At 41.5% G+C, this 288,358-nt stretch overlaps 5 protein-coding genes across 6 annotated transcripts; 3 read left to right on the top strand and 2 right to left on the bottom strand.

The window, feature by feature from the left end:
• Positions 1–329: 329 nt before the first annotated feature.
• On the top strand, positions 330–22,506 carry ube2e1 (ubiquitin-conjugating enzyme E2E 1). The gene is made up of 6 exons (XM_069681307.1): positions 330–396; positions 1,608–1,781; positions 2,287–2,337; positions 18,681–18,813; positions 19,254–19,401; positions 21,932–22,506. The coding sequence occupies exons 2-6, from the start codon at positions 1,615–1,617 to the stop codon at positions 22,027–22,029; spliced, it is 597 nt and encodes a 198-aa protein (XP_069537408.1). The 5' UTR covers positions 330–396; positions 1,608–1,614; the 3' UTR covers positions 22,030–22,506.
• Positions 22,507–22,599: 93 nt separating this feature from the next.
• nkiras1 (NFKB inhibitor interacting Ras-like 1) lies at positions 22,600–29,135 on the bottom strand. Its single transcript, XM_069682172.1, has 4 exons — positions 29,059–29,135; positions 28,688–28,788; positions 28,293–28,534; positions 22,600–26,607 (listed from the first exon to the last, which is right to left on the bottom strand). Exons 2-4 carry the CDS (start codon positions 28,779–28,781, stop codon positions 26,365–26,367), a joined length of 579 nt encoding a protein of 192 aa, XP_069538273.1. The 5' UTR covers positions 28,782–28,788; positions 29,059–29,135; the 3' UTR covers positions 22,600–26,364.
• Positions 29,136–30,133: 998 nt separating this feature from the next.
• On the top strand, positions 30,134–34,419 carry rpl15 (ribosomal protein L15). The gene is made up of 4 exons (XM_069681876.1): positions 30,134–30,196; positions 31,107–31,288; positions 31,375–31,511; positions 34,060–34,419. The coding sequence occupies exons 2-4, from the start codon at positions 31,117–31,119 to the stop codon at positions 34,363–34,365; spliced, it is 615 nt and encodes a 204-aa protein (XP_069537977.1). The 5' UTR covers positions 30,134–30,196; positions 31,107–31,116; the 3' UTR covers positions 34,366–34,419.
• A 12,711-nt stretch (positions 34,420–47,130) lies between these two features.
• On the top strand, positions 47,131–54,591 carry nr1d2b (nuclear receptor subfamily 1, group D, member 2b). Its single transcript, XM_069681016.1, has 8 exons — positions 47,131–47,574; positions 49,933–50,163; positions 50,260–50,348; positions 51,097–51,241; positions 51,517–52,202; positions 52,336–52,521; positions 52,627–52,837; positions 53,051–54,591. Exons 1-8 carry the CDS (start codon positions 47,556–47,558, stop codon positions 53,245–53,247), a joined length of 1,764 nt encoding a protein of 587 aa, XP_069537117.1. The 5' UTR covers positions 47,131–47,555; the 3' UTR covers positions 53,248–54,591.
• Positions 54,592–57,734: 3,143 nt separating this feature from the next.
• thrb (thyroid hormone receptor beta) lies at positions 57,735–214,414 on the bottom strand. 2 transcript variants are annotated; one of them, XM_069681018.1, is made up of 11 exons: positions 214,108–214,414; positions 130,621–130,687; positions 105,815–105,883; positions 102,911–102,961; positions 74,806–74,906; positions 74,572–74,719; positions 71,964–72,169; positions 70,839–70,865; positions 69,365–69,511; positions 68,778–69,036; positions 57,735–67,393 (listed from the first exon to the last, which is right to left on the bottom strand). In XM_069681018.1, exons 3-11 carry the CDS (start codon positions 105,819–105,821, stop codon positions 67,152–67,154), a joined length of 1,188 nt encoding a protein of 395 aa, XP_069537119.1. In that variant the 5' UTR covers positions 105,822–105,883; positions 130,621–130,687; positions 214,108–214,414; the 3' UTR covers positions 57,735–67,151. The 2 variants fall into 2 exon arrangements, with proteins under 2 accessions (XP_069537119.1, XP_069537118.1); XM_069681017.1 differs by having other exon boundaries at positions 105,815–105,887.
• Positions 214,415–288,358: the final 73,944 nt, after the last annotated feature.

The following is a 288,358-nucleotide window of genomic DNA, read 5'->3' on the forward strand; positions in this document are numbered from 1 at the left end:
TAAATATTTACAAACATAACAATCAGTTATGATAATAAAAATTGGATAATAATCAGTATAGGATTAAAGGTAAAGATCCTACAGAATTTTTGTTTTTTGCCAGGTTTGTCCTCACTTTTGGTGAAATATTGGGTCTAAATATGCTTAAAATTACAATTTATATGTATTTAATACTTTTTACTGTTTTTAGACTCTAGCACTTAAGTTTTCAAGTTTATCTTATCAGGTCTTATCTCGACGTGTCTTAAAATCACATTTGCGCCTCCGCTTGTCTGTGCTTTTATTTTTAACATGATGACCGGAAGTTGTGTTTCTCTTCCTCGTGGGTGCTTTGACACTGGTGCGTCCAGGCAGCGGAGGCACACACACATAGGCTGTGCACACACACAAAGAAAGGTATCAAATACTAAATATTTGTATTACAGCGCATAATATTACATCCTTATATGTTATTTATGTCTTTTAGAGGATGTTGGGACTATTAATGTGTCCGTGTTGCCGTCAAAGGAGAATTTAAGAGTCGGTCCATCCTGTGACTGGCTGCACTGAGATCAGCTGCATGTCGACGGATATAGCTTTAAAAATGCGAGGAAAACCTTTAAGCGAACGGCGTGCTGTATTTGTTTTGAATGTCGTTATGTGGGGATTAAAGCGTTGATAACAGTTTGACAGCGCTGTAGCTAATCGTTGACTTCTTTAGGTGAAAGTTTCATTCGCCTGGAGATTGTTGAGGTGTAGTGTTGAGGTTCCCTGCCGACTGCGACATCGCCCCGTCGATGTATTTCTGCTTTTCCAGTCCGACCTATTCCCCTCGATTCGGGGCAGAGGTCTGGTGTGTCGTGTTTCGCCCAGGCAGAACTAGGCCTTTAGCCGAACTATTTTACCAAATGATTTCCTTTGTCGCAGCTCGACAAGGCTAAAAATAACGCCCGACTGCAAACATTAGCTGAGGTCGAAATTCAGCGTTATGAAAGAAGGAAATGCTCCGCCGATAAGCCCGATACGTTCCTCAATTACGTCCACACAACGGCGATTTAAACTGATGGATCCATTTAACCCGGGTCAACGTCTAGTCCAGGCCTGGTAGTCTAAACGACGGAAGCGTTTATGGAGTCCCTGACTGCATCGGGGGATTTATAGTTACAGCCTATAGCCGTTAACGTTTAAAGATAAGAATGTGCCAGACTCCCTTTTAAAAACGTTAAAATTTAAAGTTCAAGCGCATATTGGAATAATTTCCTTTGCAATAAAGCATGACGTATGATTGTGGAGGAATTGTGAGTATCCTGTATTTGATTCGGCGTACAGGTGTACCACGAGACAGCTCATAGAATTTTAATTTGGTTCCCCCAACTCACTGCCGCCCACAGATATTTGTAGAAGAATAAGACAATTTTATTGAAGTATTGGTGTATTGGAAGCACGCCGAATTTAAGAGTGCAACCTGACATTTTTTGAAGATCTCAGGACTTGCTTAAGCCGTCATAATCTGCTCTTAAACAAGCCTCTATAGTTAAATGTAAAATATTTAAAATGGGATCAGATGTGGAGTCAAGATGCTTCTGGGCAAAGGTCGGGTACCTTTCTAAATCTTGTCTGTTCCCCAGGCTCGGTATGTCGGATGAAGATTCCCGTGCCAGCACAAGCTCTTCCTCCTCTACATCCTCAACTCATCATCATCAGCAGTCGCAGCAGCAACAGGACACAAACCCCTCCAAGAAACGTGAAAGCAAAGCCAGCATGAGCAAGACCTCCAAACTCCTCTCTACTAGTGCTAAAAGGTGCGCTTAACTTATAGCTGGGGCCAGGGATGTGGTGCAGGGGGACAATGACTTACAGCTACAACTTATTATAGATATCCTGACACATATTCCCAGGATGTGCAGTCTCTTCAGGGAGAATGAATCCCTTTCCACAGCATCTGAACACAAGTCAGGAGTTTGTCCTAATTACAGACAATTGAGCTGAAATCCAGGTACATGGAGAGATGATTAGAGAAGATGGACATTATAAAACCTTAAACTAAACAAGGACTATCATTAAGAGTGTGCTGAGTGTCCTGTCCAACGTATGACATTTCAGTAATTGAAAAGTGTGTTTCTTTTGTGATTTTCTGTCACAAAAAAAGCTTTACGAAAGGTTATTTTACTTAAGAGGTGTTTGCAGAGCAGCTTTTTCTCCTTTCCATCCGGCCTCCGCTGCTCCTCTATCAGGCTTTGGGTTTGGATTTAAAGTGTTTGATCAGAGCTTAGCTTGTGACGCGCCGCTGTTATTTGCTTTTTGCAGAATTCAGAAGGAATTGGCTGACATTACGTTGGATCCGCCGCCGAACTGCAGGTAAGTTTGCAGCATTGTTTAATAGAGAAGTTTTGAAATATCCTTAGAAACATCTGGGTCATTGGGTGTGCACGGTCTGTTATAATGAGCCTGTTTTGAGGAATGAATGTCCTCCATGAGCCTCTTTAATGTGAAGGCTGATAAAAACCAGTGGATAATGTTCTGTATGCGTCGCTGCTTCGTATGTCCAGTCAATCAAATGACAAAAAACATCAAAGTAATGAGAGACTGAATATTCTGCTTCATAACGCAACAGCCAGATAAGCCTCCTGTCTGTAGATGTTTCAGCCTGATTGACAGAGTACACCGTTTGACATTCATTACCTATTAAGAGCAGCATTAGTTAGAGGGTAATTCAGGACATTTTCAACCTGGGCCCTATTTGTTTTTATTGGTCTAAACAACTAATAAGTGAAAACAAGTTTTGTAATTGCTCCAGTAGATTGCCGCAAAACGGGCTGTAATGGCTGCAAGGTTTCCCTGGGGATAAATACATCTGAGCAAAGTTTGCCCACTTTTAAAGTTGTTGTTTTTTGTGCCTCTGACAGGCTCAGATTGTTATCGTAAGTGTCTGACAACATTACAGAAAGGATTCATACTGAGATGGACCTTTTTGTAGGAGTAACAACCTTTTTCTAAACAGAAAAAGACGTCACATCGCTTGCTTAAAAACCAACCAGACTCCACTGACTAAAAATGTAATTTAATCTCACAGAGAGTTGCTTCTTTCAGCTGCTTCTGTTCGTTGTTTTGTATCAAACAAATAATATGTAAGATCCAAACTAACCATTGAAAACACCAAAGTCAGGCAATTCAACAAACAAACTAACCAACAGAAGCAGCGATAGACCAGAAACTCTGATGTTCTTTGAAGTAAAGTTGCTGTTTTTATTCATGGTGTCTTGTTGGTTTGCAGAGAGCGATGAAACGTCTCTTTCTGGCCTAAAAAAAACTCGTTCACAAAAATCTCTGTGGGGATCCTTTCTGTAAAGTTGCCAGACACTTTAAATAACAATCTGAGCCTCTCAAAAACAAGAAGTATTTGTACTTATTGGTCATTTGGACCCCCGAATCTTATGTTTGAATGGGCACTGTTTGAATGAGTACCTTTAAAGGTAATCTCTTTGTTCAATATTTTGTTATATTAAATTATAGATTAAATGCAATGAACGCCCAAAAAGTATTAATAAGATATTAACAAGTTGTTTAGCCCCAGCTGTGAGCTGTTAAAAGAGGTCTGCACCTTGTTAAGAGCCTAAAGGGACCTGAGTGCACTGAAAAGTTGGACACGGGTTAGCATGCTTAGAAAACAAATCTATCTGTAAATCAGCTTTTTTTTGTCAGCCAAATTTAATCTGATGGACCTGTATCTCAAACCAGCCCGACAGGCTTAGTCGTGTGTCATAAAGAAGAATTATCACCGCATGTTTCTTGTGTAAGAGCTACACGAACCTCCCTGTCATCGCTACAGAGATGATTTTCACAACACATCAGAGACACAGGCGTTCACAAATCTCTGTTTGTTATTATGCACATCAGGGTTGGATGGATTATATTGTGTTATTAAAGTAAAGCTGGGGCAATCTTATATGAGACACCCTGACTACCAGAGGGAGTCAGTAGTTGGGGAGAGATGGAGGAAGGAAATAAAATATGTGATGTCCGTTTTGAAGCCTTTTGTAACAGTGGAGGTATCTGCAGGTGACGACAGGTCGGTTGGTTGTGAAGCTGGTGAGGTGTGTGTCTGATGTGCAGAACTGAAAAATGCTCTAGCAGTTACACAGCCAAGACCCCAAACAAGCATTTACACCATGAACCCTCGTCTCATGAGAGCTTTAGGCTTCAACACGGGGCGGTTCCATTTAACACTCATCGGCCCGTGTGTGTGCGCGCATGTGCGCGCGTGTGCGCGCGTGTGTGTGCGCGTGCGTGTGTGCGTGTGTGTGTGTGTGTGTGTGTGTGTGTGAGAGCGAAGAATTTGTCCCCAAATTCCCTGTACTGTCATGGATTAACTCCTTACGCTGAAGCCTGCTGGAAGCTCTGGTGGAAGCTCTGGTGGCTCGATGAGAGAAAAGATGGGTTGAGTAAAGCATTGTCGACGTGAGATTTTATTTTGAAGGGCAGGGAAGCAGTTTGATCTTATTCAGATATTGGTATTGATAATTGGAAAATTGTATTTTCGGGATGGAATTAAATTACATCTTTTACATGTGGTCCCTCAGACAGGCAGTGGTAGAGGTCAGAGCTCTGTGTGAGATCTTTTATTATAAGTTTCAGTCGCGCTTCAAGTCTGCTGAGTCGAGTCTGAAGTTGTGAAATAGTCGAGGCAAGTCCAAAGCCCCTCTCACACATGCACTCCTGACAATTTCCAGAAGATTTCCAGACTCTTAAATTTTCCAGAATTGCCCTTTCACACATGTCCCTCACAGCAGGAGCTTGTCCCTGGGAACATGACGTAGGCTATGGAAATCACATTAACAGCGAAGTCCATGGCCGTTCCCTGCAACTGCCGAACAATGTTGGCGTCATCTCTCCAGTTTGCAGACACGTGTCGCTCTTGTGGTTTCGCACCCATGATATAAACGTCATCACTCCGCCCACTTGCTTACAGTGAATGTCCCAGAGTATTACCTGCTGTGTTCACACATCGGCTCACCCCAGCTTCTTGCAGACATTTTACTCGAAAGCTGGCCGGAAAAAGTCTGCATAAAGTCACGGTGAAAATTGTTGTTCACTCATGCAGCCCACCCGGACAATGTCGGGACGTTTCAGGAGTGTAGTGCATCAGTGTTAATTTGGTTACCGAAAATACAGACGAAAAATGTTCGTCAACGATCTTTTTTCCACGATGTAGACGAGACGTTGACGAGCTAAAATAGATCTTTGATAATAAAATCTCTGACGACTCGTATGTTTTGTTATTATTAACGAGACGGGACTAAAATGTTAGCGGTGGCTGTCGGACATTTAAAATCCATGATATGTTCCCCCACTGTGCGTCTAATCTGTCTGTCAGAATACAAGCAATTCATTCCTGTAACTGGGTAACACGGTTAGAGAACACAGGTGTCACGAAGGTGAATGTGAATGTTCTGTGTTAACTCAGGTGTCTGCTTCAGGCTCTGTGCACGCTCTCAGAAAGGGGGGTGTTTTACGTGTCCTTGGCGCTTCTTCTGCACAAAAAAGAGCGATCATCGGCCGTCTGCTTCAGTCAGACCGTTTAAATGAGAAGCGATGATGAAAAAAGTTATCTGTAGATGCTGTGATCTCATCGTTCTTTTATTTTACCTGAAGCAAACAGATAAAACGAGAAGAGGGAGGCCGGAGGGGGGAGGTCATATTTTCTCAAGAGAGAAAACGTTTTGACTAAAATGTGACTTTTCATTGACTAAAACTGGACTAAAATGTTTTGAGTTGTCGTCGGCTTAAACTTTAAAGGGTAAAAATGACTAAAATGTGACTAAAACTAAAGAACATTTTTGTCTGAAGACTAAATCTAAAACAACTGCCAAAATGAACGTCAGTGCGTGTGTGGAAGGGGCTCAAGTCAGCTGAGATAAGTCCGAGTCGGGTGTCAAACCAGAGGGAAATTAAATTCAAAGTCCATGTTGAGCTTTAAGGCGGTCCAAGACAAGTCTCTGGGCAGTGGAGGCAAAAGTTTGGCTTCAAGGCGGCAAAGACAATTTTCAAGGCAGTCGCGACAAGTACAGCTCGAATTTCAAGGCAGTTAACACAAGTTCAAGTTGAGTTCAAAGACGGCACACGTTTTCACAAACATTAATTAAGCTGTCAGTTTTTGTCTCCGTACGTTGGCCATTAAAAATAACTCTGCATTCGAACATTTCCTTTGAAGCTGTTTTTTAACCAAGCTGACCACGCACGTTAACACTTTAGTATCGGAGGCGTGTGGCCTGTGTTTCCTGTGTGTGTGTAACACATCATTTACTGTCCTTGGGTTTTGCTAGACTTTTCCCCTGATGCCTGAGCTTTTTGTCTTTTTTAAATTAAAACGATTTTCTGTGAACTAATGGACAGAAAGGATGGTGGACTAAAGTAGCTGTACTAAAGTAACAAATCATTTTTATATCTCATGTGAGGAAACGGTAGACGTCACTATTTTTAGACTGTTTGCCTTTAGGCACATCTAATCCTGATTCTTAGTGCTGTGCTCAAGTGTTAACAGACGTTTCTGTTTATCAGGTGACACCCAAGTTAAAGAGACGTGGTTCTCACCTGGAAACAAATCAATTAAAGAAGGCGGTGCTATAAACAGCTCTGAACATGCGTATAGTGGCCGCACCCTGAGTGATTTATCTCTGCGAGCGTGGAGGAAGGCCTCATCGCTTCGTTTTGTTCTCCCCCTCTGGGTGGAAAACCCTCCATTCAGCAGCACGTGCACAGAGGGGGGATTTTTACTGGATTTGGGTTCTTTCTGCTTCATTTAGCACAGAATCTGCTCATTAGGGTGTGAATGGAGCCGGCCTGCTTCGCCTCGCAGATGCTGTTTAATGGATTACACATCGATGAGTCAGTCGGTTGTCGTCTCATTCCTCTCGGGCTTCCTTCGCTCTGGAAAAAGGGACACTGACTGATGAAGAAAAGACTGATCCTGACTCCTTTCCATTATCATCAGCGCCTCTCTGGGAGCAAACTTTGTTTTATGAGCACTAAAAGCCGGAGAGTCTTTCATCTGTCATTTATCAAAATCTAATTATACTCCTCACAGGGAACGCCGAGCAGGGCCCTCTCTTTTTTATTTCCTACTGCCTCGTTGCCACTCAAGTGTGAACTGCAGACATCACAGGCCTCCCCCCTGTAACCCTGTGCTGCTTTTATTCACCATGTTTTATTCCTCTTTCCTCTCGACCAGCTATTTTATTTATTGCTGGCTTCCTGACTCTTTATTCTGCCTCTCTTTCTCTGCACCTCGCTGTCGTTCACTCCGCTTAAGATGTTGCCTTCGGGTGTCAGACGGATTCCTGACATTCCTGTGTCGGGCTCATGACAGCTAAGGAAAGTGAGACGCTGCTACAGTAGGGGGCAATTAGTGCTAAGTAGGGTGGACAGATATGTCTGCTTAAAGGCTGTTAGTGATATTTTAAGCTTTCACTAGGGCTGGGCGATGAGGCAAAATATGATTAGGATAATTATTTCGATATTGATCAGTATCGATATCCATTCCAATGGACGCAACGACAAGATGGGCGTAAAATGTCATGAAAACTTAAGAAAAATAAGGCTGAGTTTTTCCACATAGCAATCAATCAGGTACTGGAACTGGATGTTTGCATGTTTTTGAGTCTGTGTAAAGTTCTGACCAAGCACATGAACTTGACAGGTGTATCACAGCGAGGGTAGGGAACAGCAGTGAGGTCATCACCAGGAAAACCCAGAGCCTGCAAGAAGACGCAGTCTGTACCACTTTGCATGGCATAAACATTTGTGTTGTCGGCCATCGAACTGAAGATCTCATCTGGTATATACAGTTTGAAGTATTCATAGGGTGTCATGGGATGTTTCTCATGAATTGGAGGATCTTCAGAGGAAGTGTCCCTGATTGTAGTGAATGGCCTGTGACTCCACTTGATTTCTTCCTTCCTGGTTACTGTCATCTCCTCCTGTCCTCCTCTGTCCACCTCTGCCATCCTCTTGTCCTCCTCTGTCACTACACTGTCTCCTCACTCTCAATCTCATCTGCCACATCAAGTTCTTCAGGCGTGCATGTAAACTCTCCACTGTCCCTCTCTGACTTTAATGTTTTGATGTCGGAGTTTGTTTTACTTCTAACCGACATTGTTCCACAGATCGATCAGGTCCATCCTTTAGTTTTTCACTGAACAGTTTGAACACCTCGTCGCTTCCACACGTCTGTCCTCTACTCATCTTGCTGCCTGGCTGGGTGGCGTCTCTGCAAGTGTCAGCACCCGTTAACCCACAATGCACAGTGTTTTGGTTTGCTTCCTGTATCAGGTCCTACCGATTTTTATCCTCAGTCCTATTGTGCTATTATGGGGAGCTGATGCCATTATGGCAGATGTTTCCTTTGGAGGACGCTATCTGCTTCTCCAATGGGCCCTGGAAAACCTCCACCAGACTAAGCAAAAATTGTAGTATTTCACTCCAGCGTCTCTCGCTTGGCCGTTCCTTTCAGAGGGAGGGGCGCAATGCACGCTGGGTGTTGTAGGAATGTAGAATGGGCGAAACCACGAGCTGTTTGTACAACTTTCTCCACAGGTATGGTGCCAATTTCAAATATAATGGCTGATATCGATTACAGAGAACACCAGCTTTTCCAGGGGAGAACTGCTCCTTTAAGTCTGTTTATGTTCTCACCTGAATCGAACCGGACCGTGGTTCTTTTGGAAACACACCGAGTCCCGTCTTTTCTGGCGCACTGTGGTCCGAGTTCGAATGCGTGTTCTCACCTGTCCAAACGAACCGGAGTAAAGTCTGAAAGTCTGGACCAAAGCTGTCAGGTCTGAATACACCCTTAGAGACGGTAAATATATCGGAAGAGAGAAGGGATGACATGCAGCAAAAGGGGTGAAGGCGGGAGTCAAACCTGCAGCCGCTGCGTCCAGGGCTGTAGCCTCTGTATCTATCGGGTGCCAGACAAATTGTTTGCAGAGATCTCCTTCTCTCCCCAAACAAACAAACCTTGTAATTAACATCTGTAAAACACTGAATAATTGAGTTTCCCTTGTAAAATCAGTCTCTTGGATGCTTTTCAACAGACACAGGAGGTCAGGAGGAGCTGCTGCTAACATTAGCTCAGCTTGTTTCCAGAAACTAAGGTTGTTTTTTAGATTTAGTTTTCATCACTCAGAAGGTTTGTAACAGAAGCCGAATTATCCACAGAGGAAGAACAAATGGAGCCAGTAATTATAACCAGCAAAATCACAAAATAAAGCAGTCTCAGGTAATAAATCAGTGTTTTTCCAAAGCTCTTCAGCAGACACAGGATGCCCCACGAGCTAGCATTAATGTTCATAATATAACTGACGCTTTATTAACATCTTTCGTTCACAGATTCCTCGTCTTCGGTGGATTCACTTCACTGTCCAAACTTTATTCTAAACTTTATTTTTCTCTCTTTGATATAAGACATCCACTTTCTTCACCTGCATCTCAAACAATGCTTTGCCGTTTGAAGTGGACTCCTGCATGTACTCCACATGCAGGCGACCAACTGACAGCTTGTTGCTGTTTCTGCTGTGATAGGCTGTTTGATCTATCCATATTGAGTAGAAATGTTCCAAGTTTATCATCTTTAAAGGTGTTAATTTTATCGTGACCCTGTCATTTGTTTAACTTCCCACCACCAGCTTGAACAATGTAGAAATCACTAAGTCTCGTATCTTTTGTGCCTTTTTATATTTCCTGATCGGACAGCTGACGAAGTGGTCTGTGCCTGAGTGTGAGTGTGAGTGTGTGTGTTGAGCGAGGCTCTGCCAGGCCTGGTGTGAGCCATCTGAGCTGCATGTGATCCCTCTGTTCAGTTGCTGGTGTTGGCAGCGGTCTCGCCACACACACACACACACTCACACCCACACCTCTGCAGTGTGAGTTACCAGCCTGCATGTGTGCAGCAGCTTCTTGGTATCTAAAAAAAGCCTCCTCCCTGGAGAGGAAGTGGCTGGCCTGTACGTCGTCGTTACTTCGGAAAGCCCTGAAAGCAGCTCTGAGCTTCTGCTGCTGCAGAGGTGGAAGTTAAGAGAAGTTTCCCTTCTGAGTGTCGGGCTTTAGAGGGGAAGTAGATATTTTATCTCCTACAGCTACAGGTCGGGGCTTAGTATCAAATCTCAGAACGAGAGCATCTCAAACTGTCTGACCCTGAAAGAAACGTCTGGTCAGATTTGTAATCTTGTTTATTTGTTCTCTGATCAGACTGTTCCAGAGTTACCTCAATTTTCGAAACATTATTTTCTGGCTGCTTCTGCTTATTGTTTTATCTTTTTCTTTCTCTTTTGTCTCTTCAAACTGAGACACTTTGTTTGACAAATGATGAAAGATTTAGTTTTCAGGGAAGGAGTACATTTTAATCTTTACTTCTTGTAAATATAATTTTATGTCTTAGTTCCTTTAAACATATCACAACTAACTAGAATAACAGTAACAGAACGGTGTCTGTGGTTAACTTTCACAGTTAATTCTCAAATAGTGGGCGGGGCCTTTATTTGCCTCTGCTGCAGAGGGTACCAGGCTTTTATATGAAGCAGGCTTATGTTAGAGACAGTCCTCTTTGTACATGTGGTCATATTTTAGTATGAAGCCTCGTTGTTCTATGAGCCGCTGTTTTCTTCCAGTACCTGATTCTTTTCGGATCAGTGTTAAAGATCTTCAACTTAAATTCCTTGATACTGTGTCACGAAAGCCATTGAGCATTCAAATTTCCCGACTTCCTCAAATGCATCAGTTCGATCCGACCTCCGTTCAACAAACGAGCATTTTAAAGTAGTTTTCTTCTCCTCTTGAGGACAGACCTGACAGCTTCATTTTGAAGTTTTACTAATCTGCGTCATGATGTTGAAATTGTGGCAAAGGTAAGACCCGTTAATTAAAGTCAGTCTCAAGAAAAACGGTTTATTTTTCTGTAAACAATGCAGCACGCGGAACAGAAAGTCTTGCCTTCGTTCACTGCCGCTCCGGTTAGAGTGCACCTGCAGTGACTGAAACAGGACACTAACTCTTAGATGAGTAATCCACAATTGTTTGATTTGTTAAGAGTAACATGATTTTATGATTATAGGCTTATATTTGCAAATAAAAAGATTAAATTCATCAGTCATAAATCATCAAAAAATACTTTTTTAAATTATTTGACTTGGACTTAATTTTTTTTCACCTTTTTTCCCGGCCTGTGTTTGGGGCCGGCATGTATTTGTTCTTGCCGACCACGCCTTTACCTTGTGTCCTTGGCGTGTTGGAGCCATCAGGTGGGCTCAGTCTGCAGCAGAGCAGCTTCTTGTGTCGGTCTGAAGCAGATATTCACGCTTATGGAAAGTTCAATGACTGTAGTGTTAGTGCTAGTTACGTCTCCTCTCGCCGTTCCTCCTCTACTCTGCTACTCGGGAACAGAATGCTGCAGGAGCCCCATTTGTCAACAGAGCTGTCAATCATGAGGTCACGCCCCCTTTCTATAGCATCAAATAACTACTTAAAAATGAACTAAACATAAATCAGCATGATAAGAACTATAATGACAGAAACCATGTTTGAGAAAAATGTATTTGACGTGTATTTTGATTTTATAGTTTGACTCATGTCCCATCTGTTAACATGGAGGAGGCGGGCTTTATGAGCTATACTGCAGCCAGTCAGCAGGGGGCGATAGAGAGGGTTTGGCGTCACTTTTAGGGAGCTGTCATGTCGGCCATCTTTTTATACGTCCTGTGGTTTTACGTGCAGCTGAATTATCCACAGAAGTCTCCTCCTCCCCAGAAAGAACAGACTGTGTAATTATATCCCGTAAACACAGAACCATTGTTGTCTCGTTTATCTCAGAATAGCAAAACAATCAGTTTGGTGTTTATTACATCTTTCTTTCTCTGTGGTATAATGAAAGCTGCAGCTGCATGTTTCTGACGGGCCCTTTTGCATGTATTTACCTAAGCTGAACATTTGGAGTGATGTGCGTGATGTGTGTTAATGTCAGAATACGTTTCTTATTAATGTCATGATATTGATTTTATCCATTTTGCATCAGTATCAGACTTTTTTCAGTGGAGGAATATCAGTGATATTCACGTGCACTGTCCTCATGAAGCACAGAGAGAACATTTACAGGCTGATTGCTGTTGTATTAAATTGGCAGGGTGGGAGGGAGAGTGTGTGTGTGTGTGTGTGTGTGTGTGTGTGTGTGTGTGTGTGTGTGTGTGTGTGTGTGTGTGTGTGTGTGTGTGTGTGTGTGTGTGTGTGTGTGTGTGTGTGTGTGTGTGTGTGTGTGTGTGTGTGTGTGTGTGTGTGTGTGTGGTTCTGAGAGTCTCCTCTGCTCTCAAGTGAAGTGGAGTCATTATGTTGTCTCAGTCAGGCAGCTTATTACAGTGTTTCTCCTTCTCATCACAATACCACTGTGAGCAGAGAGTGGTGATTGAAAACGAAGCCCAGTGTGTGCAGTGGGCAGAGTGTGTATTAAGGTTTACAATGAAGAGAAGAGACTCACACAGCAGTGGTTCAAAACAATACAAAGATGGGAAATAGATGAAAATAAACATGAGTGGTAACAAGAGTGTTATCTGTACAGAGAGGAGAGTATAAGGTGGTCATTTGTGAGGCTTTTATTTTGAAAGTCAAACTGAAATGGCTTTTTTTTTTAACCTTGTCCTTGTCTGACCATCTGTCAAGATATTTAAAGAACACCTGAAGGAAGTATCTTTAAATTTGGCAGAAGCATCCACTTGGGGTCAAAGGTGACCTGATTATAAATCAGTTGTTAAAGGTCAAAGGTCACTGTGATCACTCAAAAGCATTTTGTTTTTTGGCCATAACTCAAAAATTCAGACGCTTATTATGACACAATTTTACATCAATGTCTAATAGGATATAGTGATGAAATTATGAAATGTATTTACCCGAAAGGTCAAAGGTGAACTTAAGTGAGATATCATGATGTCCTGGAAAAACCCTCTTCCGGCTGCTCTTCCTGTCTCATTCGTGTGGAGAAGTATCTGGGCAACGTAGCCCGACTTTTTTAAGTTAAACTGGTCATTCATTTGATTGCTTGGTTTTGTCGCGCACAATTGTAAAGCACTTTGACCTACTCCCCTTGTATGAAAGGTCCTTTTTTGTGTTTGTTTTTTGCTCTTATAACGGCCACCATTTTGGCATTCTTTCTTTAAGGGCCAGTTCGCCGATGTTCAACCTCAGACCTATCATGCTATCATGGGGAGCTAATGCCTTTATGGTAGGAAAAAAATGCAATTTCGCTCTGTGCCTTTGGAGGACGCTAACCGCTTCTCCAATGGACCATGGAAAACCTCTGCCAGACTACGTAAACACTTCCTCAATCTACAGCCTCTTTCGCACTCCTGATATTTTCCTGACTATTCCAGGACCTTCTGACCCCGACATTACCCAGAGTTGCCCTTTCACACATGTCCCTCACAGCGGGAGATTTTTCCCTGTCGGAGTCAGGGGCAAGTATATTTGGCGACTAATTCTATCATTTGTCTTTTTTTATCTGTCAAAAAGATTGTCATCCAGCGTCTCCACATGTGCGCATCAGAAACACACACACACACACACGCACACACACACACACACACACACACACACACACACACACACACACACACACACACACACACACACACACACACACTCTGTTTTTAAAGATTTGTGCAGCTGTGCCGGTCGTGTCGGTCTCATTAGTCGTGTTTGAACGTTTCGACACGTAACAACGAGCCTCCTTCACGCGTGGCTCACCCGCTGCTGTGGACACGAGAAATACAAAACTCTTTGTATTACTTTCCATTCTGTTTGAATTCATGTGCCTTACATTCAGTTATTTGTTATAGTGCTATATGTTTATAGATCGGGATGTTGGAGCTTGTTGTGTCTGCTGAAGATGAATTCTGTCGGCTTACTGAACACGTTCATCCGCTGTTCTTGTCCTCAGTTTTGGGTAAACCGCCGCTCGCCCGTTTGAAAGGTTAAACTCTTAGAAAAAATGTATCTGCGGAAATGTCAGCACTCTTCTCTCGGAGCGCGTGTACACAGAGGTCGCAGAAGGAGCCCTCCTGATATTGAAGTGAATGACAACAGTGATAGCGTGGCATATATCTGCCTCACACAAAGCACTGTAGCCTTTGTGTGTGTGGAGGCAGGCGGAGAGGAAGCCCGGCGCTCTCTGTGGCTCGTCTGTGGATGTGAGACGCCTCTGTTGTCAGGCGAGAGAAACCTCAGTCTGGTTGATTCAGGGGGAAATGATACAAAATCTGTTCTTTGCACAGCAGCCGGTCCTGACTGAGGCCTGGTGGTGTGACCAGTTTAATAGCAGTCCCATCCCAGATCAGGGCTCCCCCACAGGGATGCTGGTAACACCGTGTGCACGAACTACATTCCTCTCAAGGACATGTGGTATTTTTTATACAAGGGGGTGTTTGTCCACAGTTATATCTAACCTGGATATCACACTTTCCATTTTGTTAATCTGTTTTTTTAAACCTGGGGCCAAGTTTGACTTATTCTGAGATCTAATGATCGAATGAAGTTTTGGATTTGCTTCAGTCGATTGCTTCAGCCAGCAGCCACAAAAATGGCTGTAATGGCTGCATTGTAATCCTGGGGGGACGAATGCTCCTGATCAATTACATCCACTTAAAGTTCTTGTTTTCCCACTGACAGGCTCAGATTGTTACTCTAAATGTCTTACAACATTACAATAATGATCCATGCAGAGATGGACCTTTGGTCAAAGAGGCCTTGTGCTGGCCCCGGGGAGCGCTGGGATGAAGCGCCAGTGCAGCGAGAGAAACAAGGCTGCATGCAGGTTTTGTTTCTATGACAACAATAAGTTTAACTTAGTACACAGCTAACAACAAGCTTACAACAGGTAGGGCGATGAAAGCACAACACTTACCAGCAACATTTAGTGTCCGACTGTCAGATGTACAGCTACGGATAGACAGAAACAGCCATGCCCCTCCATGTTAGGTGGTAACCAGTAGTGCTGGGTTTAAAAAATCGAGTTTTCCGATTCGAATCGATTCTCATTTGAATGACCCAATATCGATTTAATAAATCCCGAGATCGATCTTTAAAAATGTGTAAAAACGCGTCTGATCACTCAAGTTTCTGAGTGCTCCTGAACGCAGCACGACTTAGCGCATCCCCCCGAAACACAGCAGAGAGGGAGACATGCCCGGACTTGTTTACTGCACCGCCTACAGAGACATCAGTGATCACAGACGGACTCTTTTTCATCGTGTGTGCGTCCATGAATATGTACGTTAGTTATGTTACTCTCTGTTAGGGTTAGGGCCGTGAGTGTATTTTCAGCATGTTGTTATACAGTATGTCTTTCCGCATAACTCTTAGTCTCGTGTGGTTTTGTTCTTCGCGCTGTGAGATCTCGTGGCCAAACGTCGCACAAGTTTAACCCCAGTTCGTTTAATCAAAACCATTTTTCAGACTGAAAATCTGAAAATGAGAAAAAAGTTCATAAGCTGTCTAATTCATAAAATTGTGTTGACTGCTGTGTGTTTGTCATGTTGAATAAAAGTACATGACGTAACTTCTTTGGAGTACCTCTTCTTCATCAGACCAAAATATGTAAAGACAGGCCCACATTTAGAAATGCAGGAATTTCCCTTTAATTTCTCAAGATTGTAAAACATGGTACTGATCTCTTTAGTTCTTGTAACCAGCAGCCTGGTTTAAGGGATTTAAGCTCCTGATTGGTGTTTTTTACCTCTGCTGTCCAGTAATGATAAAGACCAGGCCTAGCGGAGCGTCTGCCTCAGAAAGTGAGATTAACACCTGACATTTACCTCTCCTGTCGCTGCTCAGGACAGACAGAAGCGAAATATTATGGCACAAACACTCTGCAGAGAAACTGCTCCTGTGCTCCACATCTGATTTATACTCTGAATTATTCCTGGAATTGCTACATCTGAATAATGGATTACTTTGTGTTTGTTTATTTGAAGTATTCCAATTATTCCCACGACTAAATAGGTTGCTCTATGCTGTGTTTCGCATGTCGTATTTCCCATTGAAGTCTTTTCTGTTCATCAGACAAACACGCTTTAAGAGCCCTACTTATTTTAGAATGAAATGGCAAACTGGAGGGCGTCGTTTGGAGCGCTTCATCAAGCAGTCAATTATGTGAAAACATCTCCAGCGTTAAAGCTGCTGTTGACTTTCTGTGCTGCTGCTGCTGCTGCTGTTGAATCAAGGCTCTTGTGAAGCGGCTGCTTTAGTCGTCAGCCTTCACTTTTATCTTCACGGGCAAATAAAGTCCTGTTGATCTTTTTCTTTTTATCACTTCCCTCTCTGTTGGCATAATGACTCACACGGGTGATTGCACTGTATTGTTTTAATGAATTACCAATAAGAAGACACAGATTCGATTTTTGGCTGCTGAACATTGGAGGGATTTTAATTATAAAGCAGGAGTGAGCTGGTGCAACAGCAGAATAAACCTCAGTGCACACAGGATAGAAATCAGAGGTTAAACAGGTCATAGAAACCTTATCACACCTTCTTCTTCAGGGGTTTAAAATGTTAACGTTCATTTTGTAAACCTCTGTACTGATTAGGGATGGGGCAATATATCAATGCAGCACTGTATCGTTGTCCTGACTCGTGCAATGCAATAATTGATATGCCAAATATCAGTATTTTAATGTACACATATAAGGCGCTCTAAATAGATTTCCCTGCCATTTCGACTCACCGCGTCACTACTTCTTGACTACTCGCGGTGGTGTTTATGACATGAATCCAAATTCAAAGTCCTAATTAGTTTTTACAGTTCTATAGTTCTGTCAATTAATTGTACAGACTCTAAACACGTACATTGTTTCATCTCATTTTCTGCAAAATATGTTTAATTATCTGGTAAAAATCCTCCAAGGCATCTCCTCCTTCTCCCTCAATAAGAATTTCCCAATCTGCATAGGCCCCGCCCACTATGCACATTTCCAACCGCACCCTCCGTCACAAAAACAAAACACGTCTCTGCCATTCTTTAGTGGCAGCTTGTTAAACTTAGCTAGCTTGAAATGTAGTAATTAGTAGTAGTAACGTTCACGTTAGTAGTCATTAGTGAGTTTGCAAAAATTACAATGACAGTTACAGCTGGCTCGCGCATCGCCGAAGTGGTTGCCATAGGTTACACATAATGATACGCATAGCGTCTCCCCGTCCATTAACGGGATTGGCTCCTTAGGTTTGTGACGTCTCAAACCTGCCAATCTGAAAACGTGTTGTTCAGCCTGTCCTTGGTACACTGCAGTTTAAAAGCAGACAGGCCCAGCCATGGAGATGATGCTCATGTTTCCCTGATATGTCTTTATGCACATGAAGAACACCACATGGAGATGATGCTCATGTTGTCCCTGATGTGTCTTGTAGCACATGAAGAACACCACATGGAGATGTTTACAAGGTTAAACACTTAAACAGCATTTTTATATTCTTCAGTTAATCAGATATCGTGATGTATCGCTGTGTGATTGTCTTGCAATATATAATCACAGAATCACTGTATCATGATATTATCGTTATAGTGGGTCACGTATCGCATATCGTGAGTTACCCTGTGATTCCCACCACTGATACAAACTGTTTCCATAATACCATAATTAAAAATACATTTTAATCACACAATTAAAAGCCTTGTCTCGTGTGTCTTTTTAAACTTAGGCCCTGGCTTTACACATTTTTGACTACTACGGACAAAAAGTTGTGGTCCAGTTGCTCCAGTAGGTTGTTTCAGCCGGCAGCTATGAAATGGGTTGTAGTGGCCGCAGTGTAAGATGCGCGCGATGAATCAAAAAGGTCGTATTTCCGTCACTGGCAGCCTCAGATTGTTGTTTTAAGTGTCTGTCAACATTACAGAAAGGATCCCTACAGAGAGAGACCTTTTTGTTAAAGGGGAAGACCCGTATTTAAAACCAGAGACAGCTGTTGTGGTGTTCTCTCAAAGCCGCCAGACTCCATCGACAAAAGCAGTGATTTTATCCCAGAACACACAAGGTGCTTGTCTACAGCTCCCTTCGCTTGTATTATTTTTTGTGTTATTTTTAAATCGTTATGAGAAATTTCTGCTATTATAACTTTTATAGTACTCAAACAGATTTTGCTTGCAAGTCTTAAGGACAATATCTCACACATATTTCAGTTGAGTTGCTGAATGAAGGGTTTTATTAAAGACTCCCTACTTAAATTTCTGTACCCCTCTTTACGTGTTTTTTTTTTAATGCTTTGTGCATTTTTGTTGTAGTTTGTTAATTCTGGTATGTTTTTGTGATGTTATATGTCCCTCTTATTTTTTCATGGAACCTTTTTTATTTAATTTTTTGCTGCCCGTCTTGACCAGTAATCCCTGGAAGAGAAGATATTGTATCAATAGGAATTCTGGTTAAATGAAGGATTAATTAAATAAATAAATGCAATTATACTCCCACAGCCTTGGCGCCTTTCATAGCAATCAACCCAAACCTAAAGCATCCGAACAATCAACAACAAAACGATCCACATACACACTAGGGAAAGGGTATTATTGAATATTTGTGGTTAAGTTGGTAATTAAAAATATTTTCATCCTTGAAAGACACTCTCTGGTTTTGTAGCATCCAGATGTTAATCAAGGATAAATGTTTCTTGTGTTGTGACAGCGCCGGTCCTAAAGGAGACAACATCTATGAGTGGAGGTCGACCATCCTGGGCCCTCCAGGCTCCGTGTACGAGGGAGGAGTCTTCTTCCTGGACATCGCCTTCACACCAGACTACCCCTTCAAACCACCCAAGGTGAGTTCTGCACGCCTGTTAGCGTCCTGCAGAGTCTGTTCTGTAAATCATGGCTCAGATGGCTCAATTTTAAATAGCTGTTGATTTCATATCTTCCACTAGAGGGAGCCCTGACACTTTGGAGTGCAGCTCATACTTCTAATCTGAATTCCCCAGGCCTCTTTAATATATCGGATCACTCAGTGCTGTGCTTGTAATTACCTCCTTTTAAAGGAGCTGTCACAACCAAACTGCATTAAAAAAGTAGAAATGTCCATTGCTCTTCATTTCAGCATAACTTTAATCTTTTGAGCTGCACTTCTACCTATTCATATCCATGTTTGTACGGTGTGTTGGTAAAGGAATAAGCAAACCAGTGTCTATTAAAGGACTCGTCTATGGGGTTTTTATTAAGAGCAAGGAACCATAAGAATCATATATGTCTTTGTCTGTGTGTGCAGGTGACGTTCCGTACGAGGATCTACCACTGTAACATCAACAGTCAGGGGGTGATCTGTCTGGACATCCTGAAGGACAACTGGAGTCCTGCCCTCACCATCTCCAAGGTCCTGCTGTCCATCTGCTCCCTGCTCACTGACTGCAACCCTGGTGAGAGCTGCAGCACACACACACACACACACACACACAAGAAAATCAATATTGAATAAGTTCATCCAAGGTTGTTGGGAGATTGCTGTTTGCAGAATCCAGCTTACATCGATATAAAAAAAACTACAGTAGCCCGAGCATTCATTCTTTTTGCAACAAAAAGCTGAGGCTTCTGTCTTTTACATCTGCATGTTGTTTGTTGGTTTCCAAACCTATTACCTTCAGTTACATGTGGTTTAAATAAGGGTGAAAGAGTAACGCACAGACACCTCTTTAAATGTGCACTGAACTGAACTCTTACTCGACATAAGATGGATAAATGTGCATCATTCAGCTGACATAATACTGCGTACACTGTTCATTTGTAAATAACTTATGTAAAGAACTTTTTGCATCCTACTCTTATTTTGCATTGAACTTTATTTTTGCATTTAATTTTATTCTGGCATTTATATTTAAATCACCATAGATCCACTTCTCAGCATTTAATCTTTATCTCTTATTTACTGTATATATAATGCACATATTTCACAATTTTCTTACTTCTATTTTATGCCAAATACAGTATTTCTCTATGCTTCTTGTCAGAGCAACTGTAACTTTTGATTGATAAAGTATTTCTGATTTGGATTCTGAAAGGGGGGGTAGCTCAGCAGCTAAATCGTGCGCCCCAAATACAGAGGCTACAGTTCTTCATGCAGCGGTCCTGGGTTCGACTCCCAGTCGGCATCGCAGTCATCCCAACTCTCTCGTCCCCTCTTTTCGACACTATCCACTGTCCTGTCTCTTTCAATAAAGGCATAAAAGGCAAAAAAAATTAACAAGGTGAAAAGGCACCGAGGGCAGCAGCTATCTGGCTGCTGGAGGTCGTTGTTTGCAGTGTCCAATTTAAGGACTTCTCAACTAATCACTATAAAAACTAGAGGATTCATTGTTTTTGCAACAGCGTGTTAAGCTTCCGGCTGTCGTGTCTTCAAGTTGTTCATTACTTGAAGACGTCTTTACTTTACTTGGGGTTTTTGGACTCGATAAAAAGGCGCTTGTGGCTGCTAACTGTCCTGGTAGACTTGTTTGTTTAAATTGATGTAAAATAAAAACGTAAAGCTCGAGCATAACTTACTGTACAAATACAAAAATGACATCACTGTAAGTTAAATTACCAATGCAGGCAACGCTGGAACAGTTTGGTGCAGATTTCTGCGACTTATACAGTAGGAACTATTACTTTAAATGCCAAAAAAAACAATGCAGAACATGTGGTCCAAAAACTGTAGATTGTTTCAGCTCATCTTAAGTGCAGTAATTCTTCATTACCCCTAAAGGCCTCCTCAGAGTAACTCCCCTCTGATCTCTGCTGTCAGAGGACAGACGGAAAGCTCTCATACAGGCGGTCGTTCATAAATTACTGCACTTCACTTAAAGGATTTAAAAGGTTGAGTTCATTAAATCTACTCCTGCCGTCTGCTCGTTGTACTCCGCCTTATAGCTCTGTAACTGCAGAGTAAGCTGCTCCTGGTGTTTCTACATCCAGATTGAAGACAGAAGGTGGTGCAGCATTTGTGTCAACATGAGGAAACCTCTTTTATTGAGCACAGACATTTATGATTCTTGTCAATTTTAATGCAGCATTGTTTTCTCTTGACATGTACGCAGTTAACAGCAGAATGGACAAATACATGAGCAGAACTTTTTTATGGCGGTGCAGGATTTTTTTGTGTTTGATTCACTGGTTTCACTGGCTCCTCTGTTGGATGACTTTGTTGCTGCAGGTTTTCCTTGTTTAGATATTTTGATTTGAAACAACTTAATTTAGGAAAATGGACTCAAGTTTTAACATATGTAAGATTTCCAAAACTAGCTCTTTATAATTCAATGTTGCAATCAATCAAATGACCAAAAAATAACCTGCCTACTTGGCCAGATGTTAACCAAGCCTTAATAGAGAACATGTAGGCTTGTGTGTGAAAGTTACAGTTTGCTCATATCATACACATCTCTTTCCAGTGCTTCTAACATCAAACCCAGATCAACTCCCGCTGGATTTCCATTACAAACTTACAAGATATTAAAGATGTCTAATAATAATTTCCTTCAGTTAAATGAAGACGAGACTGAAATCCTTCTTTTCCTCCCAAATCATAGCGCCGTTACTCTTCAGAACCTCGGCCACTTTTCCGCCTACATCGGACCACATGCCAAGACCTCGGGTGACCTCGATGGCCGTCTAGGTTTCTTTCTTTCTTTTTTTTTTTTATTAGTGCAAAGCCATCGACAACAAACAAAGCAATACTAATCACTAACAAAAGGTGCAATACAAATACAACATGTAAAACGACAAATAAGACATGACATAGCACAAGACAAGTGGGAGAGTTAATAAAACAACTCAGACAAAAGAAAGAAACAAAAACAAACAAAGGTTTCAACAGGGAGATTAATTCTGCTGCCAAGTCCGGCTTTTTTTTAACTGAAAGTCTAAATAAAAGGCGCACAGAGATTCTGATGTTGTGTTTTGTTTCTGTCCCGACAGCTGACCCTCTGGTTGGAAGCATCGCCACACAGTACACAACAAACAGACCTGAACACGACAGGATAGCCAAACAGTGGACCAAACGCTACGCCACATAATCACCTGCGGAGCTGCTGCTGGTTGGACGACTCGGGGATGTGGGGGAGGGTCGACTCGGGGAGGGGGCGTGGCTCCCAGCGGAGGAGGCGCAGGTAGAGGGGCGGGTGGATTTTTATCTGGGTATTGAAGAAGTCTTAACTCCTGACATTTTGTTGTTTATTGTATTTTTTAAGTTATCTGCGGCCCAACTATAATCAAACCTGGCAATAATGCATTTAGTGTTTTCTCTTTGAATTTTTAGCTTGTGCTTGAAGATGGACATTAATACTAAAACTGCTAGATGAAACGTGTCACAGCATGATTCCCAGTCAGTGTAAATTCTCACATGTATTCTGTTGCAGTTGGTGTTTGCTTCCCCCTCTTTGAAAAGGTGTTTCACACATGTAGACATGTTTAGATATGGATGGATATTGGTTGTGATTTGTGTTCTGTACTGATAAAAAGCTGTTCTGTTTCTCCCTTAAGAATTAAACATGACCAACTGAACCATCCGACTTTGTTTGATCCTTTAAAACGCTTTCAAATGTTTGTCGTCATCTTCAGGAGAACAAAGTGACACTTTCATTCGATTAAATATGAAGAGGCTACATTTTATTCAGTGCATCTTAAGATTAGTTACAGAGCAGAGAATTATTAAGGGATAGCATGATAACAGAGTGATTTCTTTGACTCTGTTCTACTAGCAGCAGATTAAAGGGGATTCCAGTATTTAAACCAGGGCCCTATTTTTGTATAATTAAGGTCTAAATGACTAATAGGCACAAAAGGTTTTGAAATAGCTCCAGTGGATTGTGTCTGCCAGCAGCCGTGAAACAGGCTGTAAAGGCTGCTACGTAATCCTTGCTGGCAAATGTGCTCAAAGTAAATCTACTTAAAGTTCTTGTTTTTCCCACTGACAGGCTCAGAATGTTATTCCAAGTATCTGACAACATTACAGGAAAGATCCCTACAGAGATAGACCTTCTTGTTAAAGAGGAAGATGCTTTTATTGAAATTAGAAACAGGCGTTACATCGCTCTCTTCAAAGCCACCAGACTCCATTGGCAAAAACAGTCATTTTACCGTGCAGGACACATAAAATGCAGATCTACTGCTGCCTCAATCTGTTAGTATGTGTTATTGTGAATGACAATAATCAACAAATGTGTTGATTTAAAACACCAAAGTCACACAACACAAACAAACACATACAGGCTGCAGTAGACTAGCACCTCCTCTGTCCTGCACGGTATAATTACTGTTTTTGTCAATGGAGTCTGGTGGCTTCGAAGAGAAAAATGTAACGGCTGTTCCTGGTTTTAAAAAAAGCATTTTACTTAAACAAAAAGGTCTCTCTCTGTAGGAATCTTTCCTGTAATGTTGTCAGACACTTAGAATAACAATCTCAGCCTGTCAGTGGAAAAAACAAGAACTTTAAGTGGGCCTACTTCAATTGTGCGCATTTGCCTCCAGGGATTACGTTGCAGCCATTACAGCCAGTGGTGCGGCTGCTGGCTGAAGCGATCTACTGGAGCAATTCCACAACTTTTTGTACCCATTAGTCATTTAGACCCCAAAATATGTAGAGCTCTTGTTTAGAAATACCAGAATTCCCCTTTGAATGTTATTACTTTGAAACATTGAGGACAAAGAAAACAGCGCAGATCATCTTTCACATTGAATCACAAGTCAAGGAATGTGGCTCATTAAAGTGACAAAAATAAATTAGTTAAAAAATAAATATTTCCTCTCAACACTGACATTTCTATTGTTAGAAAGGCTAACACACACGGCTGACACTAGTAGCCCCGTCAGATTACACGGGCTGGACGACAGAGGAGTGCAACTAACGCCTGACAGACATGAAATTTTACATCACATTAAAGGCAGTACCATGAATATTATTGCTGCCAGGCCATACTTAATATATGAGATGGACTGGACGAAGGCTAGCTGAGTCCTGCAGGAGGACAAAAATTCATGCTGCATTCAAATCAGGTGGGAAATAACATTACAGGTACAGGTTTCCTCTATAAAATCACTGGTAGAACCGCAGCATTTATGACATGTAAAGGTTTAGGACTGTTGCAGATTTCTAAAGTCTGTTTTAGTAAAACAATCGAAGGCCAGTGTGAAAGGTGAAAGAGGACTCTAATCATTTACCCAGTCCATATTGACAAAGATTAATCCCTTCCTAGCACACATTCAGTGGAAGGGATGGGGGTCAAAATCCAACTCACCAATTAAACAAAGCTAACAGCAGGCTTAAACAGCCTGAATTAGACTAATTCAACTATATTTTTCAAACTGGGACATATTTTTTTAGTCTAAATGACTTCAGTAGATTGCTTCAGCCTGCAGCTAAGAAACAGGCTGTACTGGCTGCAATAAAATCCTTGAGGGGAATCACGCCCAATGAAAGTACGTCCACTGAAAGTTCTTGTTTTTGCCACTGACAGGCTCAGACTGTTATTCTAAGGGTCTGACAACATTACAGAAGAGATCCCTGCAGGGAAATACCTTTTGTTAAAGAGTAGGGTGCAGAAACAGCCGTTACGTCACTCTCTTCAAAGCCACCAGACTCCATTGACAAAAACTGAAATGTTACCTCGCAGAACACAAGAGCAGTTGGTCTACCAATGCCTTGATCGGTAAGTTTGACTGTGTAATTGGGTGTTAGAAAAACATTGTGTTTGAACTGAATCAACCATTAAACAATATTTTTGGAACACACAAAAACAAACAATCAAGGCAGCGGTAGACCATCAACTCCTGTGTTCTGTGAGGTTAAATTACTGTTTTTGTCAGTGGAGTCTGGTGGCTTTGAAGAGGACAACTGTTTCTGGTTAAAAGAAGAATCTTACTCCTTAACAAACATGTCTATTTCTGTAGGGATCCTTTCCGTAATATTGGTAGACACTTAGTATGACAGTCTGAGCCTGTCAGTGGCAAAAACAAGCACTTTAAATGGATGTTCTTTGTTCAGGCACATTCGCCCCCCAGGTCTACATTGTAGCCATTACAGCTGGTTTCAGGGCTCCTGGCAAAAGCACTCTACTGGAGCAAATCCAAAGCTGCTTTTACATTTTCAAATTTAGACTTATGTAAAAATCTGCCCCAGTTTTACAAATACCTGTTGATTTTGCCCCTCACCTCTTTTGTTAAAATAGGTCAACAATGTGATCTTTTGGGACGGGATCGACAGGAATTATTACAGTGATTACAGACGCTAGAAAGTTAGCAACTCTTTAAATGTATATATGTGCATGTGAATATGGTGTTAATATAACATTGAGTCGGAACTTATCATTCAACTTGGAATGACAAAAACATTTCTGTTGAAAATGGCGGAAAACATACTTCACAATTCAAAAGGATAGATCCACAAGATCTGTTTGGGGTTGTCTCAAATCTCTTTGGTGTTTTCCATTAAACAGGATTGTCTAAACATAGAGAAACAGATGTCCACCTGCTGTAAAAGAAGGACTACAATATGCATTCTCATTGCATTAAACACAATGGAGAATATTTGCTTTCTTTGTGTACGTGAGGTGAGAAGATCAACATCAGTCTCTTTAAATAGTGTTGTAAGTGATTTAAACCAACCATAAACAGGAATGTAAAGATTTGGGGAGTCACATCTTGCAACTACATTTTGACAACAAACGTTTAATCATCCGTCCGGCACTTCTTTGCTGCTGTGGCACAGGTTGTTAGGATACAGTTGGTAAGCAAAAGTTTTGGTTTCAGTCTCTTTACAGGCACAATTGTACCAAACCTGACACCTTCGCTTTGACCTCAAGACTCCAGGAAGCTGAACCAAAAAAACAAAAGCTGGTCACAACTTCCTGAAGTCTTGTCATCTCAGCGAGGTTGCCAGGTTTGGTGCTATCACACCTGTACAGAGAACAAGAAGAAAACCTGTGCTTGCTGACTGTAACTGGCAACCTGCACTACAGCTGGAGACACTGATCTGAAGTGCTGGGTGGAAAACCTCAGATTAAACAAACAAGATGTAAAATTTTAATGAGCTTTAGAAAGGTTTTCCCCTGCTTTCAGTCTTTATGCTAAGCTAGGCTAACCATGTTCTGACCCCATCCCTGTATTTAACATGAGACTGATATGGACGCTCTCATCTTCATCTCAGAAAGACAGCAAATTAGCATATTTTCCAAAGTGAACCGGGAATCCAGACTTATGTCAACACTGTATATAACTAAGAATGCGTGACATGGTAAGAAATGTTGCTCAGTTAAATGCAGTTGCATGTTGTCCTGCTAGTTTTTCCCATATGAGGTGAATGCAGCCTACTAAAAGGAGCACGGAGGAGTTGGGGTAGGGACTGCTTCAGAGCTTCAGATGTCGTTGGATGGGGTGCCTTTGCTTTTGCGTCCCGGCAAAGGGAAGGAAGACTTGCTCTGAGGCTGCGTGAGGCGGCTGGTCAGCTGGGTGAAAGGTTCGATGAGCGAGTTGCGCTCGGTGACGCTAACCTCCCACAGCTTCACCTTCTCTCCTCTTGCCCACTGCTGCGCCACCTCCTGGTCCACCTGACGCCTCTCCCGCAGGTCCGTCTTATTCCCCAGAACTATGACTGTCACCTGAGGACAGAAGACACACATGAACTAAACCCTATTAAATTTTTGTAATATTCTAAGACAATGTTGGGTACTATATGGATAAAACACAGATATAAATAATTTAATTGTAATTTGCCAGTTCAGCCAGTATATCATTACTGTTTACTGAAAACTGTTTTTTTAATTTTGTTTTTTAAATTTGGTGAAATTAATAGTTTTGACACAAATTGTGTGATTGCATTAAAATAAAAAGATACAACTTCTTTGCCTCGTACGATTTATAAAGCCACTACATAATCTGCACTACAAAGAAAGAGAACAGTAACTACAGAAAAGGGGAAAAAGTTAGAGAATGGGTTCAAAGTTGTTTTTTTTGTATAAATAAGACCTAAAACTGTCAAAAGCAAAGATAGTATTGCAACAAAGTTAGGCTAATTATATTTTAGCATGTCTAGTTTGGGGCCAGTTAAAGGGCCAGTTTGCTGATTTTTAACCTCAGTCCTATCATGTTATCATGGGGAGCTAATGCCATTATGGTAGTTAAAAAATACAATGTGGCTCTGTGCCTTTGGAGGACGCTATCCGTTTCTCCAATGGGCCCTGGAAAACCTCCGCCAGCGTCTGGTCTATTTTTTGCGCGAGCCGCGAGCGATCGCGTCAATCCTGGCAGGAAGTCACACATGAAACAATGAGAGAATCCGGTCAATTTTCAAAATTAAAACAATTTTCAAAATAAAACACCGCGATTGACAAATGCGGTTATATTTGTGTGCTTTTATATATTTGTCAGTATCTAAACAGAGCGCGAGAGAGATGAAGATACACACAGACACAGACACACAGACACACAGACATTGACACAAACACACACAGACATAGACACAGGCACACAGGCGCACAGGCGCACAGGCACACACAAGAAAGAGAGAGACACAAAGTGGACTGGCTATAGGGGGTGCGGGCGGGGTGTCAAAACACACCCGCAAACAGAGAGAGAGAGCATGATGAAAACATGAAAACAGCTCCAAATGTGAGTAAACGACAGCTGAGGAGCAGAGGCGCTTGTCGACCGGCGCGGAGAAATGCGCGTCTGGTGTGAACGGAAGTGCTCCGGCTCGCGCGCGATTTTCGTTGCGCGGCGCTTCGGCATCCGGTGTGTCCCCGGCGTTATTTCACTCCAACATCTCTCGCTGGGCCGTTCCTTTCAGAGGGAGGAGTGGAGAATGGGCGAAACCACAAACTGTTTGTACAACTTTCTCCACAGCTATGGCGCTTATTTAGAATATTATTGCTTCTATCGATTACAGAGAACACCAGCTTTGACTGACGGTGGCTTTTTCCAGGGGAGAGTTGCTCCTTTAATTTCCATGACTGGGTTTCTCTTTATGCCCAACAACTAACAAATCTTACGAGATGGTATATTGTGAATATAGCAGTCAGCTTCCGTACGGATGAACAGCTGAGTTTTGTAAAGCTGTACAAAACAGAACACAAAACACCAGAAGCTGAACAAAAAAATCCAGAAATGTTGGATAAATAAAACTAGATATTTCCAATTCCCTCAAATTATGTTGTGTATTTTTGTTAGAATATTAAATGCATTAATATGTTTTGTTTCAGAGCTCAGCAATACATTCTCTGCACAGAGGAGAGATGACAGCGCACATTGTGAAGTGCGAGTAAAGCGGACTTTGAACCAGCCATACCTCTTTCTTATCTCTGGACTTGTCTATTTCCTTCTTCAGTATGTCCACCTTCTTGAAAGACTCCACACTGTCAACACTGTAGACGAGCACGAAGCCGTCTGCCACTGTGTAGTAGTGTTTGGGGAGGTCTTGTCCATCATGAAGGCCTTTGGTGTCATAAAGCCTCAGCTGTTCCTTCACACCGCGGTCAGTTTCCACTGAGGCCACATACACATCCTCCTGGGTCTCATTGGACTCTGAGCCTGGGAGAAACAGACAATAACAAAGTCAGAAAAGGAGCCAAACAAGGAGAAACAGACAATAACAAAGTCAGAAAAATAGCCAAACAGGGAGAATACACTTCAGTCAGTGGCGTGCACCTGTGTTATTTTCATATGACTTGAGGCTACACTTACCTGCAGTGTGATTTCCGTACAGCAACTGCTCCAGTATGGCAGTTTTTCCAACTGCTGCCTGGCCACACACCACAACTTTACAGCCTTTTCCCATTTCGACCCTACAATTTATGAACACAAAACGTTACAATGCGTATATTTTTATCTGTCAAAATCTATACATCTAATAATAACGTAGCTCTTCTAAAACACCCCGAAAATCAGATCATTTCCTTAGCGTTGGCTAACTATGACAGCGTTTTGTTGTTTAGCATATCTAGCTAACAGGCTAGCCATATCAGCACATTATGCCTGATATAAACGCACCTATTGCAACCCAGTTGTTAACAAGTATTTCTTAAATACCGGTATATTTGAATTAAGTTACTTACTTGAATAAATAGCGGCTCGTCAAGTCTTTAAACGTAGCATCATCACCAGAGCATCCATCCTGCTCTGCTAGCACTTTGAAAAGACTTATTCGGTTACTGCGCATGCGCATCTGCCGGACTTCACCAACACCGACAAAATTCAACGTTGCAGACGACTTTTTTCTTTGAGAAAATAACTTTTACATGCGATTAATATATATTAAAAATATAAAATTACTGTGGTGATATGATATGACATGCACTGATGCTTGCTTATAGTCCTGATTTTGTTGTCAATCAGATTCAAGTCAAATTAGGTGACAAAATATACTGTCAATACACTTAATTTATGCAGTTACGTCTTTTTTATGTTTATATCAATTATGCTGTACTTTATGTTCTAAATTCTAATGCTTAGCAATAATATATTTTTGTATTTCTATGTTGCATTTTTATGTTTATTTTATTTTGGAGTATTGATTACTATTGTGAGTTGTATACTTGTTGTATACTATACTATGTGAAAAACGAATAAAGGCCATTCATAAATTCTTCACATCTAAAAAAACAAACAAAACGTAAAATAAATAAATAAACCGACTGCGATGTATATTGTAGCTTCTGATGAGGACTTCCAAAAATGGTTGTTTATTTATGTTGACAAATATTGAGTAATTCCTTGCAGAATGTATGTGCTTTTATCACTGTAAACATTGATGACATTTTTATTTTACTTGAGAAAGAAAGAAAGAATCTATATTTTGTTCTCCTGGAAAACAATACACATTAAACACTGTGTACATGATCAATCTTATATATTTACAACAATTCATGTACATTTTCTGTGATAAAGCCATACTTTATTGTCCTTAGCAAAGAGTAACAGCAATACATGTATTCACTTCGACACTCTCATAAACAAAAGGCAATTAAAACTATAAAACTATAACAGCTTGTACTTTTATAGATATGAATCCCCCATAGTATGACCGTGTTTGATTGTCGAAAGCACTACAAAACTATCGTCAAAAGTGTTGAAACGTAAAACTCCAATCAAAACTACATTTCCCATGAGCACAAAGAAGGAAATGCGTCACTGACGTTTTCATAAGGCATGCTGGGTACGTTTCCTCTCTCTTTCCGGCTGGTACGCCATCATGTAAGCGAGTATTTCTATGCTTTTACACTGAACGCAATCCATTAAAATCATTATGTTTATACTTTCATCTGAACGTTTCATTCAGAAAAGTGTTTAACAGTTTATTAACAAGCTTAACACCTCGATTATTTTTTGACTAGCATTCTGAAGAACACAGATTACAGCCCTGTTTTAGTTGTGCTAAGATCCGGCAGCCATGGGCAGAGTCAGCCATAGTACAAAGCTAATGCTCTCCATGCTCTCCTGAGATGTATGTAATAATATCGGAGTATTCGGGAGTTTTATTTATTCGGAATTAGCGAGTTATGTTTGTTGTATATCGGGTAATGGTAGCAATATTGAGGGGAATTACTGAGTGATAAGCAATGCGGCTAACACTAGCATGCTAGCTGTATTGCCATTAGCTATTTAAAAAGCATGGACTTAAATTTTCATTTACCTTGTTTATTTTTGCCGTATTGCTTAATTTGTTAAACACCTTGGTCGCTGTACTTTGAGGTACATGTGTATTAAGTGTAGACTACAAGTTGACTATCGGAGTTAAGAAGCTAACTACCAAGATCATGAATGAAGTCGCGGTTTCTCAGAATTATGGAGCCTCAGTTGCCCTGCAGAATGTACCATGCACCATTGAATTGCTTGAAATATGCAGCAGATTCACTTCTTGAAAATGAGCTAGTCAGCAACTGTTTTAGCTGTTGTCTTTTTTACTTGGGAAGAACTTTTAAATTCTGCGATGGCTCCCTGGAGCCCTCTCCTAATAGGATTTCTGTATGAAAGTTTCTCATCTCAACAGTTTCATGTTAATTAAGATGCACTTGCAGAAGCTGAGAAGCTTTGATTTATTAATTGCCTGATGTGTTAAGACAGAAATGTATGAATCAACACTCATGGCTGTTTCTCCTTACAGATAAGTCAACATGGGAGCATATAGGTATATGCAGGAGTTATGGCGCAAGAAGCAGTCCGATGTGATGCGCTTCCTGCTGCGCGTCCGTTGCTGGCAGTACCGTCAGCTGTCCAACCTCCATCGGGCTCCTAGACCCACCAGACCTGACAAGGCCCGTAGGCTGGGCTACAAGGCCAAGCAGGGTGAGTGCTGATGCCAGAATGACACCTGCATGTATGTTATCATCTTAGATTTTGTTGCTAATAAGGTTTGTGTTTGATTCAAACAGGTTACGTAGTCTACCGTGTCCGTGTGCGCCGTGGAGGCCGTAAACGCCCCGTACCCAAGGGTGCCACCTACGGCAAGCCAGTGCACCATGGCGTCAACCAGATCAAGTTTGCCCGCAGTCTGCAGTCCACTGCTGAGGTATGTTTATCTTTAATTATTTGACTGTAGCCATACATATTAAGAAACAAATTGTGCTTTTGCTGTTTTGAAGTGTCAACCTGTAAACTCTCTCACTCTGACTGAAAATGTAAACAAAATGAACAGGAAATAAGAAGTGTGAAACATAGCATTAATTCTAAAGCTGCTTATATTTGCTTTTTAGTCATAATACATTAAAACAATATACAAACTAGTCAACAGGATCAGAAATAATCTTATATGCAATGTGTTAGTCATAACATACTCTTACGTGCGGTAGTTTCTAGAGGTTAAAAGTTTCTGAAAACGTAGAATTTCTTCTGAAGCTCCCAAACATACCGTGTAACAATCTGCATATGGAGCTGACGGTAGGAAAAGCAAAAGTTTAAATTAAAGCATGGATGGTGGATGAATTTGAGGAGGTTGCTTCAGTTACTTGTTGCTACACTTAGATACGAACATGTAAGATACAAAAACTCACAAAAGGAAGAAAAAACGATTTAAAAAGGATCATTACAGCCTGAAGTGTCTTTTTCTCCTAAATTTTTAAAGCTTTGTCTGATTTGTTATTTAAATCAGATCTTACAGACAGGCCGAGACAGACAAGTTATCATGTTCGTTTGTCTGGACGTCACCAATCTGCAATGTTTTTATGGCAACAGTTTAGGTGTCTTTAGAAACATGCTGGTTACACACTTTCCAATGCTCAAGCATAAGAAATCGTCATGTAGTGTGCAAGTGATGCAAACAGGACATCAGAAAAATCAGATTTGAAGTCAGAGCATCCAGACAGACCTACACGCATTTTGAGAGCACCCTCAATTGCGGCTTGGATCTGATTCACAAAGAGTTTTCACAGTCAAACCTAATTTGGACTGGCAGTCTAAAGAAAGCTAAAATGTCAAATCTTCATCACAATATACCAGATGAAGGGCTTCCACATACAGACAATTGGTGCCAATAGAGGTGTAACTGTAATAGCTGCGTTGGATGTAATTGTACCTGTTCTGTGCACGATGGCTCACTGACTCAACGACTGGGACACTTGATTAGAAAGGAGCCATTATTGATGTTGCATATCAATCACAACATATACACAATGTTTATGTAACTCTAATAGGGGGACATTAACTCTGGAGGGAATTGTTAGAGCTTTTATATGTGACAGAACCACATTTAGCGGCAGTGGTCCTGTTAGAAACAGAATGTATTTCCCACCTTGTCGCTCAGGCTGTCAAAAATTAAAGTTCTGATGAGCATTTTTATGTTAGCGAGATTATTGGTTTGACGACTTTCATTTGTCTGCTCTTCCAATCTGTTGTGGATTCTGTTAGACGACAGGTTGTAACATTAGACCGACGTGCAAAAGCATTTGTTAGACGAGCACTTCCTGTTGAATATTGAACAGCAGATGAGCAGCCTTTAGGGATGCTCTAAATTCAGATGCATTTGAAGCAGGCCGCTGACTTTGACCAGACAACAAAGCTAGCAACAATCCTACTTAGAACTACAATTTATTGTGTTTCTCTTATGCATGAAACTTGTAACTGGTGTACTGATTCTCAAACACTGCGTATTTAAATCAGAAGTTTACATGCGAAGATTTGATTTTAATTTGTTACTGATATAGGCAAGTTTCTTATCTTAGATTGCACAAAAAGTAGTTGGATGAGATGTTTCAAGGGCTGTAATGAATCCCAAAGTAGATTCTGCTCTTCTGTTTGCATTAACTTAGACTTAATGAGTAAAGTGGTATGTTCTTTAAACGGACAGTTTTCCTAAAACAATCAGAAGAAAGGAATACACATCGCCTTCCTTACAGTAACCATAACCCCCATACCATGTTTAAATCTCATCGCCAGATTCTTGCTCGTACTACTCCTTCTGATTAATATATTCACACAAGTCTATTTTAAGAGGGTCTTTAACCATGTAGTAAACCTGTGTTCCCTTCTCAGGAATACGGATTGTCTTAGCTCTTCCATACTGTTCAGTAAAGTGTTTCGTATTTCCCAATACATGATTATGAAGTGCAGTATGCCAAAAATACAAGATACATCAGTCACATTTGCAGTATTTAAGCAAGCATGCTTTCTGATGGCTATCCTGTACAACAGTCCTTTGTGCAGCAGAGGATACATTACATCCACTGAGCTGTGAAGAGAGAACAGACGGGTGTGTTACAGATTGCAAAGGCTGTGTGAGCAACAGTGTGAAAGTTAAAGGCCAAATGTTAGGAAGTACTTTCTCAACTGTATGCCTACTGCCTGCAAAGTACATACGGTGTCAGGGCAGTCGCAGTACGCATTGTAGTAAAAAGATGTCTGGTCACAGACCTGCAGCGTTGGTTATTATGAGCATGTTGTCTTCAGTCAACTGACAGTTTAATAATTTCTGTGTTTAATATTAAATGTATGCTGCAGCTGGGAGCCTGCAAAGCACATAGTTGCTGTTGGAGGGTGCCATATTTACCTCATTGAGAGATGTTTAGTCCTTAATGACAAAGGATGGTTTTTACTGATTTGTTCGTCTCTCTATTGTTTCATAGGAGCGTGCTGGGCGTCACTGCGGAGCCCTGCGAGTGCTGAGCTCCTACTGGGTGGGTGAGGACTCCACCTACAAGTTCTTCGAGGTGATCCTGGTCGACCCCTTCCACAAGGCCGTCAGACGCAACCCAGACACCCAATGGATCACAAAGGCTGTGCACAAGCACAGAGAGATGCGTGGCCTGACATCTGCAGGAAAGAAGAGCCGCGGCCTGGGCAAGGGCCACAAGTTCCACCTGACCATCGGAGGCTCCCGCCGTGCAGCCTGGAAGAGGCGCAACACCCTGCAGCTGCATCGTTATCGTTAGAGCACGCCACATGTCTGTACATTAACAAAATAAAAGTCCTTTTTATGGTGACAACCCTGTCTGCTCTGTGCTTCATTCACTGGTGTTTTAACAGATCATGGTCTATCTGGGGCTTTGACTGCTGAAGTTCAGTCAAGTCGTATCTTTTTTTATATTGTATGATTTTTAAGGCTACACCTGCACGGATGCTTTGACTTGCACTAGTGAGGCAGGAACAGACTGCTTGATTACCCTCTAAATTTAAATTTTGTTGCATTTATTATAGCAGGACAATGAAATCTTGACACATTTTATTAGTGTATAAATTACATTAGAAAATTCCTCTGAATTAAGTAATTTTAATATCTGAATAGGTATTGGCAGGTTCCCGGATTGTTGCCTCTGTTCTGTTCTCTTTGCCGTTGCATCACAAACAACCAAGTATGAAGCTGAACATTTGAGTTATGCAGTGACGCAGTTGTCAGTAACGAACATTTACTGTTCTCTGTAAGGATCAGGTGTTGTTTTTTTTCTATTAACGGTGAATAAATAAGGCTGCACGTTTTCTACAGATTTCTGGTTATTAATAGAATAGACAACAGAAATTCTAAATGTATTAAAAATGTTGAGGGCAAATAATGTCTAGGTAGCACCAGTTGACTTCCTTGTTGCATAGATACAAGAGTGTGGACAGAATGGCAACATTAAATCTGAGTCCCAAACTGTTAGCATTAATACAAAGACATTAAGTGTAACGCCTTTCATCAGACAAGGTCAATAAATGCTTCAAAAATGGTCAAAACAGCAGTTAAACGAGCAACATGCATGATACAGATTGAGTTTAATCTAATATGTAATTACATAAAAAGCTGTATTTAAAGTGTGCAGGAAGCTTGTTCTATTAGTCTTAAGTGGAAACGCCTAATGATGATAAATGCGAGCAAATGTATTGTAACCAGCAAATGTTTGGTATATTAGTGATTATTAAAAGTTTTACTTGCACAATATGTTAGTAAAACATATGGTTAAACCTGAGGCCAGGTGGGTTGTTAAAGTGACAACCATCTAGTTACAGTCACATTCTCTGATTTGTTCCTGTCCTCAACACAAATATTAACAGTTACATTACACTTTATGATGGGCGAAGAAAGACTCGACTGCTCAGTGTATCTTATGTAATTTCTGTCCAGTTTAATCACAGGCAGTCAGCGAGCCGCCTCCTCTCCTCGCTCTGTAACTTAATTACTGACTCGACTGAGACAGCGAGGCTTCAATAAAGTGTAGATTAACTACCAGAAGAAGCTATTACATGGAAGCCTGAAAGAGGAAAGATGAACCTCAGCCGGGAAGCCAAATACTCAATGCGCTCAATATTCTATCTCTAAAGAGGACAACACGAAGCAACACTTCAAACTAAAACCCCACAGCAGTATAGCAACAAGTGAAAGAGAAGTAAAAGCCTGTTCGATTTAAAATAATTGATACTAAAATAAATGTGAAGAAGAAAGAGCACTGCTACACACTAACAGTAAAGTCACATTTCCACGAAAGTAAGCATAAATTTGAGTCCAGGTGCTGCTTTTCAGGGAACAAAGAGGGTCCTTCAGCCTGTTGTCTGCATTTCCATCGCAATGCCAACAATGTATGAAGAGGCGACAGCTGTTTTCACACGTCATTGAAAACGATGAAGCCATAACTACATGGGACGGGCAATTTGTGGCAAACTGCAGCACAAATAAGCATGGAGGAGATTCATGTCATGTTGCTTTAGAGCCAATTTACTGTTTTGAAAATGGGGTCATTGCGTCAACACTGCACGATACTTTTTTTCGTCATAGTTTTTTACATATTAGAAAGTTTGTGGAGGCAGATTTTGAAAATAACAGCTGAAGTAAAATGCCGAAGCAGGGGTGCTGGTTCAGCTCACCGGGTAGAGCTGGCGCCCCACATACAGCGGCTGCAGGCTCAACTTCCTGTCTGTCTTCAGCTGTGATATCTAATAAAGGCAACATGGCCCAAAAAATAACCTTTAAATGCTGAAGTAAAAAGGTCTGCACACTTAAGTCCGTGCCACAACAAGCTTTAATAATCAGTGTTTCGAGCCTTGGCTCATTGTCAGGTGATCATTTTTGAAAAAATGAAAAGCATTGAAATGAAATGCTGCCACTGCTCGACCAACCAGTGCTGCAAGCCGCAACCCAACCATCTTGTAGTGTTGGAAAGTATTAAACCTAGAGTAGGGACTTTTAGGGGTCAAAACTAATGTCCCCTGAACTTTAGACCCCGGTCCCTGGGATGGAAGTTCCTCCTGAGGTTCCTCATCCCCGAGGAAAGATTCTGCAGTGAAATGTTTAATCAGATAAATATGAGTCACCACGTCTACTTTCCTTTAGGTTTCCTTTCTGGTTTACATTTGCTTTAACTTGCTCTTTAAAAAACACACCTGTAATAAAGTGGTGACTTTTCATAAGAGCTCCCTGAGTTTGTCACAACTAAAGTATCTTTGTCCTGAGATACCTGGATCTTTTAGTCCCAGGAGCGACTTTTCAAGGTTCCTTCTGTTGATTTAACCACGGTCTACAGAGCTGTGAAAATGAGGCAAATTAGTCTGTTAAAGTTATAATCTCGAAGATCTCAGTTTCGCTCTCTTTGGCGGCATCTATGGTGATAAACGGTAATTGCAGGAGCACACTTCCCAGATATCCAGACAGTGCTGCATGTGTGACGTCCACGGTTGGACTTTCCTGGCTGACGGTCGCTTTCCTTTTTAGACTGTTTGCCTTCATCTGATCGTTGAGTTTGTTTCTTTTTCTTTGGATTTTCACTTCTTGTTGAAGTTGTATCTGTAGTCATCCATCTTTTCTTTGTTTGTTCAGCCATAGTAGATTACTGTTTACTCGCGGCACTTGCAGAGAGGGGAAAAGCAGCCGTTTAGCTCCGCCTACCCTCTCTGGCAGACCAACCACTGCTGGGTGATGGAAAACACCCAGTCTGCGATACTGCCAATGCAAAGGCTTTCATCAGCGGGCCATAGACTCAATCATCAATGTGTTACCTCATTCAGCGATAGATAGTGAGTTAACAGACATTTATTTAAATGAAAATCTTTGCGATTATTACTTTAACATTTATTCAGGACTTACAAAGGTTACATCTTTCCCATTTACCCCAACACTGGTGACAGTCATGGCTGAAGGCATGATATTTTTGGGCTGTGCTTCATCTGTCCGTCCTGTTCTCGTGATCATAATAACTGGAGGATAAACTGATTAGATTTTGGTACCCAAAGATCAAAGGTTAAAGGTCACTCTGACCTCATGTCTGTCCCATGAAGAAATCGTGTGTTATTATTAGAATTTAAATCATTCCAATGCCGTCCAAATCTGCCCCACAGGTGCAGTCAGTACACTCACACCTTACACTAACCCTCAACTCAAAAGTGGTGTTTTTTTAAATGTTGGTAAAAACTAGGTCATGAAACTCTAAAACGTCCCTGCTGCCTGTGACCTTTCACACCGGGCTACTTCCAACAAATTACATTTGGAGGACAAAATTCACCACCTGACATCCTCATGGTGTTCACTTAAAATATTACCCCCTCATATTTTGGCTCCAAACCATCTTGGTTAAAACTACTTCCTTGTCTACTCGCCGACCCCCCTCCAGTCATAGTTCAACCACTTAGAGAAACCCAATCTGGGCTCTTTGTTCTTTGTAACGACTGACCTATTTCTAAACCAGCTGTCGTTTTTAAGGTGTTTAAAAGCTAGTCTAAAAATGCATTTTGGGGAGGGGGTCGTGAGTTCATGTGTGGTGTGGGAAAGATGTAATCCAAGAGGTGTTTGGGTGTGAGGTGTTTAAGGTGCTAAGATTTGTGTCAGTAGGCCTGAAATCAGCTCTGTAATTGTAAAGGTAAGTTTTTTGTCAGAACTTCCTGAAATCTGCACTAGTGGGTTTAAAGAAGAAATTACAGCTGGTGAATGAGTCCCTTTGCCTTTAAGGTTTAGAGGCTTCTTTCTACACTTCCATTCTTTTGAAGAAAGACCTACATGGGGACAGGGAGTAGAAAATAAACCAGTGTTGATGTCTTATGTACCCAGGAAGGGGTTGTAGCAGGACATTACTGATACAGGTACATTATGGTATGTTATAGAGAGAATAAGTAGCTTCATGGATATAATCTAACAGGGTATAATAACATCACTGCAAGGAAGAGTGCATGAAGCATAACAGAGTGCTGATATCCAAGCCAGCAGAATGTTTAGCTTCTGTACAGATGGCTTGCAAATACTGCAGTCATGCTTTGCTGTTCAGTTAGAGAAGAAGACATTCTGCTGCCTGGTTTTCAACCAAAAAGACATGATAGTTAGTGTTGGGTAACATTAATTTAAAAGTCACTCGTTACATTACTGCATTACCTCCTGAGAAAAGTAACGTGTTAGATTACTTTTGTGTTACCAAAAGTTAAACCCTCTTTGCAACTCGTTACACGTGTGTTATATTGTCAGGACGGCGTGTAGCCTGCTGTACGTCTACCTTTGAATTTATCGACTCTACCGTCATTGCATCGCCTCATTTACGGCCCATAATCTGTAACTCTGCAGCCTAATAACAGGAATGACAGACGCAGTATAACCTTTGCAGCTCTCTATAAGCTAACAGTCTGACAGTGAACTGGACAGAGGCACACAGTATTAGGCACAGCTGTTTCCATGACAACAGTACAACACAGGCTCTTAGTCCCACCAGTGTTGTGGAGCTGTGTTTAGCTGCAGATGCTTCTTCACATTTGAAGTTGAGCGCTTCACAGCTGATGAGCACTTATCCTCCAGACACAGCTTACATTTCACCACCATGTTGTTCTCGTCCCTTTCACCCAAACATTCAGAATAATGTGAATATTTACACAAAGTAAACGCTGTCCTCTCTGACAGCTCGCTAGCTGAGTTAGCTAGCTACGCACGTACACTGACACAGCTGTGTTTAACTTCTGCTGGTACGCAGCTACCTGCCAAGAAGGAGGAGCGAAACAGAAACAGAGCTTCAGGGATTTTCTGTGTTTGTGGCGACAAAAGGAAAAAAGGAAATACCACATTTTCTTCCAGAAATGGATTACTTTTTATGAAAAAGTAACTAAATAACAGATTACTTCACTTGCAGAAGTCACACGTTACATTACTTGTTACAACAAAAAAGTTATCAGAGTACTCTAACGGATTACTTTGTAATTAATTTCCCCCAACACTCATAATAGTGATAATAACTTGAGTTTGATTAGCATCTCTCAAAGGGCCCAAGGGTGCTTTACAAATGGTAAGGCATATAAAACAATCCAAAAGGAGAGGATTATTCTAGCAGTGTTTGCTAACTACAAGATATGCTAACAATAAATAATTAAATGGTAGATTTTGTCCTTTTATTACAATTAACAGCACAGCAAGCCACGTTATTTGTCTAATATTTACATGAATTAAAAGACACCAACATCACAAACACAGCGGAGAGGTTTAGTTCAGTGCCTGAATTAGTTCAGCTATGACCTGGCAATCAGAGTGACCACTCCCCTAATTATAACGTAACTTTAAGCCTTACTATGATTTAAATACGTTAATTACAAACAAATTCAACCCTTGTATAGTTCTAATGAATGGGGAAACTGGTTTTGTACGAGATTGTAAACATGTTTATTTCTGCTGTAGAGTTGGAGAATTTATTATGGGGACTAATACAGATCAACTCACTTTTGGAGCCAGCCTCAAGTGGCCACTCAAGGAACTGCAGAAACTTTGGTGTGGCTTAATTTTTTCAGAGGACATGCAGATTCCCAGATGGGGTGTAGGGGTGGAGCAGGTCTGATAAACACTGTGGGGCAAAGACATGGTGGCATTTAAAGGTGAGGAGGAGGGATTTTAATGTGATTCAGGAGCCAATGAAGGTGGTTGAAGTGGGGGGGTAATGTGCTGCCAACTGTCCAGGGATTTGCTCTCTGGTACCCAAGACAAGACTCCATTGTAGTAGACAATAGGGAGGTTATGAAAGCGTGGATGAGGGTCTCCACCACGTATCAGAGGAATATTTTTGAGGTAGCAGCAAGCAGATTTCATGATGGATTTGATATTTAACTGGAATGAGAGGGTGAATTCCAATATCACATCAAGGTTGCAAACTTTGGGGGATGGGTAGATGGAGCAGCCTGTCCACATTCAGGAAGAGATCTACGATCTTATGGAGCGGCGTCTTCATTAAGTGCTGCTTTGTGTTGATGTGGGGTGACCACAGGCATTTAAGAGTTAAAAAATGTCTAGAAACCAGACAAACAACTGTTTTACATTATTCCTGTTCTTCATGTCAGGCCTGTATCTGTGAGTATTTACACCATTCTCTTCATTGTCATTAGAACTGTAAGCTGCTACTGGCTTGTTTGGCCTGATCCTCTTACTGTCGCCTGAGGTGAAACAAGGATGGGATCTTCTTAGAAACTGCAGACAGTCTATGTGTATATTGTTTTTTAGATATGCTTTAATCTATCCCCAGAGTTGAGATCAACTGATGCTTTGAGCATTATTGAAATTCATTTTTGGACCAGACTAAGCAACATGGGTTTTCCTTATAACTTTAGTGCAGTCAAAGCACAGCTCAGTCAGCCATTACTCAAGCCAGAGGGACTCTTTCTTCCGGGTAACAGTCCCTGCTCTCTAACTTTTCTAGTCTAAATTGTTTTGTCATTGACCCGTCTGCTGAACACCTGCTTCTCCAAAACATATACACCACCACTGCCCCACATGTGACATTGTAAACGCTGTGTTTGTTTGCTGTGCACGGTCTGTTGAGAAAATAGAGATAAGGTGAAATTTTGTGTTTCTAATTCTGAAGCAACAGAACCAAACAGTGATATCAGTCTGATGCACCAAAGAGAATTCCCCTGTTTGTTTAGCAGAAGAGTTGTTGCTTCATCTCTGCTAAACGTTGCACATGTACAAACCACAGAGGCCCAAGTTTTATACTGTTTACTGCTTTTACTGTCTCTGCTGTTTGTTTTAACATGTAAAGGGTCTTTCAGTACTCTTTAAAACGTTATATAAATAAAATGTAATATTATTGTTATTATTATTACGTGTTCTGTCCCTGTTCTAAAACAACCTTTTTCACACCACTGTTAGCTTGAAGCATTAGCACATACTGCTAATAGGGCAAATATCAGTATTTTCTTTAGACAAAGAAAGGCAAGGCAGCTTTATATATATAGCACAGTGGTTCCAAACCCGGGGTCTGGGCACTTGATAATCAAAAGTCTGTTCAACTATTAAAAACTATACTTTTTTGATTTGGAATAAATCACTTTATTGTTTTGGTGTACGTGTGTGCAGGCTTGGGTGGCTCAGCCTTTCTTAGATACAAGCAGGGGGGCTCCAAGAGAAAGGTTGGGAACCATATAGCACATTTCACACACAAAGGCAACTCAATGTGCTTTACACAAATAAAACTGACATCAAAAGGAAGATGAAAACAACATGCTTAAACAAATAGAATATTGGAATGTTAAAATATAGTTAAAATACTGAGTTTATAAAATCATACTAAAAGATCATTTAAAAATAACTCTAAAATGATTGACAGAGGATATAGTTCTCCACAATTACATAACAATTACTTACAGTGGTGTTGTCTGGTTCATTCAAAGGCACATGAAAACAGAAATGTTTTTTAAAATGTCTACGTTTGGAGCACATCTAATCTACCTTATGGCAGTTTGTTCCAGTTACAAGCAGTGGAGTGGCTACATGCTGCTTCACCATGTTTCGTTTGGACTCTGGGCTGTACCAGCTGACCTGCGTCAACAGATCTGAGGTTCCTGTTTGGTTCATACTTTTTCAACATGTCAGAAATATATTCTGGGCCTAAACCACTCAGTGACTTGTAAACAAGTAAAAACACTTCGATTCGATTTTAAAACCGGAGTAACGTGCTCCACTCTTCAGCAGCGTTCTGAATGAGCTGCAGCTGTTTTATGGTCTTTCTAGGTCTCGTTTAAAAGGCCATTACAGTAATCAAGCCTACTGGAGATAAAAGCATGGATGAGCCTCTCCTGATCTTTCCGTGACACAAACCCCCTAATTCTGGCAATATTTTTTAATTGATAAAATGCTGTTTTGGACATTGCTTTGATTTGGCTTACAAAGGTGAGATCAGAGTCTATGAGCACGCCGAGATTACGGACTTGGTCCGAGACTCAAGGAGTTGACTGATGCTCACCTTTCTCTCTTTGTTGAAGAACAGAATGAGCTCTGTTTTGTCCCTATGTAACTGGAGGAAGTTTTGGTTCTAACAAATTATTGATTTGCTGTGAGCTTCATCATGGTTCGGATCAATAGTATTATGCATGATTCTTTAATCTGTAGTTTAGAGATCTTTATGCTTTTAATTATTTATATCAGCCCCTTAAACACAGAGTTTGGTATTCAGTATGTGTCAGGGGCACACATTCTTACTACACACTGTTTTTTATGAATTCTACTTGATTTACATCAATGAGGTTTGCATATTTCAATACATCAGGACCCTGAAGTTTACAGTGTATTTGAAATTCTATGCAACTGGGTCAGATTTAGCAGTAAATTTAGAGCCCTTTAACAGGCCTTTTAAAGATATGGAAACAAACAAATTAAATGCAGAAAAGATGCGAGGGGTTATTTGAAATGCTGTTCGGGCTGCACTAAAAAGAAGAAATGTGTCATAAGTGAAACTTATGGTGGATTCATGGCGGGTCTCTCTCTAAATAATACAACAAAGAGAACGGTCTTGACCCATGGCTCTCAACTGGTGGGAGGGGACCCAAAAGTGGGCACTTTTGCTTATTTAAACTCGTGTAACGCAGCTATTCGACTGAGTTGAAACCCCAAACTTTTGTGTCTAGACCTGCTTTTTTTTCTAAAGTGTCTTCAGATAACTTTGGTTATGATTTGGTGCTGTATAAATAAAAATTGCTCCACTGATAATTTGTTCAGCAGAGGTCACTTCTACTCCATTGTTACAAAACGCAGCGTGGATAGAGAACTTAGGAAACTCAGCAATGTTAACCCTGTGGTGACATATCCTGTAGAGGAAAGGAACTCCCAAACACAACAGGAAAACAAAGCTGTCAAGATAACCTAACAGACATTACACTGACAAAATGTTTGCACTAGCATTTTGGAACACAAAACAACAAACAATAAAGACATATAAAGAAAAGCAGCCCATACTTCTTTGTCTGACTTTTTTATTCCTCAGTGTCTATTAAACTTTTTGCGTGTAGATAATGTAGCTGACTGTCTTCGGTTTATTTTCCATCCAAACTATGGTTTCTGCAAATAATACACAATTTAGAATTATGGAAACAAGCTAAATATTATACATCAAATAAACAACTACACCTGGGTTAAGTCACAAATAATAATTAATCAAATAGAACAAACTACAAATGAAGGCAATTGAATTCAAATGAACAAAGCAGGCTTACAGTTTCAGGAACGCAGGGCTTGATGGTGAGCAGACTGATCTGCAGCTCTGAGTGAGAGCCTTACACACCTGTTGGCAATTTCCATCAAGCAAGGGAATCATTTGATTCATCCATTCATCCATCCGTCCATTCATTATCTGTACCGCTTATTCTGTTCATGGGGGGGCTGGAGCCTATCCCAGCTGTCAGTGGGCGAGAGGCGGGATTACACCTGGACTGGTTGCCAGTCAATCACAGGGCTGACACATAAGCCCCTTATGCATTGCCATTTCAAGGCGGGATTGTTACGCCTCTGTTACGTGTCTGTATAAAACACAAGAAGGTACAATGGTGGGGCGAAGCCGCTCCGCCTCTGAGCCGGCATCAGAGGTAGTAACAGAGGAGTAACAGTGTGCGTCTGTGTAAACAGCAGAGCCGGCAGGGTGCAACAGCGCCATGTGTGTGTATTTGAAGCACGCATTTTTGGTTTACACCTCACTGCTGAATAGAAACACACAATGGAGCGGCATTACGCCGGCGATGCTTGGTCCAATGTAAAAGGCAAAGGCGGTGCTTTATCATGCCGCTGAGGCAGAACAGCAGTGTAAGAAGGGCTGCAGAGACAGACAATCTTTCACGCTCACACTCACACCTACAGGCAATTTTAGAGTCACCAATGAACCTCACAAGCATGTCTTTGGACTGTCGGAGGAGGCCGAAGTGAACCCACGCATACACGGGGAAACATGCAAACTCCACACAGAAAGGCCTGCTATGTCTGAACCAGGAAACCATGAACCTTCTAGCTGTGAGGTAACAGCACTGACCACTGCACCACCGTGCAGCCTTAATTAGATTCACGTAATGAAATTGTATCTCCATTGGCCATTTGGATAAGATCAAAAATCTTAAGTAAGTGTAGAGATATAACTTTCATAATTTAACTCACAAGGATAATCAGGAAAGACGTTTTGGCTGGGAACAGATTTTGTGGTATTACAAACTAATTTTAGTGTAGGGGACTCCCAGGACCAATAGGATGTTAAAGAATCTATTGTTGCAATTTTAACTCTTATTGAATGAACTTCCTGGGTCATACTGACAACATATAACCTAAAATAGTGTCTCTATGACCTAAAAAGAGACAGGGTCAACTGAGAACACGGCAGGGCGGAGTGAGAACAACAGCCGTCTCTCGTGTTACCTCTCTATTGTCTCTAATACGTGAGTGTGTGGGGCAGCAGTAACCCCTGACCCGCTCTCTAACAATCCCTGCAAAAAGGAAAGTGGAGAACATGAGGAGATGGCGTGGGATGGCTTACTCCTAAAAGCTTCCACTGTGGTAACTAAAGGAAACATAAGCTCCAGAGCGCCTTGGGAAATGTCTGCTGCTCCATCTTTGTGAGGAGCTTCGGCCTCCTCCTGTCTGCTGTGTGGAGACGGAGAGGAGGGAAGCTTTTCTGTGTCATGCTAACCCAGTAAGAATTTAGTGTGGGGGAGAACGGCCCTGAAGTCGTGTGACATTTAGCACCTAGAACTGGATCCACTAGTCTGGTGTGTATCATGTGTTTTCAAAGTTATCTGACATGATACAAATAACACAAAGTTCTGACACATTGGTGCACAGCGATCAGACAGTGAATGTGCATGCTTAAATTAGGAAGTTAAAGGGTAATTTCATTATTTTTAAGCCTGTGCCCTTTTTATTCTTACAATTATATATTTAAATGACGTAAAGGTACATACAGTTTGCTGCAGCATCCTTACAGAGATAGAGCTTTTTGTTAAAGAACAACACGCATTTTGAAAACTAGAAACTAAAGTAATATTTCTGTCCTTAAAGCCACCAGACTTCATTGATAAAAACAGTAATTTTACATTGCAGAACAATGCAGTTGCTTGTTCAAGACTGTCTCGATCCTTTGGTTTGTTTGTAAAATTGTTTATTATACAAATATTCTGCTGGATCCAAACTAGGTCTGCCCGATATGAGAAAACTGCGATGTGCGATTACATCGTTACATTTTGCGATAACGATATGTAGTCGATAAATAGGCTAAACTTAAAGAGTGCATTTTAGCTATAACTCTTAGTTTCTATGTCTGTCTGCTGTTCTGTGTGTTTTATAACATCTGTGTCAACATGAATCCAAAGTAAATCCCAAATTAATCAGAAAAGCTGTTTTTTTTTTCACCATTAAATTGACACCATTTAATCTGAGAGGGGCTGATAGCTGCTTGTTCTTTTCTGATTGCATCAACTGGTGTGAAGCCATTATACCCAGGACTCCTTACAATAGGTATTCTGCATGCTTGAAAGCATGGCTTGTTTCTATAAAATATATATTTTTTCATTGCTATAATTAAGCCTTCTGCAATGTGTTTATTGGGCATGTTCATATTGCCATAAGGATGCACTAACCATGCCATACACCAAAGTCTCAATCGAAAACAAAACACTTATCTAAGCAGTTTCACATTAGCTGCAAGCCAAGCTGCTGCTAACTTTAGATTATTAGCTATTCATATGGTTAAGGGATATGGTTTCAAAGGACAGTGATGTGACGTAAAAACTAAAAAATAGTTGGCTGGAGATGTTTTGATGTCCAGCGCTTGTGAAAAAAGGATAGACATGCATCTTAAAGGTAAAACAACTAGACCAGGCTGATGGAGATTTTGGCGTGGTGCTTAGCTCAAATTAAAAAATAATAATAATAATCAAAGCTTCATATATTAAAACAAATGCAGACCATTTATTTTTTAATTAAACCCATCATTCAATTGTTAAGATTATTTATTGGAAAGAAAAATGGAGCATATAAGCATGGAACGGCTACATTAATGGTGGGTACAGTATAAAGATTACAAATTGTTTTAGAAAGTGGAATGGAGATGGAGACTTATATCAGTGTGACTTTGACTGAAAGACTTTGAAGTGCATAAAAAAAGTTTACTGCCAATAAAATACATCAAACAAATCAAATGAAACTTTAACTCTAGTTTAAAAGTACCTGCCGCTTTTCCCGTCCACATTTCTTTGAAAAAAACGCACGAGTAAAACTTTGCATCCAAACCTGTCTTTTAACTAAACTTTCATTATGCTACAATATGTTGCAGCGCTCTTGTCTTATTTGGACACGGGATGTGCTTGCCAACTGTCTTTGTTCACTTTGATTGGTGAAAGTATGTCAGTGGGTTACATTGACACCAGTGCAGGGCTGCAGGGTAGGAGGAGCCGATGAACTGGGTCACATGGTTGCACACTGCTCGCTCCTTGAAACAGACACTGCAAAACCAGTCCACCGAACCACTGGAGCTGCGCCTTCATCGCCGCCGTTTTCTTCTTTCTTGTAACGGAATAAGGTGTATTTCTCGATTTATCTCGGTTACACTGACAACTGACGAGTTGTGATTTTGTTGCGCACCAGATTCGAGGACGAAAATCTGCATATTTTCGGCGTCGGCGAAACCAATTTCTGAAAACTTCGGTTTGATGCGAGATTGTTTCTTTCTGTTTGATTAAATATTTGCTAGTTCGCGTTTCAAGGACCACCGACTTAAGTTTATACGGTTTTAACCGGGTTTAGGTGTCGATAATTTAAATGTTGTAGCTCAACAGCCAGTTTCGCTACCACTATCAATCAGCGACTTTGCAGTTGCTGATCACTAAAACAGAAAAACGGCTTCAGCACTGAGGTAGCAGAGGAGGAGGAAAACCCCCAAAATCATAGGACATGGAGTCGACCAAAGCTGGTAAGTGTGCTTTAACCTTAATTCAGTTGTTGCTTGTTTCAATGGGCTTAATGCTGCTGTTCACTTTCTGCCATTAGACTCAATGAACAGCCTTTTGTGAATGCAGCACAATGTTGGCATTTTATCTTTAAAGGTCTTTGCATTACGAACAGATTCCAATGTGGAAGTTTGAAGCGTGTACTGGTGTGTTAATTAAACTGGGTTAGGAGGACCAGTGGGCTGTTGTTATTACCCAAGTAGATTGGCTCGAGAAGCACTGCAGTCGTCTCCTCTCACATGGACCCAACAGCTAGCCATGTGCACCTGTGTTTACGCTCCTCGTGCGTCGCCGCTGATTGGCCGAGCAGCGCCGTGACGCAGTCATTGCATAATTCCGCCCATCGAGATGGTGTGGGGTCTGGCCACGGGTACACGTGAGGCCTCTCAAAGCAGCCTGCTGTGACCCAGTTTTCCCGGGGAAAGAACATGCTTGGTCCATGTGGGGGTGGGCTGAAAACACGTCGAAAGTTATGCATTCAGGCCCCGTGGGATACAAAGTTTCTTTGTATTAAATGTGGTTTTATTCAAGAGTATTTGCTGAAAAGTATCAACTATCTATAAGTATTTCTACTAATTGTCCATGAAGGTATATATAATCTGAATTGAATAATCTGGTTTGATGTAGACGTTTATTAAGTGACTAATAATATAATTGTAGTCACATATAAAATGGGTTGTGTAGTAAAACATATGGTTTTGGAAAAAGTAAAATGAATGCATTTTTGTACATATTTACATATTTGCATATCACTTGACGAATACTTGTTACATAATCAATGACCGAACCCAAAATGGCTTTGTTTTTCAGTTGAACTAGCCCAACAGGTTCAACATTTCCCATGGTGCTTGAATGCATCACTTTTCACTGTAGTCAGTTCCGTTTGATTGAAGAAATCATACTATACCACGTTAATAACTTAATCCTGAACATACTCTTGGCAGTTATGACTTTAACTGTACAGTAAATTATGTAATATACTCAGCAGTTTTAATACATGGCAAATTTGGAGGTAAACGTCTCGTTAATCATATTTCAATTTGACGTGTCAGTACGCCCTGTGGTATTTTGACAATCACTGCATTCTGGAAAATTTGTTTAAATTACGATTTTGTGTTTTGTCTTGCTTAACCTAGAGACTACTTTATGTTTGTAATGACAACCCATTTTCTTGCATTTGGTGGGTTTCTTTTTTGGTTTTTTTTTACAGACATGCATATTTATGAGAAAATGTGTCACTAAATGTGGTTTAAGTTGGTTTTAAGTATATCTTTTCTTCAATCTACATTAATGCAAGAACCACTTTTTTAGTAAAGGTACATTTTTGTAAAAAATAAGACTAAACATAAGATAGGAAATGTTTTCTTGAGATGAAATATATAAGTTACATCATTATTTGCTCTCTCAGTTGTAATGAAATCGACTGGCTTCAAATGTAATTTTGGCACTAGATGTATCTGTTAAGGGGCCAGTATGTGTGAATGGCTGCAGGGAGGGGCCAGACTGCCTACGACACACACCCTGTGAAGCTGACATTATGTAATGCCTGTTACCTAATCATTGAGAATGGCAGGGAAGAAATCAGGTCAGCCTATGTTGAGGGGGAAAATGTGTCTCAGAGGCAGCAGCAGCCTGTCTGCTCGATTCCTACTGGCTGTGGAGGCTGTTGTTGTATAATGATCTGCCCTCTTTATGTTAAGCTTGTTGATTCTACAGTAAAACAGCCCGGAGCTGCTGATGGTTACAGCCATATCATTTATTTGCAGGGAGAGGAAGTAGCAGGGAGTTGTCATGGGCAAAGATTGCAAAACAGACTAAGAGAGCAGAAGCGCCACCTACAGAAACTTTAACAATATGTTCAGGAACTTAAATAACTGATTAAAAAAAGTGCTAAATACCATAGCAGCGAAAATAATGTAGTTTAATGACAACATAAATGTGATTTTGTTGGTTCTTGTTGCAACTGTAAAAAATAAAGAAATGAAATATTAAGCTGATTTAGAAAAAAATTAATATACTTTTCTTGTCTACAAATTCTGTATGATAATTTAACATACACGTTCAAATATATCATAATAATAATAATAGTAATTATTATTATATTATATTATAATGATATAATAAAGGCTCAGTTGGCAGTTTTTTAAATGAATGTTACTTAAAAAAAGAAGGAGAAATATAAAAAAAATAAAAAACATGACCTTTTAATGGGGGAAAAAAATGAAATGTATCTAAAACGGTTACGAGTCATTGACACAGATCTTTCAAGGAACAAACCTCTCATCATGGCCTGTTTTCTCTCTCTGCCCCTTGTCCACTAGGAGGCGTAATAGCCTACATCAGCTCATCCAGCTCTGGTTCTGGCCCGGAGTCATGCCACAGCGACTCCTCCAACAGCAGCTACCAGTCGTCCTCGCCGTCACACGGCTCCTCACCTAGCCGCCCCCAGCTGGGTCAGCCGGCTGACCCCGCACCCCCCGCCGGTGGCAAAAACCTTCCAGGGACTCAGAAGAGCGGACGCTCCTCCTCCACAACAAAATGTGGCATCACAAGTAAGTTGGTCACATTCCTTTCAGTTTTGAAAAGCTAACTAAGTGTTCAGAAAGAAGTAAAGGCAGTTAATGAGGGAATATTTTTGTGTCAACCAGAAATCAACGGCCTGGTGCTGCTGTGTAAAGTGTGTGGCGACGTGGCGTCTGGTTTCCACTACGGCGTCCATGCCTGCGAGGGATGCAAGGTGAGAATAGCTCCCCCTTCAGACTCACACAATTACTTGCAAACATACATACCTTTATTACCAACATCAGACTATCAAGCTACACCTCAAATGGACCCCTGCTTATGCTTGTTTTAATAGAAGCAGAAATAAAATAGGAAATTTACTTTGATGCTTTTTCCAATAATATTATTTCAAATGGGGTTATATTTTATTTATAAGATAATCCTAAAATGCTGTCAGTATTTGATCATTTCAAAAAATCATGTCAATTTTACAAAATCAAGTTAAGAAAATTCTCCTGAGAGGTTGGGATATTAATTAATGATGATGTAAAGCATGAGCTCCAAAATGTCCCCTGATTGTTTGGCGGTCCCCTGTTTGTGAGTGTGTAGCCACATCGAGGTCCACTGTTTGATAGATAGACAGGTACACACACACTCGCACCACACTGAGTTAGAATCATATTCATTGTAACACGATGATGGCTGCTGCAGTGACTTTGGGCGTTAGTTGAAGTGGGTCACCGCCAGCCGAGCCATCTGTACAGCCAAAGCAGAGCCTCAGCGAAACTAGTTCAGTCCCCCCATGTTAATATTAGCTCCCTCTTATACCGCACGCTGCTGTGTGGCCCAATTAACTGCAGGGAGCAGTGCACACAGTATGCCTTCAGAGGAGGAACACACATATTTGAGACATTAGTTACTACTAAGTCAAAAAAGCAAATGTTTGAGCGTTTTTTTGAACACTGTGGTTTTTGATCACGCAGGGCTTCTTCAGGAGGAGCATCCAGCAAAACATTCAGTATAAGAAGTGCCTTAAGAACGAGAGCTGCCCAATCATGAGGATCAACAGGAACCGCTGCCAGCAGTGCCGCTTCAAGAAATGCCTGATGGTTGGGATGTCCAGAGATTGTGAGTATCTGAAGTTACTACATGCTGATTAGGTCATGCTCACTGACTCTGTCTCTTAAAGGGGAATTCTTGCTCTAAAGCAATCATTCGGGGCAAATACAACCAATGAAACTTAAATGTTAAAGTGATAAGATATCTAGAATAAGAATCTGAGCTTGTTAGTGGCACATTTTGCCTAAAAGATAATGCTGCAGCCATTACAGCCTGTTTTCACAGCACAGAGGAAAAACAGCTTGTAACTAAAAACTAAAGGTGATTTTCTCCTCTCTGCTTAGCCGTGCGTTTTGGCCGGATCCCCAAGCGGGAGAAACAGCGCATGCTGCTGGAGATGCAGAGTGCCATGAACAACATGATGAACAACAACCAGCTCAACAGCAGCCAAACTCTACCTAATGACCAACCGATGATGTCCAGCGCCACAGAACCTACCTCAGAGGACGCTGGAACAGGACCCTCCTGTTCTCCATCCAGCCAATCAGACACCAGCTCTGACCCAGAACCCTCTGTCGCCATGGACACCAGCACTAGCTCTGCCTCGCCCAGCTCATCAGACAGCGGGGAGGAGGAGGTGATCGGCTCAGTGACCAGGGCCCATCAGGAGACCTTCATGTACAACCAGGAGCAGAGCAGCATGACTATGGAGGCCCCGCCCCCCTCGGGCCCCCTGAACAATGGATCGGCCCAAAACACAAGCAACAATCGCTCAGAGGAGCTGCAGGACTCCTGGAAGAACCACCACAACAACATGGTCACCATGTCAGCACAGGAGCCCCCCTCCAGCCTGGGCCCGAGGCGTCAGGAGGACAACACCAACCACTGTCCCTTCAGACTGTCCAGGACCGCAGCCACCAGCCACTGTCCAGCTTACACACATGGAGCCTTCAGAGCTCCGTCCACTGAGGGCCCTGCCAATGGAGCCTTCACCGGGCCCCACTGGAGAGGAGGCAACAGGATGTACCTGGTAAGATAGACACAAAGCCAAGTCAACACTATGGAATAATATGCAGCTCTTGACATGACAGGGATGTAGAGTCATATAAATCAGCATTACAACATGGTCATTGACTGACGTTGCTATATTTCTCTGCCCTCAGCTTTGTCCGATGAACACCTCAGCTCAGGTGGACCCTCAGAAGTCTGGTCACGAGGTGTGGGAGGAGTTTTCCCACAGCTTCACCCCCGCTGTCAGGGAGGTGGTGGAGTTTGCCAAGAAGATCCCGGGCTTCAGAGACCTGTCCCAGCCGGACCAGGTCAGCCTGCTGAAGGCTGGCACCTTTGAGGTACCCCTTATTTTCATAACTCATCTGTAACAGGAAGCTGATGTTGTAATGGCGAGTTAAAACTGTTGTACCAAGACTGACAGAGCGCTGTTTTTTGTCCTGCAGGTATTGGTTGTTCGCTTTGCCTCTCTCTTTGACTTGAAGGACCGCACCGTCACCTTTCTGGGTGGGAAGAAGTACAGCGTGGACACTCTGCGGGCCATGGGAGCTGGGGACCTCCTCAACTCCATGTTAGACTTTAGTGAGAAGCTCCTCAACCTGGGTCTCAGCGAGGAGGAGATGAGCCTCTTCACTGCCGTTGTCCTGGTCTCTGCAGGTGAGTTTGAAAGTGAGCTTTTCACGCTCATTGGCTCAGGCTGTAATGGCTGCAACGTAATGCATCCACTCAGCTTGTTTTTCCCACTGACAGTCTCAGATTGTTATTCCAAGTGTCTGACATCATTACAAAAAGAATCGTTATCCTGTTTTTCAATTTACAATCACCATTCTTCTATTATCTCTGATGCTAACAGTCTGTCTTGTCTTCCAGATCGTTCCGGCATTGAGAACGTGAACTCTGTGGAGGCTCTGCAGGAGACGCTGATCCGCGCCCTGCGCAGCCTCATCACCAAGAACCACCCCAACGAGTCGGCCATCTTCACCAAGCTGCTGCTCAAGCTGCCTGACCTGCGCTCGCTCAACAACATGCACTCTGAGCAGCTGCTCGCCTTCAAGGTCCATTCCTGAAGTCTCCTGTAGTACTTGACACGACACAAACTGTAACAGCTCTGCGACCGGACCCGGAGGCCTCACCTCCCATCCCAACCAAACCTGCACCTCTCCACTTCTCCCATGATGCTTTGAAAGCTCTGACATTTAAAGTGGGAGGAGGACCATAAGATGTTATTGTACTGTACTGTAGGGCGACACCGCCTGTGTGATGGTAATGCGTACATACAGACACACTGATTGATGTATATGTTTCTTGTGTTTGTGTGTAGCATACTGTTTGTTTGCAAGTGTACAAAGGTTAGAAGCACTTTTCTGTATAGTGTAGACTGGTATTTTTGCATTCATAGTGCAATATGTGATTGCTTTTTTGATTTGAGCTGTATAGCGAAGAGTCGAGTGTGTACTTCTGAGAGGCACACATGAATATGAATAGGTGCTGATGTGATAAGGGGCACGTTAAAACTTAAAGACCCCTGGACACTGAATGACTGACAAGGAAGAATTGTCTTTTAAAAAAAACAATGAAAGCAGACGACAATGAGAGGGACGTGGACACAAAGTCTGTCCATCAGAGAAATCGGAGAATGTTTGATTTGAATGAACTGGGGAAGCAGAAGACGTCGCTGTCTTTATTTCAGGCTTTTCATGCTTTTTTTTTTACATGCTTTGCTGTGTTTTTGTCATTTGCGGGTCATTTTTCTAAATTATTTGGGCATTGTGACAAATCAAATATATCAGTGTCTCTATTGCTTGCTGATTTCTACACCTTGGAAATGGAGAAGCACTGAACCGATAAAATGAAACTTGTTTGAACATCATCCCGAGAAACATTTTCCCTTACTTTCCTCCAGAGAGAAAACAAAAAGTACATCTGAGACCCGAGCGTCTGCTGTCCTGTGTTGGTGTTGAGTTTCCCGCCGGCTCAGACGCACGATGAACGTCTCGCCGTCACCAGCAGCTCCCTCTTTGCTTGAATAAAAGTCCTCTCTGTTTGACAAACTGTACAGACTTTAGCTGAGTGTAGATGAACTGAATAGGTAGGACTATTCCACAGAAGAATATGATTGTAATGTCACTGAAGTGATTGTAACTCAAAGTGGAGGCGACAGCTGAGCTGCTGGTGTTCAGATATTTTTCGCGATGCCATCTTTTTGTTCCCTGTCGGTGAATTCAGAATGTCTGGCCTTTTAATATCCAGAGCTTCTGTCGTTGTGTTAACATTGTTGACATGTGGTTCTGTTCTCCTCTGTGAAAGGATTGCAGTATGCATAGATTTCTAAATGAATATAGTATACATACTATCATACATACGTAATTGTATAGATGAATATATCTATATAAATAAATTTTATAAATGCACTTCATGGTGTCATGTGGTTTTTGGATTTGTCTGGCTTTCATTTAGTTACGCTGATTTTTTCATGTGATGTTAACTGAACTATAATAAAAATATATGTTATGTTGAAAATCTTGGTGGTCTCATACACCACACTCTATAAACAAATCTTAATTATTGGTTTGTGTAAGCGGTTTACTTTAACTCTTCTTAAATCAAACTTTCTGAGACCGCATGCCAAGAAGTCAGGACACCAAACAGCGCTCAAACTACACCTGTTACAATATGAAGATAGATTAATATTTGATAAATATAATAAAGTATTATATTTTAGTCTTATAATTGTGCTGCTGGCCTATTCTGGGTTTGTTTAATACCTTTTTATTTAGCTCTAACTATCCAGAATTTCGGTTAAAGTGCAGAAGCTGCAGATGAAGTGGATTAAAAATGTTTAAAAAAACAGTGGGAGTCATTTGTCGGTCCCTTGATAGAACATTTTCATTAGATTTCAATATAATTAAGTGGAAGTGTAGGCCATGGATGTGGTGGTGTTTGTATGGATACAACAGCGCCACCATATGGCCACTTACTAACACTTTAATTAAACAGTATGTTTACAGTGTGTATGTTCTGCTGTATGTGCAGTTAGTGTGTAACAAACCAGGAAATGATGTAATAAAAAGTGATGTAATAAAGCCACTGCTAATTTATCTCAGAAAGCTAAATGTCTTTTTGACTTTATTACTTAAATTAACAAAAACAGAGGAGCCTAACCCAGCTGTCATTGGGCGAGAGGTGGGTTACACCTGGACACCAATGAACCTAACGAGCATGTCTTTGGACTGTTTGAAGCCGGAGTACCCGGAGGGAACCCACGCATGCACAGGGAGAACATGGAAACTGCAAAGGCCACCTTGAGAGAATGAGGCATTAAAATATGGACATGTGATTTATTACAATCTTCAAAATTGTGTCAAGTTCTTCCAATATCATTTCTGTCCATTACTGTTTTGTTATATTTTCAAGAATTAGGTGTATTTAGAAGTTATGGAGTTAAACTGGGGAACACGAAAGAAATCCTAAATAAAAAGAATAATCTGCACATCTTTTTGAACAACTGATAATAAGATACAGAGCTCTGAAACTTCATAACGAGATTTATAAAGAAGTCAGTTTGTATCTAAACTTGTGAGGAGTCAGAGCTCAGCACTGTGACGGTGGTAGTTTCTTTATCCCATCAGCAGATGGCAACAGGGCGGCTTCTCACAGTCCGCTCCCTGCAGCCTGCGGCTCACACACCATCTGCAGCCGGCTCGTGTTCGCTCCCGAAACCAAATTAGAAGTGAATTTAGATCTTTGTAAGCAAAACAAGCAGCACGGCTAAAAATTAAAAATTCAGTTTATGTTTTGGTTCTATTTCTGTATTATGGTCTTTAACTCAAAATTCATATTGATGTTCTGTGAGCACTAACCTTCATTCAACACAGGTTTAAATGCACCTGTGCAAAGATGCATAACTGCATGTATTCTCATATAAAAGATGGCTCTATTGCACAAACTCCCACATTATGTCTACGCTCTAGTTTCATTTAAAGACAGAACTTAGGTCAGGCCACAGGACATTTAAACATTAGCTGACTGTGGGGGGAAAAGTAGGTTTAATTACTTTGCTGCACACAAGTTGAATGAGCTGCAAAAAAACGATTCCATTATTTCTCTTGACTTTTTAAAAGGTTCTACTTTTTTGTACATTTGAAATCACACTTGCACTCTTTTCCTAATTGTGTAAATGAATAATATTATCTGTGGCAGTCGACCTGCGTCTGTGCGCCTACGGCTGAATCCCAGCCGTGATGATATTCAGTACATCACTCCCTCTCATGTGATATTGCTTAAATGAATTAAACGCTGCTTACATTCACTCCTCTACTCACCTAAACAATCACTGTGTAAAGAGAGTGTGATTGTCAAAATTGAACATGTTCCCTCAGGTGGTCCTATGAAAGGGCTGAACGGTGGTGCAGTGGTTAGCGCTGTCGCCTCAGAGCTAGAAGGTTCCTGGTTTGAATCCCGGTTCAGACGTAGTGGGCCTTTCTGTGTGGAGTTTGCATGTACGGGTACTCCGGCTTCCTCCCACAGTCCAAAGACATGCTCGTTAGGTTCATTGGTAATCTAACAATCTGTTCTACATCTAAAATTTAACTTGACGCTGTGTCATGAAAGCCGTTCAGCGTTCAGGTTTCCCAACTTCCTCGAATGCATCAGATATATCCGACCTCCGTTCAACAAACGAGAACTTTAAACGTTTTTTTCTCCTCTTGAGGGCAGACCTGACAAAGCTCAATTTTTACTTCTTACAAATTTGGGCAAAGGTAAGACCCATTCATAACAAGTAAATCACAAGAAAACGGTTTCTCTTTCTGTAACAATGCAGCACACGGAAAAGGAAGTCTCGACGGGAAGTTGTTTATCGCTTACTGCCCGGACACGTTCTTGGCCCAGAGGCTGTATCGTCTCAGACTGTAGCCGATGGGATCCGAGATTGGGTTCTTTTGACTCTAAATTACCCGTAGGTGTGAATGTGAGCGTGAAAGGTTCTCCGTCTCTATGTGTCAGCCCTGTGATTGACTGCTGATTAGTCCAGGTGTAACCCCGCCTCTTGCCCAATGACAGCTGGGATAGGCTCCAGCACCCTGTGACCCTGAACAGGAAAAGCAGTATAGATAATGGAAGGATGGTGAGATATCATGTCCTGAATAATCGGATGGGAATAATAGCCAGAATAATGGGTTTTTGGAGCACATTATGATATCACAGAGAAGATGACCTTTGACCTTTGGGAGTAAAAAATGTCATCACTTTATAAGTCAACCCTAAGAAACATATGAGTGAAACTGTGTCATTGGCATGTGAATTATTGAGTTATGGCCTTAAACGTTTTTCAAGAGATCAAAGTGACCTTTGACCTGTTGCCACCAGAATCTAATCAGTCCATCCTTGAGTTCAGGTTCATTCGCAAGATTGGGACAGATGACATACAGTGAACCTGAAAACCAGCTGTTGCCAGGGTGGAGGCATCCAAAAATGTTAATCACCTGCATTCAAGTTAAAACAAGAGAATGTTAAACTGCACCAAAAACGAAAGCAAAAAAAGACGAATTCTCTCAAAACCATCTTTATTCTCAAGAGCCAATACACATTAGCTGCAATCATCGTCATCATGAGCATAAATCATTTCCTCCAGAGGTCCTCCTCGCTCATGTTACAAACACTGTCCAGACCTGGACAATCATTACCGGACAGGTTTCCAGTAAAAAGCAGAGTGCAAGTCAGCAAATTTAGAAAACAGAATTTGTCATCTTCTGTTTTGCTGCCACAGATTCACTCCTCCTACACCTATACACACTTTTTCTCCCTTTCTCTCCGTGACGGTTTTCCAGTACGTGTTGAACAGATGAGACAAGAAGACACTCAAACACACAAGGAGAGAAATCTGTGTCGACGGTGGATGACGTTTTCTCTGATGCTGGTTACACTTTGACCAAGAGGTTGTCATTAAATGTGTTCATGTGTAACTGTGCTGCTTTGTACAGACAGTGAAGTCCAGCTACAGTAATCATTGATTTTTTTAATTGTACTAATGACCTATTTTAAGTGTTTTTTAATGATTTATAACGTCTTGCTCTTAATTCTTTTGCGGAGATGTGGAAATGGATTTGAGAGCAAGATACTGTATTTTTTTTTAACGCTATGCAAAACAATATTTTCATATTATGCTAATAACATCCGTAAAAAAAATCTGCAGTCTGAAAATATACATCCTTATTCCTTTGTACGGTAAAATAGCTTTTCTATGGTGCAACTCTTGTTATTGGTTTGTAACTGAGTAACCTTAAGAGCAACAACTCGTGGGAGAGAAAACAGTGAACTGGCACCGCTAAAGGAACAGTAAACATTTTCTGAACCAGCAGTCAGCATTGACTATGTTTACATGCAGCAACAGCTCTGTGCATATGAAAATTCAAGTAATTATGGTGTGTGACGTGTAAATATTCAACATGTTCTACGGCCGTTACCTCCACTTTCCACATACCCTACAAAAACCACAAACATTCGTATCATAAATTACAAAAGGTTTGTCAAAAATAATTATTAATTTTAAACGAACATTGAGTCATATCTTCCTGTAATCTAACAACCTAAGCTCACAGCCGTTCATGAAACAGTCACAAGCATATAACATAGAGAATCGTGTTCATGGACACGTTACTCCTTCTTCTTCATGTCAGTCAGTACGAATTTCAAACTGCTCTTCTTTAATTGGAGCAAATTTTTGTGCCGCCGAAATGTAAGCCTTTTTCGTCTGCATTTTGTGGTAGTGATACACATTACTGTCCCGGTAACCTTCATGTCTTTCTGCATTGTGTGAATCTTTTTCACCCAGTGGACCGCTCTTATGTCCCACGTGAAACCAGACGTCAACGTTGCTGTATTCTTTTTTGCTGCTATGTTCAAACAGTCATTTTGGTGCCTAAACATAACAAAAAAATGGTCACAGTATGATTATATTTAGGTACCAAAAACATGTTGTGGTTTTGGTTAAAAAAAATGGTACATAAAGGGAACTGTAAAATACGTTAAGTCACATTATGTCGTGTGGTTATTCATGTCAGTTAACGTAATTAAACTTTTGGTCTTGCACTCGACTTGAACTCCAGTCATAGACTGTATAAAAAGATGGACGACATGACAGCTCGCTAAAAGTGAAGCCAAACCCTCTCTATCGCCCCCTGCTGACTGGCTGCAGTATAGCTCATAAAGCCCGCCTCCTCAGATGAGACATGAGTCAAACTATAAAATCAAAATACACGTCAAATACATTTTTCTCCAACATGGTTTCTGTCATTATAGTTAGTTCTTATCATGCTGATTTATGTCCAAGTGTTAATTTCTCTGACAAGTTTACTTTTTATTAGTTATTTGATGCTATAGAAAGGGGGCGTGGCCTCATGATTGACAGCTCTGTTGACAAATGGGGCTCCTGCAGCGTTCTGTTCCCGAGTGGCAGAGCAGAGGAGGAACGGCGAGAGGAGACGTAACTAACACTAACACCACAGTCATTGAACTTTTCATAAGCGTGAATATCTGCTTCAGACCGACACAAGAAGCTGTTCTGCTGCAGACTGAGCCCACCTGAGGGCTCCGACACGACAAGGCCACAAGGTAAATGTATGTTTTGGGTAGAGGAAGGGGCGGGAGGCCAATACTGCTGCTCCAACCACCGATCTCTACTGCACACACTCTGGATACAAATGTGCAAGATGGCAGCGCCCGCTGCGGGGGGATTTTGGCTTCACTTTTGAACAACAAGAGGAGGTGGAGACGCGTCGTCCATCCTTGTGTACAGTCACTGGTTTGACTTATCCAGTGACTCTGACCGACACCCCTACAGACTTTCTGGATTTAGATACTCTGTCAACACAATTTGAAGGCTTTTTTGCGCAGGCACAAAATAAACATCCAATTGAAACTCATTTGAAATTCAAAGCGACTGACACAAAAAAAATGGGACAATTATATTAAAATATATTTTGTGGCTGTTGGTGAGCCTTAAGGAGTCGCTTTCGATGACAAACCCACAGGAAATCATCACAAGCGTTTAATCTCTTCAGGGCATTTTAGCATCTCAGCTAACTGTTTTGGTTTTATGGTTAACGACTTCGCTGTTTTGGTTATTCCTCAACATTCCCATTAACTCCTTTGTCAGGTGGCAGTTTTCAGCAAAAAGGTCGGATAAATCACCCACCAAAGAAAAGTTAGCGGCTAGCCGGTAACCATAATGAAGAACTTGCGGTGCAGAAGCAAGTAAAATGCCAGATTTATCAGATATTATTTGAGACCAAAATGGAGATTGATGGAGAATAAATATTAATGTTACATTCATCATGTCACCAGAGACAAAGCTCTAAAGTAATGCTCGCTCCACGTCCACAGGTGTGCGCATAGGCTAACCTTTGCTAACATGTTTGCTATGTCAACTTGAAGGCCATCCTTTGTCATATGAGTGTGATTTGTTTGGAAATGATGCTACCAAAACTGGACGAAAACGGATTTATGCAGCTTTAGGTTACTGCAAATACATTTTGTAAATAATGGGGTTAAGTTTTGGTCGCTTGCTTTGCTATGTAAACTCACCCTCATTGAGCTACTTGCCCAGATTTGTGAATGTTGTTTTTATCACGCAAATTTTGGAGTTTTTTTTCTTTTTTTTGCACAAGATGCTGTTCGTTCCTTTGTATGCATTTCGGGAAAAGCCAGGCAGTGAATGTTCTGGTTACTCTGGCCTGGAAAATGTCTTCAAAGCAGTGCCAAAACATCTCTGTCAAGAATCTTGGATGCAGAAGATGAAACTCACCTTCAAAGTTCAGACTCAGGGCTGGCTGCACAAGTGACTTAGACCCATCTAAAAGTCACACTGGTGTCACAGTTCCTAAATTTCACAAGACCATCTACCTTCCAGTCTTTACGCATAGGTTCTTCTCTTAATCTTAACCTCACTGCTCATAAACAGGAAGTGAGAGCTCTTTCCTCCAGAGTTGTCTTGTTCATAAAGGTAATGAAGCTTGAGGTCCTCACTGAAAGCTAACTGAAGGATATCGTTGAAAATATTCCACAAACCATGATTCGTAAAAGCTAATGCGGAGGAGGAGCACTGGGGAAGTCCTAAATACATTGTGATAATTGAACGAGTGGTGGGTTTGGGGGCTAAACCACTTAGGCTAATGCAGAGTTTATGGGGGCAACAGGGACATTGTTTTGATCATTTCATAAAAAGCCTAAATTTTCTGTTCTTACACTTAATATTCCAAGTGCCTATTTCCGTTCCCACCATTATGGGAATAACAGTGAAAAGGTTGCATATGGAAGGCTGAACACCTCTCACTCTCAGCAGAGGCCATATTGGATATGGAGCTAAAGGGAAGGACAGGTTCAAGATAGCATTGAATTTTAAACTAACATAAAACAGGGTGCACACAAAGTTCATTCTACACATTTTAAAATGGTTTTGACATCAAGTTAGCGACAAAGCTAACAGACGTTTTGTGATATTTGTGACAATCGCTGTCAGATTTTGATAGAGCTCTGCAAGGTTGCAATTGTCCTTTAAAAGAAGTTAAATGCAGTCTTTGTCATTTCTCTTAAGTGCACCAAGGTTTTGTTTAAGACAACACTGCCCTGTTGAAATGCACACACGATGCACGTGTGGGTACCTACAGACTACTGGAAATTGAGACAGAGCAAATATGTTTAATAGTAACAGATGTTTAACCTCAAAGTGGTCACCCAGGACAATTATGACCCAACTCTGTTTGGAGTCAAATAAAGGTCAAGAAGATTTTGGGCTCGCAAAATATTGTTCACATATAATCTTCACAGCCTGCAGTTGTATTTCACGTTTTGTGTGCATGTATCTAAATTTGTGAAACCGTAAAAAAAAAATTGTCATCACACGTTCAAGTTCGGGAATTTGTCAATTTGTGTAGAAAAATGTTACGCTCAAAGAAAAGATTTGCCAATGTGTAAAAAGTTTTTGTAGCAGCAGAAACCGTTTGTGTTTCTGGACTTAAAATTTGTGCCACAATATTTTCAACTTTGAGATTTAACAAAGTCTGAGTTAAAGACACACAAATTTCCTATCTGCATGTACGAACCTGAAGCTACAAGCTACGAGTTGCAAGTTACAGACACACGTTTTGACCATTTCTTTTTGTCTCAGCTAACCAGCCAATCAGCTCACCTCCACTTTGTCCACTGACCTCCAATCAGAGGAAGCCAGATTGTCCAATAAGGGCGCAACTTATTCTAGCGTACGCGTTCCTGGTGACCGACAACAGTTTTATTATTGACGGAAGAAAGAAGGGAGACAGTCTCTGTTGGGACTGTGAAATTATTTGTGAATATTATTTTGCCTTTTTGACCTTTACATGACTCCATAACTCTTTTTTAGTTTATTGTTATTCTGTGTATTCAATAGTAGTTTCTTGTCTTTTTTGTCTCACCACTTTCATCCCTTTTTCCTGGCAAAGGTAGCGACTAGCTGGTGAAGAAATAAAAATATGTAGCAGATAAATGGTTAGATATGTATTTTAGGAGATGCTGGACACTAACTCTAAAAGGAGAGTGCAAATTAGACATGTATTGATAAGGTTGGAGAGGAACTCTACTCCTATTGAATGCTAATGCTAATCTATTTCTGCTGCATGCCCAGCTGTGCAACAGTTTGCTGTAACAACTTAGCCAAACAACATTGTAAAAAAAAAAATCAATAAATGCAGCTTTGAAATAACTCCATTTTTATTTTGTACATCTCAACTCTGTGGCCTTTTACCTCTGCAGGAACACAGAAATATTTACAGGAACTCTGGAACTTTTTTTACTTGCATTTCGACTTAAGGAACGTTGTTACTATTTTGGTTCCCGGGCCATTTGTCTGCACCCTCCAAAAAGTCCCTGCTCCTGAGGTAGTATGTATTAATGGTCTAAAGTATTTACGTTACCTCCAGACAGCGTTCATACGGACAGCGAGCAAGCAATAGTTGTTGCTAGAATGTTTGACCTTTCAATGTTGGTGACATTTAAATGACGTTATGCAGCCAAATTCCTGAGACTGGTCTGAAAGTCCATAAAGTTTTAAAAAGAGGTAACGGAGACTTTTAGTTGTGAGTTGTGGTTCAGAAGATCCTAACAGTCATGCAGCAGTAAAGACAACCAGATGATGGCGCCGTCATCCCATTGCACTTTTTTTTTTACGTCTAATTTGCTCGTGTGATTTGCCGGTCCGATCTTCACGGTTCTTCAGATGCAATGGAAACGCAAATGCAGCAAAAGGACTTTTAGGGTCCTTGTTTAGTTCCTGAGTTTAGTTCCTGGTTCTTTTTTGGTTCAAAGTGGCCTTTAGATAAGTCAAAGAGGAGAGTTAAGACTCTATGAATCAGTCAAACATGGGCATGTTTGTGCAGCCAGCCCCTGGTCGAGATAACTGACATCACAATTTCTTTATTTTGTCCAAGTTGTTGCTGCTTGTTGCGATATTTTGGGCAATTTATCTTTCAAACAGGAATACAAAAGAGTGTTAGCTAATGGGACATCATTTTGATTTCTGCTGTAAGTCTATACCAGGTCTACTCTGTGAACTGGTTTATCAGTGGAACCCAGCAGGCTCAGTCACAGGGTATCAAAGGCTCCTGCAAACAACTTAACACTTTGACCTCTACAGGACAACAGGAGTGCATGTAAACGTAGCCAATGTTACTTTTCCAAATGGCTCTGGCTCAGCACAGTCCAGCCCTACATGTCAGCCGGGCCGCCTGAGCCTGGGTGCCTTTTCCCCCCTGTCCATCTCTCTCCCTCTGATTGTCTGTGCATTTATTTTGAGTCTGTACAGTTTGTGAGGTGTGTGTGTGAGGTCCGGGTCATTCAAACACTGCAGCAAGTCTATTGCTTTGATAAAAGGCATCACTTCACAGAAAAGAGAGAAAGAAATAAAACACAAGCTGTTTTTGAGGAGTAGTGTGAAGCTTGAAAAAGCGAGATATACAAAGCAAATGTCTGTCACATTGCAAACGACAATACCAACGAGAGGCTTTGAGAACAACAACAAAAAGAGAACATACCGGCTAAAATAAAAGAAGGAAAGAGCGCTACGTTTTCACAATCTCACCAGCTTTCTCAGTGTACCTCGCTGATGATGAATCATACTGTTTTTTTTTGGACCGGCCAATGTTCACTTGGCTGCAAAATCCCACCGGTTGGTCACAGTGGATGGGTCTGACCCATATCTGATCCAGGCACATGCATACATTTGCATGTGTACAGTATGTGTACAGGTATGTTCTGTCTATGTGCATGTTTGTGTGTTAGTGTATATGCATGCCATCATAAGAGGGTGGTGGGCTGTTACACAACAGATAATGTTCTTTTGCTGCATGTAAATAACAATACAGTTCAATCAGACGTTTCCCAAACCCACCATAGCACCATGACGTCACTGTTTCAACATATGGCTCCCACTTTGAAGGGAGTTGAAAACAAACAAACAGAAAAAGAGGTTGAAATCATATGTGGGACATGTGAGGCCACATGTCAGAGATGACATTAAAAACTGTAGGAGCAGCTAACACGGACTAAAGCACGAGTCAGAGGGACGACTCTGTTCTGAGCGGCATGCACTAACTAGCATAAATCAGTCAAGTCTTGGTATCGCTATGAAAGCCCAGCAGGGGTTCAATAAGGAGGGCATCATTCACTTGGTTTTGGCACAGCATGTGGCATTGTTACACAACATATGAGTACTATATGATTGTCTGTTTCCTGACATCAGAGTCATTATGTGCTTTAGTTAGTCCTGAACGGTCTCTGGCAACGATGAACAAGCTCGTGTTGATGCTGCTGCTGCGTTCCTTTCAATGTTGGAAGTCTGAATCACCAGCAGCGAGGCTGGAATCACAACCTTTGTGTGTTTCTATGGTCCAGTTTGAAAAAATACAGGCATAAAACATGGACTCGATCTTTTTTCAAATGGAGCTATGACAGAGTATTCGGGCCATGGAAGAAGTGACACTTGTGCCATGCAACACTTACAATGATGCATCTTTAAGGGGCTGCAAAAAAAAAGTACCAATGCACGTCAGGATCAGAATATCGATTTCTGATTCTGCTTCCATTTTCAAAACACTGTAGCGACTCTAAAATGAAAAGTGAAAATGCAAAGATTTTTAACTGATGTTGGCAAATGTACATTCCTTAGCTCAGACTGCATAAAAATAATGCTGTGATGTTGGATGTTACAGCTTCATTTCCCCCTTTAATTAGACTAAAAATCGCAATATATTACCATGTTTATAGTATTGGATATATTGCAATATATTGAACAGAAAACCTGTATCGCGATACGTATCGTATCACCAGATTATTGACAATACACAGCCCCAATGATTAGATTTATCACTTATTTTTATGCTGATTAACTGTTTTAGAAAATGTCATCAAATAGTGCCTAAAACTATTTCCTCATGTTTGAGATGATGTCATTTAATTGCTGATTCACCTCCATTAAAATCCAGAGGTATTCAGTCTTGCATAAGACAAAGCGACGTGGTGTTTTTTGTTCTATAAAGTCTTTAAAAGATTCATTAGTTATTATTTCATTAGCATAGTTAAGATCAGCGAGGAAGCCCTTTGACAACAACTACTGGTTTTACATGCTTCCCTTTTTGTGACGCATCTCGGACTGTTTCGGTTTTGAATTCAGAGTTGGACCACAGATGGACTGTTAGGTGGACCGGATCATTTCAGAGCTTGAATATATGCTAAGAAAATTAAGTTACTGTTAAATGAGCCGATATTTGGATGGAGTTTGGTTTGATGAAGGCAAAACAATGTTGTTAACTTTCAGAAAAAAAAGAGTTTTCTTGCATATTTCTGACTTTGGTCTCAGATAAACATTCTTCACATTCATTTGGCAGGTGCTCATGCATTTCCAAAAGTGTCTTGTCCCCTTTCAGTCTAGTATTAAATGTGTTCTTCCCTTCTGCAACGGCCCTAATATTCTGTCATAGTGCAACGGCAATTACTGTCCATGATATATAGCGATATGTGCTCAGTGGCTTGAACAGCACTCCTGCAACAACAGAGATAAGTACTGGGCAGAGTTATGCTCATACTTCACTGAAAAAACGTGTGTTCTGAGAATTACAAACAAGTCTAACAGTATGGTTGTGTAGTGTTGACACTTCTATGCTGCCATGTAAATGTAACATCAAGTAACGGCATCTCAGAGAAGTGAATGAAGCTGAGTCTAACCCGAGTTCTGCTTTCAGTTGCTAAAATTCAGATTTTTCCGTCATCTCTGGAACGCAGCATAGCGAGTTGTGATGTTCGGCTGCCCAGAGACTCACAGAGGCTGTGTAAGCTGTGAGTGTTGCTATTAATGAGTCAGGTCACAACACGTTGGTTACGAACCGAACGGTTCAGACACACCAGATGATAACTGAATGTATACAGACGGGGCGGATAAAGTCGAGCAGGTGGGAGGAAAGGCTAACGGATCGCTAACAATGTCTTGTTGTGTGCATCAGGTGAGCAGCCATTTGAGTCTTTCAACATAAAGGAAGGAAAATACAACATTTGCATGGTTTCTAAACGAATGAACAAGTGTTGATAAAATCACCATTATGCCAACTGTACAATCATCAACACAAAAAAAAACCTAGAGTAAAATCCGAGGTGAGAGGTTATATCCACAACAATAACAACAACAAAACAAACTGAAAAAAAAAGAACAAAATGCTATTCACATGTACCCGCACCGTAAGGAATGGTTCCATACAAAACTAGACCAGAGAGCTACTCCTAAACTATGGAATGAAGTGACACTCAGTAGTGCTAATAGAAAGTTCATTGTGACGGGCCTTCTGCTGGTTCCACCCCTGAGACCACCAGGGTTCCCAGGCGCTGACGCATGCGCACACACACATTCACACACATACATGCACGCAAACACACATACGCTAAAATCCATTGGTCAGTCCTCGAAGACCTCCAGGAAGAGAGGAGGGAATAGCTCGGTGGGACACTCCACTTTCATGTGGAGGAATCGGCTGGCGTGGCAGGCGCCGATCATCCGCAGGTCCGTCACCTTCATTAGCAGCTTGGGCCAGAAATGCGCCACTTTGTGTTTGCGGTAGTTGATGTAATGTTCAAAGGCCAGAAGGAACTCCTCTTGGCAACGTTCGATTCGCTCCACGCTACTCAGGCCCGGCCGATCTGAGGACAAGAACACAGCGGTAAGGTTATTGGTTACTGTCTTGCAGGATTAGGTCAATAATATTTATTTTCTTATGATTTAAAAATTACAGCTTTTTTGTTTTACACATTTTGAGGTCTAAATGATAAAAAAGTACAAACAGTTTTGGGACTAGATTTCTTTAGCTGGCAGCTGCAATGGCTGCAGTGTAGTTCTAGACAATCAAAGAACGTCCGCTCACAGGCTCAGGATAGGACACCTACACAGATAAACCTTTAGTTCAAGACTAAAATGCTTTTTTTTTTAAAAAGCCAAAACAGCCTTTACATCACTCTCCTTAAAGCTTCCAGACAGCATAGGAAAAAATCTGTAATTTTACTGTTGATCTGTGTGTTTGTTTTTTTGTGGTATCGGTTACAGCAATCTAGCATAAAGTGGCTAAAACAGCTGGAGGTGTGGGTCAGAAGATTTCATACAGCAGTTTACCATGTGTACAAAAAAAAGGGTGTAAACAAGGTGGAGTTAGTGATTGCCAGGCAGAGTGACGGAAAAATAAAAGCCATACAGCCATAAATAGTTTTACTTTATTTATATTTTCTATATTTCTTCATATTTCTAGTTTGTATTGAGCAGCTGCAATGTACAAAGTATTTCTCACTTAGTTTAATTGATGTTAGCAGTAGATCCTCAAACAGCAGCAAAGTTGTGTTGAAAACTGAACCCTGGGAGACAATTAGGAAACGTATGTCTCCTGTTTTCATGACTTATTGATTGTTTAAAATGATCCGAACATTCAATGGAATCTTTTCACAAATAAATTATACATAGAGGAATTAAGCTTCTGCACAAGAAAGTCAACCTTACAGATAATTAGCACCATTAGCATCAATCCAGAGTTATTGGTTTGAGCCTTCTTGTCTTGATAAGTGTATTGATTGAACCCTGGTGGCTGTTGGAAGTGTGTCAGAGCAGCAGACAGATGGGCAGGCTATCCCTGTGTCATGTCTGCATGTGCAGCACAGCAGCAGAACAGTATTGATCTTCAATGAGATGCAGAGCGTGGCACAGAAAAAGGGTGCCGGACAAAGCTCCTCAGAATGATTAATGCTGATTAACTGATTGAGCTGTAGTTTGGTATGGATTTAGTGTCAGGGGAGTGTTGTTCACACAATCTGTGCAGACGGCGTGGACAGAGCCGGATTTATTTGTTCTGTTTTGTTGTGTACAATCCGATAATAGACTTTTGCTTTCCTGGTCTCTTGAATCCACAATAATACATTAAAAAAAGTGACACATAGGATCTCCCAGAGGACAAATGTGATGCTTAAATGGGCTAAAAAAAGACGGCGACACCGTCATCAGCTCATGCACGCAGGTGTGATGAGAGTCACAGACGGAGCTCACCAGATGAAAGCAGGATGACGGCCTGTAGAAGAGCCACCTCGGAGTCATCCAAGTTAAAAGAGGACAGCGATACGCCGAGGTCGAAGATGGCGTCCGAGACCACGCCCAGGCCTCCGTTCTTAAGCTGTCCTCGCGTGACCGCCATCTCGCCATTTAGCGTGAGGGTCTCACTCTCAGGATCATAGCGGACAGCCGCTCGAAGTGACATGATCTCCATGCAACAGCCTTTCAACAGGATGATCTGATCTTCGCAAGGCAGCTGGTGAGAAGGAGAGGAGCACTGTCAGTGTGACAATACGGCGAAGGTAGCGATAGCACGCAAGTGTCCTGTGTATTTTTGAAACAGCTACAGAATCAGACTTAACTAGCGTTCAAATTAAATACTTTTGAAATAAACATAATCTAGCATTAAGAAGCGGAAGGAGTATATTATTGGCTTTACTTTAAATCCACTGGAACGGGACTGCAGGATTAGAAAGTCAAACAAGGTACAAACAGTCGCCAACAGACTCATCTGCAGCCGCCAGAGGGAGCATCACGAACCCTTTATCTCAATGACATGTTTCCATTAAAGCAGCTTCACTTACCTCACAAAACATAGGCAGTTTTTTGGCAAAGTCCACCACTCGGGTTATGGCAGGGGTGATAATTTTTGTAAACTGACTGAAGGCTTCTATATCCACTTTGTTTCCTTCAGGTGCATTGACCATGGACGCTTGACCAATATCCTCAGGCTGAAACGAAGACAGAGAGAGACGGTCTGTGGCAGTTTCCAGGTTTGAACACAAAAACAAAACAGCATGCTTCTATATTAACATCTTATTATTAAGAGTCTGGTGCTTGAATAACTGACACACAGGTACAAAAAGGTTTGAAATTGCTCCAGTAGATTGCTTCAACAAGCAGACTGCTATAGCTGCACTGAATCCTTGGGGGAAATGCACTGACCAAAGTACGTCTGCCCCACTGACAGGCTCAGGATCCCTACAGAGACGGACCTTTATGTTAAAGGGTAGGATGTTACTTTTAAACCAAAACACCTGTTTCATCTCTCAAGCCATAAGACCAGTGGAAACTCCTGTGTTCGGCAGGAAAAACGGCCGTTTTTGTCAATGGAGTTTGGTGGCTTCAAAGAGAGCGATGCACCGGCTGGTTAAAAAAAAGCATCTTAATCTTTAAAATAAAATGTCTGTCTCTGTAATGTTGTCAGACTCTGAGCCTGCCAGTGGCACAAAAAAGCACTTTAACTGGACTTACTTTAATTAGGCTGTCGCTGCTGAATACATCTACTGGAGCAATTGCAAAAGGTTGTACCTGTAAGTCATTTAGACACTGAAACAATCCCCTTTGAAACTTGTATTAAAGTCAGTATTATGCATGAAGTTTAAGGTAAGATGCGCAAAGCATTTATGGTAAAAAGCCTTTTGGTTTAAGGTGATGTAAAGATGTAGAAACAGGGACGCATCACTACAGACATGTAACATTCATTTATCTGATGCACTTAATTGAATGTGTTATGCATGTAAATTAATCTAACTGTATCCTTAACACATACATTGGTGATGAAACGACACACAGTATGAAAGCAGTTAAAGTGATAATCTCGAAGATTTTCATCTCATTCATCTAACGCCAAATGAGGTAACTGAACGGTGTTTGAGCCTATGGCCCACTGATGAAAGCGATTGCATTTGCAGTATTACGGACAGGGTGTCTGTGGCGACCACAAGCGCTCAGTTAGTGACCCGTTTTTCATCACCCAGCAGTGGTTGGTCTGCCAGGGAGGGTAGGCGGAGCTAAGCAGCGTTTTTTCCGGTCTCTGCAAGTGTTGCGAGTAAACAGTAATCTACTATGGCTGAACAAACAAAGAAAAGATGGATGACTACAGATACAACTTCAACAAGAAGTGAAAATCCAAAGAAAAAGAAACTCGACGCTCAGATGAAGCAAACAGTTTAAATGTTTATCGCCATACGGTGCCGCCAAAGAGAACCAAACTGAAATCTTTGAGATTATCACTTGAATCAATTTAAACGAACACTTTTGTCTCCTTTTTCTTACCTTAGTTTCCTTCACCCCCGCTGCACTCTGGTCAGAAGTATAGAATAAATTACATGTTATTTCATTAAGAAGCATTGCTTCCTCGACCTGTTGGATAATCAACAGGAATCGTGAAGTTTCAATGAAGAACCCGTGTCAAGCCAACTAAAAAGAAAACAAGTTAAACTGAGGACAGATGAAAGAGTGCAGATAGAAAACAGGTGAGGACAGAAATTCAAGATGGGTTTCTGTGGCGGGATTCAGACTCAGGACCACGACGTCAAACAGGTCCTCTGACACACTCCGACGAACAGCGACGACACGGAAATGTAGTTTTGTATCATAAATAACCGAAACTTCAGTAGAAATAATTTTTGCACATATTTCTAAAGGTGTGAGCGCTACGTGACAGAACTGTTCGGCATAAAACCAACAGAGAAACCGAAAGATATACATGAATCATAAATAAGGCAAACTTCAATATTTTGGTGGTGTGAACCCTACAATACGGAAAAGTTTGGCTGTTAAGTGACGCACATAATGTGTCAAATGTGTCGCATGTGTCGTTTACCGCGCAGGTTAAAAAACATTCATGCATTAACGAGTGTTCGGCCTGATCGCGCCATAGAAACCCAAGATAAAGTCAACAGCTGAGACGGACTTTCAATCTGGACAGAGCGATTAGATTTTCACAGAAAGAAAGGAAAACAAAATTAGTCAAAAGAGGTGTGAGGAGTGAAATCAAAGCTTCAATCAGAAAGAGAGAAAAATGAAAACAGCACGAAAAAAGCAGGTTATTAGTGTTAGCGATTAAGCGTCGTTGCTCGCAAAGACATTAAAAAAGACAAAGAATAAGATGTTCCATTATAAATTAGTGCTGCTGCGTTGAGGAACACACTTTTCTCCATCGTCCAGCTAATTCTCCCCACTCTACAAGGAGATACAAAAAAACACATGGACATATTAACAGAGGGAACAGTGGAACAGTGGTCGTGGTGGAGGAGACAGGGGGCATGAGGTGGAGGGGGGTCTGTGAGGGGTGGGAGGGGGAGGTCGAGGGGGGGGGGGGGATTGGATAAGGCAGGGTAATCAATACAATGAAGGCTGTGGTGAGGAGGGAGGCAGGGAGGGAGGAGGATGTCTCACCAGGAATTTCCGCTTCTGCTTCCAGTGGTTGCCCTGCGCGTTCGTGGACATATGGGCATCAGTCACCATACGGATGAGGTCCCACTCCTCCTGGGTGGGCTCCAGTCGGTCCCACACCGTCTTCTGCAGCTCCTCCCGCCGACGGCGCTCCCGGTTCTCCTCGATTAGCTTCCGCTTGGCCAGCCTCTTGCTGTTGTCCAAGACCACTGACGGGGGGGGAAAGGAGGGAGCAGGAGGGGGCAGGAGGAGGAGGGAGACAATGAGAGTGGACAGGAATGAGGAGCAGCAGGAGGAGGAGGAGGGGAAAGATGATGAGTTGGTGATGCTGCTGAAATCTGAAAACAGGCAGATTAACTGTTCCAACACACTCAGGTGGTTTTATATTTGAAGTGATGCTCCTGAAGCATCTACAGGTAACGTTGTGATTGAAAGTGACCTTTGTGATGATTGGTTAGGAAACGTGAAGTCATTTCTGAATATCTACTTGATGATAATCTCTTGTCATGGCTCTATATTGTCCAAATATATATATATCTATATATCTATAATTGTGTATTTGGTATGTCAACGTGAATCACTTCCACACTATTCCACTCCACTAAAATAAATTCATCTAATAAAAATGTAGTGACCAAAAATACAAAAATGTAACTGTAAAATGATCTTAATATTTCCATCGTTAAGTTTGCATTTTGCTTTGTCATTATTTGTGTTTCAGAAAATTATGCAAAGTTTATATTTGATAATTTGTTTTGCCAGAATTTAAAATAATGATTATTTAGACGTCTTCCAACACAGTTGACCACATTGAAAAGCAGCTAGAAACTATTCAAAAGCTTTACTTTATTATTATTAATAATATAACATAATATTACTGTTTCAAAGAGCAGCTCCAGTCATGTTTTAAGACATTTAAAATGCTCTGCTTGAAATAATAAATTGTGTCTGATAGTTATTTTTCTGCAAATACGTTAAATTACCTTGTGAAAATCCTCCCAAGCACCTCCTCCTTCTCCCTCATTAAAAACTCCTGAATCTGCATAGGCCCCGCCCACTGTGCACATTTACAACCGCCAATCAAAACACGTCTCTGCCATCGTTTACTGGCAACTTGTTGAAACTTAGCTAGCTTGAAATGTAGTAATTAGTAGTAGTAACGTTAACGTTAGTAGTCAGTAGTGGTTACAGCTGGCTCGCTCATCGCCGAAGTGGTTGCCATAGGTTACACATAATAATACGCGTAGCGTCACCCCGTCCATTAACAGGATTGGCTCCTTAGGTTTGTGACGTCACAAACCTGCCAATCTGAAAACGTGTTGTTCAGCCTGTCCTTGGTAAACTGCAGTTTAAAAGCAGACGGGCCCAGCCATGGAGATGACTGCTGATGTTTCCCTGATATGTCTTGTAGCACATGAAGAACACCACATGGAGATGTTTACAAGGTTTAACTTGATTTTCACTGGAGGGGAGCTTTAAATATTCCATGCTGTGCCTGTTTTATTTTCTTGACTATAATTTAATTGGGGTTCATTTTGTACCTCAGAGTGAAACAGCGTGGGGCTGTAGTCTTTGCTGTTGGCTTCTAGGAGAGTTTTAAGAATGCATATTTAAATTAATTAATTTTGTGATTAAACAATTTATTTGTTAGTGTCAATATTTCCTTTGTGCACAAAAAATCCCCCTCAGTAAAAGACTGGCAAAAGTAAAATGTCTTCTACCATCTTCTAGCTAATAAAACATCTTGCTAAGAATAACAGGTAAAGAGCAGTTGAGTTAAAAGGGGCGGGGTTTAGAACGAGTCAGTTCCAATGATGTTCTAAAAGTTATTATGCTAAAGTTTTATGGTAAATGTCCACAGAAATATGCTAAACCTGTAGCCAGATGTTAAATTGGTATTGTTTATTTGAAGCTCTGTGGTTTCAAAATCTGATTACCATTCAGTCAACTGTAAATAAAATAAAACAGGGTTAGAGAACCCGCTGCTCCGAACACTAATACGCTTAACAAGGCCATTAGGGATATGGATGGCCGTGTGGAAAAGCACTGACAATAAAATCTAATTAAGATAGATTAGTAGTGATCTCGTCCACTTTTTGAACAGGTTGGTGAGATGCCTACTCTCTCCTTCACTCAATTGTTAACGCAACTTTAACCTCCGGAAATTAAAAGAAAGTACATTTATGCAAAATACTTCTATTATCTAAGTTCTTACATCTCCTCATTTAGGCCTATGTTCTCTACAGCTACAAAATACACATGTTTTTGCATGATAATGATGTGTACAAGTATGAACAAAAGATGCTAAATTTAAGTGTCCCCAGGTGACATTAAGGGCCTCTGTGCCGGAGTTTTCCCGCAGACAGCCCTGGCCCAGTTTAACCCCTGCACGGAGCACAGTCCAGGTCTCCCCTGTTATTGGATTAACATACTTCACTGAGTTTGCAGCAGAGCTTTTTCCCAGTTTTCTTCTTTGATTATTTAATAAGTTTGTCTTAAAAATGTAAGAAAGAAAATATTTTCCTTTGGCTGAATGTGGTCTAAGTGTACGAGTTTAACAGCAGACATTTTTAAGGCAGAACATGAGGCACTTTCAGCCTGTAAAACTCACAGTCTGTTGCCATCCCCACTGCAATGCACTTCTTGAAGCGACATTCCTGGCACTGGTTTCTGGTCACTTTGTCGATAACACATTTCCCCTCGTACTTACAAGCGTAGGTCGGGTTGAGATTCTTCTGGATCGTCCGCCTGAAGAAACCCTGCGGAGCAGACGGAGATGTCAGCTCTGAAACGTCTTATTAAACGGAATCAGCAGCACATCAAACGACCTCGTTGAATGTGTTACCTTGCAACCTTCACAGGTAATGCAGCGATAGTGATAGCCCGTGGCTTTGTCCCCGCACACTACACATAGCTCATCCTTGTCCAGGTAACTTGGAATGTACCCTGCAGAGAAGAACAGGTGGTAAATATTAGATTTAAATGAAAACAACATTTTCTTTACTGCTGTGTATTCAGTGGGGCGTGTAACATGCTCACATTTTCCAGAAACAAACTCAATTTGATGTCAGTTGTTGGCGATAATCTTAAATTTGCTGGAATATTAGGAGGTAATTTTAATGACGGTGTCACTTTGTAATGTGTGTAACATTAGTTTTTCTCTTTGTTTCCTTCATGTAGGATCATAAAGCTGAAACTGCACAAACAAATGGTGCTTAAAGGAGAGCTAACAAGCTAACAGGATACTTTACACACAGTTTATCGACGGTTACGTTATTTGGATTTGCAATATCTAAATGTGTGCCAGTCACTAAACCGCTTTGAAAAGCCGTACAGGAGGATTTAAAAGTTGGCCGACTTCTGCACACCTACTATTTGATTAGCACGACTTCCATAGAAAACCATGCTGCTTCCAGTAAACCCAGTGGGTGAACACCTGGCCCCATTTTGGGATTTGGCTTAATGAGTTCAGCGCTCTGACCGGAGGTTAACAAGCTGATCAATACCTGTTTTTGGGTTTATTAAGAAAGCAATGATTTTCTTGCATCGGCCTTCTGTTGCCCCGTCAATCAATAAGGAACCCCTCCCCCGCCCGGCCCAGTCAAACACTCTGAGCATCAAATGCACCAAGTCCTGGTCACAGACGTGTCGCCGCATGGCGCTTTAAGTCTTGGATTTACGCTTATCAGACTTAATTTGAAAATCCCAGACATCATTGATGCATTGATCAAGGAGGAGTCATCGCTGATTATCAAGAATGTTACAACATTACAAACATGTTCTTCACACACAAGAGAGACAACCACAAAACAGCTAAATCTATTCCATCAATCGATTAAAAGCTCAAAACTTCTCGTGCACATGCAGCGTTTCTGCCCACACCAGAAATACTTTCCACCAACAAGATGTAAACAATCACAAATACGACGTCATACCTTTCTTGTGCGCCCCCTGCAACCACTGCAGGTGTGAGAACTCAGGTTTGATCTCAGGGAAATATTCAGGCTGGTGGTGGAAGTGGCTAAGAGGGATCTCCATGCTGCAAAACTCGCTCTTAAAAGGCGGCGGGCCACCAGCGTACGAGCACGAGTAGTGCTGACTGGGCGGCCAAGCCTGCTCCATGCAGGGCGGATGGTGCAGCGGCTGGGGCTCGCAGTGTCCGTACCCGGGCCCCTCGCCCGGGTACATGCAGTGCTCCCCACTGCCCTGCACCGGGTAGCCTCCCACCCCAGGGTGAGGCATCTCATACATGTCTGGGATGCAGTAGTTCATCATGGAGAGCCACAACAGATAACCATAAAGGTTGTGGTTGGACTCCGAGAACGGTGCGCTCTCTCAAAAAAGAAACGGAAGTCTCGAAAAAACAATAATCCGCTCCAAAAAAAGAGCAGCGAGCCCGCAGAATGTGACAGTTAGGAGTTTCCCGCTTCACACAGGTGAAGGTCTCCTGTGTAGATGCACGAGCGTTTCATCCAACAAATCCGCAGACCACAGACTTCACCTAGCAGCTGCCCCACCCGCCACTACCCGGCCGAATTGGGAAGCAGAGATTTATGACGACGCAGAGCTCTAATCTTACACTCCACAAATCCTCGATGTGCCGCAGACAGTGGCAATGTCACAGATTAAGACCTCACCTAGAAACAGTAAACACCATCTAATAACATCAGCCGGCCGGAAAACAACGCAAAGAAAGAGAAGAAAAGTCTGAGAAAAGCTTTTGTTTTAAGTTTGGGAGCGTTTTGACGAGGGTCATCTTATCATGTCATGAGCTGTTCTCTTGACCCTGAAACCTCTCCTTACCCCTCACCTTTGACCAGTGTTTGCTAACCAACTTGCTTATCCCGTGGGTATTTTAAACAGAATCCACAAACAGGCTCCCTAAGGTCAGTGTCGTATAATTATTGCCGCCAACTATCTAGTGAACTTTATGACACTAAGAAGATTTCAGGGAGGGTTTTGTGTTTAACTCGCATAACCCGACTTTTAGCCATTAAGGCTGGAGCGGCTAGTTAATGTATTTATCTGGGAAGGAGCGGGCGCTGGAGCGTGTTTTTGTTTGGGAATTACTGAGAATAAAGAACAGAGCTTACCGGGTAAACCACATTAAGACCACATCAATTATATATGCTCTAAACATACGAGCAACACTATCATTGATTTAATGATTTATTTATTTAAAAAGTAAGATAAAAAACAGGCAAGTAGTCCTTTCTATTACTTTTCTATTTCTACAATTTCAACAAGAATCTTTCAAAATAAAACAATTCTCTTTACAAATAATTCAGTGGTTTAATCACAGCCTAAAATAAGACTGTGTTTCATTTGCCAAATCAATACTGTTTCCCCGCAGTGTGGGACACGCGAGCGACACGCTGAGCGGCACGTTGCGTGATCTGTGTCAGACAATGCAGCGATTATCCTGGACACCGGCGACACTCAGACATATTGATTAGGCTTCCTGTTCAATACAAATGGGATCAGCCTTATGGCGAGGGAGTGTATCAGTTTGGAGTCATAATGCCATCTTCAATAATTCAACAAAGCCGTTAATAGAACAATCTGTTTGTGTGCTTTGAAATGCCACTGATGCGACTTTGCCATGACAGGAACACAACAAACAAACAAAAACAAACAAAAACAAACGTAAACAAACGTAAACAGAAAAAGCAGAAGCTTCTGATTTTTTTATCTTTATGTGTTAAAGTTTTGGATAAATGTGCACAGACCTGTTGCTATCATATCAAACTTATTTATTCTTCCTGTACAAGTTATTTTATTTGTCTGTGTTTACTTTCACTTTTCACTGGAGCAGGTGTTTTATTTATCGTTATTTCAAACCGATTTGTTTCACATAATGGCTGTACGTATGTTTCCCTGTTTTTTCAGTGTTTTTAGGGTTCTGTGTCTTCCCAGCTCTTCCCAGGTGATTGCTCAATGAGGTGCACCTGGTCTCAGATGCTTACCAACCGCGGTCATGACATGTGAAGACAGGAGGCTTCAGGAGGCTGGGGGGGGCTGCTGTGGTGATTTTGTGTTGTTGATTTTGTTCATCTTAATTTAATGTCCTTCAATAAATATCATGTATTTGAGTGTTTTAAGGTGTTTCACCCGGTTATTTTTGGGTCAGATGATGGATAGTTGTCAGCTCCATGGGGTCGCCTTCGGGTGGGGTGTAACATAAATCATAATGAATGCACTGGTCAAATATGCAGCTTACAGGTAAGATGATTTTATAGGGAGCACCTTTGGAGATTTGCTCGACACATTAATCAAAGATACACAGAATTCAAAGGTGGTTCATTGTTGTTCCCTTTTCGTTGGATTTATATTTGTAGGAAGTTTTAAATAAAATAAGTAATTTAGAGAAGATAAAACAAATAAACCTGTAAACTTATTTTAGGTCCCTGAATTTTCGTAAACCCAGGATTCAGATGCTTTTTAAGTTTATCGCAGTTTAATAGCATAAAGAGAGAGCCAAACTAAAATAGAGGATTATAGAGTTCTTCTTTATTTAATCGTCACTGATATGTTTTTGTTTCCAGCAGAAACCTTCTAATAATCATGTTAAACCCAACGATAATAAAGTCTGAATTAAACCATCGACAGTCTTCAGAGGTAAACTACATAAAGTACCTGAGGTCACTTGTACCGTTGACCTAAATAAGGCATACACAGTACAATCAGAAACAGTTTTTTCGTCTGTGCTGTTTTATCTTCTTAAGATAACCCGATACAGAACCCCGAACATGTTGCAGCTTCATGGATCAAAGAGGTGGCTCCACAGACATGCAGACAAGTGAACACATGGCCAAGTCTGAGAGAAGATGCGTGCAGTTTTGGCTCTAAAATCCCTGCTGCTTGCACTCAACTGAACTCTGCCAAAGGAAGCCAGTCTGCACGCTCGGCATCGCGTCTTTCAGAAAAGGCACGATCAATACTCATGAAGGACGGGATTATGGAGGAAAAATCCATGTCATGGTTCATATGGATGTTTGAGCACAAAGTAGATTGTACCAAAAAGAGTTAAAGGTTGTTCCTCTCTCTGAGTCGCATTTCTTTTTGATGTTATGTACTTTTAGATTCAACATATTTTATATCATTATAGATTTTAAGTTTATTTGCCATTTAGCAAACATTTCTAAAGTTTCTAACGTTTACTTACTTAAAGAAATGTGATAAGGAAAGATGTTGCCACCCAATTTAAAACAAATTGACTCATGACCTACATGTTTATTCCAATAAGATCTTAAAGCGTCTTAAATTGATTGATGCTTAAATATTGGAAAAAATATTTCTCATAGGGGTTCCCTGATGAACTCAAACACACATATCAGATCGTAAAGTGTTAAACCCTCTTCAACCCAACTTCCCTGTATGGTCTCATGTTCGAGCTGCACATTAAAACTTATATTATTGGGTTTGTAGGTTACGGACCGTCACAAAACGTCCATCATTTTGAAGCCGGAGTAGTATTGAAAATATTCAGAAATAAAATTTTTGCTGTGAGAGCCCTTTACTGACTAAAATCAGGTACAACCAGGTGTCTTTAGATCCTAACTTTAGCAGATGTTTGCTTTTGGACTCCTCTAATGTTTAAATCAAACTGTAAAAAGCCCATTAACGTCTGTTTGAAAAGTGAAGCGTTTAAAGTTAGTAGAGCTTCCTTTGTTATACGCTTGTTCTTAATGCACGCCTGTTTATCTTTCACCGCCAATTTAGTTCATTTTCAGCCTGCGCACAGATTATCCTGTAATCCTTCCGCGATTATGTGTCCTGATATAATATGACACTAAAGCGACCTTAACATGCCATCCGACTCCTGTTGAAGTGCCAGGTCTTTGACTGTGGAGCGCTGGCTTTCTAATCTCATTAGTTGTGGAGCACACGATGATCTGCATGACAGTGTTTGTGTAGTGTGGAGCACGCAGATCCGGCCAGAGCAGGCCGAGGTGAACGTGACAGTTCTATTGAAAGGGCCGAGCAGTGCAGTCTTTTAATCTGGCTTTAAATTGGAGTCATGTCATGGAGTCCGACATTTTCTATATGTTGTTTTACAGCATTTATTTCCTCCCGTCTGTTTTACTTTGCTCTGATTTTAATTTATGACTTCAAACTTTTTAGTGTCATTTTGTCGTCCTTTTTCAGTCTTGAAAACTTTGATCTATTGTTTTACATTTCGAATCTTATTTTCTGTCAGTTTAATGAAGCATTTTGGGCTGCGTGTTTGTATGAGAAGCGTTTTATAAATAAAGTTAAGTTGCACATAATATCCGATCTTGTCTGTGTTAGCTTACAAATGTCGTATTGTCACTGCTATCTTTGAGCTGTCTGTAAGTACCTGTTTACAAGATAATTTATTGTATTTCATTTTTACCTTTTGCTTTTATTGATAGGACAGCGACGATAGACCGGAGATGTGGGGAGGAGAGAGTGGGGATGACACGCAGCAAAGGGACGAGGTCGGAATCGAACCAGCGAGGACTTCGCCTCTGTTCATGGGATGCCCGCTCTACCCACTGAGCTAAACCAGCGCTCCAGCTAATTTCATTTTAACACAGGTTCACAGAAGAATACGGGTCGTGTATACTAATTGTAAATATTGTTATATGTTGGAATAGACCTGCATAAACATAATTACACAGTCCCTGTGGAACACACGCGGCCTCCTCCTGTGCATAAAGAATCTCTGCAGGGAGCAGAGTCACACTGAAGTTAATGAGAGTTTACTTTTACAGTGAATATAAACGGTTTAATAGTGAATATGCATACATATATATTCTGAATTAAGAACCATATGATTTATGCACAGTTCAAATGTTCACACCTGATTTACAAACATAAAAATATCAGATTTTGTTACTTCTGCCGTGCCTCGTGAAAATATTATTTCATTCTTATTATTTCATTTTCAATAAAATGACGTGACGACGATACAAATTACATTGTTGTTGATGATAGAGGTGATAAAAATAAAAACAAACAAACAAAACACAACGGCTTCTTCATGCCTCTGTGCACTGCCTGTCGTCACCTGTGTCCGATCGCACCTGAAGCTGTTTGTTGGCACTTGTTGTTCCCTCCTGTGTGATTTACACTTTTAATCTGTGACTGTGAGGACTTCTCAATTTCTTCTTAACTGACCACAACACAAATAAAAGGAGCTCAAAAACAGTCACTTCCTGTCATTATAACTTCATTATTCCAAACGCATTCAGATATCTTTCTATTTAAATGTCTTTTTGTGTGTGTGTAGTGAGAGAGGGTGTGGGTATGAAAGAGAGAGAGGGAGTGTGTTTGTATGTGTGTGTGTTTGTAACATACTGCTCTACGTCATTCTGTATTATGTGTGCATTGTAACATGGTTACTCTAACTCTGGTACCCCAGCTAGCAGGGAACGTTCCCATAACATCGGCATTAACATTAACATTACATTACATTACATTAACATTACCTACAAGTTCTAATTATGTTTAAAGGACAACGTTTTAATCAAATATTCAAAGGACGTTTTAAGGATGTTTATCATTTCAAATAAAGTTCTTGTATCGTTAAAACTTAAACTAAGACAAAACGTTTTGACTGCAACGTTCTGAAGATATTTTCAGTATGTTATTGAGGCCTGGGATGTCAGAACGCCTTTTGCTCAATGTTAAATAAAAACAAAGGTAGAACATGCTGACTGCAACATCTTGAGGATCTTTCAGGATATGAGAACGGTCAGAACAAGATTTATAAAACATACCGTTCTCCGAACCAAATAAAAACCTCCCGCTCAAAACATGACCAGAACATTGCACGTGACATTCTCAGAACGTTCTTAGAACAAATGCATCAAATGGTAACATTTATGTTTAATATCATACATGGCCCCTTATAAAATAAATGTTAATAATAATAATAATAATCAGTCTTTATCTTGAAAGTTTTTATGGCACTTACAATAAAGTATTTATGTACAGATGAATTATGTGACATACTTTTATAAAGAGGACACTTTGTGGAACAGTTTGAACATCGAACGTTTATTCTAGCAATTGTACAAAAACATTTTAAATAGTTAGAGAAGGGGAGGGGAGATTGTTACATTTATTAATGTATTCATGTATTTATTGTTTCAACTGTTCACACTGGGTGTGTATTTGTGTTATAGTTATTGAAAAGAAGATAAGAGGGCGGAAAAACAACCTTCATCCTCCTTCTCGATCATGTTCTGTTTGCTTTGTGTTGAATATGACGGCTGATGTTGTTGATTAGATTTACTACATTTACTTTAGATATTTATCCACTTTTATTTTATTAACATGTTCGACAATCAATCAGTCAATCACTGAATACTTCCATCAGCAGTAATTCAGTAGGGTGTGGATTTTAATCAGTTTCTTTATGAGATTTGTGAAATTCATGGTAACTTCTGGGTTGAACATAAGCACTAACATGTTATGAGAGAAAAAACAGAATATTAAGTGACTGAATTTAGAAATATTTGTGACTTTTGTGGAAGTGGACTCGTACTGACGCCATTCTTTTAGTGATATCTGTAATTAGTGATCAACAGCAGACACCGTATGACACTCACATTGTGTTCTAGCTGTTATTTCTTTTTGGCTTCCTCTGAGTATCAACGACCTCTCAGTGATCGCTAAAAGTCTTACCGCGCTTCTCAGAAAGATCGGAGCTTTAATTGTTGTTTATGTGGATCTTTTCTTTGGCAAGCTCTCAAACTTGATTAGTCCTTCATTAGCGACTGGTACAATGTCAAGGTAAACCCATTAAGCCTCTATATGTTAAACACAGATGGACGCTGCTGGCATCAGATGGAGGGCAGACATGTTGGGCCGTATGTGCTTCCTTACTGTGATTAAGGTTGTAGATAAAGCGGTTGTTTTAGTCACGTGTCCCATCGCAGTCAGATATAAAAAGTCGCACCAAATCAAACACCAGTGTGCAACAAGAAATATGAACAAGAATAACAACATCTCACTTATACAAATGTTGATATAAGAAAAAGAAATACACCTTAAACACAGCATAAAAAAGTTTTTCATCCGCACACCTGGTCTGGCTTAAAAGTGAATAATACAACAATACAACAAGCAAACACAACCACCCATGTTATTTGGGCCTTTTTGATAATGAAAACTAAATTATATCTGTTCCTTTATTTGTTTTTAGTTATTTTTAAATTATTAAAATGCAGAAGTTTCTATGAAAAGTTTAACCAAACGCAAAATTAAAAATTTGAAAAGCAAATGTTTATAAATAAAATTTTGTATTGTAAAAATGCGCCATATATTATTTATTTATTTTATTTAGTATTTCTCCACTTTTTGGGTTATTGATTCTGTCTAATGTTGCGGCTGTATTAAAAAGTTGGTCTAATGTAAGAGGAGAAATGTCTGTGTTGGTTGAACATGGTCTGTTATTTTCTTATTTCATCTAACAAGACACTGAACATATCTTTGTTAAGTTATAAAATACTGTGATGCTGTGTCTTCCGTTGTTTGTAATATAAAAACATCAATAAAAAAAGAAGGAAAAGAAATCATACAAACTTCAATTTGGATTTTTCAAAGTGTAAAATAGCAACTTTTTGGTTTAGTGCACATAGCATGAATTGTTGAATCTTTGATCTCAAGAATGTCTGAACTTTTTATCCGTTCATCACAGAGATAAAAATTCTGTCCTTCAAGCTGTAACTTGAGTGCCGCTATAGCTGAGCCACATACAGAGGCTCAGCCTTTAGTGCGGCGGCCCCGGGGTCAACTGTCACCCCCGTCCCTTTGCCGTGTGTCATCCACACTCTCTCCTCCCCTGTCTCCGACACTATCCACTGTGCTCTCTCGATCAATACAGGCAGAAACGGGCAAAAACGCCTGTTATCAGGATTTAACCGCTGAGCTGAACAAACATAATACAGCCAGAATAGAAAAATATATGTCCAATATTACTTTTCCATTTATATTATGTTCATTATGTGCAATAATTCTTTTATGGCCACATTTATATTTGTATTCATGTTGATATTTACAGAATGCATAATCATGTTAGTACCATGTGCAGTATCAGGACCAATATATTCTTTTCTTAATTATTGTGTACAAGAACATTCTATATCAATCACTATCTATCAACTATCGACTACGTAATAACTGTCAATACTACTGTCAATTTAACTGCTACCATCACTTCCTGCCTACTTCTGTAAATAACTACTGTAACATTGTTTTTCTATCAGGCACGGTCTCGTCTGCATTAACCTGTACACTTTATATTTTCACTTATATTTGAGTAGTGTTTTGTCTTTCTCTAAGTTGTACTGTATTTTTGGAGCTATCTACTATAATTTCCTTTGGGATCAATAACGTTCTGTCTTATCTTACCATATATTATTTAACAATTGAACCCTTTAATGGGTTTTTAATTTCAATAAAGTTACAAATATTTACATTTAACATAAAATTTACAGATTAATTACATAGTCCAGATATAGAAAGTGGATATGTTGCGGTGTCAGTTTAGCTCAGCGGTTAAATCATGCGACCCATGTTCAGAGGCTACAGTCCTCGATGCGACGGCTCCGGCTTCAACTCCCACCCTCGGCCCTTAGCCGCGGCTCATCCCCTTTCTCTCCTCTCCTGTCTCTGACACGATCTGTCCTGTCTCCTTAAATAGAGGAAGAAACTTAAATAATAAAAATTTAAAAAATTAATCTTAAAAAAGAATTCAGGTCATCATTATTAAATGTGGCTGGTTAGGAATGATTTTAGATGTTTAAAATATTACACTTCTGTATATTACTTAAATGTGTCTTGAATGGGTTTTTAGTTACAATAAAGTTACAAATAATTATGTTTAACATTATATTTACAGATTAATTATATAGAATAGAATAGAAAAATACTTTCCTGTCTGCCCTTTGCCTGCAATTTGTCCATGACTTGCGTGTGCACATATATGCCATATAAAACACAGTTTAACACTTTAACACGTTTAAACAATTCAAAATGCTTAAAACGCAACATATAAAGAATAAAAAAGCATTAAAAAAATCCGATACAACAGAGCAACATTAAAGGAGGCACCAGGTTTCTTAATGGTGGATATTAAAGGAGTGTTCAATCATGATATAAAGTGCTATGTGCAGTATGAGGGAGCAGCCTGACTTTAAAGTGCGCAGATATTAGAGTGGATATGTTGAAAGTTGTAACTCAGTCCTTTGTTAACAGTAGGTATCGTATATGTTCATACTGAATAGGTATATTTAATCCAGGCAAAGAGACCAAATCAAGACTTTACTGCAAACTCTGGCATTCAACCCCTTTCAACAATTTAAAAACCTACAAGTTATCTTTGATTCAGACTTTTGAAAGTCACATTACAAACATACGTAACAATGCATTATATAATCGTATTAAAATAACCAGAGTGCGACTGTTTCCCTCTCCAGCCACATCAGATAATTTAATGACCTGCATGGATTGACTTGTAATGTAATGCTTCACTTTCTGGTCTGCCTAAAAACAAAACAGCTCAACTACAACAATTACTAAACTCATTTGCACAAAAGTTAAAAATATTCTTGGCTCTATTTCTTTATTAATTTTCTTTTAGCATATGAGCTCTCTAAAAAGCCTCAGGCCTCCTGGTGGGGCCTTTAGATTAGTCCGAACAACGGTCCACGTGTCTGGAGGAGCTGACGGCAGCAGAGACTGTTGTATCGATGTAACAGTGTAGATATGTTTAACAGCCTTTTATTATTTCTTTTATTTTACCCTTTTATCTCACTTTAAATGAATTGTATCTATCTGACTAATTATTAATTGTATTTTACCATTTTAGAGTGGCCTTTGATTGAGATTTTTAAATTTAGATCAGTCTATTTATTGTATTTAACCTTTTAATAAAGGTCTTCAATTGATTTATCTGTCAATAATATTTATGTGTTTTGGTCTGTTTAACTTCTTGGTATTCATACAGGTATATCAAAATTTCTCTCTGCTTCCTGTTTTTATTTTAACATTAAAATGCTATTAATTAAAAACTCATGTATAGCTTTATGTGTGTGCAGGGGAGGGGGGATTTTATTATATTTGCATGAAAAGTGCTGTACCAATAATTTATTGATATCTACATATTTGGAATATACGTTTTTACTACATCTCAACTTTAGATTTCAGGAAGAGTAGTCCATGCTAAATGCTAATAATAGAAAGTTGAATAAAGTCAAAGGTTCTTCAGCATGGTTAGATTTTAAGGAATGTGTTCATTGATGATAAAATACAACGTGGAACAAAACTGTAAAACTTTTATTGCATTTGCTAACCATAACTAACAGCAGATAGCACACTTTGTTTCGCATGTAAGTAGCGTACTAGTTGTTTTTTACTTGTTTTGTTGTTGTGTTTTCTTTTTTGTTTTCTGGAAGACGATCTTTTAAGAGTTAACAGCCTTTCTGTGAACCCTGACAGTCTTACAATGGTTCCATGAAAGACCAGTGAGCGACAGGCACGATGTCAGAGTAAACCCATTAAGCCTTCATATGTTAGATACAGAAGGACGCTGCTGGCAGTTAATTGAAGACAAACACGTCCTTCTCTGTGCGGTTCATTACAGTGATTACGTTTCAAGATTGTTTTTTTGTTTTGTTGTTGTTTCTTTTGTTTTCTAGAAGACAATCCTTCAGGAATTAACAGCCTCTCTGTGAACCCTGAGAGTCCTGTAACGGTTCCATGAAAGACCAGTTTATTTGATTAGTACTTCATTAACGACAGGCACGATGTCAAAGTAAACCCATTAAGCCTTTAAATGTTAGATACCGAAGGACGCTGCTGGCAGTAAATAGAAGACAAACATGTCCCTCTCTATGTGGTTCATTACAGTGATCAACTTTCAACATTTTTTGGTCATATGTGCAAACAGAACGTGCAGTGAGATGCAGACTGGCAGACTCTTTAGGCTGCTGTAAAAAAGAGAATAACTGAGAGGCCTGGAACGATCTGCCGAGGATAGCTGAGTCACACTTTCATCAGCCTTTCAACATGTGTTTTTAAACCTTCTAATATATTATTTTTAAGAAATGTTCTTTCACTAATTTTTGCTGTAGTGGTATCGTATAAAACCTGAGACAAAATAATAAACAATGAAATAGAACAAAAACAAGCTACGGTTTTATATGCAGAACAAAGTATGCTATCTGCTGTTGCTCAGAATGAATAAGAGTGTTTATATCTTTTGTATAAAATTTACAGATGAATGCTAAAACATGTGTATGAAAATATTTCACTGGCTCTTCATCAGAATGAATATTACATTGAGAAACAGCTAACTGATGATAATTGATTAGGAAAGATAGTTTTTTAATTGTCATGTCGTTCACATTAGGTGCACAACACTCATGTTCTTAAAAGACACAGAATTTACATTTGCAATTGTCAAAAATTGTATTAAATGAAAAAAATATTATTGTGAAGCTCAGTGCTAAATAAAATGTTCTCCACAAAGTTTGGCAACTAAAATCTGCCACAGAAAAATTACCATAATTTTCTCACAGTCATCCATCCAGAAGAAATCAAGAAAAAAAAAGTTATTTCAACAGTACACCCTTTTGTTTTATAGACTTTCTACATTTATCTCTGTATTTTTGAGATTAATATGTAAAATATGTACGGCTTGGGCGCCGTTTTAGCTCGGTGGTTAAATCATGTGTCCCATATACAGAGGCTACAGTCCTCGATGTGGCGGCCGCAAGTCCCACCCTCGGCCCTTAGCCGTGTGTCATCCCCACTCTCTCTTCCCCCCTTTACAACACTATCCATTGACCTCTATCAATAAAGGCATAAAAGGCCAAATACATAAATAAAAGAAACTGTAATTATTATAATTTAATTATAAGAATAGTGTTTATAGAGAACTGTTTAAAATCAACGTTACAAAGTGCCTCAAAAATTATCACAATAAAAAATACAAGTGATAAAATGATCAGGTGTTACAAGACACAGACTCAGCAAAAAATCTGAATAAAAAAAAAATCTCATAATTTCTTAAAGATGATATATCAGAAGGTTAAAAGAAAATCAAAACTGTCAAAGGTATGACTCAGCTGACCTGCTGTCCTCAACCGATCGCTCCCGGCCTCTTAAACAAACAGACGACCTCCACCCGAGGATCTTACAGCACGCACTGAAGCATGCGGCATGAAGAGTTCAGAAACAAAGCAGGAGAAAGGAAACTAAGAGCCCTAAAAGTCATCAGTAAAATGTTCTAATATGATTTTCAATATATATATTTTATTTGTCACATTTCAGTCTGTAAAAGTTTAGAGACTTTCGGGTTGAATAAGAATAAATAAGAGTGTTTATACTTTTTGGCAGCTTGTATAAAATTTACATATGAATGCTAAAACATTCGAAAACATATGAAAATATTTAAGTGGCTCTTCATCAGAAGGAATATTTCATTGAGTGAAACTCTGAACTGTTTTACAGTTTTTTATAACAATAGAACTGCAAAGATTGTTTTTTATTTTTTGTGCCCAACCCTCCTGTGTTTACAAGACACCAAAATTACATTTGCTGTTATCAAACATTTAATATATGTATATATTTTATAATTCATCTTTTTGGCCTTTTATTGCCTTTATTAGAGAGACAGGACAGTGGATAGTGTCGGAGACAGGGGCATAGGGGGTGGGGATGACCCGCGGCAGGGGGCCGAGGGTGGGAGTTGAACCCTGGCTGCTGCATTGAGCATGATCAAAATGTGCACGATTCCTTTAACAAAATGTGCAGGAATCATTTTACAAAATGTGCACAATTCCTTTTACAAAATGTGCAAGATTCATTCTACAAAATGTGCACATGATTCCTTTTATAAAATGTGCACGATTCCTTTTACAAAATGTGCACAATTCATTTTACAAAATTTGTACTTGATTCCTTTTACAAAGTGTCCACAATTCATTTTACAAAATGTGCACATGATTCCTTTTACAAAATGTGCACAATTCATTTTACAAAATTTGCACTTGATTCCTTTTACAAAGTGTCCACAATTCATTTTACAAAATGTGCACATGATTCCTTTTACAAAATGTGCACAATTCATTTTACAAAATTTGCACTTGATTCCTTTTACAAAGTGTCCACAATTCATTTTACAAAATTTGCACATGATTCCTTTTACAAAATGTGCACGATTCATTTTACAAAATTTGCACGATTCCTCTTACAAAATGTGCACCATTCATTTTACAAAATGTGCACATGATTCATTTTTAAAATGTGCACATAATTCATTTTACTGCTAAACTTTGATCCTTGAACTTTGAACTAGACTCATCTTGAACATTTAGTGCCACTTCATCAGTGTATTTGCACATTAACATCTCTGCACACTGGCATGACACATTAACACCTTGAATCACTGTATCTGCCCATTAACAACCTATACACTGTAATTGCACATCTACAACTGTGAGGACTGTATGGTACATTAACACCTCTACCTCCCTGTAATGTTTGTTTACATCTAATGTATATGTTAGTTTAATATTTTAGAAGACATAGACGGTCAAATACATAAATATAAATTAAATTAAATAAATAAAAGGAACTCTAAATATCTATCTAAATAACTTTTTAAAATCCACGTAACAAAGTGCTTCAAAAATCTTCAAATAAAAAAAACAAATGATCAGATTTTAAATGACACAGCAAAACATTGAAAAAGAACATTCCTTAAAAATTTTATATTACAAGGTTAAAAGAAAATGTGGAAAGGCTGTTAAAAGTATGACTCAGCTGATCGTTCCCCTGAAACAAACACCTGAGACCTCTACCCGAGGATCTTGCAGCACGTCCTCTCTCTTCCACTGACACAATCCACTGTCCTCTCTTCTTCAATAAAGGCACAAAAGGCCAAATAAATATCTGTACGTCTTTTTAGAACCTGCACACATGGAGATTTGAATCAATGCAGAATCTTAAACTCAAACAAGTTCACAGTGAATTGAGTCCTCAGACCCAGCTGTAACATCTAAAGCCAAAATGACAGATCAATGTTTAATTAATATAATCTGTCTGAATGAACAGTTAAAAAGGCTTAACATGGGATTACTGCCTCCATTAATGTAATAAGTGTGAGTGTGTGACAAGTCGATGTGATCCACATGCAGCAGCTGGTAAGAGGCAGGCCCTGTGAGGCAAATCTGCTTTCAAGCAGGGCTTGATACCAGTTTAACTTTTTGATGAGGTGACGTCCTTGCCATGCGCTAATCTTGTTTGGAGTTTCTTAAAAGACTCTCTACAACTGTTAAGCGTTCATCAGACAGAGTTTAACGCGTGTCAATACTGTTACAATCTGTTGTCTGAGCAGTATTAACGCCGACGCCTCGTCCCGGTGAGATGTCACGTCTTTAATTACCTCTCCTTAAGCTGTAAACATCTCTATATTTACAGTTTTCTGCCTTTATTTTCATTAAAATTGATGCATATTCATTTAAAAATCTTAGAGAAACTTGCAAAAATATCCAATTTATCAATATTTGTCCCAAAAATGTGACTATTTAAAAGATTTCTGCACAATTTCTTGTGCATTCATTTCTTTTCATAAATCAAACAAATCAAACGAAGGCATTGATTAAGGCTTTTATGAATTTAGACATTTTAAACAGAATCATTGCAATAATCTGAATGATGGATTTTTATGCTTTTTGAAAAATTGCATCAAAAAGCAACTTTTAATAAAACAAATAATTGACTTTGTTACATTAACAAACATTTTGCCCTTTCACAATAAAGCTACCTACAGTACATTTTAGACAGGTTGAATATTTCTACTCACCGCGGTCGTCTTTTTCTCTAATAAAAACGTGTTTATGTCCAGAAGAATATTCCACACCTCCTAGGAGCAGTTTGAGTAAGTATTGCACTCCATGGAAAACTAATGTCTTCAGCAGCTGACTCAACAACGAAACCTCTCTATGTTAGGTAACAATATGCTTCCTCCATTATGGCTCTACTCTGCGAGAGTCTGTCCCTGCCTAGCGCACAGGAGCACCGTTTCTCTGTGGATTGCACCTCAGCGCTGTGGCCCTGCAGCGGGCTTTTGCACTGATATATATTCCCTCCCTGATTGATTACTTTAGGTGTCGGGGTTCAAAGCCGGTCATGAACAATTTTTGGATGTGAGGAATCTGTTCATCCCGGGCCCTCAACTGACATGTTGGCCTGAGCCGGATGTCCCCGGCTACTCTGGGTAACCTGGGGAGGGCACATGAGTTGTTGAACCTTTGCCCTTAGAGTTCAGGGTAAGCTCATGGGAACACCAGAAGGCTCCCATTGGTAAAGGTTAAAGTTTCAGAGGATTAGCCTGCACTGTGGAGTGAACTGGGGGAATCTATTTCCGATACTGGTCGTCTTTTTTTCTCGTCATTCATATTGAGTGATCCAGAGGGATGCTTTGCACCACCGCGTTCGCACAGTGCCTGCGAAAAACTCCGATCTCACTTATTACTATGAGTCAATGTGTTCAAAGTAAACTTTGCCGTTAACCGAGATCCTTAACTTTCAGATGTCGGAAAATGTAAACTGATCACGTCAATGTGAGGCGAGTGTTTTAAAGCCTGCCCCAACCTCACAGGGGGATTTAGCAGCTCATGGTCGAGTGAGGTAGGTTCAAGTGCAGCTCAATGCCAGTCCCGACAGAGTGGTACGACACTGTGAGTGAGCCGAATGGAAAAACATTTGTGTCGTGACACTGTGGCAAAAACAAAGTCATAGTTTTCTCCATCATAGAGCAAATGTGTTTATCATGGAGTGAACATGGATTGTGCTTCAGCCAGGTGATGTGGGGAGTATCACGGTAACAATGCTTCTGTTAGTGTTCAGAAGAGTTTTCAGGTATCTGTGCTTTACTCTTTACGTTTACTACATGTGACATAAACTTCTCTACGTTCTGCTCCTTACATTTTAAAAACAGGCTTGTTGCTTTCGCTTCAATGCACTTTGAAAGAATTATTTAGCATCATTCTCCGCTACCTTTCCAACATCAACCCTGACTGTAAACTAAATGGACGGGACAATAACACATGGAAAAAGGGGATAACCTGGTTTATCCATTACAGCCCATCACACACCGAAATAAATAATAAATAAAATAAAAAATACAAAACAGACAGCACAAGATGAAGATCTCATAAGAGACGTAACGAAACAGCGACAGAGGGAAACTCCACTTTGGAGACGAGGCGTCCGGTGACAACTTGTAACAACATGTCTGCAAGTGAAGCAGCCAACCTGGTCGTCGGAGCAGATTCAGAGCAGGAGGACGTTCTCCATCCAACTGATTTACACAGTAGAATGAAGTTAATGTTCTTTGTGCATTGATTAATTAAATCATTTGGAGTTATTTGAGTTGAATAATCAAACTAATACGAGGTGAGGTTTAGTTCGCTTTGCGCAGAAACAGCCGGCAGAAACGACCTTCAGAAGGACACTTGTTGTAAAGTGAGGACATTTCAGAGCCGGGGGCCCGGATTCACAAACATATTCTTCAGATAAAACTTCGTAAAATTTGTAAGAAAAAAATGTTCTTAAGCAAAACTATTATTTTCTTAAGAACAGTCTTATTCGTACGAACGTCTTTATATTCTTACTTAGGAACTTCTTAGATGAGATGAGCTATGTATGTAAATCCGGCGTGTCATTATTGATTATAAATTACTGAAATGTTATTTATTAAAATGTTAACTGTCTCATTTGCTCGCTTTACTTTAGTAGATATGAGATGTACACCATAAACAACAGTTACATGCTGACATTATAAATAAATGTTTAACTAAATACGAGCTATTGTAAGTGAACCTAATGAAACTGAAATTCAGCGAATTGATTGTCTAAAATATGTTTAATATGTTTTCACTGTCACACGTTTAAGACATGTAGGGTCATCTTAATGTTTAAGAACTTTGCTTTCAAGAATCTCATGTATTCTCAAGTTTTTTCTTATGAAGAAAAATAAGAAGAAAGTTTGGAAAAAAAACAAGAACTTTATTCAGGAACATAAAGTTTTCTTCACTTTTTTCTTAATATTAAAGTTACAAAGAAAATTGCACTTTTTCTTCAGTAGAGTTCAATCAGCACCAGAGCCTCTTTTTATGAAAGTATCTGCAATTCTACTTGAGTAAAGACTGGTGTACTTTTGCCATCCCTGCAGCCTGGCAAATAAAAGCAGCTCATTGTCCCCGAGAATCAGCTCATATCGCACGATTCAGACTCATTACATCCAATGCACACGTTTAATGCCGCAACAGGAAGTAGTATGCGCTTTTTTTAAACGTAACTTTTACTCGGACAGGTACTTGCATTGAGCCGAGGGGTCTCACTCACAAGAAGGACCAAGGTCAAGACACCAGCAGCGAAACGACCCAAAGTTACCAACATACAGGATATACAATAAACCAGTAATGTCGTAAAAATAAGCAAGTGGTAGATAGATCTTTAAATACTCTACACAGGGACAAACCACCACAGATTCTCTCCAGCGTCTGTGAAAAAGGATAAATCCTCCTCATGCAGAGGTTTCCAAACCTTTCAGACCGGAGACGTCTTTGTACCAAACCAACTTTCCCAGGAAACATTCCCACCAAAGATACAGGAGATGTAACATTTAATGTAAGAGTAAAAGAGCCACCTCCCATGTGATATAACAATAATCATTAAAATAATAACACCATTTCAGGGAGACTCTTGGAATATCAGGCATCAGTGCAGCCAGCGTTGTCACTCGCCTCTCATTTGCCCCTTGGCCTTTTCAAAATACTGTTGCACTTTAATTAATGGCCGAGTGTTCAAACCCAAATGGGTTTAGCTGATCGAATCACAAGACAACTCCACTGCACTCTCGTTTTGATCAGTTAAAATGCCTAAACTGTCATGGCGGGTCATGTGGACCTTAACACGAGCTGCGTTGGAATAAAGCGTCAGTCAGGGAGTCAGAGTTTGATGAAAAGTTTTTTTTAAAGTTCATAAAGAGATTTCCTTTGACTTCATTTGATGCATGATGTATCCGTACATCAAAGTTACTCTTTGTGAGTCCAGGAAGTGCTCCTATCTTTACACGCTCCAGTTTGGGAATCACTGCCTTTGGGGAATGAATGAGAGAGTTTCAGTTCCTGCTGCCGGATGTTTGAGGTCGTGTGGGCAGAGGAGAAGCAGGCTGTTTTACTGAAGGGATGGGCGGAGTAAAGGCTGTAGCAGCGCTGCTCCTGGACGTGTTTGTGGTTTACAGAATTCTCATGATGGATATATTATTTATGTAGCAAGCATGCTAAGGTCAAGATGATGCATGAGCACGTCAGACTTTTACACCTTTATAAAATGTTTTTTTACATTTATGTATTTATAAATTATATATTATAAATATTGTCTCTCTGTTGGACAGTTTATCTAATCCACCTCATGTCACATGTATATTTGTGAATGATGCTTTGATTCTGTGCATGTTAATGAATAAAAACAGGTCCTTTTATGTTCACATGTGATTGTTTTAGGATTTTTCCTTTAAATGATTTGATCTCTGATCTGATGTGAACACTTTGAAGCATGCTTTATGCTGTTTTACCAGCAGAACAAATCTAAATAAAAGATTTCTTGGTTTCTTTAAAACATCAGTGTATCAGATTTGCAGAGAAAAAGAAAGATCCAGAATAATTCTTTTGTTGCTCTGACATTAAAACTATTTACTAACTATGGACTCATTCTTCTTGAAGTAACCAACACTTCATGAGCTCGGTGTTCCTCCCCTCACTGACCTCATTAGGCTGCAGACAAACTGCTGCTGGCACGGAGCCGTGACGAGTGAATCATCACACCAGAGATTTAGACACAAATTATATTTCTCCTACAAGAATGTAATCACATTTAAATGACCTAAACAAAACTGACAAATCCCCTCTCTGTCTGTTTGAATATGGTGATAATGAGTTATAATAATGTGCAAAAGAAGGACAACTCAAAACCCCCACAGTCTAATATAACACAGCTATATAAGTGATGTCTGTAGCTGAACAGCTGAGACACACTGTGGAGATGATCTCATCGAGGGATAAACGCTGCTGCATAAGAAAACAAGCATGAAAACTGGACAGTGTATTCCCATTGAGATACAGCATGCTTCAACACTAAAGGCATTTTAAACAGTCTGAAGTGCATGGTCTAAAGTGTGCGGTGCAAGTGCATTAAGGGCTCAAACCCCCGTTGATAAAAGGATGCATAGTCTGCGTGCACAGTAAGGTGCAATGTGCAGAGGTTTGCATTCAATCCCTTAAAGAATGGTAGTTTTGGGCGTAACATGCATTCATTCAGAGTCGTTCATCATTCAAACGCTGAGCACATTTACACACGAGGCAGAGCAGCGTCCAGGATCTGATGATGATTAACACTGTGTGTGTTTAACATCAAGACACACAGGCTGTAAGCCTGTATTTACTTATTTTGGCTCTATGACACTGGTAAAGTGGCGATAGTAGTTATGTTTGAGGCGTATGGTATATTAGCTCCTGGTTTTGCGTGCGTGTGTGTGTGTGTGTGTGTGCGTGTGTGTGACTGTAGTTGAAAGAGCATGCATCAGAGGGAGCTTGGTGTCGGTGCTCTGAGTCGGCCGAGGCCTCCTGAGGTGAAGCAGGCATGTGTCCTGATCTCACCACGACAGCCGCCTCACACTCCTCTGACCTATTAAGTTAACACCTCAGCTCGACTGTGTATCACTAAATACACTGATATCTAACTGCAGAGTAAGAGCACTGCTGCCTGGCTCTGTGCCTTTAACCAGCAGAGTGTACACACGTTGTGAGCCAACAAGGCTGCAGACGTAGGTACGATCTAAATAAAGCGATCTTAAAAAAGCAGGATAATGCTTAAGACCAGGTGTCTGTTGGTCAGTAGTGCATCACTTCCTTTTCCTGCAAGAAGATGAGCCAACACTGTGCCTGACCAAGCCTGGTTTAAAAAGCAACAGTCACACGGCCGTACACATGAGCAACGAATATTTACAACACGGTGACGGGGCACGAGAGTGAGAGCTGCGACACTTTCACTGCACGGACAATGAGGCCTTCAACATTAAACAAACTGTGAGGCGTTTTTACTGTTTTTGAAACAGCCTGGTTGGATTCTCATGAGGCAATATAGCTACAGCAAAAAGACCGGACACAGTTAGTAGTAGGTTTGTCATCATGTTTTATAACTGTGACGTGTACTAAACGATTATTATTGCATCCTTTTTTGTTTATATATTTAATTTTATATCTAATCCTTGTAATTGGAGCCTCCCAGCATAAGAATATCACACAGTTATATCCAATAAACGTCTTGAATCTTGAACACAAGATACCGAAGCTTTAAAAACCAGCAGATCTGCAGTCAGATTTTCAACCCAAAGCTACCGCGAGCAAAAGAGAGAGAACGGCACATGAAGACGGTTTGTCAAGTCCCTTTCACGTCTCATAAAGATGCTTATGTTACGATAGTGTCTGTTGCAGACTGACGGAGAGCAGAGCAGAGAGACGGACATGTGTGGACTGCTGGCCGAGCTCCAGAGCACGGCCCAGCGAATAGAAGAATAGAAACACAGCTGAAGGGCAGATCCTCTGCAGATGAGCTGCTCTGTGTTTAGTGTTTTTTCTGTAGCAGCTCTGTGTGAAGGTGGGAAATTAAAACAAGAAAATGACCTCATTTTTTGTTGCCGTGGTAACAAAATAGGTATCAAGTATCATTTGTTTTTCCTAATATCGAAACAACAGTTTGAAACTCTGGTCTCGTGACAACCCCACTTAGTTGTACGTTCGACAGTTAAAGGAAGGAGATTTTCCAGTGGAGGATGATACACACACACGCACACACCTGGAACAGCAGGCACAGACATTAAAAGGTAGCGCTGTGTACACAGGGACAAGAGCCACACAAATTAAACTTCCCTACAATCGGTTTAAAGTCTCTAATTTAACAACAGTCAATCAGCTGCACAGAAACTCCAAACTCCGCATTAGGATTGATTTCCACTTATTCGAAGTCCAGCTGTTTAAACCAAAGACGATACAGTATTTACTCTGCTGTTAGCCAACGATCCCTCCGGGGCATCTCTCTCTCCTCATCAGCGTATACGCAGAGCATGTTTTATTTACAGAAGCTCAACTTTATTTATATTTCATGCCGAGACGAGCGGAGAGGAGCAGCTGAGAGCGCTGAGCGGGGATTTCACGCAGCGTCTCATTTATGTTTGTTTTGAAAACATTTTCTTAAAGCTGTGAATTATTCATCCTCTCAGGGGTTTACAGACATGCACACACTTTAAGTTAAACAGGCCAGAGAACTTAGTAGTCGGAGTAAAATCACTTAACATGTAAATAGACTGTTATAGATTAATTTGTTTGATTTGTCCCTGCTGTATTTACGTGCATTAAAAAGTAAAGCAACATTTTTACAGCCTCAAACTGTTTCATGTTAAATCTGAGTGAATATCAGTCATCACATGTAGATTTCTTTAGGCAGCCATGTCTGTTTTCCTGCAGAGTTCCTGCAGCTTTTACTTTGTTGAATAGACAAATTAGGACAAACAAAGGGAGGCCGTGCACGTGGGGAAGGACAGTTTGAAGAGTGTGCAAAGGTACACGATGAAGTAAAAAGCCTTGTTGTCCTCAGAGCGGACATCATTAGTCTTTAAAGATCCTCAGCAGTGTTATGAGTCATCCAGCGCTCTGATTAAATCTGTAAGCTCATAAAGACATCTGTGACACTGAGACTAACGCCTGTGAGACGTCTGATCAAAAACATCTCTCCTCCAACAACCTCACAAACATGTTCACATGATGTCGCTGCTGCAGGGCTGCATCTCTGCACAGCTGTGCTGCTTTCAAAATGTTTTACACATTCTATGTGCTCACAGTGTCAGGAGGGCTGTAATTAACTTATGCATTTCATCTGTTGTTTTTTGTGCTTACATTTGGTCTTGTTTTGGTCCCTGTTGTAACGTTCCTCTGTCTGTTTTCATGGGCATTTCTTTTCCTTATTTTAAACAACTTTGAGCTTCAAAAGATTAAGTTTCCTTAAACATTCATTAACGCTGTCCCTCACACACACACACACACACATACAATAGGTTGTGTATCAGTCAGATTGTGCATTGTGGCTGTATCTATAACAAATAGGGGGTGGGGCAGCAGGCTAGCACACAGTTTGCTCAGTGGGTGGAGACATCACAACAAAGATCCTCCACGTTTGAAAAACAAACGTATAACAGCAGAGATGAGTTTAAACAAGGCCTCAGCTGCTCTCTTCTTTGTTTAGGCTGAACATTTACACACTGAGTGTTTGGCTTCATGAACCTCAGTGTTAGTGAGATTTCAGCCGTAGTGACGCTGCTACACTGTTAGTTCAAAATGTCTCCCCTGTTCTTGCTTCCCTTCAGTGGCTTCCTGTAAAATTCAGAATGAACTACAACATCCTGTTTCTTAGATACAAAGTGCTGCATGACCTCGCCTCAGTCATACATTCCATATTCCCCTCCTCGTCCACTCCGATCATCTGATCTCGGCTTTGTACCCGCCCCACGCTGTAATCGCAAAACAAAAGGTGATCGTACCTTTACTGTTTTAACCCCCGACTCTGTGGACTCACCTCCCACAATCCCATCTGCAGAATCTTTGGACTGCTTTAAGAAGCATCTAAAAACTCATCTGCACAGACAAGCCTTCAGCTAACTCTCCTTCCCCGTCCCCTTCTTACTCACACACTGAGCTGCTAAACCTGCTGCTAATGCACATTTTGTTCCACTTCTTAGTAAATGTATTTTTTTTTACTGAAAAATATGTTTACATCAGTGCTTGTTTTTTATATCTAACTATTTATATATTTATATAAGGATTTTCTTCTTTCCTGACAGTTTTTATGTCCGAGGGTTTCACTTGTTTTAAGCTCATGCTTCAAACGAGAATTGAAAATAAATACATTTGTAGTATTCTGTTATAATTACTTATTTGAGGCACCATATTCTTAGTTTCTTTTCTGTTCATTTGAGGTAGCAGCCATATTTTAAGGAGATCTGAAAAGCCTTTGATGCTAAATTGAAGCACATTTTTCTGCAGACTCGGGGCCCGATCAGACAGAGCGCGTTTTAGCAGCTGGGGGATTTTTGTCTCTGTTTTCAGTGAGAGGCTTTTTGGGCGCTGCTTTTGCGTTGCAGAGCGCCTCACGTTTTTGAGGAAACGCTCTGAGAGCCTTGAGTTGACAAAACTAACGGTTAAGTTAATGCTTTGCTATGATTCGGTGGTTGCCTTAACAACAGTTGAAAAAAATGGCGCAGTGAGCTGCTCTTTTTTTTAACCGTAGGCTTCAACAAAAAAGGCAGTGCGGTACGCTCTGTCTGATTGGGCCTTTAGGAAACATATTTGTTCCTTCTTTTCTTTGCATCAGACAAACATTCTTTGTCTGGACACACCGGCTTTAAGATGTCTGCAGCTTCTTCTATTTTCAGCGTATTTTTTGTGATATTTCCCAAAGCCAAAGCCAGAGCCAATATATTATTTATTTTATTTGTTTTGTTGTCGAGAGCTGACATTTGCTGCTCTTTCCCAGTGAAGGATGCGAATGACGCTCGCTCTGTTGCTCAGTTTGTCTCAGATAACTTAATCAGTAGAAAATCCAGGTAAAAGACGCTGCACGCAGCTTAGTAACGTAGAACCAGCGTGTTGTGTTTACTAATCTATTTGAGAGAGCGAGAGGAGACGATGTGATAAAATCAGGAAAGTGCTGTCAGGAAAATGTCTCTCATACTGAACTCTTCTCTCTGAACACTCATACAAACACACTCCTCAGCACCCTCTGAACTCCACTGGAAAATACGATTTCAGGCAGTTTTAAAAGCAATCCTTTCATCAGAGAGGAGCAGACGAGAGCGTTCGCAGCGGGCCTCTCAGAGACAGAAGGTCATACGAAGCTTCTGACAACACAGACTGAAGTGTCCTTGAACGCAGCAGCGATCAGTGCAGAGTATAAAACAGCTGCCGGGCCTGATGGAGGCTGTGTCTGAGAGCCTGTGTGTGTGTGTGTGTGTGTGTGTGTGTGTGTGTGTGTGTGCTGCACTGAGGAGCTTTGGCCTTACAGTCCTGCAGCTATAAGCTCAGTAGGAAGTTAAAATGATAGTAGTTATGAAAGTGGAGCATCTCTGTTGTATAAAATAGAGTCAATATTTAATCCAAGGGCAGCTTTCATTGTAACTTTGGTGGGGACGACAACTTCTTGTATTTATTCATTAAACAGACAGCTCACGTTTGTAAAGTTTGTTGCAGCAGCAGAACACAGCTTGTGTTTGCCGTCTCGGCTCCGACCTCGTCGCTCCTCGCAGATTTATTCTACATGCAGAAACTTGAGGAGTGATGAGATCATATCTTAAACCCCCCCCTGGCCGGGGCCTGCAGGTGGATGCCGGGGTGGTGGTGGGGCTGAAAGTATGAGTGCAGTGCTGCTGCAGGGCAGAGGAGGCAATGACAAAGCCGAGGGAGAGAGCGGAAATCTTGCTGCTTAAACAGACGCCACATTGGGAGGAAGTGTTTGTCAGGTGATTGTGGAGAATGACGCGTGTCAGGTGTGAAATCAGCTCAAGTTGCCTGGCTGAGCTAGCTCACAGGCGTCGCTCCTTTTAATTAAATAAATCATAAATGTGTTTCTTCTTTCTAGCAAGATTTAAAAGACGACTATTCAAGTCAGTTGACAGAGAGTGAAGAAAGGATTATTCCTCCGCTTCATCTGCTCTCTCTCTGCCAAATGATTATCGTCTCTTTTCACTATGAAGTCTAATCTCTCTTTATCTTCACCTCAGTAACTGTTATTTGTAGCAGTAAACAGCTTTTATCTTTTATTTTATCCATTAATTTAATTTGTTTGGTCTATAACCCTGGTTCTCAACTGGTGGGTCGGGGCCCAAAAGTGGGTCGCAGAGCTGTTTTCAGCGGGTCGCGGTACAGTCTTTGGCTAATAACCGCTAGCAACGCTGAGGAGCATTTAGCCTAGCTTCATAGCCGTAGCTGGCTGATGCATGCGGCCCGCCCATCAGCTCGTTCGCGTCCACTTCTTTGCGTGCCTCTGGATTAGCCGGCTCTGGCATTTCCAATATGGCGACCTCCAGCGCAATTCGGGCTTCAAAACGCTCCATTTAAGTTTTTCAGTTACTTTCTGTTGAAGAAAGGCTGCTAATTGAATGAATTGTAGAGGAAACATGTTCCTCTGCAAACTGCACAGATTTTAATTAAATACATTTGATTGGTTAAAAGAGAACCACTGGTGTACATCGTGTCCTGCAAAGCGGCACGTCTCTTTGATTTCACTTCATATGTCCGACTGTAACCAAAGATGTTATTAAATTATAGAGAGAGAGCGAGAGAGAGAGAGAGAGAGAGAGAGAGAGAGAGAGAGAGCATGTATATGGACACCTCAGACGCGACACAACAACAGGTCATTTGATGAGTCACGTTGTTCCGCTGTGTGATTTCCAGTGATGTGAAGTGTGTGAGCTGCAGACTGCTCTCTTTGTTTACAGTGACACACACAGTGACGGCTGTCTCATATGCACGACTCCTCCGCAGGCTGAAAGTGCAACATGACGCGGATCATATATTAATAATTGTAAGTGTAAGTTAATATTAGTAAGTGACCGTCTCTACCGATTTCTACGCCCTTGATTTGATCATGATATCATCTGTTGAACTCACTGCTCGAGACAAAGAGCCGTGATCCTGCTTTAGATTTGTCCTTCATTGTCTTTTGTTGCCTCCTTTGTTCTCACATCTTTCATGTTTATTCTTTTGTTCTTAGCGTTTTTCTGTTCTTGCATTTTGGTGTCTGTTTTCTTTGTTATTTATTTAAATGATGTTTTGATTTACTCGCCTGTTTCTTCACCTCATTGTAAAGCAAGCGGCTCCCTCTGTGTGACAGGTGCTACATTTATATTTGTATAACACCAAATCCTAACCAAAGTGATCTCAAGACACTTTACAGACGGAGCAGGTCTGGACCGTGCTCTTTATGTGATTCAGAGAGAGAGACCCAACATGAATCCACCATGAGCAGCGCTGAGCAACCTCGAGCAGACCCAGGCTGTAACAGGTGACAGTATCAGTGTTTATTTTTGCGTGTGACCGTGATTTATGTGCGTGTGCGTGCCAACCCCCCCGGTCCGTCAAAAATATTATTGCTACTGTCGGTCCGTGTAGTCAAAAAGGTTGGGAACCTTTGTCCTTTTACATGCACTAAGGCTGTAATGTTAGACCTGCTTTTGTCTGTACCATTGTAATTAATATAAAGTGATAAAAGAAAGTTAAAGTTTGTTTTATATTGACGGTTATTAACATATATTTTAAGTGGAAATGAGAGCTTGGATATGTAGACGGTTAGAAAGTATCTACTTTATAAGTGAAAGCATTCAGGTGCAAACTCTGAATCAAGTTTATACTGCATGGTGCGAGTGTTTCTGTTTGGTAAACGTCTCATTACATTGAGCTCCAGAAATCTGTCTGAATCTTACTGAAACGTTTGAACACGTTGTGAAGGTTTGATCGAGGTCAAAAGTGAAACTAGCTGATGTGATTTCAGAGCGCTTTTTATTTTGATTCATCCGGTCACTTTTGAAACTGGACTCTGGAGATTGTATCAGTTTCGTTTTTGTCCTTTAGCCCTGAAGATGTGAAAAAGAGAAACATGATTTCTACCATTGAGCACTTACCAGATCTAAACAGAGTCAATCATGCCATTCAAAGCCTCACACAACATTAAAAGCAGAAGCTGAAGGAGGTTAAAGTCTGGAGCAGCTCTTCTGTTCCTACATGTTTCATGAGCTCGCCCAGACTGACTGACAGAGAGGAGGAGAAAGCAGAGCTGAGAGGGAGGATAAATATTACCATTTTGAATGGCCTCATCTTTCCAGCGGGGGGAGCAATTTTCTGCTGGCTCTAAAATAGATGGGAGAGGCACTTTTAAAAAAAAAGCTACTTGCTGAGTGAAACAGGTGAGAGAGGCAGACTGACGCTCCTCTGACGCTTTTATTCACATCAAATCAAAGGAATCAACAGGTTAAAGATCAAACAGCAGGTTAATGTGACACATCACAATCAGCACTTTGTCTCAGTGTGGTGGCGCCGCTCGCTGAGGGAGGGGATCAGGTTCATGTTCTGTACATGTAAGCTGGTGTCTACGCTGAGATCGATAGCATATGTGCCGGGGTCAGCCAGGTCACCAGCTAAACCCACACGTGATGCCCGCTCTCGCCCTGTACACTTTGTTCATTAGGTAAACGAATGATTGTGTAATGTATAGAACGACCTGTCTGTAGATAGCAACACAGGCGTGTTAGCTAAGTTAGGTCAGGGGGTTTAACTTGTCCCTAGACAGCTTTTTTACATGTGTGAGAGTCTGCTGTCCTCGTTTGAACTGCAGGTAGACTAATAAACGCTTAAAGATGTAACAGAGAAATGTAACTCTCAAAAACTAAAGCATTTCATTCTGTAAGAACTCGTGTTTGACCGACATGAGAGTGTTTGAATGAAGCTGATTTCAGCAGGATTTCATGTTTGTTTCATGCTGCCAGAAAACAGGACTCACTGCATCTTACTGCGCAGTAACCGGGGTCCTCTGGTGGTGAGGAAAGCTCAGCATCAACCAGTGAGTTCCTGAGGCCCTCTACACATGATCAGTGGTACAAGCTGTAAAGATCACGCCCTGTAAACGCCTAAATGAGAATCCAGATTTGGGGCCTTTCATGAGAGTATTCAGGTTTTTAATAATGTTTAAAAGTGCGTTTACACGCACACACAAGTATCCTGGTTGTTTTTGAAAGTGTAAACAGCTTGCTCAAGATTCAGAAACCTGGATACACGACCTGGAGTAACTAAACCAGAATATTCTGCTAAGAAAACCTGATTCTGGCTTCAGAACTATCTCAAAGTGAGTCTACACGCTCCTCAAACCCCTTTCCCATCGAAAATTAGCACGTTGACGCGGGTTATTTAGACCTGGGAAGACCCGCTTATAAATGCTGATTGTCTGTTTTCCCATTGCTAGTGAAGTATAGTCCTGTCGGGCTTTTTTACGTCACCGTCTGACGTCACAAACATGTTGGAGACAGTTAATAAACAGTGAGGATGTTACGGTGGTTAGGTCTTTATTGTATCTGTTACTCATTCAGTCTGTTTTATCAAACTCGGCGCAGACAAATTAGGAACGATGTTCGAGCGCTGCTCGGACGGAGACGGGCGGAATTTGTAGCAGAGATGACGAGGAGTTACTGACAGATCATAGCCGGAAAGGGGGCGGAGATTAGCGTGTCGACACAGGTTTTGTGTTCAGATCAATGTTGATCGGAGCCGAGGCGATAATTACCTGGGTCTACTGCAGAGTCATTTGACCTGGGACTGAATGCCAATTGTAACCTTTCCCACTAAGCAGGTGTTAGCGGGGTTTTTTAACAAGTGGGACAGCAGCTTTAGTATCCAGTTTTGTAAGATTATTTTTTTGGACTTTATGTAGAGGACAGAGAAAGTGGGGATGATCAGCAGCAAATGGCCGACGGTCAAACCTGCCGCTGCATGGAGGACTGAGCCTCTATTCATGGGGAGCACGCTTTAACCGTTCAGCTAAACCAGCCCGTCACTCTGGTTTTGATCTTATTCGGGATATGATGATTACACAGAACATAAGAAACTTTCTGATCATAAAAGTGCAGTAGTGGGGCACTTGTTTAGCTCAGCTGTTAATCACACGTCCCATATACAGAGGCTACAGTCCTCGATGCCCCGGGTCCAACTCCCACCCTCGACCCTTTGCTGCATGTTAACCCCCGCTCTCTCCAACATGTTCCTCCGTGCACGGACGTAACGGTCCCTGACTTGTTTCCATTTAGTTTTGCAGGTTTCCACGTCGACTTCTAAAACGGAACATATCTGCCTCCAGCTTCTCTCTGTGCAGAGGCAACGACACATCGTACAGATGCTCAATCCCTGACGCTCCAAACAGACGCAGGGAATGCGTCGGCCCATCATGTGCACGCAAACGTGTAGTTAAATTATGCATACCTCCGGCTTAAAGGGGATTGGAGAAGCTACTCAGACTGCAAATAAAATCTAGTAAGCTGGTCCCTCACCTACAGATTCTAATTTTATATCCAGGTATCTGTTAAGCAGATGTTAAGAATACAGAGAGTGACGTGATGCAACAACCAGTTGTAGTAATGCTTTGCAGTGAGGCCTTAAACACCTGTACGTTGAGCCTGGCCTTCCTCGCTTGTTCCAGAGCTCATTAAAGTTCTCACTGGTTTTAAAATGTAAATATTTAATCTTCCTGGACTGCGAGCACCTCTCAAGCTTGTCCAGGTTGACAGGACTGGAGAGCAGTTCATTCCAGGCCGTGGAAACAGCAGTAAACAAAACTCAAGGTCCAAAGGTCACTGTTGAACTTGCAGCACTGAAGTCTACGATCTAAGCCTAAAGGTTACATCCGCAAGCGTAGGCGTCTAAACTCTCTCTATTAACAGGCAAAGCCCCCAAGGGGAGTAAAGTGCATGTACCACTGATCATGTGTAGAGCATCGTTAGATTTTTAACTGATTTTAAATTTCAGATTTCTGCATTCAAGAGTGAAAAATGCTGGTTTAAATACGGCATGTTTGAGTTTCAGTAAAGAGTTTCCACGACGAGAATAGTGGCTTCACAATCAGCAACTTTAAAGTCCAGGTGCAAACAATAAGTCTGATTTGAAATGGGCCCATGAGGCTGTGAGTGTGTGTTCAGGTGATCAGGCCGGACATCTTACCTGACATACTGTTGGGGTTCAAGGCCAAGACGTCATCCTCAGAGCCTCCTCAGACATCTGGGAACCTACCTAGCTGAACACAGAGCAGAGAAACCATCAGTGACTGAACGTGTGACTCACTGAACAGCTGTGACACTCAGATCCTTAAAACGAGGTGTTTGTACTCGCAGCCTGTCCGTCCCCGCTGTGCCATTTAAACAACCAAAATCGAGTGTTTGGAGGACAAAGTGCCGCTAATTGGATGTAATCGTCTCTTTGGCTTCATAAAGCTGCTCGAATGAGCTGTTTGATGCCTCTGTGTGCATATCAGGGGACATTCAAGGATGCAGCTTTTACTGTGTTGTCAGTTAATCAAAGGGAATCTGCACACACACTGTTCAGATGTTAAAGCGCTCATGACTCTTTGCTACTGTGCAGGCTGACATCTAGTGGTCAGACACCGGAAAGAAAAGGAGGCACAACCACAACAACTTCTCGACATGTGGAGTCATGGAGACGTTTTATTCTAAATGTTTAACTCAGTGTTATAAAGCAGTTAACACATTAAAAGCAGTAGCAGAGCTGTGTGTGTTAATATTTAATCTTATAAACATCTTACAGTTACAAAGTCGTTTGTGCTTCATCACAGATATAATGAATCCTGCACACACACACACACACACACACACACGCATGTATACACACACATTCAATGCTGGGATTGTATATGATAGAAAAACAATGCTTTTACACTCATGCATTGATAATGATTGTACGCACACAGTGTGTTGAGATATTTTAACCTGTTTGGAAATATCTCTGACGGTTAGTGACGTGTCTTTATGATTCTGTGAGCCACTTTGGTTTCAGGGTTTACCTCCTCCGCCTCTGCTGGATTCTCGGTAGGAAGTAGTTGACGACGATAGCGACATTACAATCTCTTTTTTTTATTTTAACATTATTTCACCAGGATGATCCCCAATGAGATACCGAAGGGAATCCTGGCCAAGACAGCATTACAAACGTTTCACATAAAAGAACAAACAACAGAGAAATTAAGCTAAACAATCATTTATGAATGTATTTATTAAACGTGCTCAAAATAATCCTCAAACTTAATATTATTGCATGTTTATATAGAATAATCTAGTTTCAGGTAATTCAGCCGCGCATACTAATGTACAGAGTGACGCCCAGAGCAGCACAAACAGCATCACATGGAGGGACGCACAGAGGAGGAGGTAACATACAAACCAAATTCATAATGAAATACAGAATGACGCACAATAATGTACGAAGCATCGAATGCATTTAACCCTCCTGTCGTGTTCCTTTCTCTCCCCTTACTTTGGTGTTCCCGGTCAAATTTGATCGTTTTATCTGCTCTTACATGAACACAAAAACTCATTAATCACCAGATTTTATTTGATGCCTTTTTAAGCTGTAAACAATGTCTCAGACTCGTCGTTAACATGAATAACTGCAGTGAATACACAAAGAATAGACACTGAAAATGCGTTCTAAAATCCATCGATATCTTCCACTTCTGAGACGTCCTCCTCTGTCTCTGGTTCAACTTCAATCTCCTCTTCATCGCATTGTTCAGTCTGAAAAGTGTTGTCCTCGTGGGGCAATGTGTGTGTGTGGGGATGTTTTCCGTCTGATGGATAAACATAATCTAGTGCTACCCATTCACTTCCTGTGGACGGTCATTTTTGACCGGGAACACCACAGCTGTTACAGAGTTGACTAAACTACTCAAAATCAATGAAAGTGGTGACCAGCAATTTCATATGTTCCAATGCCTCGTGCGGAGGATATCATGAGGCCTGGAGACAATCAAATGTAAAACACAAAATTTATGACTGGTGAAAGTAGTGAATCGGTCAGATTTGACCCGAACATGACAGGAAAAACTCACTCAACAACTCACAGAGTAAGGAGGGGAGTAACACACAGGTCAATGTACGGAGGGCCTCGCGTGCTAGGAATAACACAGAGTATTAAATGGAATAACTCGGTGTAACACACGGAGTAATACACAGACCAACACTTGAATTCATGTACAGTGTTAGGTACAGTGAGTGATGGATGGAGTACGTACAGTGAAACTAAAGAGTGACGTACGGAGCGATTAAGGACTGATTGACGTACGTAGTGACATACAGAGTATCTGACAGGGAAATGTTCAGAGTAACACCCTGTGTAACAAAGGATGTAACATACAGACTAACATAGCGACTAACGTGTGTGTAAATGTACAGAGTAACGCACAGAGTAAAGTGCCTGAAAATATGCAGATTAACCAGAGATGTGGACTCAAGTCGACTCAAGTCACTGTTTTGATGACTTGAGACTTGATGATGGCATGATGACTCGGATGACTTGCGTGTGTTCATAAGTTTGAACGTTAGCTGTTCAATATAAAATGATAAAATTCAAAGTTGTCAAGTTTCTCTCTAACTATCAAGTATGTACGCAGCACAAACTGCACTGAGTCATGATTGGACGACTCAAAAAGCTCCCCAGTATGTGATTGTCATGATTGGATGACTGGCTGTCAGTCAAACTCCTCGCTCTGGCAACACCCAACATCAAAGAGCTACCTGATGTTTTTTCCCCAAATGGAAGCCTCATCAGTCGAACTCGTTACTACACAATACGGACTCAGACCATCATCATGCCATGTCTGTGCCAAGATAATACAGATACAATTCATTGTCATACTTTTTGAACAGGTTATATAAATTGGCCAATAATATCATTATTAGACGGGCTGCTAACACCTTGTGTTTTCTCTTTATAAAGGCTGGATACTACAGGTAAGAGTGCTGGATCTTGGGTGGATCAAAAGTGACTTGACTTAATTAAGGACTCGACTTGATTTGACATAACCTGTGACTTGACTTGACTTGCCCAAGAAGAAAATGACCAAATGACTTGGGACTTGGGACCTGAGCAAATATGACCTGGTCACAACACTGAGAATAACATACAAGAACCTACGGAGTCACTTCAGAATGATGTACAAGGCATTGGAGCGCAGAGAGTTATGCTCAGAGACACACGGAGAAACACAGGGATGCAAAGTTCAATGTACAGAGTGACGTACAGATTGATGTCCAAAGTAACAGAAGGGTTATGCACAGATTTAAGAAGGCAGTAACACACGGCGAAGGGCACAGGGATATTTGAGGTGAATAACTTCCAAAAACATCAATGTTGCATTGTTCCTTTGAAATAAAATGTCTTCCCGAGAATATTGCGCTCCATTTTCAGAAGACAGTTTAAATAATAGAATTAGAGAACTGAAGGTCTCTTCAGGATAGCTCTGAGGCTTTTCCTTGAGTGCGGCAGCTGCCATCATAATCCCGACGATCTGCATGTTTCATCGTGTTCAATCTAATTACAATGGGCACAAAAACATCTCATCAACAGTCTCACATATAATCCTGTCGGCATGATTTCTCCCTGCAACATTTGAGGATGTGTGTTGTCCATTTTGACATCATTAAAACCCCCAAGTTATAATCTTGTAAATGTAAATTGTATCTGCACAGCTAAACAAATAAAAATGCTTAATACAGCTGTGTCGATTCAAATACACAAAAAAAAGCATCTTGGAAGACTTGAAATTACACTGAACGCTCATTCTCAGACACAAGTGTTTAACCTCATAAAGCAACTATTAAACTGAGACTTCTGTTTTGTAACTCAACGGAAACGCTGCTTCCAAATTTACTGTCAACAAGCGGAGAAAAGAAAGAAAATGCACCAAGTATTACGGCTTGTATAAGTCCTTCACACTGGAAGAACAGCTGGCTTACAAAGCATTACAGGAAGCTCTGCTTTGGTTTGCTGCGTTTTACCCTCGAGAGCATTTCACATCCAGACAACAGCTGGGGAAGGCCTGAGAGCGGGTTCATCCATACAACAGGTTTCTACAGTTCTAATGAGGACACACAAACAGACAGATAGATGCCCAAAGATGTCCTGGCAGGAACAAATATTAAGATTGATGTAAAACAGACGGTGAACAGGCTGAAATGTACGTACAAACACAGACAGAGAGATAGAGAGGTCACAGTAGGACGCTGCAATAACGAGACACAACAGATAATGAGCAAAGTGGAACTCCTCGTGGGGATATTTCTATCAATAGCCTGCTATCTATATCACACACAGCGGCTGAGTCTATTGACTGAGAGAGCAGACTGGAGGCAAACAGTTGCGTCAAAGCTACACAGGATGTTTAAGGGAAACGAGTTCCCCCTGAATGTAGTGTAAACATGCTTTGAGTGGTCTGAAGACGAGAAAAGTGCTATACATGTACAGTCCATTTACCATTTAAGGTCGGTTTTCTCTTTTTAACAATTAGGTAGGTCTGTTTTAAGGAAGCCTTTAATGTATAGTTTAAGGTCAGTTCTCTTCCTCTCTTACACATGGTTAGGTCTGTTTCATGGTCCCCTATAGCATACTGTTAAAGGTCTGTTTCTTCCTTTCTAACAGATGGCATGGAACCCCGCTCTCTCCTCCAATCTATTGCCCCGACCAACACCCTCCCTTCGCCTCTAAGACTCAATAATTTGCCCATGATTAGGTGTTGAATAGACTAATTATAGTGTATTATTTTCTGCAGATACGAACAGTTTTTGGCATGCTTCGTCTCGCTTTCCCACATTACATTGTTACTGTATACAAATGGTGAGGTTCTGGACCTGGGATACTTGGATGTATACAAATACTTCCACACCCTTCGGCCTCAGCTTCTAGCTCCAGGAATTAGAGCTGAAGCTAGTTTACAATGCTTTGTTGTTGCATCATCGTCATCACTGGTGCCAAAGTCATCCAAAGTATACTGATGTAGGTTGATTTAAACTAATCAAAGGCATAATGACATATAGCCAGGAGAGTTTCACGCCCATTCTGGCCTTGGAAGTGCTCCAACTACCTGGCAGAGATGAGGAAGCAAATGAAGTTGTTTTACTTCCTGAAGCCCTGATACCTGGAATTATTTATTACACTTCAAAATGTTCCGACATCCAACAGTCACACCTACTAAAGGTACTCACAGAGAGGCATTTTAGGACAGCCCAATTCCATCAGATAGGAGGTACACAGATGGCACTTTATTTTGGAAGGGGGGAAATCATCCAGCTGAGTGCTTTTTGTGGCTCTGTAATTGCCGTTTCTGCACATTAGTGTCCCAAATAAACAAAAGTGACAATAATGGACTTCCACCGCAGGCGTAAATTAGCTGCAGAGGCAGAGTGCAGGGTCAACATGTCCACCCTTCCCTTTTTTCCATCCAGCTTTCGCCTTTTCTACTTTCCTGCTTAAAAATCCATCTGATATCATTATACTTTAAAAACAGAGAAAATAGGCTCAACACTGTAGATTGGGCTGGACAGCTTCGCTGTTTGAGCCCTGGTTGCCTTCTCTTTGCAGAGATTCTTTTTGACTCTAACCCTGGGCCCACTCATGGTGCTGTTTTTTGCCACTGACAGGCTCAGTTTGTTATTCTTAGTGCCTGACAACGTTACAGAAAGGATCCCTGCAGAGATAGACCGTTTTTTAGGTTCATATCTTTTATTTGAAACCAGAAATACGTCGCTCTCTTCAACGCCACCAGACTCCATTGATAAAAACGGGAATTTTACCCTAAAATATGTGGGACTTGCTGGTCTACTATCTTAAAATATTAGTTTGTCCATGTAATGTGTTGTGTTGAACAAACCTTTTGAAACACCAAGGTCGCAAACTAACTTGAACAAACTCACCGATTATTGGAGAAGTGTGTCGTGTGTTATGCAAGTTAGAATTACTGTTTTTGTGAATGGAGTCTGGAGGCTTTAAAGAGAACAATGAAAGGGCTGTTTCTTTCTTTGTCTTGAACTAAGAGGTCTATCTCTGCAGGGATCCTTTCTGTAATGTTTTCAGACACTCAGAGTAACAATACGAGCCTGTCAGTGGCACAAAAAGGAACTTTTAGAAGAGTTTCCTGGAGCCATTAAGAAAATTCTTTTACCCATTAGTCGTTTAGACTCCACAATATGTAAGAAAAAAGAACAGGGCCCAGGTTTATAAAAAAGAACAGGTTCCAGGTTTATAAAAAAGAACAGGGCCAGGGTTTATAAAAAAGAACAGGGCGCGGGTTTATAAAAAAGAACAGGGCCCAGGTTTATATAAAAGAACAGGGCTCAGGTTTATATAAAAGAACAGGGCCCGGGTTTATATAAAAGAACAGGGCCCGGGTTTATGAAAAAGAACAGGGCGCGGGTTTATAAAAAAGAACAGGGCCCGGGTTTATATAAAAGAACAGGGTTCAGGTTTATAAAAAAGAACAGGGCTCAGGTTTATATAAAAGAACAGGGCCCGGGTTTATATAAAAGAACAGGGCTCAGGTTTATAAAAAAGAACAGGGCTCAGGTTTATATAAAAGAACAGGGCCCGGGTTTATATAAAAGAACAGGGCTCAGGTTTATATAAAAGAACAGGGTTCAGGTTTATAAAAAAGAACAGGGCTCAGGTTTATATAAAAGAACAGGGCTCAGGTTTATAAAAAAGAACAGGGCTCAGGTTTATAAAAAAGAACAGGGCTCAGGTTTATATAAAAGAACAGGGCTCAGGTTTATGAAAAAGAACAGGGCCCAGGTTTATATAAAAGAACAGGGCTCAGGTTTATATAAAAGAACAGGGCTCAGGTTTATAAAAAAGAACAGGGCTCAGGTTTATAAAAAAGAACAGGGCTCAGGTTTATATAAAAGAACAGGGCCCGGGTTTATGAAAAAGAACAGGGCTCAGGTTTATGAAAAAGAACAGGGCTCAGGTTTATATAAAAGAACAGGGCCCGGGTTTATATAAAAGAACAGGGCCCGGGTTTATATAAAAGAACAGGGCTCAGGTTTATAAAAAAGAACAGGGCCCAGGTTTATGAAAAAGAACAGGGCCCGGGTTTATATAAAAGAACAGGGCCCGGGTTTATAAAAAAGAACAGGGCTCAGGTTTATATAAAAGAACAGGGCTCAGGTTTATATAAAAGAACAGGGCTCAGGTTTATGAAAAAGAACAGGGCCCGGGTTTATAAAAAAGAACAGGGCTCAGGTTTATATAAAAGAACAGGGCTCAGGTTTATATAAAAGAACAGGGCCCAGGTTTATATAAAAGAACAGGGCCCGGGTTTATAAAAAAGAACAGGGCCCAGGTTTATGAAAAAGAACAGGGCCCAGGTTTATGAAAAAGAACAGGGCCCGGGTTTATAAAAAAGAACAGGGCTCAGGTTTATGAAAAAGAACAGGGCCCGGGTTTATATAAAAGAACAGGGCCCGGGTTTATATAAAAGAACAGGGCTCAGGTTTATATAAAAGAACAGGGCTCAGGTTTATATAAAAGAACAGGGCCCAGGTTTATATAAAAGAACAGGGCCCAGGTTTATGAAAAAGAACAGGGCCCGGGTTTATATAAAAGAACAGGGCTCAGGTTTATATAAAAGAACAGGGCTCAGGTTTATATAAAAGAACAGGGCTCAGGTTTATATAAAAGAACAGGGCCCGGGTTTATGAAAAAGAACAGGGCTCAGGTTTATGAAAAAGAACAGGGCTCAGGTTTATATAAAAGAACAGGGCCCGGGTTTATATAAAAGAACAGGGCCCAGGTTTATATAAAAGAACAGGGCCCGGGTTTATAAAAAAGAACAGGGCCCAGGTTTATGAAAAAGAACAGGGCCCAGGTTTATGAAAAAGAACAGGGCCCGGGTTTATAAAAAAGAACAGGGCTCAGGTTTATGAAAAAGAACAGGGCCCGGGTTTATATAAAAGAACAGGGCCCGGGTTTATATAAAAGAACAGGGCTCAGGTTTATATAAAAGAACAGGGCTCAGGTTTATATAAAAGAACAGGGCCCAGGTTTATATAAAAGAACAGGGCCCAGGTTTATGAAAAAGAACAGGGCCCGGGTTTATATAAAAGAACAGGGCCCAGGTTTATGAAAAAGAACAGGGCTCAGGTTTATATAAAAGAACAGGGCCCGGGTTTATATAAAAGAACAGGGCTCAGGTTTATATAAAAGAACAGGGCTCAGGTTTATATAAAAGAACAGGGCCCAGGTTTATGAAAAAGAACAGGGCCCAGGTTTACAAACAGAATTCACTTAAAGACACAAATAGTGGCTTGGTGCCAACGTCATCACAGCTGGAGAAACGACGCTGGTACTAATATTCTTCTTCATAATGCCTCCTTTAAACAGGAGCTGTTCAAATGCGAGGCACAGTTAGAACAAAATCCAACAATTTGTGCAATAAGTAAGATGACTGTATGAAAAATGTAATTTCTTCTCCAAACAGAATACATCAACTTCATAGAAACCCTGCAGGGCTTCCTGCCTGTCTTTGCAGCGCACAGGAGCACTGCTGCAGGCAGGGAGTCGGGGTGTGTCTCATATTTTCTCTGCTTATTTTGAATGTGCACATATTGATTTCCACTCTCGACTTTCCTGGAAGAGCCAGGAGTCCCAACGGAGTTCTGAGAAGAATGCACATTCTTCCTTGATGACAAATTGCTGAACAATTTATACTACAGGCTGGTGTTTACTCTGTGACTGTGAAAGCTATGTGTCATAAGGTGTGTGCAGAGTGCTGTGTGTGTGCGCGCATGTGTTTGGATGAGGTAACATGTTGCAGCCTTCAAGCTGGCTTTGTTTCAACATCAGCAGATACCAGATAATGCCTCCACCTACGCAGCTTCAATCACATTAGTCCTGATCACCTGCGTAAGTAACATTATAAAGCTGAATCCTCACTATTCAAATGCTAAAATTCAGATTCTTTTCCAGGAAATAAAAGAAACCAAAGAAACACTTCCCCTGCAGTCCTCGGATATTTCAAAATATAAGACATTAATAGAATCTGGGAGAGCTACAAGTGTTTTGTAAGTGTAATGAAACTTATTTCAGGGGGAGACTTGAGAGAAAATAAAACAGAAATCAATGAGGTCTGCAGGCATAAAGCAGAATAACAGGGTCATTAATTTGATACCTCTGCAAAATCAGGCCATAAGGGCTTTGAATATTTGACCCACTGGTCCCAGAATTTAATGAGCACATCTTTCTTAAGACACAGGGTTCAGGAAGTAACCAGCCCCATGTGACCGCTTCTTTACAAGCCTTGATTGCAGTTCATTATGATGAAAGAAAGTTCTCTCACACTACGCACTCCACTTCAGAGTCTCTCTGCAGGTCTCAGTCCGCTATCAACCTCTGTTGAACCAACAGTGCAAAATCACCTGCAGGCTAAAATATAATCCCATCTCATATCTCGCAGACTGCCACATGCCCTTGACCTCCTTTTTATTACACAAAACATGGAGCGCTTTGCTTTAGAAACACGTTTGAAGCATCTAAGAGCTTTGCTGGAATGCCGTCATGATGTCTTTGACTTGTTTTAGAGTCTCTGACTGACTCTGCTCAATTTGTTTTTGTCTCCTTATTTCTTACAGCAGGAGTTCAGGCGCTGCTGTGTCATAGTCTTCAACTTCCTTAAGTTTAGAAGAACAATTGTAGTTTTGGGTTACAATGTGTATGTTACTTACATTTGTTAAATAACATATGTGAGTGATTTACATACAGAAGTAAAGTTACGCACGTAACTAACAGGACCTTAAAGTTGTCTTTTGGTTTCACATGAGACTTGAACTCTGGTCTTTAGGTTGAAAGTCTTGTCTTTGTTTGGGGGAAACGTGTTCCAAAGTAATTTGTTAGAGTACTCGGATTACTTTTTGTTGTAACGAGTAATGTAACGCGTTAGTTCTGCCAGTCAAGTGATCTGTTATTTAGTTACTTTTTCATAAACAGTAATCTGATACTGGATAATAAATAATGGCCGTATTTCTCTTTTCCTTTTGATCGCCACAAAAACAGAAACTCCCTGAAGCTCTGTTTCTGTTTCTCTCCTCCTTCTTGGCAGGTAGCTGCGTACCAGCAGAAGGTAAACACAGCTGTGTCAGTGTACGTGTGTAGCTAGCTAATTCAGCTAGCGAGATGTCAGAGAGGACAGCGTTTACTTTGTGGAAATATTCACATTATTCTGAATGTTTGGGTGAAAGGGACGAGAACAACATGACGGTGAAATGTAAGCTGTGTATGGAGGATAAGTGCTCGTCAGCAGTGAAGAGCTCGACTTCAAATGTGAAGAAGAATCTGCAGCTAAACACAGCTCCACAACACTGGTGGGACTAAGAGCCTGTGTTGTACTGTTGTCATGGAAACAGCTGTGCCTAATACTGTCTGCCTCTGCCCAGTTCACTGTCAGACTGTTAGCATTATAAGGAGCTGTAAAGGTTATACTGCGTCTGTCATTCCTGTTATCAGGCTGCAGAGTTACAGATTATGGGCCGTAAACGAGGCTCTGCAACGACAGTAGAGTCGATACATTCAAAGGTAGACGTACAGCAGGCTACACGCCGTCCTGATGATATAACACACATGTGTAACGAGTGGCAAAGGGGGTCTAATTATTGGTAACACAAAAGTAATGTAACTTGTTACTTTCTCAGGAGGTAACGCAGCAACGTAACAAGTTACTTTTAAAAGTAACATTACCCAACACTGCCCTTTATTGCCTTTTCTTCCATAATAACTAGTCTGGCCACTAGAGGTCGCCAACAAAACAAAGCACTTTACTGCAGTAGTATCAAGAGAGCCAACATAATTGAAACATTTATTAGAAACACATGAACGTTTCTAATTCAGTGGCAGATTCATGTTTATGAGAAAACAGAGAATTATACAGTCCAAATCTGGACTGAATGATGGTTCAGATGTACTTGTGGTGAATGCAGAGCAAAGTTGAAAGCATATTTGCTCTGCTTTTACTTCACTTGGCCGGTGGGTCTGTGTGACTGTACGGAAGTCAGCAGGGACAAAGTTTGAGAAAGGCAGAAGCCAAAATACTTAGTGAGTAATTCAAATGGTATTCTCAGGAGAAGTCAGAGGTTTAGTTTGACATGATCTGTCTTTGATACTGATGATGTTAAACACTTTCACTTCGGAGACTCTAGGGGTCGCCTCAACCATAAAGCTTGAGGAGAACTGGCAGAAGATTTTGAGTTACATCCATCTGTCACAATCCGTTTTTAGCCACAACTGGAAATTAACACCCTTTGATCTGCTGTCCAAATTACACCTCCTTGTTCCTTTCACAACTTTCACAACTGCTTTCACAAACACTGCAAACACTCGACAGAAAGTGTGCTTGGAAAGCCAGATTCACTCATGGGTTTGCACTCTTGCATTGTGGGTGTGTTTTCAGCCTCCTGTTGGAGCCGGAGCAGCACCCTGTAGACTGTGGGTGAGCACTTCCTCCTCTACGCCAGGACGCACAATTTCTCCACCACAACAGCTACCACATCCTGCATGACGAGAGCTGCAGGAACACTGTGTACTGTACACTAAAACACAAAGGGAAGAAGTGTAAACTCATCAGCCCGCCCTGATCGAATGTATAACCTTGTTTACTCCTCACACCACTTAAAAAGCATCCTGCAACTTCCATTAATTCTATGTGTGATGTTCTGAAACTGCAGTGACCTTTCCAGCCATGAGGCTTTGTACTGCTTACTAGTTTGCTTTGGCCTACATTCCCCTGAGTTATGAGGCCATTTTATGCACCAATTCCACTGCTAAGATTCTGGAAAACTGCAACCACTAAACACAGCTTATAAAAGAATCTATTTCTTGCTTTTTCACATTAAAACAGTTGTATAATGCATTCTGCCACCTTCAGGAAGTCCCCTCATGATGTCATCAGGGCTGTCTATGATGAAATACTAACTGGGACTAACTTTTTAGAGCTGCAAAAAATGGGGAAATGCCTGAGTGAAATGCGACATTGGTTGCCCATAATTGGCCAACTACAGAGAACTATTACTCATACTGGGGTTTCACACCGTGTTTCCAGGTGATTTTATCGGTTTTATGGCCCACAACCAAAGACCACATGGATTGAGCCTGCGTGTACAACTAGAAAGGCTTGAGGTCGGCCTTTATCCTTCCACGATCTTGGTTTTATGGAGACAATAGTGTCAATATTTTGAGAAGAGGGTGTATACTGTGTATACTTGCTGTGGTAGTAAAGTGTCAATCACAGGTAGCTACGCCCTAAAGCATCACTCAGCATTATTTACTCCAAATGGGACCATTATTTATAAAGTGCTGTGTTGAAGACTTGACACTAAAGATTCAGGACATACATTCATTAGGAAAATGTTTACAGAGGTAATAAATCACCTGGAAAGTGGGCATATTTTCTGGTAGACTTGCTCAGGATTCTTTTTGCAACCAGTGCAGTCGCCCCCTGCTGGCCATCAGAAACTATGCAGGTAGGTTGTTTTACTTTTGAAACCAGGAGGCTACGTCCACTTTTATTCGGTCTTTAAGCTCCACTCAGCATTTTAGCATCATTCAGTCAATTTGTTTTGTTTTCTCCAGCCCAAATCTGAGCTCACATCAGACCATCTGGTGAACATGGTGGAGTAATTAGCAGCTAAAGGGCCAGGTATTTTTCTCAGGTGTTGATGGAGAGTGACTGCTGGACTTGCAGGTGAGGTCAAATAAAGGTCAAAAAGATTTTGAGCTCACAAAATGTAATAAAATTAAAAAGTATCTAAATGTGTGAATGCGTATAAAGAATGTCCTTACACATTCAAGTTTGTGAATTTGTTTTGCAGGTGTAGAAATATTTTGTGCTTACAGAAAATATTTGCAAATGTGTAAAACGTTTTTGTAGCTGCAGAAACTGTTTGTGTGTGTGGACTTTGACGCCTCAGCAAACCAGACAATCAGCTCGCCTCCACGTGGTCGGCAGACCATCCAATCAGAGGAAGCTAAACTGCTTCACTGTCCAATCAGGGCGCAACTGATTCTAGCGTGACTAGACTACAATAGAAACAATTAGATGCTATGTATCATGATGGAGTTATCTCAGCATGTTTTTGACCCGTTTATTGCACTGACATCAAAGCGAAACCTGCATATTATAATATTTTGCGTTTAAACTTTTGGGTTTACCAGATTTGACGTGTGATTTTCTATAATTACATCCTCTTGATCATATTATTAATCCAGAAGTTATTTGGTTTCCAACATTTCTGGAAGAGCAAATATTTGCAGACTGCGTTCAACCAATTTAAATCAACACAATTAAAGTTGCATGAGTACAGCAAGGCAAAACACCGGGTTTGTGTTCGGTCTGATGACAGCTTTGCATTATCAGGTGGCCAAAGGGGGGCTAACATTTCCCTGTCGGTTTCTCTGGGATATGTAAATAAGCAACTGTTTGCTAACACGTTAGCCTCAACAACTTTAAAGCTTCTGTGAGGAACTTTTACTTCGTGTCGATGTTGGCGGCGCCTGTGGTCGAAGCTGTACCTCTTCTCTCTTTGCTCAACTTGTCCTGAACATGTACAAGTCGTGTTTTATGACAAGAAATCTCCTGCTTCCTTTTAACAGTCAATCGTTTAACTCACTGTGAATCTTTGTGTAGAAAACCTAAACAAAGGCTGTTAGTGCAGCGTGCGGTTTACCTCCTCGTCTGACCAGGTGTCAGCACTTACAGGTTAAGAATGACTATATAGAAATAATAAATCTTGCAGCTGATGGCCTCTATTGCATTTGTGGGTCATAAGGGGGCATCAGTATTGTTTCAGTGTGTTTCATAACCAGTTAAAAACTCCTCACAGGAGCTTTAAAGTGGCCATAAAAACTTAATGTAATACTTACAGCTTGATCTGCTGCCTCAGGTGGCAAAAAATGAGTTTATGCAGCTTTAATGGAAAATCTCCTTTATAAACTTAAAATCTGATGAGCCATTAAATGTCCAACACAGATTAAAGCTATTGTTTTCAGTGTAGAGAAATCAGTATTAAGCATTTTTGGAACCTGCTCCATTATAGGTACTCTCAGCCACCGCTGCTTCACGTCTGAGCGACCAATAAGCGACTGGAGTTCATCTCTTTGATAAAGCAGCATGTGCACTGATATTAGACTCTAAGGAATCCCTTAGGGCCTTAAAAACATTTTAAAACCTTGTTATTCCCACGACATGGCTTGTTACATTTGGCAGGTACATTTTACAGAAGATATAATGTGATACTCTTCATCTAAAAATATGAGGTTTTAATTGGAAATTCCATCCTCAGATACACTGTTGCATGTTACTCACTGATAAAGTCACTTTCCCTCACCTTGACTCATCTACAGCTACCTCATTCAAGATTCTCTGATTTTTCCAAGACTTGAGCTTTCAGTTTGGCTGTAACATGTAGGTGGGACATGACAGAGATGATAGAAACATTAACGTAGGCCTGATTGTCTTTAGAAGGGTTAGGTGGATTCCTAACACGCACAATTCATCATCACATCTTTGAATGAAAGCAGAAGTGTGCCGAGCTCTGTATGGACACACATTTGATCAACAACACAGACAGACAGTAGCTCATACAAAAATAGCCTTGTAAAAAACCCATGAGTGTACTCTCAGAAGCCTGGGGTAAGACAGGAAACAGGAAACAGGCCCCTAATAGGGTACATGCTGTACTTTTCCTCATAACCAGCCTCCACACAACACATTAACTTTCTTTCGCTAACTAGTTCTTGATACCTTCAGGCATCAAGTTTTTATGTCCTTTTTCAGAATAAAAGCACAGGTGATCTGAGGTAAAAGACAAGGATGCTCTGAATCATCCTTCTTTGAAATCAATGTGAGATACTCGGTACAAATGTAGAGATAGAGACCTTCAGGTGACGCTAAGCGGAGCACTTTCTATTAGGCCTGTTGTTGGTTACTTTTAAATGCTGCAAAACCTTCCACCGACATGAACAAGGGCACCGGATCTTTGAGAGGAGAAGCTCTACAATGCAACAAGTACACAAAATGGGGCAGCAGCTCGAGGCATGAATGAAGTCAACATTCTTCGAGTCTGATATAAAGTTAATTAAAACCATACTTGGTTTAAAATCCTCCAACTCTTAATCCAAACCACAGAGCAGTTCTCTTAGTCTAATTTGCTCTTGAGCTATGACCAGAGAGAGAGAGAGAGAGAGAGAGAGAAGGCATATAAATGGCTGCATCAAAGGTTTCACCCTCACCATCTTCATGCTCCCACATCTTTAAACTGCTCCTCAGTGAAACCATTTCTTGTAAGTGCTCCACTTTGGCGATGTGTAGTTTAGTTTCGGGGGTGGAACACAAAATGATGCAACGTGTACTTACAGGGTTTCCTACACTTTGAAGGTTCAATCCAAGAGCATTTTCATTACTTCAAAATGAACTTTAACAGCTTCGATGAAACGGAACACTCATGATCATAGATGGTGACAACTACACAACGTGGTAAAAAGTGTGATGACACTGCTGTCTTAGCAGGGCCGCTCTCAGCATGGCACAACTACAAAGATGATTGTATAATAAGATGATTAAAATAATTAATATATGACACCAACATGTAATTGTGCTTTATGACACAAATATCAATGTAACCCTAACCAAACAGAGGGCTTAACTGATTTTAAAGTAAGAAAACAGGCACTAGTCTAAAGGGAACCTTAAAACAGACATTTAAAACAGCCAGGGGGACGCGGAACAGCTGTTAAAGGGAAACTTTAAACAGAGGCTTGAGGTTAAGTCGAAGTGGATGTTAAAAGGTATTTAAAAACTCGGTGTTAACCTTAAAACAGACGCTAAAGGGAACCTTAAAACAGACGCTAAAGGGAACCTTAAAACAGATGGAAGGGGAACCTTAAAACATAAGCTAAAGGTAACCTTAAAACAGATGGTAAAGGGAACCTTAAAACAGACGTTAAAGGGAACCTTAAAACAGACGCTAAAGGGAACCTTGAACAGGCGCTAAAACCTTAAGACAGTGGAGCTCATGGAGATTGGCCAGAGCTGAGGTATTGTATCAAGGATGATCCAAATAATAAAGGATTTCCTGCTGAACTAAACAAGCATCCCAAAATAAACCAGCAGTGATGGCAGATAATTAGACTCTGCCAGGTTATAGGCTTTGTAAGTCTAAGTGTTATTATTGAGATTCTAAAGCAGGAATAATGCCTACTTGAGAGCATTATGTCTGCAAGGTCAACTTCCACTGTGATTCAGAGAAAAGTCTTATCGTGTTAAGCCCTTTGTTGTTTCATTGTTGGCTCTGATATAAATCTTTGTGGATAGAACTTTCTGTTATCTGTTGCTGCCAAAAGAGGACAAAGTTCATGTTTTGATTGGGTACTTACATTTTTATTGCAGCATTGCCTCCCTTACACTTCAATATAAATGAATAGATGAAAAAAGACAGTTTGTGTGTTGTACACTACAGTTTGTTTTGTTGCACAGAGTGAAAAATACGATAACAGGTGTATCTGGTCACTACGTCTCACAGTCAACGCTCCAAAATGTTACTTCATTAGTCCATGCTGTAATTTATAAAATAAGGCACAACATTAAACTGGTTCCCAACCTCTTTTGTTTCCAATGTCTATGAATTGTTTGCAGTTTCACCACAGAGACATTTTTCCTCTTCTCTTCTCTCTTATTTAATTTATTTAAATAACAGCTTAAAGCAAATAATTTCAAACCAGCCAATGTTTCTGCAAAAGCAACAATTTAATCAAGAAGTTCTTTGCTCTCTCATTCATCATCCCATGACCCCTCATACTTCACTGATGAGCCATTGGAGGGGCCGGACCCCAGCTTGGGAAACCACTAGACTTAACAACTACAGTATTTATTACATTGTTTTGTTAAATTACGGCATTCTGTGGTCTGTTATTTCAGAAGTGACTCAGTTCTGCTCGTAGGTATAGCACAGTTTTGTTTGACTGTTGTAAACTATGGTTCTGATCACAGACTGTGGAGGATCATGTGCAATCAAATCCATCTGCAGAAATAGGTCTGGTAAATTCAAAGTCAGCCTGTTTATTGCGGTAAAAAAGAAAAGAAAATAAGAAGAAGGTGAAGAGGTTAAAAGACAAAAACAGAGAAATCAACAAAATGAAAGAAGACGCAAGAAATAAACACCATAGTAAAAACAGTATGGGCCATGGCTGTGTTTAAAGACAAGAAAATTACAACAGACTTTTTATGTTACCGGGCAAAAAAACCTCAATCATGTGTTGGGTAATTTATCCAGTCCTGTTCACTTCACTATCAATGGATATGTTCAGTTACTACAGCAAAATAGGCTACCTTTAAGAAGCCTACAGAGTTAGCCTTTGCTATGAAGCAGCTCTGTGATTGAACAAACTTTCTCTGAGAGAAGAAATAAATCTATTTTAAACATAAAATAATTTCCAAAGCTTTATTTTGTGTGAAATCTAAAAGGAACAGCAGTAACTGAAATCCCCCCCTTCATGGTCACAAGTTTTCCATCACCATACTTTAGTAAATGCATCTCTAATACTGTTGCATCACTCCATCAACAATTTATCAGAAGCTTACATAAGTCACACTTCACATTTTAATCCAACGGAAATGATTTTAAGAAGGACTTTTAAATGTTTATGTAGTATTCATACTGACAACAATTAGTCGACATTGTTTGCAGAAATTAGCTGCCAACGAATTAAATTGTCAATAATTAGTTGGTTGCGTCATTGTGCACGTTTTTCATGTGCACGGCCATAATATCGTGTTCCAGAGCAGAGCTGCTGAGTGGTGAGGCCTCTTGTATCCTCAGTTGCGCAAAATAGCGACTGGGAAGCGACATTTGTACAAAACATAGCAAAATGACGGCGGCCGATGCAACATCATCGCATCCTGAAACTTGTAAAGTTTTGTAGCATTTCACCCTCAACGCTGCACAGAAAAGGATCGCCTGCAGGATTTGTAAAGCGGACCTCGCTTACCACGGGAGCATGTCGGTAATATGTGAGCATCTGAAGAGAAGGCACATGGATGATGCAGACTCTACCAGATAAGACAATTAGCTTCTCAGCTAGTTAACGTTAGCTTTCTATAGATGGAATTGTATTGGCTTTTAACATCAATTTAACATTGTAGTGCGAGAGAAAGAACCTGATGCATCTGTCTTTTATACAGCAAGTGTGACATTTAACTAAACAGTCCAAAGTTACAGTGTGTGATTTTTCTCTTTTACATTTTCAGTCCCTCACCTGAAACTCTCCATCTTTTCATTTCCTTTTCTTTCTCTTTTTCTTTCTCTTCTGTATCAGCAGGAGCCATATCAGCAGCAAAGTTATTTAAAAGACATATTTTTGAATGAAGAACTCATTCACTCATATTTATTGTCTTTATTGTGTTGAAAATGAAAGCTAAATACAGTAAGAGACATTAAATCATTGTGCAATTCATTATCTGATTAGTCGATTACTCGGATTGCTAATTGACGAGTAGTCAGCTATGAAAATAGTTGCAGCCCTACACCATTGTACCATAACTTTTTGCTTCTACTTCTTCCAGCACTGAATCTACCTTTCATCTATCTTTGCCTGCACCACAGGGACACAACAAACAGCCCACTTGAACTAAAACAGTAGAATTTATGCAAAGCAGAACCAGAGAATCCTGCATGAACCTGTAATAAAAATGATGGCTCTGGTTGTTTTGAAAACTGAAAGGGCATCAGGGCTTTATCTGAGTCTAAATGTCAGCCCTCCTAACAGTCCTCAGTGGTAATCTCATTGTGCACCACGTCAGCCTGCATCATGAATCAACACTGTCAACAGCAGTAAACAATAGTCATCGCAGCCTTGACCAATATGCATCTTATTTGAGGTGGCATTCAGATAAGAGTCCATCTTGATCCGCCGCCCAATATGCCTGCAGCTCTCTAATACTTAATTTACAAGGCTGCATCACACTGTGCAATGTGATCCAGGCCCGTCATCATGGCAACTGGTATCAGAAAAGGACAGCAGATGGTGTTTTCATTAAAGAATTCAAGCTAACAGAAGAATCAACCGAATGACTTTGTGTCTGAGTCTGCAGTGCACTTATCATATTACATTAAGTTCTCCAGCTGCCAGGAAAAAACACACAGGGCAGTGTCAGAGAGGATCGCCGATACACAGGGGCTATCCGGTGTGCTCCTGAAACGCTACAGTGTTACAAAACCTCATGAGCACGATCCCTCGCTGCAGACTGAGAGCCGAGCCGGTCCAAATAATGCAACAATAATCCATGCAGCGCTGGAACAAGCAGTCATGACAAATGGCCGACAGCTGGAGCTAACAATCTCCTGCAGACTCATAAATGATGTTTGGCATCTCACTTGTCATTGTTGCATTTCAGCTCCAACTCATTTACCCATTTTATACAGAACAGCATCAAGGACAGGCATTAGAAAAAAATACATCAGAGCAGCGAAACAAAGAGGAAATGTTGAAAAGGAAATTCCTCTGATATATTTTATCTTCTTCTGGGGAAGATTTTGAAAGTTTGAGTTTATTATCAACATTTAAACTTTATTCTCATCATGTTTATTTTACAGTGCGACTTCTTCTTGACCCATTCTTACATCTGGTGCAAAGCCACGACAGAGCGACATTGGTAATTTATGACCGACGCAAATACTCCATTTAAATGTGGCTGTCTGCATCTCAAAAATTACATACCTGAATAATAAAGAGACCTAATACCACCCCACATCGCCTTGCGTCTCACTTTGCGCCCAGACTGTGCGCTGTTTAAGCAAGAGTTGGTTGCCCTTGCGCTATGGGCTTGAGACTTTGCGCTTTAGAACATTTAAAAGGGCCCTTTGACTTTATCCTCATCACTTCAACTTTATTCTCAACATTTGCACTAGTTTTGACGATAGCAAATAGGTGCCTTAGCAATATTGGGCTCTATGGCAAAGGGATCCTAGAACTGCACATATCCAGTCTACCAAAGGCGCTCAAGAGTGCCAAAGTAAGACAGGAGATCATGCTAACAGAGGCGCAAGACCCATTCATAGCCTAAGCTGCCCCCACCTTGGCTACTGGTTGAAAATGGACCCCATCGGAAGCTACCTAGCAGGCGAAGGCGGCACTCAACTACTGGGACATTGTGGGCCAAGTTCAGCATGGCAGAGGTGGTCTACGCCGGTAGGAGGAGGCAACCAGGTGCACAAAAGCCATGGCACATGCAAAGCAAGGGCAGTGGATGATTTGGGAGGGAGTAGAGAAGAAAAAGATCTCCTGGAAAGAGCTGTGGGAAACTGAGACATTCAAAGCCAGCTTTACCCTCAAGGCCACCTATGATGTCCAGCCATCTCCCAAAAAGACTGACTCAGCCAGTGGTACGGAGAAGACCCCACATGCTCCCTCTGCCCCACACCCAAGGCCACCATGAGTTACATCTGGCGGCACAATCAGGTGTTACGGACTCTAGTAGCCATGCTGGAAAGTAGGCGGACAAGCATGAACGTCCATCCTCCTCCTTCATCCCACTGCCAGACAGCAGTACTTGTCCGGGATGGTCAGAGGCAAACCAAACCCAGCACAAGACCAGCTACTTGGCAGAATGGCAGGGTGCGTGACTAGAAGATGGAAGTGGACTTTGGCCAGAGGCTCTGTTTCCCAGCTGAGATTGCACCAACCAGCCTCAGACCAGACCTTGTGCTGTGGTTGGCCTCATTTCAACTGGTCTACATCATTGAGCTCACAGTGCCCTGGGAAGATGCAGGGGAATTGGCCTCTGAGCGCAAGAAATTGAGGTACGCTGAGCTTGCAGCCAACGTGCATCAACGAGGCTGGAAAGAGAATGTCTGGCCAGTTGAAGTAGGCTGCAGAGGCTTCATAGCCACAGCTACAGCAAGACTTCTCCGTGAGATAGGGGTGCGACGCAAGGCCCCCCACCAAGCCATAAAGGCTTCTCAAGAGCTGCTTAAAATATCTGTCAGTGGCTCTGGATGAAGAGCCAAAAGACCCAACCTGGGCTTCCAGGTAAGCAGATGGCACCTGGGACACTAGGAGTCACTGCTGAACCCTCTTGAGGTGTTGTGGGCCTATCAGCGACACCGACGAAGGAGGGCGCCCACTTGACAACCCTGAAGTTGCCACTGCTCACTTGGCCACCCTGTGGAGTCCAGGCAGCAGCATGCCTTAGGTGAGCAATTGAGGGATTAGAACAACTAGCCCCAGTGAACAGATCTAAAGACACCAACTTTATTGACATTTATATCGAGTTTCGACTTTATACTCATCACTCATACTCTTTGTTTTCACCCCGGCTTCTTTTCTGAGCTCCACAATCAGTTTTAAAGCCTTTTGTTTTTATTAAGCTGCCACAGATATTTCCCTCCTTGCAACACAACATGCTGCTCTTAAGTTAAATTCATAGTGTGACACAAGCTGAGGGGCATGGAGCACTTTTTAAATACCTGACATTGAATTGGTTGCAGTGATGTTTCATGTATAATGGGGAAAGTGTTTGAAGTGTATGCTTTTGTAGCCAAGATGTTGTTGATGTTGCTCAAACGCCCCCATGTGACATTCAAACATCATAGTGATATATCATGGAGGCTCTTTGATTGGAGAACAGGACATTCTTTGTTTTTAGGTCTGGTTTCGTTCTTAATACACCACCTGACTTCAACAGCACATCAAAATATTAAGCTACAGGACGGCATCCAACAAGTCAGTCACAATGGCCACATTTATAAGAAATAGACCAGGATAAAATAACCTGATTTTTTCCTTCAATGAACCAAAAGATGTCTCGCTTTTTGCGGCCACCTTATTTGGGCCACAAGAAAACTGATGTATTTTCCCTCTCATGCATATTGCTTCGGTTATTGTTGAACTTGGAAACCGCAGTAGACAACTTTCTCATCTCGACATCCATTAAGTCGCTATGCTGGAATATTTCACTGAATGGTACAAGTCGTTCCCATGTTTTCTGAGCACTGAGCAGCAGTTAAAAACATCTATAACTCTGTGACGACTGGGCAGACTCAACGAGCTGATGGAAATCAACTCCTGTGCACCAAAGCTCCAAATCACAGCTGCTTAGTGGATCTCGACGTAAGAATGTTTTGTCAGACTTTGAGCCAACATGGACAAAGTTGTTCAAAGAAAATATTGCTAAAAATGGAGATATTGGTTTGATAACATTTTTAAGTGAAGTCTGTGAACAGAGCAACAAGGCTGATTAGTTTAAGAGCTGCTTGTTGTTCTGACTCTGATTTGTTTCTGCTAATGTTCACACTAATTATTGCTAAAGCCAGAGTGATTGGATTTTACTTTGTGTGTCCAATTCAACTCGCATCATTTATTACTGAGGATTTGTTGTGATTTTTTCATCCCAAATAAGTTCCCTCACATTATCAGAGAATGCCAGTATTTTTCAATCTGGGCCCTATTTTAATATTTTTATATATTTTGGGGTCTAAATGAATAATAGGGCTGTGATTGACTGGTGACCAGTCCAGGGTGTACCTCGCCTTTCACCCAATGACAGCTGGGATGGGCTCCAGCCCCCTGTGACCCTGTGAACAGGATAAGCGATATAGATGATGGATGGATGGATGGATGAAGAATAGGTAGAATTGTTATGACATTGCTCCAGTAGACTGCTTCACTTGGCAGCTGTGAAACAAGCTTTAATGGCTGTAACGTATTCCTTGGGAGGAAATGCACTCGATCGAAGTTTGACCTCTAAATGTTCTTGATTCTGTCACTCACTATTTGCTCCGAAGTGTTTCCAAATGTCTAACCACATTACGGAAAGGATTCCTGAGGATATAAACGTTTTTGTTAAAGAGTTAGATGCTTTTTTTTAAGCCTGAAACAGCCCCTACTTCGATCTCTTTAAAGCCACCAGACTGCAGTGACAAAAACTGTAATTGTACTCTGCAGAACACAGGAGTCGCTGGTCTACAGCTGCCTTTATCGGTTAGTTTCTACCAGGGCTGCACAATTAATCAAATATTAATCCTGATCAGGATTTTGGCTTACCCATGATTAAATAATTGATTGACGCTGATATTGATGTTTAAAATGCGCGCTCCCTAAACCAACAGCCACTCCTCCAGGGGGCGATGGAGAGGTTCTGGCTTCACTTTTTGGGGAGCTGTCATGTGATGAGAGTCTATCTTATAGCAGCAGTTTAAAGTGGATGAGTAAACAACAGTGTCCGGTGTTACAGTTCACTGAGTGACCATGTTAACTGGAGACGTTCAGCCGGATGCATCGGTGGTTGTCATGGTTACAGCAGTGGTTTAAAACAGGAAGAGAATGTGTAGCTGTCCTCGTGAATGCCTCAAATTGCACTTCTCTGTTGCGTCATTGAAGTGTTGTTTGTGCAAACGTGTGATGAAAGCTGCTGACGCTCAGTCACGTTTTGAACGCTGCTCGTTGTAACGCTAAAACAGGAAGAGAGCGAGTCACTCCGGACCCTCGAAACGGCTCATCATCACTTGTTAGGAGATACTTCAGGTTAAGGGCGAGTGATGTTTAGAGTGAATGAAATCTGCGTCTGCGCCTCAAAGCAACACAACTAACTTGTTCAAGCAGCTGAAAAAGTGCAGCATGATAACGAGCTACTCTATGTCTGTAGGGATCCAACTCCCAAAGACACACTGAAATTAACAATGCAAATAGCATTGCATTCTGCCTCTAGAAGATGAAAATTAGGTTCTTTACCTAAATCCAGGTAAAGAACCTAATTTTAAGTCTTAGTTTCCTGCCAAATTTGAACACAAGCCAGAATGCAGCACAAAAGGGAAGTGAAAGTGTTGCTTTGTTTATTTAAATGTGATGAAAGATGTATTGAAAGTACATTAAAAAAAAGTTGTTCCTAAAATTCATAATCGTGATAATCGTTTTGGCCATAATCGTGCAGCGCTGGTCTTTACTGCAATTTTGGGTTACAAATTATTGTGTTTGATCTGAACTAACAATCTTGAACTCCACACACAAAGTCACACAATAAAAAAAACAACAGAGATTTGGTAAACCAGCAATGTTGTGTTCTGCATGTAAAATTAGAGTTTTTTTCAATGGAGTCTGGAGGCTTTGAAAAGAGCGAAGTAAAGGCGGTTTCTGGTTTCAATAAAAATCTTCCTCTTTGTCTAAAAGGTCTCTCTCTGTAGGGATCCTTTCTGTGATGCTGTCAGACACTTAAAATAACTATCTGAGCCTGTCAGTGGAAACAGCAAGAACTTTTTGTTGACATGCTTTGATCAGACGTTTGGATAAACTTGCAGTCATTACAGCCTGTTTCTGGCTGAAGCGATCTAATCACTGAGTCTAACACGTTTTATACCTGTCAGTCACTTAGAGCCAAATTATGCAATACATGTTCATTTCACATCATCATATATTGACTTCACAGTTGTATCATATGTTGTAGAATCATAATGAAAGGTTCTGTGTTTGAGTTTTGTCTGATGTAACACTGGAGCACAGGTTGCTGCACTGAACGTATTTGATCTTTCAAACATCTGCAGACACAATATGGAGAAATATTCATAATACCATTAAAATTATGCTAATTTTAACCACATATCACCCTGCACCTATGATACCTCCCCTACGCCCACATGCACAGTCTGCTGCTGTCAAATTTAGAGACATGAGGCCGAATGAACTGACACATCACCAGTCTGGCACATAATGATCTCGCCTGGATCAGTACCAAGATTACAGCTTCATTACATTTACATCACGACTCGGGACCGCTAGAGACATGGATATTTTCTGTGTGTGTGTGTGTGTGTGTGTGTGTGTGTGCCTTGGCCACAGCAGGGAGGTCTAGCTGAGAGAGAAACTCTGTGTATTGGCATTCAGCAGGCTGCAGGAGTCTGGCTGTGTGGAATTGAGCAACATGAAGGTCTTACCAGAGGAAGTGGTAAAGTCTGACTCCAGGCAGCGCTGAGGAGCTGCTGAGCTCCCCGAGAGAAACACCTAGAAAAACACACAGACTAATGAGCAAGGGAGATTTAAACCACAGTCCAGCTATAAAGAAAACCAGAGAGTCGTCAGGAGGGCGAGAAACAAACATGTTGCTGTGGCTTTAAAAATTAACTCGAGGCTCTGGTTTTTAAAGTTTAAAAGCATCTCATTAAAAACATGTACAATCCAGGAATGTGCCTTTGTTTCCAATCACACATAGTTATCAAGTAGTTAAAAGGAAATAAATACATTACAATAGAGTGCTGAGAGTAGTTATGACACCTTTTGTGCTGCGTCTGTGCGGCAGGATGCACTCAGAATGCTACATCCGGCTTAGTTGACCTATATGCAGCTCATACCCATGAAGAAAGAGGCTTCTACAGCTGCTTAAAAAAAAAAAACCTCTGGTGGTTTACACATGTGGTTACGAGCACAAATACTCGCTCCCACGCAGCAGAGAAATCCCAGTATAAATGTCTTTTCCCTTTTGGACCGGTGGCCCACAAATGAGGCAGTATATCTTCCTTTTTCTGAGTCAGACCCCAAAGCGAAGAGCGGCATTTTGGGAGAAAAGCGGCCATAAATAAAACAACATGTGACAAAAACAGCATGTGCAGCGAGGCAGAAGAGAACGCTCAGGTTTGAGTCCTTACAAAAATAATCTGTGGAAGTCATGGTAAGGTCATGAGGAGAACTCAAGGGAAGAAGAAGAAGAAACAGGATGTGGTTGGATTATGATGAGAGTGAGAAAGGAAAATATTTGTTTATGTCATTAATTCAGCGGCAGGACCGGGCTGGTCATCTCTCCCAGACAGACGGTAATCACTTGTAATCAGACTTAATGGGCGCTCTAATGGGAATGCTTTTCCTCCCTCCGTGCTTGTCTGTAGCACTCTCTAACACACTCTTCCGTCAGCACACAAACAAGTGTGCACAAGCGTGTGTGCGCCGCATTTTCATCTCGTCTGAGGGGAAATGTAACGCCGCACTTTCATCTGAAGGGGAATTATTGTTTTAATAACACTGTCTGTCTATAACAGTACAACATCATCAAGTCCTATTTGTATGTAATGCTCATTTACATGTTTGCTCGGCTCACATTCTCTTCTGCTCTCATTTGCATGCATTCATTCATCTGCAGAGGCTGGTTACTGCGCTCTGTCGCCTTCTCCATCAACACTTGTTGCTACGATGTTACAAACACGCTTTAACAGAGACAACGCCTTGTTTCTTAACATCGCACCGGTCGTGTTGCTCATGGGACTGTCATGACAAATAAGAAATGTGGGATGTATATGTATATTTTTAGACGTGTACAGCAAACAAATGGAGTGAAATGTTACAGCACCCATGACCTGTCTCTGAGGTACCCCAGAGTTCTGCAGCAGACACAGTCAGTCATTTTACTCTCATTAAAGTATGTTTGAAAGTTAAGTAATTCGCTACATGTGTACATCCCTCCGTTACTGAGTAAGATATTCTCAGATTTACAGATATTGCCAGCTAGAAAGAAAAACTGACTTGGACCAAACACTAATCAAATGCATCGCATCAAAAACAGGCCAATCAGATCAAAGTGTCATGCATCGCAACAAAACAGAGAAGAAGGAGAGCTGGGCTGCAACTTCCCGGGCTCGATGCATAACGCTAGTGAACCATGAATGGGACAGAAGAGAGTTCGGAGGAAACACCACCTTTGACACAGACTGAAGGAAGTTTTTTGTTTAAGTTGGGAACAGAACTAACCCTTTACAACACCACACAATCGCTCTGTCCCAATCCACGGGCTGCAGCATTCGAAGGAGGCGGTCCACGGAGGATGCTCCATTCATAGCTGCTTAGACCGTTAAAGCCGAACTGAAATGAGACAGTCTGGTCTACCCTTGCATCACCAAAAGCCGCTCCTGTCGCCTAGCAACAGGTAGCTAGTGGGCTAACTAGCTAGCATAACTAACGATGCGTAAGTTAACCTATTATTTTAAAGATAATTTATTTCAAGGGCCCTTTCATTTTCTTAAACATATGTAACACTTGATATTCGATTGAGCTGAAACCAAAAACGTTCACATTTTAAAGTGTATTTCTCGGCTGTTTAAAAGTCCGCCATTTTGTTTAGTAGGGGACGCATTTGTAGGCCGCATCTGAAGGAGCCCTCGAATGGGACAGCCTTCGACGCGCTTATGTGATGCAATCGGCCTTCAAATGCGGCTGCAGCCCCTGGATTGGGACATGACTAATAATGAATAACAAAAACAGACTAATCGATCGAGGCAGCGGTAGACCATCAGCTACCCCCGTGTTCTGCGAGGTAAAATTACGCTTTCTGTCAATGGAGTCTGGTGGCTATGAAGAGAGTGATGTCACAGCTGTTTCTGGTTAAACAAAAGATCTTACTCTTTGACAAGAGTAACTAAGTAACTTTTACTTTAAGTGCTTTTTAGGTGAGCTACTTTTTACTTTTACTTGAGTCATTTTTTACACAAGTAGCTTTACTTGAGTACAGTTTCAGTCAAGTATCAGTACTTCTACTTGAGTAGAATATTTCTTTACACCGCTGCTAATTGCATAGGAAACTGTGTGAACAAAACTATGGTCAATGTAGGTGATACACTGTGCTGGAGGTTTGTTTAAACCATAGTGACCGCTTGTGTTTCTTGACCTGTTCTTTTATTTTTGCTGCATTCTCAGTGTTAACTTGCATCACAGAAAGGAAGCGGTCTCACTAGTGTTAGCTGTTTATCGTCCATGACTCCAGATGTGGTGATGACAAATGACCTGCCTGTAAAAACTCACAGCGATGGGTAGTCCTCTGACCTCAGCACCCTGTATGGTATTTTGGCAGCTGGTTTACTGACTGTTAGGCTGTTGGAGCTGGAGTAATATAACAAACAACTTCTAGTGCCCACATAAACAGATGCTGCTCTAATCACATTACCAAGAATAGGTTTTAAGACAACTCTACACTGCCCCTTTAAGAAGCCAAGCCAGGACTTTTGTACATTTAACACACAACAAAACAGCTACAAATGCATTTACAAATGTAGCTAAGTTCTGGGTTTACACTAAATTACCTTTAAAGCCATTTCACTGTTGCAGGCAATTTTCCAACAGTGATTAAATTAACATATTTGCTGTAGTTGAGGGCATCTTCTCGATCATATGGCGGAAGGTTTTCATAACACTCAAGTCTGAGCTCTCTAAACTCGACAACCAATAGGAGCGCTCTCTGCAGCACCAGACAGGAAGCAGAAACCTTGTTGATAGTAAACACATTTCGACCTCAGTGCAGATAACACAAACCACTGCACACACACGGGCAGCTGAGGCCAAAAGCTTTTTCTGTTTCTGCTCCTTTGTTTGTTTTTCTTGTAAATTTTCACCTGGGGCATGATGGGAAATAAGCTGAACCGGAATCTAGTTGTAGTCTTGTAAGTAGTGACCTTGCAAGATACCAAGGCTGCTGTTAAACAGTGCTTTTTGGTTAGGAAGGTTCCTAACTCCTAAAGGAGCTTCATCGCTTCCTTTATTATCTCCTTTAGCAGAGGAACCACTCGGCCATCCTTTACGAAAGAAGAGGAGAAAATAATGACCCACAATTCCTTGCGGCAGCTACATTTATAGTCACGCACCTCTCGGTCATGAAAACACTAAGCAGCAACCTCCGGTGTTGAAAAATGAAGCTAATGTGGAAGTGCAAAAAACTGCAGTTCCTCGAGTGTCCACTTGAGGCTCCAGAAAACAAGAAATTACATGACAGCAGATGGGAAAATGCCCATGTTTACAGCAGAAATAAACATGTTTACAGCCTGGTACAAAAAACGGTTTTATTATGAATAGCTAATTTTATTGTTTAAGATAACTGTACGGGGGGGGATTTTTTTTGTAACACACCTGTTTTAATTATATTAGGGCCGGCTCACTTGATTGACAGGTGGATCCTACTGGCTGTCTGCTAGACGTCAACACAGACACACAGACACTGAACAACAAGAGTTGTTGGAGTTTAGAGGTTATTTTAACGTCCCCGTTACGTGTCGGCTCGCCGCTCTCTCACCGGGCGAGCGAGCAGCGAGTCTGCTACTTCTTTAGTCTGATAACTAAACACCTGCAGTCAGTCACCGACAGAATCTCCTCCTGGCAAAGTCAAACTAGCTCATTCATTACTTATACAGTCTATGGATAATAACCGCTAGCTACGCTGAGGAGCATATAGCCTAGCTATACAGCCGTAGCTGGTTGATTCATGTGCCCCGTCCATAGTCCTCAGTTATAGGCTTCAGCTTGGTCGCGCTCCGCCTCTTTGTCCGCCTCTGGATTAGCCGGCTCTGGCATTTCCAAAATGGCGACCCCCAGCAGCGGCGCAATTCGGCCTTCAAAACACTTCTTCAGAAACCAGTGGGTGACGTCACTGAGACCACGTCCTTTATTTATACAGTCTATGGAAAACATGCATCAATATGACTGAACGAAACAACACGGAAAACACCAGGAGATAGATGCGTTTTTTGTAGTCCATCATCGGTAGATTGTAGTTTTTTACACGGCAGAGCCACGTGACATCAGTCACAGTGTAAGTGCAGTCAGATTCTCTGAGCGCCGCGGCCGTCTTTTCCTTACTCCTTTTGAATTCTCCTCACACCTGTCCTTGACCTCATGACCTTGAGGTGGAATACGTCTCAGGCCTTTCACTGATTTTGATATCTAAGAAGTTTTTTGCTCTGTATTGTTCGACTCTCACCCTGTTCGGTTTTGCCATAGGATTATCACTCCCTATCTGCCTTCCTGCCTGCTGTCGGCCTCAACCTGCTCGTCGGATCCTCAACTCCTCACCTTGCCCCACTCCACCAGCCACGCTCACAACCTCGCCTCGTCTGCCAGGTCACCTTTCCCTGCAATAAAACCTCACTACAATCCAAAAACCTCAGAGTTTGTGTTCTGCTGCTGGGTCCTTTATCACCGGTCGTAACACAGTCTGTGACTTCAAAAACAAACAGACGGACTTTAATCATTTAATTTGTCTGGTATACGTCAGAAAAAGTACTGAAAGACAAACAATTGCAATCCACTGAGCATTTTCAGGAGAAAAAATTAAGGTCAGTTATAAATAAATGAGTGCACAGACGTAACGAAGCAGCGACTCTTTCAGTGGAAGTCAAATTTGTTCCATATTTGAAGAGTGGTGCTTCATGTCTGTAGATGAAGAACGGCAGACTGCATTGACTGCAGCATCATTAATGTGACAATAAAAGGAATATAAATGAAATTGTTTCAAAAGCTTCTAAACTCCATTGAGTGAGACTCACGCTGCAACACAGCTATTCTTAATGTATAACAAAGACTGACGATGGCGTGGCCTCACACCGAGCACCTTCCATGTTTTTATTCTAACTTTACTCGTCACGTTTCCTCTCCTCCCTCCGCCCTGTAAAATGCAGCTGTTCCCAAAATACTTCCACACAACAAGTGATACTATTCAGCCAGAAATATGTGTGCGTAAATATATATATTTAAAGCGAGACACGAGGAGAGAGATGAGATGAAAAGAAAAGTGTGCGAGAGAGAGACACAGTTGTGAAAAAAAAACACACCCACTGATACACTCTGTTACTCAGTTTCCATGGTGATGCGGAGTTATATTTGACAATGTGACGCACATTTTTCAGCATCACATTTTTCCTCATCTTTTCCAGTGCAGTGAGCTAAAAGTACGAACGGTTCACATGAAATAAAAGTGAGATAAAACGACATTCGACTCCGTGTCTGGGCCTGGAGAGAGTCTGGCAAAGACGCCTGGATGAGTGCGGACAGTCCCGACATTAATGGATGTAAATGGTGAAGTGAATGCAGGGCAGGGCACGACTCCTCTTCGGTGTGTACCACCAGGGGTGTGTCGAGTGGTCAGAGGGAAACATAATGAGAGCAAGAGCTTTCTTAAGTCTGTTATCCCAACTACTTTATGTTTCCAGTGTGATGAGGGCCTCCGATTACTTTGTTATTAACTCTAAGGAAGAAGGACATTAATCCCTGACCCCTAATCCAGCCACTCTAAAGTTGAAGTGCACATAAATGGAATGATTATACTGGAGATGATTCGAAACCATTGTCTTTCCAATGCTTATACCTGAATTTGCTCGGCTGTGGATCCGAAAACTAATTTGATACCAGCGCGAGACGAGAACAATCACAGCTCTAGACTACTAACCCTGTATCGATGTGATCTCTTTTGTTTGCTTGGCTCAGGTTAAACCCTTTCGAGAAATGAACAAATGCATGCTGGGAATGACTGATGTCTGAAGCTTTCTGTCAGGCAGGATAGAGCCTCTGGGAGCGACTGCCTCAATTTTGGGGTTAGAGACAAACGACATGCAGCTAGAGACAAACGACTTGCGGCTAAGACTTTCAAGACTCCACAGACTGTTTTTCCTGCATCCAAACAAAGCCTGCTGAAACGTGATTGGCCAATACTTCTCGGACTTCAAACGGACTACAACTGGAAACCAGAACACTTCAGATCCCAAAATCCAGTCCCACACCTGCAGATTCTACTTGTTTATTCACAACCTGTAAACAGAGAGAACTGAGAGAGAAAAGAATGAGGAGAAATAATAATGAGATACACAGTTTTTTTTACTTGTTTTAAGTACTGAGTTAGTTTGTTATTGAGAGGAGGAGACCTCTACATAAATGTTGCTCCTGTTAGAACTTCACACTGTAAAAACTATTTGTCATGATTTTAGATCATTTATTTGGCCCTGCGAGCCTTTATCAAGAGAATGAGGACAGTGGATAGCGTCAGAAGCAGGAGAGGAGAGAGTGGGGACGCCACGCAGCAGGGGGCCGAGGGTGGGAGTTGAGCCAGGGGCCACTGCATGGAGGACTGAGCCTCGGCACATGGGATGCACTATTTAACCGCTGAACTAAGCTGGTACCCACAAGTTTAAGGTCGTGTAAGGTAAAGTTTTCCAACTTACAAAAATGACTCAACTGAAAGGAAGACAAGTTGACATCACATGAAGTGGCTGCACAGTGCAGTGGTTGGCGCTGTTGCCTCACAACCAGGAGCCGAGTGCACCAGCTGGGGGTAAAAAAATAGGTCTTATCTCTTACATCTGGCTTAGCTACGACCGACTTCTTGATAGGAATTCACACCGAGTGTACCAAGCCTTTCTGACACCGGTTGTAGCTGATGACTCTCTCGTTTTAATGCCCTTTAATTTATCCTGTAAAACAACAAGATGCACTGCCACTGTGTTTTCTTTTAAGTTTTGTGACTGTTACTTTTACAGTTTTCTTCACCGTGGATTTAAGTCTGACTTTCTAAACGTACGCCTGCTCCATCCTAGGCGTAAAAGATGCACCCGGGTGCAACACAAACAGGGCTTAAGTCTAACTGGTGCACACGACGTAATTTAAAGTCTGCAGTAACTCTCTAAGTCGGAGGTAATGTTACGACCAGGCGTACGCCCAGCTGGTGCACTCGGCTCCCAGTGCTTCTTTGCTTCTCTGTAGTTGCATGTTGCAGCCATAATAGCTCAGCGGTGTCAGTACAGTGCAGCTTGCTCTGAAGGCTACTGTCTTGAAGAAGTTGGTTTAATTCTAATCACTGATCAGACTGGCGTGTAAAGGAGCAAGAATATTATTGTTTCTGGCTTTTAAATCTCACAAACATGAATGCAAATGAACAAATAACTTAATCACTGCAGTGTTTGTCCTGCTGTGCTGTTTGTGTCGAATGTGCTCATATTAGCTCCAGCAGCTCGGGGACGATCGCCCCCGTCACCTTCTCTGCAGCGAGCGCCGCTGCTCTCCACTTGTTTACAACAGTTTTTTTTGCACATTGCTGTTGTTGTTGCGCTTCAGGCACCTGACGTGCCTTTGTGGGTTTTTTAGGAGAAACAGCCCGAAAAGTGCTGCAGGTTATAAAATGTTCAAATGTCCTACATCACTGCTGCTTTCCCTCCTCTGTCTAATCACGTTACACAAACACAGGAGCTCGGAGAAGTCCATTTTGAAATGAAAGAGAATATCATCATTAAAAGAGAGCGTGTGCAGCCATGAACTGCTAAATAAAGTATTATATATCCCAGCTTGTGCCAGTCTAACACCGTCACAAACCATGGTAGATTTTTTGAAGTCCAAGGTTTATTTTTTGTTCTACAAATTAAATGTTCTTCTCTTTGCTCCGTCCTGATCCTGAGCCTGTTCTGTGGTCAAGGACAGTGTCCAAGTGTTTGCGTGTGGGAGGAAAGTGGAGCACTAAAGGAAACCATGTGAACTTGAAAGGTTTAAACCAGCAGACCTTGAAGCAGCGAGGAAAACAATGCAAAGTGGACGTAACCTCTCAGCCTGAGAAGTGAAGCGTGACATGGCCTCAAACCTGCATTATTTCTTATGACCAGCAGAGGGAGACTCCGCTGGCTGCACAAAGAAGTCTGATTGTATACAAATGTTCATTCTCTCATGATTTGTTCCCTCAGTAAATATTTTAAGTCTTCTTCAACACAGCATGATGTTCATTTAGTAAATGATGCTCGCATTGAATGTAAAACAGACGATAAAGCAGGATACACTACCTGCGAACCACGACGCAGTCATAGCAATGTGTACCCTCTTGTCCAAATAAGGTCACTTCTGGCTCCAAACAACTTCACAAACCGATGGGTGACGTCACGTCCACTTCTTATTTACAGTCTATGTGCAAAGCGAGGGGCATACTGATGTTTAATCCTAGAATCGATACTCTAAACAAGAATAAGTATTGATTAAACAGATACTCTAGGTGTTGGTGATCCACCCATCCCCCGTTTCCGGTACTTCGTGTCCTTCATTCCTCTCTTGCAATGTTTGAAACTGATCTTCAGAGAAAAAGTGTAAAAACTCCGTCTTCATAACTTGAACATTCATTTGCAGTCAGTCGCTCACCTCAAGGACTGAGGCGACATGTATTGTAGCTGCTTTACTAAAGAAGCTTTTAATGAGGTGCAGCAGGAAGTCTTTAGTTTGTATCAACGTTAACCTTCAGTTCCCTCACAGCTTCAATAGCACACAGGAGATCAGATCACTATAATAAGTGAAAATAAGAGCAGAAAGGTGGGAGTGAAACTAAACTCCAAGCGTGACATTCACCTTTGAACTTCTGCTTCAGGCACAACAAAGCTGAAAGCAGAGACACTGCTGAAGGCTGAGAGTTCTTCTCTGAGCACATCTTGAACATGACCCGTGAAATGAAGCGTCCTCAAAGATTTGTGTTCGACAGAGCCGTCAATCACGAGGTCACACCCCCTTTTTTACATCAAATAACTAATTAAAAGTGAAATTCAGAAAAATGAAACCTTGGGACATAAATCAGAATGATAAGAACTAACTATAATGACAGAAACCATGTTGGAGAAAAGTTATCTGATGTGTATTGTGATTTTATAGTTTGACTCATGTCCCATCTGTTAACATGGAGGAGGCGGGCTTTATGTCCTATACTGCAGCCAGTCAGCAGGGGGCGATAGAGAGGGTTTGGCTTCACTTTTAGGGAGCTGTCATGTCGGCCATCTTTTTATACAGTCTATGGTTTATTGTTCTCCCCCTTATAGTGGACCAACAAGGGACCATATTTTGGAAGAAACATGTACACAAGTCAACGGTAAGAGAGTTTCTGTCAACCCAGTTTGAATTATATCATGAATTAATGTTTGTCAACTTAAAAGAGAATTTTGCTCGTGAAAATAAGTCATAAATCTGAAGTATAATTTTTTACAATACTTAATTAAGCCTGGTGTATACCTCTGCATCAGATTTAAACTGTAGGTTTGGTGTGGACACGGACCATACAGCAAGGTCCGCTTGGTAGCTTTGCAATAATAACTTATACTTTATTTACATTGCACACGTAAAGGCTCAACAATTTTCAAGACTTCAAAATGAGAAAAAGCTACAAACTCTCTGCAGTTCATCAGTTTAGTTTTCTGTATGGGATTTTAAATAACTGGCTATGGAGGTCACTGTGCTTCACGCTAGTTTAGCTCGCTGCTACAGTCTGAATGTCTGGAGGCATTTTCTGTGTTCATATTTTTTGTGTTGCCGTGTGACTGAATGTAACTGCTGTTCAACATGTATTAACTCCAGCTCCAACCTATTGATTCATTTCCATAGTTTGAAGTAAAAAAAAGAAGAAAAGCTCAACACAGTGTTATTGAGAACTACACTGCCCACTAGTGTTTTGGAGGCGTCATTGCAGACATATCAACCAACAAGTTTTAATGATTACAACGGCTTAAATTTACATAAACTATGTCTGAGCATGAATCAGGTTCAAGTCCAGCCTCACAGAGTGGCGTTAGAATCCCGTCCATGTTGATCAACGTGTGAAAAAAAACATTCTCGAGGCTGCTGACATCTACACACACACACACACACACACACACACACACACACACGACAACATTTTATTGTCAGAGATCACATGCTGAATGTCTGGAAAAAAATACCAAACTAAAATAGTGGACACTAACAACCAGCAGATGAAAGACCAGTCACAAGACAACCAACCCGAACACAGAGAAGAAACAAACTCCAGTCATAAACTTCAGCAAAACACAAACGCTTATTGTTCATGGAAAACTTCTCCAACCACACACAGGAAGTAATGATTAGTTTGGGTGTAATGGTGGCGGGAGAGCTGTGGGCAACAAGGACACTGCAGAGGGTGTAAGGTAATCAAATTTGAAATGGATTGAGCCTTGATGAAATACCGGTCTGAATAGAAGACAATTTTTTTTGTCCTTGACATGCATCTGAAAAAATGGGATCGTCTTATATTCAGGGTCTGGACCTTTAAAATGCCAATATACGTTCACAACAGTAGACAGCGCCAACTACAGAGCCAGGAGGATGAAAGATGGAGAGACACGGCGATCACCCGGAACAATGTGGCTCGATAGTTAACCAACAACTGAGGCGGAGTTATATTTATGCTTATCAATGCGGCAGAGTCATTAAACAACTGTAAAGCACCCAAGAAAGGCGCTGTCACAGAGGGTAATGTCCGAAGACGGCGAGCCCAAAAAGATGGTCTTAAAAATGCTAGCAGTCATAGCTAACAGATCAGTGTTAATTTCGTTAACGAAAATTAAGACAAAAAATATTCATTTTGTCCATAGCCATTTATCACGAGACGGGACTAAAACATGCTCTCAGAAAAAAAGGGGCGTGTAACGCGTCATTTGACACTTCCGCACAGAAAGGAGGAATAATGTGCTGTCTGCTTCAGTCAGACTGTTTAAATCAGAAGCGATGATGAATATATAAAATGTTTTATCAGTAAAAACCAACACTGCTGCTTGCTGTAAATAAGACAAGAGAGGTTATTTAAAAGGTTAAATAAAATTTGGTCTTCAAAAAGTTTTTTTTTTTTAATAGTCTTGGATCAGGATTGTCTTATAATCAGACTAATACAGTGGATTATAAAACTACAAATACTCTTTTCCGTGTTTTCCCAGTTGTTGGACAGTTTTCTGACGACTGTAGAACTATTACATTTAAACCAAATATAAGGACAGATCCAAAAACTAAAGTAATTCACTTTCATCAAATTGAGTCTGACTTTCAGACCACTGAGCCCTTCAAGACATTGAATATAAAAACCATTGTAACCTTTTCTGAATTTCTGATTAAATTAGGAGCCGCAGCTGACTGGGGGCAGTGTTGTCAGATTGGGCTGGTTTCCGCCCAATTGTGCTTCTTTTGATCACCTTGGGCTGGGGAAACAGCCTTGGGCTGGGGAAACAGCGTTGGGCTGGTCGATGGGCGTCTTCTTTCAACATTTGGCAGGATTTTGAACACCAAACAAGCCGTCATTTTATGGTCAAAAACAAAGATTTCGTGGTTTCCACTCACTCACTGTTTACAGATTTGATTGACGTGAGTTGAATAGTCCTTTGAATACAGGAGGACCTTTTTACTTTGACGTCATTATCATCGACGATGTGACATTTTCTTTTTATGTTTCTCAAATCCGAAGCATCAATTTAAGTCACATTTTATTACTTATCAATGCCTAAATTATGCCTTATTTTAATATTTTTGGTGCCTTTAATGTAATATTCATATATTACGTTGTGATAGCATATTTAACATTGTATCTTTGGTTACATGATGCAGATATGAAGCTTTATGATCTGTTTTCTATTTGCATGGTTTTACGGTTTTGTACAGGTTTCTGGCAAGGTTATGATTTGGAGGAGGAGACTGTGCAAAAGTGAGTCTGATCTGAGTGACGGAAAAGGAACGTTCTAGAGCAGGTAAAAGCACGAGACAGGACTTACTCCTCTTCTCAAATTGCTGATGATGTTGGATGTTGCAGCGACTGTGGAAATATAAATGCACTGCTCTGCTCTGACTGTTAAAAAAACATACATTGTCTCGCTCAGATTTTCTGCACATTATGTCGTGGACTTCATACCTAAAATACAATTTACAGTATCGCGATATCTTGAATTGTAACTCGTGTATCGTGATACGTATCGCATCACCAGACTGCTGCCATTATACAACTTTATTGAATAAACAACATGATACATTGAAGTGGAGCGTTATAAATGTTTTTAGGTTCAACAGAGAACAAGTGAAAAGCAGCTCCATCATAGCACACTGTAATAAAACGTATTCATTTTACTATTCGATAATTATCAACAACTGTGTGTGTGTGTCATTGTTTGTCTAACTTACAATCTTTAATAATGACTAATCTATTAATCAAAACAGAATGACATCAGGATGGTTATCATAAGCTGCAATCGTAACCAAACAAAAGCAGTAAATCGTCAGATTGGATCCAGAGAATGTTTTCTAACAAACATTAAATCAAAAACAATTATTTACAATCAATCATCTTTCGATTCACTCATTTCATTGTTTCAGAACTGAATGAATTCTTTTTGTCCGACGTAATCTGGAGGAATGTGTGTTAAAGCTGCACACACACACACACACACACACACACAGATGAATTTGTGTGTAAAATAAAGGTAAAGATCATAAAAAGATCTAAATTCTGTCTCGGCCCCCATACATCACACTCATACGTGCCAACAGACACGCACGCTCGCAGACACACACACCTCCCTCGCAGCCTGACAGTTGCTGCTTTCGCCTGTGAGAGCGAGTGTGGGTCACATCAGGACAATGCGCCGGCTCGCAGACTCGATTTGCAGCAAAACCAAGTTTTTTCCCCCTTTTTTCAGCCTCATGGACACGATTTCAGAGCCAGAGCGAAAAAAAGCGAAAAAAAGGAGGGTGAAAAAAAAAGGCTTTTCAAATTGATGACAGCAGTGGGCGCTGAGGGAAACCAGTGAAAGGAGTGTATAAAGCAGCATCATAGCGTCTGCCTGTCCTCCCCCTCCTCCCCCTGCTCCTCTCTCTCCCTCCCAACATCAAAAGTGTGCGCCCATCCTGAGCCGACAGAGCTCCAGATCGCTGCGGTGCATGCTGGGTAAGAGAGGACAACTCAGGACACATGCAGGGACTTTAAGGATACTGCAGTAAGCTGTTCACGGTGAAAAAAAAAGAAGGAAAAGATGCAGAGAGACGAGGGAGGGAGGGAGGGAGGGGAGACAAAAATACTGGCTGGATCAGTGGAGGATGGAGGAATTCAACAAACGTTTCATTCTGACAAATATGAGCCTGTTTGACGCAGCGGTGCTCAGTTTTAACTGTTTATGTCATTAGATGTGCATCAGCGCTCGGCTCCGCACGTACGGCTGCGTCTCAGAGTCTGAGATGAATTCGGTTATTTGGATCTTTCACATCAGTTTGTTTTTAATATTTGATGAAGCGTCCTCGCTCATTCGGAGGAGACGCTTCTGTCTGTTTGTCTAACCGGAGACGACACCGAGCAGCTGAAACACGGACACAATAAGCTACTGTTATTATTTATTACTAGTTATTAAACGCTTAATTAATCAAATTAAAGACTGTCTCTGAATGCAATTTAATGCAGAAATATAATTGTAAAAGATCTCTGCGATTAACATTGTTGTTTATTATTTGTACTCATGAATCCTTTAATTATTATGCTTGTAAAATAATGGAAACTAAACTAGATCTCAAACTGAAGCCTTGTTTTGGTCCAACAAACAAACTAAATAATGATGATGTGAAACTAAAACGTTTTTTCACTTTAAATACAAAAGATTATCTAAACAGTGCATCAACAACCACTGCTGTTAATGTGTTAATGTGTTAATGTGAGTGATTTTCTGTCTGTATTCTGCAGACACAGGTTACACAGTCAGCCACACAGAGCAATAAAACAGCACATAATTACAGTACTATAAGCCTGGTGATGTGCTACAGTATGCAGTGAAATAGACTGAATTTGCGTGCTAATTAGGTACATATAGATTCACATTTAGCATATTTATACATTTTTAAATGTCATATTTAATTTGGTATAATATACTTGGTGATATTCTCTAATGTTAGTCTCCTAAACATTATAATTCTATACTAATAAGTGTTATTTTGTACGCATGAAGTAAGATAAAATGAGTACTTGCTAGAGCCTTCATTCTCTTTGCAGATGAAAGCTAAGGGTCTTTCACGCCATCATTAATTGATTACATAGTTATGTTACATTACATGCTGTGTAAAACGCGGGGGAAAAGGCGTCATGAGGGGGGCAGCCGTTACCGGGCCACAGGAGATCGTGTATAATCTGATTCAAACTGCTAGAAAATAAAAACCAACATGACGTTTAGGTTGTTCAGATTTTAGGGTTGCAGATGAAACTGAACGTCTTTGCACTGTGCTCAAAAACTAAAACATGTAGAGCTCAAAATTAAACATTTGCAACTAAAAATGTGTCCAGTTTTTCTATTTTTTAAATGTATGACATGATTTCAACCCTTGTATCTATGTAATACTTTAAGTTTAGGTTTTACTGAGTCTAGGGATATAAAGCTTTGACACCAACAAATGACCTCACAATCAGCATAACAACGGATATATTGTGCATTGGCTGAATGTTAGACATTATTGTTTAAAGAAAGCACACAAAAATAAGAGCGAACTGAGTGGAATAAAAACATCTTGGTGCCTCGTTCTGTCTCCAGCTTCGTGTCCTTGTACTTCATCTAACCCGGGCTGCAGTTTCACTCCTGCAGCAGCGAGGTTAACACTGACCTTGCATACAGTGCCAGCTCTCCCTCCCCTCAGCCTCCCCTCCTGCACTAAACCATCTCACATCCCTGAAGCCCCTTCATCTCCGACATACAGACGTCTACAGGATGGTATAATATACCATCCCGACCCCTGCGCGACCTCGATGTGTGTATATAGGATTCGGCTCAGTGTGTGAATTAGTTTCACGGCACGTGCAGAGAGAGTGTGTGTTTGGAACAGACAGGGGGAGCTACAGGGAGTGCATGTTCACAGAGTGTGTGTCTGTGTGTGTGTCAGCACTGATCAGCCGCCGCTGCTGCTGCCAGATGCGACAGTGAGGCAGCCAGCGCTCGGACTGCAGCCCGGCCACAGGGACCCCCTACATACCTGCCCTGCACTGTGACACTGTCGAGGTGTTTCCACGCGTCATCTGATCAGTGTCGAACGAGCTGTGAGACCTTTACATCATTATGATAAACTGCTGAGGTCACGGTCAGGCAGACGGGTGGATCTGTCTCACAGCTGAGGATGTAGCTGATGTACAAAATGTCTACTGCAAGGCCTGGAACTGTGGAAACACTCTGGATTAACCCTTTAAACTCTGATAGAAATGGAGTTCACGGTATTTTTGCTTATTGTGACGTCATTTCTCTGAGTATCTCCAGATGCTTCATCTCCTGAGAGTCTGCACAACCTAAACTATAAGTTTGTTTAAGTCAATAATCCAGAATGATTGATCAAAGTATTGAAATTGTGTTAGAAATCAAATAATACATAAATCCAACAAGACACAAAACATACGGATCCAAAACAATTCTGCAGGTAGAAACATGAATTTAATGTTTTTCGTAGCACTGCAGAAGTTATTCAGCTTTTTCAGTTTAAGCTCATTAATATGAGCCGAGTGCAAATTTGTGTTTATGTTTTGTTTATTATGATGTGATCTTTTCTATCCTCAAATGCTTTACATCCTAAAGGTTACGTCAGTTTGTTGTGCTCAAGCTATTACAGAATTTATTTTAGATCAACATGAACAGGATTATTTTATATCTGCCAAAAATAATCTGATATAATTGTTATAATAATAATTTAGCTTTTATAATTATTTTTATTGGATGCTTTTAAGGTGCTCTTGGAGGCAGACACACGTGTATCTATTCTGTTTCATATATTTATGACTCTGGTCGATTTGGACAAATATCTGCTGGTTTCTCTTGTAATTTTACGTCTTTTATTGTATCAGTCGTGTATCCTGTCTGATGTTTATGTTTCGTTGCTCATTATTTGTCGGAAACGTTGTTAATGTGCCGCAGCCTGTCTTGGCCAGGACACTTTGAAAAGAGATTTTTAATCTCAAGAGCTTTTTTTGCAGGTTAAATGAAGACTAAATAATAATAATTACAAAAAACAGGATTATGCAAAATCTTTAAGTGGCAAGTATTTAGTAATTTTTCAGTGTTAACGAGATAAATAAGTCCAGAAAACAAGCGGAAAACGGAGTAGATAAAGTGTATGGATGCATGTCCACTTAGGGCTTCCGTACCTTACAGATCAAAGGCATCTTTCAGAAAAACTGACAAATCTATTAAAAAACTCAAATATAATGTTTCTAATTGCAAAAGAAGCCTTTCTTTTGGTGACCAGAGCTCCGTCAATGAAAAGGTTCTATGAAGACTTCTACTAAAGTGCTCTGATGCTTTTTTTATGAAACCTTTATAGGCACATTTCAGCCCAGAGTTTGCTCATGTGCGTAATTTATGATTGTAAGTCTAAAGTAGTCAAATCCACGAGTCCTCAGTTAACCTAATAACCTTAAACCAACTTTAAAGAGTGAGCAGTGATGAAGATCCCGAGACCAACAGACGAACACGTGCTGACGTTTGCTGCCACAGTAAATATTTGTCGCTCACGTTCAGTCACAAACACTGAGCTCCAGATATAATAAACACTCTGTGGTTTCATCAACACTAGTGGGTGCGTTAGAATCTAATCTGCCTTCATGAAGCCTGCTTGTTCACTCTCAACCTGCTGATGGAATCACATTTATATTTGCATGTCTGTTTTTAGAGCAAGAACACAGAACACTGTTACTGTTTGTGGTTAAGCCTTTAGCTAACATGCAGATGTTATTCAGATGTTAGGACACATCAAGGGGGGAATTAAAAGTCTGAAGGCCCACAACAAGTCCTGCAGTGTTTTTATGTTGTGTAGTCTCACAAAGAGATCACATGCTCATTTTTGCTGAAGTGCACAAACACACAGTTTAACTGATGTATCAACAGAGGAAAACGATACGATCCAAACAAACTGCACTCACAGGGAAAGGGCACCAGAGTTCGCTTAACCCGAAACACTCGGGGTTAAATATGAGAGCAACTTTAAGACAACCCACAAACGCTTTTCTGTACCCACATTTTGCTGTTATGAGTGCATGTCTCTGTCACACAATAACGGCACAGTGTTATATGGTTTCCTCATAACGGTCAGAAAGGTGAGTGGTGGCCTTTTTGGCTCCAACACAAGAACACAAGCAATTACAAGTCACAGCATCAGTGTTCATTTGGTTAACGGAAATAATGCAGCTTAATGTTCATCAATTATCTTTTTTTCCGTGACGAAGACGAGACATTGACGAGCTAAAAATAGATCTTTGATAATAAAAACTCTGACGACACGAATGTTTCGTTTTAGTTAACGTGACGAGACAAGAATAAAATGTTAGTGGTGGGCTGTCAGACATTTAAAATCTATATTTCCCCGACTGTGCGTCTAATCAATCTGTCAGAATACAAGTAATTCATTCCTGTAGTTGGTTGAATTGGTTGTGGGGCGTGTGCAGATCCACCTGAATCCGACCCAGCCATACAGGTGAGGATGTCCCAAAGCTGCAGCTTGACAAAAACATGACGGCATCCACACAAAACGAACAGATGGACACACCCTATTTATTTTACACAATGCACTGTAGAAACGGGAGACACAGAGACGCCATGTGGGGATAAATTGGGTGGGAAGAATCGGTGGGAGAGACCTGGATATTACACAAGTAAACGTGTACAGAGACTGAAATGCTGCTTTACAGGTTTTACTGATACCTGTATGAGGCTAATTGATTTAGTTTAAAGAAAGAAAATGTTCTGACTAAAATGTGATGACCTTTTTATTGACTAAAGCCGTTTTCCCACTGGTCAAAAAACCTGCTAACACGCGGCTTTTTTGCGATGCTATGCTCCGTCGATAACTTCTGGGACTCCTCGTCATCTCAGCTACAAATTTCGCCCGTCTCTGTCCAAGCAGCGCTCAAACATCGTTCCAAATTTGCGCCGTGTTTAATAAACAGACTGAATGAGTAATAGATACAATAAAGACCTAACCACCGTAACATCCTCACTTTTTACTAACCCTGTCTCTGGCGCGTTTGTGACGTTAGACGGTGACGCAGCAGAAAAGAGACTGAAAGCAGGAGACTTCACTGGCAATGGGAACAGAGACGCCATCTATAAGCAGGTCTTCCCTGGTCTGAAAAAAACATGTCAACGCGCTAAATTTAGGTTGGAAAAGGGTACAAGAGTAATGACTAAGGCCCCGATCAGACAGAGCGCGTTTTGCAGGCTGTTCCGGCGCACCGCACTGCCTTTTCTGTTGAAAAAGAAGCTTGCTGCGCCTTTTTTTGCAACCACCGTATCATTAGCTGTCATTAACCTAACCGTTACACTGTAAATTGACAGAAGGCCCGCCTCTGCATTCATAATGACAAAAGCTCCAATGACGTCGGGCGCTTTTCTGCTTTGAGCGTTTCCCCAAAACGCAGCGTGCAAAAAGCGTCCATCTCATTGACAACAACTACAACAAAGCCGCCCCCAGCTGCTAAAACACGCTCTGTCTGATCGGGAACATTTTCATCTACAGACTACATCTAAAATAGCTGCCAAAATGAACACAGCACAGCATGTTAGCCGACAGATATTTCAACGGCTGATAATTGCAGTCAAATGTTGTGGATAATGTTTCACCTGGAACCTCCGTTAAAGAGAAGTGTCATGGCTGGTTGGTGCACAATGGCCGTGTGTTGGATTTAAGACACCATTACCCTGTCAAAATTCCAGCACTATGCAAAACATAAATGACTATGTATTAAAGGCCATATCAGAATTAAAACACAGCACTGCGGCGAAACGGACTCGACAACATAGCAACACAGAAAACATGAAACAGTGAGTCCAACAGGATCAACAGTGGACATAGAAGTCAATGCAAACACACACTTCAGTTTCACTTCTCAGTTAAACAGAGGAAGCACAGACAGACAGACAGACAGACAGAGAAAGAAAACATTTACAAGACACTTTCAGGTAAGGTAGTGTGTGAAGTATCCCAACCTTTTATTATAACTGGTTCTAATATAGATTCACCTGCGCTACATACCAGGATTCCCTGTGCAGAGGGTTCCTGTTCCTGAATCGCATATGAAGATACATTTCAACAGCTTATCCCCGACGAGACCTTAAGTGAGGCTTTATGTTTTATTCAGAACAGAATGTAAACACAACCTCTGAAAGCTCCGCGTGCATTACACACTCTCTGAGCAACACCACAATGTGTTCCTACAATAACATGGGAAGTGAAACTGGAAGGCGTTGTTGTAATTCAGCACCAGTACGTGTTTGTGTGTGTGTGTGTGTGTGTGTGTGTGTGTGTGTGTCGTCTTTGACTTTAAAGGAACAAACTGCTCGGTGGCAGCTTTGCATGAGGAGGGATTTGCAGTCTGGGCACAAAAACAACAACACTGATCTCATGAAGTGACCTTCGGACCCACACTGCTGACCTTTCTCCGGGCTACACCGGCTCCAGCCCGCCCCCCCTCCAGTCCCTGCTGCTTTCAGGGGCTGTAAATACTCGACTGTAGGAGTGAGCTCTTACAGTTCAAGCGAAGTATCATCCATTCATCCGAGCTATAATTATTCTTTTACAAGTCCCCAACAAGGCCAATAAGACTGCGCACAGACACACGAGTGAACTGTGCACGGTGAACGCCTCACCACGTACCTCCGAGCATATTCACAGACCGCGCCGCGCTGTAAAAGCTTTGTGAGAAAATCTCCAATATAGATTCCTGAACAAATGTTTTTCTCATTAGTCTTTGTAGTTGGAAGTCTCCACGTCGCACCCTAAAGATAATTTACAGCAAGGGAAGTGAGCGACACACTCGGGGTCTAAATTCAGACGGCTATAAAGCAGTAAGCCTGGCTCTGTCTTTTCCTCCCACTGCACCGTTTTTACAGTAAACACCAGGTTTTCCCAGACAGCCAGGCAGGCAGGGGAGGAAAGCATAGAGGCCTGATGAGTGCCAGGCTCGCCACTTACATTGCAAGGCTTTGGATGAACCCGATGTTTATTGGCAGACATACAGGAAGCAGTTTTCTGCAGCATTCCCGGCAGTAAAATCAAACAGAAAACAAAGCAGAAAAAAAAAACATTACAATGAGAAACTCATGTGGCGAACTGGAAGTCATGTGTTGCTCTGACTGGCTGCTGCTCATAATAAGGCTGCTCTGACAGTAACAGCAAAAGAGTGTCAAAGCCTGCAAATAGGTCAGTAATGGGCACCCTAGGATTTTCTCCAAAAACTCCTCTGATTGGTCGGTTTCCATGTCTCTGGGGCAGGAACCTGGATACCACTCTGGCATAACCCCCGCTAGCTAGGAACCCTGCCAGGTTTTAGCAGCAACACACACACACACCCTGACGTTACACAACATTGAGGCTCAAATGTCCCACATACATCCAGACTGTAAGACCTCCAGCATCCACAGCACGGAGGCAAACCTGTAAATGTAGTGATGTCACAGTGATTCCTCAGATTCTGGATCCATAAAGATTTGGCGAGTGGTCGGCTTTTTCTGTAAACACCGGGCTCAACAGCTGTGGCCTCACGGCTCGGGAAGACTGATGCCTCTGACCCTGAACAGCTCACACAGCTTTCACCAGCAGCTGGACGGGGAACGGGCTTAGCTCTGAATAGTTACAGCTCTTCATTGACTCTGCTGTTCTCCTGTGAACACTTATTAAAGGATCATTCCACTTCGTTACAGCCTTTTAAAGTTAGATTTCTCTCAGTTATGCTGACAGGGTTGTGCCCACGAGGGTAACAGCTGAGATCTGGCGACGTCACAAAAAAGAGGCCCGGAAAATGTTTCCAAAATGTTCATCATAAACATCTGTCACGGTTTACAGAACGACGTCTTGTCTCAGCTTTGACCCTCTGAACTACTTACTTAAATTGTGCATATTTGTCCCATGCAATGAAAGATTAAAAGCTACATTTCAGATGTTGATGATTAAGATGTTATACGCATAAATCTTCTCAGTATAAATGGTCCGTGAGTGCCTACATTATTGACTTAAAGTAATGTCAATTCTTGAAGTATCTTCAAATGCTTCAATACGTCTAGAGGAGTAGAGGAAGAACGGCGAGAGGAGATGTAACTGAAGCTGCTTTCCCACTGCAACATCCGGCATTGTGCTTAGAGGGAAAGGCTACAATCAGCATAATTATCGCCTCGGCTCCGATCGGCATTGATGGGAACACAAAACCTGTGTCGACACGCTAATCTCCGCCCCCTTTCCGACGCGATGCTATGCTCCGTCGGTAACTTCTCCTTGTCCTCTTAGCTACAAATTCCGCCCGTCTCCGTTTCAAGCAGCGCTCGAACATTGTTCCAAATTTGTCTGTGCCGAGTTATATACACTGAATGAGTAATAGATACAATAAAGACCTAACCACCGTAACATCTTCATTGGTTACTAACCCTGTCTCTGGCGCGTTTGTGATGTTAGACGGTGACGCAGCAGAAAAGAGACTGAAAGCAGGATACTTCACTGGCAATGGGAACAGAGACAATCGGCATTTATTAGCGGGTCTTCTGGGGTCTGAAGACCCGCTTGTGCTAATGCGCTAATTTCAGTGGGAAAGGGGTATAACACTAACACTACAGTCAATGAACTTTCCATAAGCGTGAATATCTGCTTCAGACCAACACAAGAAGCTGTTCTGCTGCAGACTGAGCCCACCTGAGGCTCCAACACATCAAGGCCACAAGGTCAACATTTTGGGTAAACAAAAATTCTGACCATTCCCGTCCGCACAATAGAGTTTCATTGACTTTTTGTCTTCTCCCATCGCGCAGGGAATAAACGTTATTTTATTGTTTAGCATGAATGAGAGAAGAGAGAGGCGCTATGCGCAGACCTGTCGGTAATGACGTAACGAATGATGTTCTCCTCCTCTGTAACACTTTGATCTGATTTTTGTAAATCATTTAAACATAACACTTAGATTAATTTGTGTATCACTTTGCTAAACGATTGTTGTACTTGTATGCGTATCCATGGCAACGCCAGTGCTTGGGTTTAGTAGTTCACAGTCATATAGGCAAAGAGGACTTGTGAACTATCTGTTCACCTGCTGTTTATTCTTAATGAACAAGGGTATGTAAAGACAGTGTGATCATTAACATCAAGGGACTCATTTCTACAATTTACAACCTGCGAAAATCCCGCCGTTTTTTTACCGCCCACTCCCGCCTGCAGCAAAGTTTAAACCGCCCGCTCCCACAAGTCCTCTATCCACCACCGATCTCTACTGCACAGACTCTGGATACAAATGAAGAAGATGGCAGCGCTCGCTCCAGGAGGACTTGGGCTTCATTTTTGTACAACGAGAGGCGGAGGAGACGCGTCATCCAGCTTTATATACAGTCATTGGTACTAACGTTTAGTAAGACGCCGCGTTGCCTGCCATCTTTAGGGACGCTTCTGTTCATATGAGTTGGGGATCACATTTCAATAAGGACTTTCATGTGTAATAAATTAATCAGGTAAATAAAAGCACTTGGACTTAAGCAGAGGACCTGAATGCTTCCTCCTCCACTGAATGAAACCCGCGTAGTTATGCAACATTTAAAGCTATTATTATGAACGAATCAGATGACGTGACTTCACAGTTTTAATGTGCAGGTGTTGTAACAGTCTCACCTTCCAGCACTTTATGCGACGACACACCTGCTCTCCAGTCTGACAATCCAGTTCTGCATGACGCTAAAAAAAACCCTGTTGCCTGCAGCTATGAGGAGGTCTCTTTATGTGTCTGGGAGTGTTGCATTATAAAATCTAGAACAAAGGTCTCATATTGTGCACGTTTCATTTCATGTTCTTTTATATTTCTATACTTTATTCTCTTCTATTAAAGTGTGGCTCAACTGTGGAGGTATTGCTGTTTACTCTGCTCACTATTTTTAATCTTACATCCTTTATGTTTATGTGCCTTGTCGTCCATAAATGCTTCCATCATCAGGCTCCTCAGCCGCTCAGTGACCTTGTGGTTCCTCTGAGAGTATCAGGCTCTGTAACTCGTGGAGCATCTAACGCAGATTGTAAGGTGCCCTTTCGTAAATGATCACTTGGACGAGGCGCCTCTTCTGTTCAGGGGATCAATATGTGGAACGCCTTAGAGCTCAGACTGGACCCGGACTGGGAGCATCTTAAACTGAATCAGTTTCTGAAGACGGCTCAGTCTTGTAGTCATGTTTGATTTAGTGCTTCCTGTTTCATTGTAGGATATTTTGTATCCTGTATTGTTATATTTGTCTTATGGTTGAGTCTGTTTTGTCTCTTGTGCATTTGTAATTGATTTTAAGTATTTTAAAGGCTCATCTGGCCCATCTCTTTTTTACTTTATTTGTAACTTTTCCAGGAAGTTATTTGATGATAAAGTCCCTCACAGGCTGCTTATTGTGGTTCCTGCTTCATTTTCTTTGAAATAAAAACAAGTCTCCCGCAGGCCATAAGTATATATGTTAGTGAAAATAAATAACATCATGTTACAGACGTAACGTGGGTGCGATCTCTCCCTCTCCCCTCTTCTCTCATCTCTTCCAGATTACAAATATGACGGCTGATAAAACATTTTTGAGTTGGAATGAAAACAACCCTTTTTATATGAATTGTGCAACAATTTTGCACCGATATAACTTTGCAAAGTTACTCAGAAGGCTGCTGGATAAGTATTGTATAATTGACAGTTCCATGTCTGACCAGCGGGGGTGATGCTCTGCCACATGTGCTGCAGACGGTGCAGAGAGGATCGTAAACTTTGGATGCACACTGCTGGTCAAATCATACCTATTCTTAATCAACCTCGGCGCTCTTTTAAAAAGCTTTTATATCGGCTTATCTGGCAACAATTCAGCTGATAACGACTGTCACAGGCTCATAACCATAAAAATGGCTGACTGATATATCGGTCAGGCTCTGATCTAGACGTGCTCCCAGTCACCGTATCAGTGCTTTCCTGGAAAGGAAGAAGAGGGCGGACCCTGACCAAAGGATTCAGATACGTGATACAAACTTATTTACTCTGGAGTCAAGTAAGTCAAACACACTCTTCTCTCTGTTTTAGTTTCAATTTCTCTCATTCAAACTTCAAAGTGACAAAAAGGAGTGGATCTTAATCATAGCAGAGATCAACGGGGTGTGACTGCCAGCCAGGTAAATACAGCTCTGCACTGAAGCGTGCAGATTCAATGTTAAGTAGAGCAAAAGAAGCGTAGCTCTTTATTTGTTCAACCATTCAATCTTCATCCCAGTACCTCACTGTGATAATGAGCTTTGGATAGCGACCAAAAGACTGAGTTTGCAAGTGAATGCAGCCGAATGCGAGGTTCCTCTGCAGGGCAGTCGGCCTCACGCTTCACTTCAGAGGCCTTCTCCTGCAAGATTTACGGCCTGCTGAGGGTTTGACCACTCAACACTGTTTTTTTACTGGAAACTTTCCTTCCAATTTTACTGAGAAAAATACAATTACATTCATTCTTCTGTAAAATGAACCAATTTTAGAAGATGTGGCTATAAAATAAAGCAATGGCTCTGGGACGTACTACCACTTCCCTGCGACAGATGTTTCAAGTTGTCACATCCTAATGTCTCAGAAGTGAAAGAAATTGAGCGTATATAAAACATTAAGTGGCCTGACTGCCGGCCAGTGCGCTGTATCAGTGATCGGCAGGCTCTGCTGAATACTCGCCCCTCAGTCAGAGTCGGCCTGGCTCTCGTTAACGTGTGGCTGCAGCAGACGGAGCCACGCGGGATGTTTGTTTTGGAACGATGTGTTAAGCGTCACAAATTTGATTTGCATGATTTCATTTGCAGATGGATTATTATTTGTTGATGGAAGTCCGGGGGAGGGTTTTCTTTATTAGAAACAATCCTCTGGACTTCCAGGACTTCAAGCCACGGTGATTTTTTAACGTTATCTGTACGGTTATTTAATGCCTTCATTGGATTTGTTTCGCTGAGCAGAGAGGAAATGGGGGGAGAGAGATCCACAAACTACTGTGATTGTCATGCCCTCGGGCTGACGACAGCGGTGGCCACAGGCATTAATTTTTTATTTATTAATTTAACCTTTATTTAAACCAGGTTAAGTTAACAAGAGAGACCTGGCCAACAACAGGAGCAATTCAAAAATAAACAAGCAAACACAGTTGGTCAAATAAAGTCAACATGATCAGATGAAACATTTCAAAACAGACAGCCCGCACTTCGGACTGGATTTATGTAAAGACTGAAAAACATTCAGGGTAACTAAATGTTGCGTTCAGGATCCGTCTGTAGAAACCTGCGGAAAACTTTCTTTGCCAACTAAATTTGGACTTTGGGAACAGCAAACTGCACAATGCTCCACCCTGCAAGGGTAACAGAGAGGCTAAAGAAGGGGAAGTTTTGCCTATAATTATGTGTTTGAGTTCTTCGTCCATCTGCCATCAATAAGGTCAAAGGTCACCTTCACAGTGACACACAGTCAAGTGGTAATCTTGAAGATCTCAGACAGTGTTGGATGTGTGACGTCCACGTTTGGCTCCGGTTGTAACTCTTGATTTTCCTGGCTGACGGCCGCTTTCCTTTTCAGACTGTTTGCTTCATCTGAGCGTCGAGTTTGTTTCTTTTTCTTTGGATTTTCACTTCTTGTTGAAGTTGTATCTGTAGTCATGCATCTGTTCTTTGTTTGTTCAGCCATAGTAGATTAATGTTTACTCGCAACACTCGCAGAGACCGGAAAAGCAGCCGCTTAGCTCCGCCTACCCTCTCTGGCAGACCAATCATTGCTGGCTGATTTTATCCGCTACAGTCGCACCAGACAACCAGTCCATAACTCTGCATATGCAGTGGCTTTCATCAGTGGGCCATAGGCTCAATCACCATCGTGTTAGCTCATTCGGCGAGAGATAGTGACTCAACAGACATTTATTTAAATGAAAATCTTCAACATTATTACTTTAAAATGTCACAGAAAAACACTTTTCCAGACGCTGCTCTGGTCCCATGTTTGTGAACATTTTTGGTGTCTCAGGACCACTGAAGGGAATATCTTCAAATTTGGCTCATACGTCCTCTTAGATAATATCAATAATCATAAGGTCAAAGGTCAAGGTCAAGTCTGTCCTAAGGGTTAATCTCTGCAATGCCTGTAAGGAGTTTTTTTTAACATCTGGTTTATATGAATATTTAGCTCCGTCAGAGACGATGAATAGATGAACCTCTCTGTATCGTAGGTCTGCTTATGCCTTCGCTTTGTTTTCGGGGAAACGTATTCTTTTAAATTTTGTCAATATGCAAATATTTCCTCCGTCCCGGCCACAGTTACACTGTCATTCTGTGGGAAACACTGATGGATGTAAACTGCAACTTGACTTGTTGGCGGGGGCGTGCGACCACAAGGCGGTAATTCTAGTTCTTAATGTCAACAAACTTTGTGTGCAGACCCAAACACACAATCACTGGATCCCACCGTCACGCTGTCCAAAGCCTGAAATATCTCATTCTGTGGTGCCATAGAGCTCCATCCTGCTCCAGAACACTCACTAGAGAACCAAATGTGGATTAATCCTCTGCTGAAAATAGTCCCAACAAATGATCAGTTATCTCCTGTGTTTGTAAAAGCAGAGCTTCACTGTTTCAGGGACTCGTTCAGCCTCTTCTTTAAACTGACTGTAAATATTTGTGACTCTTCCCTTTAAAAACACTTCCTCTGGTTTTATGTTTGCGCACGCTGAGAGTACAAGACCGACTGCACTTAATTTATATGTTGTGGTGGAAATAAAGAAATCTGCATGATTGTTCAAATTACCATCAGAAAATAATTGAATTGCACGTTTTTTATGCAAAATGTTGTTTTAAATCTGAGTGCTGTTTGCAGGCAGCTCCATCAGCCCGTCACCATGGAAACAAAGTGCATGTTCCACAAATTGCTTTTGCTTATCGTCTCAAAAGTTTGTGCGGTAAAGTTTACACGTTTCTGAAATGAAAATGAATTATAAGAGCATGTTTGGTTTGCTCGGGAAATGCAGATAAAGATGATTTTGTTTTATTTGCGTCTATCAGAAACAGACAGGCGGCCTTTATTAGTTACAAATTTAGGACTCAAGCAGCAGGTTGGGTCTGTGCTATCTGCTGAGGACAGCCAGAGAAACCCTCCAGCATCACAGAGCAGCTGATTGAAAGCAGATATTTTCATGGCAGGGACACAAATTTCTTTCTTTCGGCCGTTCGTTCGACTAAATGCCAGAAAATTAGGAGAAGAGAAAATATCCAGGGAGACGCAGCACCTCGGTAAACACAGAGTATTAAAACAGCCTCTCCCCGAGGTGTAGAGGGATTTAGACCCAATGCAGATTGTCCAACGCACAGCCCCGGAAATGAATTGAACTACACACAGATCATCTTTGGAAGAAAGGTGGAGATGTGGATCAAAACCAGGAGAGAAGAAAATAATTCCAAATGCTCTTTGTTCCCGGCAGGCGCTGGCCTTAGTTAGCTGCTGTATTTGTTTCTCCAGACGGATATGAAGAGCCTCAAACCAAAGCTACAAACCAGAGAGGGGAGACCTGAATCATTTCATGGCAGTAAAAACAGGTGCGGTATTAAAGGATCCCTGTGGAGCTGCTTTGTACACAAACATTTTTTTAAATTCAACTGTTCTCCGGATACAGACGCACTGTGTGCTTAAGGCCTGATGAACATGTTGGATTCATTTCCTACACACAGAAAATAACAATTTTCTCCTCTTTAATGGCGGCTGTTTTATCCATACATCTATAAGCGGAACTGGATACTGGACTCTTAATTCTGCCTGAATGAGGAAGCTTGATGGATGCATTTTCAGGGCCTTGATACCAAACCCAAAGATTCTGCTACTATTCTGTCCAATAATATTTCCTCAGGTTTTATGTAAAAAAAGAAATTAAAAAAAGAAGTTTTTAACTTGCAGGATTCCTTCTGGGTCATGCGGCACACTGAGCATTCGCACGAGTCTCTCACGCTTGGCTTGGATGCAAGTTTCCCTGCAGCCCACTTTTCATGGTAATTGGTCTTCCTAGTCTTAAAGAATTGTTTAACCACGGTATGAGTATTTATAATAAAAAGAATAATTGCTGGCTTTCTTTGTGGTTCAAGATGTCCAATCAACATTTTTACAGTCTTTTATAATTGCTTTTTAGACTTCTGGGAGATTTTTCGCTGTAATACCATGAGTGGCCACTAAGCTATATTGGAAGCAAGGCTTGAAGTCAAGGTCTAAACTTACATTCATGGTGCATAAGCTGAATTTAGTGTGAAGAAAGCGTGATGCGTTGGTGTTTAGTTACAGCTGTGATATCGCTCTCTTTAAACCACCAGACTCCATTGACAAAAACAGTGATTTAAAATCACAGATCACTGGAGTTGCTGGTTAACCACGGCTTCCACTGGTTTGTTGTTTTTGTCTTGGGAGTTTAAAATGGTTTGTTCAGATCCAGCAGAATATATGTGAAACATACAATTACATTTAAACAAAACTAAGCAAATGAGGTAATGGTAGATGAAAGATCTTCCGTGTTCTGCAAGGTAAAGTAGCTGTTTTGTCAATGGAGTCTGGTGGCTCTGAAGAGAGCGATGTCACGGCTGTAAAAAAGGTCTGTCTCTGTAGAGATCCCGTAGAGAACATCTGAGCCTGTCAGTGGCAAAAACAGGATATTTAAGCAAACATTCTGTGATCAGACACATTTGCCCTGAACGATTACATTGCACTCATTACAGCTTACCTGCAGTTGCGTGCTTGCACAGTCTCCTAGAGAATATGCTAAACTATTTGTACGTATTCGGCACTTAGCCCAAAATACAAAAAAATAGGACCTCGGTTTGAAAATCCTGGAATTCCCCTTTCAGAGTTAAATAAAAGCAGCGGAGACACACTGGGATTTGGCACCGTTGCTGCATGACTGTGGAAACACATTAGAAGCACAGCGGGGGTACTTACTGAGCTAAACACACCTCCGCTCTCGACATCATGTGTGTTTCTGTGCGCGTGTTTCTGTGTTCCTACTTTACTTTAGAAAGGTAAAGCACAAAGCTGAGGTCACAGTTTGATCCACATCTGGCACCAACATCTGCACAACTCCAGCACATTCAACATTCAGGCAGAGGACAGAAATAGAGCTCTATACACAGCCCGGCCCTATCTGTGTCAGTGTTACCAGCTTATTCATTCATTCATTCCTTCCACTATAGAGCCTTAAGCCTTCATTCACAAAGAAAAAAACCCATAGAACGTGTGTTTCCAGTCGCTTACTATACTTAGAGACAGACAGACAGGCAGACACATGGCCGTTGGCACTGTAAGCAGGGTTAAGCTGAAACATAAACCATACGGCTTCATACATGAGAAATAAAAAGGCTCAGGCCCGGATGTGATGAGAGGGTAAAGAAAAGGTTACTGTGTAAAATCCTCTAATCCAGTCAGGGCAGCAACAGGCTCTGCCTCCACGCAGCAAACAGCCACATCACAGTCGCTGGATGACTAATGTGGGTACACGTGTGATGTGCTGTCCTCACTGCCACAAATCAGATCCAGTCCCCGACATATTTAAAGGAAACGCAAAGAGGAAGCTGTTGTTTCTGGTAAACGTGCTGTGTCAAATACATGTATGACTGGACGATGAGACATGTCGCAAACTGTAAAGAAACAGTGACTGGAAATGACGCACTCAGAGGATGTGGGTTATAGAAAACATTATTAGGACAAGATTGTTTGGGTCTATGTACTTTTTTCTAAGATGTATATCAAGGGGCAGTTTTGGTAGCATTGAACATTTTTTTTTTTTCATTTAAATAAATGTCTGTTAAGTCTCTATCTATCGCCCAATGAGTTAACACAATGGCCCACTGATGAAAGCCTTTGCATTACAGACTGGCTGTCTGTGGCGCCTTTAACAGAAAAAATCACAAGCGGCGCCCAGTTAGTGACGCGTTTCCCATCAGCCAGCAGTGGTTGGTCTACCAGAGAGGGTAGGCGGAGCTAAGCGGCTGCTTTTCCGCTCTCTGCAAGTGTTGCGAGTAAACAGTAATCTACTATGGCTGAACAAACAAAGAAAAGATGGATGACTACAGATACAACTTCAAAAAGAAGTGAAAATCCAGAGAAAAAGAAACAAACTCGACGCTCAGATGAAGCAAACAGTCTGAAAAGGAAAGCGACCGTCAGCCAGGAAAATCAAGAGTTACAACCGGAGCCAACCGTGGACGTCACACATCCAACACTGTCTGGATATCTGGGAAGTGTGCTCCCGCAATTACCGTTTATCGCCACAGGTGCCGCTAAAGAGAGCGAAACCTAAGACCTTCGAGATTACAACTTGAATCTTCTACTTTGAAGAAACATTTAAAGTCTACACAAGAAGTTACACAATTACAACATCTGGTTTAGCTGTCCTATAAAAGACATGTAAATGTATTTATTGGTCCAGATATCAGACCATGATCACGGCCACACAACCTGCAACCTTTAAAGCTCATCACGCTGTTTGGATGGAGCAGATCTGTAAAGATTAAAGTCAGTAATGTCTTCAGTAATGTCTTCTGTAAAATGTCTTCAATATTTTTTTCATTATATTTGAGTCTTACAGGTGGTGGTTGACCGATATGGGTTTTTCAATGGCCAATGCCGATGCCAACATTTAGAGAGCAGGGCGGCCCATGGCCAATATATGAGGCCGATATCATGTTGTTGCTTATTTTTGCATTTGATAAAATAACACAATTATATAATAATAAAAATGAGACACAAAATTGCTAAACTTGAATGAACATTTATTTAACACTGTTTGCATTTATCTGCAAGTACTACATTCCGTCTGCAGTACACTTAATTTAGATAAAATATATATATATATCTTATTATTAAATGTCCACTGGTGTTCAAAAAACTAAACTTTGTCAATAATTAAATTCATATATGTGAATGAAAAATAAAGTTTTAGTGCACTTGAGAGAGAACAAAAATGTGTAAACTTCCATAAAAAATAAATAAACAACATTATTGTAGTTATTGTTATTGAATTAGGTGTTTAACGGCGGCGCCTTCCCCTTTAAGAACAGTGGTCTTATGTGTGATGTATGCATGTGACATCGGCCTTGTGAGCACAGACATCGGCCGATGCTGATCATGTCAAAATGTCATGAGTCAGCACGATTAATCGGCCCATCACTACTTTCATGGTTAAAAATGAAAAACAGTTCTTAGTTATGTCTACAAAGAGTATAAGCACAAGACATAAAAAATAGATGGTTTTTTTATATTTATATTTTTAGAATTAAGTTGGAATGTTGAGAAAGAGCACAAATATATCAGAGGAGGCCTGGTTTCACTTAATCCTCGCAATAAAAACACATTTCAGCTTTTTTCTCAACTTTATCCTCATTTCTGTGGCACCTCCACATCATGGGGCCTTGCTGACTGACTCTTGTGTTTCAGGCACAAAATAAACTTCTGATCAAAATACATGAGTTTAAAAATTTGTGCTGACTGAGGCAGAAAATTGTGTCCAAGTCGATTGGTTTGGTTTGTGTGTCCTCTTGGACGGGCCACTCTTAAAAGAAGAGATATCTGATCTCACTGAGGCTTTGACCTGGTTAAATAAAATATGTTGACTCAACACTAACTCATGAAAAAACAACAGTAACTTTCTTTCTTTCTATTTTAATCAGTACCGAGTTAAATTGTTGTACAAGGAGTAAAAAAAAGGATTATTCTTTTCTATGGTTACAGTGCAAACTAAACAGGAAGAATGATAAATTGCTCGAGTAAACACAAAGAACATGTCCGATAAAAGACACATTACGTCACCCGGCTTCTAACTTTTATTTGAAATATATTGACCAATATTATCTACCTGCTGTACGGATGGAAACACTCGTGCCATGGGAATTTCAAAATAAAGGCATACCTTAAATGACGACATAAGTTGCTTTTAATTTGCATCTGTTATCAAATCTTTTATCATTAAATTAATTCAACAATCCAAAGTGATGGATCCCTACAGGCTAACTTAGAGGCCTTTACTGATAATCTCTCCCTTTCTGGTACTGTCATGGCTTCCACCTGTTGCCATTTTGCATCCAGTGTTGAGCTTGAACAAAACCCACGTCACATTTCTGAGCAGTCCACTGATAATCAAAGTGTAAATGTGAACAGAGGTAAAACCAGAGCAGGCTCTAATCCAAATCAAAACTATGTCACCAGAATAGAAACCACACGTGTTGAAATCAACGAGCTGTAACATGTTTCACAAAGCTTCATCTTCCAGAGAATAACAACAAACACCCTTTCTTCCCCTCTCGCTGCCTGCAGGCCGACACGACGTGTGTGTACTTGGAGTGATTGTGACGCCACAGCCTCTGGGATCCCAGCATACGGAAAATAGTTTCTCAGTGCGTCTCTCTGCCTTCTTCATCGCTAACTTCCTCATTCCCTCGGCTTCTCTGTCTCCTTCTTTCCCCCCTTCCTTCCCTGCTTGAAAGCAATCCAGATACACATATTTTGGCAGTCGCAGAGCCCCCCCCCCGTACTGTATCCACATTCTGCTTTTTTTCCTCTGCTTTTGTTTTCGACACAACCTTTGGCATGAGCAGACAGAGCGGGGGATGTTGGGGCTTTTGTGCCGTTCTTTCGCTTAAATGTAAATCAGTAAACACGCCCAGCTGGACCGACGCTGAGGAGACACATCGTTCTGAGACGAAGAAGAGCAGGACAATAATATGATCCTTCCTCTCACATGTGTCGCAGATTTTCAGTTTGCAGCAGAAAACACACACATCTGAATCCATCTGGTTACCATCCCACAGATATGTGCAACAGAAAGAGATCAAGACACATGCAGACTACGAGAGACTTTTATTTAGTCCCATAGAACTTCATGAAGCTGGCTGTGCTAATACATCACATGATTACATGACTCATCTATAATACCAACACCAGGGCAGTTTGGGAGAGCCTGCATTAACCTATATAACCCTGCAGTAGTAAAGGCCTTCTGGTGCTTACACTGGCATTATGATCTTATTTGTTGGAGTCCTAAAATGCTTCATTTACGAAGACAATAATAATATTATATTATTGATATATTATATTTATATAAGATATATATAATAAAATAATATACAACCTCAGCTAACAGGAAATTAAATTTTTTAAACAATAATTATTAATAAAATAGTTAAAACGTAACAAATAAAATCATATGGAATTTAGGGCTGCAACAACTAATCGATTAAAATCGATGATTAAAATAGATGGCAACGATGTCATCATCGATTAGTTGGGTCTTTGTTATGATGCACTGCAGTCACTGTGAGAACGTCACTGGGGGCAGCCAGCCAATGCCGCGGCTTGTGTAACTCACGTTATGTATTACAGGAAGTTACAACATCTCCGGTCTTCTTTGTGATAAACATTGATTATTTTTCACTGAGGAGTATCCGTTTGTTGAAAAGCTGATGATGTATCCGCCTCCGGTCGGTTAGTGTCCGTTTACACAGACAAATGCACGATTACGTTTTCTAACATTTAAAAACAAACGGACTGAAACTCCGTCTGTTTTCTCTCCTCTCTGTTTTATGACGGGCCCACAGCCGGGCCGCTGATATTGTTATTGTACTGGCCTTGTCTGTACTTTCCTTTTTCATGTGAAATTATTATTAAATCAACAATTATTAAGTAAATCAACAAGATATTAATTGAGTTACATAACTGATAAATTAACATTGCATTGTACAGGAAAATAAGATATATTTTTTGTGTTTTGAATACATTGCTAATGCTAAAATTAAGCTTTTTTTCTTTTTATCCGATTAATAATCAATTAATCGTAGAAATAATCGTCAGATTAATCGATTATCAAAATAGTTGTTGGTTGCAGCCCTGATGGAATTAGAACTTGTATTTTTTCTGAATGAATGCACGGAACATATCGATCCAAACAGATTCTAAAAGTAGAAACAAGAACAAAAAGTTATTTGACGTTTGTACGAAAAACCCTCTCTGTCGCCCCCTGCTGACCGGCTGCAGTATAGGTCATAAAGCCCGCCTCCTCCATGTTAACAGATGGGACATGAGTCAAACTATAAAATCAAAATACACGTCAAATACATTTTTCTCAAACATGGTTCCTGTCATTACAGTTAGTTCTTATCATGCTGATTTATGTCCAAGTGTTAATGTGACAAATTTACTTTTAATTAGTTATTTGATGCTGAAAAAAGGGGGTGTGACCTCATGATTGACAGCTCTGTTGACAAATCCAGATTAGCAGAGTAGAGGAGGACACTAACACTACAGTCATTGAACTTTCAATAACAGTGAATATCTGCTTCAGACCAAATAAAAAAACATAGTCATTTAATTATACAAACAATGATCTCCTGCAGCCAGACCGCGCTCACCTCCTGCCTCCTGCATGTATCCGCTTATAACTGCTACATGTGACTTCTGCAATTAAAGGAAAATGTGATGACGCATATGAAGGCTTATCTTTCTGTGAAGATAAGATTTTTTCAACTAAAACAGGATCACGTAAAAAAAAACGACCCTTCAAGGCCGCCTGCAGGAGCATGACGCAAAAGCCAAACTCAATATATCTTCTACCAACAGACTAAGAGAGAGAGAGATACAATCCTTTGTGCAGACTCAAGCAAAGGTGTCTACAGAAATAGTCTTTACCTTGTTGGTGTCATAAAGACGGGTTGCACCACAGTAAAAATAAGTATAAATAAAGGTTGATGTTGTTGATGAAAAGTGAACCCTCATACTGGCGTGTTACCCAGTTGTTAGAAGAGAAACACTGCTCACACTTCTGACAGTGAGATGTTTGTGTCTAAATGTTTTTAATGGGTCTGAAGTGCTTTGTGCGCTGCTTGTACAACCTTTTATCCGTGCTGTGTACCGAGCGTGTTTGAAGAAGCAGCCACAGTTGAACAGTCTCTTAGTCTGAGTACTGAGAAGGCCTTTCTTTCATTTGATCTGTTGTAAACAAGAAAAGAGCGAAAGCTGGTTGTGGTTGTTCTTCCTGTTTCAACATGAGATTATATCAATAAACAGCATCAGGCTTGTGTATGAATGATGAGCTGCTATTTCAGTTAGTTATGAACATTGGCTAATGTCATCAGTTGGCTAGCTTGGTGATTGACAGCAGCTGTCTTTGCAGGTTTCCAACAAGAACAAAAAGACCCTGCCAGCAGTTCTGTCTGAGCTAACTAGATCACAAACAATACCAATACCAGTTGTTCCCATAGACTGTCAAAAGTAGTGGATGTAGCCTGTGGTTTAAAAATAATGAAGCCAAAGAAGAAGAGCCTTAAATCTGCATTTCTCCTAATGGCCAGCAGGGGGCTCAATAAGAAATCCAATTATATGAAACCAGATGAGAAAATGAGCCTACTTCTCTCTTTATTTATTAGCTCAGCAATCATTTTCCTAATGACTTTATGGTCTCAATCTCTAGTTTCAAGTCTTCTTCAACACAGCATGATGTTCATTTGGTAAATTATTCTCCCATTTGGAGACAATTAGGCGATAAAGCAGAGGAGGATTTAGGGACTCCTGTTACTGACAAGTTGCTACCACAGGAAACTACCAGCATAGAGACATAGAAATGTTACTGATCACCTCAAACAAGGTGGTGACGGCCAAAATGTCAAAGTCAAGCTCCAGTGGGAAGTCCACTTCTTGTATACCGTCTATGTTTGGCCCATAAATTGGGCCGATATGGGCCCATCACAATATATCTGTGTTGGTGTTTTCTGATTAGAGCAGAGAGGAAACCAGGAATCCTGTCCAAGGTCGCAGAAGGGCTTGAGCCTATCCCAGCTGTCAAAGGGCGAGAGGCAGGATTACACCTGGACTGATGGCCAGCCAATCACAGGGCTGACACATAGAGACAGACCACCTTTCACGCTCACATTCACACCTACAGGCAATTTAGAGTCACGAGTGAACCTAACGAGCATGTCTTTGGACTGTGGGAGGAAGCCGGAGTACCCGGAGGGAACCCACGCATGCACCGGGAGAACATGCAAACTCCACACTGAAAGGCCCCCCATGCCTGAACCGGGACTTGAACTCGGAACGTTCTAGCTGTGAGGCGACAGCGCTAACCACTGCCCCCCCTTTACAGAAAATATAATGCAAAACAAAAAAAGCCTGGCGTGACTTAGAAAAGGTATCTCCATGTAGTTTGTCTAGCAGATGGCACTCTACCATAATGTATGAACTCTCAGCACCGTCTATGGCACGTAAAGCAGACCGTCACAGCTGAGCAGACTGTGATCTGCACTAGATTTTGTTGGCTATATATAAAAATGTTAAATATCTTTTCATAATGTTATTTGTTTAATAAAACAGACATTTGAGTATCTTTGCTGAGTTATTCCGTAACAAAGTTGAAAAAAAACAAATCACTGTATCGGCCGCTATATTGGTACTCGCTTGATGTTTTCACATCTAAAATTGGTATTTGCAGAAAGTGCTGAGAGTATTGTCAGCCCAAGATTTGTTTCCAGTATTATATATTCTGTAAAATTAACTCTTTATATAGGTATCAAAAAATATACTTCAAAACCAATACACATTAAATATCGGCACAACTGATATATCTGTCGGGCTCTACTTCTAATATCAAAGTCAACACTTGTTCTGTCTCATTAATGCACCAACCTGCATTAAAGGTGCATAACAAATACAGTTTGATTGACTGTTTGATGTTTACATTAAGTTGGTTCACAGTTTTCCGCTGCCAGGAATATTCTGCAATCGCCTTGTCGAGGCAATACTGCAGGACTGGTGTCAAACTTCACCAACGTTTCTCAGCACAAACCGGCGATAATGAAATCATGATGTTGAACATTGGAAATAGTTTCACGTCAACACCAATACCAAGAGCTGCCGTCTAAGAATATTCTCCACGTTCATGGCAGAGCTTCATTCAGGCTCTGGAACAAGTTAAGACCAGCCAAACAAAAGTGATATTATACTTTAAGACAACCCTGATGTTTTCCCCCCCAACCCACATCCCCCTGGAAGTGACTGCAGATGGCTGAGTCCATCACATTCACTCAGGCAAGACGTAACCGATGCTTCAAAATGTGAAGTTCTGACAGAAACACACTTTAGCTGAGCAGCCAGTCGGTACAAAGTGCTACTTTTAGCAACGCCACCCAGTTTGGGGAATCTGGGCCACATCACAACAAGGAACAATATGAAGGGACAAACAGGCGGACAGGGGTCTCTTTCATTTGTGCAGTGTGGACACTCGACGGTCCAATACTTCATACTGTTTCTCCTTCCATGTCCCACGTACCCGGAGTGCACTGTCTCACTCTCTGAGCTCCCTCTGACTGTGTGTGTGTGTGTGTGTGTGTGTGTGTGTGTGAATATGCAGCCAAACTAGGGCAGAGAGTCCAGCTGAAGCCTCATGCACAGCTGTGAGTCTAGAAGAGGCCCTTTGTGTTTGGGAGACATTCATGCGCCCTGAAGGAACATAAAATGTCAGAGCAGAAGAAGGGCCCTGGTATGGCTGGGAGTAATGGCTGCATTTTGGGCGTCTGAAGCAAAGTATAAAGCTCTCTGCCGCTCTCTCTGCTGACAAATATTCCTGTCGTCGTTAGCCTCTTGATTATCTCATTCTACATCCATTAGTGCCGGGTCGCATTTCTGCATCCAGTAATTCTCTGTTTTCCTCTGACTCGCAGCCAGGGGAATTGCCCACACTCACACCATCAACATCAACTCATTGCAGTCCATTAATATCAGATAAAATGCAGCTCGGAGACAGAGGAGAGTAAACCGATGTGTGGTGGACGGGGGTTTATTGTTGGGGGAGAGTTGACCGGGACTGATCTTTTGGTGCTAATTGCTGTCACAGCAACACACATTTTCATTCCTGTCGATTAAACAGTGTTTCCATCTGCTTTTATGCAAATGTGCCCTCCAAAAGACTGAATTAAACAGCAGAAATGAATACAAGCTTTGCTGCTCTGTTAAAAAAATATTGATAAAGATGAAGACATGATGGGAACTGTAGTTTTCCACATCTTTTAACTGACTCCTAATCTTTCTGTCTTTCTTGTATTGCACTGACATGTATGAAAGTTTTTATACAACAAAAAACTTATAAAACATTATTTATAAAGCGTGCACCTCCTGCAGCATCTGTGGGAGATTGTTGTTTTTGCATAACCAAGTGTGAGTTGATCTAAAAATAGCTAGAACCGTAAAATATCATATATTTATTAGGAGCGTAAAAATGTTAATTGTCAAAAATAATTAATGCAGATTAATCACACACCTTTACACCCCCTGACCTCATACATCACTGGTAACTCCTTACTGTAAATTCATTGATTGAGAAGAACCCTAAATCTGTCGCTGCTTGGTGCCGATGTCATCTGGAAACAATCGATTGTTTTCAGATGCTACGCCGTTAATAACAGGCCTCATCCACACGCGTCTCGCTAGCTGTGAAACCTGAATTGCGAGCGAAAACATTTAACTTTTGTGACTTAATAAAACAGACAACAAAGAAGACAGACAGACAGAAAGAGGGGCGCAGGGCGAGCAGCTGTGTGCAGAGTTGCAGGTGTGTTGGGGGGCTGAAGAGCAGCAAGGTGATCAGATTAAAGTAGATTGTAAATTAACACAAGAGAGTACAATTAAAGTATGGAAGTAAGATACAAACATGTAGAAAGAGGGTAATCCATACTGAGTATGAGAAAGTATACCTTAGTATATACCTTAAATTTGATAATTTTTATTAATCACCTGACAGCAGGGGCGAATCCAGAGGGGTGGCCAGGGGTGCCCCAAGTGTGTTAAAATCAACAATTTAGGCTCTTTTGCAACAGGCTGCTAGCTTTCTTTCTATTTCACTGTGGCACATTTCCTTTACTTTAAATTGTTACTCTGACCACATCTTCTGTTTGATTCCTAAAATAATTAAGCTCAGAAGGAAGGGTTAATCAAATGCTATACATTTGCATGCGTGTGTGTGTGTGTGAACAAATACTTCATGCCACCCCTGCATGAGTCAGTTCCCCAGTTGGGCCACCCCAGTCCAAAAAGTCTGGATCCGCCCCCGCCTGACAGCACTAATTCTTATTTTCTATATTTATATTATTGTAACTGGTGTCTGTGAAAGGTGCTTATAGATAAAGTTTGCTAATATTCTTTTTGCCACAGAAAGCTCTAATTGTTCATGTCATCACGTTGGACATTTGTTGATGGCCTCATTATATTTTCTTACTTGTGGTGTAAAAAAGATGACAATGCTGCAAAATGGCTGTTGGAGTTTGAGGTTTTTGCATCATCCTGTTTAAATTGATCTGAAATAAAAGCCATAAAAGGTGGTGCAAAACTTACAGAACTATGTTTGGCCTTTGCCTTCATGACATAGGACAGTGGATAGAGTCAGAAATGAGTGAAGGGAGAGTGGGGATGACATGCAGCATAGGGTCGAGGGTCGGCGTCGAACTCGGAGCCATTGTGTCGAGGCCTGTGCCTCTATGCGAGCTTTTAGCGCTACAGATACGATGTTGCCACTGGATTTCTGTTGCAGATGAAACTATCTTACAAACAAAAACAATGTACGTGGCTCAAATATCTCCTGGAGTGTTAAGAGATATTCTGTTCACGTCTCTACATTTTGAATTTCGCCGACAAAGTTGTTAAAAACGCATTTTTTTGATGACACTATATAAATCTTTTATTGATGGTTTATTGACTTTAGACTTTATTTCGGTTGTACACATTTTATTCTACAGATGTTTATTGGAAAATGAGAAGATAGAAGAAAGAAAATCAAATTAAAATAAGCGAATAACCGATGTAGGCATCAGTTTCATGAGTTACGAGTTATTCTAAAATGTTGAAACCTCTGGAGAACATTCACATAAAACCAACATAATCTTTGGTTGCAATTTGAAAGGATACATACTTGATGTGATTATAAATAGGGGGTTCATCACAGTCCCTCATCATTTTCCAATGATTCAAACCTTTTGTATGAAATACTGCAGAGGTTGACATTATTTTTAGAGCAGTTAATTTGATCCGAAGTCACTTGGACCATGTTCTGTTTATTTTCCACTAATGCTGACGGGAGGTTGACTCATCAAAATGACGTCATGTTTTGACCAAGCAGCACAAATACTCCATGAATGCTCAGAGCTGCATGAAACCACACTATGGACCCAATCCGAGCCGCTTACGGAACCCATAATCAGTCAGAAGAGAGACGCTCAGTGGATCCATGGTCTGTAGGAAGCAGGATCAGCCATTATTTTGTAATTCAGCGTCACACCAAACTCCTTTATCAGCCTGGTCGAGTCTCATATTTCACCTGTAAGACGCACGTTTATCAGTTTCCCACAAGCATATATAACAAGATAATTAAGTCAGTCTTAGCGAGCTAAAGTTAGCAGCTCGCAGCCCCAAAAGCCTCACTAAAGATTGTCGAAGAGTCACTGAATTTTTATGTTAAACTTCTTCTTTCTGTGTCTTTACTGGTTTTAAAATGGGCCTTGGGCTGTTTTGTTTTAGAGAAAGAGTCCTCTGCCCTAAATTTGTATCCTTTGTGGATGATGAACAAGCTGGCTAGAAACAAGCTAGCAACAGCTCCGCTAGCAGCTCCCCCTGACGTCCTGTGGGCGGCAAAGAAGTAGAGGGAAACACTGTTTTTACTGTGAACCTGTTTATTCAGTGTTTTATTGCTTTTAATCACCATGTTCCTTTGTTTTAGAGTTGAAGTAGCCTCTGCCGTGAGTTTAGCTAACTAGAAACAAGCTAGCAAAAGTTCAGGTAGCAGCTCCTCCTTACGTCCTGTGGCTGCCGGGACAGAGAAACAGTACATTTTTATGTTAACCTGTCTATTCAGCGTTTTTAATGCATTTAATCAACATGTTCCTTTGTTTTGGAGTTGAAGTAACCTCTGCGGTGAATTCAGATTCCGGTAAAGCTAATTATAAACAAGCTAGCAACATGTAAGCTAGCAGCTCCCTCTTATGTCCTGTAGCTGCAAAGATGAACATAGAAACAGGGAATTTTTACGTGAAAGTGTTTTATTCAGTTTTGACTTGGAGTTTTAGAAACCTTTGCAGTTAATGGGCTCCCGTTAAAGACAGATGAACATGCTAATTAGCATCAAGCTAGAGGCAGCTCAGCTCACAGTGGCCCTTGATGTCCTGGAGTAGCTCAAGCTGGAGAAAGACTTTGTTACAAGTCGTGTCACCTTTATTCTTTGCCCGGCATTTACCAGATGAAGGGTTTTAAAACAACGTTAGCTGAAGTTAGTGAGCTAAAGCTTGAATGCAGCCTGCAAACTGCTGTATGAAGTGATTCTACTAGTTTTATCAGCAGCTCAGTTTGCTTTGGAAAGGAGAAATCCTCTGCAGTTAATTCAGTCTCCCTGTAAATCCTTGTGAACAACGAACATTAAAGGGTCAATTGAAGACTTGATTTGTAAAGTTTACCGCATCATCAGCTTTTAGGGGGCAGCCCTGGATAAGACACACACAGGGCAAAACTTTGCTACTTAAAATCTGTCATCGAACAAAATAGAGAAACGTTGACCAGTGAAACCCTCATCTGGATACAAAGCTTTAAATCCCCATGTGAAATAACCTTAAAGTAGCCTGTATGCTTTCTCACTCTCCAGCCACCTACACACACACACACACACACACACACACACATAGACATAGTCTGGTGCTTCTGTTCCTCCACCTACTTGGTATTACCGAACCGGTTTTGAAAGACATGATGACTTAAGGCCTGATCACACAGGATCAACATTTGGCAGTGAAAGCTGTTTTAATTATTTTCAGTATGTTGTGTTTCTGCCTCTGCTCGCTGTGTGCCAAACATTTAATCCACTCGCTGTAACTCACATGATTTTTAGAAATGCTCCGAATCCACCCAAAGTTCATCAGTATTCAGCGCTTTGCTCAAAAAAACATCACTGCAGCTTTTTCAGTGCTGTCCAATTAGATGTAAACACAAACATCTTCTTTGTGTGAAGTGTTTTAAGTTTGCGGTTGCTTGTCTAAACATTGATTTACAGCCATTACCGGCGTAACGCCTGGATTGATGGATTGATTTTTCCTTTAAGTGTGAAAACAAGATTATCTCGTGTCATTCGCTGCACTTGCTAAGAGACTAACAGCAGCTCAAGTTGTCTTTGTCTGTCATTGACAGGATGTTTCTGGTGCTTCTGCTTGTTCAAGTATCTGCAACAACAAGCTAATAAGGCCACATCCACACTACTACACTTATATTTGAGAGCACTGTTTTAACATGTAAACAATCTGGGTCCAGATAAGCCGATTAGCACTGTTAGGAATAATCTCCATGCACACTAACAGGCCTGAAAACACGCATCACATGACCATCCACGCACACTGGGCTTGCACATGTCGGTGTAAAGACTCACACACAAAACGGGCACTGGTTCTGCCCCGATAAAAATGGGAATCACATAGCTTACTTTCTAGGCCGCCGGTTTAGCTAAGCAATTAAATTGTGCATCCCATGTGCAGAGGCTCAGTCCTCGATGCAGCGGCCTCGGGTTTGACTCCCAGCCTCGGCCCTTTGCCACTTGTCGACCCCACTCTCTCCTTCTCAGAGTCAGGACCTTACAAAGCCCCCAGATCCCTCAGATCTTCTGACACAGGAGTCCTAATTTTAAACTTAGAGGTGACGGCGCTTTCTCAGTCAAGGCCCTGCGACTGTGGAGTAGCCTTCCATCCTCGGTCAGGTCTTTCAAGGCTCGCCTCAAAACATACTTGTATATGCTAGCATTTGAGTCCCCTCATCCTGAATAGGCCGCCTGTTGTGTTTTGTTCTGTCTCATTGCTTTGGTTTCTGTGTATTGCTTCTTTTATGCTTAGGGCTTAGATTTTCAACCTAAAAGGGGGTCAAAGAGTTTCCAAAAGTCTCCATATTATTGGTTCTAAAATACCAGTGAGAAACAGTGTGAACGGTAGGTTTAAGGCCATGACTACATGGGTACACAGAGTTTTCCCTCCTTCGTTTCCACACAAGCACAGTTATTAAAAAAATCAGAACAGAAACGCTGTCATGAAAACGCCACACCATCAGGCGGTGATATAACCCGGTCATGCAAAGAAGAAATAGAATGTCGCAGCCAATCAAAAGTCTGAAAAAAAACGGAAGTAGTGCATCCCGACGTCTCTGTTCCTCAATATAGTGGACGAGTAACTGTACATGTGTAAACATGTAAAAAGTCCTGTTAGCGAGTTTAGAAGTATCACTGTTTTTGTCCTGTCCGTCATTTTGCGAGGAATGTTGCCTCATTTGTGACGCCTCACAGCCTGACGTCACTAGCCAATAACACCATTCACCCCGTCTACACGGCCTCACCCTGGCTGGAGTTTTACAAAAGATTCGTTTTCAGTGACCTAAAACAGCGTTTGTGTGCGGACGAAAGGCCAAAACACAGAGAGAAGGCTACGTTTTGAAAAATACCCGTGTACGTGTAGACATGGCGTAAATGTAGCAAAATTTAGTCCGATTCACAAGGTCCCGATTCGATTCGATTTGTGTTAGGGTCGTTTCAGTTACAACTTTAACGCACCTCTAACCTGGTGCATCAAAATATTTAATGTTTACAATAAGAATTGACCCCAAAGAAGTTACATCATGTACTTTTTATTTAACATGACCAACACACAGCAGTCAACACAATTTTATGAATCAGACTTATGTACTTTTTTCCCAGTTTCAGATTTTCAGTCTGAACATCTGGCTCATTTTGATTAAACGAACTGGGCTTCAACTTGCGTGAGATTTGGCCACGAGATCTCACAGCGCAAAGCACAAAACTACACGAGACTATGGGGAAAGGCATAGGCTACTGTTCAAGATGCCAAAAATACACTCGCCGTCGAAGCCGAGACAGAGAGAAACATAAACATCAGAGCAAAACTAACTTACATATTCATGGACGCACACGATAAAAAGAGTCTGCGATCACTGATGTCTCCGTAGCAGATGCAGCAAACAAGTCCGGGCATGTCTCCCTTACTGCCGTGTTTCAGCTGAGTTATGCTGCGTTCAGGAGCGCTCAGAAACGCGAGTGATCAGACACGTTTTTACACATATTTTTAAAGATCGATCTCAGGATTTATTAATCGATATTGGGTCATTCAAATGATTATCGATTCGAATTAGGAAAAAAAAAGATTTTTTAAACCCAGCCTTAGTTTAAATGTAGGTGTGTCACAGCCTTAGCGGCCACCTAATTAAAGGCTTACAAACTAATTCTGTCATGTGATCCTCAAAATGTCTCAAACTACTGCAAAAGCACAACTCTTTCGAGCAAGTCTTCAAACCAGAGCAAGTAAATAGGTCATCTGCGAGCGCCTTTAACTCTCACCCACAGTGTCTCCACCTGATTCATGTGAGTGATTTCTGCTCCGACACCTCTGCGCGTCAAGGTTGACTCAGCTTAGGTGACGAATATACGACTAGAGATCACGGTTCAGGAAAGACCGGAGGTGAGAGGCAGTTCAGTGTTTCCTGTTCTCTCACACACTACTCTGTCTGACTCAGTGGCTTCATGTAACTCTCCTTTTTACCAGAAAGCATTTACATTTTTAAAATCTGAGTTGCATATTTTATTTATAGTTTAATTTATTTTTTTATTGCTTAAAGTTTGTCCTTCGTGTTAGTTCGTCTTAGTGTTCATTCTGTGCTTTATTTCCTTTTTTATGCACTGAAGAAATTTGTCTCCAGGTTTTATTATAAGTCTATAAATAAAGTTTATTATAATAATTACCTCAGCCGTATAAATATCCGTCCTCCATCATGTGAGGATGTTTTTATATCTGGAGCTCCGCAGACACAAAGCTCTCTACCAGCACCAAACAGATGATCAACAATATTTCACATTAACACCAGACCTGACCTCACTCGAAGAGTTAATATAACCCTGAGCTGACCCGTGATCAAACAGACCCACAGCTGCAGACACCAGGGTGCCGCAGGGTGCCCAGAGACTGGAGGAATGAAAACATTATAAAAATAACCTGACCTCTCTGACATTGTGTGTTCTGTACGCACAGTTGGCACAACAACCTTCATTAATTATCTACATCCAGGATTTCACAGTAACTCACCTGGTTTGCTCTCCTGCACGCAAACTGTCAAATCTCCACAGAGGTGTTCTCGGGGTCTGAGGTGGGTTTGTCGCCATACCAGAAAGTCAAACTTTGATTTAATAATAATAATAGTTTCCAGACGACGGTTACAAAATTAGAAGTCCTAGGAACAAATACAATTTTTAAATTCCCACATTCACACAGAAAAAGTCACTAAACACAGACCAGCTCATTCAACAGACTGTGAATAGTAATGAAAGACTTAATGATTAAATATTCCCTCTTCATCATCACTCATCATCCAGCAGAAGTGTGAGCTGGTGTCTGTGTCTGCAGAGGATCTGCCGCTCAGCTGTGTTTCTATTGTACTTATTATTCTGCTGTGTTTGGGACGTTTCTGGACGTCCAACGCCGGGCAGAGGTCTGGAGCTCAGCCAGCAGCCCGCAGGTCAGGACGAAATGAAAACGTAGCACCAAGGTAACACGGCTGTCTCTCTGCTCTGCTCTCTGTCTGTCTGCAACAGACACCATCGTAACGTTAGCATCTTTATGAGACGTGAAAGGGACTTAATAAAACGTCTTCATGTGCCGTTCTGTGAAAGAGAACAGTCCGCTGTGTCGTTGCTGTATCAGAGCTGCAGGTGTGACGGAGGGCAGAGCAGACAGACACACAGTCGACTTAGGCCTATAAAACTAAACCCTGTTCCTTCCTGCGTGTTGTCCGGAGGTGTAGGCAGGTTAGTTTGTTGTTTAACCGCTGTGAAACAATCAGAAAATAACATGAACATGAACGGTGCTCGCTCTCTTCACTTCCTGTTTATGTCGCTCCACCCCAGCTGCTCTCTCTCTTTTTTGCTTGCTGCAGCTTTGGGTTGAAAATCTGACTTCAGATCAGTTTTTTTCTAAGCTTCAGTACGTAAAAATAACAGAGTCTGTATCGCTTTAATACGTGGTATTGAAAAGTACAGCGAGGACAACTAGCTTGATTGTTGCTAACGCTTTGTCACGATCGCCATTACAGCTGCCACCCTCTCAACAATCAACGCTACTGTAGACTGCCACCTACCGCTAGCTACAGCACCGGCAGGCTGTAATTTGTGTGTGTTTTCAATGTGTTTTAAATGAAAATAAATGAAAATAGTGTTGAAATAACTTGTATATCAGTTCAAAAACATTTAATATATCATTAAAACAATGACAGAAGGTGATATTTAGCTTCAGAATTCAATGGGACAATTTAAAAAGGCTCTACTTCCCTCTGTGTGTAAAACCAAACGGTGCATTTTAGCACAAAATGAAATAATAAAGCCAGTGGGAGGAACTGCTCCTCATTCACAGCCCCTTGTTAGACTGAGTCTCAGCGGACAATAAGACATAAAAACAAGATGGTGCAATAAGACCATACGAGAGAAAGGGAGGGAGAGAGAGAGAGAGAGAGTCGGCTATTTACGTGCATTGTAATTTCAGAGAGCGGAGTGAGTCAGCAGAAGAGGAGAGAGTGGATGAGGAGGAAGACGAGGCTTTAAAAACAGGGAGGCTATCAGGGAGAACGACAGATGGTCGGTCGAAAGGAGAGAGAGCAGGAAAATGAATTAGGCAAACTACAGAGCAGCCTAAACAATATCCAGAGTCCAGAGGGCCCTTTGAAACAGGAGGGGGGGTGATGAAACCTCCTGTGCTTGTTGGCAGCAGGACAAGCACAGAGGCCGCGCAGCTCACAGCGCCACAGCCAACACCCTTACATAACAGGCCACAGAGCTGAACGCTCCCATTCCTGCTCCGCTCTAAGGTGAATGCACACGAGCCGCAAGACAGCCGGGCAGACGGAGGAGGCCAGGCGAGGAGCTCAAAGCTCGAGCTCGCTGCATGTGTGAGAGAAAATGTTCATCATGCACCAACGTCGGAGGATATTACACGAAGCGATGGGATCAGAGGATTTTCTGAAATACTCAGAGGTTGTGGAAGAAATTATGCAACGAGTAAATAAATGATTGACACAGTTGTGAATGAGTACAGTGAAAGTGTGCAAACATACAAGACACACTTGTGCAGAAATGGTTCAGTCGTATACCATTATAATATGCAGGCCATACAAAAAGTGCATATTGATGAATCTCCTCTAAAGCGCGTCATTAATGCTCAATTGAACCCTGTAATGCATGCAAACACACGAGTTAGATGATTCATGCGCTCCCTGCCACGTGTGTCGGCTTTGACATTTTGGAAATTTCTCTTCAAATAGAAAAAATAAGAGAATCTTGAACAAAACGCTGCACATTTTGCTGGTTGGACCATTTTTATAAAGTGTTTTTTCTTGAGACAGGGCCTCCTGCTTTGTCTCTAGATTAATCTACCTGCAAGTATGTATAAGAACAAGTAAATCTCTCGACTCCTTTAAAAGAGGTCTTCAGACCCATTCTTCCAGGGTTCATCAGCTTTGCTGTGAAGCACTTTGGCACAAACCTGGTTTATATTTTAAAGAGTGCTGACCTTGACCTTGAAGGCAGACGGTAACTTCATTTCAGTTGGTCACTGAATTAGCTGAAAAATGCTTTGCTGTCCACATTCAGGCGTACACATGAAACATTAGCATACAGCTAATGAAGAGAGCACTCCAAATGTTGATTAAATCAGCATCTCTCTCTTCATGTCATGGCCAGCCCAATCCAGATGTGAATCCCAGTTTGGTCACAAGCCATCGAACAAAGACGACCTGCTCCACGAGCGGCCTAACGTCACCCAACAGACAGACTGGAGGAGAGCACGCAGAGATGCATGAGAGCTGTAATTAAAAATACTCCACCAAATATTGATCTGTGAACTCTGTGAGTTAAAACATTAAAACATTAGTACTCTGTTCTTTAAACATCAACTTGTTTTCTCTGCATCATTCGAGCCCTGAAAAACATCTGTTTTAGCATCTTATGGTTTTCTTAACCAGTCGTCATTTTCCGCAAATAAATGACCTAAAGGATTATTTGGAAGTAGGAGAATGCTGTTGACAATAAATTTAAAGTTTATTTAACAGGAACACAACAGAGCTGTAGATGCTCCTGTTTGTTCTCAAAGCTCTGAATGCGATGCTAAATGGTGGCTATATAGTGTTAGCTAGTTTTGTATTATAACAGAGCTAAACTCCCCCATCTGAAACTCAACTCTGGTAGCCAAAAATAGACAACCAGGCTCAACACTTAACACCTGCAGCCGCCAATACTCGGCCCGCTGATGACGCTAATGCTGGATGTAACAGCCAATTTCAAACTTGCATGCAAAACGGAAGAAATCCATCCATCCATTTTCTATACCGCTTATCCTGTTCAGAGCTGCAGGGGAGCTGGAGCCTATCCCAGCTGGTCACCAGTCAATCACAGGGCTGACACATACAGACAGACAACCTTTCGCACTCACGCCCACACCTACGGGCAATTTAGAGTCACCAATGAACCTAACGAGCATGCCTTTGGACTGTGGGAGGAACCCGCAGAGAACCCAAGCATGCACGGGGAGAACATGCAGACTCCACACAGAAAGGCCCACTTTGTCCAAACCGGGGTTTGAACCAGTGAGGAGGAAATCGCATTCAAGTTCAATGAAAACGAACAGCACTTATCCAAGCCAGGCTCTAAACAGCTGCTGATCAATGAAGAGTTTCAACACAATCTTCATGGCTGAATCCAATTAGCTCCAATTATTTTACAGGCTCCAAGTCATGCATGTGCTCGTCTGATCCCAAATGGAACAAGAACATTTAGCGTGGACAGGTGGGTCCACTCTGCCTCGTCTTATTTATTCTGTGCTAACTGGACGGTTTGTAGTTAAAACAGCACAAGGGGAAAGAAAATGTGGCACAAGATGACAAGATTCAATCAAACCTGGGAACACAGGAAACAGTCTCACAGCCGTTCATGGAATAAGAAACAAATCAAAGTATATTAAGTCAGTACACAGACTTTAATGTTCCCATTTTCTTTATGTCAGACTGCACACATTTCAAACTAATATATTCCAATCTGGTTCAACTACCAGCCACTGTGGTGTCCCTATCAATAGGCCTATCGAGAGCCAACAGAGGTGAGACACAACCTCAGAGAAAGACAAACCAACGCTGCACCTCTTCGCAGCCTTTAAGCCCATTTTAGCTCAGAGTAACACGCGGACTAAGTTAGGAATTTGTTGAATATCTGGCTGCTAAAAAGCCAAATATTGGACTTACATTTATCATGTGAACAAGAAACAAGAACCAAATCAGTGATGGTCTATGTTGAGGCGTCTTGAATTAATCCTGAGGATAAGGATCTGTGCTGATCCGGGTATGTTCAACATGTACAAGCTTTATTTCCAAAGCCCATTGAGAAGGCATCCTCATGTATTGTTGAAATATTAAATGATTCCTGCAAACTAAACAGCTAAAAATGAAATCAACACAGCTCACAGATAAAAAATACACTAAGTCCAGTTAAGAGCAATCAAAGCAAGATCCTAAATGAGCTTTCAAACGGCCACTGTGGCGGAAAAGTCCAGTTTTGGGGCATTTTGCAGATTATTTTGTGGGAAAGTTTAACGATAAGATCGAGACATTTTGCTTGTTCAAAACAAAAAAATGTGAGCAAGTCTCAAGATAAAGTAACTTATAATTAAAATGGACAACATATGTGATGGAACCAACTGTATGAATTGATGCTATATAGCAAAGTTTCGGGAGCAGGACCACACCCCAACCACGCCTCTCACTGGATCCGTGTCCGGCGCTTTCCGTCTGGTCCGTCAGACGGTGCCAGCCCTCGCCCACAGGAAGCATGTCTGATCCGCAGCGCAGCCGAGAGCGGGAGAACTACGTTATCACGCGAGAATTGCTAAATCACGCGAAAACATCAAAGTTAAACAGAGCAACACACAAACAACAGTTCAGTTTGCACCTCCGAGGTTGATTATCTGCTCATCTGGAGATCATTCTGTGATTTTTGTGCTTCTACCATGGCTGAGGACACTACGTCATTAAAAGTGATCTTTTATCAAGATTTCAGTGTGTCTGTACCGTTCCGTACATGGTGTTTTATTTTGAAATGCCCGGATGCTGTATGCTGTTTTCATGTGTGACTTCCTGTTTGTTCCTGTCAGCTTGACTTGTGCTTGAAGTGGCCTCCGTCAAAAATAGACTCAGCGCGTATCTTAAGTGGAGCAGAGTGAAGAGACACTTCTGAGAATCGTGTTGTGGAATCACGAGCATTGACTTGAATGGGCGCGATCGACTCCGGAGGTCGCGGCGCACACTTAACGGGCCGGATTTGAGGGTTACATTCTGCACCCCTCCCTCCCACCCTTTGCTCTTCTTCTGTTTCTTTCTGTCCTCCTATCTGTAGGGCCCTATGGAGTTTGTCGTGCCCAGGTGCTCAGGCAGATCCCCATCTAAGTTTCCCCCAAAATGTCAACCGCAAGAACTTTGACCTCTCCAGGTCCAAGCAGCATCATCATCATCATCATCAAGCTCATGAATCAATAAATTGTTAAATGGCATCCAGTTGATGGTGTGGTCCTTGCTAGTGAAAGCTTTATACATGAGTGAGAACCAAAGTTGGTTCCAATGATTCCGTATGAGTATCCTTCGTGAGCAGCATCCATTTAGTTTAGCCTGAATTTAGCATGAGCTTATAGTTTTGTAGTTGGAGTGAATCGATTAATTAATGGGCCAGAATTGGCTAAAATGAGTGTTTTTTCCGCCTGTCCTGCTCTCCTCAACGTTTGCAGAGCCCAGCACTGCAGGCATTTCGCTGTGTGTGAAATCAAAGTAAAAACAGGGACTGGTTATCAGTGGTTATGCAGGACGGAAATATTTCCATCTCTTCACCCGACCCATCCATTGTTTTTTCAAAGATGATTTAGGGCCAGTGACAGCAGTAACAATAAGGTCAGCCAATTAACACCACCTCAAGTTCCACCCATCATCTCACTAATCACAATGTGCAAAATTGCTTGACATGAATCATCTTAAATCAGCTGCATGTGTTTTTAGAGCATCTACAACAAAGGCCGGGATTTTAGATTGGCTGTTTAAAGTGCAGTGATACATTAAATCTTAAAATACAGTTCCCGTAAACCATCAGGTAACATCAAGGTTCCTGCTGCACATGAAACTCTCCCTCGCATCTCTGAAACCTTGTGATAATGGCGATCCTTACATCGCTCACAGTGTGAGAAGAAAAACAACTTCTCACAACGCTTCTGTCCAAATGCTGCTTCACATCTGATGAACAAACAAACCACAGAAAGGGAACCCACGCCAAGCGTCTTCTCTTTGATCTGCAAACACACAAATGTGAAACAGATCTCCTTTAAGTCCTCATGCATGATGTAATGCATGCTTCAGACCGATCCTGTTAAGTGTTAAACAGACTTCTATTTACACATTATTTGGGGTCTAAATGAGGAATGGGTACAAAAAAGTTTTGGAATTGCTCCAGTAGATTGATTCAGCCCGCAGCCCGGAAACAGGCTGCAACACTGCAACGTAACTCCTGTGGGCACATTCTGCCAACCAAGGTATGTTAATTAAAAGTGCTTTTTTATTACTTATATAACTCTGAATTTAATTCTTTGTTTCTGACAACTTTGTGGAAAGGATTCCTACACAGACAGACCATTTTTGTTAAAGAGTAAAATGCTTTTTTAAACCAGAAATCAGGTTTTACGTCCCTCCCTTCAAATCCACCAGACCACATGGACAAAAACAGTAATTGTAACATACAGAAAATAAGAGTTGGGTGTCTACAGCTGTCTCATAAATTAGGGTTATTGTGTGATTTTGGTGTTTTAAATTTAAGTTCTGGTCGAACAAAACATTTATGTAACATAAAATAACACAAACACAACAAAAGCTTTAAACCAGCAACTCCCATGTGTCGAGATATAAAATTAACTTTTTATAAATGGAGTCTGGTGGATTTGAAGAGAGCGATGTAAAGGCTGTTTCCAGTTTCCAAAATAGCTCGATCTTTGTCGGGATCCTTTCTATAATGTTGTTAGACAATCTGAGCCTGTCAGCGGCAAAAACAAGACGTCAAAGTGGACATGCTTTGATCATCCCCAAGGATTACGTTGCAGCCATTACAGCCTGATTCTCGACTGCTGGCTGATAAAATCTACTGATGCAATTCCATCAATAAAAACAAAATATATTACAATAGGACAAAGCTCCTTTAAAGCTAATGTTATTTTATGTTTGTTTTTTTAATCGTCAGAAAGTACAATGTAATGTCCAAAACCAAGCCATCTCTCCAGCGTTCAGCCTGAAGCCCGTTTGTTGAAATGAAACATGTAAATCACTGAAATAAGATCATAAAAAATGTATGATTTAATTTGCTAAAGCAGGTAAGCACTGTGGTGTTATCAAACATTACTCAAACGTGTTCATAGTGATTCATTGGGGACTGTTTTTTTGCTGCAGATTTATCCACACTTAGTTTTTAAAAGAGAGCAAGATGGTGTTTGTGGGACTGAGTCAAAATAAACTACGGTGTGTGTTTATGGTAATGAGGGAACATGTCATCCAGAGTAACAGAGTGGCTCGGTGAAGTGTTTTTAATGGAGTAACAATGGAGCTCTGTGGCGCAGAGGAATGAGGATATGTAAGGGTTTGTTACACACTCAGTTTACATGGCAGTAGATACAATTAATCTTGTTGTATTTGGTCTTTTTCTTTGAACTTGTTAAGAACAAAAACATACGCAGAATATCATCAGATTTGTTCTCTAACTTTTTCACAATCAAAACTCTTCACATGGACACGCTCGGCCATTTTTGCACACATGACGAGGTTCTTCCTTTCATAGCATGTAAGCTAACGTGTTGACAAACTGGCGGCAGTTAAACTCGTTCATCTATGTAGCAAACACACTGCTACAGTCTGTCTCTATGCGACTAGTGTTACATAGCTCCCCCTTCTTTACAACCCGCCGACAGCTGTGACAGCTTTGCTATTTACTGTATGAGAATGTGAACATGACAACCGGCATGATGGGCAAACCAAAACACAAAGCAGATGTTTAGATATGGATCAACGACACCCCAAAAATGTGCGGCCTGGAAAGGAATCTCCAAGACAAGTCAACTGGTGTGTTAGCATAGCCCCCCGTCCCCCCCATGAGGTATCGATATTCTCCTAAATAAGATCACGTGACTTCTTACCCAAACTCACCCCATCACGCAGAGTGCAGCACAGCCAGAGGCAGAAAAGCGAAGATGAAGGCTTTTACAGCTCCTCTCCCTCTATCTCCATGAATAATTCAACCCCATCCAAGCCTGAGAGCGTTTTTCAACTTTCCCTGAAGCATGAAAACAGCGCGCAGCTCCACACAGACTGCCAGGGGGTTCATAAGCTCCTCATACCTTACATAAATCCACTCGCGATTATAACAGGATCACATCAGGCCACACAACTCGAGGTTCCACTGAAGGCACAGGCACAGGTAGTGTGTAAACTCACACAGGGCCGGTGTGTAAACTCACACAGGGCAATGAATCAGGGAATCTTGATCCGCAAACAGTAGAACAGATAAAAGTGCAAAAACAAAAATAGTTTTAACGATACAAATAAAAACAACTGTAAAAAATAGGGGTGGGAACCACCAGAGACCCAACAGCACAGGAGTTTTCAAACCCCAAATTAAAATACAATATCATTTAGATTTTTAACATTTGGTGGCATGTATTAAAATACAATTTATGGCATTTTTGATCTCTTGAAACAGCAGCTCAATTCAGGGGCTGCATCCTCGAAGGATCGAAGATCACGAAGGCCTCACTGAAATGAGACGGTCTGGTCTACGGAGGATTTCCTGTTTGTGTAACCAGCTGTTCCTGCCCTTACCCTTGCGTCACCAAATGCAGCTCCTGTCGCCTAGCAACAGGAGGCTAGCTGGCTATCATTACTAACGTCACGACACGTAACTTAACTAATTATTTTAGTATCAAGGCCCCTTTCATTTTTTAACATCTGTATTGCGAGCTATTTGATTGAGTTAAAGAGTCCATCTTCTTGTTTGAATTAGCGGGCAATGAATCTTGGGATACGTTGGGCCGTGAAGGATGCATCCAATGGATCCTTCATGGCCCAGGAAAAGGAAGAAGCCTTTGTCGCGGCATCTGAAGGAGTCTTTAAAAAGGGACAGCCTTCGACGTGCCGCTGTGACGCTCGTCCTGTGAAGGATGCAGCCCCTGAATCGGGAGAAGCTCGCAAATTATGTCCCGACAGAATTCTCTGTGTTTATTGAATAAAAGATCAATACTTGGTGTCGGTATTAATATTGCGACACAAAATATCCCTGTGGTGTGTTGATTTTTTCCCCACTTCTATTTAATAATGAACTATTATTGTGAAAAGGGATGAATTTGTGTTTTTTTTGTGGAAGAAAATTTAAATAACTTCTGGAAAAAGTGTTTCAAATGCTGTCACACGTATTTGCAACACATCTTGCTACCTTTGTGTGTGTCACCTTTGTAGCATGCTAACGCTAAACTATACTCATTAGCTTCTACTCATTGTTAACCACACACCAGTTTATCGCCCTAAAATGCCAAAGAACGGACTCCTAATGATAGTTTAAATGTTGTCATTTTGTGGAAAAGGTTTAAAAAGTTGATGACTCATCCTTTACTGAAATTATTTTAAATGATTACTATTATTTGTAATAATGGTGGTTATTTTCACCATAAATTATGACAAACACAAGGGTCAACTAATAATATTAGTCCTGTGTGAATTAACATCTCTGCTTTTTTCCTTTGGGCCTTTTTCTGCTTATTTCCTGGTCAAGAACTATTAAGGCTGAGTGAGCAATTTGCTGTCAAAATGAAAATTTTAACAACATCCAAATTGTCTCATCTCACTGCACAGCATGGAGACGAGTTGCAGAAAGAATAAAGAAAGAGCTGAAAGAGTGGAAGAAAACTGCTATGTGGTAGCCCATCCCGAGTAACATCCATCCATCCATCATCTATACCGCTTATCCTGTTCAGGGTCGCAGGGGGACCAGAGCCAATCCCAGCTGTCATTGAGCGAGAGGCGGGGTTACACCTGGACTGATCACCAGTCAATCACGGGGCTGACACACAGAAACAGATGACCTTTCACGCTCACACTCACACCTACGGAGTCGCTAATGAACCTGACGGGCATGTCTTTGGACTGTGGGAGGAAGCCGGAGTACACGGAGGGAACCCACGCATGCACGGGGAGAATGCCACACAGAAAGGCCCCCTATGTCCAAACTGGGATTTGAACCAGGAACCTTCTAGCTGTGAGGCAACGGTGCTCAAAGTAACGAATTTCACAGAGAGTCTCGACATCTTGTCTGAGTAAAATCTCAGTAAATTTGAGTAAAATGTAGACATTGCTTATCCCATAAGAAAGTGCTGCATGAAACACAAGAGAGGGACCATTTCATAAATCATGTGACGTTCCCAAGTAAAACTATTGTCAGAAAATGCAGCTTCAAGTTTGCATCATTTTGATTTGAAACTAACCGAGCACAGAATGCACGACTAAGAGAATCAATCCGACCAACTTTTGACTTTTGATTTTCAGAGCGTGGACACATTTTTGTCTTCAGCAGAAAAGATCGAAGGTTCAAGACAACTTATTTAAAAAAAACTCCCAAACAGTAACAGCAGATTCCCACAGAGGCACAGAGTTCACGTTCAAATGGAAATAAAAGGAGATCACAACTTACCTATAGAAGTGTCAGAGGTTGATCAGCACGATCCAGGAACATAGAAGAGAAAGAAAAGGTACGACGTCAGTTTTATGCACTCAAAATTAATATTCAGTAAAATGATTTGGTTGATATTTGTCAGAGGTGTAACTACGGTGGCCCTGACGGTCAAAACACAGCAAGGCTTTAAAAAGGACAACATTTGAGGCAGTTAAGAGGACATTAGAAATTGGACTACACTTCACAGCACACTACATTTAAAGACAACACAACATTATACAACTTGACTGGTCTTGCAGGTTTAACACAAATGATGTAGCTAAAACCTGCAGAAGAAGATGAACCTCCTGATAAGACAGTTGAGGGACATATATGTTTAACTGATGTCCAACATCAAGGCTAACCAAGGCCCTTTTTTATTGAGCGAGTTCTCCTATGTTGAGTCCACTTCGTTGCCAGGTGGCGAGCCGACGGGCCGTCCAAATCCTTTCAAAACCCTGAACCACAGCAGACACTGCTCACATGTTGACACTTCATAGCAGGAGGAGCACAGGTGAATTTCATCACTTTAATGAAGACGGCATTCCACATGAGGGAGGTACTGGTTTTGTGCATGCTGGCTCGCTGGAACTGAGCCATCATTAGTGTGCTTTCTAACAATAATGAGTAAATTGTCTGCTGTGAAAAAGGCCTCGCACAGACACTCCACTTGTTACAATTATAACTTAAAAGGCAACAAGAAATAAACACTTTCTCTGTGGATTGGCTGCAAAATGCTAATGCTACTGCAAAGGATATGTTCCAAAGGGAGCATACGTTGAAAATAAAGTTGGACCCAAGACGGATCTAAAAGCTATGCCACATGTCAACGAGTCTACAGCCATGCCAGCGAGTAGAAAGCTAAAGATATTTTCGTGACAGATTCTGCACAGACTTTGGTCTTGCAGGGTCAGTGTTTACAAGACCACGGCTAGATTCCAGTTGAGATTATTTCCCATCATGCTCCTCGAGGAAATTTAAAAAAAGAAAATACACAAAGGAGCAGAGACAGAAGCAGCTTTCATCCACAGCTGCCCTTGTGTGTGTGTGTGTGTGTGTGTGTGTGTGTGTGTGTGTGTGTGTGTGTGCGTGTATGTGTGTGTGTGTGTGTGTAGTGGTTTGTGTTATCTGTGGCGACTGAGGCTTTTACGTAAGCTAAGTTAGCATGCAAGCTAACTGCTTGCTAACTAAGCATTTCCCCCTTCCTATTACTTCCAACTTTCACCACTTCACCAGCTCTAATATCATGTTGTACCAGCAAGCAAGTATCCAAACGGGGCGCCTGTTTAGCTCAGTGGGTAGAGCAGACGCCCAATGAATAGAGAGTACAGTCATCATCGTAGTGGTCACAGGCTCAACTTCCTTCCTTCCTTCCTCAGCCCGTTCTACAGTTCATCCCCTTCTCTCTTCTCCCCACATTTACTGTCAACCTCTAGCTTTCCTATCAAATGGCTGATGTTAAAGATGTTTGATTTTATCAGTACCTGTAGATAAAAACAAGGCTAACTTTTCGCCACCTTACGCCAAACGATGGAGATCAATTCCAGCTGAACTCTGAGTTTTGTGTCACTTGAAAACACGTTTGTTTTAAGGCTTGAATAAGCTTAAAGAGGGGGTTTTATGCTGTTTCACGTTTTAAAGTATATATATAATTTTACAATGCTGGATGTCCAGAATAAACGTGGGTGAATTTTCAAATCTGTAGGTAAAAGCATGTTGGAGTCATCCCCAGACTTCTCAGCTCAGTCTGCAGGCTGCTGTGAATGCCAGGTTTTTTCTACACACTACACTTTGTGACGTCACAATGCTTCGGAGAGCTGGCGAATCAGAAGAAAGTGGGATTGTAGGGGCGTGGTTTCCTAAAGGGACAGAGCCGACTGACTTGTGTCAGAGGCTGTATGAGGGCCCGCACAGAGCACCGGTGCGAGAAGAATGAGCTTTTTTAACTGTAAATTATGCTAAGCTACTTCACAGATACTCCACAGATATCGCGCCGCCTCTAACCAGCTATTGTTTGTTAATTAGCACTGATTATAGTGTCAGTTATTTTGCAGACATTTGGTCATGACAATCAATTTTCATTTTCACCTACAAATGTTAATGTTGTGAATTCACTGTGGGTAATCCTCTGGCTACCACCAACGTTCACATTTTATGTGTTTCAGTCTGGACTGGGGTGGACAACAGACAGACACTCGCAGCCCCTGAGGCGCACTGATAATAAATAATCGCTATAAAAAGTGTGACAGTAAAAAGTAACAGTGTTCCTGCTACGAGGGCTTGAAGAGGATTAGGCCACCAGAAGAAGATTAGAGGCTTCTTAATGCCTAATGAAATAAGCTTATCACTGCCCAGTCATCAGGGCACACTGGGCATTCTATACACTCATACAATAATGTGTTGTCACAGTGTTGCCTCAGCCTGAGTAAAGGATATCATAATCATTGGCCTGCTACTTTTAAAATTATTTCCCTTTATTTTAGTTTTTGAAATTCCCTCGCTTTGATTTTTGCCCCACAAGGCCACCATAGTTATTTACTTTAGTCTGAATTGCCCGGATCAAGTTGGACCCAAAATAAAAGGACAAATAACAGTGTGAAAAATTAAAGGTCAACTTCATAAGTCAAGGCCGCAGCTTTAACTTTAAAGTCTGTGTGTCGGCACCCTGCCTATCTGTTTTATTATACTACTCTTTCTGGCTGCCACACTTTTATTTGCGCGTATGTGTGTGTGCTTTTCTGGGAATGGCTGCACAGTTTGCTCTCTGCTCTGAACTTTACATTTGTATGCTGCACAGTAACCTCTGTGATCAACAGCAGTGTTTTCCAATCCACGGGGGTCCCTCTTAGAGAAATGTCAAAGAACTTTTTCTTTTCAAACAAAACACAACGCGCATTAGTTCCAGGCTGTTTTGCTGAAATGGCAATTAAAAACGGTCAACCTCGTAGGCTTAGTAAGTTTAGAGAGCACCGCTGAACTTTCAGCTGAGGCCACAGTCACACTTTGAATCTTTGTTAGCACTTCACTCATTTTAATTGCTGCTGCCTCGCTGCTTTGCACTATGGAGCCCGAATGGGTTCAATATTGAATCAAAAAATAGGACATTATGAAGGAAATACTTTTAGTAAATTGTGTACATTATGAAATGTTGTTATGGTATTGAGCTCTTACTCACTGGAAGCTTATAAAGAGAGAACACAGAAGAAGTAACTAAACATCTGCTTTTGTGGATTAACGGTGAATTTCTGTACTTATTTTTTTACATATTTGAAGGTCTAAATGACAACAGAACCTTCTGGAAATACTATAGTAGAATGCATAAACCGACAGCCTTGAAACAGGCTGTAATGGCGGCAGTGTTATCTTTGGGGGCAAATGTGCCTAAACAAAGAACATCCACTAAAAGTTCTTGTTTTTTCCACCCGCAGGCTCAGATTGTTATTTTAGCATGTGTCTGACAACATTACAGAGAGGATCCCGACAGAGACAGACCTTTTTGTTAAAGAAAAAGATGTTGTTTTGAAACCAAAACAACCGTTACATCACCCTTTTCAAAGACACCAGACTCCATTGACAAAAACAGTCATTTTACCCTGCAGGACGCAGGAGTTTCTGGGCTACCGCAGCGTTGATTGCTTCGTGTGTTTGTGTTATTGTTCAACATTGGTGTTTTAAATCTTTAGTTTGGATCAAACACAATGTGTGTGTATCTTGCAATAACACAAAAAAACAGATCAAGGCCTCAGTGCACCAGCGACTACTGTGAGCTACAGGGTAAAATGAATGATTTTGTCAATGGAGTCTGGTCGCTCTGAAGAGAGAAATGTAACGGTTGTTTCTGGTTGGAAAAAAGTAACAGGTCTATCTCTGACCCTTTCTGTAATGTTGCCAGACAGAATAACAATCTGAGCTTATTGGCCCATCAGTGAGCCTGCTGGGAGTTAGGGGGCCTGTGATTGGCTAAGGGAGGGTGTGGGAATTGGGGGAAACTCTCTTGAGCTTTAAAGATGAGGTTATAAGTTGTATAAGAGAAAATAAACACGGACTACATTGTTTAATGTATTTAGTTAGTTTTGTATATTTATCTATTAAACATTGAAACCTTCTGATCCAGAATGCAGATGGATGTTGTGGTGAAGGAATCGTGTCTGCTGCATGGCATTCAATGATGGGGTAACAACACATGCAGCACTCTGCTAACTATCATTAATCAAAGCTGCAACAAAACAGCACATCCATCTGATTTATTTGCTCTCAATAGATTTGAGATCTACAGCACGCCCAGAACACAAAAGCATCGACGTCTTTGATATATTCAGAACATCACGATTAGTCATATCCTTTTTAGTGTCGAGCCGATCACTCTGCATGAAAACAAACGGATTCGGAGCTTTTCCAACACATTCCCAGAAAACCAAAATATCTTATTGAAGATACAAATGTTTGAATTTTTAACCAAAGAGCGATTCACACTCTGATTTTCCTTTCCGACACCAAAGCAGATTTCAGTAAAGGGTTAAGTTGACATAAACCTGCAATAAGCTTAGCACTAATTGAAGCAAAAAGGTTAAGGTACAAGACTAAATCTGCTTTAGTCTCAATCCAACATTAAGAGCAGTCAGAGGGCTGAGGCTGAAAAGCCTTTTGTTTACTTCTCAGCCATTTCCTCAAATCAGGCTGAATCATCTGATTACTTAGAAGTCTGTAAATCTAATTAGCCTAATGTGTCCTCTTTGAAAATCCCACTGTGAAGACACAAAAAAAAAGGATTTGGTTCTGAAAACTGTTCGACAATGTGAGACGTCCTGATGCCTCATCCTCTCACAACACACATGCTTTTTTTAAATCTATTTCAAGCTTTCAAGGAACTGAAAGAACAACTTAAAATGCAAACTTCCTCTGCAGCCCTGAGGAAACAAATGTGCTCTTACTATGTGTCATTTCTTATTACGCTTATCTGTCTAAATAAAAAAGAATTATGCCACAAGCTATATTATAAAGTAATAACATCTTTGTCTTAACCACTCGCTCTGTGTTTCGCAGGGTTCTTTGCTCTTCACTGATTTTAACACAAACAGACAACCACAGAAACAGTCGTGTGCTACAGACTGACACACGATAGAGGGAACAAGAAAAGAGAAAAGAAGTGACACAGGAAGAGAAAGCAGAGTGACAGGGATGACTGAAGTACACCTCACAGCAGAAACAGAATAAAGACAATAAAAGGAAGATTGGCCAACCTGTGTTCTTCTGTGCACTCACACATACGGCTTCATAGAGACTCTAAATAACAGCAAACAAAACAGAAAGCAGGCGCTAAGTCAGACAGTGTGCAGCATGCAGGGCAGCGTCTGCTTCCTTTCTGCATACTTTTCTCTTTTACTTCCTTCTGTGAATGTCGCCTCTAAAGTATGTCAAGAGAAAAAGAAAGGAGGAGTGTGACAGAAAACAACATGGCATCATACAGTAGCTCCTGGTGAGGATTGAAAATCTTCTTTTTAGCCATTTAACCTGCACACAGTACCACCTGAGGGAAGGGATGGGTATCGTTAGGACTTTAGTGATACCAGCATCGATACTGATACTCATAAATACTCTTATACTCTCCATTATTTGGAGCAAAAATAAAGACGTCTTTATTAAGGAGTCTGATAATGTGCCTCTGGAAGGGGGGTTAGGGGCTGTGGTCAACAGATAACATTAGCAGTTAATGTAGTAACAGTAACAATCAGCAAGGTTACTGGCTGTCATGGCAACTCAAAATTTACACTTACTTATCAATTCTAAGCGTACCTTAACCAACTGGACTTCACCGTAGTGACGTAAATCTTTATCAGTAACCATGGCGACAGCTGTGAGACATTCTCAGTTTGATCCTGTGTCATGTTCCCTCGTTTAGCGGTGAACAGGTTCAACTTGGTGTCTGACTTCTGCTAATGTTAGCCACTGCAGGTGAAGCTGGAGCTGCTGCTTGACTGACGGATTAAATTGGAACATAACTTAGAAGTGCAAATAACCGAAGCTAGTTAACAACAGTGGCTCAATAACTGCAAGCTTATTTATTACTTCATTTTTCATTTAGCTAATCCCGTCTGCAGCGTTGCTATCAGAGCCATCGGGACTCGGAGGCTGCACCGTGGACGTACTAGCCGTAACGCTGGCAACGGCGTTAGCAAAAGTGAAATTTTAGTATTAGCATTATATTCAAAACAAAAATATGATACTTGCTTGTACAATGCAATGTTAATATATCAATTATGTAACTCATTTAATAACTTTTTGGTTTACTTAATAATTTCACATGAAAAGGAAAGTACAGACGAGGCCACTAAAATAAAAAAGTATAACAGGGAAACTAACCAAAATATATTTAATCAGAAACTGCTCGAGTTTCTGTTGTGAATAAATAACAGATTCACTTTAGGCTGTCTCTTATTAATGGCATGAAATATTCAAAAACTCCATAACATTATGTTATACTCCGGTGTCTCTCCCACCGAATTTCAGCTAATTAGCGAGAGAGTAGAGTCCGGTCTGACGGACAAACACACGATTACAAGTTAATTTAAACACAACGTGACGGACAGAAATACTCTCCGTCAGTTTTCCCTCCATGTTGTGATGTTTAATGAAGCCGGGCGTTAGCTTTATCCAGAGTTAGCGTTAAATTAGCTTTACAAGGACACTGCTTACGTGGTGTCTCTACCGAGTACAGAATCTGCATCATCAGCACTGCACAACAAACACAAGGAGATGCAGTAACTTCCTGCAATTCATCACGAGCTACACAAGCCGCGGCATTGGCTGGCTGCGCCCGGTGATGTTTTCACAGCGCATGCCGTGCATCATAACAAAGACCCATCTAATCGATGATGAAATTCGCTGCCAACTATTTTAATCATCGATTTTAACTGATTTAATCGATACGTTGTTGCAGCCCTAGTTGTAATGTAACGATTGAATGAAAACGACATTAAATAAGACGCAATGTTAACGTTAAATACCGATAGGAGCACCATTTGTCCATGAGCTTATCAGTACTTTCCATACTGACAATCGCGTACCAGAACCAAAAACACCGGTTCTTGATACCCATCCCTACTTGAGGGGGGGCAAAAGCATTTCTCATGCAATTCTTATTAAAACACCTCAAGAAGAACAAGTCTGTTTGCAGACACCTGTTCCAGGCTTCAGGTATCGTCACTGGATGTTTCAGCGAGGTGTCGGTGTTGTTTTCAGACATCAGGCTATTCAAATAATCCATCACTTTGCATGTCAATGACAACAGTGCAGGTGTTTTGTGCAACTATCAAGTTTGTTAAAATAAAAGAGGACACAACAGCAGACGTGAGATTTATTTAAAGGCAAACAAAAGGAAAAGAAAACTCTGGTAAAGTCACAAAGAAGAAGGAGGAAGGGCCTCGGGTTAGATGAACACTGGATAAAAACACTGTGAAGGTGAGGGGAATTAAGGGACAGGTGGGACAATAAAGGCACAGGTGAAAGCAGTAAGGGTGGGGCACACAATCATTCACGCGGAAAAGACATGAAGTAAAGGGACGTACAACGGAAAGCAGAGTGACAAAGTAAAACAGGAAAGGATTTCGCTCAAATAAATGACAGATGATTACGAGCCCATATTTAGGTTTATAGTTGAGCAGCCGACTCTTGTTGCCAGGCAAACTGGCTCATGTCATGTAATACAGAATAAAGTGTGATAAATCTGTTTGGAAGGGTGGACAGGGCGATGGACCCGTCAAACAAACAAAGCACTTTTTAACAGTGCAGGTCGCAGAACCAAGTAGTTTTGGTGCCAAAAAACGGCAACAATCACGAGCTTTAACGTTCTTTCTTGTCCCAAATAATCTTGACTGAGAGCCCACTCAGCAGCTTTATCTGAAACTTTCAAATGTAGATGGAAAAATCCAGAATAATTCTTTCTTTTGCTTTTAATCAGATTTCCTTATTATTTTTAAATAATTTAAGGTCTAATGTGTAAAATAATTGGAATAAAGATAAATCATTCCTGACCATCGCACATGGGTCGAAGCTTTATTGCCAGCATTCAACAACGTTACAGTTTCCTATAATTGTGACAACAAACAGAGCTCATCAAAACAGCTACAAAATGTGAAATGTTCCAATAAATTCAACATCAATTCAGTGTCCTTCGTGGTGACAATAGTCACCTAAATGTCTGAAAAGTCCTTTCAGCCGCTCAGCATGTGCAAAAAGAAGAGCCGTAATCTAACTGACTCAAAGTCCGCCTGCTGGAGACGGAGAAGGAAAGATGCAGTTGAAACGTGGTTTTAACCTCTATCCAAGGTCACACGTGAAACACAACTGTTTTGCATGAGTCACAGAACAGACGGCAGGAGTCAGGTTTCACTGTTCCAAAGACGAGAGAAAGGAGAGCTTACGCAGAGAAACAGACAAAGGTATTTAAATGTTTGTGTAATCCAGAAGGAAAACGTCCTCACTCGGAAACCTGGGAAACACCAGGAAGCTCTGAACATCTGGAGAACACCTTTCTAGCTGTGGATCAATGTGGCAGGATCATGCCCTGTGTGTGGCTCTCACTGGCAGCGACTGGGAGTCTGGTTGGTGGAGGAGTGAACAGAGGAGAGACACAGAGATCCTAGAAGGAACCCTGCTGCCGAGCACACACGGCCTCAGACAGGAAGAGCACGAGCGGGCGAGGCGCCGAGCCAAAGCCGAGCTGGAGTGTCTTCAAGTTTGAGTGTCCTCGAATGACCCAGCCAGAGTTTGAACTTGAACTCCAAAACAAACAGTAAGGAGAGCTGAAGAACGATCCCCCGAAAATCTGACAAAACTGCAGAGGATCTGCGAGGAAGAGTCTGCTCAAGTCGAGTCAGGAGGACGTTAAGCTTGAAGCTTAAGAAAACATCCAGGGCTAGAAGCTAATATTTAGAAGCAACACGCTCCAGGAGTGGGGGCCAAGGTACATTTCTGGTGGAGCAAATTTCAGCTTATGAAAACAATACAGACAAGGACATTTAAAGGAACTTAACACACCTTTCTTTTCCTGTAGAACAGAACACAAGGACGCAGTGTATCTGCTACTGTTTCTTGAGCTCTTTTGCTGCTGGAAAAGGTTGAAGAGGTGGAGCTTTGGCCTCTATCGAAACTAGCAAGAAAAAATCTGGATGTTTATGGAGCTGAAGTGGTGCTTTGGTGAGGGCTCACAGCATGGAAATAAAACTTGGTGGCCACAGGGGGAAACCGGCGTGATATTTGTTCACCACAGAGTAACTTTTTGTGGCCACGGACCATCAGGCCATGGTCAATGTGAAAGCCTGTGTTTTATAGTTCAGTCTAAACCTGCTGTCTCTTCTCAGGAGCGTGTGCAGCTGTTTATATTGAAGAGTAATAAATTAAAGTTATAATCATCAGAAAAGTTAACGCCTATTTTCATCCACGATTAATCAGTTGACTGTTTAGTCTCTGATGTCAGAAAGTGTAAAAATGCTCCCTTCAATTTCTCAGAGCCCAAAGTGACGTCTTCAAAATGCTTCTTTTGTCCAACCAACAGTTTAAAACCCCAAAACTCCTCATTTACAATCATAAGTGGCAAAGAAAGCAGCAAACCTGCACATCAAGGAAGGTGGAACCAGCAACTGTTCCACATTTGCCTGAAGTTAGTATTATTATCAATTTTTAAAATATGTGCCATTTAATTGACTTTCTAGCTATTACTCAATTATTACACTGCTGTGTAAATTACTTGATTCTGATTGGTTAATCACAGCATTCCGAGGTCTGTTACTTCTCAATAGCAGACCGTTGCTATGAACAACAGACCGTTGCTAGGGATTCAGCTCTTATCACACAATCCGGAGCACTAACTCTAATCATATTAATCCGGCTTGTTTACAGAGTGAAAAAGAAAAGAGACACAACAGCGGGAGAAAGCAATAAAGGTTAAACGATGCAAAAACTAAAGAGAGAATTACAAAAGACGGCACATGAAGTAAACATTAAACGGAGCCCAGTGTGTGTCCTGCTCACCCGTTCCATCCCGCGATAACAACCTGCTCACTATACATTATCCCTTAATTAATCGTTGCAGCTTTAGCTTAAAGAAAAACTATTATTTTCATTACTGATTAATCCTGAGTATATTCACGGTTTATCTTTAGTCTACATAATTGTCTATTGAATTGTCTATGTTTAATTAATCGACTAACAGTTGCATCTCTGGTAAAGTGTCTAACAAACAACGCCTAACCAATTGAACTCACAGACTAAACAAAGGGTTGTAAAATCTGACAGGAATCGAAGTCACGTTTAGCATTTATGAGGCTGTTATCATGGGAGAGAGAGAGAGAGAGAGAGGGAAAGAGAGAGCGAGAGAGAGAGAGAGAGAGAGAGAGAGAGAGGTTCACTGAGTGTCTCAAGGACACACCGAGTGCTGCAGGGTGCAGCCTGAAGCTTCTAGTTAAAGGAAAGTAAAGGACACTACACTTTTCCACCACAGTCCTACTCCAGGCTGATAACTCTTCAATACCACCTTAATGTCATTCTCCTTTCAATTACAGAATTTTTCCATCCACTGACTCCTCTGAATAACAACACCTCTCATCATTACAGCTGTAGAGTTAACGGCTACACACTGTCATTCTTTTGTGTGTGACCAAGCTGACTTTGACACTCCAACATGAAGGTCAGCGAAATGTTTTAAAAAGAGTCGAGTGAAAGAAGCGTTCACTCAGCTTTAAGCACACGACGACCATGGCTGCTTATGAAAAGCATTACAAGAGTAATGACATTAGTGCCCCATGCTTCTGGAGGATTTACTCGTTTTAGCACGCGTGTGGATTTTTCCCTTCATTATTATCTTAATGGTCTTTCAGATTAAGAGCATGACTTACTGATTTCACGTTCAGAACACTGCTGTTGCACTCAAAGTCTCCAGAGCTAGAGAGCTCCTCATCCTTGATAACATCCTTAGAACAAGAGGAGAATTGAAACAGGATAGTAACGTTTAGGGCCTATTCAGTTAGCTGTAGGTCATACCTTCATGAGCCCTGATCTCCAGGCTAGTGCTCGTGAGGGAATATGGGTGCTTTTTTAATTATTGTTCTGGCAAAGAAAATTATTCAAAGACTTTACAGATACTGTAAGGCTCTATTTTAGCTGTACATTACAAATAAATGGCTTTAGGGCTGTTCCCGACTTTAGAATAGTGTCAGTGGAATCAGATGTGCCTGTTTAATATGAAGCTTTCAGCTTAGTGCCACAAAAACTGCTGATTGAGCCTCCATGAAGCTCATGTTGTTCACGCACCCCTGCTGTCAGCTGACATTCAAACATTTCCATCTGACTCCTTCTCTGTGTTTCAAGTTTTTTCACCGTCTTTTTCTCATCATTTAACCAGATGAAGGATTTTGTTCAGCTACTGAGCTTAAGTTAGCTACAGCTCGACTAGCATCCGAGCTAGCCCTTCCAAAGACCCTCAGAATGACCCCGGGGGGAATTCACGAAGCATGGTTGCAGCCGCTGATAGCTCCATAAATTGCGTATCATTGGCCCCCGCTATTTGCTCCATCTCAAGGTCCGATTCACAAAGCAAACTGAACTGATGATATTCAAGTGCAAACTAGCCCATACAGTTCCGTGCAGTGTGCTCTTGTTTTGTGTCTGGTTGTGGAGAGAAGCTGTCTGCACCTCCTCTCTCTGCTGCGCAGTGCTGCGCTCTAAGGCATCAGTTGAGCGCACACTGACGGATCTCAGCTCCATGCACAGATCGATGACGAGCAGGGAGAGGAGGGGGCAGCTCTTTTAACAGCTTCTTGTAAAGTCCAGACTCGACAGGTGTTTACTAGTTTCACTGTCTGTGACGCAGCTTCATTTTTTTGAACGAGCCTACAACAGCAGCTCGTCAAGTAATAATCCCCGTCATGTGTAACGGCTCCTGACCCTCCGCCTGTGTCTTTCCCCCGTGTGCCGGGGTTGAGCCTCAGACTGATTGGTCTCCTGATTATAATAATATAACATAAATTATAATAATGTAAATATGTTATTAACCGATTGTTTTTACAGACAAATACACTTGTTGGTCACACAAAAGGTGAATTGTCGTAATGATCAGTGGAGACTTGCAGCGTGACGGTCCTTATAACACCGTGCAGCAGTTACCACCAGCTCTCTGCAGACGGTAATATTTGCACTCTAACCGCGCGGTGCTGTTAGCGCTGACGTTTGTGAAATAGATGCTTTTTGCCACGCCAGAGCACAGAGACTGTTTGCTCTCTCAACCCTCTGCATGTGCTTGGAGAATGAGTCTTTCAGGGTCATCTGCACAGATTTTACGAGCGCAGAAGCCGTGCGATCCTTCAGTGAATCATGCCCTCTGATTCTTAACTCGAAACTGCTTCATTCAGTGTTTTTTAACATTTTTAGTTGCTCCGTTTAATTTTAAGAGATGGAAAACTGCGTAGAATCGGCTCTGGGTAAAATCTCGGTGAACACATTAAACAAGCTAGCAGCGTCAAACAAGCTAACAGAAACTCCCGTCACAGTCCCTCCTGAAGTCCAGTGTCTGTCGAAGAGGAGCGTCAGAGAAACACTGATTCTTTATGTGCAGCTGCTTTTGTTTTATTGTTCTTACTAGTTTAAATCACAAGGTGCGATTGTTTTGGAGGTCTGTGATTCATCAGTTGAGGATAAAATTTGTGCAGCCATTAGCATATTTGGTGTTTAAGTTTTTAACTCTTCACTGAGCCTCTAGCAGCCAGTTAAAGACGGGTTATGAAACCAGGAAATGTTTGTTGCTTTTCATCGATACACAACTTTTATATTGTTAATTAAATGATTGAATTGACTGATAGATGAGTCATTTCAGCGCTAAAGGGAAGTGCACTGAGAGATTACTAATAACGTGTCTCTATGTTCCTGAAAACACCAAACCAAGATCATGAATGTTTATGAATTCAATATTTTATGATACATTAAAGTCACTTATTGTTGAACATTCTGCTGGCCGAGGCAAAGTTAAACATTTCTACTTTTAAATCAGAATCGCTCTGTGAAATGATTATCGTTTAAAACAAGCCAGATAAATAAAGTTGCTATAAATGTATGAAAATCTTTCAGCTGCTGCCAACTTTAACACTCAATTTGAACACTCAATCTTCTCACAGCTGAAGTCATGCAAAGTCAAGGTGTTTGCCTCTCTGACCACAAACCCACAGGTACACGCAGTACTTGCCTTTATGATGCTGTTTTGTGCTTAATGAGCTTCCGCAGCCAAAGACCCATTATTCCTGAGCACATGTTGGAAACCCGACACTGACAAACCAACGCTGTGAGAGAGTTTTACAGAGGAGAGCGAAAGAACCAGCAGCTGACGGGATGTCATTTCATAAAGCTTTTGATCTTTTCTACAGTTTTGTTCTGGCTTAGACGGATGTGTTAAAGAAAGTTCAACAATTAGAGTGACCCTTTCCTTTTGACGGTCATCACAGTTACAACATCAGCCCTATATCAGCTCAACAACTGCAGAATGCTGAGCCTTAAACGTAACATACACCCAACATACCCATGTGATGTGTGCCGAAAAGCAACAGCGAAGTCATCGCAGCCGTCATCCTCACAACAATCAATGTGACAGTGGGCTGCCAGCTACGGCTAGCTACAGCACCGGTAGCCATATGACCGGTAGCTAGCAGGATTGCAAACTGGACATGATGAAAACAGATGGTCGGCTGTAATTTGTGTGTTTGGAATGTGTTTTAAATGAAAATAAATGAGTGTTGAAATAACTTGTGTAAATGTTTTTATTAATAAATAGATATCGAAAGCTTTTTTCCCTCTGGGATTCTCCCAAAACAGTCTGCGTCTTATATTTCGGTGTGACTTATATTCCAGGTTTTTATGGTAGTTATTTGATGCTGTAAAAAGGGGGTGTGGCCTCATGATTGACAGCTCTGTTGACAAATGGGGCTCCTGCAGTGTTCTGTTCCCGAGTAGCAGAGTAGAGGAGGACTGGCGAGAGGAGACGTAACTAACACGAACACTACCGTCATTGAACTTTCTTAAGCATGAATATCTGACACAAGAAGCTGTTCTGCTGCAGACTGAGCCCACCTATGGGTCCAACACGTCAAGGCTACAAGGTAAAGGTGTGTGTCTGGTAGAGGAAGGGGTGGGATGTCAATACTGTGCCTCTGTAACCCAAATCTCTACTGCACACACTCTGGATACAAATGAGCAAGATGGCAGCGCCCGCTCCGGGGGTGTTTTGATTTCTTTTTTGTACAATGAGAGGAGACACATCGTCCATCTTCATAAGCAGTCATTGTGTCTGTGTTTGAAGCTCCTTGTGTGTTTACAATTTACAGTCATGGATGTGCACCAACACCAATGTTTTTGGGCAACCACAAACTGGACAACTCTATGTGCTGAACTGAACAAAAAGTGTATCAGAGTACAACCCCACACCCCACCTTTGTTTGTCGCACTTCACACCATGACTGCTGATGAGGCACAAATACAGGAGCAGTTGTTTTAACGATTTAAAAACCCCTGTAGTCTCACCCAACTCTTGTCTGAGGGCCATGACAGCAGTTGTTTCTGACAGCTGCAGAGTACAGTATGTGCAGCCAACAAAACATCACACCACCCGCAACAGTTTGGCAGGAGCTCGGCCTCTTCGACACTTTCACAGCCTCCCACTCTGAAGACGAAGGACAGCTTCTTTCTTGTTGACAAATACTGAATATAGGTCAAAATGGAACTCAAAGTATCAGACAAATTATGGCACAGGAAACGGAATATTTCTGTGTCATGTTTATGACTCTCTGCACTCCGGCTTCAGGATGTGTGAGAGGTCTAAGATGCCGGAGTTTCTGGTGTCTGTTTGAATGCAACACGAGACAGATAACTCTGATACTCACAAGGCTTCAGAGGTCACTTTTACTGCTATAACTTGTGTTTTTGAACCGTAATTTGGTTTTAAAAAAACATTTTATGACTCGTACTGTAAGTTTAAATATTCACTGAGCCTTTGTGCAGTTTATTTAAGCCACTTTAACACAGCTTCATGGGTGTAGTTAAAACAACACCCACATTTCTCCAATAAACAGCGAGTCAATAAACAGTCCAGTGCTGAATTGTTCAGGGGAACACAGGAATGTATTTACATGTTTCCACAGGGAGTAAAGTCTGTGTCCGGCATGCAGTTTAAGGTTGGCGGTGATACAATTACACAAGACGTGATTTATGGCTTACATTATTCCTTACACATTACTCACAGTGGTTGTCAGAGCGATTTACAGAAAATATTTATGATCAATCTATTTTTAAAGCCAAACATTTTAGTTTAGAACAAATGAAATTGGATTAAGAACGCAGTTTGAGCACACTGAGGACCCTACACTTAATGACCTACGCCTCTCAAAGGTTACCGAATCACTCATTGACAAACCTAAAACATTGCAGCTACGCAAGACACTCTAATTACCTAACATTATATTTGTGTATATTTTGGAGAACGTGATATTAGATTTTTTAAATGTGTTAATGAATTCCTTCAGTCTAGGTCTAAGTGTAAGGGTTAGGGTTAGCTGTGGCACTATCCTCGCGGACCAACATATCCCGTGATTCAGATTGCGGACTCCTAAGCTAGCTAGGTAGCCCTCTAGCTCCCTGTTGCTTGGCGACAGGAGCCACGTTTGGTGACAAAAGGTTAAGGGCCGGAACAGCTGGTGACGCAAACAGGAAATCCTCCATAGACCGGACCGTCTCATTTCGGCCTTCACAATCTACACAGGCTACAAATGACTCATCCTCTGTAGCCCGCTTCCTCCGAAGGATGCAGCCCCTGAATTGAGACACAGCTACAGCCTCTGGGAGCGACAGCCAATCTTTCAGGCTTCCATTGTAGCCAGGAAAGCGATAAGGGATTTCCATGCCAAAACTTCCTTATCCATGCTTTGTCTTGTTTACAATCCAACTGGCAACTTGATAAGTAAAATTAAGTCGGCGACGTCTACCATCAGATCTGTTTATAGAGATTAATATAAAGCTAAATCGTTGTCAGTCACACTACGCGCAATACCACTCAAACTACACGAAAACCAGAGCACATCGGTCAACCATTATCTTGTCCCATCTACAGAATTTATATTCATATGAAGAATCTGTTGATGGAGATTAGTGGAACTGTAACGGTGCACTGGCGAAGGTTCACTGGGAAGCCAACCAAAGATAAACCTGTAGCCTATACGTTTTCCTGATATGTGCTGATATGAAACTATAAAACTATATAATGCAAAAAACAATACTTTGGGTGATTTAGTGATGGTGTTATCACATAGTTTGTTTTGTCCAATAGAAGGTGCTCTCACTCGCTTACTTATAACCCTCTCGGCACTGTCTGCAGCTCATGCAGCAGAGCATCACAGGTGAGCAGATGCTCGTCCGCACTAGAACTGGTTGACAGTGAATGACAATGATACTTAATCCTCAATAGTTATGGCAGATCTTTGTTGGAGAAATTATCCTTCTAAGAAACTTTGCATAGTTATATCAGGGCACAATCAATGCACACTCCATGTAGTAAAAGTCTATTTCCATTCCACTCAAAATATCTTTATGTTATTTGCTATATTGGTTAGCCTTTACTGGTACATATGGGTACATTTCCCCTTTATAGCCTGCGCCATATTTGTCCAAAACATTCTGTAGGGCTTCTTCACAGAATGGGGAAAATACTTGGTGGCTATGGAGGAGCTTTTTGTGGGTCCATAGTAAATGTCAAACCATTTCCCACATCCTAACATTTTGAATCACAGCAATTGTCTTTGTTTTTTCCACTAAGCAAGGGATCTGGAGATAATTCCACCGAGGCAGTAAAACTAGAGAGCAGGACTGGGTTGCACCAGTTATTTTTAAATCTGTCTTTTATTTTGTGTGGGAAGTTCTTCATTAAGATCTTAGTAACTACTGCCTTTATAAAGTGGCTTAATTTATGGTGTCAAATCATGTTAAGTCAGACTGTGGGTGCAGTCGGATCGGATTTTACTGACAGTAGCCAACACAAGGAAACAACCTCCCATTTGCCTTCATACTCTGACTGAAATGTTGCTGAATCCTGATTGGTGTTTGACGTGTTTGACATCACACATTTCCCACTGAGCCCTGACCACTTAAAAGAAAAAGCAAAAACAAAACCATAAATTTTCATGGGAAATCACTTAATGTTGGCGATTTTCCCAGTATCAAATGAGAAGGAAGATAAATCACTGTTAAGTAACCTAAATACACAGTAATTACACATAAAGTCTAAAATTAGAGTAACTTGCACAGAATTAAATTACAGGGAGAGATGGGGAATGAGATGTACACCAATCAACGTTCATAAATCCACTTTGAAATACTTGGAAACAACACTTCAGAGCTTGGCTGACAATCCTCATATTTCAGAAGCTGGTAATAGTTGAGCATACATTAAATCGTGCCAATTTTCCAAAATGCTAACAAATATGTGCTAAATATGCTATAAAAAAAAAAGGGGGGCTCAAAAGAGCATAGCAGTGCCTTTCCTGATGGTTTGTATTCTTTGACGTAACACTGGTTCACCAGAAGGCCAGTATGTGACTTTGTTTCCATTTATTCTGTTAGCAAAAACATTTTTGACTTTCTCCATTTTCAATCAACATACCAAGAGGTTTGCTATGAGCTGATCAAAAATAAATGAAGTAGCAGCACAAGCAGCTCTTCACATGAAAAAAACAGATTTGCACTTTAAAACACAAGGACGCCTGACAGGGTTTAAATTACAGGAGCAGCGCACAGAGGTAGCTTGATAACAGGGTGTTCAACACGCCATCATTTCCCTGGAAATAAACATTTTGCTATGATTCCCCTCGTGCTCAACCAGCCCCTTGTTGCTACCCTTTTTGAGTCCTAAACAGGCAACAACCTCCAGCGACCGGAAAATGCCAAAACTGCAGTTCCTCTAATGGCCACTTGAGGCTGGCTCCAAAAGTGAGTCAGTCTCCATTGGGAGAAATAAGCAGAAATAAACATGTTTACAGCTTGGTACAAAAACAGTTTGGGTCTCTTTAGCTCATTTATGACACCTGTACGGGGGTGCATTTTTATAAAACTCACCTGTTTAAATAAAGACTTAAAGTTATGCAAATTTAGGGCCGTGGTCACAGGTTGCTGCTAGCTGCCCCTCTAGAAATAATAAGGCTTGCTGTGCTGTTTATTGTACTGAAAGAGCATTCAAGAAGTCTCTACTCCACCTTTTTGGGCGAGTGAAAAACTAGCATTGTTTTATGTATATGTCAGCAATAATTAGCGAGCACTGGTGTCATGAGAGTCAGGGTTGTCGTTGGCCTTTCCCAGCAGAGAAATACAGTGTTTAGTGGGGAAATACTCATTATGCTTTTTAACATTAAATATGTCCGATCCAATTTGTTTGCCACATTCCACATCACATTTTAACTAGGCTATTCCATCTTAGCAGGTATTTCTTTTTATAAAGCAAAATCAGTTCAACCCGCAGTTACTTGGAGTACTTCCTAATCTCTGCATAGAAGCTTGTTTTTTTTGGTGCAGTGCTCCAATTGTGCACAAGCATTCCTCAGCAGAGGAGTGGCAACCAACACGCTTCAGTTCTGTCAGTCAGTAAAAAGAAGAAAAAAAAACATAATCACAGCTTTTTGGACACAAAGTGCTGCATTAGTCAGACTTCTAGTATTTGCAGAGAGAGCTGCAGAAGGTGAAAAAGATTAGCATTAGCATCAAACTCAAGCTAACGTGACAGAGAATTCATAATCTACAGTCTAAAGACAACAATTCTGCCCGATTTAATCCAAATCATAACAAGTTATCAGCCGAGCTCACAGAGAAGGTTTCAGTTTTGTTGTAGGGATTAAATATGTGAAACTGGTGTCCTCAGGGGGTAAAGTTGAGCACAAACAGAGGTTTGCATTTCACATTAAAAGTTTATAATGTCAGCACGCTTATCTGAGTCACACAGACCGTCTGAGATAAGTGTGTGAGGGATAAAAGTTCTTGCAATTCTTGGTTGTAAAGTCACATATTAGGTTTCAATTTCAATTTAAAATACTGAAAAAAACTGAGTTGCTATTTTAAAATTAAGCTAGCGCGGTTATGGATTTAATATTAACTCAGAGTAGCTTAAAATGGATTAAGATAGTCACATATGACATAATTATACTCGATTACATGTCTGAAAATATAAATTGTATTACTGAAGATAAATGTAATGAGTCCAAAATGGCAAGACTTGCAATTAATGCTCAGTTTTTGTTTAAATTGTATCATAAGTCAAGTTTTAAGCAAAAAAAACGTAACCCTATTTAAAAAAATCAGCACAAGTAAATCCCAATGAATGCATGTGTTCATTACTTTCATGTGTAGGCTCATCAAGATAAGCAGTAGGTGGTGCAAATTCTCATGTCAGGTGCTATTAAACAATAGCAGAAGAGGATGATGCAATAAGAGGATGCACTAAAGCTTTAAAAACACTGGATCCAGAGTTCCCAAAATGCCTCAGCGTCTTTTCAGCAGGCCCATGATAACAGGTACAGCTTGTAACACAAGTTTTCCATTAAAAAAAATTGTATTCAACAAACACAAGCTTAGATAACCCTGATGACATAATTTCTCAGACTGTACAAAGCTCATCTAGTGCCACAGAAGAAGTTACACAACCATTTTCAAAGGCTGGATAGCAGTCCTTAAGGGGTCATTCAGGTATTTTTAAACCTACATGAATAATGGGTAGCAAAAGTTTTGGAGCCATGAACGGGCCGTAATGGCTGCAGACGATCGAAGGACACCCACTGGAAGTTCTTGACAGAGATGGACCATTTTTTAAAGCGTAACATGTTTGTTTTGAAAAAAGAAACAGACATTACATTACTCTTTTCAAAGTGGCCAGACTTCACTGACAAAAACATTCATTCTACCTCGAGAGCACAGTCGTTGCTCAACTACTGCTGCCTTGATTGTGTGGCTTTTCTTTGAGATTGTGTCTTACAAATACACAAATGTTTTGTTGGATAGGAATCATTTAAAACACTTAAGTCACACAACAACACAAACAAATTAACCAATCATTGCAGCGGTAACCCAGAAACTGCTGCGTAAAAGGTAAAATTGCATTTAATCTCATTAAAGTCTGGCTGAAAAAAAGGGGTCTTACTCTTGAAGAAAAACCTCAGTCACTGCAGGGATCCTTTCAGTAATGCTGTCATACATGTAGAATAATAATTAGAGCCGGTCTGTGGCAAAAACAAACACTTTTAGTGGACTTACTTTGATTGCATGCACAGGGATTACATTCAGCCGCTGCAGCCTGAAGAAATCTACTGGAGCAAGTCCAAAACTTTTTCTACCTATTCGTCATTTAGACCCCAAAACATGTGAATTACTCAGGTTAAAAAATACAGGAATTCCCATTTCAAACCAGATGTGTAATCTCTGGAGTTTCCCTCAAGTTTCCTAAATGTTGGAGTCCTGCCTCGCTGTTTACCTGTTAGCCTACCTGTCTGCCAGCGTGTTTATTTGAGAGCTGTTTGGCTGAATCAGTGGACCAGTTGCCAAGTGTAATCCTGCCTCAATGACCGAGTGAACTGCCTTCAGACTCAACCTGCTGTGTCCCAGCGTGAGCCTTTGGATCCCGTTACCTGTACCCTGTTACTGAAACCCTCACAGCCAATGTGATTTGATTTCAATAACAATAGGTCAACACGTGCAGAATGCATGAAAAGTTCATTACTGCAATTCAAAGCTTTTATGGAGGACGGCCGGAGTGGATTTCCTCTCTCCTTACAAGACCCACTGCTGAGGGGAAACATTAACTCGTGACCATTACTGAATATTCAAACTGCGAGATATAATCACATAATTGCTGTTGTTCGACTTGTAATTTTAGAGGGGAATTTATGTATGATTGCAATTATGCAATAATGAATTTCATATTACGGTAACAGTCCACATTCAAGCTTTCTTAAATACTTCCACATGTAACAGAGGAAGTGGTTAGGTTCATTGATACACATCTATGGGATGCATACACAGCAAGAAGGCCCTAAAACTGACACAAGCTAGAACTCATCACTTCATTTATTCTTCTATTTATCTTTTACCAGCTACTTTTACTGTTTCCTATTTTCTCCTCACATTTACAACATACAGTATGTGTTCCTTTTATTCCTCACACAACAATCTGTGGCCTATTTAACAGCTGCTGTGAAAAGAAGCACACTCACATCACATGTTTAGCTTAAGCAAGTTTAGCACAAACCATTTCAGCTAGCTTAAGATAAAATCTTTCTGAAACTACACCAGTCAATTCAGGACATATTTTTCCTCATTATATTGTGTACTGCCATAACCTACATATAACCTCTGTTAATGTTAGTTAAAGCATTTTAGTGTTCTTTTGAAGGCATTCATAATATAATATATTCTTAATATTTTAGTGTTTGTCATTTCCTGCAAAAATATAAAGGTTGATGACATCCAATCTAACACTTTCTCATATCTTTTTATGTCTCTCAACCATGACTAGGCCGATATATTTTGCCATGTAACTAACTGTTGCACAGGACTTTGGCGCTAGCTGCTGGGATAGCATGTCATGCACGCCAAACCTTTTGATTTTACAACAGCCTATCAGCGATCTGTCCTAACTTGCTTCTTGTTTTAAAAGGTAAACATGGTATTAACATGACCATATCAAATAGCACTGTCCTGGATGGTTCAGGGTATTTTTTGTTCAATTGTAATGTGTTGAGTTGCTGCTTATTTTTGTCACTTTGAAAGTTACACATGATACACTTTCTACTTCAACAATCACATTAAATTGGGTCTGCATACACAGCTCCAGAAAAATATAAGAGACCATGTCATGGCCGGCCCAATCCAGATGTGAACCCCATTAAAACCTCCTGAATGTGATCCAGAGGAAGATAGATGGTTCATGGAAGCCATCGAACAAAACCGAGCTGCTCCAAGAGCGGCCTAACGTCACCCAGCAGCTCTGTGACAGACTGGTGGAGAGCATGCAGAGCTGCATGAGAGCTGTCATTAAAAACCAGGTTATTCCACCAAATATAGATGATTTAACTCTTCCTGATTAAAACATTAAAACATTAGTACTCTGTTGTTTAAACATGAACTTGTTTTCTTTGCTTTTTTCGAGCTCTGAAAAACATATTTTTGCATCTTTTAGTTTTCTTAACCAGACGTTATTTTCTGCAAATAAAAGTCCTAAATGAGAACATTTTATTTGTTTTTTACAATAAAACAAAAGTTCATTTTACACAAATACAAACCTATAAATAGAAGAACCAGAGAAAAACAAGATTTTTGCAGTGGTCTCGCTGAGCTGTACATAAACCCAACAACTTTCATATTTCAGGCAACAATAAAATAATTATCACCTAAAATGTTACTACAATTTGGTGCTGTAAAATTCTTCTCAGTACAATGCTATAGACCAAATAGATATAGATACAGTATTACAACAGTCACTTAAAATCATAGCGTCTAACACGTTAAATTACAGAACATTGGCCCTAAGTCATGTTAGCCAAACACGAGCTAACTCTTTCAGACTCTAAATCCAGCGCTGTCTTTGGCATGTTTACTTTTTGCAGATAAACATGTGACAGGACTTATCTGCTCTCTCTTCGTTCCTCACCACTGTTTGCTCCATGCCATTAAATGATTTGTACATGATGCAGAGAAGTTATGGTAAAGGAACATTGTGATGCGTTCTAAATGGACAAATGTAAGCTATTATACCTCCACGCTATTTTGACCTCCAACACCTGACAATTAGCCATATGAATTACAATTTGTTCATGTTTCTGTCATATGTTATCTTTTAGGATGGATTGTTTGATCAAAAGTGATCCTGACTTTGCAAGATCAGATACATGTACACCAGACAACATCTAATAAAAGTATTCTGGGAACAACTACGAGCACGCCTGCCTGTCTGTTCATGCAAGCCAATGCAGATAGCCAACGGCCTCTTAGCTAAATAAAGCACCAGAAGCAGTAGTACCGGCTTTTACTGTGCTCGTATCATGACTGAGTGATACCTCCTTCACAGTCACAGGTTGACACATTTAATCCTGCAGCTTAATTTTGTTCTGCAAAGTTGCAAACAGCTGCAAAAAGAGAAAGTAGTAATGCATTATCTGAATAAGTGCAGACGATCAGGTGACAACACCCCCCAGGCGCTGTATGTCATGAATCATCTGCTCGTGCAGATAGTCTTGTTCCTTTTTTATGTCCGTACATTCTCCGGCACGGCGGCCATACGTCTGCAACACAACTGCACATTTAATATTTAACACTAAAGGGACACACTGGATTTCTTGTTGGTGTAAAAAAGCCCAACATGATGCATTATGGATCCTATACATAAAAAGTGGTCCCTGGTGATCTTAGCTTCACTGTGGGTAAACTGTACATCAAACAGTTTCAGTTAGGCGGTTAGAAAGATGAGTATCAAGACTCGGTGCAGGTGGCAGGAGGGCAACACTTAATTTTAATGTGCCAAGAAGTTATTAAAACCCTCATAAATCACTGAACATACTGACTGTAATGATAGTGGTTGCATATTTCTGGTTCAATATTCTGTGCGGCCTGTTTTACAGTTGATGTTTTTTCTGAAGCGTAAATTCACATGTTAACACATAACTTAGAGAGAAACCTGAACTAGCTGGATTCTGCTGGATAAATACAATGTCACAAAATTATTTGTTTCTTAAAATGAAAACAGTCACAAGACACAGGCTGCAACGGCTGCAAAGTTACGTCTACATGGGTCTCATTGAAGTACGCTAAAAGTTGTTGCTTTTGCCGCTGACAGGCTCAGATTGTCATTTGAAGTGTCTGACAACAACACAGAAAGGATCTCACAGAGAAAAACCTTTTCATTAAAGAGTAAGATGCTTGTTTTGAAACCAGAAATAGCGAACATATCGCTTTTGCAAGCCACCAGACTCCACTGACAAAATGTGTAATTTCCGCATGCCGAACGTGGAACTTGCTCGTCTTCTGGCGCCTGGATTAGATGTTTTTATTTATATAATTGGGTGTTAAACAAATATTGCATTGGATCCTTACCAACTATTTAAAACACAGACAAACCAGTTGAGGGAGCTGTGACAAGCAACTCTTGTGGTCTGCCATGTTAAATGAATGTTTTTGTCAATGGAGTCTGGTGGCTTAGAAGAGAGCGAAGTAACAGCTGTTTCTAATCTATCTCTGCAGGGATCCTTTCTGTTATCTTTTATTTAGACGCAAAAATGTGTAAAAATACGTTTATAAAATACCAGAATTCCCTTTCAACAAGTGCAACAAGACAGAAGAAAGACGCAGGCGTCAACAAGCTGTCTCTGGACACGGCCACACATTCACGAGTTGAGGTCTTGTCAGGTTAATGAGGTGAAAACGTGTTGATTACGAGTGTGGAGTTAATATTTACAATCCTCAAACAGGCCCACATGTTTAAACTTGTAGAACTGATAATAGGTGTGTAAAAAATTAGGTGTTGCATTCTTGCATGGGTTATTACGCTGTATAAAAAGTATTGCATTAATGTACTCTATTAAAGTTAAAATTAGGGCATGCATTACATGAATAGTAATTCTTGGCTGACTGTAACTGAAACAAATCTTGTTTTCGTACATAGATAACTTTATTTTTAAATCGAATCACCAACTTGCAGGAATGTATTGAATCAGTAACGTAATAATTTACTGAGAAAAACTGTGACAGTGTCTAACAGGAAGGACTGCAACAAGAATGCAAGAAGTTTAATCTGCGAGAGTCCTAGATGAAAAAACATCCCGACCCACACTTCCAACACATCCCTCCTCAGCCGCTGCATATGATCTGATGTTACTACTTTCCCCTATTAGGAGTCGAGACTTGTAAACTGACAGACGAATCATAGGGGTGGGGCCTCCAGCTAGATCTGAAAGCAGCCTAACAAGTTCCAACAAACACATCAAAGGGGTAATTGTATTGAAGATTCAATACGAATGCTTTCCAGCTATCACAATGGTGCCACAAACTCTTCTTTCCCTGCATGTGCACATTGTTTTAATTTATTTTGAAAAACCTGCTGTATGCATCCTGCAGTAATACACATACACGGCATGCAGCGCTGTTGCAAAAATGAGCCTGCTCTGCGAGTTCCCACAAAACAGCAGCAAACAGGCAGAGGGAGCGACCTTAAATACCCTCAGCTGAGGACTGATGCTGCCTTCAGTAGCTGCTTGGAAACTTCCTTTTTGCATAAAGTGAATAGGAATTGTGGTGCATTTCAGTGCTTCGTGAATAAAACTTAAACATTGCAGTATCACATATTTATCAAAAGTATATTTTTAAATGCACTTATGCTATTCCATGAAATGATGAATAATGTGCAGGAATTCAAAATGTTTAAATGCCACAATAAATCGTGGGAAAACATCCATATAATAATATTGACATAAAAAACACAAAAAACATAACACACATGTGATATTGGAATGATGGTTATATTCTCTCTGCTTCCTATTAGAATAAGATGCTGATTATCTGCAGTAGCTGTGTTTTACAAATACTTCTGGATATTTCTCTTTCCTTGGCTCTAAGGAATAAAACGTGCTTTTATTGATATAATAAATTACACTTATAAGGCCAGCTGCTGTCATAGTTTCAATGTCATCCACCCCCTAATCTTCACAGCCAGGAAAAAACCTCCTACAGTCACCTTGCTGGATCATTCATGCAGAAGTATTATCACTGACACGTGTATTTTCTGACAGCCTTTGAAGGCATCATCTTATGATCTAATATGTTACCTATCATAAACCCACTGCAAACTACGGCAAGACAAGAAGGACAGTTTTTAATTATTTGTAAATACGCCGACTTATCTAACTTTACACTCGCATACAAATCCCTCCCCGGGGCTAATGCCACATATTTCGTCAAATGAAGCATTAGCAAACAACTCTTGGACCTCTGTTTGCGCACTGCTAGTGATGACTGATGTGAAATGTTCAGAAGTCCAACCTTTAAGGTCACTAATGCACTGTGAAAGGATTGCTTATTTTGCATGCCAGATGTTGATCGAGCGCTTCAGTGAAGTTCGTGTTGCAAAAGCGAAAGCAAAGGTGACATCAAAACAATGACATTAAATAATTGTCTGACAAATAATTCAGGCCACAGAAGTGTGCGAGACTCCGCCAGACAAGCGTAATAAGAAGCTGGTAGGGTGCCCGAGGCTATGAGGGAAACGATGACTTGGGCCCATAAACCAACTCCCCTCAAGTCTTGAGTAAAGCTAGCCCGGGTACGTGCTGATTTCTTCCACTTACAGAACCTCCCTCCAAAAATCTACCAATTTAATAAGCTCTCGCTTCCTGCTAAAATTAACAACCCACAAGAACAACTTAAAAGCATGTTTCTGAAAAATAACAAACCATTGTTCAATTCGGCGTTAAAAAAAGGTATTATAATTCTCATTAAACTCCAACTTTTTACACCAATTCTCATTTTATTCCTGCTTTCTCATACCGATAAAATACACCCTCGTGGGCGTCTGGAAGCTGTGGTAACCAATTATAAAGTTTAAATATTACAGTAATGAAGTACAGCTTGCTGGATAAATTGTAACCGAATTGTCATTCAGACTTTAATGATTCTGGAAAGGTCTAAGTCATGTCTACTCAGGTGTGAACAGTCTGCCAATAAGTGAAGCGACACTGAATTGCCGAAATTCCCAATGTAGTTTGGCGAACACTACTTCCTCCATATGACATAAATAACACATGTTGTAAGCGTGAACATTAATATGAACATTTCGCTCATGGAGCGCAACATACGGCCACCTTAATGCCGTACTGTCAGGCACTCAGTTTTTGGAGAGGCTGTCATTGGCTAGACTGTTGTCAAAAAATACCCCAAAAAAATGAAACATACCGCATATGCAAGACGAAGCTCGTATCCAAATATTATTTGGAGTCCCAGTGCCTGTGCATTCCTCCTCAACTGGAACCAGTGTCGATCTTCGTCGGCTAAACTGAACGGGACACAGCGCCAGGGTTTAACCTGAAATGACCCGCGCTGGTGCAAATCAGGCGAGAGCTCTGCGTGTGTGTCTGCGTGTGCACTGTATCTGTGTGGAGAGAGTGTACACGGCTACGGGAGTCTGAAAAAAACTTCAACATGGAGCCGAAAACAAACCTCAAAAAGCGGCACACTGACCAAACTGACAATTGTAGCGCTCCGACTGATCGCTACGGGGAATCAGAGAGCTGATTCACGGGCAGGAACCGACCAAAATAAGCCTCGCCCTTATTACAAACTCCCAAGTTTTTTTTTCTCCTTTTTTCGATGGCGGTTGGCTGTTTTTACAGTAGGCCTGGTACATGCCGACAGGGCAGGAAACATACTGCTCCAACTTACTGTGTGGCTCTGTGTGTGTTCAGGGGAGGCAGGAGGAGGATTTGGATCATATGATTATTAGTGTGTGTACATGGCTTTACTGTATGCCATTACTGTAATGATTTAATACATGGTCTATTTTTTTATTTACATGCTATTTCATTTTATAGTCGGTGTGAGTATTTGCATGTGCTTTACAAAACAAACCAACAAAAACATTGTATGTATTATAAGAAAATAATTGTCTTCATGCTGTGAACGTTGACCTTGAAGTCACTTGATCCCTTTGTCTGCTATATTTCTTGAATTATTTAGACATTTTTGCTGATATGTTTTTATTAACAGCATAAAAGGTACGTGACGCCAGCTGCTGTCAAAGTATCAGTGCCATCTGCCCCTAAACCTTGCATCTCCACACCAAGGAAAAACCTCCAACTGTCACCTTTCAGGATCATTCATGCAAAAGTACCCTTGTATGCTCTTATATTATGATAAGCTAATGTAATGTATTATGCTTAAATATAAATTTTTGCATCATATTACATGAATTTATGTGGTGGGGGGCTGCTGCTGCACCAGGTAACTGTGATTGGGGAGCGATGGGGGGGGGGCTGGATTGTTAATAGCAGGTGCTAATGATTTTTACACACCAAAAAATGACAAATAATTACAGTCAACATCATAGTTACCAAAAACAGCATAAAAATTATTTATTTGTGATCAAAAACGACTGTAGTACTGGCTAGTGTTTAAAGCAGAGTCATCTACTGTTACTAGGCAAACAGCATTACATAACTCCTGCTAGCTAGGAGCTGCCTGCCAGCGGTAGCTAACCGATGACTATACGGTAAATATTGGACAATGCATCTCCATCTGCTCTCATTGTACAAAATTGAAGCCAAAATAGCCCCTGTGACAGGTGCTGCCATCTTGCGATCAGTGGTGGAAAGTAACTAATTACATTTTTTCACGTTACTGTGATTGGGTAGTTTTTTTGTGTACTTTTCTAAGTCGTTTTTAAAATCTGTAATTTTACTTTTACTTTAGTAGGTTTTGTTTGAAGTATTGTACTTCACGACATTTTAAATCACATCCGGAAAAAAATCAGTTCCGCAAACAACAGCAGTGAATGATGGGCAGGAGAGCAAACCGGCGCTAAATCACAAGGAAGATGGAGACGGACGAGTCAGACAGCAGTGGTGCAGACCAGCTGAAGGTGTAACGTTGTATTCTGATGCTGAGATTTTGGTCTTCTTTGGCTCCTTTAGGGAACGTCACAACACCTGTGACCTTGACCTGTTCTGATTCATAGATTTGCTTATGACTGTTGGTGTTTGTTGGTGAAGAAAAGAAGAATGGTCTACAGAATCCACAATTCATGCCTCCTTCAATGGTTGTATTTGAAAATGTTTTATGGGATGGTCTGAGCTAAAAATGACACATTTGACCTCCCTCAGGGTTTCAAAAGTCGTGTGTCGACATGTTTTGTTTTGTTATTGCACTTTAATGTGTAAAGATTTTCCTTTAATTAAAGACTTAGACTTAGACTCAACTTTATTGATCCCTTTGGGATGACTCCCTCTGGGAAATTCAGTCTCCAGCAGCTTATACAGTACAATACAATAGGAAAGAATCAGCACACAGAGGGTAAAAAATAAAGATCAAAATATATATATCTATCGATATATATATATATATATATATAAAAAAGTACAAAATTAGATAACAAAATATATAAAATATACACTCTTAGAAAATGTACAAGTAAACAGTGGGTAATAGTTCAATTAAACTAAATTAGGTTATTGCACTGTGGTATTAGGTTATTGCACTGTGGTGAGAGATTATTGCACATTGACAGATTTTTATTGCACATATGACCCTTTGAGAAATAAATAAATATTACTATTGAATAAAAGAAGTTAACTACTATTAACTTTGTGAGCTGAATTAGTGGCTACCGCTTGTGAGAGAGTCTGTCCCTGTTACCTCCTCCCCCTAAGTGAGGAGTTGTACAGCCTGATGGCATGAGGGACAAAGGAGTTCTTCAGTCGGTTAGTCCTGCACTTTGGAAGGAGCAGTCTCTCACTGAACAGGCTCCTCTGGTTGCTGATGACGGTGTGCAGAGGGTGGCTGGCATTGTCCATAATGTCCAACAGTTTGTTTAGTGTCCTTGTCTCTGCCACCGTCACCAGAGGGTCCAGCTTCATGCCGATCACAGAGCCGGCTCGCCTGATCAGTTTATCCAGTCTGGATGTGTCCTTCTTGGATGTGCTGCCTCCCCAGCACACTACAGTGTAAAAGAGGACACTGGCAACCACAGACTGGTAAAACATCCGCAGCAGTTTGCTGCAGATGTTAAAAGACCGCAGTCTCCTTAGGAAGTACATCCTGCCTTGTGTCTTCCCGTACAGGTGGCTGGTGTGTGTTGACCAGTCCAGTTTGTTGTCCAGACACAGCCCGAGGTATTTGTAGGAGTCCACACTCTCCACCTCAGCTCCCTCTAGTAGGACTGGTCTCGGCTTCGGTCTGGACCTCCCAAAGTCTATGACCAGCTCCTTTGTCTTAGAGGTGTTGAGCTCTAGGTGGTTTGTGCGGCACCAAGCAGCAAAGTCCCCCACCAGACTCCGATACTCCTCCTCTCTGTCGTCCCTGATGCATCCAACGATGGCTGTGTCATCGGCGTACTTCTGTATGTGACACAGCTCTGAGTTGTGACAGAAGTCCGAGGTGTACAGGGTGAAGAGAAGAGGGGCCAGCACTGTGCCCTGGGGGGCTCCAGTGCTGCTGACCACAGTGTCAGACGTGGTGTCCTTCAGCCTGACGTACTGTGGCCTGTCGGTGAGGTAGTTGGATATCCAGGCCACCAAAGATAACTAGTTTGAGATTTGTATCCCCTTTTTGCACTACACAGGAGAGACCCCCCTCCCGTTACTAAAAAAAGAGTAACTAGGTTACTTTTACTGTAAGTACATTTTAAACAAGTTACTTTTTGCTTTTACTTGAGTACATTTTTAGACTGGTATTTTTACTTGTACTTAAATCAAATTCATCAAAGTACTGGTACTTTTACTTGAGAAGAACATTTTAGTCCTCTTTCCACCTCTGCTTGCGATGGTGACGTCAGTTGGAGTCAGAGTTGCACAGTAAAGATCAGGTAGCCACTTCTGCTAACCAACACACACACACTTAAATTACCGAATAAAAAACAGCAAGGATCCCACACACCGGCATGTTGAACAGCTGAACAGCTTCTTGTGTTGGTCTGAAGTTAACGTTCACAGATATTGAACATTTACAGTGACTGTAGTGTTAGTGTTAGTTACGTCTCCTCTCGCTGTTCCTCCTCTGCTCTCCTAATCCGGAACAGAACGCTGATGAGCTATACTGCAGCCAGTCAGCAGGGGGCGATAGAGAGGGTTTGGCTTCACTTTTAAGGAGCTGCAAGCCCCATTTCCGCCACTACCCACTGTCCTCTCTCTAAAATAAAGGCATAAAAAGCTAAAGAATTTAAAGGAAAAAAAAGAATTCATCAGTAAAGTACGTGGGTTTAACGTGTGCTTTGCCTTTTTCAGAGGATGCTTGGAGAACCTGCTGGTCCCTCCCTGCCCGCGTTTTAGGGGGTCCTTTCTGACCCTTCATTCATGTGCTGTCTCAATAATCAGAAAAAATGAAATGAAGGTTAATGTTAACGTCACGTCAAACAGGAAGAACAACTCGGAAAGTCTGCAAAAACTTTACCATGTTGGGTTTGATGGTGAGAAAGTTTTAATTAATTAATATATATTGGACATATTTTCCATAATTTTATTTTTGTGTTTCTATAGAGACAAAGGGTGTACATAAAGATCAGTCTGAAAATACAGGATGTAAAAGTGCCCGAGTTAGCACAAATGCTAATTTACATCCGCACTCACTAGGCAGATAACAAAAACCACGACATTATGAGTGATAATGTACAGATACAAATATGCATTGCACAAGTAGCAGAAGCAAAGTTCATTGTGCAGTGTGTCAGGTTAAGTGGTCACATTTCTGGTTTGCCTTAAGCCATTGTGTGAGGTGGGTCTTATCAGTAGAATATGTAGGTCACTTCCTTATTGTAACATGGTATAGATTAGATAAGTTATGAGCAGTAACACATTGTTCTGTCCATGTTGTTTCCACATTACCACTTAAAGCTAAAGTCAGAAGAAATGCTTCCAAACTTGCAAACTGAGACCCTCCAAGGAAAAGGTGAAGAAAGGGTTTGTGTATCTGATATAAACACCAGTCCATCCTGATTTACCTGTTGTTTTCCAATAACCTAAATAATTAAATAAGAAATCATAAATGAGTAAATACTTAGTGGTAGCAATATGTAACCTCAGATGACACTGATCACTTGGCGTAGACCTGTTTAGTTACCTTATATCACCTTTGCTTTTTGTGTACTGTATGTTTAACTTGAACGTTGTCCAAGAGAGTAAAAGGGCAGGAGATAGCTGCTTTTATGTGTGTGTCTCTTTGCGCCTTTACCTTCAAGTTATGTCTGCTCCTTTTGAAACAGAGAGCCTACTGTGGATTATCTGCTACTTCAAGAAATGTATGTTCCAAATGATGTTTGAGTTTTAAGCATCTCACGACACTATCTCGATAAATTCTGATCATTCCAGTGGTGATTTTGAGATAAAGTGCACATTGTGTTTCCAGTTCACTGACAGCTTGTGAACTGGGCAAGAACAGTATGCATTCAAAGAATGGTGTGTGTATGGGCCATAAACTACGGAAGCCCTGAGCGGACATACATCCATACATTATATTTAGAGTCATTTCTTGTTGTTTTCTAAAGATCTGGACTTATTTATCTCGTTCTCTCTGAACAACAAAGCTGGTTGTCCCATTATGACAGATTAATTTATCTCATTATCTCGAGATAACATTGCTTGTTTTCTTGTGATAACAGGATATTTTTTTCAAGGTATGCCATGCCATGCTTAATTTAATGAGGTAAGTTAAGCCTGTTTGTATGTGTGTTTTGTGCTTCTGCAGCTGTGGGGATACGAGTTATGATCACCTGACGATACACTGGTGCAGCGCTGTTATCTCGAGATAAATAAGTCATGAACTCGTTATCACAAGAAAATGGAGTAAACAAAATTTGATGCATGTCTGCTTAGGGCTTCCGCAATAAAAGACAGAGGCGTTTGTCGTGCTATTACTTTGAGCGTTGTTTTTTCCTTGCTTCCTTCTTGCGTGAGTACATCGAACAATGTGTATTGCTGGACATTGCTCATGGATGCACTTGTGACTGTTGTAAAAGTCGTGCAAACTCCGAAGCAGTTGGCAGAGGACATGAACTTAGCATGGAATTTATCCAGAGACTTGCTCCGCCTCACCGCCTCCCCGATTACTCTCAACTGAGAGATAGCAGTCAAGAGAAAGCACAAAATGGGCGCTGGTGTGGCTCGGATGGTGGAGCGGGTGCCCCATGTCTAGAGGCTGCAGTCCTCGACGCACTGATCGTGGGTTCGACTCCCAGTCTGCCAATCCATTTGGTGCGCGTCTTCCCCCACTCTGTGCTCCCCACATTTCCTGTCTCTCTTCAGCTGTCCTATATCATAAAGGCAAAAAGCCAAAAAAAATCATCTTTTAAAAAAAAACAAAAAAAAAAGAGAGAGGAGAAAATCCGGGGGAAGATCGGGTCATATTTCAAGGTAAAACTAAATATTGGATAACTCATTAGCTACTGTTGGATAACAGCAAACGTTAGCTAAAACCACTTGCTAGCTAAAATAAATGTTACGTATGTTATGTGTTAAATAATAGTACAAGCAAACATTCCAAGCTTCCAATGATAATGTTAGCTATCTAATTGTAATGTTAGCTAGGAACCGGTTAAATGCTAGTGTTACCTTGCTATGTCCCAATGTCATTCCTCCTCTGAGAGGACTGACGACAGCCTGAGCACACAACTGATGTTTTTAAGTAGCTGTTACATTTTCTGCATCACCACTGAACAGGTTGTTCTCAACATAATGTCACATTGAGCCTGAGAGACTGCAGGAATAACAACAAAACACCTAACAACAATATGGTGCATGCATGATCTATAAGTGCGGCGCAGCAACAACTTCCCCTTTCGACCACATTCGCATAGATAATGTTCATATTGAGGTGTAGTTTGTCATAAATTCAACTGTAAGCACACACCTTTATTATACAGAAGTATGAGGACGAACAAACACAGCAGGGTGATAAGGCTCACTGCGGCTTGCCAAACCACAGGTGCGTATGTTATTCACATGACCTGCTGATGAAATTGCTGAACCAGTTTGAAGTGCGAGTCTGCTTGAGCCTGAGAAGAGCTCAGGATAAAACTGGTCTCACAATATTTTTTTTCAGTTTCAGGATCCCTCAGTTTTCCGTCTGCTGATGTCTCACATCTTGTTGCCTGGACCCGCATTTCGGTAAGTCTCAGTTTTTCTGTTATAAAAACGTATATAGGAGGCACTCTCACCCAATAAAATGCCAATGGAGAGCATGATTTATTTTCCCTATGAGGTGTTAGCGGGACTTACAGGAGCAATTCGCCTGTGAAAAAAGCCCCTGTCAGTCAAAGCTGGTGTTCGCTGTAATCGATAGAAGCAATAATATTTGAAATTGCCGCCATAGCTGTGGAGAAAGTTGTACAAATAGCTTGTGGTTTCGCCCATTCTACATTCCTACAACACCCAGCGTGCATTGCGCTGCTCCCTCTGAAAGGATCGGCCCAGCAAGAGACGGCGGAGTGAAAAACTACCGTTTCGCTGCAGGCAACGGCTCAGAGCGGGACAGAATCCGATATACGACAAAAAATATACCAGTGGACCGTCTAAAACATCTTCAGGTCTGCAGTCTACATTTCACACCTGACGATTTTGAACGAGACATGACTCAGTTATAAATGTGGAATGTCTGGGAGGGAAAACAGGAGTGCAGGCAGCTCACAGAACAAATGACTACATTTTACGGTATGTGGTTTTTCATGTTAACACTGCAGACATCGGAGACGGGCGTCCTAGATTGAGGAAGCGTAGCTTAGCGAGCTCCCTGGCCTCCGCCAGTTTTACGAAGTCTGGTGAAAATGGAGAAGGGCCCATTGTAGAAGCGGACAGCGTCCTCCAAAGGCACAGAGCCAAATTGTATTTTAATGGCATTAGCTTCCTAAGACGCCAGATATTTCTCTTAGAAGTTATCGTAGACCAAACATTTACTCATCAGGTGGTTAGAGAGCTCCAACGTGATGTTGACGTTGGCTTGTGTCAGCAGGAAGCAGAAGTAATCATTCAGCAAACATGTTAGCTTTGGCAAGTCTAGCAGTTAAATAGTTGTGTCTAAATGAGCATTCTTCTGTTGTTACACTCCCTATTAAAGGATCATGAGGACATTCTGTGGCCAAAGCAGGGCACTATGGGTACCCAGATGATGTTGTCTTAAGAGCTGGTGTGGAACACTGGACACCTCTCAGCCTCAATGGTTGCCATCTTGGCTGCATGAAGTGCATCACCTGAGCACATTTACACTTTATATGAATATATTTTTTATTTAAATACTTCCTGATTCTGGTCTGATCATTTTAGCGATGCCAGTATGCATGGTTGTAATGTTAGTCTCTAGTCAGTCAGTGGGTCCATCACGCTGAGGTCCAGGCTGAAATAACTTAGCTTAAGGACTTGGCTGAAGTTCTTGAAGACGTTTCACCTCAAAAGCTTCATCGGTTCTAAACTGATTGGTGGACGGAGCCAGAAGTAAAAACCTCTGTAGCTTATATTTCTTGCTCCGAAGCTTCACTTCACTAAAAACCTTTAATTTACTCTTTAACTTCTACTAACAAAATCTAAGGAATTGATTGGATGATTCCAGAAGATGAACAGACTTTGGTGGTTGCCTGACTTTTCCTCTCACATTACCAGCAGGTCACCGGACCAGCAAATTCACTAAGCATGGATTGCGGCCGCTGATAGCTCCATAAATCGCGCATAATTTGCCCCCGCTATCTGCTCCGTCCCAAGGTCCGATTCACAAAGCAAATTGACCTGATGATATTCAAGCGTATACACGCCCATACAGTTCTGCAGATCCGTGCAGTGTGTTCTTGTTTTGTCTGATTGTGGAGAGAAGCTGTCTGCACCTCCACTCTCTGCAGCAGCTCGTCCAGATAACAATCCCCGTCATGCGTAACGACTCCAGACCGTCTGCCCGTGTCTGTGCCCGTGTGCCGGGGTTGGCCTCAGGCTGCCCCAGACTGGTCCCCTGATTATAATAATAATGAAAATGTATTATTAACAGATTGTTTTTACTTTTTTGATTTCACAAAAGGTGGACTTGTGCTGTTAGCGCTGGCGTTTGCGAATTAGGTGTTTTTTGCCACAAGGCTTATTTGCACAGAAAGGGGCCAAATTTGCCCCGAATGTCTGACGCTGTCTGCTCTTTGGGGTGCATTTAACCCTCTGCGTGCACTTGGAGAATGAGGCGGAGTCTTTTTCATTTGCACAGATATTGCAGGCGCAAAAGCCACGCAATCCTGCAGTGAATTTCTCCCTTTGTGGACGAAATTTGGTACAAATATCAATGGACCCTTGAGGATGAATCCTGACTATCTCTCCATCCTCTTCAAGCGGGTTTGTTCATTTAGTATTGGAGGTCAAACGGGAAATAGGCAATCGACAGATGTTGTAAGTGAACTTTTATAAATACAATAATGATCAGTTTGAGTCCAGTTTTGTTCCTCGACTTTTCCTGCCACTCCTTGTTTGTCATTGTGCTTATGTAATTCAAATGAGGACTCTTGTATAACTTACCTCTGGATGTCCTCAATCAGACATGATCTTGCTGAAACTAGTTTGTGGAATCTGCTTTGCATATCCAACATTCCATGTCTAATGCGCTCTCTATTTCACTTATGTGTTTAATGCGGTACAGTTTGTCAGCCAAATCCTCCAGTAATGTCTAATTTATATATTTAGGTTCTTCAGAAGGACATTGCCAAGCGAGTGCAACTTTGCTTTTTCTATTAGAGTGGATTGGAAAGCTGTTTCCACCACTTGCTGTTGTTGTATCTGGTTCTAAAAGCTTTATTGAACAACAACGATGTTTACATCCTGGCCAACATAAGCCTATGCAGCCTTTTGCAACCTATTCCCAATAGAGTGTCCTTGATGCATGGCGAGAACCATTTAGTCGACTCTTTAAGTGTGGTTAAAACAACCATTTGTGCTCCGGGAGAGGCTTAGAGCAGTGCATTTTGAGGACACCTGCACATAATGAATCACTGGCACACTGGAGGTATCGTTACACAAACATCCCTCATCTTGGAAGGTCAGCAGGTTGCTATAATTATCTTACATAACCTAGAAAACTTTAGACTGTTATTGCTTTTCTACAGTCTGTGTGTTTTGTCTTTTTCCCATATCTAAAGTTCTGCACTCACAAAGCAGCAGATGTTGTACCTTCATAAAGATATGATGAGCGAGCGACTAACTTTCCTTAGCTGAACCTGGCTCATTTTCAGAGCCGCATCCTGAGAATCTCAGCGGGACGGCCCTGTTCGCAGGATGTGTCAGTGAGAGTTACAAGGACAAGTAAACCTGAGAAGAGTCTCATCGAGTGATCCAATGAGCTCAGTGAAATGAAGGGGGTGGGACCTGCCTTTAACCGACACCTGTTGTCGTTCCAGGAAAAGGATGTGAAGATTTCATACTGTCAGAGGTTTCTAAAAAAAGGCTTAGGAACAGATCCGTCCTTCGACACACACACAGAGAGAGTGGTAAAAAACACTTTTACGCTATAATGAAACTGAGACTCTTTATACAGTCAGACTCAAAGTCTCCCACTTGTAAAGAGATCTCATTAAACTAGAAGGAGACTTTCAGACCCCTGAACTACAGTAAAACCAGACCCTTTCCGTCGTTGGTGACTTTGACATAATTGCACCTGATCAGGTCATCGTGACTTCTGCACAGAAAGACCAAAACTTTGAGAGAGCTGAACCAGCCTGTGACAAATACTTGACAGCTACGTACCTGAACTGCCTCTTCTATACACACGCTACAGGTATAAAAAAGAAAGGAGGGTTCAATGACGCCTTCCCTTTAAACTAGGGCAGTTCTTCTGAAACACCATTATCCAACTGCTAGCAGCAGCTACATCCAAGCCAGCAACAGCAACCTGCAGCACAAACACCACATCATCTAGTCACATTTATGAAGGCAAAGTTTGGCTAAGTGCCAGGAAGCATACCTATTTACTTTTATATTATAATTTCTGAAGGTGCATTAAGGGCCCGATCAGACAGAATGCGTTTTAGCAGCTGGGGGCTTTTTTGTCATTGTTTTCAACGAGAGGGATGTTTTTTGCGTGCTGCTTTTGCTTTGCAGAGTGCCTCTCGTTTTTCCACTCTGTGTGCCTCACGGTTTTTGAGGAAACGCTCAGAGTGCCTCGAGTTGAAAAAACTTAAAGCAGAAAAGCGCCCGACGTCATGTGCGTATTTTCTCATCGTCGAATCCAAAGGAGAGGCGGGTCTTCTGTCAATTTACAATATAACGGTTAGGTTAATGACAGCTAATTTTACAGCCTGCAAAACGCGTTCTGTCTGATCGGGCGCTAAGCCTACTCAAATGCAGTTAATATAACAGGACAGAAAGCTTCACCTGTTCTATTCTATGTGAGGGATCATGTAAAGTGAGCAGGTTGTCGTCGCGGAGTGGAACCATCGGGGTCAGGATGAGGGTCTTGTCTCACCTTGAAGGGTGTAATAACAATAACAACCTGCTCACTGTACATCATTACACTTCTTACACAGCTACCTACTTACAAAATCAATCGAAATGATTTTGTTATTTAAAAATGATTATTTTTCCATCTGTTACACGCACAGTGAGAGGTGCGTCCATAGCAACGGCTAACTCTGTAGCCTTCTTAAAATGAGCTAAGCTAGCTGTTATCAATGACAGTAAACTGAGCTAAGCTAGCTGTTATAACTCCCATTAAAATAAGCTAAGCTAGCTGTTATCACTCACATTAAAATGAGCTAAGCTAGCTGCAGGGTTGGGAGGGTCACTTTAAAAATGTATTCCGACACAGTTACTACCTATTTAAAGATGTAATCACAATCACAATTTTAATGTAACTGATTACTTTCGGTTACTTTTGGAGAAAATAAATTAAAATACTCTTGTAATGCGTGAATGCTGGATTTAATTAATAGCAGTAATTATGCACATTTAAATGTACTTTGCATGATATTATCAGAGAGGTCAGACGGACGGTTTAGAAATGAGAATTCAGATGTTATAGAGCATTTTTGGTACTATATCGTCTTCATTTTAGAATGTATTATAAAACTGTAATCCTGCTAGTAATCCCCATTTTTAATAAATGTATCTGTAATCTAATGACCTCCTTTTTTCTGTAACTGTAACTGAATACAGTTGCTTTTTTTTGTATCCTAATAACATAACGCCGTTACTCCCCAAGCCTGCCTAGCTGTTGTGACTCACATTGAATGTAACACTTCCTGTGATGGTGAAGTAAGATACGGTGAACGGACCGCAGAATCAGCAGCACCTGATTGAAGTTTGCTGTCTCGTCATTGTCAGAGTCTGTCGACATTTTATTTCCCATTCACCGTCTTTAAACACGCCGTGTCCTGTACTGTGTTCCGTTTAATGTTTACTTCATGGGCCGTCTTCAGTTTTGTAGCTCTCTCTGTCGTAGCTTCAGTTTTTGCATCTTTAACCTTTACTGCTTTTTCTCGCTGGTTGGTCTCTTTTCTTTTTGCCCTCTGTGAACAGACCAACGTCGAGTTTACTGGACTTCTGTCGGAGTTATTATTAAAACATTGCTTCAGGAACAGGACCACGCCTCCCTCGCTAACTCCATCACTAATGCCATTACCTGTGTCTAACCCCTTCTCTCCTGTTTGTCAAAGCCCATTCCGTGCCCCCACCCTGAGTCTCGACCCCCAGGTTCCTGACGGCTAACTCGACCCTTTTCGACCCCCTTTCATCCCGCACTACTTTGACCCCCTCTCATCCCACCTGACCATGATCCCCCCTTCATCAAACTTACTTCGACCCCCTCTCATCCCACCCAACCTCGACTCTTTAGCATATTCCAATAAACGGCTTGTAAAGTCTAGTTAGTGAATTGGTACACTAGGGCAGCTTAGCCCCTCTCCTCAACCTCTGGACTCCTATAACCAGGTTAAAGATAAATGGACTGCACTTCTATTGCGTAAAAACCATGACACTTCCCCCACCAAAATCCAGTCCCACACCTACAGATTCTACGTTTTTATGCAAAATGTGTAAATAGAGATTAAACCACATCGAGCCCTCATAGGGTGCTTACACTCCCGCACGGCACACCTGATTTAAAAAGTCTGTGAGGGTTTAAGGGCAGGGATTGCGATCGGTTCCATTTTCAAGACCCTCCAACCACAGAAGAACAGAAATCTGTTATAATTTTTTAATCACTGTCAGTTTATCAATATTTAATCAGCGTTATGAATGACACAGTTCTGTAGAATCTAGGGCAGTGTGTTACACTACAGTTTGTTTGGTGTCAAAGAGTCAACAGTGTTTGCATTATTTCCAGCACTTACTTCCTGCCTCAGGAGGCGGCCTGGTGAGCACCGTCTCTGAGCATTAGTGTACATATGTTTGTCCATCTGTATGCCGACTATGTAAAGCAGCTGGCGGTAAGACACATCTGCGCAAACACTCTGTAACTGTAACATAGACAGCCACAGCTGCTTATTTACAGGCCTTTTCTTTTGTTTCAGGTTCAACCCAGGCCAAGGGTCAACAGTGAGCAGGCATCCACAGAAGTGAGTCAAAAGAATCGATGGCTCAGTGAGAGAGGAGGCTCAGCAGCAGAGGGAGGACTCGACACGTCCAAGACACGCTGACAGCTGCAGTTTCAGGATCATCTGCTGAGGCCGGACCGGCTGGGGGAAGCACACACTTATCTGCTCGAGTGATAAAGGATTTAGACACAGTGATATCATAATGTGAAGCAAGTTAACAAGTTAATCTGTCCTACAATTATGAAACTTTCTCAAGGTAGGATTATTCACGACACCTTCCAGAGTCCACATTATGTTATGACCTTTTTGTGTCTAGGGGAGGATCCAAAGGTTCTCAGGTGGGTGTGGGTGCTTTCAATCATACATGCCTTCCTCTTCCACATCTCTTCCTCACCTCATGTGTTAGATCCTCCCTGCAACGACTTGAAAGAGAGATGCAAGGAAGAGACATGAGTGAGGAGCTAGAGATCTTTACACATTTAGATATTGTTTAACAGCAAACTTCAATCAGGAGAGACAAGTAAATACGGTAAGGATAAATGTTTATTACAATGATGATTTGGTAATGCATCATGGTCAAGGAGAAAAGATGATTGAAGGGTGTCTGCCCCGAGCAGCAGCAGCAAGATATATTCCCCCATGGAGTCCAGACGCGGGTGGTGGAGGTGTTGGCTGATGATGTCATCTGAGGCTAATGAGATGATGGAGCTGATGATGGGGAGGTGAAGGGTCGCACATAAGGATGGCATGAATGAACTGGAGGCAGAGAAAAGCCACATTTCACAACAATATACTGCAGACTTTTGCAATAGCTTCATTTCTGTTGATTTTTATCACTTAATATTCCTTTTATATCTTCCAATAAGGACAATCTCGGATCCCATAGTCTGAGGACGGTATATCCTCCGGGAACAAAGGTTAACATTTCGGCACGTACGGGTTAGCGAGCGTTTAGCAATAAGGACTTCCTTTTCCGTGAGCTGCATTGTTTACAGTCCAGTTAGCAGCTTGAGAAGCGACCGTGTGTTCGGACTAAAGTGAAGTGAAATAAACGCTGTCATTTCTTGGTTCATCACATCCCCCGGAGGAGCGCCTGCTCATCTGTTTGAGCTGAGTTATGCCCCTTTCCCACCTAAATTTAGCATGTTGACACATTTTTTTCAGACCCGGGAAGACGCACTTATAAATGCTGATTGTCCCTTTTCCCATTGCCAGTGAAGTATACTCCTTTCAGTCTCTTTTTTGCTGCGTCACCGTCTGACGTCACAAATGAGCCGTAAACAGGGTTAGTAACCAGTAAAGATGTTACGGTGGTTAGGTCTTTATTGTATCTATTACTCATTCAGTCTGTGTATCAAGCTCGGCGCCGACAAATTTGGAACGATGTTCGAGAGCTGCTCGGATAGAGACGGGTGGAATTTGAAGCTGAAATGACAAGGAGTCGCAGAAGTTACCAACGGAGCATAGAGAAGCCAGAGAAGGGGCGAAGATTAGCATGTCGATCATCATGTTAGTGGGTGTTAGTGGGCTTTTTTGACCAGTGGGAAAGCAGCTTTACACAGAGGCTGCACTCTGGCTTACTTCAGCGGGATGAAGCCCAAACAGAAACAGATTTTCTTGTGATCGACTTTAATTAACGGCTCTTCAGTTTGCTGAAAGAACAACATCATGATGCAGATTAGAAACAAGTCAACATGAAGCTTTGTCAGGTCTGTCCTCAAGAGGAGAAGAAAACTACTTTAACATGAGGAGTTTGTTGAATGGAGGGCGGAGCCATCATTTATGATGCATTCGAGGACTTCTAAACGCTGAGCGGTATTCATGACATGGCGTTTGTTTCCTGCACAATAAAACAGCACAAAACTATGTGTGTAAGACAGTGTTGTGACCAAGTCATCTTTGCTCAACTCCCAAGTAAGTTGCAAGTCATTTGGTCCAAGTCTCAAGCAAGTCTCGAGTCATTTTTCTTGGGCAAGTCAAGTCAAATCACAGGTTATGTCACGTTTGTGCTGCGTACATACTTGATAGTTAGACAGAAACTTGACAACTTTTAACAATTTTATATTTAACAGCGAATATTCAAACTTATAAGTCCACATCTCTGGTATAAGATGATTGTACAGTATTTTTGTTTGTCATTGACACCGATCATGCCGCTGCTTTGATAAAAAAAAAACATTGTGTAGGAAGTTTTTGTTTCCTTGTTTTCAACTCCTCCAGAAGCCCCCTCTCTTCCCGCTCCCCGTCTCCTCCCTACATTTAAGAGATTGGAAGATCTCGGGGAACTGTTTCCGGGTCACAGGAAGAGAGACAATGCGAGGAAGCAGAAGTAAGTGAAGCTGAAGACAGGGTTCTTCTGAAAGAGAGGCCCGAGGAAAGCCAGTGGACATAAATGTGTTTGTGACATCTCTCTCTCTGTAAGGAAAACAACCTCAGGCTTTCTTTTATTAATGTTATATCTCTTCTTACTCATAGACTGTTACGTTTATCTTTCTAATTGTTTCTTCAGTTTTCACCATTTTATTTACTTTCCTATATTTTTATTTTCTGCAGCAGTGACGCAGTTTCTCCCGACGATTCCTTCTACTTGTGACGTCTTATCTCCATGACTGTCCAAAGACAACTTTCTTCCTTTCTTTTTTGGGCGGCAGCTTCTTCAGGTCATGTTTTGCGATAAAAGTATTTTCCTGATGAGTTTTCCATTAACAGTCAGTGGGCCTTCTGAGAAATCCTCCCTCTGGAAACTCGTCAAATTCCTTATCAGATCGACTCTAAGTATTAAATATTAAGGGCTAAATTATGATTACAGTGCAAAACGCCTTCAAATATTCCAAAACAATCCTGTTAAAATAGCATTTAAATACGCAGCTCAACGTTCAATGTTATTCTGGGGACAGTTTTGTTGTGATATTCATTCAATTATTGGATTAAATCTTTTCTAAGTGACTTCAAACTTCAAACCTCATTTTAGTTTCAGTGCGGAACAAACTGAGGAGTCATCACATGATCCAAACATGGTCATTTGATCATGTGACAACATGTGGCTGTATACAGGGACAGACCTTCTCTGTTTCAGACGGGCCGCTGGCGTTTCAATGACCTCTTGATTTTCCTCCAGCAGAGAGGTCGTTCACGCCGGGCGCCAAAGGACAGTCCTGACACAAGAAGGAGGCTGTGTTCACATGTTCACCCACTCAATTATAACTAATTGTCATCACATGGGGCAGAGTAATGAGATGTGCACTAGTCTAAAGCGGGACTCCCTAGAGACACACTCTTTAACCAGGGCGCGGTACATTATGTTCTGTGTCACACAGATGGTTGTGTGTCTGATGTGGTTCTGATCGGCTCACATTAGATCATCTTGTCAACCTTTGGATACGCTCATCTCCAATGCTTATCTTCACCCGGTTGATTACAGGATAGAAACTTCATATGTTGTTTATCAACCTTATATTTATCTTAGCTTCAACTTCGAACCTACAGGAGACCTCAAGTGCAACTTCTGTGTTCTGATTTTAAATGACTTTGTAAGGAGGGCCTCATTTGTGTCTGGGCCGGACATGAACCTGTAAAGCTGTGAACTTAACAGTAACACCTTTTTAGTTTTAGAAGAGAAGAAAGTTGTTGTTTTATGAAAACATTTAACATTACTTTAAACTATTTTCACTCTCCTAAATAATTCTCTGCTTAAGCAGCCTGGGTTCAAACATAACTATCAAATGGGCTAAAAAGCCGACTTGATAATGCTAATCTTTTAAAAATGAAACAACGTCCTGAACTGATGTTTGTTCTGAATAGATAATTCAACCTTGTGATATTTCTTGAAGAATTTAAACTTTTTCAATAGTTTTTATGAACGATTTAAGGGCTGGATTTGGTTTGTAATCGATACGGTTATTTGAGTCTAAATCATGATCCTTTCGTAAACCTATCCCAGTGGTGTAGGCATGAATGTATTATTGGATAGGCACAATATTCATAGGCATGCTCACAGGCAGCCCAACAGCAGTCCAGACCATTACAGTTAAAAAACCACACAAGTAACTGTACGACGGCGTATTCGGGCCGCTGTGAAAGAAAGAAAAAGAGCCGAAGGCGAGTTAATATTCTGAGTCGAATAAATCAGTATCCAGCTGTTTATTTATGTGTGTCTGTGACAAACTGTCCCCCTGACGCACCCTGATTACAACCGTGTCGTTCTCCGCCGACTCGTCGCTGTAGCAATCCCCTCGTCGGGATTCATTCCACAGCAATGTCCTGCTCTCTGTACATTAAGTAGAAACTCATCACAATAAGCATCCAGACTTTGAAGACACATTGTCATGACTTTGACCTATTGTGAAGTAAACAACATATCTCATTTATGACTTTATAATATTACAGAATATTCAAGTTCTTTAAGTCAGACAATCTCTCAATGGGCCTGGGTCATCTGTGGGTGGGCAAAGGCAGAGCCAGGCCTACCTGTGCCTACGCGCCTGACCTAACAGAGCAGGTTTGGTGCCTAAATTGAACCAAACTGTGACTGTTTATTGTAATTCTGTGAAACCATTGCAGTGTGGTGAGAGTAAGGCCCCACAACTAGCTGGTAAGGTGTTACACCCGTCGAGGGATGCATGGCAGGAAAGTGTAAATCATGTTCCCTCCCTGGTCCCCAAACCAGAGACAGAAACCACATTACCAATAACAAGAAAGAAGAGGACGGAGGGGACTCGTCAGTCTTCTGGGTGAAAGAAAAATGACTTCACTGCGAAAGGCTGATATAACAGACGGGCCGTTACTTTGAATTCCCTCTATTTAGTAAGTAAGAGTATAATTGGTATGAACTCTCACTCTTTGTTCCCTAATGTTTGTCTTGTTAATATTTGTTCCTGCATTATGCTGTAAATACAAACCTAATACATCCTGTACCTCTTACAAACACTCCACACAATCCCTTCATTTCATAACAAGGCTTTTATTGTGAAACATTTGCAGAACATAAGCAGTTTTAATAACAACAGCTGGAGGGGATTAATGGATGAAAAAGCAGCGCAGAGAGGAATGAGAGATTCAAGGTTTCAACACAATGTGTGATTTCAAACCTTTTAAAATGAACGTTTTTAAAGCAGCTTCATCTTTGGACAAATTACTTTATATTACAGTGTGCATGCATGGCGGGCTTACAGTACCATCAACAGCATTATAAAAGTGTGGTCCTAAAAGTCATCAATGCCATGTAAATCTATACTTCCAGTTTCATCAGATAGCAGCTCTTCCCTCGACTTTTCAAACACATTATTCTTTTTCGGCTTTGTCTTTAAGTGCTCTGCTGCTTTCTCTTCGCAACCTTCACTGAATGTTGTAGAACTATTATATAATTTTTAATTTGACATCATATTGCTGTCTGGATAAAATGCCCAAGTTTGCTTTCTACTATGTTGTCAGAAGTTCAGAGACTTTAGCAGCAAGTTTCCTGTTCTACACTTAAAATGTAGCTTTTACATGTCGCAACACACAGCCTCGCAGTGACTGAAAAATTACAATATTTCACACAATGGAGTAACCCAGAACAACAGAGGAAACAGGAATATTTTAATATATTGAATATAAGTGGAGACAAGTACATGAAGTTGATGTCAACATTACGTCTTTTTTCGCTGCCAGTATTTTTTCCTGAACTCACTTTACAGTTTGGACAGATTTGCAACAAATGGGTTTGAACATTAAAGATATAATCTCGAAGATTTCAGTTTCAGTCTCTTTGGCGCACCTACTGGCGATAAACGGTATTGGCGGGAGCAATCAATCAATCAATCAATCAAATTTTATTTGTATAGCGCCAAATCATAACCAGGGTTATCTCGAGACACTTTACAGAAAGAGCAGGTCTAGACCGACTCTTTGTTAAGTTATTTAAAGAGAGGCCCAACATGAATCCACCATGAGTAGCACTTAGCAATTCGGCACATTGGCAAGGAAAAACTTCCTTTTAACAGGCAGAAACCTCGAGCAGAACCAGACTCATGTTAAACAGCCATCTGCCTCGACTGGATGGGCCGAAAATGGGATAGAAGGAGATGCAGGATAGAGACAGGCAAAGAGAGCAACAACAACATATGTTCTTGTTACCACAACAACATATGTCCTTGTTACATTTATTACATATCCCTTTGTTACGGTTGTAACTCTTGATTTACCTGGCTGGCGGTCGCTTTCCTTTTCAGACTGTTTGCTTCATCTGAGCGTCAAGTTTGTTTCTCTTTTTTGGATTCTCACTTATTTTTGAAGTTGTATCTGTAATCATCCATCTTTTCTCCCTGTCTCTCTCGTCAATAATAAACCTCTTCCACAGGGCGCCCCCTACAGGCCTGGAGCACTTCAGTTGCGTTGACTGGATTTGCAGCGTTTTTCTTTTGCTTGTGTTTACTGGGTTTGTGTGTATTTGACTTTGCATCGTTTCTGTATTTGCAGCACTTTTGATGCTAATGCATTTGTTTCGACCTCTTGCAGCGCGTTTCTGTCGATGCATATGTTTTGGACTTTTCATAGTTTCTGAACTTGCAGGCCGTTTCTTCTAATAGAAACCATTCGGGCCACAATTGCCCTTGTCGGCCACCATACTTTGTCTCCAGAAGGGCAAATATTCACAGGTTGTGTTTAACCAACGCAAATAAACACTAAACTTTCCCTGGTCAAACTTACGTGAGGGAAGTGAGGTGAAAATTCGACCTCAGCTAAGCAATGATTCACAGTTACAGCCCTTTTTACTCGTTCACATTACCATCGTGAAACACAACGCTTCGTCTCAGCCAGGACTCGGGGTAGACCCAGTGTTGGACTGAGACGCACCAGGTATCAATATTTACAGTGCCAGCGTTTGTGTTGAAATGTTTTCAAGGCTTTTAGGTCCAAAAGATTCCTGACTGCCGCCCTGCCAAGACTCAACAACACAAGTTAAAATGAGGTGTGACAAACAGCATGAAGTGATATATGCCTCTGTAGGACAGAAGCAATTCATTCTCAGCACATGAGGGTCTTAAATGAAAATTGCATCAATGTGCTCCATCTTCTCCAGACGCCGGCTTCAAAGAGCATTCCTCCCATTCTTTGTGGTTTGTGAAGTGGCATCAAGTAATGTAAAAAACAAACAGCTGACCCGGTGACCCCGTCCTCCCCGTGATCTCCTGCACCTATAAATAAAGTATCTGTGTGCAGCCGAGTGCCCGCTCCCTCTGGCAACTGGGGCATTTTGTTCTGGGAGCTGTCAAGTAGCGTTACAATCAACATCAACACTCCTCCAGACCAGTTAGCATACACACACACACACACACACACACGCAGACACACACACACACACACACACACACACACACACACACACACACACAGACAGCTCATAACCAGTTGTTTCACAGGTCAGCGTGTATGTGAACTGATATTAACCGGAAAGTGAAACATCTCTGGGCTCAGCATCTCTAGTTTTGCAATTAAATCTGGTTATTACAGACATAAGACATCTTTTATAGTATAGCCCAAAAAGAAGGTGTAGTTCGGATGGTGAAAGGCTAGGCGTCAGATATTTCTTGTAATTCTTTGAACACTAGAGCTGCCCCCTAAAACACAATGGTTCAAAGAATAAAATGATAAAACCCTGAGTTGACTAGCATTTCTGAACGTTTGTTTTTTAGCGTTGTCTTTGTAAACATCGCGGGAGCAACAAAATGGCAGAATATAAACTTAAACTGACTCTAAATATAACCCTCAGTGTTTATCATTCACAAGGTTTTATCCGCAGATTTCTCTCATCATCATTAAATTTCCAACGCTCTTCATCTGCGGACACAGGACATCAGGAAGGGCTGTTAGCTGAGCTTCAGTTAGCTTGTTTTTAGCTAGCGTTTATTAGCTGCAGAGGTGTCCTCCTCAAGAAAACAAAGAGCCTGCTGATTAAGAATAGTAAAAAATACAGAAACAAACAGTGTTTCTTCAATGGACCTCAGCAGGCACACAACAGCTGTCGCTGCATCCTTGAAGGACGCATACTACAGGGATGAGTCGTTTGTAGCCTGTGTAGACCACTGAGGCCGAACTGAAGTGAGCGGTCTGGTTTACGGAGGATTTCCTGTTTGCATCAGAAGCTGTTCCAGCCCTTACCCTTGTGTCAGGAAGCGCCTAGCAACAGGTAGCTAGCTGGCTAACAAGCTAACATAACTTCACGTAACTTAACCTATTATTTTAAAGATAATTTGAAGTTTCAACATTTGTATCTCGAGCTATTCGATTGAGTTGGAGCCAAAAGCTATCGTTCGCTTGAGAGTCCAACATCTCCTTTGAATTTGGCACACAATGAATCTCAGGATACGTTGGGCTGTGAAGGATGCACCCGATGGATCCTTTGTGGCTCGGAAAAAAGAGGACGTATCTGAAGTAGCCTGCGAAATGGGACAGCCTTGGACGCGCCGCTGTGACACAATCGGCCTTCAGACACACCCTTTGAAGGATGCAGTCCCTGGACTGGGACACGGCTAACGTCTAGAGCATCTAGAGGATGCAATTATATCAGGCCTGCAAGATAATATCATATGTCCATCATAACTGGCCCGCCAGTATACAGCACGCACACTGTTGATACTACAAATCCCAGAATGCACTGCAACAGCACACTTGCCAATCAAGACCTGCAAACACCAGCTGTGCGAGTTGACATTTCTGTCCGACATAACGAAGCATCTCACTCCGATAAACCTTGAGCTGCAGGGACGGGACCGTATGATCGCAGATGTGTGATGCAGTGAGAGCGTAACAAGCCAAGCTGAGCCTGTGGGAGACTCAGATGCAGCAAGAACGCTTGGGTCACTTTTCATGGTGCCAAACAACGACAAACCAGGTCTCCACCTGTTCCCAACTGCACATTTTGCTGGTAAACTGATCGCACCTGGCAGAGATTTGCCGACATTGTAGCTCAGGAATTTAAATTAGAACTGGCCAGTAACCTGTTTGTAGTTGACGTGGAAAGAGCACCTGTAAGCATCCAAATGGAGCTGAAAGAACTTCAAACGATGCCCCAAACTCCGCCTACAAGATGCTTGAATGCTCTTCCCTGAGAGCGTCCACAGCTCAGACCCTGACCAAAAACATGAACGAACGAAATATGCTTTTTCTTTTAGCATGTTTTCCTGTAATCACGAGGTAGATTGCTTATGGATGAAATATTTGCACATTTAAAATGTTCTTATTTTGCTTGATGGTGTGATGAAAAACAATATGTAAGAGTTTCTTGAAGTTTTTGATGCCTGTGTTAAAATGTTTTTTAATGACTCAGTGAAAACCTGCTGAGAGAGATTGGACGTGAACACTTTAATGATGCTGATGTGTCTTTTATTTTACATTTCTCTCTTTTTTTGATGCCTTTGGTTTGTTCTGAATTCTATAAGATGTCTTGGGAGCAGTTAAGTTCATATTTCTATATGACCAATTTGTCACAATACCTCTAAAAAAACGTGGTTTATTTAAGTCCGTTCTAAAAAGGATGACCCCGGTCGGCCCTTCTCTTAGACCCACTGTTTAATTGTGGACCCCTTTCTGATTGAGTTTGAGATCCCTGGTCTAGAGGGTCTCTGAGCTAACCTGCGGCTAGCTTGTTTGACAGTGCTTTGCTTATAAGATTTCTTCAATGTTCATCATTTATGAGGTTTAATTTGGGACCAGTTTATCCATAAAAGCTCTCCTGTATTTCAACACAAACGGACCCAGTAATTAAATGTAGTAAAAGACTAAAGCAGTTTGACTTTAGTGTTTCTCTGATGCTGAGGGGCGTCGAGGGCTGCAAGCTAAGCTGCTGCTAGCTTTACCTCAGCTTCATTCTCAGATTTTCTGACATCCAGGTAAATGATGTAGTAAAATATCTCTGTGATGTGACTTGAAAAAGAAACAAAATGTTTGAAAGTTTATGGAAAACGCTGAAAAACGTGTTGCTTCAGGTGAAAACGTCAGACTCGTGCAGGCTGATAGAGGAGTTTGATGTGGCGCTGAACTGAGAAGAAGAAGAAACATTCAAAAGTCGTCTGAGATTCTGAATCAGGTAAAACTCTTAGTCACTTCCTAATGCCCACGACCGTTACACGGTTAAACTGAAGTCAGGATTTTTCGAGAGCGGAGCTGTAATCTGGTTCCCGTTGTAGAGCTAAATCTCAGAGATCGTGGTTGATCAATGAAGAGGAAAACAAATACAAAGTGATAGACAACAATCTGCTTTCAGTTGTTGCCCCTAATTGTTGCCTTCTTCTGACTCAGGGGATCATTTTATTTCTTTGAACAAAAAATTCTTTTTAAAATGAAACCATGTGAGAAATTTGTGGCAGCAAATGTTTCTTTCTAGGAACTGCTAACAACGAACAGACATGTTGACAGGCTAGTGAGGGGACACAGGTCTAAGAGGTTATAATGATTTAATCTTAAACTGGCTTTATGGTTTATACTTCTTAATCTGCAGAGGATAAATGAAGTGTAGTTAAACTACATTATAAAATACGTAAAAGTGTAAATTACAAAGTAAAAACTTGTTTCAGATAAAATCCTCACTGTAGGTTTCATACTCGGGGCCATAGCTTCCTTTGAGGACTCTCTGCTGATAATATTTTTGAACATGTTGCAAGCTGAATGACATAAAGAAGAGTCTCCATCATATTGTTACACACATATTGCTCTTACAACACTGACTGCAGGAGATGGTTCTCGCTCTAAATACTCATGCTCCTTCCTGAAGTGGATTTGCGAAGGCAATAGAGAAGACAGATTAAGAGCCGATACAGAACATAAAACAAGAAAAAAAAACCTTTAACAGCACCTCTTCTTTGGTTATGAACCTCCCGTCAGTGAGAAGCGTCTGTGTGCTAAAGTATTAAATCAAACGTTTGTTCAAAGCTCCTGAACTCCTGAGTGTAATCGAGCAACGTGCAATAAATATTTGAGCCCTTTTGCATTTTAATTGCTACAGTTTCTCTTAAAGCTGTCGTCACATGTTCAGTCTTATGTGTCTGTTATTATCTTGCCTTCAGGGGAGCTAACTGATCGTCAAGCTCCTCACTGCCTCTACACTATTCATCAATGTTGTCTTTTTTTGCACACGTGCATGTTTGGATCGTGCAGAAGCGATATGTGTATGTCTCCTGTGTTTAGCAGCTCTTCTTTGCTAGCATGCTTGGTATAGGTTGTTGGGTGTGTCCGGCCTTTATACCATGCTGTCAGGGTTAGCTTGGCGGCTGTTAAGGCTTGCGCCGAGGTAATCAGTTTGTGTCCGTTGTTTTTTATGGCTCAGATTAGCATGCAACAGTATGTAAACATATACTGTGGTTGTTGTTAAAAAGTTTAACTAAGGAAGCAAATACAAATGCATGTCCATCTATGGAAACTTCAACGGAACAACCCCTACTGTGTTTTCTTTAGATGTTGATATGCAACCGTCCAGCAGTATGGCAAACGTTACTCATGTTTAAGATGTTTGTACGTGAAGAAAAGGATCATTAATCTGTGCACAGGACAAATTTCCCCAAAGGTACAATAAAGCTTCCTCTCTCCCTCTCTGATTCACATCAGGAGTTTTATCAGGCTGATATCATGTCCTGTTTTCCTCGCATTATCGCGTTCTTTTTAAAGGAGCAACTCTCCCCTGTAAAAAGCCACCGTCAGTCAAAGCTGGTGTTCTCTGTAATCGATAGAAGCAATTATATTTAAAATTGGCGCCATAGCTGTGGGGAAAGTTGTACAAACAGCTCGTGGTTTCCCCCTTTCTACATTCCTACAACACCCAGCATGCATTGCGCTCCTCCCTCTGAAAGGAACAGCCCAGCGAGAGATGCTGCAGGCAAAGGCTCAGAGCGGTACAGAATCTGAAATACGACGAGAACATACCGGTGGATCGTCTAAAAACATCTTCAGGTCTGCAGTCTACATTTCACACCTGACGATTTTGAACGAGACATGACATCGGAGGCGGGCATCCTAGAATGAGGAAGTGTAGTTTAGCGAGCTCCCTGGCCTCCGCCAGATGGTGCGTTTAACGTAGTTTGGCGAAGGTTTTTCAGGGCCCATTGGAGAAGCAGATATCGTCCTCCAAAGGCACAGAGCCAAATGCATTTTTTTCCTACCATAATGGCATTAGCTTCCCATGATAGCACGATAGGACTGAGGTTGAAAATCGGCAAGCTGGTCCTGAGAGAATGTCGGAAATGCAACTCCAACTTACCCCTCGATCCCACAGGGTCCGTGTCCGGCACGTTCTGTCTGGGCCGCGGTTCTGGTCTGTCTGATCCGCAGTGCAGCGGAGCGCTGGCCCAAGCAGCTGGATTTGCGAGATCACAAGGTCGCGGGAGAATTGAGAAATCACGCGATAACATCAATGTTAAACAGAGCAACACACAAACAACAGTTCAGTTTGCACCTCCGAGGTTGATTATCTGCTCATTTGGAGATCATTCTGTGATTTTTGTGCTTCTACCATGGCTGAGGACACTTCTTAATTAAAAGTGTTCTTTTTTCAAGATTTCTGTGTGTTGTTGTTATGAAAATAGAAAAAATAACGGGAGTCTGTACCGGTCTGAACAATAACGGGAGTCTGTACCGGTCTGAACATGGTGTTTTATTTTGAAATGACCGGATGCTGTATGCTGTTTTTCGTGTGTGACTTCCTGTTTGGAACAATCTGCTCTGTTCAGCTTGACGCGTGCTTGAAGCGGCCTCTGTCTTACATAGACCGTGGCGTGTATCTTTAGCGGAGCAGAGCAGAGAGACACATCTGGGACGCGCCCGGAAACGGACCGCGGCGCATGCTGTGGAATCACGAGCAATGACTTGAATGGGCGATAGACTCTGGAGATCGCGGCGCACACAGAAAGCTCTGGATACGGATCCTGTGGAATTTGAGGGTTACAGTTTTTCCATAGACTGTATATAAGACGTGGACATCTGAAGTAAGACCAGGCAGCAACCTCCGTTGAAAAATGAATGCAATAGTGCAAAACACTGCAGTTCCTCTGGTGTCCACTTGAGGCTGTCTCCAGCAGTGAGTCAGTCCCCATAGAGCCCCATGTTAAACTTTACAGCAGAAATAAACATGTTTACAGCCTGGTACAAAAAACAGTTTGGGTCTCTATAGCTCATTTCTCTCTTCATGACAACTGTACAGGAGAATCTTGAGATCCAGAGGGGCTCTCCTCATTTACGATGATATTGAGTCCATTTCAAAAGCAGTTAAACTGACAGACTGTAGTGATGAGTTTAGTCTATTTTTATGTTGATTAAATCCCTCAGTAAACATTTTCCTAATGAGTTTATGGTCTCAGTCTCTAGTTTCAAGTCTTCTTTAACACAGCATGATGTTCATTTAGTACATTATGGTCCTCTAAACAGTGAAATGATAATAAAACAGGGTCTGCTTTGACCTGTAAACAAGGATTAAAACAAAGTAATGTGCATTCACCCTGTTGTCCATTTACAATCTGGTTGTATATAAATGTTACAATTTCATTTATCAGACACTTTTGTCAATAGCGACTTACATCGTCGAGAGTTACACTGGTACTGGATTTGTCGTATTCGTATTCTAAGTTATTCGACGTGTCTGACAACATTACGGAAAGGATCCCTGCAGAGACAGACCTTACAGCTGGGACAGCGCTGCCTTTGAGGCCGCCAGACTCCACTGACAAAACACTTCATTTTACCTCACAGGAGATGATTGTCTGCAGCTGCCTCAAATGCTATTTTTTCTGACACAAATATTGTGTTGAATTCAATCTGACTATTTTAAACAGCAAAGACGCACAATAAAAATCTGGGCCGTTGCTTCGAGCCGTCTTCGAGCTGTGTCTGCATCCTCGACACAAAGTCCGACACGTTCCGGTGCATGTGTCCGCCAGGGTTGTCCCACGTCACCGTTTGTGATCTCAAGGCGCAGCCGGGGGGGGAAGTGTTTTGGCGACCTCAGAATTTCATCTCTGCTTTTTGCAGATGATGTGGGTCTGTTGGCTTCATCAAGCTGGGACCTGCAGCAGGCATTGGGGCGGTTTGCAACCGAGTGTGAAGCGGCTGGGACGGTTGATTGCTCTTTGCTTTTTTTAAGTGAGGGTATAATGGATCGTGAGATTGACATCGTCGAGAGTTATGCTGGAACTGGATTTGTCAAGAGAGAAAATAGTGCCAAAAAACGGCGCAGTATATGAAATCCTTGAACAGTGATTTTGTGTTGGACATGGATCACGTGCCTGTGTGTTGTTTTTGTAGGGTTAAACTTTATGGTTTCATGACCCTGGCATCTCAGCGGAACTATTTATTCTCTGTTAGAACCGATGTAGGTACCAGATGTGCTCGGCTGCCAGATCAGCTCCGGGTCCTGCGGTTACTGGTGACGTTACACATTATGATTGACTGAACGTTGGAAAGCGTACGGATGCCGTGAAGTCACACCGCAGTCAAATTTTAAAACGAGAGAAGAAGAAGACGATTTCGTAAGAAAATAAAAGGAGTAAAGGACTGTAAATGTATCTCCTTGTACCTCATGGAGCGGAAATATATCTTCTTGTTCTTACCTCTTAAATCAAAATTAAAACACAGACGAGTTGTGTTCGGCTGCCAGATCGGCTCGGGGCCGTCTCATTAAATGGCAAATGTCTTCCAGCAGTCTGGGTCTAATCTTTATTAGAACTATATCAATGCCAAAAATACATCTTTCTATAGATATAGATGTTTAAATAATACAATACTGATAGATAGTTTTATATGTTTAATATATTTATTGTGGACAGTGACCCATCTATACACTCAAATAACCATGATATGAAATCACCGTGATTAAAATATGTTACAAGTTTTAATCTCAGTTGAATATTTTGGACCCCCCCCCCCTTTCATGGTGTGAGCCATCACATGCAAAATAGCCTCATAATCAAAATCTGCAGAGAGGCACAGATTTGCATCGATATGGAGCGGCGGAGATATCTGCCAAAAAGACGGGAGCGTCAGGATGTAACTGTACTTTGTGTTTGTCCAACACCGCTGTGTATAGTTTGTCTCCACAGAGGTTTTATTTTGGTCTAGAGAGGCTGCACACTTTTATTCTGAGCCACACTGAGTTCACTTTTCTGTACTGTGTTTCTGCACATCGGAGTGGAATTAGAAACCCTGGACTCTTAAAATCTTAAAATCAGCATCTGAAGAGTTTTCACTTTGATACAAGAAAGAAGTTTGTGCAGCAGGGATTCAGTGTCACTGAAAACACTGAGGACAAAACAGAAAATTAGAGACGAAGAAGAAACTTCTGAAGTCCATCTTCAGTCTGACAAAACATCCAAACATTGTAGGGACCTTGGTTTCACACACTGTCAAAGGAGGCATTGATTTAATCATTGACACAGCAACTTCTGGGTTAACTGGCTAACTGGGTTAGAGTCTTATGCAGGTCAATTTAAGCTGCTTTGGGACATGCATTTTGAGAACCTTAAGAATGTGCAGAGAAACTGTCACTACAGAGAAGAATGATGAAAGTGTGCAGGTTTATCTAAAGCATTGTTTAGCACTCATGTTCAGAGAAACGTCTAGCAAACATGCACACATAAACACGTCTTGTTATGCAAGTGTTCCGTCCGCGCTCATGTTGAGTTGGGAAATTTGGAAACTTGGCTCCTCTCCAGGCAGCGTTCTCAACCTCTGATAAGTTCAAAGCGCGGCCCTCAAACACACCCTGAAACAAAAGACAGTGAGCTGTTACCCAGCGCCTGTTAGCAGCGGTTGACAAACACGCAGCGAGGGTTGCCAGGTTCACTTCAGGCCACAGGTTCAGCAAGGAAGAAGAAGAGAGGAGGGTCTGTGCTGATAATCCCAACAGCTGGTTAGACAGTTGAATCGCACACACAGAAACCTCTCGCTGTGTCACCGTGAAGCCTCCCCCTGCTGCCAAATCCAAATATTTCACTGCAGCCTGGAACTTCTCCCACAGCCCTGATAAATGTGGCTTTGATAATGCAGTGTCTTTCCTCACAGCACGCATGCAAAACACAAATTAATCACACATTTGCTCTGAGTGTGAAGCAGTTTGTGGTTTTATCTGATTGATGCTCAAAGTTTGGGTAATGTGCAAATTATGTAACGTGTATAAGACAGTCTGCTGCTGCCATCTAGTGGTTAAATGTAGGAACGGCACTTCTGCGTTGAGGTTGGATGATTCTTTTTTGGATATAGTTCAAAACAAAAGTACCTCGTGCCCCTGACTGACTGCGGGCATGTTTTACATACTGTATGCATGCATCTTCTCAGTGCCAAATCTTAAGGCTGTAATGCATCCTTGCTCCCCACATGTTCGAGTTGGCTGGCCTGCATTGTCCACCCATAGGTTAAATCACTGGCATGTATTTATTTCTAAGGCATTTGTTATTGTGAGGAAGCACCAACTCCCTCACTAGCTATTTGCTGAACCCCTTTCTGACAAGAAAAGTGGACAGATTCACACTCACAACTGTCTTTGTTTTCTTTCATTTATAGCTATAATATATATAAATAGCTGTACTCTGCATTATTTGAAGCATTATTGAAAGCAAGTTTTTGTTAAGAGTATAATGAAGACATGCCGTAAAAACAATAACCTGTTAGAGATTGAGTCCTTCGTGGAGGCCATCTTGTGCTGGTGCTGAAAGAGGAAGCACGCCTCACCTACAGCCCTTTTATGTGATGGGTGAGTTGGTGGGTTCTCTGATTTGATTGGTCAAAGGATGAGTGGTGAAATTGACAGCCAATTAAGTTATATACTTAATGATCTTGAAATTATTTTCTTCCTTTGAATGTGATTAAATGGTGAAGAATGACATGAGGTTTGTTGGTATGAGCGAGCTAAGGAAAACAATGTTCTACGGTCCTGACCTGACCTGACCTGACCTGAAGGCGGCCTCACATGCTACATATGTGAGTGCAATGAGCGAGTGTGGACTGGTTTAAGAAGAGCAGCACCAGAACTGTTTGAGCCGTGTAATGAATGTAAAGTATTCAAGTTTTTTTTTGGTTCATGTTTTTCTTTTATTTTTGTAGAGACTGAAAATAAAAGTCTGCTTCATTTTTCAAAGCATAACTCCCTGCCATAGTGATATTTTATTGCCTTCCTGAAGTCTCACAATGCTTCCCTGCACCTGACTTTGTCACAGTTACATTACTTGTGTGTAATTTCATTCATCTGTAAAATGTTGGAGAGCAGGAGGATTTAGTTGTGGGGGAGCTGGTCTCTTTTGGAGGAAGATGCACGAGGTCGTCGATGCTTTCATGACTTTTCCGATTCTTTCCCCAGGACATGCTGACCTGTGTTTGTAACTGTTGTGTGTTGTATGTCTGTAACTTTGTTAGAATGTGCTGCTGCCTGTTTTGGCAAAGAGATTCTCAATGAGGCTTTTCTCTGTTAAATAAAGTAAAAAGAAAATAAGTTTCCAATTAAACGTAACCTTAAATTCACAAGATCTGATTTAGTCTATTTTATATACTTGCATTAAAAATGTGCAAAAATTCTGTTTTTCCTTCAATCAAACCAACTTAATGTCAAAGTCTGTTGTAATTAATGCATCATATTTTGATTGTAATACAAGCTAATTCGAACTTCACCTCGTTTCATTGTCATTGTGCCAAGTTTGAAAAAAAGCGATGATCAGAGTACTAAGTCAGAAATTCGACGCAGCATGTGAGTACGAGATCAGCGGTGAACGAGACACAAGAGAAAAAACAGGTTCATGCTCCAGAAAGAAACTGGCAAGATATGAAGGCAAAACAAACAAACAAACAAACACAATCAAAGCAACAGTGACTAACTTTTACATGAAACCTACAATCTGCATTAACAGACTTATCGTGTCCGAGTGTTTCGCGCCACCCAAAGGACCAGAGCTCAATCAATCTTTAATTTCAAGCAGTAAATCAAAAGTCTTCTACAAACTAAATTTGCAGTTTATTTCAAATATTCTTAATCTTACTTTGCAGACAGTTTACAATCAATCTGTGTATCGTATTCTAATGATGCGATACATGTGCAGATCAATCCCACTGTGACTGCAGACGGATGCTTGAATGCAACGATTATTGGATAAGAGTATCCATCAAATGCTAACTCAAAAAATCACGCATATTATTCTGCATACTGTCTGCTTTGAGTATAAAGTAAGAATAAGTATAAGTAAGTATCATTTTATTTTATTTATTATTTTTAGCACGTCTATGATGTGAAATATGTCGATGAAGAAACACAAATACAAAACACCAAAAAACAAAACAAAACACAGAGAGCATGACATTTAAGCCATAGAACAGAAACACATCAAACAATAAAAAAATGCATAATAATAAATCACAAGATGTGCATAAAAATGTTCTGTAGTTTTTTAATGAACTCGATGAGTATGTCCCTTCCACAGGGAAATGTGTGTATTCATTTGACAGCTATAGAAATGAGTTCTGCAGGTTCATTTTAGTGGTCGGAGAAATATTGAGATAAAAAAAAAAAAGACTGAGACGAGCAGAGTAAGACCAGCATGTGTTCTGAAAGGTAAAAATAGTGTTTTTGTCAATGGAGTCTGGTGGCTTCGAAGAGAGCGACAGCTGACAGTAGATGTTTATTTCTGATGATTTCCTTTTGCTGAGATAACTACATATCTTGAGTCATTAGAAATTTAAATGCAGGATTTTTCTTGTAATGTTGACATTTTACATTGTGTTATTAGATTAAAGTTTTTTTCTGGTAGTTTTAAACCTGGACCATATATATATATATACATTTAAAAAAAGAAGAAGCACATTTTGGGGTCTTAATGACCTACAGATATGAAGTTCTTTTTGTCACAGGCTCAGATTGTTATTCGACGTGTCTCAGAACATTACAGAAAGGATCCCTGCAGAGACAGACCTTACAGCTGGAACAGCGCTGCCAGACTCCACTGACAAAACACTTCATTTTACCTCACAGGAGATGATGCTTCTTCAAATGGTTCGCTTTTTGGTACTATTTTTTCTCACACAAATATTGTGTTGAATTCAATCTGACTATTTTAAACAGCAAAGACGCACAATAAAAAATTTGGGCCGTTGCTTCGAGCCGTCTTCGAGCTGTGTCTGCATCCTCGGCACAAAGTCCGACACGTTCCGGTGCATGTGTCCGCCAGGGTTGTCCCTCGTCACTGTTTGTGATCTCAAGGCGCAGCCGGGGGGAGGAAGTGTTTTGGCGACCTCAGAATTTCATCTCTGCTTTTTGCAGATGATGTGGATCTGTTGGCTTCATCGGGCTGGGACCTGCAGCAGGCGTTGGGGCGGTTTGCAGCCGAGTGTGAAGCGGCTGGGACGAGGGTCAGCACCTCCAAGTCTGAGGCCATGGTTCTCTGCCAGGAAACGGTTGATTGCTCTTTGCTTTTTTTAAGTGAGGGTATAATGGATCGTGAGATTGACAGACGGGTTGGGGATGCATCATCAGTGAGCCAGAATGCAAAGCTCTCAATTCACCAGTCGATTTACGTTCCAACCCTCACCTGTGGTCATGAGCTTTGGGTAGTGACTGAAAGAACCCCCACAGGGTGTCTGTGCTCAGCCTTAGAGATCGGGTAAGGAGCTCAGACATCCGGAGGACGCTCTGAGTAGAGCCGCTACGTCTTTGCATCGACAGGAGCCAGTTGAGGTTGTTCAGGCGTCTGATCAGGACGCCTCCTGGGCGTGTTCCGGGCACGTCCAACTGGGAGGAGACCCAGAGCTCGCTGGAGGGATTATATCTCCCGTCTGGCCTTGGAACACCTCGGGGTCCCCCAGGAGGAGCTGGAGGACATTGCTGGGGAGAGGGACGTCTGGGACCCGACCCCGGATGAACGGAAGAAAATGGAGGGAAGGCAGCAGTAGACCAGCAACAGAAGGTCGATCTCTGTAGAAATCCTGCCAGCAGTGTTGTCAGAAACTTAAAATAACAAACTGAGCCTGTCAGTGACAGGAGCAAGAACTTTTTATACATACTGCCTAATAAAGGGCTCAAGTTGACTCTTTATGTAAAGGTCCTTGTGCTGTTATCTCGTCCTCGGTTGTGCTCTGATGAAACCATATTGAAATAACATTCTTGAGTTCCCTCACTAGGGGGCGCACTTGTTTCTCGTATCACAGTATTCCTCTGAACATATGATATCCTTGATGATAAGACAGCCATTTCCAGGCGACTGTATTGTGTTGTGTCATTATCTGCTCGGCGTCTTTGTTTCCTGCGCTGCCCTCCGTTTGACCCCTGCAGTGCTTCCCCTGAGCTGAGCTGCAAACTCAGATAGATGGTCCTCTGCAGCCTGTGAGCTCACACCACGGCCTGCTGACAGAGATAAGAAATCATACACCACAGGGCCAACGCCGACCTCCATCCATCTCAGAGAGAGGTGTTGTTCTCAGCAAAAAAAACGCTGTGAACAATATCATTAAACTCCAGCAGCAGCAGGAAGGTCTGAGAGGGAACAAGATGGAAGCAGCTGTTTCTGAGTTTGAAGCGGAGACTGAAAGATGGATTCTGGCTGTTTTCATGATCCTCCTCTGTCAGTGCTTTTTGTCTTTTACTGATAAATGTTCTGTTTCTGCTGTGATGCGTTCAAGGCCCGCTCTCTGTGCTGTGGACGGCCGGATCGAGCCTGATTGCTCTCGTGTTTTCACCCCCAGGAGACTCAGGAGGATCAAATTACATCGGCCAGAGCTCGATGAAACCACGGCACAAAGTCATCAATCAAACTTTCCTGTGATTTCCCTCCATCATATCAGATGTGATTAAGGCGGCGTGATGGAGGAAGACGCGGAGCTGCAGGGAGGTAACAGGAGGCGCTGGAGTGACGCGTTTAACGCTTTGAAGAATCTGACAGCTCAAGTATGTTTCTAACATATTCAGTGTTTACAAGTGTAAGTTATCCAAGGTAAACAAACAAACAAAATGTTGGAAGGAAAAAACAACAAACAAAAAAGAATAAAAAATAATTCAATCACACATTTAAAACTAAAACATACAAATAAAAGAACTAAACCCAAACAGAGGTATGATGAGCTCACCTGAGCTGCTGAACTGTACCTGCATGTGAGGCTCGGCTTTAAGCACACGGTTTCATACACATTCATCTTTAAAAACAACATTTCTATAACTAATACTTTTAAGGTTATAGCCTTGATTAATTGTCTGTATCTGTTGATCTGGATCAATGACTGTATAGATGGACGACGCGTCTCCATCTGCCCTCATTGTGTTACGGCCTTGGCCACAACCTCAGCTTTCCCTGTGTTTTCCTGTGTTTCCCCTTGTGTCGGTCTCTTCCTGTCTGTGTTAGTCTGAGTGGCAGGCGTGGCTCATCACTCTCCAGTCCTGCCTCCTCATTACCTGGTCAAGCCTCTCCACCTCCTCCTCCTTGCCGCGCACCTGCTTCCCATCTACAATAAGGCCTGCAGCTTCAAAACCCTGGCCTTTCTTCCACTCTTCGCCAGATCGTCTGCTCACCTACAGTGGTAGTTAGAGTCGGCCACTTGGATGGTGAATTTAAGTTTTACTTATTCTGTGAAAAGTCTTTTTTGAAAGTCTAACACCTTTGTCTCTTTTTTGCTCTCATGTTTTTTGCCTGCCACCGCCTCCTCGGCTGGATAATCCACCTCTTCACACCGGCATGCAAAATAAAACATGATATTGTGTGGCAGGGCGGGCGCCAAAATGGCCAGCGTATATTCAGCCATTACCTGCAGCGACAGTAGTATTTCACTCCAGCGTCTGTCGCTGGACCGTTCCTGTCAGAGGGAGGGACGCAATGCACGCTGGGTGTTGTAGGAATGTAGAATGGGCGAAACTATGAGTTTGTACAACTTTCTCCCCATCTATGGCGCCAATTTCAAATATTATTGCTTCTATCGATTACAGAGAACACCAGCTTTGACTGACAGCGGCTTTTTCCTTTGTTCATAAATCTCTCTCTCGCCTCCAACTGGTCCAGAATGCAGCAGCTCGGCTTCTTACTGGTTTTAACAGACGACATCGCATCACCCCTATCCTTGCCTCCCTTCACCGACTCCCCGTCCGTTTTAGAATTGATTTTAAGATTTTACTGATCACTTTTAAAGCTCGTTTGGGTCTTGCCCCGATTTACACTTTAGAAATGCCGACACCTTATGAGCCATCTCACGGCCTTAGATCTTCAGGTGATGGTCGTTCCAAAGTCGAGGCTCAAATCTAAAGGTGACCGCGCTTTTGCCGTCAGAGCCCCTCGGCTTTGGAACGTCCTGCCTGAGGAGATGAGGCGTGCAGAGTCGGTGACTTCTTTTAAATCACTCACTTTTACAGACTTGCTTTGATGTGATGTTTACCTTTTTAAATGCAATTTCAAAATGCTTTTTCTGCATTTATCTGTTTCTATTCCTGCCATCATTTATGGCTTTACTGTCATTTTAATTATTTTATTTTTTTATCTACTTTTTAACTTCATTTTATTGATCCCAATCTTTCCTTTTTTTTAGCTCTCTTCCTCTGATGTGATGTCATCTTTTTATTTTTATTGTCTTTTTTAAAACCTTTTATGGTCTTTTATTGCTTTTATGTCTTTATTTATCTCTTAACTTGGGGCTGCAGGGTGGTGTTCCCTCTGGGTACTCCGGCTTCCTCCCAGTCATGACATGCTCGTTAGGTTCACTGGTGACTCTAAATTGCCCGTAGGTGAGCTGAGTATGAAAGGCTGTCTGTCTCTATGTGTCAGCCCTGTGATTGACTGGCGACCAGTCCAGAGTGTATCCTGCCTTTCGTCCAATGACAGATAGGCTCCAGCCCCCCCGCGACCCTGAACAGGAGAAGCGGTATAGATAATGGATGGATGATTCCTTATTTGCACCTCTATAACTGAGCTCACATGATGCAGGTACAAACTAAAGTACTGGAACAGAAGCTGGTTGTTTAATCTGTTTGTCAGTGTGTCCCGTTAGTCCTTTAAAAACAGAATGCAAAATGAAAAGAAGAAAAAAAAGGGCAGTGTCCTCTGACAGAGCACAGCTGCCCGGCTCTCTGCGGGCAGGACGCTCACTGTATCACGCACTGTAGCTCTGCTCTACTGTACAGATGTCCTCTAAGCCTGGATGAGCCTCAGCTTATCCTCTCACATCAGCTCAATAATTATTTCTTCTTCTCCGGCTCGGGCCTGACAGCTCCGCTCCCTCCGTCAATCAATGGCAGTAAGAGCCCCCCCGAGCACCGGGACAAAGTGTGCATCGATCTTTGTGGAGTGTGTGTGTGTGAGGTAAACATGTTAATAACACACAGAAACACTCTCTGTGCTGTCTCTATGATGAAGAAGCATCCGGACCGGGAGCTTCACTCAGAACGAGGACTGACGGAGGATGATGGAGTCCAGCTGCGTTGTCTTTATCTTCATGTGGACAGAAACACTCTGTGCTTTGTCACGCCTCATAAAAAACACGCCACAGGTCAGTGCACCGAACTACTGTTGATATAAAAAGAGGATTTGAGGTATTAAAGACAATAATCCATCTTTAGGACCCTGAAAATAGATCTGATTTTTGGTAACAAGCTTCCAAACACAGGAAGCAGATCCTTAAATCCTGATCCCGAAAATACTCTACATGAATCACAGTCATGGATTAAAACGATCTCTAGGATTCGACAATCAGGGACACTAAGGAACTACAGACTTTAGTACCCAATGCAACACAGCTTCTTTTTCATTTCCTCTAAAAGATTTCGGCCGGAGATTGCAGAAAAATGACAGCTTTTGTGTTTGGTGGACAGAACACACCGTCTGCACCGCTCCGTCTCTCCAACATGTTCCTCCGTGCTCGGACGTAACGCTCCCGGACTTGTTTCCATTTAGTTTTGCAGGTTTCCCCGTCGACTTCTAAAACAGAACTTATCTGTCTGCAGCTGTTCGACAGGCATGTTTGTCTCTGTGCAGTGGCAACGACACAAAAAGAGAGTTTAGATAAAAGTTTTACACAGAACTGAAAAGAAATAAATATCAGAATTAAAAGAAAATATATCAGACAAATAATTAACTGATAAATCAAGGAATAAATCCTGCTGTTGTTATGAAAGTACGATAAAGGACCTCAGCAGCGTCATTTAGTGCAAACTGGAGTCAATGCATCTCGTTCCTTTCAGCTGTGGTTCAGGCTTTGTGAGATATTAACAGTGTCTGAAACTTTAAAGTCTTTATATCATTAGAACTGTAGATAATTAAAAACAAAGAATGATGCAGTTTCACTTCAAAAACGTGTCCCAATCCAGCGGCCGCAGCCTTCGAAGGCCGTATTTGGAGGCCACACAGAAACGCGTCGAAGGCTGTCCCAATTTGAAGGCTCCTTCAGATGCAGCCGACAAATGCGTCCTCCGTTTCCCCGGTCGCTAAGGCTAGTTAGTTAGCCCGCTAGCTACCTGTTGCTAGAAGACAGGAGCGGCTTTTGGTGATGCAAGGGTAGACCAGACCGTCTCATTTCAGTTCGGCTTTAACGTCTACGCAGGCTATGAATGGAGCATCCTCCATGGACCGCCTCCTTCGAAGGCTGCAGCCTGTGGATTGGGACACAGCTACAGTATGTCAGAAGGGGCTGCAAGCTGAGCTAGTGCTAACAATGTTAGCTTAGCTTGTTTCTATTTGCTAAGCTTGTTTTTAGGTGAGGATTCCTTCAGTGTTGAACATTTACAGGGTGGACTTATTCACAGAGGTCTTCTTCTCTTAAAGACACTGAATAAAGCAACTTAACAGAGTATAAAAGTGATGTTAGCGCAGCTTGTTTCTGTGATAAGATAAACCAGTTCAAAGTTATAGTTTAAAAAATAACTAATAAATGACACAATCCCGAACACAAATGAATAAGAATACCAAAATATACCATCAAAACTTAACATAATAAAAATGTACTTATTTCAGCATTAACTAATTTATGGCTCCTACACAAAGAAATTAAACATAACTCAAATATTTCTGTACAATCCTTGTAAGAGAGATTTTCTACATTTTACTCCTTTCAAATGCCATTGAAGATCATGTTTGGTTGTACTGTACGTGTGTGAGATCAGCGAGTTTTTATAATATTAACAGTTCAAATAAAGTTAAAACTGTATATTTACAGTGCAACCTGTAGTTAAGGATTTGTCTTTAAATGACCGTATTTACTTTACTTACTTTGTGCTTTCTTTGTCTGCAAAACTTTTTCGCTCCTGCGATGGACATCTTGCGGCTCGTTGTGAATGAGTTTGTCCACTTAAAGACCAAAGTTTTGTGTGCTTCTCTCAGCTTGTAAAGATCGGTAATGAAGAACTCAGTTCAGCTGCTCTCATATAATCTCTCCTCAGAATGCCTTTAATGTTTAATTCCAGAGCGACAACTTTGATGAAACAATCAGAACAAAAACAATCACAACAGTCATTTAAACACGCCGACGTGCGAAATCCTTGCTGTTTGTAAGTTTTGGTTAGCACTGACTGTTCCACTGTCAGATCAGCAAGTGTGTGAGGGCTCTGATGCGGACTTCTCAACGGCAAATTACGGACTTCCCGCAGACTTTCCTGTGGGACTTACCCAGGGTTCATAGTGACGTAAACAAACGTGACTGTCCATCCCCCCACTAGATGTAAACAAATGTTCGTACGTCGTAAAGTTTGACAAAAATGTAAAATGTAAACAGTGCAAGCGTGGACGGTGAAGGGAACCGCAAATATGTTTATCTGTAAGTGACAACGATTAAATATTCGCATATGATTAACATTAATGCCTTTCCGACTTTTGGTAGTTTGTTAAAATATGTAAACACTGTAAGACACACACATACATGCTGCAGGTCGGCTTTTTTACTTATTATATTTAATGGCCCGTCTGGTTTCCAGGCAACATGTGATGCCATGATAGTCCGTCCCATTCCTCATTTTTATGCAGTTCTCAAACCCTCACAGACTCACGCACTGCACACCTGACGCCATTAAAGTCCGTGAGTGTTCAGTGCTCAGGCTTTAGGGTGGAGATTGGGATTCAAACAGGAAGTACAGCTCAGCACAGTGGTTCTCTTGCCTGGTGTTATACCAAATCCTCAACAACCGCTCAGGCCTCTGGAGACAGGTGGTCACTGCCCGACCTTCCCCTCGCGCGTCTCCTGTTTCACGACTGTTCTGTTTCCTCATTTCTCACAGTTTCATCACAGTTGGTGGAGCGATAGTCCTGGTTGAAGCTCACCTCAGTTATTTAACATTATGGTATTTCCTTGTCAAACTGTCCTCTGTGGGTCAGAAACTTCCCCCTCCTCTTAAGAGAAAAATGAGCCTAATAAAAATGTTATTGACAACTGGTTAAGGAAAGCTCCTTTGGTATCTTGGACTTATATAGTTTTACTAGACTGTTTTAAAGAGTTTGATGCTTTTTTTTCCTTTCTTTGAAGCAACCAAACTCCATTGACAAAAACAGTGATTTTACCCTGCAGAACAATGGAGTTCAAGGTCTGCTGCTGCCTCAATCATTAGTTTATTTGTGTTGTGTTGGATCTCAGTTTGGATCTGAAAACAAAAACAGATCAAGGCGGCCATTACAGCCCCCATATCAAAGCTGCTGGCTGAAGCATCCATCCATCCGTTATCTTTTACTTATCCGGGGCCGGGCCGCGGTGGCAGCGGGCTCAGCAAGGTGACCCAGACGTCCCTCTCCCCAGCAACATTTTCCAGCTCCTCCTGGCGGATTCCGAGGTGTTCCCAGGCCAGACGGGATATCTAATCCCTCCAGCGAGCTCTGGGTCTGCCCCGGGGTCTCCTACCAGTTGGATGTGCCCGGAAAACCTCCAAAAGGAGGTGCCCAGGAGGCATCCTAATCAGATGCCCGAACCACCTCAACTGACTCCTTTGGATGCAAAGGAGAAGCGTCTCTGCTCCGAGCTCCTTAGCCTCTCTCTAAGGCTGCACCCAGACACCCTCCGAAGGTAACTCATTTCGGCCACTTGTACCCACGTTCTCATTCTTTCGGTCACTACATACCAAAAACCTGTTTATGCTGCCGGGATCAGCACACCCAGGCCCCTGCCTTGGCCTGCTGCTCGATTTACAGTGCACCCGGACCCTATGCCTATCCTTGCAGGTGGTGGGCACACAAGGCGGTGGCTCCACGTTACTCGTTCGGACAAAAGGAGTCACACGGGGGAGAAGGCTCGCAGGGAAAGACGCTGGAAGACACAAGTTGAGTGTAAACAGAACCAAGTGTCCTCCCAGCGAACACGGTGGCCCAATCCCAATCTCCAAATTCACGGACTCAAGGACTTTGAGGCGCGTTCCCGGTAAGTGTCGCTTGTATCTGCGATCTCATTCTTTTGATCACTACATACCAAAAACCAGTCTACGCTGCCGGGGATCAGCACGCCAAGGCCCCCCCCGGACAACACAGCTCCCAGGTTCACAGGGACACGCAAACCGCTCCACCACGTTAAGGTGGCGATTCATGGAGAGGCTGGCTGAAGCAATCTACTGGAAATATTTCACAACTTTTAGTCAGAACCCTGGTATCTGGAAAATACACCGTTTGCAATGCCGGCAAGGACTTTCAAACATAACCCGAACATACAAACACTGAAATCTGTTAAAGAAGCATGACTAAACACAGATGAAACAGTGTAATTTGGTCTTTAAAAAAAGCATCTCCTGAAGCTGTAGAATCCTGTCAGCATGTTTGTCTGCAGAAACCTCTCTGGCTGCAATAATCCAGAACTCTGAGAAGAGTGTGCTGAAGCATCGACGCCCATCACGCTGAAATATGACAGACATTAGGCCTCGCTTGCTGACTTCTTTAAAAAAAGATGCAACCCTGTAAATATGTGCTGTGTGAGGAATAACAGGAAGGAGGGATTTAAGGCAGGGAAACAGATGAGCTGACAGTGACAGGTGAGTGTACAGTGAGTGTAACAGGGAGGGGGCTGGAGGGGCTGAGGGTCTACATGCACGGACATTGATCAAAAGCAGCGCTGTAGCAAATCCTCAGCAGCAAATAGACTTTGTGTAATTATGTTGGTGATTGGAGCCGCGCAGCACCGGAGTCAGGAACATTTATCCTCCCAGCTCCTCTGAAACCAACACCAGAGCTCTTCTCCGCTCGGAGCGCGAGTCAATAGACGGACAAATGACAACATTTCCTGTCGAACGCGGCACATTAACAGCAGGCTGCTCCTCTGTGAGCGCACAGAAAGAACTACATGAAGATCTCTGATGAGCTGTCACAGCGGGAGGGATCAGGCTCTGGGTTATTTATGAGGAGGTCAGCTGAGGATCTCTGCAGCAGATCCAGACGTGATTCAGATGTAATTTGGTTTTTAGAGGGACTGGAATGAGACGGTGAGGCAGGAATGATAATTAAGAGATACTAAGATCAAAGCATCAAGTTCTGCTCAGGTATTTCAGATAACTGACTCCAGCAGAGATGAGCAGGTGAATGTGAGAACAATATATCTTCTTTGAACGTATGCCTCTGAGATTTAACACTTTCATTTTGCAGTATCTTACAGATTTACATTTTCGATTCAAGCACTTTTTTCTGCCATTTTTTGCACAGTTTAGCACTGAAACAATACTTTTGGGCCATGAAAGAAAACAAATTATGTTTAATTTTTATTTTATTCATGACTGTTAAAACATCTATTGTAATTGAACCCCTGCTGACCAGCCCTGTCCCTTTAGCTTTAATCCTGGCTTCTGTGAAGGCTCGACCAGGCCATGAATTAAGCCGCTTTCCCACAGGTCAAAAAACCTAGTGGGAAAGGCTACAATCAGCATTCAGACCCGGGTCGAATGACTCTGCAATAGACCCGGGTAATTATCGCCTCGGGTCCAATCAGCATCGACCCCTTTCCGGCGCGATGCTATGCTCCGTCGGTAACTTCTGCGACTCCTTGTCATCTCGGCTACAAATTCCGCTCGTCTCAGTCCTAGCAGAGCTCGAACATCGTTCCAAATTTGTTGACGCATTTGATAAACAGACTGAATGAGTAATAGATAAAGACTCCACCACCGTAACATCTTCACCGCTTACTAACCTTGTCTCTGGCGCGTTTGTGACATCAGACGGTTACCCTCAAATTCCACAGGATCCGTCTCCGGTGCGCCCCAGATGTGTCTCTCTGCTCTGCTCCGCTAAAGATACGCGCCACGGTCTATTTTTGACGGAGGCCGCTTCATGAGTCAAGCTGAACAGAGCAGATCGTTCGAAACAGGAAGTCACACAAGAAAGCAGCATACAGCATCCGGTCATTTCAAAATAAAACTTAACTTTGATGTTATTACGAGATTTCGCAATTCTCGTGCAGCCCCTGGCTGTTCTTGTCTCTCTCACTCTTGATTTTAGGTTCAGGCTACATTAGCTTAGCTCTCATCCAGGCTCTCTTCCTGAGGAGCACATGTGTTTGGTCCAGCTTTTCCATTTGGATGATTCAGAAGATGCTGAAGTTGTGCTTCCATTTCAGACGTTAGAATGACTTATTTCTGACAAAGGCTGCTGACCCAGACAGCCCCAGCTCCTGGTTCAGAAAGCTGCAGCTAAATTGAACCCCTGCCTGTCTGTCTCTGTCGTGAGTCATTCGTCTTTACTTTTGTATTTTTGTATTTCCTTGTCTCTTTGTCTCTCATGTTGATCTACTTCTTCTTCTGTGTTTTCCCGCTTGTGTGATTGTTGTTTTCACCTGCCCCTTGATTGTCTCAGGTGTGCCCGATTACCCTCACCTCCCCCAGTGTATGAAGTCATGTATTCCCCTGTCTCTGTGCCAGTTTGTCTTCGTCAATCTTTCTGAAACCTTTTGTGGAACTTTGGTAAAGTCACCCATGTTTTCTCCGGGGGATTTAGTGAAGATTTATTTGATGTTTTTTTGATACCTGGACTCTAAAAGGTGAGCCTGTTTTAAATGAATCATCCTCAGTCTGCGTCTGGGTCCTCTCCCAGACGTCTCTCTTTCTGCCTCTCCCTCCATCCCTCTTTCTCAGCCCATGAGTCAGATGTCTGTTTACCATGAGTCTCATTCTGCTCCAGGTTTCTGCCTCTTAAAGGAGGTTATTCTTGCTGTAGTCAAGTGCTTGCTCATGATGGGCCAGTGTTGGGTCTCAGTAAAAACTATAAGAAAGGAGTACGGTGCTCTTTGTGTCAAGCGTCCTTAACTTTTGTAATGTTTGGTGCTATATGAATAAGAAGTAATTGATTGATAGACATTTTCCAAGCGGCAACCTCCGCAAATGAAGCAAATGCGGAAGTGCAGAAAACTGCAGTTCCTCGAGTGGCCACTCGAGGCTCCAGAAAACAAGAAATAACATTACAGCAGATGGGAAAATGCCCGTTTTTACAGCAGTTTTTTTTTAAATAGCTAATTTTATTGTTCAGGATAACTGTACGGGGGAGGGGATTTTTTTATAACACAGTCGTTTTAATTATATTAAGCCTTAAATCATAGGAGCCGGCTCACTTGATTGACAGGTGATCCTGCTGGCTGTCTGCTAGACATCAACACAGACGCAGACACTGAACTTAACTTCACTTGGAGAGGTGCGGTCTGCGGTCAAGGTAGATCTGACCTGCAACAGGCCAGCCACCTCCTACAGGTTTGGTGGCAGCCTAGAGCAGACCACAGCATCCACAGTAGAGGGGGGGAGAGACAGGAGAGAGGTAATGGGAACAGAGGAAAAACCAAAAAAAAAAAAAACAAATGCAAAACTCTGCCCACATCCAGCTGTCCTTCGTCAGATCCGGCCCGGTGCCTCTCTGTCCTCAGGGCCAGATCAGAGGTCATTTTTCTCTACTTATTAAATACCATCTCCCCCCCACCAATACACACGCACACACGCGCGCACACACACACACACACACACACACACACACACACATAAACACACACACACACCAATATAAAACTTTTTGTTTGTTTTTGTTTGTTTTCTTAGCTCTCCCACTTGTCTTGTGCTATGTCATGTCACATTTGTCTCTCTACATGTTGTATTTGTATTGCACCTTCTGTTAGTGATTTGTATTGCCTTGTTTGTTGTCACTGGCTTTGCACTAATAAAAAAAAACAAAAAAACAAAAAAAGAGAGCGGGTACATCTCATTATCTGAGGTCCTAAATTTACCTGGGTGAAATTGTGGGTCACATGCAGCTACCCTGTCTCCAGGTGAGACACTCCCCCGCTGTGCTCGCTTTAGCTGCTTGTTAGCCTGTTCAGTGTTTATCAAACATTTATTTATTATTTATTTATCATCGGTCAGTAAATAGGAGTCAGGAGTTGTCAGCTTTTCCCCGGAGAGATTACAGAGGACTGCAGTGATGAAGAGATCGGTTATTTTAAGTTTCCCGTAACGTGTCGGCTCGCCGCTCGCTCACTGGGCGAGCGAGCAGCGAGTCGCTACTTCTTTAGACTGATAACTAAACACCTGCAGTCAGTCACCGTCACAAACAGCATCTCCTCCTGAGAATGTCAAACCAGCTCATTCATTATTTATATAATCTATGGCTAATAACCGCTAGCTATGCTGAGGAGCATATAGCCTAGCTTCATAGCCGTAGCTGGCTGAGTCATGCAGCCCGCCCATAGAGCTCAGCCATAGGCTGTAGCTCGGTCGCGCTCCGCCTCTTTGCCCGTCTCTGGATTAGCCGGCTCTGGCATTTCCAATATGGCGACCCCCAGCACAGCGCATTTCAGGCTTCAAAACACTTCTTCAGAAACCAATAGGTGACATCACTGACACGATGCCTATTATTTATACAGTGTATGATTTTGACCCCAAAATATGTACTGCTAACATGTTTTTATCGCTCGTACAAAATAAGAAAGAGACACATGTATCCCAGCAGCCGTCCTGAGCCATAGAGGTCACTGACACCTGTACTCATTCATGCAGCTCTCCTTAAGATAAAACAAAAGCACAGACACTGGAGCACTTACAAACTCATGCCTCTTTCCTTTCTCTCCACACTAAAAATCGTTTTCTCACACAGAAGGTCAGGAGTGGATTTTCCTTAAAACACAGCGAGCTTCGATCTGTTGATGCCGGTCAACTCATCTGCATTTCCCCCGCTCCGGCGTGTGCGGCAGAGGGTCCCCGCCGCTGAGAGCTAACAGAGCGAGTGGGTGTGGGAGACTAATTGAGTGTCGAGGCTGTGTGAATAAAGCCACTCTGGTAATCGTCTGGCTCAGCAGTGAATGGGAGCGATAAGGAGCGCCGGGTTGATACGGTGTCAGAAAGAGGAGTTTCCCAGCCGTCCGCTGCCATCCCTCTCTCCTTTCTGTGGCTGTCTGCAGGAGGAGGGCGGCTCAGATAATATCTTCAGGAAGAGGAATGCACACTCAGCCCTCGGTGCTGATAACAACATCATCTTTTGCCACTGAATGGGCTGCAGAGGGGGAGTGGAGTGCATTAACAACCCACTGGCAAACAGCACAATATCTGGGATGCTCAGCACAGCTGGAGTAACACCACGAGAAGCAGAGAGGGCCAAGGACAGAGAACAGACTGAATGTTTAGTGATGAAGTGTAGTGAGAAAAGAGGAAGAATAAAGCTCAAAGGATTTCAGGCCATGACAGCAATAACACAGCTTTCAAAAATGGGACTATTTCTTGTTTATCACCCGACAAAGGAGATCTTGTGTTCCAATCCTTCTAAACTGTAACACACACTGCAGCTACCTCACAAAGTTTGTCTATGTAGGAGATATTATACGACCTGCTCACTGTACATTATTCCAATTATTACATGGCTACCCACAAAGAAATAGTCCCCCAGATGCCGCTTTTGTTGCTTCATTCATAGCAAAGGTAAACAGTGGAGGCTGTTTCGACTGAAGACCGGACCCCATGCACCACAGCTGCACCTGGCTGAGGTTTTCTTCCTCGTCACGCTCAGAGTCTGTTGATATTTCCTTTTCTATTCCCTTCTTTAAACGCTGTCGTGTCCCACACTGTGCTCTGTTCGATGTTTACTTCCCTTTCTTTGTCGTTCCTAAAGCTTGTTGTGTCTTATTATGTCCACACGTACACAGGTATTTTTCAAAACTTAGCTTTTAACCTTTCGTCCACACAAACGCTGTTTTAGGTCACTGAAAACGGATCTTTTATAAAACTTCAGCCACTGTGAGGACTGTTAGAAACTCAGTTTCCATGGAGACGCGTAGCGGGCTAAACAGCATTTTTCGTGACGTCAGGCTGTGCGTCAGTAATGAGGAAACATTTCTCGCAAAATGACGGATGTGACAGAAACAGTGATGCTTCTCACCTCGCTAACAGGACTGTGTACATGTTTACACAGATATGATATTAAGGTTTAACTCCTCTTCGCTATCAGTCAATATGTATGACGTTCCTCGATGCGCCATTGCATTCTGCCAGGTCGTCTTCTGGCAATAGATATTTTCAGACTTTTGATTGGCCGCGATTTTTTTTTTAAATCTTTGCATGACCGGGTTATATCGCCGCCTGTTGGTGTGGCTGTCTCATGACAGCATTTCTGTTGTGTTTATGTGTTTTGACAGGGATTTTTTTTATAACCGTGCTCGCGTGGACAAGGGTATTTTTTGGAAATGAAGGAGGGAAAAAGTCTTTTTTGAAATACACCCGTGTACCTGTAAACATGGACTTATTCTTTTGCTTTTTCTCTGCTGTTTTCCTCAGTAAATGGACCGACATCTAATTTACCTGACTTCTTTATGTGGATTGACACAACAAGAGTTATAGAGAGGGAGCTCAGAGTACTCCTTCGCATCGAAAGGAGCCAGTGGTTCGGGCATGTGATTCGGATGTCTTCTGGGTGCATGGTTTTCCCGGCACGTCCAACTGGAAGGAGACCCTGGGGCAGACCCAGAGCTCACTGGAGGGATTATATCTCCCGTCTGGCCTGGGAACGCCACGGGATCCCCCAGGAGGAGCTGAAAAATGTTCCTGAGGAGAGGGTCGTCTGGGCTAACTTGCTTAGCCTGCTGCCACCAAGACGTGACCCCGGATAACTGAAAGATAATGGATGGATGGAGTTATAGAGAAATAGCAGACCCTGTGAGGCCGTAGTTGACAAATCTGAATCCAGTGTCCTATAAGGCCATTTCATAATTTGTCATAGCATTGCACTATGAACCAACAATCTGTCTGTCTGTGTTCTCTGCAGCTTTTTGTCTCACATAGCATCTTCTGCTGCCTGCAAGTTAAAGTAAATTAATAATGCAGCTTTAAAATGTGCAGAATTTACAAATGACTCTGAAGAAGTTTTGGTTTGTTTCCATCTTGGCGTCCCCTGTGGACAAGCTGTACCTCCTACCTCAATGCTGAACTTCAGTCCTGAACAAGAAAGTATTCTGTAAGGAAAAACATCCTCCTGCTGTCGTTAACAAACTGTCACTCACTGTGAATGTTTGAGTGGAACATGTAAACAAAGTCTGTTTCTGCAGCTGTAAATCTCCTCGTCTGACATTGGCCCGGTTAAAGCAGAAACAAACATTAAAAATAACTTTATAGAAAAAGTTTTAATCTTCTCAGTGATGGTGTCTTTTGCTTTTGTAGCTCATATAGAGACATCTGTATTCATTTCAGTCTGTTCACTTACCTGCTAAAAACTCCTCAGTGGAGCCTCAGATGTTTAAACGTGTCAGCAGCATTCGACTGTCCTGACTTAACCAGACAGAATGGCAAGTACTTACAGGAGCAATTCTCCCCTGGAAAAAGCCCCTGTCAGTCAAAGCTGGTGTTCTTTGTAATCAGAAGAAGCAATAATATTTGAAATTGGCACCACAGCTGTGGAGAAAGTCATACAAACAGCTCGGGGTTTCGCCCATTCTACATTCCTACAACACCCAGCATGCAATGCGTCCCTCCCTCTGAAAGGTACGGCCCAGCGAGAGACGCTGGAGTGAAATACGACCGTTTCACTGCAGGCGACGGCTCAGAGCGGTACAGAATCTGAAATACGACGAGAACATACCAGTGGATCGTCTAAAAAATCTTGAGGTCTGCAGTCTACATTTCAAACCTGACATCGGAGGCGGGCGTCCTAGAATGAGGAAGTGTAGTTTAGCGAACAGTTAACGCGTTTTACATAGTCTGGCGCAGGTTTTCCAGGGCCCATTGGAGAAGCAGATAGCGTCCTCCAAAGGCACAGAGTCAACTGCATTTTTTCTCCTATCATAATGGCATTAGCTCCCAATAGGATAGGACTGAGGTTGAAAATGGGCGAGCTGGCCCTTTAAGGTCGATTCATGTTGGATCTTTGTAAATAATATAACAAAAAGTTCGCCCAAGACCTGCTCTATATGTAAAATGATTTGTCGCTGTATAAATGAGAGTTGACTGACTGATAGGAAGCCTTTCTGTGTAGAGTCTGCATGTTCTCCTCGTGCATGCGTGGGTTTTCTCCGGTTACTCCGGCTTCCTCCGACGGTCCAAACACATGCTCGTTGGGTTCATTGGTGATTCCAAAACTGTCCGTAGGTGTGAATGTGAGCGTGAAAGGTTGTCCCTCAGTGTGTGTCAGCCCTGTGATTGACAGGCGATCAGTCCAGGTGTAACCCCGCCTCTCGCCCAATGACAGCTGGGATAGGCTCCAGCCCCCCGCGACCCTGAGCAGGATAAGCGGTCTAGATAAAGCATGGGTGACTGATTGTTTGATTGGTTTAATGGTGGAACTGAACGGTGTAAAACATTGCCACATTGCTGACATTTGCTAACTCTGATTGACGTAACTTTTCCTTCTAGCACCACACGGTTGTTTTAAATATTCCCTTACTGTCATTTATCCTCAGTAAGAGTTCAGAATTAGTCTGGAAATTGTCTTAAGTTACAGACAGATTGTGGTTTTAAACTGTGACAGCTTCACTAAACTACAGCTCATTATGTAATGACTTCAGACTGGCAGCTCATCTTGACAGTCTGGTTTGAATGTGCCACCGACCGTGTGGGTGACTGATGCTGGATTGAAAGAAAAGGCTATTTTAGTGAGCATGTTTCCATATTGTAATATGGAAATGTCTCGCTTGTCACGAACATTTCCTCCAGGCATCAATACGACGAAGTGATGTTGTTGGTGGGAAACTGAAGCTGTGTGCAGTCTCAGCTATGCTCCAGTAACTAGGTCAGTGTAAACCAAGTCTGATGTTGACGTAATGTTGACGTAACGTTGATGCGTTCTTTGTTCTTAAAAACATAAGATGCATCTGAGAGAGAGTGCAGAGGTAACTCAGACATACAGGACACATACAGGACATTCTCCACCAGGCTTTATGATCAATGTTCAGCAGTAGTTTGAGTATATGATAGAGTCAGAGCGTCACACATTATTGTATGTGATGACATGGGCTCAAACTGTTCTTGTATAGTAATGAAAGTTATCAGGTCCCTCTAATTAGTGACAGTTCTCTCACACAGAGGAGAACAACTAAGGACAGGAGAAAAGGTTTGACCACAACTCACAACAGTTATTTTGTAAGTTTTAGGTAAAGATCACGGTTGGGCTAAAGGGATACGTCGATGTTGACCTCTGGTTTCACTCGGGACATAAGCAGCCGTCTCCGTGGTGAAGGACAAAGAGCTTTCTGGCAGAGAGGGCCGAAGGCTGCCGGGCACGTAGTTCTTTTCACGACCACGTGATCCAGTCGTACTGGCTGACAAGAGATAAGATAAGATAGAACTTTATTCATCCCAAAGGAAGTTATAGTGCCAGAGAGCTAAAAAAATACAGTATAATAGCAAAAGGCTCTCGTGTTACACAAAACAAACTTATATTTGAGAAACATACGTTTGAGGTTAAAGTGACTTGTATGTATTCACTCTCAGATCCCATCGGCTACAGTCTGAGAGGATACAGCCTCTGGGGACACCGGAGAACGTGCCGTGCGGAAAGAGAGAAACGACTTCCTTCTCCGCGTGCTGCATTGTTACAGAAAGAGAAACCGTTCTCTTGTGATGTACTTGTTATTAATGGGTCTTACCTTTGCCCAAATGTCATGAACATCATGATGCAGGTTTGTAAGAAGTAAAAAGTCAAGCTTTGTCAGGTCTGTCCTCAAGAGGAGAAGGAAACTTTTAAAATGAGAAGTTTGTTGAACGGAGGTCGGATCGATCTGATGCATTCGGGGAAGTCGGGAAATCTGAACGCTGAACGGCTTTTGTGACACAGCGTCAAGTTGAATTTTAGATCTAGAGCAGATTGTTAGCTGTTAGCATGCAGATGTCTGTTTATAGAGATTAATAAGAAGCTAAATCCTCGTCAGATCACACTGACGGGAGACGGGATGGCATTACTGCGGATTACGTTCCACTTGCTTTTGCCCTCCTCACAGACTGACCGCAGCCTGCTGATACGTGATTGGTCAATACTACTCGGACTACAAGCGTAGTTCAAACAGAACACTTGCCTTCTCGGAAATCCACGTCCCTTTCTACAGATTCTGCTATGTAGAGATTAGTATGTATTTGATGTTAGAAAAGCACATCTGGGGCTGCAGTGGTTAGCGCTGTTCCCTCACAGCTAGAAGGTTCCTGGTTCGAGTCCCGGTTCAGACGTAGTGGGCCTTTCTGTGTGGAGTCTGCATGTTCTCCTCGTGCATGCGTGGGTTCCCTCTGTGTACTCCGGCTTCCTCCCACAGTCCAAACACATGCTTGTTAGGTTCACTGGTGACTTTAAACTGTCCGTAGGTGTGAATGTGAGCGTGAAAGGTTGTCTGTCTTTTTGTGTCAGCCCTGTGATTGACAGGTGACCTTTCCAAGTGTAACCCCGCCTCTTACACAACAACAGTTTGGATTGGCTGTCATTGAGCTTACCCTAAACTTACTCCAGTTTGTGACATGTTTTTCATCCACAGTGAACCATTTCCTTGGTTTGTTCTCCAGCCTTTCCTTGTTGACATGTGATTTGTTGCTGCGCTACTTCGTGATTGACCTTTGTTGGATGTTTTTGTTCACTTAAACCTGCCTACCTGTTTGCCTGCTTACCTGCTTGTAAGCTTGCACAGTGCATTGAATTTCACCCGCCTGCATGTGTGTCCTTCCCCTCCTAACTCGGACTTTCACAGTCCCTGTAGCAAAGCTTCTCCTCTGATTAAATTATCCCCAAAGTAATTCAGCCTGTCGGACATGCAGGTCAGAGGTCGTGCAGCCTGAGCTGACCACATCTCACTGAGCTGGTAGGACTCAGTGCCGTATTGCTCGAGGATTGAAATATAGATTGGAAGGTTGGTAGGATGGCAATAAATGAATCCCCAATAGAGTGACATCAAACCCAGAAAGACTTCAATATATTCTCATGTTGTTACTGCAAAAAACAGTTCTTCAGGTTGGGATGTCTTTTCTGTGTTAGGGAGGTTACAGAGAGAGACAATCATATGATGGTTTAATGTTTCTCTTCATTAGACACTCAGAACATTTGTAGAAAGTGCCTAAAGAAAGCACAAACATCTTCAGTATCCACTTTAATTTCAGCATCATCAAACATTTCACATCACATTTAAATAAGTAAAATATCAACTTCAACAAAGTGATTTACATTTTATATAAAGCTGCTCTTTGGATCACTGCTGTGCGCTCAATTCAAAGAGCCTCCCAAAGATTTGTTACGGTATCTTTACATTTTCTGCCAAGTCTCCGTTTCCTCTCCAAAAGATCCAAATCCTCCACATCTCAGAGGGAATCAGGCTCTCAGTCCGCGCGCCTGTCAGAATGAGCTGTGTACTGTTGCCCCGCTGAAGATGAACCGTGTTGAGCGGGTAAGCGCCACCTAAATGCTGGTGTCATGTGGTTAACAGTGTCAGTCTAACGAGCGCTCCCCTCGCGCTGGGTTAGACCCCGTATAGCCGTGTTGCGGCAGCGCGCGCGTTAGAAATAATAAAGCGCTCCGTCTGAGAGCAGCGGCTGCGCGCCGTCGGGTCGGTACCCCGTGCCAAAAGGACTTCACCTCACCTCCCCACGAGGAAATAACGGCGGCTCGTCGCTGCGCTCGGCTGCACCGAGGCAAAGGTTAACCTGCTGAGGGCGAGCGGCTTCAATAAGGATACAAGTTAGAGAGAAAGATGTCCGGAGCAGCTGCGGGATGCGGGTAAGTTTCTGCACGCTGGCATGTCTGGATGCGGCGGGTGACTCCAATGTTTTTGATACCTGTGAAATGAAACATGAGAAAAGTTATGAGACATGTGAACCAGCTGCCGCCCAGCAGGTCTGTCCTGTGCGGAGCTCAGTCTCTGCGGGTGAAGTGGGTCAGGGGATGACGCGCGGCTGCCTCCTCCGCGCACCTGACGGGTTTGTTTTGGTGCGTCTGTGAGGAAGAGGCAGAGCTCTGGACGGCGGACACACAAACACGCAGACAACTTCCCAGCATGCTTCACCTTTTTGTTGTTGTTTGTTGATGCTGCGTTGGTTATCAGGGATGAAGCTGGTGCGTCGCTGGAGACAGTTTGGATGATTTTAATGATGATGGTGCTGAAGGTGATGGCACTTACCTGTTGCAAATAGTGACCAGTGTCAAATTGTGCAACAGTCCAGCGCAGTATTTGGGGCATTTGTTACATAAAGCTGCAGCCAGAATGCACATTATATACAATATTACACATCAGCACTCACACTTTGAAGATGCATTTCTATGTAAGTATTTATTTCTAATAAAAAGTGATTGATGTTCAGGAAAGAGGAATTGGTTTTAATGCAAGGAAAATGCATCTATTCACATCCTGCAGCACTGCCTTAACAGAGATCAGAATGAGGCGTACATACAGTATATATAAGAACAAATAATGTAAGCAGACAGAGATTAAAACACAAGACATGGTGGTTTGAGCTCCTCTTCACCTCCTCCTCCTCCTCCGCCTGCAGCCGGCGGGGTGTGAGGCTCAGACTGTACCTGGGAGTCAGCGCGCGGCTCCTCTCCTCCTGCAGGCTCCGGCTCTGCCTCTCCTCCTTTTGAAAAGCTCATTTCCCATGCCTTTCATGCCTGCAGTTTAAACCCTTTGATGTTTTCTTGCGCTGAACCCTGCGCATTGAAACCACTCTCCAGTATGTTAATGTTCTCTGATTGACTTGTGAATCTTTTAATTAACCCACTTGTATGCGCACCGCAGCATTGTCCTCTGTGAAATGCCATCAGGGGGAAACGGAGCCATGACAGAATGACACGCTGTCAGTGGGGATTTCAAAGTCAATGGCAGTTTGTGGTTTGATATTGTCTGCAACTTCTGTCTGTGAGAAATCCTCGCCTCTCGGATAAGAGAGAGGTGCTTTATACACTGGTGGATGTGGTGATTAAGACTTCAGCTACACTCTGCAATATTAATGACTTTGGAAGATATCAAAGGATGAACCTCAGAGATGCAATAGCCTGAAGTGTGCCTACATTAATAATGTGCTTAATTCCATCAGCGATTCCAGTGTTTCTTCAGCGCTTTCATGTTGAGCCTGCTGCCCCGAATCAAAGCTTTTTAATTATTCCATACATTTTCATTTTCTCTGGATTTACCGTCCTCACATGTGTGCACGGACGTCTTCTTTCCCCCTCTTATGCACAGGAAAACATTCTCTCCCTACATGGATTTTAAACCAACTCTGCACTCCCTGCATGCATGTGGAGGGTGCATGTGTGGTGTGATTAGTCATGTGCTTCCCTCCAACAGTCAGTAGGTGGCAAAATGCTCTCAGGGATAAGAGGAGATCTATCACAGGCTGCTGTGTGACATTCTGAAGGGCAGCTCACTGCAGTCCGAGCTGCTCAGCGGACTTTCAAAGACATCGCTGCTGCTGCTTCTCCGTCTCATCCCATTTAAGTCTTCTGAGGATGAAACTCAGGCCTCTTTAAAAAAAACACATTCAACCTTATTACTGTGCAGGAATTTTCCTCCCTGCACTGTCAGAGAGGATCGGCTTCAGATGACTCGACTGTGTTTGAGGAAGAAGTGTTGAATCCTAATTTGCGTGCTGGTGTGTCTTAAACCGGAGTGCACATTAAGGTTACTCTGATGTAGCTCAGATGTTGCACCGCGTGTCAGCTTGTTTTATGTAATTTGATTAATTGCAAAGTTGAAATCAAGGACTCCTTTAGAGCAGGAACGATTGATGGATAACTTGTCAAGTAATTTTATAATCAATAAATCAGTTTGAGACGTTTTTTAATGAATAAACTTGTGAGAATTCATCAGTTTCATCTTCTTAAATGTGAATATCTTCTGGTTTCTTTCCTCCTCTGGGGCCTCGGCTTTGGGAAACCCTGATCGATGGTTTTTTCCACCATTCTAACTAAAAATAGGATCTAAAAGTGCAGCAGGGAAACAGTAAATCAAAGCAACGCAGAGTTTAGTTGGGTTACATTGCAGTTCCCTTCTATAGTAGAGATGTGAGCATAGAAAAAGTATAAGATGTAAGAAAGTAGATAAAAACTAAAGTTTAAAATAGAACCAAATGTAGAAAAATAAAAAAAATCATAAATTATACTAACACAGTGTAAATATTAATTGTATTGGTAATAAATATAAGTATTAAAGCTGCGGAGTTACACAGTTAATATAATGCAGACAGTGATGTTCTGCTAAGTCTGTATTGCACAGCAGAAAATGTCAATTATGAATAAGTTATGGGCTGGAGCTGCTGACGGGGACACTTTCACGTTACAGCAGCACAAAAACACAAACAGGTTTAACTGAAGAAAGAAAGTTTAAGAATGAAATAAAGTCAATAAAAAGTTAGAGAAATTACTTTTAAAAGGTTTATAGATTACTAAACTCTATTCCTTAGAACAATAGTCATTCTCCATTAGTGCCGACACTGCGTATTGTGATGCTTGTTTTGCAGCATCTTATAAATGCTTTTGCACAACCTACGCTAAAAGGTTATGTAAGTAACTGCAGGAGCCAAAATCATGCGTCATTTATGATGAATAGTTTAAGAAGAAGTTTAATGATATCGTGTTAAATGTGTGAATCATCTAAAATCCCTGAGTCTCGCACACTCTGCAGGTTGGAGGTTACTTCAGAGAGGGGCGGAGTCACCAAGGGAGCAAACCTGTAATGGGAGCAAACACAAAGATATAGAGCCCTTTGTTTGTTGTTTTTGTGAAACAAATTTATAATGAAATAAACCATCAGTTTCTTTGCGAATACACCTCTGGAAGTTTTATTTCTTTCTTTCATTCAGCCTCCGCAGTGGCTGTTACTGAACACTGGAAATTAAGCACGAAAGGAACTCTCAACAATAGCCACTACAGTAACAATAAATCATAATAGTTCATAAAAGTATTGAAAACGTGTCAAATAAAACACTGAAAAAAATGTGTTTTATAATATTTTTTTTAAATAAATAAACACACTAAACATATTGATCCAAAACAACTTATAAAATCAACAGCATTTTTCAATCCATCTGCAATCTAGAAGTTATTTGAACCATGTACCATAAAATTCTTTGTAAAAGACGCACTTTCAATACATTTAAAAAGTGGGCTGCATCCTATACACCGGTGCAACCAATATAACTAGAAAATACAGAGGTACTTTATTTTGTTACAGTATTTACCCAGACGACGGCGCTCTCCGGTTGTTAAGTGGAGACGTCACACCTCCGCATTAAACTGTTCCCAGGTCCAAGCCGCTACATCGCTCCTATGTACAATATGCTGCAGCTCTGTTTTCCTCGCCATCATACTCATTGTTCAATTGTTGCTTACGCTTCATCACGGACATACACCGTCATGATCGTCACTGCAGCCACCGCCCTCACAACAATCAGTGTTACCGTAGGCTGACAGCTACCGCTAGCGACAGCACCATTAGCTAGCAGGATCGCAAACTCGTGAAATAGAAATAGTGTTAAAATAACTTTTTATAATATAATAATTTATTAATAAATAGGTATAGAAAACTTTTTTCCTACAGGATACTCCCCCAAAAGTCCAGTGCGACAAATATTCTGGATTTCACAGTACATTTTTGTTTTGAGAGATGAGCCTCTTTTTGTGCCTGCATTGAGATTTCTCTTCAAATGATTCATGTCTCTAGAATCTGTTCAAACTAAAGGTTGTGTAACTTATAGAAGTAGTTCCCTAGACACTGTGGTTTTTATTTTGAATCAATTTAAAAGGATTATGTTAACACCAAACTTGTCCCCCGTGAGTTATTACCCAGTTTTACTCTGCACGTAACCAAACGTAATGACTTCTTCACTGAATGTAAAATGTGATGACGTGGAAGATGGAGCTTAGCTTTATTCTACAGAAAGAAAGAAGGCACTTTCTTTTAAAGGTTTAATGTAACCAGGACTTTACAAACAGGTCTGTTTCCAAAGGGTCAAATTAATTTGTTCAGGATTCAAAAGACACATTTTCACTTCGCCCTGATTCTGCACATTTTATTTTTGAAGACTCTGACATCAGGTCACAAAAACTGGACTTTTTATTTTAAGCATTTTAAAAAAACATGTAGACTTGAAATGTGTTTCCAGCTATTTGATGAATCTCAAATCTGTTTAATGTCAGAAAGACCTCAGATATGTTGGTGCCTTAAAGCTCCTGTGAACTTTTGTGACGATGTTTGCACCCCTTTAGGACAAAGCTGCACGTCTTTTCTCTTTGCTGATCTTGTCCTGTGCTCGCATAAATCTTTTCTGATGAAACATCTCATCCTGCTTTCTTTTAACAGTAAAATGTCTGTATTACGTTGCTGTAAGAGTGCTGGCTATCTCCTTGTCTGACTCCGACCTGGATAGCAGCCTCAACAGACATAAAAAAATAACTATATAGAAATAATCAATCTTCTTCCTGATGTTCTGGTTTGTGTTTGTAGCTCATACAGTATTAAAAAAACACCTAAAAATTCCTCACAGGAGCTTTAAAATTAAGATTTAATAACAGAAAACATGCATAATTAAATGTTTACCGTCTGCAACCTCTGTTACTTTAGCAGTAAATTACATAACTGACCAAACACCCAGACTCGTGTACTTTATGTATCATTTCTCTTTTACCCTCACAGTTGTTTCCCTCCTGTCACTTTAGCGTTAGCTGAAGCAGCACGTTAGCTCGCAGGGTTTGCACCGAGGCCAGCTGTCTGTGAGGGGGTGACAGCTCCAGCCTGCCCCTCCCAGAGCCTCAGCATGCTGCTTAACAAACACCTCTGAGTACTCGACATCTTCCCCTCGACGCATCTTGAGATGAAGGGGAGGAGCAGAGGGGTTATTAAGCCAAATATTATGTCAGAATGAGATTGACTACAATTGCCTCTAATGATGCCTGCTTGCTGTAAGCCTGACCGCGGTGTGATGGAATGAATTGGAGATACTCCCCTCTCCTACTGGGATGGAAGCCCTGGTGATGCCTTGCTCTGGGGAACGAAACCCCCAAACTCTGGCAGCGTTAGCACAACCATGTTAGTCAGGGACAGCCTGTCCAAGAGCTGACTGAAGTCGAGTTCTTGAGAGCCAAGCATTGCACAGTGTGTAAGTTTCAGAGGCTAAATGGCTAATTTGGCTCGTTGTGTTACTGTTATATATCTATGACTCTCCTCAGCCTAAATTAAGTTTATCACTCTCAGTACAGGTCCAAAGAGGCAGTGAGTGTTCAGGTTGAGATGATTAACGTATACCTTTTCAAAGTAATAGAAAAGTCCATAAACCATAAACGCATTAAGAAAAGCCAATTTCTCCATCCAGATGTTGCTGTGTCCTTAAGTCTCATTTGTCTGTGGTGAAAGTATCGTATGTACACATTTCATTGCTCAGACACGGGTATTTTGACATGCTAACTGACAATGCAAACATGGTCCTTTTAACACTTACATTATTTAGTAGCAATAATAGCAATGCATATCAAAGTTTGCTTTTTATCAAGTTAAAATGCCAAGTCAACATGTTCACAATGCATTTCTAATTAAAGATATTTAAAATTAATTTTCCCAAAAATGTTCAAGAGCATTTCACAACAAGAGCAGGTAACAACATGTTGTGTCAATATTAGCAGCAGTTCTTCAAGTTTCTTTAGGCTACATTATAATGTAACATTTTTAGCTTTTCGAGTTAGTCAGGTTACCAAGTAATAGCATTTTATGTTACTTTAGTAACAGCTTTTTAAGCTTTTTCACGTTAGCAAGTAGCAACATTTTATGTTACTCAATGTTAGCAACAGATTTTTAAGCTTTTTCACGTTAGCAAGTAGCAACATTTTATGCTACTCAATATTTGCAACAGCTTTTTAAGCTAATTCACGTTAGCAAGTAGCAACATTTTATGCTACTCAATATCTGCAACAGCTTTTTAAGCTAATTCACGTTAGCAAGTAGCAACATTTTACGTTACTCAATATTAGCAACAGCTTTTTAAGCTAATTCACGTTAGGCAGTATTGACATTTTATGTTACTTAATGTTAGCAACAGCTTTTTAAGCTAATTCACGTTAGCAAGTAGCAACATTTTATGTTACTTAATGTTAGCAACAGCCATACAAATTAATTCTTGTTAACAAGAAACATTTTACATTCCTCAATATTACAGCAACAGTTTAAGGACACTTCAAGTTTTCAAGTTAAGAAATGTAAGCAAGAAACAAGATTAATTTATGATGATTTTTTTTATCTTAGATCTCAGATGTACGTCACTTAGGACAAAAGTGTCCGCTAAATGAAATTATAACAGTGTAACATGTAACAAGTTAAACAACTCAGTTTTAACTACAACTTGAAAACATCTTTTTCATGCCTTTTCAAAGCCTTCCAGTGTTTGAGTTATTTGTAAATGCAGCACCTGGTAAATGATGAACAGATTTATAGGGCTTCTGATTTATTAAAGTGCTATCGAGCCTCAACCACCTTACAAGGAGACATTTCCTGAAATCAGACAAAGCTTATGAATAATTTGCTTCACAGCTGACATCTTTGTTTGCAACACCTTGATGCAAGAAGCGTGTGCGAGGCTGCAGTGCTCTCTATAGAATCAAATCTAACTCTGGCAGGTATATTTACACCTTCCACTAATTGGCACTTTACATTATTAAGGTAATGCAGAGGTAAAACAAAGATATTTCAGTCAAATCCATCCATGCAAAATCAATGCTCTTATACATGGAAATTTAGCTGTTAATATCACAAATAGCAGCTGCTGCACTGTTCATCCCTGCTATCACATTATCTACTACAAGTGATAGCATAATTAAACACGTATGGCGAGGGAAGCAGTAAATGAGTAAGATGGACCATGTAATGCGGAGAGTCAGAGAGTGGAGGGGTGGGAAAAGAGAAGACAAGATTATAGAGAAGCCTTTGATGCCGAGTCTGGCTATGGGAATCCTTGTGTGCCTTCAGGGGAAAGCTCCTCTCACACAACATCAATAATGAATGAAAGATATCTTGTTCAGTGGAAGACTGAACTTAACTGGCATACTGATTTGTTACCATGAACCTTATGTAAAAATTGCATCAGTTTGTTTGCCATGCTTCATTAGACAGATAAGGAGCTGTCAGCCGTGACAATGGAGGGAGAGTTGGGCGGGGTGTCGAAATAAAAGAAGAAAATAGAAGACTTTGTGCATCTTAGTTATCAAAATTACATTATTTGGAATTGAACTCATATATTTGTTTTCCATAGCAAATAATACAACAGTGTTTGTTTGTTACAGGTAGATTTCTAGAGTGTTTCAATTGAAATAAAAGTACTCAGTATCCACTCTGACACAGGAGCCTGGAAGGCGTACATGCAGCAATTGGTGCCATTAATTATAGATCAAACACTCTTAAAGAGCAGCTCCAGTCATGTTTTAAGACGTATAAAATACTCTGCTTGAAATAATAAATTGTGTCTGATGTTTTTACTACAAAATACGTTTAATTACCTTGTAAAAATCCTCCCAAGGCATCTCCTCCTTCTCTCTCAAATATTCCCAAATCAAATATCGAATCAAATTTCCAACCGGCCCCTCCATCGCAAAAAACAAAACACTTAGCTAGCTTGAAATGCAGTAATTAGCAGTAGTAACGTTAACGTTAGTAGTCAGTAGTGAGTTTGCAAAAATTACGATGACGGTTACCCTCAAATTCCAAAGTCTGTGGCGCGTTCCATGTGCGCCGCGACCTCCGGAGTCGATCGCGCCAATTTAAGACTGATCGTGATTCCACAGCACAAATCCTGTGGGATCCAGGCGTTACAGCTGGCTCACACATCGCCGAAGTGGTTGCCATAGGTTGCACATAATGATATGCATAGTGTCACCCCGTCCATTAATGGGATTGGCTCCTTAGGTTCTTCCGAGCAGATCTTAACATCCCTCACACCACAGGAACATCTGGAGAGATCCTCTGCAGAACCATCAAAACATCAGGACGATGCTGACTTTTGTTGATCGGGGGGAATCAGGCCCAAAATCTGCTTAATTTAATGTAGTGTGTACCCCGCCTAAGCAGGCCCTCTGGTTGCTCTCTGAGCCTTTATTTCTTCCGCTGACATTTTGAGTTCTGCTGTTGGGCCCCTGCTGAAATCATAGAGAAGCTATCAGAGCTCAGGATGTTACTTGGCAGACCAGTCCGGGTCCTGCATCTGGAGTGGAGTTCGATTTGGGCAAAATATTACTAAAAAACAGAAAGGCGAGAAGGAAGAAAAATCGAGGCATGTCATGTCTCACGGCTGATTGACTTTGAAAGAAACACTTATTCTATTATTAACAACTGAACCATGGAGAAATACCAGACTGATCCTTTAATATTTAACTTAGACCAGGGTATTTCACAGTGAAAAACTTCAACTGGTTAATACTGCATGAGTGATGTTGGTACTCTGTGTAAAATCACTTGTCGGCCTCAAACAGCACCGACAGATACAAAGTTAAAGCAGACCTGTTTTTGCAGAGGACACACGAACTGCCCAGAACGTCAGGTGTTAAAGCACAAAGACTGCTAGAGTTCGGGTTAGTTTGGGTTGGCGGTGAGGACGATCGATGGGCCGTAGACTCAGCAGACGGTTGTCAAACTTATATTCTTTTGCTCATGTATTTAACATTAAGTAACTTACATCACATACGTAACGTGACATAAGTCATTATTTTACCCGAACCACAACTTATTTTCTTTTCTTTTCGAACAGTTTTTGCACCTTCAGGTCACTAGGGAGTTTTTTGACATTGTTTTAATCCAGAACATTTCGGTGCCTTATCACAACCAATTCACAACCTTACACATGTGTTCCAAGGCTTCCTACGTGTGCTCTTTGCATTTGCGTTGGTTAACTGCACATTATTTACAGACAATACATGCCTCCACCATGTGATGCCTGTTAACAGGTTGTGGTCATATAACGTGTTTCTGTTGTCATAACCCGGGCCGTGAGGCCATGACAAACAACGGCAAGGGACACGAGCTGCCAAAAGTAAATGAAATAATTTAATACAATGAAGTTAAACTAACTGAGGAGTTTAGGCTAAGAGGTTAGACACAAAGGCTATGATGTGTATGAAATCTGTATTATCAGCGGTGTACATGTGGGTGCGTCAGTATGGTGTGGTGAGATGTTTGAAGAGTGCACTAACACAAAGAAGTAAACGAATGATGACGCTAGCGTTGAGTCCAGAGGGAGAGAGAGAGAGAGAGCTGGAAGCTGCTGTATTTATACCCATGGATCGATGGGCCCAGGTGCTCCATATAGCTGCAGCTAATCAACCAGCTCCTCTGCAAGGAAACACATATGCATTAATACACTAGTACCATGCAGGGGCCGTCACACTGTGAAGTCACTGATCATTGATATTTCAATCACAACTTCACCCAGGTACTGTAAAATCCAGAATATAAATCACACCGGATTAAAAGACGCAGTCTGTTCTTAGGGGCATCCCTGAGGGGAAAAAGGTTTTCTATAGCTATTGATTAATAAATTATTTTTTAGTTTACTTTAATTTGAAACACAAAATGCACACAAATTATTCTGTCCTGGCTTCCCAACATGGTCGGGTGCAACATTTGAAAGTAACATTGCATCTAGTCCCCCCACAAAATCTGTTTTCCCGTCTCTCTCTTCAGTTTATTTTCTGGAGCTTTTTGCCTTTATGGACAGGACAGCTGAAGAGAGACAGGAAATCTGGAGAGTACAGAGTGGGGGATGACATGCAGCAAATGCAGAAAAACATTTAGTTTAACCATCCAAACTACTTTTTAAATTTCATTTAAGAAATGAAACTAAACAAGCTATAAGAAACATCCAAACTGTGGTCGAGAGACTTCAACCGACTTCAGCTCTCAGACATTTACCAGCTGAGTGGAAAAACAACCACAATACTTCAACTGCCCAACTCTTCTGCCACCTCAAGCGCTGTAACGGCAATCATGTTTTTTGATACAGGAAAAGATTCCATCTTTGCTCAGTGAAACCTCCACCCTTTCTTCTTCTTGTGCCCGGCCTCAAATGAAGCTTTGTCTCGCCGCCAGTAACGAACAGTCCTCTCGTTGACTTTACGCTGTCTTCCTGTGAGACAACTTCTGTCGTGTTTGGTCACAACGTGCAGTTTCTGTGCAGCTGTGTAGCGCTTTCTCATACCATCTGTTTTCGCCATGTCAAGTATGCATCCTCCTAGCTACCGGTGCAGCAGTTGAGCTCAGCCTACGGTAACGTTGATTGTTGTGAGGGTGGCGGCTGCACTGGCGGTCATGGCGGCGCATGTCGGTGAGGAAGCGTTGGGTACATCGTCTGGGTAAAATACTGTAACACAAAAAAATACCTCTCTGCATTTTTTACTGGTATACTGATGCCAGCTGGTATAAAGGATGCAGCCATTTGGTAAATAAGTCCGTGTTTTATCGAATTTTACATTGTTATTAAAAGCCGAAACAATGGTATCACGCCTCAATCCCACAGGATCCGTGTCCGGCACGTTCCGTCTGCGCCGCAGTTCTGGTCCGTCAGACAGCGCGAGCCCTCGCCCACAAGATTGCGGGAGAACTACGTTATCGCCGAAGAATTGCGAAATCACGCGATAACATCAAAGTTAAACAGAGCAACACACAAACTACAGTTCAGTTTGCACCTCCGAGGTCGATTATCTACTCATTTGGAGATCATTCAGTGATTTTTGTGCTTCTACCATGGCTGAGGACACTACTTAATTAAAAATGTTCTTTTTTCAAGATCTCTGTGTTGTTGTTATGAAAATGGAAAAAACTGGAGTCTGTACCGGTCTGAACATGGTGTTTTATTTAGAAATGACTGGATGCTGTTTTCGTGTGTGACTTCCCGTTTGGAACAATCTGCTCTGTTCAGCTTGACGCGTGTTTGAAGCAGCCTCCGTCAAAAATAGAGCCGGAGACGGGCCGCGGCGCGTGCTGTGGAATCACGAGCATCGACTAGAATGGGCGCAATCAACTCCGGAGGTTGCGACGCACACGGAACGCGCCAGAGACGGATCTTGTGGAGTTTGAGGGTTAGAAAGATACGCTTGTTTTTGCTGCATACATTGATATTTTACAGAAATACATGGGCAGTGAATGTTTTGCAGATCCATTCATCATGTGTATTTTGCAGCTCATAGATGTTCATCAAAAACATGAAAGCACCACTTTATGTGGAAGTGAAGCTGGCAGAGATCTCAGCTTTAGGCGACTTGTCGCTGAGCAACTTCACATTTTTACCATCGTCTTGCAGCTCGTTGGAACAGGCTTATTTTGCCCTGCGGTAACTGCACCGTGAGCTCCTGCCTTCATGAGCTCACTGACTGTACCGAGTGACGGTGCAGTTGGATAGAATTTGAACATGTCAGTACTCTGCTGTGACTACTGACACAGTTTACGCTGTGATCTGACAGCATTTATGATCAATGAAATGCAAAGATGTGAACTTCTTCTGACCTTCGTCTTATCGTTCATCTCATGCATACAGAAACAGGCGGCGACATTTAGCTTTTTTTAACTTCTTCGTCAACAGATCCAAAAACAGTCGTGTCAGGCTCAGAGTTCCACCTTCTTCCTCTCCATCACCACCCGACACCAGCACCGTTAACACCCACACAAACACAATATCGGCACCCTGCATCTCTGTGCATCTCCTCCCATTTGGTGTCAGCTCCACACAGTTCGTCAGCGGGTCTTATTGATTCTTTAAGCTATTTAACCAGCGGGAGGAACACAGAGCGATTTAATGAATTAATCACATGTTGAATTCCCTCACAAAACTGTGCATGAAATGATTATGACACAGTCTGCCGTATCTGAGAGAGGAGGCCGGGCCGACGATAATTCAGTGTGATGGTGGTGAAACGCTGACTCTTTCATGTGCTGCACTTCCCACCTTATAACTATTTTAACAGGGAGGAGAACTGGGATTTTTTCTGCAGCAGAAGTTATTTGAAGGGCATGTTACTCTGCTTTAAATACTGTTTTAATTTGCAATGCAAATGACTCCGAGTCTCATCTGAATAATCCTCTCGCTTACCCAATGCTGTGGCACATTCGCGCCCTGTAATGTGTCTGTCGCAGGCTCTCTGCTGTGGTAAACCGCTCGTTCTCCCCGTCAGTCTCCGCTCGCTCAGTGCCCCCTGTACAGTTAGGAGGTCAAACAGCATTTACACCAACGCGGAGCTTGTTTTACACCTTCTTACAGCTCGGGGGCTTCCCAGCTCAGGGCAGGTCACATTCATGTTTGTCGAACTCTCTGAAACTGATAAAAACAGTTTTTTTAACTGATGCCAATAATTAATGTCATGTTGTATCTGTATCACGTGTTCTCATCCCCTGTCGTTGAGTACTTGACACACAAGTTAGTGTCTGTTTCAACTGATCCTGTAGTGTCTCTTTTCCTGTTTCCTGTACATGTAGTGAGGTCTGTTTTTAAGGAGCCTGTTAGTGTTTGTTTGATGCTATGTTGTTGTCCTTTCTTACGCGTGGTTAGGTATGTATTTAGGTACCATTTAGGGTCTGTTTTAAGGACTATTTTGCTTCCTTTCTAACACGTGGTTTGGTCTATTTTGAGGTAGCTATTAATGTCTTTTTAAGGTCTGTTTTCTTCCTTTTTAAAAGCAGGTTAGGTCTGGACTGAGCAACCATGTAGTGTCTGTTTTCTTCCTTCCTAATATAGGGTTAGGTGTGGATTGGGGTACTCTTAAGTGTCTGTTTTCAATCCCACAGTATCTTCTGTTTTGAGGTAGCAGTGAGCAGTTTTCTTCGTCTCTAAAGTGAGTTTACGGCTTATTTAAGGTTCCCTTTTGCATTTGTGTGAAGGTCAATTTTCTCCCTTTATAGCACCTGGTTTTGTCATCTTTATGGTACATTTAAGCTTCTGTTTTTGAGGCCTGTTTATCTTCTTTCAAACATGTTTAGATCTGTCGTGAGGTACCCAATTAGCATTTGTGTTATCCTATTTGGTGGTGGTTGGGTTGAGGCACAAAGGACTCAGAACCCTGGGTGTCAGGATCCTTTGCTTTTTTGACATGTCCATCATCCCCCCCCCCCAGGCTTTTGTGTTGCAAATAAAGAATTTACTTTCAAATGAAACATTTGATGGTTGACACAAAAAAGGGAAATGCAGCAGTTATTTTGTAGTATAACAGCGTTACATATGCTTTGTGTTCTGACCCTAATTCTGAGTTCATCGCTTACACCTGATCACTGTCACCTCATTCGGTGCATGATGCTGCAGTGCTGCCGAGCTGAAGACAGTCTCTGGTGAAGTTTCAGGTGATTTCAGCTCAGCAGCAAACTTTTTCCTGCCGTCTGCACACAAGACAGAACAGGTGGTGCTTCTCCTTCCAACGCTGCAAAGTTGCTGTCAAACTTTCTTCAGTGTGGATTTATATATGACTTAATGGCTGAGAAATGCATCTCAGTACTTCTAATGTTGACTGTAACAAGAGCAGAGGCAAACCTCCATTTTCTCCCTCAGTTGTTTTTCCTCGTCTGCTCGGCCTCCATCCACCTGTTCTGCTTCCCTCCCTCCACCTTCAGCTTCTTTAATGAGTCAGCAGTGAGACTCAGTTGCCTTTGAGGATGCAGAATGCAGGCGGCCTTAATGAACTACACCTGAGTATGTCTAGTTAACAGCAGATAAAACCCCCCTGTGCTGCTTGTGCTCAGGTTCTCCTTCCTGCAGAGAGAGCTGAGTCAAGTCACTAATTTCACTAAGTCTGAATCATCAGAGTTTGCTCATTTGTTTAATTGCAACCTGTACGACAGCTTCCCCCCAAAGACACCTGACAGGCTCTAACACATGTTTGCAGATGTACAGGTGTGTACAGAGTCAGAGAGCTTTAGGAATCAACGGGTAAATACAGCACTGTAACTGCTTAACCTTAACTTACACACTAATGTTTGCAGAGTGGGGTTCATGAACTATACATCTTTTTAATGCAGATCACCTGGAGCGTGCATGATCCGCAAACTGCCCTCACATTCCTCCACAAAGGTCTGTGTTGTAAAAGAGCTTCTCAAGAGATCGCACCTTTAAAAACAGATTTAAGGAAACAAATAAACAAACAAACAAACCTGAAACCTGCTTTACATGGGAATGTCACAATTTAAAAATGCTGGTATCATTAGGTTACAGATATGACTTTAAGAATTTCTCAGGGACGTTCAAAAGTCTAAAGTTAAGTCGTAGAAAATTGTTGTTAAGATAAAATGTAACAGATAAAAAATGTGGCCTAAAATCTTTCTATGCTGCACTGAATGAGCCATCAGGCCAGGTATGGTTGGACGGTTTGTTCAACAAACTGCAAAGCAAGCCGCTCTATTAATCAAATATTTGCATGAAAGATTTCCCCAGAGCCACAATGAAAAGATCTGACTGAATGAGTTCTCATCAGTGTTGGGTAACGTTACTTTTAAAAGTAACTCGTTACGTTCCTGCGTTACCTCCTGAGAAAAGTAACATGTTAGATTACTTTTGTTACCAAAAATTAAACCTCCTTTGTAACTTGTTACACGTGTGTTATATTGTCAGGACGGCGTGTAGCCTGCTGTACGTCTACCTTTGAATGTCTCGACTCTACCGTCATTGCAGAGCCTCGTTTACGGCCCATAATCTGTAACTCTGCAGCCTGATAACAGGAATGACAGATGCAGTCTAACCTTTACAGCTCTTTATGATGCTAACAATCTCACAGTGAACTGGGCAGAGGCATACAGTATGAGGCACAGCTGTTGTCAATGACAACAACACAACACAGGCTCTTAGTCCCACCAGTGTTGTGGAGCTGTGTTTAGCTGCAGATGCGTCAACACATTTGAAGTAGAGCTCTTCACAGCTGACGAGCACTTCTCCTCCAGACACAGCTTACATTTCACCGTCATGTTGTTCTCGTCCCTTTCACCCAAACATTCAGAATAATGTGAATATTTACACAAAGTAAGTAATAGAGTCCCCTCTGCCAACATCGCTAGCAGAATTAGCTAGCTACGCATGTGCACTGACACAGCTGTGTTTACCTTCTGCTGGTACGCAGCTACCTGCCAAGAAGGAGGAGAGAAACAGAAACAGAGCTTCAGGGAGTTTCTGTTTTTGTGGCGACATAATGAAAAGAAAAATAAGGCAATGCATTTTCCAGTATTATATATATAATGTATTATTTTTTATGAAAAAGTAACTAAATAACGGATCTGTTGAATTGCTCGCATTATGTTACTTGTTACAACAAAAAAGTAAGGATTACATTCTGGTGACACCAAGCAGATAGCTAGTAGTACATATCTTAAAGGCGTTATACAATTGTAACAGGCGAGCTATATAAAAATACATACAGTTGTCATAAATATAGAAATGAACTGCAGAGAAAGTAAACTTTGGTGAGGCTCGGTGGGGATTGACTCGCTTTTGGAGCCAGCTTCAAGTGGACACTCGAGGAACTGCAGCTTTTGACACTTTCCCGAAGTCTATGTGTTCAGTCTGTGAGGTTGCTGCTTACATTAATCATTAATGTCAAAACCTCTAACAATACACAGAAAGAAGTGACCGCATGTAAGGCAGTAAAATAAATACAGAACACGTGTAGCTTCATGAACGCTCTGGTATCGTCCTTTGGAAAAAGGTTCTTGACGTTAGTAACATGGGATGGCAGAACTAGAAAACGTGTTGCGTGAACTCACTTGTAACACTTGTTTACAGCAGCTTCAGTTCACAATTAAGCACAAATATTATCAATAACTGATACTTAACATAAATGAGATTATTCTGGTCTGTAATTCCCGGCTGATGCTGATGCCGCTGCAGCTCGCGGCGGTGTGTACTGTACAGCATGCAGCGTGTTTCTGTGTTTACTGCTGGTGAGTGATGATTCACCTCTCTCTGAACCTTCAGAGCCCGTGGTTGCCAGAGTGGCTGTTGGCAAATTTGTTGTCTCTCTGTGCCAAGCGTTTGTACCCGCTCGCTGTGTCTGGCGAGGGGGTGTCCCTGGCACCTCGCCGCCGCTCCCCCCGCCCGTTCCTCAAAGACAACAATGATAAGAGGGGAGGGGGGATGGACGGGGTGTGAAAATCCTCTTCAGATTCTCAGCTTGTGGAGCCAGAGCCATTCAGTCTGTTCCTGAAAATCCTCCTCAATGAAGACAGGCGGAGGGAGCGCTGTATCAACAAGCGTCGCCCCGGTATTTACCCGTCACTCAGGGTAATTTATGCCTCACGCCGTCCCGGAGGTTATTTTTGGGAAGTAAGCAGAAACAGAGGCTGGTTCAAAGTGAGGACATGACTCTGCACTCCACCCTGTCGAGCGTCTCCTTCCTGCTCACCTTCTGTTCCTCTTCCTGCTGGGGCACAGCGGGCGGGGCCGTGGCCCTGTCAGTCAGCTTGGTGTGTAGCTTCAGCATCGTCTGTGACAGCTGATGTAGAGCAGTCTTAACTGCACGACAGCAGACTGAGGGGACTGTCCCTGTTTCAATCACCCTGGCTGTCGACATCAGCTGTTACAACTTGTTACTTGAGTGTGTTGTTGTTGTTACATTTAACTTCTACACAGGAGTTGTAGCATGATCTTTACATCAGCAGGGCAGCAGCATTGATTAGCATTTAAACCAGAGGCAGTGGGGAAATTGAGCAATGTCTAAAGATAAAAAATACACCCTGTTAAAGGTTATTTTCTGACCTTTTGCCTTCATTAGATACGACAGTGGAAAGAGTCATGGGTGGAGAGAGAGGTGATGACCTGCAGCAGAAGGTCGTGGGTCAGAGTCGAACCCGTAGCCGCTGTGAGCACTGAGACTCTCAACAGAGAGCATGCAATTTACCCAATGAGCTAAATCAGCGCTGTGACGACCCCACCTTGTTGCTGCTTGTTGGCTGTTTGCTGTCTGTGTTTCAGATGCCAGTGGGCGTGGTCACGTCGTCACCATTGGGAACACCTGGGCCCGGTGTTCCCAATCCTCCCTAAGCATCCCTCACTCTGTCTTGGACGGGAGATGGAGAACTGTCTGCTCCCCATTAGGCAACGCTCCTTAAGCAACACCTCACACACATAACCTCTCTCATGCACACACACTAGCACCACTGACTTACTGACTCCCATACTTCATAATGTTGGTAATTTTAATTATTTTGTGTTAAGTTACAGTAAATTAATTATTGTTTTGAAGTAACTCCTTGTTTCCTCCCGTTCTTTGTCATCGGTTCGGAGCCGGCCATGACAATACAAATGTATACAGCACTGCATATCCACCCTGTTGTTGAAGTATGGGCATTTTTGGCGAGCCAGGTGTGTGGAGCGCAGACACAGATACCTGCTAATCAGTGCTAACATATAAAAACAATAATACTAGAATTCCACTCACTGGAAAAGCCGGAGCACAGACTTATTGGATGGTCTGTTAGTGCAGTTAACCACATAACAAACCATATGTCGGATATCTGCATGAAATATTCTTAAAGAGGGGGCTGCAAGGTGAAGCAGCCCCCCCCCGCGACCCTTCACAGGATAAGCAGTAGGCTATATATACTATATACTGAGTAAGCTGAGGTGACACGAAGCAGACAGTTAGTAGCACTCACCCATCATCCCTAACTATGCACAACTTAAAGCCTTAATACAGTTAGAATCTATGAGTTATATAAGAATCATCCTCGTACAATTGACGTGAAGAGAGAAATGAGCTGTGGAGACTAAAACACCTTATTTGTACCAGGTCGTAAACATGTTTATTTCTGCTGTAAAGACCGACATCTTAATGTGGGGCTCTATGGGGAGTGACTCACTTTTGGACACAGCCTCAAGTGGCCACTACAGGAACTGCAGTTTTTGCCCTTGAGGTTGCAGCTTTGTTTAGTGTGCATTTCTTTCTGGATGTTGATTGGTCGATTAAAATGCTGCTGCTCTCCCTTGATAAAAGACAATGAAAACAGTCTCTTCATCTTCAGGTTCAACATTACCTTTAACTAACAAGCTGACTGATGGGGCTGCTGTCATTAAGTGTTTAGCACTGAAACACTGTACGTTTGTAGTCTGCTCGTTAGGTTATATTCTGAGTTTCATAAAAAGCCCGCACTTACAATGTGATTACAGTATCTAGTGATTCCACACGAGTATCATTGAGGTTTTTTGTAAACGCTAAAATCAAATGGAGTTAGATATTCAGCAGAGGGAGTAAGCGTGAGCACTCACAGAGAGCTGAGATGCTAATTAGGCCCGGTCGTTTCACTCGCTGTAAATACACACTTCTGGCCCTGAGGGAAACATTCCTGACGTTCCTGCTCAACGTTAGGATAAACGGAGGAAGGAGAGTGTCTGCCTTTTGTCTTATGCTCTCACTGCTGCTCTGTAAATACTCTTATTCATCCAGATCATGGAGCGATATTGTCTTTGACTTAAAGTTTTCAATTGATGCAGTTATTGTATCATTACAGAGGAGATGATTTGTTCCATTACGCAGACGCATGGCTGAGTGGAGCGGACATGAAAAACGTGACAGACATCTGGAAATAATCAGCGCTAACGGTTGTTGATGGTGATAATTACTGCTGAGTGAATGCATTGTTGTCGTATGAGGCCTTTTGTGATCTTTATAATCTGATGTGCACTTGTATAAACAATTGCATTCGATCCAAATAGTGTCAGAAGAATCTTAGTCGACCAAGTTTTCATCGTATTTTCAGTCCAGAAGTTTTATTCCCCACGATAAGCTGAAGTTAAAGTAGAGCTGTTGACAGGACATCTCATGTTCATCCTTTACTTGTTTATTAGTTCGCTAGTTATCAGAGATGAGCCAGGTTAAGCATGTTGAATTAGTGGAAAGCTTTTGCAGGTCTCCCAACTACGACGGAGTTTTAGGCCCACGGTAAAGAAAATAGAATCTGAGACTACGACAATAAAGTCGTAATTTAACGAGGAAAAAGTCTTAATTTCAGGCCTGTATGTTATTATGAAGTGGAATATCAGAGGAGCCACCAGCCGCTATAAATTAGAATTATAAAGGTGCAATGAGTATAAGACTAGAGGCTGGAAGTAATGAGTACTAGTCAACAAGCAAAGTCATTTGTATTTTTGTGTTTAATTATTGATATTTTTTTGACATTTACAACCATCATACAGTTTCACTTTGAACAAACTGTTACTTTGTATTTTTTATCTCAAAAACAAAAAGAGAAAACAAGAACAGTCTGGTTGAACCTTGACAAGACCAGACCTCATTTATATCCTTTGCAAATATCAAAAGTCAATATGAACAAGAGTAGAAATAGGACAATACATTTTAAAAATAAGTACATTTTAATAATAAGAACAACAACCAGAGACAATTCAAAAGGAATCCAAACTAACTAAAAATAAATCAGTGATATGGAATACGCCCTGTACAGCCCGCAGTGAGACCAGAAGTTCCTAATGACCTGGTGTTCAGCCGTAATAAGAAAAGACCTGTACAAGTATTACACACATGCAAATGATTGTGTCAGGGGAAACCTTTAACATGGAGCCATGATTTCATGTGAAGTGTTGTATAAATGTCTGCGTGTTGAGATATTGATAGTCCTAAATCAGGGCTGCAGAAAACATTTACTTCATTTATTTTTTTATATATTTAAGACTTTGAACATTTTCATTCATAGAAATAAGATACGGTTTCCTTTTAAAAAACAGTTTTCATCCTGAGTGTGATCCCAATCGTTTTACTCTCTCATTCTTTGAAACATGGGGATTTTAGTAACCAGTAATAATAATGACTTTATATGTTCGTCTGTAAACCTCTGTGATGACCTGATGTACGACTGAAGCTGACTTCAGGTCAGTCTGCTGGAAATCAAAGAGAATCTCAAAGTACCCGAAGCGAGCCCGTCTTACATCATTCACCTGCAACACTGTGACAGCTGTTTCAAACTGTGGCACTTCTTCTGCATGGCTTCTCCTCTTCACTGCGGCTGGGATTATACCTCCATTTATACCTCATGAGTGTCCCTTTCACACTGTCACATTATGTTATAAAAATATTGCTTATAGCTCCATTAGAATTAGCAAGAAAGACGATTCTCACGCTCCGTTAAAGCTGAGCCTCCTGCATAGTTCTGTGTCCTGGTGTGAGAGAAGTTAATCCCCTTTTACAGTTTAATTTAGATTTTAGATTTAATCACACGATGTTGTCCATCAGTGGAAGGAATGCTGATTTATTAATCATACAAGGTCAGACGCATTGATGTTCATCTTTCTCCCACTCACACGAGCTGGAGACATTTAACCAAGCAGCCGTCTGAGTGTGACCAGTTCAAACATCCGGGGCTTCCACAGTCAGTGAGGACCACAAATGAGAGACAAGACAAGTTTTAAATGTAGGAATAAAGAGTTCATTTGGAGTCGAGGGGGAGTCTTGTCATGTCAGTCGTTTGGTGTAAGGTGATCTGTTCTGATACCGTGCGCTGCATGCGCTGGTGTACAGGGCCGTAGTGCGGAGTAAGACATAGTGCCGAGGGAAAGGCCGCCTGATGTCAATGTGAAGCAGTGACAACAAAATAAAATACAGTGTACAATTAAACTGAAATGTAAGTTTATACTGTATTCTGTAGGACTCTTTTAAGTGGCTAAAGTAGGTGGTACTCCTGACCCCGCCTGCAGCCGTGCTTAGCTTAGCTTCAGTGCAGGAACTCCGGCCGGCTTCTCCTAACAGGAGCTGTGCTGACTGTTATCTACTGAACGTAGTACACTTACTATTGATAAGTACCTCATTCAACCCCACTTCAAAACACCAGAACTATACACTTAAGGTAATAATCTCAAAAATTGTCATGTAAATAAATGTCTGTTAAGTCACGATCTATTGCCCAATGAGCTAACACAGTGGTTATTGAGCCTATGGCCCACTGATGAAAGCCTTTGCATTTGCAGTATTACAGACTGGGTGTCTGTGGCGACTTTCATGGAAAAAATCACAAGCGGTGCCCAGTTAGTGACGCGTTTTCCATCAGCCAGCAGTGGTTGGTCTGTCAGAGAGGGTAGGCGGAGCTAAGCGGCTGCTTTTCCGGTCTCTGCAAGTGTTGCGAGTAAACAGTAATCTACTATGGCTGAACAAACAGAGAAAAGATGGATGACTACAGATACAACTTCACAAATAAGTGAAAATCCAGAGAAAAAGAAACAAACTCGACGCTCAGATGAAGCAAACAGTCTGAAAAGGAAAGCGACCGTCAGCCAGGAAAATCAACCGGAGCCAACCGTGGACGTCTGGTTATCTTGGACGTATGTGCCTGCAATCGCCTCTCATCGCCATAATGTGCTGCCAGGGAGAACGACACAGAGAACTTTATATCTTTAAGTCATGCTTTTTCTAGTTTTGATGTTCCCATAAAATCAACATGTTTTAAGTTAAGTTTTTAGTCTTGTGAAGTTGTGAAGTTCCAGACATAAATATTGTCAGCAACCAACAATGCTCTCGCCAGCATCAAAGCAGCAAACGTGGTACATAGTAAACATGGAGGGGAGTCCTGGTTGTTTTTTTCCCTCAAAGAGCTTCGTCTTATCCTGTCCTCCTGTTCTTCTGTTATTGTGTTACCATGAGGAAAGCCTTTAGGTCAAACACAGGACTGTCAACTGCGTCAAAACAA

Source organism: Semicossyphus pulcher, unplaced genomic scaffold (assembly GCF_022749685.1).
Source record: "Semicossyphus pulcher isolate SPU_LCO1_2020_fin unplaced genomic scaffold, fSemPul1.0.p SCAF_5, whole genome shotgun sequence".
Lineage (NCBI taxonomy): Eukaryota > Metazoa > Chordata > Actinopteri > Labriformes > Labridae > Semicossyphus > Semicossyphus pulcher.

What these genes read in the sequence shown, in the direction of transcription:
- ube2e1 (XM_069681307.1), top strand. Translation starts at nt 1,615, where the DNA reads ATGTCGGATGAAGATTCCCGTGCCAGCACAAGCTCTTCCTCCTCTACA. An exon ending in CTCTCTACTAGTGCTAAAAG is followed by an intron (nt 1,782 to 2,286) that starts GTGCGCTTAACT and finishes TGCTTTTTGCAG; the next exon opens with AATTCAGAAGGAATTGGCTG. An exon ending in GATCCGCCGCCGAACTGCAG is followed by an intron (nt 2,338 to 18,680) that starts GTAAGTTTGCAG and finishes GTGTTGTGACAG; the next exon opens with CGCCGGTCCTAAAGGAGACA.
- nkiras1 (XM_069682172.1), bottom strand. Translation starts at nt 28,781, where the DNA reads ATGGGAAAAGGCTGTAAAGTTGTGGTGTGTGGCCAGGCAGCAGTTGGA. An exon ending in GTACGGAAATCACACTGCAG is followed by an intron (nt 28,535 to 28,687) that starts GTAAGTGTAGCC and finishes TGTTTCTCCCAG; the next exon opens with GCTCAGAGTCCAATGAGACC. An exon ending in AGTCCAGAGATAAGAAAGAG is followed by an intron (nt 26,608 to 28,292) that starts GTATGGCTGGTT and finishes TTCTGTCCTCAG; the next exon opens with GTGACAGTCATAGTTCTGGG.
- rpl15 (XM_069681876.1), top strand. Translation starts at nt 31,117, where the DNA reads ATGGGAGCATATAGGTATATGCAGGAGTTATGGCGCAAGAAGCAGTCC. An exon ending in GGGCTACAAGGCCAAGCAGG is followed by an intron (nt 31,289 to 31,374) that starts GTGAGTGCTGAT and finishes TGATTCAAACAG; the next exon opens with GTTACGTAGTCTACCGTGTC. An exon ending in GTCTGCAGTCCACTGCTGAG is followed by an intron (nt 31,512 to 34,059) that starts GTATGTTTATCT and finishes ATTGTTTCATAG; the next exon opens with GAGCGTGCTGGGCGTCACTG.
- nr1d2b (XM_069681016.1), top strand. An exon ending in GGTTGGGATGTCCAGAGATT is followed by an intron (nt 51,242 to 51,516) that starts GTGAGTATCTGA and finishes CTCTCTGCTTAG; the next exon opens with CCGTGCGTTTTGGCCGGATC. An exon ending in CGTTGTCCTGGTCTCTGCAG is followed by an intron (nt 52,838 to 53,050) that starts GTGAGTTTGAAA and finishes CTTGTCTTCCAG; the next exon opens with ATCGTTCCGGCATTGAGAAC.
- thrb (XM_069681018.1), bottom strand. An exon ending in AGCAGAAGCGGAAATTCCTG is followed by an intron (nt 70,866 to 71,963) that starts GTGAGACATCCT and finishes ACTTCTGACCAG; the next exon opens with AGTGCAGCGGGGGTGAAGGA. An exon ending in AACTGCCTATGTTTTGTGAG is followed by an intron (nt 69,037 to 69,364) that starts GTAAGTGAAGCT and finishes CCTTCTCACCAG; the next exon opens with CTGCCTTGCGAAGATCAGAT.